Raw genomic sequence first — 288,358 nt, 5'->3', positions numbered from 1 at the left:
AAAGGAGACAGAGACAGAGACCCACATTGGAGCACCGGACTGAAATCTCAAGGTCCAAATCAGGAGCAGATGGAGAGAGAGCACGAGCAAGGAACTCAGGACCGCGAGGGGTGCACCCACACACTGAGACAATGGGGATGTTCTATCGGGAACTCACCAAGGCCAGCTGGCCCGGGTCTGAAAAATCATGGAATAAAACCGGACTCGCTGAGCATAGCGGACAATGAGGACTACTGAGAACTCAAGAACAATGGCAATGGGTTTTTGATCCTACTGCACGTACTGGCTTTGTGGGAGCCTAGGCAGTTTGGATGCTCACCTTACTAGACCTGGATGGAGGTGGGTGGTCCTTGAACTTCCCACAGGGCAGGGAACCCTGACTGCTCTTTGGGCTGACAAGTGAGGGGGACTTGATCGGGGGAGGGGGAGGGAAATGGGAAGCAGTGGCGGGGAGGAGGCAGAAATCTTTAATAAATAAAATAAATAAATAAATACATAAATAAATAAATAAAATAGAGCCAGAAAAAAGAAAACTTTTTGTTGAGCGTGGACTATAGGCCAAGTCACCTACGATGTGTTCCACATGGTTGTCTCCTTTAGAAGGTGTCTTTCAGGTCCCCTGAGAGGAACAGCAAAGGTACTTAGGAAAGCCACACGCTGACTATATAGTGGTCAAAGAATATTTCCCTTCAGGAAGGAAGTGGCTGAGAAGAATGTGGTTAAAACTGTCCTTCAAAACTGCAGAGGGTTGGCTGGAGACTCTTGGTCAGTGTTCTAACACTGTGAAGAGACGCTATGACCATGGCAACTCTTATAAAAGGAAACATTTAATCGGGGTTGGCTTACAGTTCAGAGGTTTAATGCATTCTCATCAAGGCAGGGAGCATGGCAGCACGCAGGCAGACATGGTGCTAGAGAAGGAGCTGAGAGTCCTACATCCCCATCCGCAGGCAGCATGAAGAGGGAGACTCTGGGCTTGGAATGGGCCTTTTGAAACCTCAGAGCCCACCCCCAGTGATATACGTCCTCTAATAAGGTTATCGTGATCCTTTGAAATAGTTCCACTCTGTAGTGACCAGCTATGCAAATGGAAGAACCTATAGAGGCTACTCTGGCTCAAACCACCCCAGAAACGTTTGTAGAAGCCCATTAATACCCTTATTTATCCCAAATTCAGACTTCTGGGAAGCCCCAAGTCCGCATCTCTACAGTTCCCAGCTGAAAACCGCTTAGAGGAAGGATCAACATAGGCAACATACCTGAGTCTCTGCTCCGCCTGTGAAGGCCTGGGGGGAGGGCTCCCCAGTCCACAGGGCTTAGAGGTTACTGTGAGCGCAAGCATCCAAGTTCATGTCAAGCTTTCCCTGTAAGCAGAATACATGCTTTACACTGTATCTCAAAACAGACAAGTGTTATGGTAATTGATGCATTGCCAATTCTCTTTGGGGTAACTGAATGCATGGGAAATTTGAGTGTTATATATTTTCTATAGATATATATTTTCTATCACGCAGTGGATGTTAAAATCTCCTTACCATAATAAGCACAGAAAATAATCATTCTGAAAGGACTGAAACAGCCATTACCCAGCTCACATCAGATGCCCAGAAATCCCACAGGATCACACTACAGGCTTGCTCACTCATTCTTGTTCAAAAGGGAATATTATTCTGGATACATCCATGTACGGTTGTAACGGCAACATGTGGGATCTTCACAAGAGGATGGAAAGAGTGCGAGGCCATCGTGGGTGACACAGTGAGACTCTGTCTCACAACAGTCATTTTTGCACAATCAAAAGCTGCAAATTAGGAAGGTGGGATGTCATTAAAGAAGCACTTAACCAACTTGACCTTTCACCTTTTTCCAGTTCCTACGTATCAACACAAAAGCAGAAGCAATGGACTGGGAATACCAGGAGGGGGTGGGGAATGGTGCAGGAGGAGTGGTAAATTAGGTTACACGACATATTTATATCAAAATATCCTCATGAACCTTGTCACTGTGAACAATAAAGATATACCAATAGAAGTTATATTAAAATATTCTCCATAGGAGCTAAAATGATGAACTTGGAAAATGTTTATGAGATAAGCATAAACCAATGGGTTCATAGCCTTAATATGTAAAGAATTTATATAGACAGGCCTACAAGTAAGGGGCACATTTCAAGTGAAGGAGAACAACACCTCCGCCTCAGCAGTGGCAGAGCATAGCCAGGGACCTTGGCGGCAGCTGCAGCGGACAGGCCAGGAAACGCTGCAGCATTACCAGCAGCAAGGACAGCAGCAGAAGTATCGACTGACAGCGTGTCTACAGATCCTTGGGAACTGCAGCTAATGTCATGCTGCAGACAGGAATTTATCGGTCTGCACTACCTCTCAGAGGCCAGAACCGGGGCTCCATTTTGCAGACGAGGAAAGTGAGGTTTTAACTCTTCAGTTACTTTTCTTCCAAAGACCAAGATTTTGAATTTGTTCGAGGTGCTAAGTACCAAAAGGCTGTCTTCCCTGGGGTTTCCATTGCTGTGATGAAACACCGTAACCCCGAGGAAAGGGTTTTTTTCAGCTTGCTCCCAGGTCACACTCCACCACTGAGGGAAGTCAGGGCAGGAATCTGGAGGCAGGAGCTGATGCAGAGGCCGTGGAGGGGTGCTGCTTACTGGATTGCTCTTCAACGCTTGCTCAGCCTGCTTTCTTATAGAGCCCAGGACCTCCTGCCCAGGACTGGCACCACTCACAAAGGGTAGGCCCTTCCACGTTATCAATTAGTCAAATGCCCTCCAGATTTGCCCTACCACAGCCTACAGATTGGCCTACATAGGTCACTCCTGTGGAAACATTTTCTCAATGGAGATTCCTTCTTCCCAGATGACCCTACCTGTGTCAAGCTGACACAAAACTAGGCAGCACAGGGGCTGTGACAATAGCTAAGGACACAGAGAAGGCTTGGTGCAGAAGCCTAACATCCTTCCCTCCCCCTGCAGCAAGTGACCAGTATTTAATTTCTTTTCATCAAATATCTTAGAGGCAATTGAGTTTTGTTTACATCTTTCCTTTGAGTCGTATTCCTCACTGGAGATAAAGGACTAAGGTATCCTGCCCAGAACTCTGAAAGGCAGAGAGGTCATCACCCCTGGTGTCCCCCAACAAATACCCCACAAAAAGCCAGCCCCTGTTTTCCTAGATGTAAAAAGGCCTCTCTCTCCCAGTCTTTGTGGGTTTGGAAGACATGAGCAGGTGAGAGGCTGTCGCTGCACGCAAAGCAGCCCATGGGCTCAGGAAACCAAGGACTTTTCTTCGGGAAGATCATGAATTAATTCTTCTTTGTAGCACAGGGATTTAAAGTCACCGCACTGAAAACACAGGAACTGTCAGCTGTAAAATCACTACAGTGCCCTCGCCAGCCCTGGGTTAATAGGCTGTCCTTCAAAACATAGGTGTAGCCAGAAACAATCCACAGCACCGACGAAGCAAAACGCCTTCTCCCCTTCTCAGTAACTTACCCATCTGTGCGTGTGAACATTTGTTGGGTGCCCACTGTTTGCCTGTGGGCTTTAGATATGTCCCTGTGTTCAATGAGCACACAGCCTAGACAGAGACAGGTGATTAATGGATACTCATGCTGCCGGATGAATGTGGATGGATGTGGATTGTAAGGGACAGGTTAAATTAATCATGGGATGGCCACACAATAGAGTCCTATGTAGCCATTAGAGAGAATGATGGCCCTCCGTATTCACTGACATGGGAAGAATCTCTAGTCTATCGAAATGGAAGAGGACAATGGTATTGCAAAGGACTGTCTATAGGGCTTTTCTCTCTGGAAAACTGTATTTTACACACACACACACACGTGCACATGCACATGCACACACCCGTTCCTGTGGGAAACACTTCCTCTATTGGTTTCCCGGAGGCGAAAGGCAGTGCCTAGGTGCCGCTCCACTTTGGTTCACCAACAACTGTGAACCAGGCTGAACTCATGTGAAAACTGAAGATTTGGGAAAATAAGAAAAGATGTGGGGTGGTCTGTGGTTACCACCTTCAATGCCAGCGGATTTCCTCTGTTCAAAAGCAAGCTTCTTTGGACAACTGGACACATTTGTGTCAGGCACTACAATAGCATTGCCAGGCTCCACAGCTCGCCCCGAACCCCGGATGCACACACTCTGTCCCTCCAGACTGCACAGCACACAAAGGGGATGTGAGAGGGCCACCCCAGCCCAGGGGTCCTGCCTGCTCTTACAGCCACACAAGATTTGGGTTTTAGTTTCATTCCTCCCCTTAGGCTCTGCAGGACTATCCGCTGTGTGCTCCTCTTCCGTTGGGAACTGTACCGAGAGACCAGCAAGAGTAGCCTCTGTCCCTGCCACTTAGGATCTGCGGGGCAAAAGAACAAACAAAGACGTTCCGAAGTCAAACCCTGTGCATTCAAGTCCTGGCTCTCCACGTTCTGGAGATATGGTAACCTGCTACCGTGTAGTTCGCCATACGGGGTTTCAGCCTCCCTGTCTGACAAATGGGCACAATAAACTCAGGAGGGCGTTTGGAAATACAAGATGATGTGCACATGGCAAAGGGCCTGGAGCACAACCTGAGTGAAGGCTAATCTATATTGTCGTCGGCAGTCACACTCCGGAGTAACCGTCACAGGAGACGAAAGTGCAGAGCAGAGGCTGGCGCTCACAGCAGCTCAGCCATGGAGTATTTCCCAGCTTCACCACCTCCCTCCGCAGGACACAGTGGTCCAGTGAGAGGAAGAGACAACACGCCAGACATCTTTTATGGAAATCACAGGCGTCAAGAATCCACATTGCTGATTAATTCGTGGACCACGTGGCTCAACTTGGGCAATAACAAAAGGGGCGCGGAAGCAGAATGTTAATGCCCGCTCCTTCCGCGGGAATATATGTAGAGGCCTGTACGTGTTGACCTTTTCCACACAGAATAGTTTATTAACTGGTCACTGGTTCCTCCCCTGCGGGCCTAGGAGGCTTTAAACAGAGAGCAGGGAGCGTGGTCGGCCGATCCAGTTTCGGGTTTGCTGAAAAGGTTGAGAGACTACAGTAAAACACCGGTGGATGGGGGAGCAGCTCCCACAGTGGCGGGAAGAGGAGGTGAGGAGGTGGAACTGGGGGGCTTGGTGCTGGTGGAGACGGATGCCTTCGCTCCTGGTCCTGAGCCAAGCGAGGCCTTCCCGAGGGCCAATTAATTGCAGGCACCAGCATCTGCCGTCAGTTCTTCAAGGTAATTAGCTCCACATGTTATCAACAGGAAGTTGGTGCCCACGGGCTCTTGAGATAATTGTTTCAGTGTTGGCACACAGTCTGCCCGCCGTGAAAGGTCACTGCACCCGATAGGTCTCCACCACCCCCATCCTTCTCGGTAAATGAGGAAAACTGTCCTTTGCCACTGTAGTTCTGTCAAGGCATCGGGTGCAGGGCTCGGGGCACCATGCACAGGCTTTTTTAGCTCTCCCTGTTCGCTAACTCACTTCCTGCTATTTCTGGCATCGTACCATGCCTTCGTGTGGGCAACAGCTGAAAAATAGATAGGTGGACATGGCGAGGGAGGATTTTTGTGCACAGAAGGAGAAGATAATGTAATTGTATTGAGTGATCACGACCAAAACCTTTTAGGAACACACACACACACACACACGTGCGTGCCTGCGTGCATGTATGCAAGCGCCACAGAAAGTTCTTCCAGCAAAGGTGGAAGAAAAGGAGATCTTCCGAGTCCCTTTGTCAGGACCTGTATCTGTGTTATGACTGTGCAGACTGGGCCATACCAGCTGGTGCTGTTCGCTCCCCTCCACGACTGTCTCTACCCAGATCTTCTCTGGACAGTCCTCATCACCCTTACCTCGCCTGCTAAACTACTTCGTCCTCACAGTGAGCAGCATGCTTCCCTAAAACCTGTGACTGGGATGAGGACTCAGACCCCTCAGGCATGTCCATCTGTGCTCCTACCCACCCCCTACCTTGTAGCGAGCCTCCTCTATCTTGTTCACCCGCTGTCTTCCAGACCTGGCAATATCTGTGGTAAATATTGATGAATGAATTTTGAACACATGGAAGGTATTTGATGATGATCCCTGGCTGGTAATGCGGTGAACACATGGAAGGTATTTGATGATCCCTGGCTGGTAATGCAGTGAACACATGGAAGGTATTTGATGATGATCCCTGGCTGGTAATGTGGTGAACACATGGAAGGTATTTGATGATCCCTGGCTGGTAATGCGGTGAACACATGGAAGGTATTTGATGATGATCCCTGGCTGGGTAATGCAGAATTGAGGAATTGCTGATCCCCTGAGGTACAATTATCAAATTCCTGATTCCAAAGCAATCAAGACCATGATTGGCTCCCAGCACCAGTGTCCCAGCCAGCAATAACACCCTTCCCAGCATGCATTGCCATCTGCATGGAAAGCTACCTGTACACACGTGGCAATGCAGGCTGGCACTGCAACAGGACAGGAAACTCATACAGCAGCACTGACTTCCACAACAGGAGATTCCCCACCCGAATACCCCATTACCTCATCATACCAACCTGTAAATTAGGAGGCCTCAGTACCCCCCCCCCCACACACACACACACCAGTTTCCTCTAGTTCTCCTTTCTGGGCATGCTATCACTACCAGCACGGGGAAAGGGGGACCTCACAGGTGTCAAAGCTGCCTTGGGCTGCAGAGCAACACTCTAAGTCAAGAAAACAAAACCAAACCCCAAAAATAGCAAAATAGGTGGCCTTGATCTGCCCGCCCCCTTTCCACAAAAAGATTCTGGAGATCTCACCAACCCCTAAATGAATGACCAAGCAGACCACCTCTCCACCCCTCCCACCTGTCCCAGCCCCACCACCTGTCCCAGTCCCTCCCACCTGTCCCAGCCCCCCCCACCTGTCCCAGCCCCTCCCACCTGTCCCAGCCCTCCCACCTGTCTGTCCCAGCCCCTCCCACCTGTCCCAGCCCCCCACCTGTCTGTCCCAGTCCCTCCCACCTGTCCCAGTCCCCCCACCTGTCCCAGCCCCTCCCACCTGTCCCAAATCTCACTACCCAGCCTCTGGTCACACACACACAGGTCTCAGCCCACTTCTGAAAGGCACACGTAGATCCTGGATCCGAGCTCTCCTCTCTGACGTGCCTCACACCTCGTGCCACAGCACCTTCACGGCAGCCCTCACTCCATTCCCTCTTGGATGCCAAACCCCCAAACCACCAATGTCCTTCCAGCCTGGCTTTCTCCAGCCCGGTTTTATGCTGGGTGTGAACTTTCTCCAGTGGTGCAGTCAGCTCTGACTCGCCTGACTGTCAAGGTCAAGAGGTCAGGGGTGAGAGGTGGTGCGTTCAGGCTCCCTATTGTCCCAGGTTGGCGCTTGGCAGCAATAAACACAGATCTGCAGAGAGAACAAATGATTGGGAGGCCTGGCTCCATATGACCTTATCGGGAAATAGCGATGTTCCAGTAAGACTGCGCTCACTTCATCATGAGCACGAGCCTACTTAAAATAAGCAACGGGGAGAAGGGAGCCCTAAAGAAGGCTGTTTACAGCCATGTTTCCCAACTCAAGTCTGAAATCTCTCGTTCCCTCCCGCAGAGCTCCTGGGTGCTGGCTTGGAAACCCTGCTCAGAAGCATGCCTCTGTTTAAACCTTCTGTAGAGAGAAACGGATGCCTTGAAGAACTCTGTGAAAGCATGGGGGTGGAACCCCAGCTGCCACCTGGTGCACTCCTACCCCGCCCTCAGCAATCTACACAGGACAGACTCCAGGAGTCACCAGGCGTGGTGGGTGTGGACAAAAGCCTCAAGTCTTCCTGCAGCTGAACAAGGTCACATTTCTCTAACGCTAGGGAAGAACAGCACACTCTGTCTTCACTTCCCATCAAGGTGGCTTACACCATCCTTTCCTCTCTCAAGAAGCCTAGTAGGTGGGGTTAAACATAAATCTGAGCTTAAAAGAATACATGTGTGTGTGTTTCATGCATGAAACTACTCAGGGATGCATGAGAGGGGAGGAAGAGATCTTGAGGAAGGTGAGTGTCCCTAGGAGAGCAGAAGTTGGGATTAATTGGAGGAAGAAAGGGAACCAGCTGGAGGTGGGGAAGGGGAATGTGGGGCAGCAGTCTGGAATGAGAGCACACTATAAAGACACGTCTGTGAAGCTCCCATGATGCTACCCTGTGCGTTGCATGGTAACCTCAGATACTGACGTAACATAAGAAAGATTAGAACTGAGCATGGTGGCTCCCAATACTCAGAAGCTGAAGCAAAATGATCATGAGTCTGAGGTCAGCGTGGGCTACAGGGGAAGAGAAGACGGGGGAAAGGAAGGCCTGCAGGGCTCACACAGCTTGCTCAAGTGACCCAGCCCTAGAAATATATAACATGATGAGTGTTGTGGACCCTGTCTCTCTGGATGAGCCTGTCCCTGCTGTGTGACAAGGACACTATTTCAAACTAAAACAATCCTGAAAGAAACTGCTTGCCATCAAGCCTTGAACCTGGGGAGACCCCCCTCCCATTAACAACTCAGCTCCTCGTGACTGGAACACCTAAGGCATCCACCACAGAGGCTGCTGACAGCCCACAGCAGAGTCTGGCGGACTTTATTCTACCCCACGGGGCAACTGGGCTTCAGTTGTGTGCATTTAAGAATCAAAATCTTTTACCTGAAAACCTGGAGCTGGCTACTTTGAAAGCCCAGAGGCCTGGCTATCGTGCATCTGCACTCCCACACCAATGCGCATCCCAGACCCCACAGCCTGGATCACCTACTTGTGCACCTGCTGGGCCAGCTGGCATTAGAGTCCGGCCTTCTGTTTTGTAGACTATACACACTTTGTTCTCTGGACCACCAGAGACAGAAGAGGATCAGACAGACAGCAGAGGGATTGCTAAAGAAAGCCTGGGAACACAACAAAAAAGGTGTCTTGTGGAGTCTGGGGTAATGCTTTACCACCAAAAATAAAAAGCAAGTTCCTGCAACAGAGAGAAACTAGAGACATAAATTTCCTCTAACCAGCAGCCAAATGTTTTAATATTTATGCCTAGACTTTCCCAGGCAATTTTAATACACATTTACGGTCTTCCTATGGAAAATAAAAAGGAAGACAGGGGGGTGCTGAATGTGAAAAAAAAAATATATTCAAAATACCATCATTTAAATGGAACTGACTCCCTTTCAAAACAGTCTGTCCAGAGGAGCCACTGCCTCAGAGTGCTTTGTCAGTTCTGGGCTTTTCTGGCAGCCACTGAAAACCATAAAAAGCACCTGCTGTCTTCACTCAGCTCCGCATCCATTTTCTCTGGGGTCGGAATCTAACGTGCCTCTTTGCAGGAGCAGTAGAGCTGGGGGCGACAATGGAGGAACTGCTCTGGCTGGTGACAGGTAAACTTGTTACATTATACTTCAAAGCCGTGCACTGTTACAAAGAGGAGCTGTGCCACAGGGCTACAGCAGGCGAAGCCCACGCTCTCCAGTCAGGTCGGCAGCAGGGGGTAGGCAGCCTACAGAAATAGCCTAGCACAGTTTTTAAAGTCCTTCAGAGTTCAGGAGCTCAAGTTGGCGCTTTCTCCTATTGACAGCTGGGTTGACTGCATAGGCTTTGTATGGAATCGGGATTAGTTTCTCACCAGAGTGAGCTCTGTAATGAGTCCACATTCTAGACAGGGGGTTACCAAACTCCCCTCTGCCCCAGATGGCCTCCAGCATGGTTCAACAGGCCTGCCTCCGCTCTTTCCCAATGGCCAGAGTTCTTGGTCTATCTGACATTTGATCTTCTCGATGGGTGAGATTGCTTACCCTTTTACATAATAATGATCCCTGTGACCAAGCAGGCTAGATAAGCTGGGCTCTCAGGACAGACACAGAGGGTCCAGTTTCTCTTTGTAAGCACCTAAGTGGTCAGTGCTCACTGGGAACAAACATTCCGGTGCGGCAGGGGACCTGTTAGGCTTGGGAGTCTCAAATGTGGTGAAGGAACGGTACACAGCAGGCCTACAGGAGTGGAAGGATGGAAATCAGCTTCCCAGATGCAAGGATGGAAGATCGGTGGCCAGAACCCTCCCAAGCCCTTGGCACTGCCTGAAACCTAGCATCTGGTACTTACTGGAGGATGGTCAGGGAGACAAGACCCAAGAATGACTGGACGTGGGTCCCGGTAGGATGAGGACGAACATGGGAAATGAGACAGTTGCACCTTGGAATTTGTGACCTGAGCCTCCCAACAGCATCAAATCTAGCTGACAGAAAGACAAAGAGGGTAAAGAAATGAGGTAGGGTTTCTCAGCCCCCACACGGAGGAAGAAGCCTTGAGAACATACCGGAGGCAGCGTGGTCCAAACACGCGAGTAGAGACTGGAATGTGTCCTGAGCCCTAGGGCCAGGACATCAGCGGCTGCCGGATGGAACTCACATATTAATGTCAGTAACTGGACCCCTACTCAAAGGCTCCAGTACAAACCACTATGGTTACCTGAGAGCCGCCAAAGAAGCAGGGTACCTTTCAAGAAGAAAGTATTGGCCGCAGGGAAAATGCTGTGATTGCTTACAGTCCACAAACACTGCCGTACAAAACCACCAGTAAGGAGCACGTCTGAACGGAGAACTAGCAAGTGAGCCAGCCCATCAGTGTGGCCCACATGCACCAATCTCTCATTAAAGAAATGTTTTTCCAAGCCAGAACTCTCTCAGCATCCCCTTCAGGTCCCAGCATTTACGTTTGATATCAGCTAAAAGGAAATTTTCTCCCGGAGGATTAGACACATCTGCTCTGCTATTTTCGCATCAAGGGGAACAGGAAACCCGAACGGTGCCTTGGTTTAGAGAAAGATTCCGGAGGCTTCTCTTTCCTGTGCTTGAGTCATTTAAGTGTCGCTGAGCTTCCAGATGGAAACACCAAGCAGGTAGAAAGCTATGGAGGAGATGCTGCCGAGAGCTATGAATTAGCTCCTGTAGCTGGTCCCCTGTGAAGACCTGTCACAGACAGACCATATGGGAGAAAAGCTGAGGGCAGAGACCAAGGTGCATGGTCAGCTCTGGCGTGGTCCTTCCGTGTGCCCCTAACTCACTGCCTGATTTATGTCACCTCTCACGTGACCCTCACTGCAGTAGCAACCTCTCTACCTGCTGTGGACTTCCTGTGCTGCAAGGGAGAAATGGGTCACTCTGCAATGCATTGCTTCTCCCTACTGAAAACGCTTTAAACTCACCCCACTGTCAGAGGGGCAGAGCCTGGGTGTGTTTCACTGCCCGGTGTGCCCGCCATCTCTCCATCACCTCTCTTAACTAGGTCCTGTGAGCTAACATTTCTCAGAAACATCCATGTTCCTGTAAACATTGGCCCTTAACACATGAAGCATACCTTCATGTCTTCAGTTCCCTTTTCCCTTTTCTTCTACTGGGCCCATGCTATAGGTTAAAAGGGTCAAAGAAACACACCCTGACCCTGAAACCAGAGCCAAACAAACACACTCTGCCCCTGACCAACTCAGCATGAAAACCATCCAATTCCCGAGCATGAAAACTGGCCAATCTCTGAGCTTATCGAAGCTCAAGGATTGAAATTTGACCAATTCCTGCCCTGAAAATCTTCACACTGGAAACATTCTACCCCCTAAGAAATCCTACATAAGCCCTGTATCTGTGGGTTGGGAGCTGCCTTTTCCACTGTGGCAGAGGCAGTCACTCTCCTGGATTCCTCCCTCTCAATAAATTTCTTGAATGACATTTACATAAAGACAATCTTTCACCAGAGTGGAGCAGGGCAGAGAAGTAACAACTTTTGCAGGAGCAGGAGCAAACTGCTACCTTTCTGCAGGGAACCCCCTTAGGAGATGGAGCAGAGCTGAGCAGTAACCACTCTCTCAGGGAGGAGCAGTGTTGCTACATTCCTGTGGGAAAACCGTGTCCCACCAGAACAGAATTGTAGGTATCTCCTGGCTTCCAATGGCCGGGATACCTTTCCCTCCAGAGCTGTAACACTCACACATGCCTCACATTTGCTTCCTGCTCAGAGTCTGGTTTAATCCATCAGTGTAGACCAGGATCCCCAGAGATTCTCCAGAAGAAAGAAGCCCAAACATGTTCCTACTCAACCTCAGAATTAACCTGCCACATCCCCTCCACAAAAGCCAAAACTTGCCCTACCCCCAGGACCCAGGAGAATCTCCCGAGCCCCTGACCCTGGTCCGGCCTCCAGCACCTGCCATATTTTGTTCATTAGTTTGTATTCGTCTGTCTTCCCTCTAGGGGAAGAAGATAGGGATGGATCAGTTCTAGAAAACTGCTGTGCTTGGCACCAAAAGCGCTCATTGTTGGCTGAATGGACCCACAAAGCCAGTCCTGTTATTACCTGGTTTTACTGATTAAAGAAAGTGGCAAAGGGTGAGAGAAATCAGGCAGCATCACCCATGGGCTTAGATCTGCTTCATTCTCCAGTCAGAGCCCCCAGCTCCAGTACAGAGCTTTCCTCTCACAATGACAGCCCAGAGAGCTCTGATGCATACACAGCCTCTATCCACCTGTTCCTATGGATGAAGATCCAAAGACGTGATGTGTGGAGCAGGTCCTGTACCCAGAGCTTCTTCCCAGCCTTGCCCTGCTTAGCTCTGATACTCCTAATGCTTGCTGAACACACCCAGATAGATATTCTCCCGAAAACCAGACTTACCCCAAGCAACTGTGCTTGTTCTCTCTCTCTCTCTCTCCTTCTCCCTCTCTCTCTCTCTCTCTCTCTCTCTCTCTCTCTCTCTCTCTCTCAACATTCTGTAGCATGAATAGCAAAAACCAAGAGACAGATATTGGGGTTCAAGCTGAAGATCAGAAAAACAAAACAACCAAGCCAATAGAGAAGTCTTACTTCAACCAAGACTAGGCAACTGTAGATTGAGCCCTGAGCCTCTGTCTCCTCCAATCTTATAGTCCCCTTTTGTGCTGGGATTAAAGGTGTGACTCCCTAGGACTGAGATTAAAGGTGTGAACCACCACCACCTGGATCTGTTTCTGCACTGGTCTCCAGTAGCCCAGGGTGGCCTTGAATTTACAGAGATCCATCCGTCTCTGTCTCCCAAATCCTGGGATTAAGGGTGTGAGATACCACTGCCTGGCCTCTAGTGGCTTAGTTTTACCCTCTGATTCTCAGGCAAGGTTTATTTATTAAATCATAAATAAAATACCACTATAACATTCCTCATCTTCTTAAAGTCTTCTGATAATTATCTAATTTCAAAATCTTGTATTCTAACCCCAACATTGCTGACCCAGTCCCTCCTCCTCCTCACTACCACCTCTGTAGGCACCTGGGCCCCCTGCTGGTCATCAGTCTCCTGGCCACGGTTAGCTTGCTTCCCAGTTCACCACTGTTCTCCCTTGACCTACAGGAGTGGACACCAGTACATCTCCCTGCTCCCAGGCTTCCCCTGCCTGTCAATACCCACAAACAGAATAGCTAATGTATCTTCCAAAGGGCAACTCTGGCCAGGCCTTTTCCTCATTCACAGTCTTCCAGTGGGTTCCTATGAGTCCACGCTGCTAGCTAAAATCCAAGCATCAAAATCCACTGCTGTGAACTGATTTTAAGACACCTCTCCAACCCCATTCCATCATGGCTCTGCCACATGTGATGCACCTGTAGCCAGTAGGTCTTCCGGGCACACAGTAGGCCTTCTACTCCCACACTGATCCAAGCATTGCCGTTACTCGATTGCAGGCATAAGGCTGAGCAGGAAGTAATATCACCAGGGGAACCACCCCCACACGGCACACATGACAGGCACTGACAACCATCCTGGGTTAGACTGAGTTCACTCATGAGGAACCTAGAACCCCAGTCAGACTGTGTGAAAATGGGTAGTAAAGGATCCTGGGGGAATATGAAGAACTGGGGGATGAAGTAGAACAAAACTGTAGGAATTGGTAGGCTAGAATCCTGGGTCCCGTGAGCTCTAGGAGGAGGACTGGCCCCTGACTAGCCCTCGGGGAAACCTCACTACATGGGAGGAATCAGTTCTTCAGGGAGCTGCCTGCTGCTCTCCGAAGTCTTCAGGGAAACAGATTCCTGTGGGCCAGCTTTCTTTCTAGGCAAGAGAAGTCGGGCCTTCCCTCCACGATTCAACCGCAAGTAAGGGTCAGGCACTTCAAGGGTTTCAAATAGATCGCCCCTGTCTGTGTCTCCCCTGCCCCTTGCACCACCCCTCTGTGGTTGGCTCTAGTCTTTAGCCTGATCCTCCCCTGCCTGGCTTGACTCGACTGGGGTTCCAATGCTGGCATTCCAAATGCTTAGTTGGGAAATAATTGCAGCTCTTAATTACAGTTCACCGTTACACACCACTGCCACATCTGCTTTGGGTTTTATTTTATTAAAGCAACGTTTTTGAGAACCTTTTTTTTTTTTTAAGGAAAAAACCCAATTGGATAATCACTTGTAATTTATAGGTAAGTATGACTACAGTATGGTTATTTTATGAACAAGATGTTTCGTCGATCCACTTAGTCATGAACATGCAAATGTCTTTAGAGGACCTGGGGCTTCAGGGTCCATACACTGAGCTCAGAATTTGTCCCCCAGGAACTGAATCCTGTAACCAAAGCTGTGGTCACCTGGAAAGAATGGTGACAGCAAAGCTTGGTGACGACAGACCAGGTATTCTAAAGAGCAGGACTCCTGAAGACCAGAAGAATAATCCTGAAGACCGGAAGAACAGCCCCACCCCCACCCTGGCTCAGACACCACCTTCTACCTTACAGTGCATCTGACAGCCCAGGCTCGCTTAATTCTGTGACTCTCAAGCTTTTGATCATACAAAACTCTTCCCCAGAAAAAGTCACATGGATCAAATGTACAGGAGATTTCTCACACGCATGATTTCAAACAGTTCACAAATTCAATAAATCCATCTGTGAACTCCTTAGGATTTGCGGTTCACAGGGTTTTCAGTGTTTATTTCTTTTTACTAAATAACTAAAGCATGGAGCACTTGCAAAGTCTCCATACTGCGAAACTGCCAAGACAGATTCTGTGCTACTCGGCTTGGGTCTACAGACTGACGCCTGCAGCAGCCAGGCGCTGGGCTGGACTTCAGAGGAGGAGGTAATGGCGACTCAAACTGTCCCTTAACCAGTTTAAAGCTGAACTTTGCTAATTGATGGGGCTGTTGGTGGGCGGCCCTCCTCACCTAGCAATTGTTCAATCTTGGATAGCTTTGCTACACTTATGTGTAATTCCCTGCTTTTACAATACTTGACTACGAGAGTGCAGCGAAAGAAATAAGGCGTGCTACTGTGGGAAAAGCGTGCAGTGTGTGCAGTTTAGAGGGAAAGGGTGTGACTTATTTGGTGAGCCAAAAGCACACATTCTAGGTCCTGACATGGACTTAGGCCAGTCATGTACTTGTTCAGTTTTTAAGAAGAGCAACAACATAAACACTTTCTTATGTTTCTGTGTGACCATTAGCTAGATATAACTAATTCATAACGTATTTGTCACCTCTCCCTCTGAAAAACCTACTTAAATACTAGTAAGGATTTTTATGTTTTCATCCAGTGACAAAGGGATGCTTCCACAACTGTAAGGAAGAGACAGATAGAGGATAGGTAGCATCCACATCAGAGCAAGAGAGGCTACCATCCCTACACCCTCAAGAAGGAGACAGATACAATTTAAACAAGCCAATTCCGTTCTTTTGGTCTCCAACTTATACAGAATCTCAGATAGGCTCATGTCTTAGAGCAGGGGGGTGGGGATATGAGGCTGGAATAACGGGAAATGGGGATTTACTGAAAACTGTCACACAGAAATGTTGTGCCCAAGCTTCCCTCGCCAGCCCACACAGCAAGGTGACTCACCCCACCCCCTTCTTTCCAAGGAAAACAAAGGTTTGTTCTCCAAACATGTACGTGAGACAGAGAGTCTGGAACTGAAATAATATTAGTATATTTATATATAAAGGATTATATTAATATCTTCAGTCCTCATCTTCTTTCTCAGTCCCAAAACACTGCAAGGAGTCATTCTCCTCCCAGACTGCAGATGAAACCATTGTTACCTACAGCAAAGACAGCAGATACGTCTGCTTATGGTCATTACAGCAGAGCAAACTACTTGATCAAGCTAGCAGCTCTTACCCTCTCCCATCCCCCCCCACACCACTTCAAACACCTTTTTAACAGCTAACAGATGACCAACTAACATTTGACAAAATTCTACAGTATGAAAAGCAGAACAAAACAGAGAAAAAGATGTACACCTTAGTTTATTCATAAAATCTAAGATACAGCATCCAAGAAACAAGAATAAAATTCTGACAATTTTTAAGAGAACAGAGTTCAAGAAAGACCTTTGAGACCAGGCAAAAAGATATAAATTGAAAATTCAATGGAATTGTTGGAAGAAAAAAAGAATTTACCCTGAAAGTATTTTTCAACCTTATGTTCCTCTTTTATAGATAGACTAAAGAAATGTATGAATTGAAGATGCAGTGTAAAGGGCTTTAATGAAGCACTTCGATTTTATAGCCAGCTAAACTATCATTTGTGTGCCATGAATTGAATATGCAATGCAAAATGCTTCAAGAGAGCACTTAGCTTTTATAGCCAGCTAAGCTGACATTTGTGTGGCAGGAATTGAAGATGCAGTGTAAAAGCCATTTCAATGGAGTACTTCGATTTTATAGCCATCTAAATTATTGTTTGGATGAGCGTAAATACATTTCAGACTTGAAAGAACTCAAAACATAAACAGAGAATCTAAATCAGAAGATACACTGTCCACTAGTGATTCTGTGTTATAGTTCTGAAAAGTGCACAATCAGTCCCAACTAGAAGCAGGAAGATGAAAAGTATCTAAGGAAGAGAACACTAAGAGAAAAACGCCGCCACCAAATGGATATCTATGTATAATGGCTAATCATAGCTGTAAACGTGACACAGCTGGGAACGCAGAACTTCAACTGAAGAATTGCCTCTGTCAGACTGGCCCCTGAGCATGTCCACAAGACATTTTATTTTCCCGATGACTAATTGATGGAGGAAGACCCAGCCCACTGTGGGCAGCACCATCCCTAGGCAAGTGAGCCTAGGTTATATAAAAATCATAGCTGAGCATGAGCCAGAAAGGGAGAGAGAGCCAGTAAAGAGTGTTCTCTATGTTTTCTACTGTAAGCTCCTTCTTTGACTTCCTGTCTTGGCTTCCCTTGGCAAAGAGCTATAACTTAGCAAATGAGATAAACCCTCTCCTCCCCAAGTTGCTTTTGGTCACAGTGTTTATCATGGCGATAGGAAAGTAAACTAGAATACTATTATGTGCAACTTTTGCAGATTTGATAAAACTATGGAGATATCCAATAAAAACAAAATAAGTTAGCAGTAGAAAATGAAGAGACCAAAAGATATGTACTCTATGAGAAACATCGTAAGCCTCCCGGAAGAAAGAAAACAGTGGTGATGCTTGCCATATCCCTGAGCTACATCCCACAATCATAATGAGATGACCACAGAGTCATCAACCCAAGCACAGCGCCACTGTAATTTACTAGATGATAAGGAAGCAGTAGTGAGGTTGGGGATGGAAGGTAAGTCAGAAAGAGCATATAATCAACCCACACCTGCTCATCTCTAACAAAATCCAGTGGTGTCCAGAATGAATGAAGAAATGAAGAAGTATTAGAATATAATCTATAAATACAAGGACAATGGTTTTAAAAATTACAAAGGTTGAAAACCAGTTAACTATTTTGAGGGAGTTGTGATGTTGTCTGTTCTATAAACAGATTCTTCTTTATGACACACAAACCTATCAACCAGCTTGGACCCTTTCAGCTTTCGCCTGAAGTCCAAGGCATTGTGCTATGTTTCAAAGCCAGGCTCCCCTTGTTACTTCTCTTACCACAGCATCACTAAGAGCTGCCAGCTCTTTGCAGCCTGAATCCAGCCAGGCCCTGGCCCACAAATGAATGACCCCTTTGTTGTTTCCTATCCTAACAGGCTGAGCCATAATTTTCAACAGTAAGAGCCTTGAACAAACCACCAACCCAGACTGATCCTCCTGTCTGGCCCTAAACAGAGGCTGGGAAGCCAGGCTGCTAGCTTTCTCCCCTGGATCAACACCAAGGGCCAACTTCCTCTCCCATCACTGGAGATATAAAGCACTTTACAGAGTAACGATCTCATAATGGGAGTGATTAATAATTTCTCCAGAATGAATGTCACATCTTCCTTAAGCAGCCAGCAGTTGGATACTGTAAGGCCCCTTGGGCTGGGACCCAAAATAGCCACAGTATCTCATCTCTTCCCCAGAGGTGCCAAAGGCTGTTCCATCAGTGCGGGCACCAGCTTATAGAAACAGTCCTGGTGTAGAAGAGACCAGCGAGTGGACCAGGTTTGGTGTGGAAAGCCTGAGCCCAAATCCAATCACGTCAGGATCAGGTCTAATTGAGATTAATGGCCTCTCACAAGTGGCTCCAGCTATTTTATCAACAGATACCCTGCTGAGCAAACTGTTCGCAGGCCTCCAATTTGGCCAAACAGGTCCTTACTCTTCCATCCTGACAGCTCCAGACACCAGCCCTGCATGGACAGAAGAAAACACCTCGGTGTTTTCAGGACTCTGAGAGGATGAGGAAAGAAGGGCCCAACCACCGATTCAAGGGATCCTAAGATCATAGACCTCTTTGCCCAAATGCACGGCTTCTGGGGAATAGACGCAATAAAGTTCTAGAAGCATCACAGTCATGATTTCTGGGACTCACTATACTTAGGCATACCTCAGCTGCAGGAGATGCCCCCAGCTCTGCCCTCCTCAACTGCCAGTGTAAAGTAATGGTCAGTGAGGGAGTCCCAGACCAGCTGGATGGGAAGAAAAGACCATCCCAGTCCAGTGCAGGTGGTGCTGTATCCTTGGGGTGGGACTGTGACCAGCTGTGAGTGCTGCTTAACCAGGGCCAGCAATGGGGGTGGCAGAGCCCTGTGCCAGACCACAGAAGTCATGGTGAGAGAGTTGGGACATGGAGGTTAGCTCTGCAGGAAAACAGAGCCCTATGCCAGACCATGTAAGTCTTGGTGAGGGAGTTGGCACATGGAGGTTAGCTATGCAAAGCACTATGCCAGATCAAGCAAGCCACAGTGAGGGATTGGCACAATGGGGGTAACTATGCAGGAAAGTTCTTTCTACAGTCTGGAGAAGGTGGTGGAAGATACACTTTGTAGCAGACTTCTTATCAAAGGAAATGACCCTGGATATGTAGACTCATAAAATAGAGAGATGAATCATTCATGAAATCATTAAATATGAATCATTTTACAAAAATAATTCATAAACAAATTTATCTTAAAACAGTCCTTGGGCTTGGGACAGGGAGGTGGCTCAGTCAATAAAGTGTTTATTAGGCAAATGTGGGGGCCTGAGTTCAGGTCCCCAGCACATGCATAAAATGTCAGGCATGGTGGCATGGTGGAATGTGTCTCTTATTCCAACACCAGGTAGGGACACAGAGATAGGCAGATACGAGAGGCACTAGTCAAAATGCCAAGTTCCAAATACAAAGAGAGCACCTGTCTCAAAAATAAGTGGAGAAAAACTGAGGAAGACACCAAATAACAGCCTTTGGTACACCCACACACAAGCGCACACCCCCACACATGTGTACACCCACACCCACATGCACACACACAGACACACATGGACACACACATACACATGGACACACACACGTGCACACACATAGACACACCCCCACACATGTGTACACCCACACCCACATGCACACACACAGACACACATGTGCACACTCACACAATACACACACACGTGCACACCCCCACACATGTGTACACTCACACACATGTGCACACCCCCACATATGTGTACACCCACACCCACATGCACACACACAGACACACATGGACACACACATACACATGGACACACACACACGTGCACACACACAGACACACCCCTACACGTGTGCACACTCACACAATACACACACACGTGCACACCCACACATGTGTACACCATGCACATGTACACACTCACACACACGTGCACACCCCCACACATGTGTACACACACACACATGCACACACACAGAGACACACATGTGCACACTCACAGAATACACACACACGTGCACACCCACACATGTGTACACCATGCACACACACACGTGAACACACCCACACATATGTGTACACACCCATGTATACATACACACAATAAATAAATAAACACATAAGTAAATATTTTTAAACTTCCCCAGACCAAGTCCATGGTATATATATAATTTTACCGCTTACTCAGAATGAAAGCATAATTGCGTACTTATCATATGGACATTTGTATACTAGTGAGTTGGACGTGATCACTTATTTTTACATAAAGAACAAAATCCCAACTGAATATTTGATACAGCGGGACACAGAGAAACTTCAGTGTTTTCCAGAGCTGGCTGGCATTTTTATTTTATGGTCAACAGATCTGAGAATGTTGCTTCATATACACACCTGGTACCAAATGGCAGGAAGTATGTTTAGGGCCAGTGTGGTGATTTGAATGAGAATGGCCCCATAGGCTCATGTGTTTGCATGCTTGGTCCCCTGTCAGTGGAGCTGTTTAGGAAGAATTAGGTGTGACCTTGTTGGAAGAGGTGTGTCACTGGGCTTTGAAGTTTCAAAAGCCCACATGATTCCCAGTTAGCGCTGTAGTTTATGATTGTGACTGGGATGTACTCTCTCAGCTACTGCTCCCACGCCACACCTGGTTGCCTGCTGCCATGCTCCCCACCATGATGGTCATGGACTCTCGCCCTTTGGAACTGTGGGCCCCAAATTAAACATGACAAGTTGCCTTGATCATGGTGTTTTGCCACATCATTGAAAAGTAACTAAGACAACCAGTTCAGAAATTGTTGGAAAGTCCATCCCAATTTTAAGCAAAAAAGTCAGCAACTCAAATGGTAATTTTTAAAACCAAATATCCTAACACCAGACAACCCAAAGAGAGATTAATTTGATACTTGCATGTGAAAGATGACAGCAGGAAAATACTAAAAGGTTTTTTTCATAATTAAAACATTATGCGTCTATCAGGAGAGAAAAAAATTTATGCATGCAATATTAATAGTGCAATTTGTAGGATATAGTCACAAATCTGAGCTGAGGTGATCCAGGCATGGCTCACTGGCATTGCATGGCATGGAGGCGTGCACACTGCAAAGCACACGTGTTGTGTGCCTAGAACCAAGGCTACAGTGAAGTCACACCACACAATGAAGGTGAGTGCTGCCGGAAGCACCCAGGATTCATTTCGTGTTTGGTTTTGAATTCAGTTTGGTCATTGCATGCTCAGAAACCTTTTACTATCTGCCAAAGTGTTCACGATCCCCACATTCAGCTGTGACACCCCCATACAGCGTCATAACCCACAGATTTGAAAACTGTGCTTTGTGACTCAAGCCCCACTTCCTCTCTGGGGGAACCCTTCCTGGAAATAAAGTTCATGTGCTCATCCACCCACCTGAGGTGTACCAAGGGAACAGCACCAATTCTTGCACACGGCTGGGGAAATTTGTCTCCATGGTAAAGCTGGCACCAGGGAGTGACTCATACTTCACTCCTCACAGAGACACCGAGGCCAGGGGAGGAAACAGGTCCTGCCCGGGAGGCCACAGTGGCTCCCACACTGAAAAAGACCCTTCCAGACCCCTGTCCTTCTCCAGTAGGACTTTGAAAGGAAACCAAATGAGTTGGAAGGAATGGAACTCGAAGTTTAGAATGAGAATTCTGAGAACACTTCCAGCAGTCCCTCATGTGGATACTGGAATGTTTCAATGTCAGCCTAAGGCACTCTCTGCTGAGGGGTGACACAGCATTGTGCTACAAGGGCTCAGAGAGGAGCGCTGTTGGAAGTTTTAGGGGGAAAAAATCAAGAGACTTTCCCACCTAGTTGACATTGACCATATCGACTGATGCTCTGCAAAGTAGCTGTTCATGGAAGCACTCTACAGGGAATAAGAGCTGAGCACATCAACACACTGAAGATGCTTTTGATGGGGTAGACGATAGTAGGTTCAGTCCCAAGGCTCTGCATCAGTACCAGCAGCCGGTACTGACCCAGCTTTGGGGAACAGCGTTTCAGAAAAGACTGGAATTGGAACCCTACTTTACCCATTGCACATGAATTCTGTGCCTGTCACCCAAACTACAAGGAGAGGAGAACATATGAGAAGGTTGTCACAGGGAAAGCCATAATCACCCATGCTCCAACTCACCTTGATCTCCCAGCCTGGCTGCTATTCAATCTTGCGACTTTTCAAAGTGAAAACTGGAGTACCAAGCTGATTTCCTCTCTGTCACCAGGCTGGTTTCCTGTCTGTTGCCAGAGCTTTCTCCCCTTAGCCTCCTCAAGAAGCTGAAGACCCCAAATCCTTGTTCCATTTCACCCCGATTGTCAGGGAACATAGGGTGTGAGTCTCAGGACACCCCCAGGGTTTCCATTGAAATGTCACGACTCCAAAGAGCCTATCTGCACACTGAGAGATGAGAGGAAGTGAAGAAAGGTGACAAAGGACCACTGGCTCTCAGAGGAGCAGGGGCTTTGGTGTAGCTTTGGAAGAAGCCTCAGAAACCACTATGTCAGACAAGCAACCCCTGCTGCATACCCAAACAGAAACTGTCCTTCTTTGGTTCTCCCTGCCTTTGCCTGGGAGGGACTTGTCACCTGTCATTGGGACTATCTAAGCAGCCAGCCTCCCTTCTCTTTTGCTCCCAGACTAGAATGACACTTCTCACTCCATCCAGTCACTGTCACGCTAAGCCCTTCTTAGCAGTCATCCGCTTGCTGGTTACAGAAGGACCCAACAAGCTCCCTGAAGGAACACCCATGGCTTCTGAGTCCCCTGTCCTGTGTAACCTAGGTTTTTATGGCTCTGCTCCACTCTATCCCAGAGAAATGTTACAGCTCTGCACAGCTTCTCCAGAGTGTAGCAATACAACTCTCACAAAGGCAAGTTTCCCCAGCCAAAGTATTACACCAGGAACAGATAGCAAGTGTAAGATTAGAATTACAACCAGCATAAACAATATTAAACAAGGAACATATCCTAATGTTTTAATAAACAGTCTGTCTTAAGGAGTCTAAGTCTTGTATTGGAAATGGCTTGGCTAGATCATAAGACAATAGTAACTATGACTATCTAATCTTCAACCCCATTAAAGGCCTGAGAAGGGAGATAATATCACTTGAGAAGGCAGAAAGAGCAATCAAGCAGCTTCCAAAATGTGCAGTAGATGACAGAGACAACTGGCTACCAGAGAAATCAGCCGAAGTCTCATTTGCAGTATTGAAGCAACCAACTTTAGCTGAGGCCTAGAGTAACTGACAGACCATTTTCAGAGGCAGGAAAAATTTCAGAACCATCCTACCCTGCCTTGGCAAGGTTTGGAAGTCTTTTTTCTTGTATCCTGGTTGTCCAGTCCAGACATCATGCACTTTGTCAGTGGTCGAGGCATGGGCAGTTCCTTGCCTGAAGGCCAGTTGTTCCAAGAAGAAAGCAGACTCAAAGTGGAGTGTCTTTGGTGCTCAACACTCTCTCAGGAATAGACACTGCTGCCAGGAGCAATCGTTATCTCATGTTGACAGGAGCCTAAGTTATTTAAATGCCATGTTCTGCAGATCTTTGAAGTGGTTGAAGATTACCTATCTATGCAAAATATAATCTCTATGTATCTAAAGAACTTAATTAGTCTAAATAAAGTATAATAAACATGAATGGCTACTGACCTGTGGTGTAGGAAGTTCTTCTGTTCATGTGTTGCTTTCATTGGTCAATGAATAAAGAAACTGCTTTGGGCCTGATAGGGCAGAACTTAGGTAGGCGGAGAAGACAGAACTGAATGCTGGGAAGAAGGGCAGAGTGAGAGACAGCATGGATCTTCTGCCTGAGATAGATGCCAGTTAGAATCTTGCCGGTAAGCCATAGTCACATGGCAATACACAGATTAATAGAAATGGGTTAAATTTAGATGTAACAATTAGCCAATAAGAAACTAGAGCAACACCTTACTAGACCTGGATGGAGGTGGATGGTCCTTGGACTTCCCACAGGGCAGGGAATCCTGATCGCTCTTTGGGCTGACGAGAGAGGGGGACTTGATTGGGGGAGGGGGAGGGAAATGTGAGGCAGCGGCAGGGAAGAGACAGAAATCTTTAATAAATAAATAAATTAAAAAAGTAAAAAAAAAGAAATGCCTGAGGTAGCTAAAAAGACAAAAAAAAAAAAAGAAACTAGAGCTAATGGGCCAAGCGGTGCTTTAATGAATACAGTTTCTGTGTGATTATTTCAGATGTAAGCTAGCTGGGTGACCAGGACAAACCAAGGGTCCCCCGCTCCTTTCAACAGACCTACAATATTTAATATCTATATACCTTAAGATTAAGACTTCATATTAGAATATTCAACAATTTTTAAACAACTGTGCAGTAAAGGGAGACAATGACCTCAAAATGTAAACAATGTATAAATATCTTGATCAGAGGTAAAAATATATGATGCAATATGATAAATATATCCTAAAATTGTATCAATATATAAAATGTCTTAAACAGAGGTAGAAACATTCATGCATATAATCTGACAAAATAACTTTGCATAGGTGTACAAATATTGTAAACAGAAATAGGAGCATATTCAATATAACCAATATAATTTGAACTTGTATCAATATATAAAAATCTATACCAATATAAATTGTCCAGAAATAATAGCTCATCCAGCCTGGTCTACAGAGCTAGTTCCAGGACAGACTCCAAAGCCACAGAGAAACCCTGTCTCGAAAAACCAAAAAAAAAAAAAAAAAACAGAAATAATAGCTCACAAGTATTCACTCTATTACTCACTATTATTATTAGTGTGAGTAAGTTCACACTAATCTACCTATTATCCCATTCAGTTTATCCTCTTTTTTTTTTTGAGCTCTCTGGGCCTACATAATTTCCACCTCAACCCCCAACCTTATATGAGTAATAATCAACCCCTAAATGATGTTCCTAACAGTGAGGGACTGTCATCTTCCAGAATTGCTTCCAGCTGTCATGAGGTGATGTTCTTACTATGGGATCCTGTAAAAGTAAAATGATGGCTCAGTTTCAAGATTGTTGTTTTGTATAACCGCAAATGGTCTCTGAGTAGTCGGTAGAATTTTTTTGGTTTGTTTGTTTGTTTGTTTTTGTTTTTGAAGTTCTTATTTATAGTTCTGTCCAGATCATTGTAAGAAGGTGCACCATTTACACAGCTGGTATCCAAAAACCAGTGTCATGATAGCAGCATCATGATGTCATATCAACTAAGTAGAGTCATTGTTGTAAGGCCCTTCTTCTTCCTGGAAGATTCAAAGATTACTGCAGGAAAATCTACAGTTCATTGTTAAAAATTTAAAGATTATTCATATAGACATATATTCAATGAAAGAATACCAACATTTGAGAGGCAGGAGGATTCCAGTGAGTACAAAGACAACCTGGTCTACAGAGTAAGTGCCAGGACAAAGATACACAGAGAAACCTGGTGTCAAAAAAAAATTAAAAATAAAAATAAAAGAAATAAAGTTTAAAATAAAGCCATGTAAAGATGAAAAACAGACAGAGAGTCTGGATACTGTGTGTTATTGTGTTGTCTTTAAATGATTTGATGGCTAAGGAAGGAAACAACAGCTGCTAAAAAAAATTTGATTACAAATGCTGATGGATTAATACAATGTATATATTTTGAAAATGGTTTGACTTCAAAATTTAAGTCAAAAGATATGTTACTTTGGAGAAGAGGTTTTGCTTTTGTTTCCACAGGAAATGAGAGGTTGTGGACTCATTCTGGGTTAAGAAAAATCAGGTTTGACCAAGGAAAACCACTGAGAAATCTCTGGTAGGAGCAGATGGCCCAGATGTCTGAGTTCTACATCCAGAACAGCCTCAAGACTGCTGGCTGAGATGATCAAGCCACACAGAATAATTATGGTTAGAATTTGACCATAATTCAAAATTTTCTTTAGGTCCCCATAAGATTATCAGTGCCCCCAACCAGCAAGGAAGTCAGGACCATGAGGGGTTGGTCCACCCACTGAGGCAGTGTTCCTGTTCTAAAGGGAGCTCACCAAATCCAGCTGGACCCAGTGCAGTACCCATATAACTCATTTAACAATGTAATCCAAATTTCTAGTCCTTGAAAATTATTATTACCAACTGTTTAGGATAAGGAAATGTAGGTTAGTAGTTAATCACCTAGTATAATCAAACTTGTAGTCACATTAGGTTTGTTTTCAAGGTCAAACTAACATATATTTTAGATAGGCAGGTCATCTTCAAACTGTTGAAAGGAGAGAGCCGCTTGTTGGTTCCCCGCAACTTAGCTCCAAAATAATCACACAGAAACTGTATTAATTAAATCACTGCTTGGCCCATTAGCTCTAGCTTCTTATTGGCTAACTCTTACATCGTAATTTAACCCATCTCCATTAATTTGTGCACCACCACGAGGTCATAGCCTACCAGCAAAGTCTCAGCATGTCTGTCTCTAGCAGCAGCTCCATAGCTTCTCTCTGACTCCACCTCCTTTCTCCTAGCATTCAGTTTAGATTTCCCCACCTAGCTCTGTTTTGCTATAGTTCTTCTATAGGCCTAAAGCAGTTCCTTTATTAACCAATGGCATTTACAGCATACAGAGGGGAATCCCACATCATCAAATACTTCAGAGATCTACAGAATATGGCATTTAAGGTGTTTTAATAACACAGGCTCTTTTTTTGCCAATGAGACATGTCTGCTCCTGGCAGCACCAATCTACTTCAGAGAAGATAACAGGCACTTAAGAAACTTCACATGAAGTTTGTTTTCTTTGTGATAAAAGTAAGCCACTGGGCAAGAGAATAATCCTGCCTCAACTGCTGACAGTAAGCTGTCCTAATTAGAAAAGCAGGATACAAAAGAAAGTGATTGCCAAACATTGTCAAGACAAGGAGGAACCACCCTTCAGAATATCCTGCTTCACAGAGAAGTCTGTCGGATATGCTAGACCTGTAGGCCAAAAATGGATGCCCCAATGTTACAGAGGAACTTTGGGTGTCTGTCCAGGCAACCAGCTGTTTCTATCATTACTCATATTTTGTGGGAGTTGCTTGCTTGCAGTTCCTGCTTATTCAGTTAATATTTCCTTCTGGGTCTCTGAGGGAGTTGAAGACTAGATAGTTATAGCTATAGTTTTCCTTGTTTACCTGATATAGAAAGCAAGTTATAAAAAGTAAATTAGGTACAAGACTTTGAACTCATCAAGTTAAGATAAATATGGAGTATTTTCTCTGAATTCATCAAATGCAAATGGACTAGACATTTTTGATGTATTTATTGCCTGTATATATTGTACATAATTATTGTACTTATTGTATAGAGTTTTTCTTATATTAGTTATAGCCTTGTTTTTGTTTTAGAGAAAAAAGGGAAATGCAGTGGCATTGCATTTGTATTTTAATAAAGTTTGTCTGAAGATCAGAAAAGTAAAACAGCCACACTGGTCAGCCTTACAGAAAAGGCAGCAATGACACACACCTTTAATCCCAGTAGCCACACTAATTTGCCATAGAAACCAGACGGTAGTGGTGCACACCCTTAATCCCAGAACTAGAGAGGATTATAAAATGGGAGGAGACAGATCTCAGTCTCAGTCATATTCGGAGGTTTCCTGGAGGCAGAATCACCATTTTCAGTCTGAAGTCGAGGTAAGAACCAGTGATTGGCTGATTTGCATTTCTGGTCTTCAGGTTGAACTCCAATATCTGTCTCTGAGATTTTATTGGTCGTACTTCAAAGTTCCACCCCTAAGAGGCCCCATATAATTAACCCTGTACCTGTCCAGTTTGGAGTTGCCTCTTTTCCACCCTGGCAGAGGCAGCCACTAAAGCATGAAGCTGCCTGGTCTGTAAGGCTGGCCAGTGTGGCTGTTTTGCATTTCTGGTCTTCAGGCAAACCTTACTTACTAAATACAAATGAAATGTCACTGCAGAGCTTTCCAGGGCAAAGGTTTTCAAGGTAGAACCTGGTAGGATCTCAATTCCTGAACTTGGACAAATTCAGAGATTGGTTGGATTTTCATGCTCAGGGACTGGTTGGATTTCATGCTCAGGGATTGGTTGGATTTCATGCTCAGGGATTGGTTGGATTTCATGCTCAGGGATTGGTTGGATTTCATGCTCAGGGGTTGGTTGGATTTTATGCTCAGGGATTGGTTGGAGTTCAGTTCCTGAGTTGGTTAGGTCAGGATGTATTTCCTTGGCTTTGGTCTCAGGACCAGGGTGTTCTTTCACTGGTCCTCTATAACCAACCCTACATTCTCTGTGATTCCAAACCCAAAGCACTTCTCTTTCCCCACACTGCCCCACAGGAAGACATGCCAGCAAGAACTTCCAGGACATTCTAGAGTCTCTCCACCCAGCACTCTTCCCCCCTCTGCCTAGGCTGCACAACGTGCCTTCCCGATAAACTATCTTCAATGTCACCTCTCTCCAGAGTGAGCTCCTCTTTGCCAAGAAGATCCACCACACAAAACACCCTCCTGTCCCACTGGGCTAAGGCAAGAGGACCATGAATTTACAGCTAACCTGAGTGAGCCACTGTCACCAAAAACAATCCACATTCCCTGCCTCACACCCAAAGATGAAGGCCCTGCTAGTGGCTCATAATCCAGTACTGTGTCCCCTTGTATCTTGTAAGGGAGTATAGTAATCCCCATTTGAGGGACAGAGCTTAGGGAAGAGATGAGAGTCACAATCCCAGCTCCATAAAGCAGAAATCCACATTCCCAGGCAATCCAGAGCATTTTCTGAGGCCTCCCATACTGGAGCAGGGCACCTCTCACTGTGGAAAGTGCCATTTGCCCCAGTCCCTCGCACCCAGGACTTTATGGTACAGTGGTCACCTGGGCCAGGGACTCCTTAGGTGCTGTCCTCTTATCCCTCCTAGGCTAGTCTCAAACTTGCTCTATAACTAGTGCCAGCTCTGGACCCCTGCCCCCTACCGCTTCACACTCTCTGAACTGCGAGATCACACGTGACCACACCCAAACTTCTCTTCCTGTTCCTCCCCTTTCCTGTGAGCCCATGAGTCACCCCAAGAGCAGCTCTGATCCAGAGATCTTAACTCACCAAGGCTTCCTGGTCTGTGGAGGACATCGCTCTAAGAACCATACGCCAAAGACCAGAAAGGAAGACCTCATTGAGTCTGGACAGAAAGCAAGGCCTGAGAATGCCTGGATCCATGGCATTGCCTTAGCCTCCCAGAGCCAGAAGCAGGGAAGGCCACTGGGAGAGAGCTTTTAATTACCCGCAGGTGTCCCAATTAAGCAACATTGCCTCCCCAATTAGCAGTCCTTTCCATTGGAAATCATTAGGCTTAATTCCATTTCCCAAGAAACATCTTAATCAAGCAAGCTCTGTCCCCAACTCCTGTGGCAGCTGGGCTCCATCAAGAAGGCCTGCCCTGTCTGGTGGGGGAGGGGGATGCTAAATGGGGCTTTGGATCAATTTTCCAATTAAACCCATTCTTTTAATTATGCTGTTTTCTGATGTTTATCCAGACCAAGGGATAACTTGCTTCTTAATTCCTGTCTGAAGGGAGAGTACATGTTACAAAGGAGACAGACCTGTGTGTGTAATATCAAAAACATCTCTTCTATTAAAAATATGTCTGATGGAGTTGGGGAGACAGCTCAGTGGTTAAAAGTTCTGGCTGCTCTTGCAGAGGAACTGGGCTCAGTTCCCAGCACCCACATGGTGGCTCACAACCTACCATAGGGTCAAGTACTCATACACATAAAAATAAAACTTCATAAATCTAAAAAAGAATGAGTATGTCCAAAACACCATGCTGTACTGAGTACAGCCACTTACCAAGACACAGTGACTTCGCTGTCAGTCAGGAAGAGATCTCAGACCCCCTCACAATGGTTTGCTTTGGTTCGGTTTGGTTGTTTTCCTGAGTTCAAAATTTGTTAAAATTGAGAGGAGAAACTGGAAAGGGATCCTTCCAGATGCTGGTGGCCAAGTTCTCAGTGTTGGGATCCAAACCTGTCCCATAGGGGGAAGGGGAGGACAAAGTCCCCCATGTGGGAGTAGAACTGTGAGTCACCCTCAGTGTCCTGCTGACAAAGGCTGCATGGCTGATAAGAGCTCCCGTCCCCCTGTGGACAACCAGCCTGATCTTTCACTCTTCTATGTTGACTGTGCGGCTCCTCTTTGTCCCAGGCATGGCATCCTCACCATGCGTTGTCTCCACTCCTTTGGCTTCCTTCTGATAAACTCACTCCTCCGGGAGAGAACCAAGGAGAGGAGAGCGGACAGGATGGAACTGCTTCAGTGACAACCTAGAGCCCCTGGGAAATGTATGTGCTCATACCCTACAAATACATCTTAATTTTTGTCTGAGACACACCATGAATTTCAAATCTAATTCTGTTTCTTTTTGCTTTTTTCATATCCATGTTAATTGCATTCCTGTAAAATTGAAGAGAGAGAAGAGCCTCTCTCCTTGGTGCTAAATTTGATACGGGCATGATTAGAGGTGTATCTGTCCCTGTCGCTTGGAGAGCGTCATGCATTAGCCCTCCCAAAATCAGATTAACACTGCCCCATCCTCGCTGCTCCTTCAGTCCTCAGTGCATGGCTGGGCCTGTGCAATAATTGCCCTTTGCTGACTTTCCCAAGTCATTTACTCTGCTAACTTCATAATTCATTACTGTATATTTTTAAACTTTCCAATCAATTTAATTTATTTTTATTCAGCTATCAGTGACAAACATCAGGTTCCCAGGACTGTCACTCTGACCCATCAGAGGCTGGAATGTTTCCTTACGCTGTCCCCACTCGAAAGACTCAAGTCAACTCTTTCACATTGGCTTTCACCATTTCGTCTGTCTCTTCACGTGGGCAGTCCTCCAGCTTGTTAAAATAGTCTCTCTTTTCTCTGTGTAGGAGTCCAGATGGGAAACATTTCCCACGGACCAGTCACAATTCACCGCTGAGTTCAGTGTTAAAGCTTTCAGGTTAGGGGAAAGGAGATTCTTTATCCTTCACAAAGGTCAGCCCTTGGAGCCCACCACAGATGACCAGAGGCCATGCCTTACAGTCCACCACACCACAGATGACCAGAGGCCACGTCTTTCAGCCCACCACAGATGACCAGAGGCCACGCCTTTCAGCCCACCACAGATGACCAGAGGCCACGCCTTACAGCCCACCACACCACAGATAACCAGAGGCCACGCCTTTCAGCCCACCACAGATGACCAGAGGCCACGTCTTTCAGCCCACCACAGATGACCAGAGGCCATGCCTTACAGCCCACCACAGATGACCAGAGGCCACACCTTACAACCCACTACACCACAGATAACCAGAGGCCACGCCTTTCAGCCCACCACAGATGACCAGAGGCCACGCCTTTCAGCCCGCCACAGATGACCAGAGTGTAGTGAGCTGCGTGAAACCACATCTGATAATCAGCTCCTAATTATGGCTAAGACCTGACTTATGCTGTGATAACGCAATGATTGTCAGCTGCTTGCATATGCGTGGACCTATGGGCAGTGCCCACCTGGCAATCCGGGGTTGGTGGCCTGTGCCTTTTTAAGGGCTGGGAGAGGTTTGCCCTGGGAGAGAAGAGAAAGGGAAAAGGAGAGAGGGGGAGAGAGAGAGATACAATTGTTAAAAAAGGTCCTGAATAAACTGCTAGCAAGAATAGCTCCAGTGGTCGCGTCATCCTTGCTGGTCAAGGTGGTACGCAACACCAGAGGCCACGCCTTACAGCCCACCACACCACAGATGACCAGAGGCCACACCTTACAGCCCACCACACCACAGATGACCAGAGGCAGCGTCTTGCAACCCAGCACTGCTTGGGCCTCTGTGCTGGCTCCAGAGGCTGAGCCAGGGAAGAACTCCAGTAGTAACTGTGGAGTCGTCTTAACCTAAAGGCTTCTTTACTGTACTCCAGAGACAACTGCTAGGTGTTCTTGCATTATCGTCTTATCTCTGAGAGGATGCTGCCCAAAATTCACAGAAAACTAAAATTTAGAAAAAGCAAATTTTCTTAAAGTGCACACTGCTAGTAAGTGACACTATCCAGGGCACACGTCCAGTTGGTCCTATCCTAATGTCCTCAGAAAACTCAGAGAATACAGGAGAGGAAATTAACACCAAACTGTGGTTTGGTTAGTGTGTACTGCATCTCCAATAAACAACTACCTCATTAGTTCGGCCTGACTCTGGACGAAAGTTCTGGTTTGGAATGAATCAATTTTCCTCTGTCTCTTAGATTTCTAATTCAAACATTGAGGTTGTTGACTGAATTACAACATGGAAAACCTCCAACTCTTACAGCCCAGGATTCTAGAAATAGGTTTTATATATTATAGCATGAATGGAGATTTAAAACCAGAGAAGCCTTGAATATATATATATATATATATATATATATATATATATATATATATTCCACAGCATACATGCTCTCTCTTCCCTTGCTGGACTGTGGTAGACATTACTAATGAGTACAACCTCATGGTGGGGGTGTCTCCTCAACTGAGGCTCCTTCCTCTCTGGTGGCTCTTGCTTCTGTCAAGTTGACAGAAAACCAGCCAGTAGAGAAGCCATGTGAAGGAGAGAATGTCCAGGGAACTCAGTGTAAGAGGTGACGAGAAGAAAGGAGAGAAAGAAGCCGTAGGAAGTGGCAGAGGGGAGTTAAGGGGAGGCATAAGCCCCAGAATCTCCTTGGTAATCTCCCAGAAATGGTTTTGCACCCCGCTTCTCTTACCAACTGTCTCCGGAAACCTACAGAGTTTCATACATGGCCAGAACTGGGGCTGGGGAAACCACGGGACTGGGCTGCCTCCTATCCCTCCTCGGATGCTTATGCTGCCCAGTGCCAATTTTTCAAATGTTTGAAATGCTCTGCTGTGTCTCTCCCCAGTCCCTCCAGCCTGATTGTTTTCTTTTAAAGCGTTCATTTCCTTCCCATTTCATTTTCTTTCATCTGCAGCCCGCTATTAAGGTTGTTTTCCCCACAGCTATTTTGACACCAAAGCAGCTTAGGCTGTTCTCCTAATTAGCTGTGATATACACAGCACCCAACACGCCCCACACCGTGGCCTTCATTCCACTTATCTCCCCTGGCTCCCCACACAGAAGAGGGGGTGCTCCCTCTACATGCCCTTCTCTTTCTTCTTTCTGGTTCCCACAGCGCCTCCTACCAGATCTTTCTCTCCATGGTCAGGACCTGCACCACTGAGCTGCGCAGTGATGGCAAAGGCCAGAGCTACTCCGGAGAGTGAGGCACTGCCTCCATGAAGGCCCCAGGAGATGATATTCTGCAGTGTTCATAAGCTGGTGCCTAGCCCAGTTGTCATCAGAGAGGCTTCAGCCAGCAACCAGTAGAAACAGATGCAGATCCACGGCCAAACATTAGGCCGAGCTTGGGAAAACCTGTGTAAGATGGGGGAAAGGATTGTAGGAGCCAGAGGGGTCAAGGACACCACAAGAAAACCCACAGAATCAACTAACGTGGGCTCATAGGGGCTAACAGAGACTGAACCCAAAACCAGGGAGCCTGCATGACTCTGATCTAGGCACTCTGCATATATGTGACGGTTATGTAGCTTGTTCTTCTGTGGGACCTCTAACAGTGGGAGCAGGGGCTGTCTCTGACTCTGTTACCTGCCTCTGGAACTGTATTCCTCATACTGGGTTACCTCATCCAGGCTTCATAGGAGAGGAGGTGCCTTGTCTCACTGTGACTTGATATGCCGTCACTGGTGGGTATCCATGGGAGGCCTTCCCTTTTCTGAATAGAAATGGCTGCTAGAGGAGAAAAGGGGAGACAGGGAAAAGGGCCTGCTGCTCTCGACAAGTGATGGGCAGATACAGTGTGACCAGCTGAACGCTGCTCTCCACACGTGATGGGCAGATATGGTGTGACCAGCTGCCTGCTGCTCTCAACAGGTGATAGACAGTGCCCTCTGAAATCCTGATAAACTAACCCCTCCTTTGGTTAATTCCTCTCTAGACACAAACAAACCTGAGTACGCTTGTGAAGTTAACACTGCTACAAGGTCCTGCATGTGCAGGGGTGACACCTGGCCTATTTCTGTGGGCCTGCACGGTGTTCCAGCGTGCACAAACATGGTGTCTCACAGCCCCATGGGGCATCGTACCGCTGCCCTTTAACACACTGATGATGTCAGCACATGGTTCACAGTGTGACCAGAGTGGCTGGTGGAATTCTGTCCTTTATCCTAAGAACGGTTCCTGTAGGTGGCGGCTCTGGCCCTGTCTGCTCCTCAAAAGCATCAGTTCCCACAGGGAAGCAACAACTCTGGCCTGGACATCAGGGTCCCGGAAATTTGCACTCCACATCCTGGCCCTGATTCTAACACTTTGCCATACCCTCTGCCCTTTCCAGCAGAACTTGAACAATACCCAACTCTCTCCTCGAACATGCTTTGGGCTTGCCTCCAAAGTTACTGATTTAGAAAAACATGTCTCAGATGAGTTGTAATCTAGTTAGGAAGACAAACATAAAGAAACACATTAATAAGTGGCAAGGATTCAAAAAGGAAACAGGTTGAAGTGAAAGGGAGTATGGGTGAGAAGAGGCTCCCCTGCTTCTGCAGAGGGCTCAGGGAAGGCCTTGCTCGAGCAAGGGTCTGAAGAGATGCCAGCTTGATTGCTTGATTGACACCTAGCAAACAACATTCCAGAAAGAGAAAAGCTCACCTGCAAAGGCCCCAAGTGGAAATGCAGTTACAGATTAGCAAGAAAACCAGAAGGGCATGTGCAGAGATGTTGTCAAGAGGGATAAGGTATGTGGAGATGTTATCCAAAGGGACACTGTAGAAAGTTCAGAGAGAGCTGGAGACCACATCCGGTAGGAAGATATGAGCCATGCAGCAGACAGGGCTTTAACTCTGGAATGGTGACAATCAGCGTGAACTATAAGCAACAGAGAATGACCCGCAGGGAAGTTAGGAGGCTCCCACCAGGAGAAAGTGGACAGTGATGGAGACCAGTGATGCCAGTGGATGAGGGAAGAGAAAGCCCGGACCTCACTCTAGAGGGAGCCTCATCCTCTACCCTTTTCTCCGTGGGTGCCCCAGAGCTTTCACTTCGTTCTCCAGCTCTCTCTCTCTCTCTCTCTCTCTCTCTCTCTCTCTCTCTCTCTCTCTGAACTCTCTGATTCTGCACTTTTTAAGGCAATAAGCCCATTTCATGCATGTCTATGACCCCAGAATCTAACCCAGTGCTTAGGCAGGGAACACAATCCCAATAAAATGAACATTTCCATTCTTACAGTGTGTGCCAGGTGCTAGAGAGGTGACCACGGAGAACATAGCCCTGGAAATTACGCCGCTCCAGGGTGGTTATGAAGTCTGTACCTGCCATTTTGCTGTGCCTCGAATCTAAGTTTCCTGTGTAGACAGGTAGGTAAGAAAACAACACTTCCCTGATGATTGAGCCACAATCCAAGATAAACACTCAATTTTTCTCTTTTTCCTCTCATTTCTGCCCACTCACATAGTTGGGTGTCCATACTGAAAGTCAATAATTAATTATAAGATAAAATCTGTGCCTTCATCAGACTTATGTTTTAGGAGGGAGACACCAACTATCATAAAATGCAAGCAAGGGAAATATAAAAACAAGATACCCATAAAGATAGGAAAAGGAAGCTACATAGTTCCTAAAGCTGTCAATGTAGAATAACGTTTAAATCATAAATTTACATAATTTTTTTAATTTAAGAATAAATATCACACGATTATCTCAACGGATATAAAACCTAGACTTGGCAAAATACAACACTGCAAAATTATTTTGTTAAAAACATTAACTGATTAGGAATAGAAAAAGACTTCCTGAACATAGTAATAAAAAAGCCTCTATAAAACAAAACTACTTGGCATCATATTTAATGGTCCAGCAAGTGGGTGTTTTCCTCCTAAGGTGAGAAGTAACGGAAGGATGCCCACTCCTGCCAGTTTTATACAGTATTATATCAGATTGCTAAACAGGACAGAAAAGGAAACAAGAGTAGCCCAGAGTGTGAAGGAAGAGCTGAAACTGTGTTTGCAGATGGAATGGTCTTCCTGTGTAGAAATCCCTAAGGAGTCCACCACCAGCTACAACAAAAACTAGCAAGCCAGCTCAGTCATGCTACAGAATGTAAGATCAGTGTTAGAAAACAATTGTTTTTACATGCTGGTAATGAACAACCCAAAACTTGAAAAGTTAAGAATACAAGTTCATTTATGGTAGCATCAAAAGAGACAAAAGTGGCATCGAGAAGAACAAAATACTTAGAGATAAGTTTAATAAGTATGAAACTTTCACTCTGAAATTTTTATTTGAAAGAAATGCAGACCTAACTCCACAAAAGGCATGCCCTGTTCATGAATCAGATGGTATTTTTATGATGGGAAGACTTCCCCCAGCCACATACAGATTTTGATGCAGTTTCTTCATACTCCCAGCTGGTTTCTCTTTAGAAACTGACACGTTGATCTTAAAAATCCCCATGTAAATGAAAAACACCCAGAATCTCCTAAGTTCTTGAAGCTTGAGAGTCAATTTAGAAGAAACACTTCCTGATTCCAAAACTTGCCACCAGCTTTATCAAGACAAATCGTTATGCCCAAGAATGTGCACATAGTTTGGAAGAGAGCTGAAATATCCAAAAATAAATCCATGCATTCATGGTCAAATAATTCTCCATAAGAATCTAAGACAGCCCAATCGGGGGGGAAAGGCTGTCATTTCACAAATAGTGTGTCAATACTGGGGCACACAATAACCCTGTGATGGCCCAGGCCAAAGAGTGGAATCTGATTCTTCCTCACACCATATGCAAAAATTAAATCAAAAGGATAGAATATCTACACACACGAGACAGAGACCTATATAACCCTAAGGAGAGAATGCAAGAATAAATGTTCACAATATTACATTATGACATTAAATGCCATTAAATTGTGACATAAAATACACAAGCAATAAAAGAAAAGGTCAATTTTGGACTTCCGTAAACTCTTTTGGCTCCAAAGGACATGAGAGACAACCCTAAAAGGGATTAAATATTTGTGAACCTCTTCTCATGCAGAATTTACACTTTAAATATATTTAAATGTGCTAAATTTCTTGAAAACCAGAAAACGTAATTCCAGAAAGAGCTGAAATTCAGGTGAGTGTGGCCAAGCAGATGCCTGAGGGTTTGAGGCCAGCCTGATCTACAGAGTAAGTTCCAGACCAGCCAGGGCTACCAGGGAGACCCTGTAAAACAGACTAAAGAGATCTGCACAAACAAGCAAAGAAGATCAGCAAACGGCTGATTGATGTGGTACACGATGACTAGACATGAGGAAAATGGGCGGACAGATGTGGCCTTGCATGGCATCTTGGGCTGAATGGCTGTAGTCAAAAAGTCAGCCGATAAACGTCAGAATCGGAGTAGAACTATCAGGCGATGCCTGCTGGCTGGCACAGCTGCTCTGGAAAATCATCAATAACGTCCTCGGAAGGTCAGATGGAGAGTCACCATTTGACCTAACAATTCCCCACGAGAAATGAAGTTATAGGTTCATTCGAAGATGAATAGATGGATTTTTAGAGCTTCATTATTCTTAATTTCCAAAAATGTAGGAACAACTTATATAGCTATCAACCGACGAAGGCACAAAGAACCTGTGGCCTATCTAGTCAGAGAAACAGTATTTAGGTTACATCTTCACAAAGATGAAGCTTGGCAATACTGAGTGGAAGAAGTGTCCCAAAGATGCAAGCATGTGCTGAGTGTTGGTGAGTGTCTCCATTACTATCTATTGCTGTGAAGAGACACCATGACCAAGGCAACTCTTACAAAGGAATCATTTAACTGGGGGCTTGTTTACAATTTCAGAGGATTAGCCTATGAGCCTCATGGCAGGAAACGTGGTGCTGGAACGTAGCTGAGAACGGACATCCTGGTCCATAAGCAGCAAGCAGAGTGAGAGAGACACAGGTCCTAGCATGGGCTTTTGAAACCTCAAAGCCCACCCCTAGTGACACACTTTCTCCAACAAAGCCACTTTCTAATCCTTCCCAAACAGTCCCAGTCCCTGTGACTAAGCCTTCAAATCTAAGAGCCTATGGGCTCTGTTCTCATTCAAACCACAAAAGCTAAGAGGCATGGAGTTTCTTCCTGGGGTAATTAAAGCTTCTAAGACTAACTGTAGTGATTCTTTCTTACTGGATATACTAAGAAATCATTGAACTGCACACTTTAAATTGACTGACTGTGTTTTATGCAAATTATATTTCAATGAAATTTATTACAAAAACAAAGGAACAAAGGAAGTGAAGAGATCTAATGGTATCAGAATTCCGAAAGCAGAAGGGAAATTCAGCCAGAGGCAAACTTGAGAGGATAATTCTCCCAAACTTATAAATAGTTTCAATCTACGGGTTCAAGAAACTCAAGCAAACCCAAGAAGGAGCAGTGCACAAACAAATCCCCTCGAGTCATGACTTAGCGAAGACACACAAGACCAAAGCCAGGACGCAAAACCAGAAAAACTGTCGAAGGGAAATGACAAAGAAAATGAGTGCAGCAGACAGCTGAGCTGTGGGCAAAATGGCGAGGGCCCATGCACGCACCAAAGGCAGCTCCTGTAGTCTAGATCTGAAGAACTCAAAACAAATGAAAATCAGGTTTCCCCTAATTGAACAGGGTGCAGGGATCTTCGTGGGGGAAAGCCAGTCAATGTTGTGTGCCTGTAGGAGAGATTGGGGCACTGAAATCAAGGCCTGAATTTTGTTGTTGCTGTTTTGTTTGTTTTTTAAGACCAGGTTTCTCTGTGTATCCCTGGCTGTCCTGGAACTCACTCTGTAGACCAGGCTGGCCTTGGACTCACAGAGATCTGCCTACCTCTGCCTCCCAAGTGCTGGGATTAAAGGCATGCGACACCACTGTCAGGCTCTGAAATTTTTAAAGATTTATTTTGTGTATATTAATCTTTCCTTGCATATACAGGAGCCTACAGAGGCCAAAAGAGGGCATCAGATCTCTGGCAACTAAGGTTACAGAGTGTTGTGCCATGTGGGTGCTGGGAACTGAGCCCAGGTCCTCCACAAAAGCAGCCAGCGTCTTTAACCACATGCACATCTGAACATACACACACCTGCACATGCACACACTTGCACACACCACACACCCCCACACCACCACCACCCCACACACACACACATACACGCACTCTTACACAGAAGGCCTGAATTCACATGCTTGCCTATTACCACTGAGTAAGATAAATTCCAGGTCACTAAGTCCTCGTCTGTACCACAGGGATGTCTACCCGCTTCCCCGACAGCGTGTGCACTAAAGGTCTTCACTGCCTGCGAAGAACGAGAGAGCTTGTTACGGACTCTTTCCAGCTACCCTGTGACACTGAACAGTTAAGGTGTGTTCTGAAGGACAAGGCAGGCTGGGGTGTATGCACGAAGAAGGGGATGCGGGGTGGGCATATGCGCTGTGTGTGTGGACTGCCTTTAGGAGGATTTATAAGAGACTGGTAATAACCATTACTCTGGGGGAAGACAGAAGTGTGTAGCTATAAAACAGGGACAATCTGAAATGTTTAGAACATTCCAAATCTAAACAACAAAAGTTCTAGAGAAAAATATGTTGCAATACAATTTTTTAATTTTGCAGTTTTCATTATCCTAAAGCATCTTTAAGCATGGCACAATATGAAAATACCATAAAAGAACAAATTGGAAAATGTAAATAGCCAAACATTTAAGGGCTCTGTACAATATATAAATATATAACTCTACTTTTAATACATTTTAAGTGTTATAATATGTTTTTATATATTCCACATACTCAAAAAAATAATGTTATATACTTTTACCCTCTGAGGCTGCAGGGTCCTCAAAACACCCCCACCACTCCCTGCTTTACCAAGCACTGGAACCAGTTAGTTCCTCTGCTGCAGAGCTTCTCAGCCTGCGGGAAAGGTTGGGGGGCACCGCAAGGACTTTTGGGAGGAAGGTCTCAGGGGTGGAGCCTGATGTTCATATCACTCCCAGGCTCCTAAAACCATGGGGAACATGCCTGTCACCCACTCTGGGCTCTCTTCTGAGTGTGCGACTGTCCACAGTTTGGGGGTTCACCCTGAAGCGATGCAGGTGAGAACATTTTAAGTAGACAAACCCGAGCAGCCCCAGGAGGCAGACACGACTGTGTATGGTGCTACCCGCGGTTCTGGACCTGCTCAGCAAACAGCTTGTGGGGATTGTCTAACCAAACCAGAGCCTCTCTAGGGATTCTAGAAGAACGTAAGGGGCTGGAGAGATGGTTCAGTGGTCATGAGTACTGACTGCTCTTCCTGATGGACCTGGGTTCCATTTCAGTCCCAGCGCCCCGGTGGCAGCTCACATCTGTCTGTAACTCCAAGATCTGACACCCTCGCACAGACATATATGCAAGCAGAACACCAATGTACATAAGATAAGAATAAATAAATTATTTTTAAAAGAAGAGGGGGAAAGGCCATTGGGGAGAGCACAGGGTGGAAAAAATGGGAAAAGGGAGGAGGGAGGGAAGGAGGGAGAGGGAGAGAGAGAGAGAGAGAGAGAGAGAGAGAGAGAGGAGCACAGGACGTTACCAAAGGGGAAGAAAGACTTCGTAATTTGATTTTGTTGTTTAAATAATGGCTACCCAGAAGCCACGGTCCATTATGACTACATGAATCCCACGGCTGGGGAGGAAGGACGGGAAGAGATGTTCACTGACATGTGAGTCTCTTTGGGGTGGACTGAGGCAGCAGGCAGGCGGAGCAGACATGATTGAAATAAGTCCAGGTTTTCCTGGTTTTTCTTGTGTATTTTAATTCAAATTTGGGCTTCTGTGTCACACTTTACATAGCCGCTTCCAGATCCGTGTGAGAGCCTCCATCCAGCTCCAACGGCTAAGGCTGTGGGGCGCTCCCTCCCTGCCACCCTCCTCCCTTGTGCAAGCAGGCAGGCACATATCCCCAAGGCCAGCCCTTCTGGCACGTGCTGCGGAGCACACCCGAGCACTCAGACTCTGACAGCTGATAAACTGCCAGCTCTCCCCACAGATAACAATTCTTCATAGCTTATTTTCAAAACACTTGAACTCTATAATGTATGCTCAGCCGGCTACAAGGAATTACAGAAAATTGATACACTCTTCAATACCAAGAAGCGGCCATTGTTCTTGGTCTGGTTGTTTATGTGCCATCGCAGCTGCAGGGCACGGGAGGAGAAGCCGCAAAATTGAGGGCAATGTTCAAGGGGCTTGGAGCGCCAGACAGCTGAGGAGTGCTCCGAGCCGCATAAAGACTGGCCGCAGTGTAATCGCCGGCACCAGCACGGAGGTGTCATGGCTGGAAATGAAGGCCAGATGCAGCCTTCTGTGTGGGAGATGAGGCCATTCAATCCACTTTGGAGCCTCCTTTTCTTCTGAAAATAATTTCTCAGATCCCAGAATGTCAGAGCTAGAAGGAGTCAAAATCAAGTTCATCTTTTCTAATCTTCTCGCTTACAAGCAAACCACAAAAACAATTTTTAGGAAAGACTAAGAAGACCCAGAAAGGTGAGGGAGACGATGGCGGTTGAGACGCCAGTTTCTGGCCCCAATTCAGGACTTGTTTAGTGTTGGACACCCGCACCCCCTCCCCAGTGCTTACTTTAACACCCTCTGTTTGTTCCAGCTCTACCAGTGTCTGTAACTGCCTTCCTGTGTCCCAGCGACTGAAGAGAGAGGGGTGGTTAATACCTCTGTCTGGCAGTCCATGAAGGAATCAAATAAGGTTCCTGTGGAGTGCCTCGCACCGTGCCTGGCTCACGGCATCCTAGTCATGGAAAGCCACCATCGCTGTATCTCCGCCACCTGTGCAGAGCCTGGGCATTAGAGTCTTGAGATAGCCCGGAAAGATAACACTCTAAAGCAGCTATGCCCCTTGGAACTTCTGGGGACACTGACCTCACCGCCCTTAGGGCACGCATGCGCGGAAGCCAACACAAGTACCTCTCCCACATGGGCTGAGACCCCAAACACCCAGGAAGGAAACTGAACACTCTTGTCATCCACAAAATCCAGACTGAGTAATGAAGCCATCAGCACACTAAAATTATGCATCTTGCAGTTCCAACCTGCCTGTTGGTTATAATTGCTTTTAAAAAGAAATCCCAATTTTTGCTAATCCTCTGACCTGATTGATGAAGCACAATAAATGTTTTAGGATTAATGAACATGTTCGTATGAAAGAAGAGACAAATTTTACCAAGAATGCCTGGGAGATAAAAGAATAAAAGCCTTTGGAGGAAAAATACTAAAAGACAAGATTAACTGAACACAAGAAAGACACTGTCTTAAATGGCCGCGTCCCAGGCAGCAGCCTGGGCTGTCCTTTCTCCTGGGGACAAACCAGAGGCTTCACTCCTCTGCAACACGATCAGCCCTTCGTGCTTATGAATTAGGATCAGATCGTCACTCTCAGCCATTAAGTCTGGAATTACAGCCAGCCAATTCAAAAGCTCTTGGTTAAAAAGCTCATTACAGGAGTGAGATATAAGGTGGCGTGCCCAGCTTTTACAGAAATCAGAGGAGGTCAAAAGAGATGAAAACCTGAAGGTGGGAACCAGGCCACCCCACACCTGTCATTCCGCATGTACCCTGAGACCCATCTGAAGGCCCATAGCAAACTCCCACCCCGACTCTCGCTGTTACCTTTTCTGGAAACATTATTCCTCTAGAAGCAAATCTTCCCATGGGCCCACAAGAGGCCACACAGAGAGAGGGAAGAGAGCATTTGTACCTTGCCATGAATGCACGTGGTTCTACCAAAGCTTCGCACCAGTGAGATCATTGGGTAGGCATTCTGGATTAAAGATGAAGAAATCGGCTCCCAAAAAGCCCTAAAATCTGCCCCAGGTTTCTCTTCTCCTCCCCCAGACACTACAGCTCATAGTTCCTTGCACACAGCTTGTGGATTCCCGTGGAAAAGGCGGCACCCGGCCAAGTAGTCCCATATGCTGACTGGGAGCCCCATATACACAACCAGAACAAACATCCTGAGAGCCCCACAGGGTCGCCAGATTTCTGCGCAGCTTCCACAGCCCACTTACCTCAGCCCTCCATTCCTCCTAGAAGGAGCCTACAGTACAGAGAAGGCACACATCAGAGGATTTAGGGCTGTGTCTGGCCCCACTGTTAACTTCCTTTTCCCGACATCAATACCAACAGAGACAGCAGCCACCAACTGGGGACCCCACAGCCTGTGGAGTAGCCTCCTCGGGCTCCCCAGGCCCTGCCTCTTGCAGTCCCCTGCACAGCACTCTGCTCTGGGGTACCATGCTGTCCCAGTTTTCCAGATGAGAGAACTGGATGTCAGAACCCGAGTCTCTGGCCTGATGGTCCGTCGCAGGTAAGCGGCGAGAATCAACTCGGAGCCCTTCCGACCCGACAGCTTGCACTGTTAACGGTTTGCCCCAGGACCTGGCGCTGTGCCTGCTGTTCACAGGTGGATGTTGATAAGTTAGTGTGCCCATATGACACAAGGACAGGAAGCCCTTCAAGGGCACCCTGAGCTCTGAAAAGAAACGTGTGCCTACAGCCATCCTGCTATGAAGGAGGCAGGTCCTGAACAACCCGCTGGGAAAGGGGCCACTGCCCTTGCCAAGGAAACACAGGGTGGGGAGAACTTGCTAGTTAATCTGTGGTTTGTTTATTTGTTTGTTTGTTTTTGTGAGTGTCAGTTTATCACAGGTTGAAATTTTACTTTTCAAAAGTTACAAGGGAACACTCCCCAGACAAGCCATTTCAAAGGAGACTAGGATAAGGGTCCCAGCCAAGGGACAAACTTCTGTCTATCCTACTCAGCAGACAGCTTTGAAAACCTACAGTGTGCCCTACTGTGTGGCGGTGTCTTTGAGGAAATACTATCCTGGAGACTTCATGCTATAGAAGCGGATAAACTCCAAAACATCCTTATGCAGCTAACAGCCGCAGCTGCAGCACGAGGGAAAGGTGAACTCATTCCTGTAACAAATTCACATTTAATAAAGCAAATGGAGCCTGGCAGCGGTGGTGCATGCCTTTAATTCCAGCATTCGGGAGGCAGAGACAGGAGGACCTCTGAGTTCAAGACCAGCCTGGTCTAAATAGTGAGCTCTAAGACAGCCAGGGTGGTTACACAGAGAAACCCTGTCTCAAAAAACAAACTAACTAACGAATAAATAGGTGTAGGTGTAGTTTGCTGGGGTCACTGCAGTCCTGACTGGGGACTCTTAAGCAGAACCATTAACCACGTGCAGGAATTCGCCAAGCCAGCAGAGGGCAGAGGTGGGAAGGAACTGTAGGGCATTGTCCTTGACACACTTTCTTACTCCGTTCTCAGTGTCCCCAGCTCCTTTTTCAGGCCACCTAATGCCACAGTGGCCTGACTGTGCTCAGCTTCTGACCCTGGCTAGGGAAACTAACAAGGCTTAGGCAGACTGTTTCCAAGTTAACTCGAACTTTGACCTTGTGTCTCCCTCCAGGGCTACTTCTGGGAACTGGCACCATGGTACCATTGGACCTGGTGGCATCAGGCCACTGGTCCTGAGGTCAGCCCCCACCCCCACACCCCACCCCCTACTCCAGCTCCAGGGTTCTCCCCAGGCTGCACCAAAACAGCAATCCAACTGCCTTATTAGCAGCAGCCTCTTCTCACCCTGACAAAGCTAAAACTCCAGGGCACAAACTGAATAAAGCAGCTCCTGGAGCCAGGGTCTGCATCTCATCATAGTGCATGCCTAACTGCGTGAAAGCTAGCAGAGCCTCTCGGGTGGGGGCGGGGGCTCAGCTCTGGCCCGGCTGAGAACACTTTCCTTCCGAGGAACGAAGCAGCCCAGGGACCCCCTTTCAGAAACGCACAAGTATCTTGGGCTTATTTCAGGGACTAAATGACTCTGTAGCAAGAATCTACTTCCTCCTGCTCCCAGTGGGGCCCTGAAGAGTAAAATGATAGAACAGTTTGCTCCAGCAATCTGAAAAGGCTGCAGCAATACACCCCCAAAGCACCCCCAGAGATAAAAGAGGAAGATTAAATAATTCGAAGATAATTTCTTCCATGAAAAGAATAATGTCGCCATCAAAATGAAAACCCTTGTAATAAAACCAAATTATTCTGAGACTGTGGGAGTGCTCTGCCTCTCCTGTCCCTTGCAGGCGGCTCGTCTGTGGGACCTGTGCTGGGTTCATCAGCACCCAGTGTATGCCAGAGATGGACCAGCCCTGGGCCTGCAGGTGCCACGAATGCTGTCTGCGGTCCTGCCCAGGTCCAGACCAGCAACCTGGTCTGAAATCAAGCACCAGTCCAGTGGCCCAGCACAGGTGTCTGCTCCAGGGCCCAGAGCTAATATCATGTGCTACAGTTGTGTGCAGGGGCCTAATATTAATAACAACAGAGAACCTGGACAATGGCAAGGAAATCAGAGCCAATCTCTGGGGCCCCAAGGAAATCAGACATCCAGGGTCAAGAACAGCGGTATCAGGGCCGGGCGGTGGTGGCGCACGCCTGTAATCCCAGCACTCGGGAGGCAGAGGCAGGCGGATCTCTGTGAGTTCGAGACCAGCCTGGTCTACAAGAGCTAGTTCCAGGACAGGCTCCAAAACCACAGAGAAACCTTGTCTCGAAAAAACCAAAAAAAAAAAAAAAAAAAGAACAGCGGTATCGCTTTCTCTTTCTCCCAGCTGGGTTCTGCTCTGGACGGCAGCCCTTTTTCATTTGACCCGTAGTCTACACAAAAATAGGACCAGAGGAAAATCTTTGTGTCGTGGGGACCCAGAGAACTGAGAGCAGAAAAGGACATCACCAGATTTAGTGAGGTGGGGAGAAAGAGCTCCAGCACACGCAGTTAAAATCTGCTAAGCCAGGGGCTCAAGAAAACACCAGGTCCCTCCACAGTTAGACGGAAGTGAGCAGAAGGGAAGTGGCCACACAGAGAAACACAGGTTCTCTTAGCTCAGCAAATCATGAAGGCCGGCATGTGGGCTTTGTTCTTCTCTCTGCCTGAGGGTACCCTTGACATAACCTGAGCTTCTGCACAGGTACATACAGTAGACACTTTCCTGTTTGTTCGTGTTACTAGGGAACAGATCCAGACATCTATCTGCACACAGAAGTAAGTGCTCCACCACTGAGCTACACCGCACTGTGTAGAATTTGAAACCCTCAAGAAAAGACAGTCCTAAGGGGAACTATTGACTCAGGCCATCCCCTCAGGGCAAGGTCTGCAGGCAGAAGAAACCAGCAGGTGTGGGCAGCGCCAGGATTCAGGATGCCCAGCTCAGGGGCATCTCTTCTTCTAGGCACTGAGCAAAACACCAATTTCCTTATTTCAAAATATTCACTCATTTACATACCTACCCCTGCTCTTTGAAGACACCAGCCAGCCCCCGGTTCAAATCCTGACATTGTCATTCACTAGCCACACAATTACCCAAAGGTCACCTGACCGCTGTGGGAGCGAATGACTTAACACAGATAAATACGTCATCTTCCAGAAGGATGACAGCTTCACATCCGGAATGCTAGAACCGGGGATCGTGGGGTTTGCGTATTGAAGTCACATGGCGGGGCTGGCTCTGGTGGACAAGAAAGAAATGTCCTGAAGCCCAGAGACAGCACTCACATCAAATATCTTTGTGAACCTCTTTGCATAAAGAGGGGAAAGCTTCCAGAATCTCCTTGAGATCTGGGAATGGCAATGATACCTTTTTATGTGAAAAAAACAAAAGCTTGGGGAAGGACAGGATGGCAGTAAGTCTCCCTGTAATACGCTCGCTCATGCCACTTTTACAGACTGGAAAACAAACTGCGGGTTTTACACTCTTCTAGGGAAGGCACGGATTATCTCACTTTTCACACTTTGCACAGCTGTGGAATGCTACCACCCTCTGCCCAGCTCACCAATCAGGAGTACCGGACAAACACATTGTGTTATATTTGCATCAGACAAAGGAGCCCCAGGGCAAATGCGTAAAACCAATTCAGCGAATGGGCTTAGTCTCTGAAGCCAATTCTAGCAGAGTGGCGGGGTTTACCTTGTGCCTTGTCTTACAGGAGCCAGAGGCCCAATGCTACAGTTAATTAGTGGTGTCTGCCTGGGACCCAGAACCAATGGTGGTAACCGGTTCTCCTCGGTAGTAAAGAGAGAAGGATGGGATTCCTGGAGGGAGATGCTGCGGGCAGGAGTCGGCTTGTCCAGTGACAGACTGCTCAGAAGGGAACCAAAATGCAGCATGGATAATTGGGATGTGATGGGCAACACCATACCAAACGAGCTACCTTGGATACAGCCGTCCTTGGGGGAAACTCCTCTGAAACACAGCAGGTGCCGCAACAGGTTATGCTAGCGAGAACGAAGCATTGTTAATTGGCAGACTTCCAGGATGCTCTTGTGAGGAAAGGAAAGACCCGATGGGGCTGATGTAAAATAAGGACAGGGACCTGCCAGAGGGAACTGTTAAGAATGCGCCTTGCTCTTGCCGAGGACCTGGGTTCGTCTTCCAGCTGCTGCGATGGTGGCTCACAAGCATCCATATCTGAGGGCAGCCCAAGACAATTACTTCAGCTTTTGAATATGACTAAATTTACCAGACTGGACTAAAATTGAAGTGTTTTTCCTCCCACTAGGCAGCAAGTGGGAGGCCTGTGAGGAGAATCATCACATCTAGAGAGCCCCAGACAGCATTCTGGCCTTCATACCACTCCACCCCATTTCCATGCCTGCCACCCATGCATGACATTGCAGTATTCTCAAAACCCAGAGAATTGAAACTGCTCTGTCCTCATTCCAAAGGCAAGTTGCAGAGGCAGAAAGGCCATGCCCAGAGCCGCAACAGCAGGACAGCTCTGGGCTGCACAGAGATCCCCAGAATCTGCCGACCTTCCTCGGTCCTTCCCCCACAGAGCTATGGCTCTCTTGCTCATGCTCTGGTACTCTTTGCTTCCCCGCCCCCACCTTTGAACTGTGCTTGGGCACTCAGCCTAGGACAGGTGCAGCTGCTGGGCTGTTGACTTTGACAGACAGGGATATTCTGTGTGGCTGGCATTGATGGCCTCTTTGGCTGAGGGTGACCCTTCAGACTACATACAGTACATAAGCAAAGTCACTCCATGGGTGGGTTTTTCTAAAGTCTGACAGAACACAGCACAGTGTGCCTTTCTAGGAATTCCTCTGTCCCTTGCTAAATGACCCCCATCCAAGCTCCTCCCACCACTCTCCCTGTGGAGGAAAATCTGCCAAAGGCAACAAGACAAATGCACCTGGCAACCTTGGGCGCGGGGCACCAGGGAGACACAGACGCGGGGCCTTGGGAACAACAAGCCTTGGTGTCACCAACAGTGTGCTGGCTTCTCCATCACCGACAGCAAAGAGGCTCCGTGTGGAGGCTTGGAGGCAAACAGCCATCAGACAGAGTCTCCATCAACCCTGGCTTCCGTTTATTGGAATCCATAACTCTCTTCCTGCCATCAAGGGAATGTGTTTAGGTGTGGGAACCGTTGACAGGAAACTGAAATATTGATGTCTACAATTAGTTTATAAATAAGATGCTTTCTGATACTAGATTTTCAGTGCAAACGAGTTGTCAATGCATAAGCAAAAATATGTATCTGAAAACAAAATTCTGTCAGTCCATTAGCTCCCTGCAACCGCAGGAGAGGATTCCTGCCTAAAGTTCCTGGTATTATGGAGCCTTCAGCAAGTGCAATGGGAACCCCTTGCTTGAGTATGACACTTTTTCTTTGTGTTTGTGCATGTGATGTGTGTGTATGGTGTGGTGTGTGTGTGTGTACGTGTGTGGGCATGTGTGTAGTGCATGTGTTTGTGTACATGTAGCATATGTGCATGTATGGAGAGGCCTGAAGTTGCTATTGGGTATCTTTCTAAATTACCCTCTTCCCTTAGTTTTTGAGACAGGGTCTCTCAGCAGACCTGAAGCTCACTGATTTGATAAACTCTGGGAATCCCCTTATCCCCACCACTCCCCAGATCTGGGAATTACAGATGTGAGTTGCTGCACCTGTTTTTTTGCATGAGGATCAAAACTCAGGTCCTGATGCTTGTGCAGCAGGTACTTTATGTACTGAGCCATCTTCTCTTGCTCCTGGCAACCACACTACCTTATGTCTCTATGGCCTTGCCCACTAAGACTTTTCATGTAAACAGAATCATACAATATGGCTTCTTTCACTTAGCACAGTTACAAACTTAACCTATTGCCATAGTCCATTTGTGTAACTATATCCAATACCACATGAGGAGGTTGTGATGGCTATTCACATGGTTGTCAACTTGGCCACATCTGGAATTATTAAAACACAAGTGGCTGGGTACACCTTTGTACTTCCCAAATCACCTGAAGTGGGAAGACCCACTTCTAATCCAGATCCTTTGAGGGGGCGAAATCCACCTTTAATCTGGGCCACACCTTCTGCTAGCAGCCTCTGTAAAGGATGCGGAAGAAAGGAGCCTGCTGTCTGCCTGCTCACTCTCACTCTGCTAGCAAACCCATTTCTTCCCTGACATTGGAGCCTATTTCTTCAGGATTACTGGCATCTACTGCAGACCAGCGGAGACATCCAGCCTCCTGGACTGAGCAGCGAATAGATTCTTGGCCCTTCGGTGGGTAAACAGACATTGTTGGACTAACTGAACCACCCCAACTGAAATCCATTCTAATAAATTCATTCATGTGTGTATGGTGTGTGTGTACGTGTGTGTGTGTGTGTGTGTGTGTGTGACCATATAATCAGTTTTGTTTCTCTAGAGAACCCTAACTAGTACAGATTTGGGAACAGCAGCAGTTCTAGATCAACAAAGTACAATAATGAATGTTTTTTCTTTTTTTATTGATTTTTATTGAGCTCTACATTTTTCTCTGTTCCCCTCCCTTCCTCTCTCCTCCCCTTCAACCCTCTCCCATGGTCCCCATGCTCCCAATTTACTCAGGAGCTCTTGTCTTTTTTCTACTTCCCATGTAGATTAGATCCATGTAAGTCTCTCTTAGGGTCCTTATTGTTGTCTAGGTTCTCTGGGATTGTGATTTGTGGGCTGGTTTTCTTTGCTTTATGTCTAAATGCCACTTAGGAGTGAGTGCATATGATAATTGTCTTTCTGGGTCTGGGTTACCTCCATAGACTTTCCAATTTGCCAATCCCTAAAGTTACTGAAATTTCTTCACAGTTGCTGAAGCCTCTCCTGGAGCTTGGAGAGTACTGAGAGCCCACGGTGGGAAGTGTGTTACAGACTTAAGGAGATGGAAGCACTTGATCATCCTGACTCACCAATCGTGAGAGGCAACAGATTCAGTGACTCTGCGTACAGAACTTTCAACAGTTTGTGGGAAGGTGACGATGTCGGCTGGCTCCTCCAAGCATCTCTAGGCAAACTGACCAAGGAAAAGATGAGCACCGTGACAACATCAACCAAGTTCTAGAATCTCAGAGAGCAGAGAAGGACAATAATTAACTCATTGTTAAAACTGACCAGCTCCAAATGAGCATAAACAGTCTAAAGGTTTTTTTTTGTTGTTTTGGTTTTTTGAGACAAGGTTTCTCTGTGTAGCCCTGGCTGTTTTGGAACCCACTCCATAGATCAGGTTAGCCTTGGACTCAGACATCCACCTGCCTCTGCCTGCTGAGTGCTGGGACTAAAGGTGTGTACCACCACCACCAGGCTCACACTAAAGCTTTTTAAGTATGCCCTGGAAGACAGTCTTCTCTCCAGCAGCCACAGAGCTCAAGTTTCAGAAAATCAAACCAAGGTCCTAGTTATAAGGTTGGCTAAATTACAGTAAAAATTCAAATCCTTGCCTTGGAGGTTGTCAGTGTTTAAGCAGGAGAATTCATTGGTAAAGGAAGGGGTCCTCTAACAGGATGGGGATGTGGAGCAGGACCCCACTGGAACTGATAACTTCGAACCCACAGATCCTCCAGGGTTCACCGCAGCTGAGGAAGCAGCCTCTCCGCCCTCAGCAGATGCACTCATACCCAACACCTGGAATGTTACGCTTTTTCATCTTTATCTAAGTGAATTCACCCTTTATTGTCTACTAAATCAGCAATGACTTTTTCTGAATGCAATGCCAGGCAAGACAGTACTGATATCCCCTAGGGCCCAGCACTGGTTGCCTCTAGACCTATTACTAGACTTAAGGTCAAGCAGGCTGTTTGAAGAGAGGTAGGAAGCATAGTTCACAAGGAGGTGGCTACTAAAGAGTTTAATGAGTTTGCTAATTCGTTCAAGTGGAAGTCTGGGGGATGTGTGCAAAATGGGTTTTAAGGGTGTGAGATAACTGTAACACATGTGCAGAGAGCCTAGGTCAGTCCCATGCAGGCTCCCTGGCTAGTGTCGGGGTGGGCTCCCACTCCCGGCGTGTGTCTCAAGCTGGACCAGTCATCGGTTGGCCACTCCTATAATTTCTGTGCCACCTTTGTCCTAGCGCATCTTGTAGGTAGGAAAAATTGTAGGTTGAAGGGTTTGTGGCTCTGTTGGGGTCCCAGTCTCTCCACTGGAAGTCTTGCCTGGTTACAGGAGATGGCCAGTTCAGACTCCGAATCACCCATAGCTAGGAGTGTTGCTAGGGTCACCCTTATAGATTCTATTGCACTAGGTTTCTAGCTCATCCCAGAGATGCCCCCGATTCCAGTTGTTTTTCCCATTACTATCTTCCTCCAATCTCCCCTGACCTGATCCCTCCTGTGCCCATGCCTATGCCTATGCCTTCCGTGCAGACCCCACCCCCGTCCACCTGTGATATCTGGTCTATTTCCCCTTCACAGTGGGAGTCATGTGTCCCCGCTTGTGCCCTCCTTGTTATTTAGCTTCTTTGGGTCTGTAGATTATAGCATAATTATCTTTTACTTTAAGGATAATATCCACTTATGAGTACATACCATGTGTTCTTTCTGGATCTGAATTTGGTTCCCTGTTTATGCAGAGGACTGTGATCTGAGTCTACCCCTAAATAAATAACCCTTTATTACACATAATTCTGAACTAGTATGGGATTATTTTGTAACTTCTGTCATCATCTGGTGCCAGAACGTGGGGACCAGTCCCCCATTTTTTTGGGTCAATTGACCAGCTCTGCATGGCACATTGGACACTGACTCACCTGCCTGCGGCTCTAATCTGGATCTTTTGAGGTAGGAAGATTGCTGAGCCATATGTTCTATCAATGGCCTATATAAAGGTCATGGAAGAAGGATGCTCCCTCCCTTTGCCTGCTGGCGCTCGCTCTGGCTGGCATGTCCATTCCTTGACTAGCGTTCTTCACTGGCATTGGAGCCTGCTTCTTCGAGATTCTGCTGTACACTGAAGACCAGCTGAGACATCCAGCCATGTGGATTCTCAGCCATTGGAGGACCAGCAGACCACAGCCTGTAAGTCACTCCAGTAACCCCCTCTGCAGCTGGCCATGTCGGAGGAACAGCACATGGTAACTGACTTCAGGGGATCGGCCCACCAGGAAACAATGCCCTGGTGGGGGAATCTCAGATAGCCAAGACCCAAGACCCTTGGCCCCAGGATGTTTCTTGGTAGTGCTGTGTCTTTGTATGTTTGCTGCTGCCGTTTGTCCCGTGGTATGAATGGGTGTGGGGCAGATCGTACTGCTGTATGATCATCACATGGAAATATCCTGTTCTACTGGGCATTTTTACCTGTGGGTAATTATGAAAACGATTTCCTCCAAAACTGTACTGTTTAACTGAAGCAATGATTTTATACAGTCATAGTATCAGTTTAACTAAGGTTTTGATGGTGGAAGATTTTTAATAAATATAGTAAGAAATTATGATAGAGGTTAGTTTAGTGGGAAAATTAACATAGGTAAAGGTCGGATAAAATGTTGCCCCACCTCTGGTAAAGCAAAGGCTGCAGAAGACAATAAAACAAGGAAGTCGCAGCTAGAACACATGGGTTTCTGTGGAGGAGCCTTATAGACTGTGACTTATGCTAGTGATTAAGAAAAACAATTGAGTCCCAGTAGCCCAGCTGGCTTAAATTTTTTTCATCTTAATGTAGAGAGATGTGTTCACAGGTTCCAGGTGCATCATAGCTGAAACGAAGCTTTGAAAATAAGGTTAGACCAAGATGTTTTTGTCAAATAGCTTTGAGGTGAAAAACCCAAGAAGACAATCTAAAGTTTTCGAAAGGCACAGAGCTGAGTGAGGGACTCGTTAAGGTCAGAGAAGAAAAACAAAGCAGCCCAGTTATTATCAGCTGACGTGCCTTTCTTTCTCGCTAAGATGGGAGGGCGATTAATCCCTTGTGTCCATTTCTGCCCTCGGCTTCCTGATGTAAAACTACTGATGAGCGGGTGTGCACCCCGAGGATTTAAAATAGAGCTGGCTGATTCTTTTCATATATAGACGTTAGATTTGTGGTTCTTCTAAGATTTCTTATAAAATTACTTTTTGAAATAAGTAATAAAATGATTGGTCCTTTCCTTGTAACTGCAAAATGCAGCCTGCCAGCCAAAGAACTGGCTGAGAAAAATGCCTTGCTTGCTCACACTTTGTTCATCTATCACAAGTTGCTTGGCCATGAATGCATGGGGTTCTTGGGACAACTTTTCACCTGTAAGATGTAAAATATTTAATCATGTGAGGGATACGGAAAACATGCTGTTTTACTTGTGTTCAATGCAACCATTCACTTGAAAAATAGAATGTAACCACATGGTAATTTTTATATTTCTTGAAATATTTTGCTGGGGTACATAAGCTGTAAGGAAAAAAAAGTTACAAGGAAAACAAGAATGAGAGAGGAAAAAATACCAGGATAGACGTAGAGGAAAAATAAGAATAAAAACGAAAGTCAGAAGGAAATCATCAAGAATGTGTGTGTGTGTGTGTTGTGTGAGTATGTGTGTTTTTCCCCTCATTCCCTCGGATGAAGTCTTAGTTCACGGACTCCATGGGTCCCCGTCAAGCCCTGTGCGGCTGCAGGCTGGTACTCAAGGTAACGATGACCCTGTCTATATGTGGGTTCGTTCTATCTAGAGTGTCCTGACTAACACAAGCTCTTGGCAACTCACCGTTAGCCACTCATGTTTCCCACAGCCCTCAGAGAGCACTACCTGCTCGTGGTTTCACAGACTACCCTGACATAACCCTTTTCTAGCTTCCTTTCCTTGCATATCTCCTTATACCTCAATAGTCAGCCGGGCTGAACCAGTTCTTATTTCTCACACCTCTCTACTCAGAATTCCACCCTCCTCTTCCCTTAGGACACACATCCACCCTGCAAACTCGATGGACTGCCCTCCTCCTCCCTTCCCAGCATTCCACCCACCTCTTCTGACCGTCGTCACTTGCACACACACCCTGTTTACCCCACAGATCGCCTTCCTCCCCAACCTCAGGCTCATCATGCGGCTTCAACGCCTTATTTACCATGTTGTCTCCACAGCTCCACTGAGCCTAGAACAACACAGACTCTGACATTTAAGTCGCATTTCCAGAGCAGGCACTTCACAGCACATGCATGTCACAGAAGTAGCCCAGAGAAGGCAGCGACTGACTGCAGATTGCTGCTCTTCACGGGCCTTCAGAGTGGCCAGAGTCTTCAGGCCTGGTGGGAGAGTTCCGCTGGAGTCATGCAGACCTCCAGTGTAGCGCACCATGCCCGTCTGAGCTCTATGAGCTACCAGACAGTTCGTGAACCGGGCAAGGGGCTGGAGATTGAAACACACAGAGACATAGGTCATCCTTGATACAAGAATGCCCCCTTTATTGTGTCCAGGGGCAGGCAGCTTATATAGCAATCCTTAACTGATAGCCACATCCCAGCCAAACCCACCAGAAACCTCTCCCCTGCCATCAGGAACTCCTGAGAATCTCGTGCTCAGAGCAGCTGCAAGCATCAAATGTTGTTTACCAGAAATTCAGGATATGGGGGGTTCACAGCTTCCAACACTCTGGGGTCCTTCATCCACCCAACTCGCTTCTCCCCAGAGCTCTGCAGTCTTCCCAGAGGCAGCTGTTTCAGGCAAATTCAGGCAGAAGATGTCCCGAGGAGCCACTAGAAACCGAGCCACCTTTGCAGGACGCGTGTGTGGCCTCATTTGGCTGCTGAGAGATGGTTTTATAGGCTTCCTTATCAGAATTTTGCAGCAGCCGCCAGCACCAGGACAGAGGGTCCCTTAGTTAATCATCCTAACAGGAGGACAGATCACATTAAAGTGATGGATTCTGTGGCTAGAAAACACATTTGGAATCCCCTGTGGGGCCTCAGCCCTGCCCTCAGTCCCCTTATCTCAGAGCTAAGCCACTGCAAGAAGAAGGATTGTGGGAAGACCTAGGATGGCGGGAAGGCCCTTGAGGAAACTGAGCATTCCTTGGTGTGGCTCCCTCCCCCAGGGTGACATTGTACAGAGCTGGCTGCCTAGGGTGTGTTGTTCTTCTGCCCAGGTAGCACCGACATCCTGGTGAGTCAGAATGAGCACCTGCATGTGTTATGTCATGAGGCCTCACTAGAATACTAAACCTTTCAGCTGCCACCATCCTCCCCACAGGATAAGAAGCAAAGCCCGGCCCCTTCACTGACACACTTCTTCCTCCCTGTCTGAAGAAAAGACCTCATCTGGGAGGAACAGTGTAGGACAGCACCCTAGAAAGAGGCCGTCCACATCTCTATTGTGCATGGCTTCAGTTTAGTTTGGTGCAGGACGCCCGTCAGGGGCTACCATGAAATGAAAGGGTGTTCTAGAAGGCTGGAGGACCAGTAACTGGAGAAAATTGCCTCCAAGAGGCCAACACCAAACCACAGCCACCTCCACCTTCCAGTTGTGACTCAGATTTATGGTGCCGCACAGATGGGTCATTCTTGAGATAAAGGTCCTAGATCTTGCTGCTGACAGGGCTCCTCAATCAGTGCTTCAGGGAAACTTCCAGAAGCTGATAAATGAGCTGTCTCCAAGCCCCAGCCTCAGGCCCAAAAGGTCTCCATTGCTCAGGGTTTCTCATTCATCCTGCAAAAGGGACATACTCTCTTGATGCCAAGAAAAGTCAGCAAGACGGCAGAATTGGGGCTCTGAGAAGTCCCCCGCCTCACCTTCCTGTGCTGCATCCCTTCAGCCAAGAACACAGGGAACATCATTCTCACTAGTGACAAGGAGCCCAGGATTTACTCGGTGCCCAGACAGAATAACCTTCAGGGAGGACGCCAGAGGCCAAGACAGCAAAGTCCAAGGGGGTCAGTAGAGAGGAAACCACAAAGTCTTAAGAGGCAGGTGGCCAGCAGGTCTGTTGACTGCGCTAAATGCCCGCCTAATATTCCCCCCACACACCTCTCTCTCTCTCTCCCGACTGAACTCTGAGTTTGCCGTCTGCCTCGCTTGCATGTACGACAGTGCAGGAACTATCTGCACTAGTCCACTGGGATTTCTAAGGAAGTGTTCCCAGTATAGACCCCGCCCCTTCTACCCCTCCGACCGCTTCTTTTCTATACCTGTTTTCTAATATGAAAACAGCCATAGGGCATCTACCCTGCAACATGCTAAAAATGGAAAAACGAACAAAAGGATCTGGGAAGTGATGGCAGAATGGAATAACTGCTCCGGCCCCAGAATTGAACCCCTGGGCTTGTGGTTATACGAGTAAAATAACCCACTTCTTAGTTAAGCCCCTGGAGTGCTCGCAAAGAGCCAAGCACAATCCTGTTTGGTGGTGAAGGCTCTTCTGAGAATCCAGGCAAACCGTGTTGCCTCTTAAAGCTGTATTCCATTTATATAAAGGAGACAACAAAGAATAAACGCCAGTAGCGAATCACACACTGTGCGCAGGCTCCTTGAGGAGCCCTCGGCACTTGTCATCCACTGCATCAAGAATACAACCACCATATACAGCAAGCAGAGACAGTGCATGCAAGAATATCTATGTCCACTGCCTCACAAGACGTCTGTGAGGATCAAGTGAGCCCTGGCCTTTATGTAACCCCATCCCTCAAGTGCTTCCAAAGCCCTGTTTCTGAGTTACCAGTCAAGGACTGGATGAAGATAAGCACATGAATACTTGATCCTAGCCAAAAGGACTGGAAACTGTGAGAGGCAAGTCTGGTGAGGGTAGGAACCTCATGCCTACTCAGAAGGAAGGATTACCACACGGCAGGATGAATAGAGAAGCCAAGCGGGGCCAGGTGGCAGCCCGCTCTCAGGTGCCTGGCAAGCAGCATCTCCAGGAAGCCCATCTGTGCCCACACGTCGGTGAGGTCAAGCATGGTGCTCTAGTCCCACCGTGCCTTGTATTGGGAGTGTAGAATGCTGTATACTTGCCCCAGGTGGATATCACTGATAACAGCCTGTGAAGGATGTTCACATCACGTCACGGCCTCCAGGGTGGGTGATCTCATGGGCTTGAAGGGAAGTACAGAACTGGAGAAGCAGTGGACACATAATTGGGCAGCTCTGCCCCAAAAGAGAAACACCAGGGCCATGGGATTTCCTGTCAAAACTCTGCACTGGCTATGACCCAGAAAGTCACAGGGTGGAAAGATGTGCACTCATAGCTAACCATTTTAGAGCACAAATAAACTCATCTGATGCCTTACATTTTATTTACATGCATGGGTGTTTTGCCTGCATGTGTGTATATGCACCACGTGCATGCAGTACCCAAGGAAGCCAAAGTGGGAGTAAACCCCTGGGTCTGTAGTAGAGTTGTGAGCCTCCCTATGAGTTCCCAGAATCCAACCCTGGTCCTCCGGAAGAGCACCCAGTGTTTTTAACCGCTAAGTCATCTTCCCAGCCCCTTGGGGAAAAAAAAAAGTTTTTAAAAAAATCCAAGTGGTTCCAGGCGAAACCAAGTCTTTCCAGATGGCCTCACTGGGCCTCCTGCAAAATTGAAGCCTGGCCAGCCAAGGTCTAGAGATAGACAACTTGTCCCCCTTCTGTGTGCCGCACCCCTCCTGCACACCCCCAGCACCTCAGGCTCATGCACAGCATATATGGACACACACAACCATCCTGCAGGAGACTCTGCCTCCTAGTCCAAAGGCTGTGCTGCCACAGCTGCTCCTAAGGCCTGAAGAGTCTGCCTGCTCCACTTCAGGGAACTTTCAGTTTCTCCAAGGTCACCAGCAGGTGTTTTCCTTGTATCTTACAGATTGAGGGCTGACTGAGAAGCAAGAGACTGACCCAAAGGTACCTGACCCCTTTGTAGACAATGAGGCTTTGAATGTGTCTCCGCTCCGAAAGCATCTATCCACATCATCACACTGGTCAATCTCCAGAATTTTAAGGAAATGGTTCTAGCTCCCTCTGCTCCCCTTCTCCCTGAACCTCAGTCCTGCTGGACCTTACCTTAGTTTGGGTTTTCTATTGCTATGAAAAGACACCATGACCACAGCAACTCATATAAAGGAAAATATTTATTGGAGCTGGCTTACAGTTTCAATGGTTTAGTCCATTATCATCATGGCAGGACATGGCAGCGTGCAGGCAGACATGGTCCTGGAGAAAGAGCTGAGAGTTCTACATCTTGATATGCAGGCAACAGGAAGTGAATTGTGTACCACACTGGGCAGAGATTGAGCATATGAGACCTCAAAGCCTGCCTCCACAGTAACACACTTCCTCCAACAAGGCCACAGCTACTTCAACAAGGTTGTACCTCCTAATAGTGTCACTCCCTATAGGCCAAGCACTCAAACACATGAGTCTATGGGGTCATACCTGTTGAAGGAGGCCGCTTGTTGGTTCCCGGCAGCTCAGACCCAAAATAATTACACAGAAACTATATTATTTACAATACTGTTTAGCCAATAGCTTAAGTATATTTGACTAACTCTTACCTACTAATTTAACCCATCTCCGTTAATCTGTGCATCACCACAAGGGCGTGGCCTACCAGCAAGATTTCAGTGTGTCTGTCTCCAGCGGGGCTACGTGGTTTCTCTCTGACTCTGCCCTTCTTTCTCCCAGCATTCATCTTAGTTTTCCCCACCTACCTCTATTCCCTGTGCAGGCCCAAGACAATTTTTTTTATTAACCAATGGTATTCACAGCATACAGAGGGGAATCCAACACCACATACCTATTCAAACCACCACATTCCCCTTCTCCCATATTTTTTGGGAATATGTGGTAACTCCTCTCTGGTTCTGTGGGTGTCTCACTCTCTTGTTTTGTGTCTTCAGAAAAGGACAAGGGACCCTCATTTTACAAACAAGAAGACAGAGAGGGCATGTGAATTCCTACAAATTCCTAACAAAGCCATGTGCAGGGCCTCCTTCTAGCTGAGGACAGTGGGTGAGAAATCAATGTCTCTCTGGGAGTTTGGAGAAGTTTCTGAGGTCCAGGCATTGATGACCCCCACTTCTCCGAAGAGCACCTACCGAACATAGCCACCAGCCTTGTGACAGAACTCGGCAGGCAGCCTCAGGGGGATGGGGGGACTAGTTCTCCTCTCAAGGGTCTAATAATAAGGGTCCCTTGTGGTACTGTGAATTAGCAGTGAAATACACAGTTACCTGCCTCTTCAAAGTAGGCACAGCACACAGTGACTGTACAGTAAATGCTAATTGTCGTTATGTTCAAAGCAACTGCATCCTGGGGCCTCTCCTCAGACTCAAACAAAAGTTCAAAGTTCAGTGTCCTTTATGTGGGTCTCCTCTGCCTCTGCCTTACGATTCCCCTCAGACACATGTATTCCCGTTTGGGCCTCTATCCCCAAGGGACATTCAGTTCCTGATCGTGACTCAGAGGGCTGCGGTGAGACTCAACCTCCTAACCGCCACTCATCCGCAAGAGGTAAAAGAAGGGAGACCAGAGCAGAAGCCAGGAGGAAGAAGTGTGGGGTAGAGAGCCAGCCGTCACCCGAGTCCAACTTGCTGGCTTTCCCTCCATCCTTACAATCTTTCCGAATGCCAAGGAAGCACTGGACCCCGGATGTCTATTTGTTACCTCTTATGAGACAGAGCCCCTGGCAATCTGAAGAGACCTAGAACCACGTGGTCTTTTTCCAGAGGGACATCCATGTCAGCAGGCAGATGGCTATGAGAGACCGCCACCAAGCCAAGCATTCCACATACCTGGGATAGAGTTCAGCTTTTAGGAGTGATGTCAGAACAGTCAACCACTGTCTCCTCCAGCCCCAGATCCCAGCAACTACCTTGTCTGTTGGGACCTGGAGTCCTGGCCTCCAGCTGCTCTTCCCTGCTAGAGATCTTTACTTTCCTTCTGATTTGAGTTACTGAAAGCTGTGTCAAAGTTGTTTACCAGCTCTGCTTCACGAGCACGTGTTGCCTTGCCTTGAGGATCAGAGGATAAGGTTTTCACCTGTTGGCCCACCTGACTGTTGGGTATATAAGCCTCCATGGTGCTGCTGAATAAAGGGCTTCTTACCAGTGACTAGAGGTCTGTGACACTGTCGCTCTGTCTGTGTGTCTTTGTGTGTTTCCACCTCCAACCCCTTCCCAAAGCTCGCAAACTGTATGGTAGCCCTAGAGCGCAGACAGGCGTTGCGTGCTGCACAGGTCATTGCCCATACCAACACCTTCTAGAGGGACTGCCTCCTCTAGACCCCTCGAAAGGGCTCTGTGGGCCTGCACTGTGTTGGGGCCAGGTGACAGAAGTCAGAGTTCAAGGCCGTGTGCAGCAGGTTCTGAAGGGAAATTCTTCCACGCGATTGTGTGGGGAGGAGTCTGCCCTTAACGTACACGAGACGTAAGAGATGTTACACAGAGGAAATGAAGCCGAGGATGTTTGTACAGTTCTGCTTTTATTGAAATGCCATGTATAGTTGTACAGTGTGGGGAACTGGAATGGGATCCTATTAAAGTAAGACATTTGGGGGAATGTTCCTCGGCTTTCGCTGTATTGATCATATGACCAGTGTTCTTTTACAAGATATACAGTCCCTGACATTCATGCAGAAAACAGCAGATCAGACCATGGGGCTGTGCCAGTGTCTCATGTCAAGCCCAGGCCAGGATATCCACACAGATATACACAGTCTGTATCTTGAGTTTTCTTTCAAAGAAAGTATTTTACACATCATATACAAATTAAAGAAGAAGTCCAACAAAGGTCTTTTATTACCACCAAAAGAGGGAAATCATTTACAATCTAATAACCAAAGGCAAGAACAGCACAGGGCCCATATATCCCTGCAAATGCCACAGCCCCATGCATTCCTGCCGTGGCTGCCGCTATATCCAGGAGTCACTGAATCCTGTGGTAAAAGCTGCGCAGGGCCTCTAAGGCTGTGATTGCCCACACAGAAGAAGCCTCTTCATCCCCGTATGTTGGAAGTGCTGCTGGATTCTCTGCTTGGTCAGTAGATAAACAATATAACTGAACATGGGGGGGGGAGGGGCTAAGTAGTGCAAACACAGACACATGGGGGAAAAAACCCTACTGAAACCACTCTAACTTCCTTGCTTCTATGCATCAGAGCCTTGGACACTCTGTCCAGCTAAACGAGTTTGCTCAGCCTCCCAACTCGATCCAACCAGGTGCAAACAGGAAGAAGCATAGAGGCAGTTTAAATGGCACCTATCCCAAAAATAATAAATTAAGATTTTTAAAAAAAGAGAAACAAGAGTCCTAGGACAGATAAATGCACAAAACAGAGCCTGGAATGAAGACAGCTCAGGAAAAAAAATCAGTGTGAGCATCTGTTAAAGCACATTCTTCCCAGAGCTCATGAGGGACTCCCTCCTCTTCCTAAGTACAGAGAACGCAAGCTTCCCGAAGAGACAGGACCCAGCCGCAGAGGCCTCGAGCACTAGAAACCTCCAAAAACCAGGAGACAGTCAAGAATAAGCAAGGTCTGCAGGGCCGGGGAAGCCCAGGGAATGTAGGCCGGAAGACAGGCTCAGGCCAGGGGATGAGGGCCACCACTGTGTGGGCCAACCCAGCCCCAGCCCTGCAGATTCAGAAACACAGAGGGAGGAGATATAGACAGACAAGCGCTGAGTCAAGTTCACCATTTGTCCTAGAAACTGGAAGACAGAGCGTCGTGGCTGTGCCTTGGAATCCCACGGTCTCCCTAAAACGCTAGGAACCTGGAGCTACGGAAGCATCCGAGAGGAGAAAACCAAACAAGAAGTGCTACAGGTGCACACTGTCAGGGTGAGCGACACACGGAATAGCATCTCGTTATTGTGGACAATAGAAAGCGATTCAAATATCATGAAAAAATTATCTATAAAAAATATCTACAGTAAAGCTTCAGCTTGGAAAAGCTACAGCTTCTATTTTACAAAATAAAAAGGCAATCTTTGAAAGGATCTGGCTCAGAGATATACAAACATTACACAACAGATTATCAAAGTAGAACAGCTGGAAGAAAGCATCTGAGGGGATATTGCAACTGGTTTGTCACGAGATAGAATTAAGAATTCTTATTGCATAGCAGAAAAATGAGGTCACTTCATTTGCATAATACTGCCATGTTTTTAGATGGAGAGGCTATTGGGTACTTAGGAGAAGTAATTTTGGGATTCAGAAACTGACTTCTACATTTGTCCGAATTAGCATCCAAGTGGTGTCTGAGCTGCTTCTGACCTTGGGTCTCGATTCCATTTGGCCACTGCAGTCAGATTTTAGATGTGCCCCTGTGCTCACTAGCAGTGGCAGCTGCTCTAACGGGGGTGGGGGTGGGGGTGTTACCCGCCACGTGACTAACACCGACTTGAAAGTGAGTCTGAATTGCCCACCGTGGGGAGACATTGACCTGATGCCTGAGGATGAGTCTCGGGGTAGCATCTGTGGGCAGCTAGGGCAGACTGGCCTTTTGGTGATGACGCACCAGTGTCCTAGTCCCCAAGAGAAAGGACGCATGAGGGTGAAATGAGTGGAACCCTTAGCAGCTTTGCCTGCAAAAGCAGCGCTCTGCAGGAAGGGAGACGGAAGGTGGGGCCAACAGCAAAAACTCCAGCAGAAACCGCAGCTGGCCAGCTTCCATGGAAGGAGGGATTCTCTCCAGAAGAGACTCATCTCGACCCCTAAGCATAAAAGTCTAAGTTCTTGGTGGGAGTGGGGGAGGAGGTGGGGTTACCTTTCACCTGAAATGGGGTGCTGGTACGAACAGCACATCCGACTCTGGTCCCCAACCTTATCTTCACCTCTCGCACCTCAAACAAGTCCCCAGACTTCCCTAGAGGGGGAGGAAGGGGATCAGGGGTGCATTCCACCCCCTTTCTAGCAGGGGGCCAGGCAGAGCTTTCTGGGAACCAGGGCATCTGCCAAGAAACGTTTGCATCCTTTGGGAGACATTTTTCTGGAACCCCCAAAGCTGGGTATCCTAGCTACTGACTATCCCTAAGGCTACTAACTATATGGGTGTTGTAGCGCCTAACTTTTGCTTAACATTAGAAAGGAAGGTTTCACTCTTGTGGAAGAGCACACACTAAAGGCTCAGTAAATACAGTGGTCGCCTCTCTGGGAGAAGCCGGCTTCGGAACACAAAGGGCAGGAGGTGCCATCCCCCTGTCGCTGTGCTTTGAAGAGCCTTCTTATAGCAGAAGTCCAGCATTTGAGTTCACAAAGTCCCATGGTCTCCCCTACATGGATTCTGACTTCAGGAGGCCAAAACTCCACGCCCTGGGTGTGAGACTGCTCTCTAGACACAAAGTCTCCCCTCCTCCGAGAGCAAAAACCCTGATACAGGCAATTTGCTAGCTTAGGAAGGGTTCAAACGACTGTGAGGTTCTTTGTGTGTAAGGGGAGAGTGGGTGTGTGCAGAGACCCAAGATCAGCCTTTGATGTCAGTCCTCAGTAACCACACAACCTGTTTTGAGACACACTCTCCCCGGGTCCTGAGACTTGCTGGTTAGCCTAGGCTGGCTGTCCCCAAGCCTCGGATACCAACCAGCCTTTCTCCGCCTTCCCAGCTCTGAGACTGTAGGTGCATGTTGCCGTAGCTGGATTTTTTTACACCAGTGCTAGAGACCAAACTCATGTTTGTGCAGCAAACGCGTCTCCCCAACCCTTACTGTGCGCTTCCGTGCGCCTCCAAACACCACCCCGGGGGCTTGACGTTACACTCTGAGACATCTGCTCTGTGGCCGAGCAAAGCTTTCCTAAGTTGCTTTCATTTTTAAAAAGCAAGTGTCTTTGAGGAATATCTCCAGTCCTGGGCCCACGACCGTCTCCTCCACAAAGGGGAGAATAAGAAGGGGTATTGGGGAGGCTGAAGAACAGATATGGACCTTGAAGCACGAGAAAGGGAAGACAGATAAAAACAGCCCTGACCATCATCACAAAGTTCCAATGGCCAGATCCAGCCATTCACGTCCCTCTGAGCTACATGTGGCCCCACCTAACATGGGGGCAAGCCTATCTCTGGGCTTAGTGGCAGGGTGACCTTTTACTTATCATCCGCATGAGAACTGATACCATGAATAAGTAAGCCTACATAATAAGCATAAGAAATAGGATTGATGCCCTGTGAACACTCAGAAGCAGGGTCCCTGTCTGAGACCTCACTGGGTGGGAACAAATCCATACCACTTTGGCTTTTCTGGGTTTTGTTTTGCTTTTTCTTGTCTATTTCTCCCCAGCGTTCTACTTGGGGCTTCTCTGAAGAGTTTGTTTTCCCTGCTGAAAAGACACAAAATCTTCCAAACCTGGAATCCGTGACATCAAAGACTAGAGGCCAAGACATGAAGACAAAACAGTTCTCATCCGCCTCCTGGAGTGCAGCCGAGGGGCAGTGACTGGCAGTGGCCAGATGAGGCTGCGTGGAGGATGTAGGGCAGCTCTGCGGAAGCCCCAGTTCATCCACCCGGCTGCAGTAGTCAAGGCATGATCCCAGATGTGGTTGAAGGGCTGCTTCTGCCTAGTTCTACCAGGACCCCAAAAGGCAGCAGCTTCAGTAGTCGAGGGTCCTCATGGGACAAGTCCAGAACACATTGGTAGGTGTTTTAGCATCGTGAAAGATCAGTAGTAAAGAAATCCAGTAGACACTCTTACAGCCCCAGCCCTCACTGAAATGGTTCCTACACACACAAACAAAAACACATGGATACGTGTGCACGCGCTCACACACACACTTCAAGGTTCTCCATTGTCCTGTAGAAGCGCACACACACACACACACACACACACACACACACACACACTTCAAGGTTCTCTCCATTGTCCTGTAGAAATACACACACGCACACGGACACACACGCGCATACACACATGCAAAAAGCCCAAGGAGTTTTTGTGGGGCTGTCAGAAACACAACTGTTTAGGGCAGAAACCAAAGCACCTCGGAGCAGAAGGTGGACCATCAGTGTCCACACTGAGAGGGTGTGGACTTGCTAAGCTGGCTTGCTAAGACAGCAAGGGCGGTTCTCAAATCACTGCAGAGCCTCCCAGTTAATCTTATCAGTTGTCATGGTCCCGCCGCTCGGTGCTCTGGTCACAGGTAGTGCCCGCTCCTTCTTCCACCTCCTGGCAGTGGGAGTCTGGGTCACAAGGATCTGTGAATCACAGCCACACCTGACATGGAAGGGAAACAAAGTGACCATCTTCGCTTCTCCAAAGTTAATCGGAGTCCCAGTGGGTCCAGGATTCTGCGATACCCTGTCACAGCCCTTGGAAGGGTCACATGCTATCGCTGCCGGGAGCTGGCTGTTTCCACTCTGACGTCACATCCTGGCGGGACATTTGAATCCACAAGCATGATCTCAAACAGCGCATGCCAGCAGACACACCCCCACTCCTCTTCCTGACCACAGCATCCAGATTAACACCCCACATACCCCTTACTGAGGACCCAGAGGCATCTGTTCCAAATCGGTATCATTTTCTGGAGAAGCGATGGCTGATGTAGGTCGACTTTACTACTTTTAGAAGTCACTGGGATGGACTAAGAAGAACAATACACCAACTCCGTGGGAGGAAGAACAAAAAGAAACTCCAGCCCAAGCCTTGCCCAGAGGTGATCTGTACCGTGGTTTTCAGTGAGTTTCGTCACAACTGCAGGCGACTTCTCACACTGCTTGCTGTCATGGAACTGAGACCCTCACCCAGTGCTCAGTTCCCAACTGGATAAACTTTCCAAGCATGCACTGTGTATCACTGCTTTTGTTAAACTTAACCATCCTGAAGCCCTAACTCTGTAAGTCCATCTGTCACCCAAGTTTCACTGTAATCCACTGAGGCCATCCGGAAGATGTTAGAGACTGAAGAAGCCAACATCCTTTCTGCATACTGTTCTCCACTATACACACCAGCTAGTGACACACTCGGCCTGCTAGACTGCTTCCCAAATGCCCTGTTGTCTGGCCCTAGCCAATGAGACTGGAAGGCAAGCCTTCTGGGGTGTGACAGCAGCTTGTCCACTGCTGTCTGCCTGGGACCACACACCTCCTTCCTGGTGGAAATCAGCACCAGGCAGTAAATAATAACTCAAAAAGTGCCATACAAATGGATGGAATTAGAAAACACTATCCTGAGTGAGGTAACCCAGACCCAAAAAGATGAATATGTTATGTACTCACTCACAAGTGGATACTAGCCATAAACAAAGGGTCTATAGTTCATGATCCGAGAGTAGCTAAGTAATAAGGTTAACCCTAAGAAAAACATATATATAGCCGGGCGGTGGTGGCGCACGCCTTTAATCCCAGCACTCGGGAGGCAGAGGCAGGCGGATCTCTGTGAGTTCGAGACCAGCCTGGTCTACAGAGCTAGTTCCAGGACAGGCTCCAAAGCCACAGAGAAACCCTGTCTCGAAAAATCCAAAAAAAAAAAAAAAACATATATATAGATCCACCTGGAAAGTGGAAACAGACAAGATTGCCTGACAAAATTGGGAGCATGGGGGTGGGGGGAGAAGGGAGGGTAGAAGGGCAAGAGAAGGGGAGAAGGGGAGGGGTGAGGAGAAGTTGAGGGAATGGGACAGTCGAGAAAGAGGAAGAACAGAGATGAGAGCAAGGAAAGAGATATCTTGATTGAAGAAGCCATTATAGGGTTAGCAAGAAACCTGGCTCTAGAGAAATTCCCAGGAATCCACAAGGATGACCCCAGCTAAGACCCTCCGCAATAGAGAGGGGGCCTGATCTTGACTTGCCCTGTAGTTAGACTGATGAATATCTTAAATATCACCATAGAACCTTCATCCAGCAACTGATGGAAACAGAGGAAGAGACCCGCATCAGAGCACTGGACTTATCTCCCAAAGTCCAGTTGAAGAGTGGGAGGAATGAGAATATGAGCAAAGAGGTCAAGACCATGATGGGTTCACCCACTGAAACAGTCTACCTGAGCTAATGGGAGCTCATTAACTCCAGCCAGATTGGGAAGGAACCAGCATAGAACCAAACTAGTCCCTCTGAATGTGGTTGGCAGTTGCATGGCTGGGGCAGACTGAGGGGCCACTGGCAGTGGCACCAGGATTTATCCCTACTGCACGTACTGGCTTTTTGGAAACCTATTCTCTTTGGATGTGTACCTTGCTCAGCCTAGATATAGTAGAGAGGGCCTTGGATCTTCCCCAAAGCAATGTGCCTCACCCTCTCTGAGGAGTGCATGGGGTGTGGGGGTGGGGTGTGTGGAGGGAATGAGAGGAGGAAAGGGAGTGGGAATAGAGGGTTTTTTTTTGTTCTGTTTTGGGGGGTTTTATTTTGTTTTCAAGACTGAGTTTCTCTGTGTAGTACTAGCTACCCTGGAACTCACACTGTAGACCAGGCTGGCCTCAAGCTCAGAGGCCCATGAAGCATGACTAATAAAAACCCAGAGAGAGAAATTGGGGTTAAACCTGAAGATCCAAAAACCAAAGCAGCCAGCCACTGGCTCTTACCTCAACCTCAGTCTGAAATGCCAATCATGCCTTCAGGAATCTGAGAATGAAACTGTGTCTGAGAGCTGTTTCCTCCCATTTTATAATCCTCTCTAGGATTGGGATTAAAGGCATACAACACCTGGTTTCTATGGCTACTAGTGTGGCTACTGGGATTAAAGGTGTGTGCTACCCTGCCTGGTCTGTATGGCTGAAAAGTGGGGCTGGTTTACACTCTGATCTTCAAGCAAGCTTTATTTATTAAAATACAAATGAAATGCCACTACAGGCCCACCTGCCTCTGCTTCCCGAGGGCTGGGATTAAAAGCGTACACCACCACTGCCTAGCATGGAGATTTATTTTAACATGCCCCAATAGCTATAAAATACTCTGACTGAAGGTGAGGTTAAGGAAACACAAGCTAAAGAATAGGAGGACACACCATCATAGATGCTCTGCTTGAGATACCCATTCCCTCTTCATCCCTGCCTAAGATACCAACAGAAGAGCCTGGAGGCGGGCGGAGCTTGACTCCAGACCAAAAGGTACCACCTGGCCTTGGCAGCCTCTCCTGTGCCTCAGATACCTCTCTCACTGAGCAATACCTGCTAAAAAGCAGGCTCTCGTGGTGTTTTCATGTAGTGTGTGCTCAGTAAATAAACATTAAGTCCATATGGATCTGAATGTTCAGTCCAGACATAAGAAGCAGGGCTTCTATTTCTCCTCTTCAGGATCCCTGACCAATAGCAACTCATGGCCCTGCACTGCACTGAACTTGGTACCGCCCCCTACAAGAAAGAGTCTCTACACCAGTCTGCCCATTACCCCACAATCTGCCCTTTAACCTTCAGTCTGCCCATTACCCCCCAGTCTGCCCATTACCCCCCAGTCTGCCCATTACCTCCCAGTCTGCCCATTACTCCCCCAGCCCCTTTACTCAGCCTGAGCGGGGACAGTAGAAGGGGTGTGGCTTAGCTAGAAGTCAGACCTACTTTTGAATTCTGACTCTGGTGCATGCTTGTTAGCAATGTGGCTGACCTTTAGTGACCGCTTACAGTCCCCATTATTCAGCTGCGAAATCGAGGATGAAGTCCCACTCAGCCCGAGGTCTGTTGGGACGGTGAGAGGGAGCACACACCATACCTACTGCGCTGGCTCACAGCTCAGGGAAGGGTTAGAGTCGGAACGGGACACAGCCCCTGTAGGCTCTCCTGTAAAGATTTGGAGCCCAGCTGGTGGAGATATTATGGGAGGTGCTAGAAGTTCTAGGAGGTGGAGGGAGCGAGTGGCAGGAGGTATGCCACTGAAGGGGTCTCAGACCCGACCCTCTCCAGTCTCTGCTGCCGAGCTGCCTGGGGACTGAAGGCCCCATTGTCCCGCATGCTGTCCATATCATCTCTACATGCTGAGCCTCACCCAGAAACAAAGTAGCCAGGAGACTGTGGACTGAAACTAGGAGACAAGACAATCCCCTCCTTCCCGCTAGTCCTCCACACATACACACACACACACACACACACACACACATATGCACACACAGATACACACACAGACACACACAAACACACTCATACACACACAAACACACAGACAAACACACTCAAACACACACATACATACACTCAAACACATTCATACACACATAGTTAGATACACACACAGACAGATACACACACATACACACACAAACACACAGACACACACTCAAACACACTCACACACATACACACACACATATACACACACGCATACACACACACACACACACACACACACACGTAGTCCCTCTCAGGAAGTTGTCACAACAAGAAGATAATACCTAACATCAAAAGTACACAATAAAGGGCAGTTTGTGTGTGAGATTGTGACCCATCTCCTGAGAACACGTCCCTGCTGGCCGTACTTCCGGCCGTTCTGTCCAGAAGCACCCCATTCACAGTTCACGGGAATCTTGTACAAGCATCTGGTATTTCCCATCTGTGCAGACAGGTCTACCAAACCTAATGTCTAATGAGCAAGAACAGTACTCTCCCGCCTACATGTCTGGCACAAAGTGAGCCAGGCATGACCAAGGCAGGTCACGGCTCAGGTTCATGACCCCTGGAATATGACATGAAGCCTTCTGCACAGCTACATCCAGGTTCACGGGGGAAGTGCTAACTAGCAGCATCTATCCTGGGCACACAGTGAAGATACAATTGCCTGCAGCCCTGCAAGAGGAACTCCATCCCGGCTAAGCCAACTCATCCCCCATGCCATTCCTGCCCTTGGTGTGGTGGTCCCTGGAAGAGGATGCCACTGACCTGCGTAACTCCTTCCGGTGCTCATGTTGGCTGGCAGCAGCGTCCACTTGTCAGTGACCGGGTTGTAGTACTCCACGGAAGCCAGGTTGCAGGATCCATCATCCCCTCCAACCACATACAGGAGCCCATTCACTGCACAGACCCCTGGAAACCAAGCAGAAGTCACAGGATCAGTGGGAGTACCCGAGACCAGGAACCACAGGCAGCTGATGCCCGAGCCCTGCAGGCTCTTTCCCATTTCCTGTTGCACAGCAGAGATGCCACTTGGAGGTCTGAGTCCACTCAATGGAGGAGCATGCTGGGCACAGCCACTGGGCTCTGAGGGTCCCCTTTCTTGGAGGCCGCTGCTCTCATTGGGGAGCTTTTATTACTATGTGGTCCTACAGATGCTCCCGCTGTGCCCCTCCCCCACGGGCTGCCACATTATAGAGTGAGCATTGCGGGTTCTCCTTGTGGGAACATTATAGAGAGATGGCACAGGTCTCCCTGCGGGAACATTTCCTGTGGGTCATGCAGCCCTCCCCATCAGCCTGAACTAGGGAAGACAAGATTCCACACACTCCCATTTCTCTGCACCTTCAGTCTTCCCAGCTGAGACACATGTTGTGTCCACCCCATATGCTGCTAATGGCTGTGCCCATAAACCCTCTTAAGATGAGCATGTGAATCCAGACACATCCAGATTCAATTCAGGTTGGGGATCCTTTCTTATTCTTAACTCGGAGTGAGCTTGTTTGATGGCAAGGTCTCATGAAGCAGGACAGAGGAGCAGGGAGATGTTATTCAAGACCTTAAAACACATAGTCCAGTAGATAGTGTTTGCTTCTGTTTTTGTTTTTGTTTTTTATAAACACGTTTATTTCTGATGCTTTTAAAAGCAGTAGCTAGCAACTCTGATTAAAGATACTCTCAATATCGCTGCGAGCAGAAAGTGTGCTGCCTTCCTGCCCTGGTGTGCACAGATGTGCACAGACAGAAAACATACAGGTTCTTCCCTGTCTCAGGATTCTACTTTTGGCTTTTTCTTCCAGAGAAATAATTTTAAATGTGTACATTGATTCAACCATTAGGATCATTTATAGTAACTACAGCATTACGAGTAGCATGGAAAATGAAGTATTCAATAATTAATTGTGTAAACTATGACATAGCCATGTTAAATGAGAGCGTGAAGATACAAGATACATGTAGTGTTGTGATTAGACATGCATGAGGAATGGAAAAGCAAGTTTTAAAGTAGTACTATGGTAAGATCCACATGTTATTATATAAATAATATCTAGGTGTGAGTGTTTATACATGCCCATGTCTATAACTGAATTCACAGACTGCAGGCAGGCTTGCCTTACAGGCTCTGGAATTCCTTGCTCACGTGGCTGAAGGCCAAATGCCAGCGCACTCACAACAGACTCAGGCCGCGAGCCAAGTGGTAATGCCCCTCTGTTTAAGCCTCCGACAAGTCGGCCACACTGAGTTTAGCAAACAGGTAATGTGAGAATAAAGGAGACAAGTCTACCTGGCAGCGCCTTTCCGTCAGTCAGTCCGTCCAGTCCATCCGGCTGGAGCTAACCTACCCTTTCACAGAGCAAGGTCAGCCCTGCAGGGCACAACTCAAAACAAGTTCACAGGAGGAAACAGTTTGGCCAGGCTGTCAGGCCCCAGGACACGTGACCCTGAGTACGCTGGGACAGGTCCTTCCTATAGGAAGGATTCAAAGAGCAAAGGGACACAGGGACAAGGGATACAAGGACAATAAAGGAAGAAGGACACTGGAGGGTTAGGTAGGGTCTGGTTCCCCTGACAGGAAGGAACTTAGACCCTGTGAAGTACGAGGCCGTTTCAGTCTGTCACTGGCTGAGAAAACACAGCACAGCACCACGGTCTGGCTTAGGCCCAAGCAGCTACAAGGCTACAGGCCTAGCCACTGGACAGGGCCCTGAGGAATCTAGACATCCACCTCCACCAGGGAGAAGGGATGGTTCTGAGTCTCGGGGTGGGGTGGGGGGGGGGGGTCCTATGGCTAGCCTTTGGGGTCCAGGTTCTCCTTCCTCCTAATGCTGAGCCTATGGGGCAAATGGCCTCTCTTATGTTCAAGACACAGGCTCAGCTCCAAATTCTGGCAACGTTGCCCCTTTCCCGTCATCCAGAGCAATCACCTCCGAGGAGGAACGCGCTGTGGCCCTGAGAGGAGAAGTTGCGGTACCTGCATTACGCCGGCACATGTTCATGTCTGCCACCTGTTTCCAGGTGTTTGTCCCGGGATCGTAAACCTCGACACTCTTCCTCACCAAGGGTCCATCGTGGCCCCCCGTGGCATACAGCTGTCCGCTGAGCACCCCAACGCCTGAAAGACAGAGCACAGGGTCCCAGCCTCAGGCCCGCTAGAAGAACCAGAAACCAAGAGGCCTGGTGTCCAGCCCTGGACAGCCATCACCAGCAGGGTGACTTGGGGAGCAAGTTCTCTCTCCCTGGACCTCAGTCCTAATGTGTAGTACAAACACAATGAGATGCTTCCCGGCTCCTTGTAGGATGGGCAGCCTGGAAACACTGAGATCCAAAGCCAACGTGACCCCATTTCTGCTTTTACGATGTAAATATGTATGTGTGTATACATATACAAGGGGTAACAAAGAGGTAAGAGTCAAGGAAATCCACTAAGATGTGGGAAGTGGCTGTTTCTCGACAGTAAAATGACACCCGTTTCCCCCTTCCACGCCACCTTGTTTTCCTTCAACATCATATCATTCCGCCTCGGTAGCAGGGTCACTGAGGTCACCGCTGGGGAGACACTGCTACCAGCCTGGTCCTTCAGCCCCTCTTCTCCTTGATGGCAGAAGGCATCAGACCTCTCCAGGGGAGACACAGGCCACAGAGGAGGAAAGGGGCACCTCGTGAGAGCAGCTGACCTGCACTCGGCCGTCCCCTCTGGATGACCCTTTCTCTCTCCCATTCCTGGAGGGAGGGAGTTGGGATGATTCAGAGGTCCCATGGGGACAGGCTGCATCCCTTCTGCTGGGGCCTTAGTCCCAGAGACACTGGTCGGAAATCCAAAAGAGTGTCTCAGTGAATGGGACGTGCAGCCAGGTTGTGGGTCCAGGGCTGGATCTGGAGACTACAGACTTCATGAGGCCGGGAACGGCTGAGTCTCGCCCTGGCCTGTGCTCGAGGCTGCTGATGCTGGTGGTCTCTCAGCAGATAACACCTACAGGACAAGATGTCAGATCCAGCCCGTGGTTGTTTATGCAGGGCAGCCAGTGCTTCCCAGCAGTTGCCCTAAACTAGCAGCAGATGGTGCTGCTGAGCCAACAATGGCTGGCATCGGGTTGTGGGATTCGGAAAATCAGTAGGCGCCAAGCTGCTTGGCTTTCCCTTCCCCCGGGGTCAGCAGCGGCTGGCACCTCCAGGACCACCACCATGTCCGTCTCTCTGCTCATGCTGCCCACTGCAGAGGGAGGCAGCGGTCACCCAGGCATACCCCAGCAGCTCTTCCACCGCCCTCAGCCCTTGGCAGCCTGCTCATAGACACCATGGAGAGCCACACTGGGCTCAGGCAGCTGCAGTACAGAGCCTTTGGTCTCTAGATCCTTGGCTCTCACAAGCACCCACCATGACAAGCACACGGGCTCCCAGCCCTAGTGATGACACGTCCCCAACTGTTAGTATAGTGAAGCTTTGAACAAAGGAATCCGGGACAGGCTCCACAGAGAAAGGAATTTGAGGACAGGGATCTGAACACTACGCTCATCTCAAGTCAAGGTCACTGGCCCTCCCAGAAACAGGAGCAGCAGTTAATGATGTCATCAAGGGCCTCTAGCCAAGGATGGGCCAGGTGACCTCTGCCCCAGCCACCTTCTGGGCAACTGGTGGGGAAAAGACATCGCGGCAGGCATGGCCGAAGCTGCAGGGCTCCACCATGGGTTGTCTGGGGCACAGTGTCAGGTTATCCCTGGCTCTACCAGAGGTTGTCTCAGTGCACTGTGTCAGGCTGTCCCTGGCTCCACTGTGGGTTATCTCAGTGCACTGTGTCAGGCTGTTGTCCCTAGTTCACCGTGGGTTGCCTCAGTGCACTATGTCAGGCTGTCCCTGGCTCTACCAGGGGTTGTCTTGGGGCACGGTGTCAGGCTGTCCCTGGCTCCACTGTGGGTTGTCTCAGGACACGGTGTCAGGCTGTTGCCTCTAGCTCCACCGTGGGTTGCCTCAGTGCCCTCTGTCGGCTTGTTTCTATATACATAGTCCTTTAGTACTTGCTGCCATGCCCCAAGTCACCATACGGATTTTTAGAAGGTACAAAGAAGGTGCTAGAAGCTATAATTACTAAATGATCGGGCAAGGGGGGAAATCACAGGATTTACGAATGGAACTGGTCCTTTGAGAATGGAGGCAGCCCACGCATGGCATGGCTGAGGTATTAAATGCCAAAGATGGCAAAGGGGGTTGCCCAAGATGAGGTTAAGCACACTCAGCTCTAAAGCTCAGGTTTCTTGACTTCATTCATTGCCAAGTTGTCAGGATTAGCAGAGACAGCTCCCCAAAAGAACTCCAAAAACATGCTTCTAAAATAGAATCATTCAGACTTTCAACTTCACAGCCCATCAATGTGTACACAAAACTTCTCTTTAAAAAAATGTAAACAGCCTAATTTTTACAGAATGCTAAGGACGGAGATAATCCAGTCATAATCCAGTCTCCAGGAGTAGATGGGGCAGCGAAGAAAAAAACGAACACAGGTAACTCTATGGAGAGTATGTGGTTTCTCGTCTCAGGAATCATACCGCCTTCCCACCAGCCCCAAACTGAGAATCAGCTCAGTCTCCAGGAGCCCCAGGAACTGTGGCCAAGGTCTTGCTTGCTCCCTCAGACAGTGAGCCCCTGGGACGGTGGAGGAGACAAAGGTGAGAGGAAGGGGCTGTTGCAGCAGCTCCTGAGTTCCTGGACTTCCCCACACAGCAGAAGCAGAAAGTTATTTGGGAAGTCTTTCTCTTACCATGTTGGAGAGGAAGGAACAAAGCAAGGGAAAGTAGGAAAGGGACCTAGGCTTAGCTCCAGCCGTAAAAGCTGTGATGCTGGCTTTTAACTCCCAAGACACCAGCTTCAGGTAGGCAAGCTGGGCTTGTCAGGGCAGCAGCACCTGCCCTCCCTCACTGGGATGATGCTCACTGGTTGAGGACTAAAAAGCCTCACCCTGGGGAGAGAATTCTAACCGAAAGTTTCTAATTCTATACTTGGACAAAGTGATCCAGCTCTGAGGTCGAATCAGTATCCGGAAGCCTCTTAGGGCTGAGGTGGGGAGTAAGAAGACAAAGGCCTCGGCCAGGTGCGCCTTGCCATCCCAGCACGCGGAGGCTGAAGCAGGAGGTTGTAAGTCTGAGGTCAGCCTGGGCTGCAAAGTGAGTGTCAGAGGAAGGAGGGGGAATGTTTGTATCATGACAGCGCCTGGCTCACAGAGGCCTGGACTTTCCAGAGACGTAGGTCCATGTACAAACAAAAGGGATGCCCTGGTGTAGTCTGGGCTATTGGTGAGCTTGGAGTCTGCCTGGGTCATAGAACAGTTGTCTAAAACAGAAACCAGCAGTAATAGAAAGACATGGAAGACATCACCCCTTCCGTACTGATCAAGGAGTCCCTGGGAAAGGCAGATCCCTGTGTGAGCACTGCTAGAGGTGTAGGGGTGGGGTTACCAAAGGAAAAGAGAAGGACTGCGGGAAAGTAAGGTGCAGTTCCGTTGTCTGTCTCTAGTCCCAGCCATGAGGAAAGTAGACACAGCATGCACACGCAGCGGTCTCCTGTACCCCAAGGCTCTCCTGTACCCCAAGGCTCTCCCGAACCCCAAGGCCCTCACATACCAGCGCCACTGCGTCGGGTGCTCATGTCTGCCACATATATCCACTCGTTGGTGGCTGGGTTGTACTGCTCCACGGTGCTCAGGCACTGCCTGGAAGCCCCATCGTAACCCCCGACAGCATACAGCTTCCCTGGAATAGACAAAGTGACTGAGGATGGTGGCGGTGGCACTGACTTGGAGCAGCAGCTCGGCTGGCGCTCCGTGTTTAACCCACTGAGGTACCTTCGCCTCATTCAGAGCTCTCGGTGGACCCAGCTTATTCTCCAAACACGGCGCGTATCTCCCTCACGTTCCTACCTTCTCTCTGCTCTGAAGCCCTGAGACACTGAGAAGCGATGCTGAAGCTCTTTCTAAAAAGAAGACTCGCCTGGCATCACTGAGGTTCAAAGGAGTCTCGCTTGGAGAACTAGGTTAAAGCATGCCGCGCTAGAAGCTATAAGGCTCTCAGTCATGACCACACACCCAACTGTCTGGCTCTAGGCTCACAATGACAAGCAAGAAGAATATGGGAGAATATTCTTTTGTGAGAATCTGAGCCCAGCCTTGGTCACACCTCCAGAAACTCTGGCAGGTAGCGCGGGCAAAAGAAGGGTTCTGTGCACTCTGGGAGAAGAAGCGGGGATCTTTCTCCAGTCACCTCTGTTCTCTGAGCCATATCAGAACCCCAAAGCATCATCAATTACTTTTTAAATGTGCATTGGAGTTTTGCCTGCATGTCTATGAGGGCGCCAGATCCCCTGGAACAGGCAGGGATGAGCTGCCATGTGCATGCTGGGAACTGAACACAGGTCCTCTGGGAGATCAGTCAGTGCTCTTAACCACTGAGCCACCTCTCCAGCCCTTATCAACTATTTTTAAATAAAAATAAGATAACATTAAGCTCTTGTGGGAGAGTCATTCCCAGCTGAGGCTGGAGGATAGAAGTGGGGTACAAACAGGAAGGGGAAAATCTGACCTATGTGAGAACAAGGATTCAAACACATGAGGCTTAAATCTCAATAGGAGACAGGAGAGAGGCCCTAGTTCTTCTATGGACATCAGATCTACAGGACACCATGACACTAGCTTCAGGGTAAATAAACACAGACGCGGGCAAATCTATTTAACAGAATTACTCAATCAAGGATTTGGGGGTCAATATATCAGTCCCTAATACGGTAGGTACAACTAAGATTCAAAAATCCATGATTATGCTGTTAGCTCCTCAGGTCCAAATGATGCCGTCGCATCAGGGCTATTGGTCCAGCGATCCCGCTATCGCAGGATCTTTTCTCTGAGTCTTTTCAATTGACCTTTCTCACAAAGATCTCATCCACAGCCCCTCCCCCACAAAGTCAAAGCTGACAAAGAAATACACTCACTAACCTCTCCAGAGTCCAGGCCACAGACACTGTGCTGGCTCTGGTGGTTCCCAGCGGCTGACACTGTGTGCTGGCTCAGGTAGTCTGGGGCCACTGACACTGTGTTGGCTCTGGTGTTCCCGGGCCACTGACACTGTGCACTGGCTGCTATGGTCCTAGTCCAGTGACACTGTGTGCTGCCTTGTGTGGTCCCGAGCCAGCGACACTGCACTGGCTCCTATGGTCCCAGGCCAGTGACACTGTGTGCTGGCTCGTGTGGTCCCATCTCTGTAACACGCCATCTCCTCTGTTGAGCAAATCCGTCTACACTCCAGCCCGCACTGTACCTTGTCTTATGAGTGGTTCTTCCAGGCAGTGAGTAGTAAATTATCCTGAAATTCTTAGGGGTCACTCAGACTGTGTAATCTTGGTAGTGAGGTAACAAGACGGAGGAGTGAGCTGAATCTTCAAACCCTTGTGAGGCACAACCCACCCCAGTTTCTCCTCCACATTCTTAGAAACACTTTCTGCTGCCCTGAGGCAGCCCACAGCCAACAGAGCTACACCTGCAGGGCCAGCTATTGAACTGCACTTCCGCAAGAAGCCCTGGTCCCCAGCAGTATTTTAAATCTCCACCATCAAGGCACCTCCTCTGACCTTCAACCTTGTCCCAGCTAAAGCAAAGGGCCACTCAAGGTCTCTCCTGGAGAGCATTCCTGAGGGCCTGCTATTTTTGTCAATTGTTTGATGTTCCTGGCTAAAGAACAAAAAGGGAAAGGAGAAGGTGACCGACAGAGCTCTTGGATCTGGCTGGCGGGTCAGTTTCAGTCCCACCAAGAGAATGAGACCTTGAGAAGCAGTTCCTCCTGAGAGGGACAGGATCCTGGCCTCACCAAGATGGCTATGCTGGGATAATATACCTTCAAGTGAAAATTTCAAACTAATAACAGTGTACAGGCTGAGAAACGCTGGGAGAAAAGGCAGTCGTCATCTATGCTAGTCAGTTTTCATCAGCTTGAAAGAGGGATCCTCAGCTGAAGAACTGCCTCCTTCAGACTGGCCTATAGGCATGTCTGTGGATCACTTCCTTGATGGCAAACTGAGGCAGGAGGGCCCAGCCCACCATGGGTGGTGCCGTCCCTGGGAAGGTGGTACCTGAGCGTGCCATGGAGAGCAAGCCAGTAAGCAGCTCCCCTCCATGGTCTCAGCTTCAGTTCTTGCCTTGGGTTCCTGCTTTGACTTTCCTTGATGGTAGACTGTGACCTATAAACCAAATAAACCCTTCCTTCCCCAAGTTGCTTGTGGCCAGTGTTTTAGCAGAGCCACAGAAAACAAACTAAGACACCACCTCACTGCATGTTAGGCTCATGTGTGCATATGTCCATGTGTACACATGTGTACCTGTGTATGCGTGTGCATGTATATGTGTGTTGGTGTATGTGTGTATGCCTTCATGGGTGCACATGAAGCATCCATGCATATCTGGATGAGCAGACATCAGTGCAGACTAATAAATCTTTATTGGTCCATCATCTCTAACACTTTTAATCAACTCATACTCTCCGCATTGGTACTGAGCTCACACATGCGCACCCATCAGCATTTGAGGATGGTTTCCTGATCTAGATTAGGAGTCAAAAGACCTGGGTTGAGGCCTGCTCTGCTGTTGACTGTCATAATACAAGTGTTTCATCGGCCCTCACCAGGACTGCTTTGCCAGTTGAGACCTATGGTCTTCCAGAGGGTTTGGGAGAATAAGGAAGAGGAAGATGTTTTATAGACTTCTGAGTATTGTCTGGTCAGGCCTTGGGTCTCACCACTCCCTCACACCTGAGCCACACCCTACACCAAGTCTATCCTGAGACCTGAGATGTGTCAGACCTGAAGAAAAGTAGCCTGCCTTCCCCATTGCCCTGTTAGCATGCAACACATGAAGGTGAGCAGGGAATTAACAAGCATTACTAACTCAGACCCTTGCTTTATATGTGCACCTGACTTTATATGTTGACTCTGGGCTCCCTACTTCCTTCCCATCCCCCACTATTAGCAAAGATACTGACAGGTGACCAAAGGACAGGTATCACTCTCCCTGGCATCTCTGCTTTCTCTCCTGACCTCCTGAACCCTTTTAGCCCTCTTGAGTCCCAGCCCTCCTTATCTGTTAACTGGAGACAGTGGGACCAAACTCAGACCAGTGACCTGGATAATGGAGCCACAATAGAAACAGCTTCAAGCACAATGCTGGACTCAGGACAAGACCCACAGGTTAGGGCAGGATCAGCCACCACCTTCTGCTGCCTCCTTACCCTCCACAACACCTACTCCCACGCTGCTCCGCCGTGTGTTCATTGGGGCCACGAAGAACCACTCATTGGTCTTGTAGCTGTAGGCTTCTACTGACGCCAGACCTAGGGAGAAGAGAATCATGAAATTCCTACAGCCGTGGGCCTCACCCTATTCTATAAGGAACAGTGAGGCCAGGAACGGGCCAAGCCGGGACTACAGACTCGAGTTCAGCCTGGTACGCCTCTGCCTATCATGTGGCTATGGTAACTCCTCAGGCTACATAAGGCGACCACTGACCACCAAGGTATGACATATCGGGAATCTGGTGACAGCAAGGGGTACATCTGAAGTGTGTTATAGATGCACACATTAAACTTACAGAATGGAACCTTCGATCCCAAGTAAATGCCCAAGGATGTTTCACTGGGCACCAGTCCGAATCCCTTTTCCCACATCTTCTCCCACTTTACAAGCTGGATGGCTAAAAATGTACCTCCCAAGATCCCCTGCAGCAATGCGTCATTGAGCCCTAAGTAGAAATCTGAAGGGAATTTCTGGGATGGCTTTCTCATTTCTGATACAAGGTGACCCCTTCCTGCTTCTTGCTACCAAGGACACAAATGCCCTATCTGGAGTTATAACCGCTCTAAGGTTATCATGGGGAAAGCCAAGAGGAGCTTAGAGAATTTGGCCCCAGTATCCATGTACAGTCAGACCAAGCTGGGAAAGTGGCCCCTGGACTCTGTGTTTCCTCTCTGGATACAACAAAACCCCCTTCACAGGCACCGTAAGCAAGTCCTGCTGAAATAATCCCCAGTGCCCATCCTAGACCACACTCACTGAAGAGCCTTCAGAGAGGTGTTTGATAAATAAATAAATTCAGCTTTTCCTCCCTGGGGCCAAAGACTATCATGGTAGTTTGGGTCGCCATCTTCGGTTATCCGCCTGACCACGTCAGTACAGATAACAATGTCTCTCCAAAGTCACAACCCACTAACAGTTCTGACTGAATGTGTATGGGTGTTTGCCTCCACGTCTGTCTGTGCACCACATACAGAAGGAGGCCAGAAGAGGGCATCAGTTGCCCTGCAGCTGACGCAAGGTTATACACAGCTGTAAGCCGCCTGCCACATGGACGCTTGGTAAAGAACCTGTGTTCTAGGGAAAGGCAGTGGGTGCTCTCTCCAGACCCCAGGTTGACATTTTGAAGGGAGATAAAATCTGGGAGGGAGGTGCCCTCTGGGGGACAATAAGGTGAGGTGCTCTCTGGGGGCAATAGAAAGAGCAGTGGCCAATCAGGCAACTGTGCCTGCTCAGAGCCAGGTGCCTTCCCCTTAAGCCAGTAAGGTGCTCAGTCTAGACTCCTGAGGCTCTTCCAGCAGGACACTCTCCCTTTCTCTGTCTGATCCTCTGAGGAAACAGGCTACTAGGCACGGGAGAGGTGAGAGAGGGCCCTTCTGAGTGTGGACCTCCTCAGAACCTACCATATCATGGAGCAGATATGGACTCGGTCCACAAGAAGGCTTGCTTCTGGCGGACAGCAGTTAGGAGTTTGGATACTGAAGGCCCTAGAGGCCCACGTTTACGCTGAAGTCTTGCCCTTGGGTAGTGGTGCAGCGGAAGTGGTGGGACCATTGGGGGAGGGTCCTTAGCCACTGGGGTGACCCTTGAGGCCTTCCTGTTGCTTCCTGGCTAGTGATGTGAGCAGTTTCATGAGCCCACACTGTACCATGGTGAATGGCCTCACCACAGGTCCACACAATCTGTGGACTTGAACCTGCACCGCTGTAAGTCACAAGGTATCTTTTCTGTGAAGATTATGCCAGTATCTCCTGACAGTGAAGAAGAGCTCACTGATTCCAATGGGTTCATGCCTGGAGCATCGCTGCAAATGCCGGAGGCTAGCCCAAGAACTGACCGAGCAAAGCAAAACCGCCCAGAGAAGAGAGTACGGCAACCCTCCCTGGACCTACCGGTGCTGCCGTCAAAGCCTCCAACTGCGTAGAGGAGGTCATTGAGCACGGCTGCACCCAGCGTGCTCCGGCGCTCCTGCATGCTGGCAATGGACGTCCACTGGTCCTTCACGCCGTCATATACATCCACCGTCCGCACCCGCAGAGAACCGTTAAAGCCGCCCACGGCATATACGTGGCCAGCCATGAACACCACACCTGAGCCGGGAGGAAACAAAGCATGAGGGTCAGGAAGAGGGCCGCCTGCCCAAGCTGATGTCTGACGTCAAGGAAGCAAGATGGGCTTACAACTGACTCCCAATGGAAGGCCACCTCCAGCTCTAGGTATCTGCGAGGAACTATGGGACTCCAATTTCTTCTCCTATTTGTTTCTCTAGCCTGGTTTGAGTAAACTCATGAATTGGCTTAAACCCACAAGCATGTAAGAACTGAGCTCAGAGTAAGCAGTTGCAATGTGCTGTGCACACCTGCGGGTGGGAGGGGCGGGGAGTCTGCAGAAGGAGCCGCACAAGGCAGAGAGCAGCTGAGGAGAGGCTGCTTGGAGCCCAGGTGTGGCAGGGGGCTGGGGCTGCTTACCTGCTCTGCATCTCCTGGAAGGAAGCTCAGCTATCTGATCCCAGCGGCCCTCCTCAAAGTCATAGCACTCCACGCTGCGGATCGCCTTAGGCGCCTGGCCACCAACCACAATCATGACCTCCAGAAAGACAAGCACACGTTAACTAGGTCTGCCCAGCACGTGCGGGAGTGGATGACCAATCTGTGGCCCATCCACGCACTGCCTGCCAATTTGCAGAGTTACACACAGAAAGATGCTGCCCTAGTCACTGAGGGCGGTTACATATTCAAGGAAAGACAGCCAAGCACCACAGATAGGCCCACACTTTGCAAACACGCCCTCTCTGGGTGATGCCGCAATAAGGAATGCATCTAATACAATCTCAGTACGCACAAGATGGAGGCAGAGGAGCACGATTTTTACATTGAGGCAAACAAATATATTTGGGGTGGGAAGCCCAGATTCTGGGTACATTTTTAGGATACTATATTACTCATAAGTTTTTCTGAGTATCTGGACTGCAGAGGGTACCCAGTACCTGTGTAAAGAAAAAATAATATTTTTTAAGCACTGCTTCATGGCAGTTATCGAGTTAGGTGACTGACAGCTCTGGAAACCAGTGTTCAAAGGGCTTTCATTCCCCTCCAGGGGGAGGTCGTAGCTGGCACAGCCAGGCACACGAAGTGTGTTGTCATTTGCTTGTCAGTGCTTGACAGATGAGGGATGTAAAAAAGTTCAGAAAACACATGTAAACAGCCAGAGGTCACTCAGCAAGGGGAGGCAGAGCAGGCAGGGGAACCCAAGGCCACCTGACCCAGAGGGGAGTCTGCCATGGCTTCTCCTCACCGTCAACGCTGCCCCCTGCATGCTGCCCTTCATTCAGGAGTCACAGAAACCAATTCAGTGGGCTGTGACCAGAGCACATCAAATTGAACAGCGCAGAAAATACACAGCCAGGGTATTGGTTTATGAAATATTTGTTCTGGTTATACATATTTGGGCGTATATTTTGAATAGCAATTCATATGTATTTCAGCTGCAGGGTGTGGTCAAACCAAAGGAAAGCCATGTTCTCGCTGAGTTAATGAACTGTACTGACTCGTGGCATCCACGCTCTCAAGCCATTGTTCATGCTATTAAATAAATAAGAGTCAAAATGGCAATGATAACAGTAGCCTGGATATTTTGATAAACTTGGGCAAACCCTCACTGCCCCCATCATGATAGTACCCCTTCCTGGCACTTCCACACCCTTCTTAAGAGGTGGGGACGTGTGGACGTCTCCGCTAGCCAACGTAAGCCACAGGGTTGAGCACAACCCGAAGCCTGTCTTATCCACCTGCCAGTCCTCACACAAACTGCTGGGCCCCACCCCATTTCCCATTTAGCAAGTCCAGGATTTGTCTGAGGATCTGTTTGCAAAACAGCCCGGGAGATGCCAAGGCCCTGCTCTACAGAACTCAGGCAGTGAGAAGCACAGTTTTGACCCCTGGCCTGTGGGAATTTCTTGATGGCACGCCGTTAACAATGTCTGCCACGCTGAACTATCACAGTGCTTTCTACTGCCTCACGGCATGTTACTGGAGAGAGGAGGGCTCGTCAATGCGGCCATGTGCCTTGACAGGAGTGCAAACCTCAGGGACAGGAAATGCCCTACGACAAGCATTACACATTGTCAGGTGTGACACTGACTCCCTGTTGCCCGTGTCATTGGTCACTGCTCGTTAGAACTGGTTCACAGGGTCTTTGACCCAAATATAGGTCACAAACTCTTCAAGATCAGGAGTCACTGACCTCTAATCCCTTCCAAAGCAAACCAAAAGACACAGGCCTGGCCTCACTGTGGTGCTCCCAGACCAGGACATGGGCCTCACTGCTGTGCTCCCAGACCAGGACACGGGCCTCACTGTGATGCTCCCAGACCAGGACACGGGCCTCACTGCTGTGCTCCCAGACCAGGACACGGGCCTCACTGCGGTGCTCCCAGACCAGGACACGGGCCTCACTGTGGTGCTCCCAGACCAGGACATGGGCCTCACTGCTGTGCTCCCAGACCAGGACACGGGCCTCACTGCTGTGCTCCCAGACCAGGACACGGGCCTCACTGCTGTGCTCCCAGACCAAGCCTTCATGCCCCTCTCCTGCAAGCTTCAGCTTAGAGTCCTCAGTTTGGAGACAGCAGCACCCTTTGCAGAGAAAAGTTAGATTACACATCTCTTCCCACCGCATCTTGTTTAAATGGCAGTCATGGGCAGTCCATGGGGTTGCATGGTAGGTAGGGGATGTTAATGTTAATGAACTCAGCTTCTTGGCAAACTCCGGACAAGGCCAACTCCCTCCTCCAGGGCGACTCTAAAGACTATGTGCCCATGAACCTCCCTAAAACGTGCCTTAAGTATCTCACTGTCGTCTAGGTTAGCCCCAAACTCTTAGACTCAAGCAATCCTCCTGCCTCAGCCTTGTGAAACTGCAGCCACATGCCATCTCATTCTGTCCATGGGATGAGCCTGGGTAAGGATGGGGATGCAGGACTCGTAAGGAGTTGAAGAGCAGGTTCTAGGCTAACAATAACGCTCACTGACCAGCGTGTAATCCTAAAAACTGTGATGTACTTGAAAGACTTGCAGGTGCCCAGGGGTCCTGATCCCAGGTCTCAGTTGTCACTATGGTGAAGGTACAGTTCTGCTCACTGGAGAGTTCTGGTTGATTGAACATGGACAAGCTGAACTCCACCACCAAAGGGATGGTTATTAGGCACCTCCCAAGGAGAATACTACCACTATGGAAGGTCAAAGGGCCATTTATTTTAGTGCAGTTTCTTAGCCTGGTTTCTTAGAAGGTGAACGGCCAACATAATGAGTTTTAAAAACCATGCGATGCTTGTTCGCCCCTGCCATCCTGCCTCCAGGAGGATCACAACAGGAAAGAACACACTGGAGCAACTGGCAAACAGGACCAAGCTTTCCAGCCCATGTACGGATCAAGACTCTAACCCTGGCCACAGGGAATGTCCACTCAGGTCAGAGGAACCTGGGCTGTGCACACTTTCTTCATGGGGTAAGAGTAGAGTGTGTCCAAACTCTCTTCCATGACAGTTGAGCTGGGCGGAAGGCAGGCCCAGCCAGTCGGTCCCTCGGGCCAGGGCAGGAAGCGAGTCTCTCTTACCCTGGTGCGTGGGGCCGCAGGGCTAACACCAAAACATTCATCCGAAGGAAGTGTGTCCAGTAGAGTAGAAGACTGGTCCATGCAGGTTCCTAAGCAACAGGTGCCCCTGGCAAGAGCTGACAGCAAGATGCAGAAGCAATAGGGGTCTGACGGGCAGACGGCGTGAGAACGAGGCCCAGAGAGAGAGAGTAAAAGATTGGAGAGCCAACGGGCGTTGGGGTCAGACACATCTCGGCTCAGCTATGAGCCCATCACTAGTCAGCTGTGGACCACAGGCAAGCCTTTCCGCCTTGCTAGGCCTCGTTTTCATTATCTGAAAACTGGGCTGTTTCTCTCACAGTGTCTGTAGGCCTAAGGATGTCATGCGTGTCTTCCAAGGCTTAGGGAAGAGCCGGCGGTATTGATATGTAAACACTGCGTTTCATCATTGCCGCCTGGAGACTTTGCTACAAGAGACAACTGAAAACATAGAAAAGAAATACACACGAGCCTTGAATGAGAGAGGGAGGTACATGGGCACCCAGGGGTCATGGTGAGGGCTCTCAGGATCCCAGGGTGTTTGATGGGGCATGGAATAAGATGGAAGAGAGGCAGTGCCAATCAAGGGACGTGGGCCAGGTGTGAGGTCACCCTAACCACCTGCCAGCAGCCTCTGCTTCTAACAGCTTTTATCTGAGAGCAGGACAGTTCAATTCAGGAGCAGGCTGCCCTCGTCCATCCTGCATGGCTTCTGTAACATTTCAAAAGGGGGTGGAAGGGGGCATCTTTCAGAGTCACAACAAAGTCTCACGCTCAGCACATTTCCAAAGGTCTCCTTTGCACCTCCTAGTGGCTGATATTTTTTTCTGCTGCCATCTGTGGAGTTGGGCAATGCAGGCAGGCTCTGAGACTGAGAGACAGCCTCTGGTTGTCCATAGCAACCCAGCCTTAGGGAGTGTGCTGGGCACCAAAGGTATGGGAGCCAAGAACATGCCGTTCGCTGTTCCTGCTGGAGGGTGTCAGGATGATCTCCTGTCCCCAGCTCAGGAACACTCTCCTACCACCCTCTGCAGCTGTCTCCAGGAGTTCTATTCCTTTCAGGACGTGGCTAGCAGACAGAGCCATTGCTGGGAAGTGCAGGGAGAGTGTGAATCCCTCTCCATCACTCCGTTTCTCCAAGTTTGGTATATCAGAAGCCTGTCTGAGCTGAAATTCTGACAGCCCAAGCCAGTCTGCCCTCGGAGGAACTCCGGGTAGCCCAAGGATCTCCTGTGTCCTCAGTCATTCGCAAATTCCCTTGCCATCTCAGAGAGTTTCCCAGAGGGCAGAATTCAGGAATCTTCCCACAGAGGACTAAGGTGAAAGAGCGTAGGGGCCATGCCATAAAGCGGTTTGGAGCTACTTTCCCTCAGCTTAAATCTCATCCACTGGGCAGACAAAAGGGCAAACATATTCTGACCCTTCTGCAAGTCCCCTGCTCTTATTGTGTATGCTATCTTAGGGATTTATGTCTACCAAAGAAAGTAGCAGGAGGGATGGGGTGGTGGTTCTGCCATGGGGTGCAGCAAGCCAAGGCCTCTGTCTGAAGTATGCCCCCTCACTTCCATGTGGTAGAGCCCCTCACTGGAGAAGCGAGCTACCTTGCACCGAGGCCTAGGAGGCAAGAAACCAAGTCTGCCAATGGCTGTGTGAGTGGGGTCTTCCCCAGACGAGCCTTTGGATGGCTGTCGCCATGACCTCCGGCTTGGCTTTACGAGAGACCAGAGCCTGCACATCCCCCTGGGACACCTGCCCACAGAAGCTGAAAGACACTCGATATTTGTTGTGTTGAGGCAGCAAGGAATATGGAAACAGATAACGCATAAATCCATGGGGAGTCGGCGACGTATCTTTAGAGTCAGCTTTCCCTATCTTCAAAATGGATGGCTTAGGACAGTGAAAACTCTCTGCGCAGAAACCGGAGCGCCTAGCCCAGCACTGAGCACCTTTGCTCGGTAACTGAGACCCACTAGAGGGACTGTCAGCCCTCGTGCTGCCATGGACAGTCACCCAACCCTACGGAATCTCGGTGTTCTCCACCAGCATCCAGACTCATTGCAAAGACCAAATAAGATAACGAATGCTTCATGCTCAGCAGAAAACACGGAGAGGCTGCCTAGCAACTGCCATGCAAGCAATATTCTGTGTCATCGTGGACACTTTGTGCGATAAGGACAGTGACCCAGAAAGAAGTAAGATATAAAGTACCCATCATCCTAAGTCGCCATCAGAGAGTGGGAGCCAGTGTCCAGACATGAGCTCCATAGACAGTCTGCATTAACTCTGAGCACTCAGCCTGGGTACCAGCCCAGAAATAGATAAATAAATTCCTCTTCTTCTACTCCATGGTACTAGAGCATCTTGGGCATTCCTTTATTATGGCACTTGGATAACATAACTGTCCTGCACATCTGTCTCCCCTCCCTTTACCTGGGAGTCTCTTGAAGAGCAGACAGCTACTCTCTGTGCACATCTGCAACCTACCCCGTGCTGGGCCACTGTGGAAGGGCACTGAATGAATTGATTTCCACATGACAGCTGACAGCCGAGAGCAGACTGGAGTCTGAGATCTGTTTATTTCATCTAAGTGTCTTCTAGTCTCCCAGGAATGGTGGCTAGGTTCCCTCAGGGTTGGATGGTTTTGTGGGCTGTGCCGAATTTCTATAATGTGGGGTGCGCGTCCTTACTGCACCTGTGCAAAAACACGTGTCTGGGCAGTGAAGGCAGGGGAAACAAATGAGAGGTGGAAAAAGAGGTCAGTGCTAGATCCCATACCATGACTTCTTTTTAAAAAGAAAATATCTATCATTCACGAGAACCTTCACTATCGGCCACTCTGTGCCAGGATCTGGGCCATGTGCCAAGGACACCAGCAGACAATGCCTGCTGCACCAAACATACAGCTTAGTGAAGAGTGCACACTGCAGAAGGGAACCCTAAATAGTTGGCAAAGCCTCAACCTTGGGTGCACACGTGCTCCCAAAGCCAACATCCCTGTTCTTTACAGACAAACATTTACATCACCAACACAGTCATTAAATATCCTTCCCCATCAACTGTATTTCCATGCATGGTTGAGAAACTAACAAAAGTCAGATCTCAGAAGGAAGATATTGTGGTATGAAGGATCGGCACTAAGTCTCCTAAGCACACTGCTTGTGTGAGGCCCTAGGCTACTCCCAGTACTGCCAAAAGAAAGAGAACAAAATACCCATAAATAAAACTGACAACAAGCAAGCAAAAGCCATGCGTGGACAAGAGAAAACATCACTGAGAGAAGCCACCGAGCCAGTAAACAGGGACAGACGCATGGCAGACCCAGATAATTCCTGCATTGACCCCGGTGAAAAGGAGCCAACTCTGAAATTAGTGGACACCACGGCCAAGAACAAAACTGAGGCATCAGTGGGACCTCGGGACTTATGGTCCACGAGAGAGGTCACATGACTCACACAGGGCAGACAGAGCACACAAGACGCAGAGTATAAACACAGAAACAGGCCAAGTGTACAGCTAAAGGGGCAAGGACTGAGGGGGGAGGGTCCCCCCAACCTGTGGCATGAACATATTCTTATCAGAATAAATGAAACCTGATCCTTACTTCATATAACATATTTTTTGATACTCTGAGAAAGAGCCATAGATTTAAATGTATAGGTTCCAACTTACAGGGGGAAAAAAGTGAAAGTTTGGGGAAGAGCTGTTTGTTTTCAGCTTAAACTCAAAATAAACCACCACAGAAAGAATTTGAAACTGTTGGCACCTGCTATTCAGAGCATACTTTGGGAGACAGTGTGGAGGCTCCACAGAAAGTTAAAAATAGCTCCGACATATGATCCAGCAATCACACTGCCACATATGTATCCAAGGAGCGTGAAGCCAGCTTGTCAAGAAGACACTGTCACTATGGTGAGGACTACAGCCGTGTCCGGGGTGGCCTCAGCCTGTACCATGACAAGACAAACAGAAAACGGGACACAATGTGGCAGGATAGTATTCAGCCTGGGAGAAGAAGGAAACCTCGTCATTTGCAACATGTTTGAAGTCAGAGGGCCTAGCACTAGGATAACCCAGGCACAGAAGGACAGACAGAAGGACAGCTCTCACCTGCACGCAGAGTCCAAAGCAGGCTAACTCAGAGACAGAGTTGCAGCCATTACAACAGGCGGGGGGAGGGAAGGTGGCTGGGGAGCCGTTAATTAAAGGGTACAAAGCTTCTGTTTCATGTAGAAAGGCTAATTCCAGAGTTCTGTTCTACAGCGTGGTGCCCACAGTTAATAAAATGTTACATTGTTGAAAATCAGTAGGGGTAAAATTTGAATGTTCTCACCACAAAAAAAATAAGCATATGTGGTCATAATACATGCTGGTTTTTACTCAGTTTTGCCATTCTATAATGTACACATACTTTAAAATATTTTAAATCACAATGTATATGATAAACATATACAATTTTTCTTGTCAACTGAAATAGCTAATTTTTATGAATTCCACTCTTCCAAAGATACTACTGAGAAAACAAAAAGACAAGCATGGGCTGGGAGAAAATACCATGAAGAGCTTAAAACCTCAAACTAAAACTATGCACATACCAAGGCCTGATGCCTTTAATATAGAAAAGGTCCTTAAGAGCTACCAGTGAAATAAAGCAATCTGTTAGGGACAGGAACAAAGGGCATAAACAGACAGTTCCCCCAAAAAGAAATACAAATAAAAATGACATAAAACCGAGATTAATATCGCTCAAGATCAAAGAGACACAGACAAAAATACGTCATTTAATAAAGAAATATTTAACACAGATATTGCTTCACAGACTATCAGTGGAGAGTTGTGAGGTACACGTGGTACAGACATAAACAAAACACATGTACACATTACAGTTCAAACGCTGGCTTCGTTCACACGTGCCAGAGACGCAGTTTGCAGCATTTAGTTAAGCAGAGGGCAGAGAAACATAGCTCAGTCCATACAGAAGATCCCACAGACATAAAAATGTACATTTTCAGTTATTCATTAATAAATGATCAGAAATATTTCTGAAAAGAAAACTTGGCAGAGCAGTGGCCGCAGTAGAGGGAATCCAGGTGGCTTCCACGCTCCTAGCTGTGTGTATTCTTACTAAGCTGAAGTAAGTTTATATTTGTGTAATTCAGGAAATGTACATTTCTCCATTTAAAAAATACAGGATGGCCGGGCGGTGGTGGCGCACGCCTTTAATCCCAGTACTCGGGAGGCAGAGGCAGGCAGATCTCTGGGAGTTCGAGGCCAGCCCGGTCTACAAGAGCTAGTTCCGGGACAGTCACCAAAGCTACAGAGAAACCCTGTCTCGAAAAAACAAAAACAAAAACAAACAAACAAAAAAAATACAGGATGGGCCAGCAAGATGGCTCAGTGGGTCAAAGTACTTGCCTCCAAGTTTAACAACAGGAGTTCAACCCCAGGGTCCCACATTGTGGAAGGGAGAACGGACTCCCACAATATGTACACACACACACACACACGGGCACACATGCGCGCGCACACACACACACACACACACACACACACAGACACAGAGAGGTGGGGAGAGGAGAACGGACTCCCACCAGTTGTACACACACACACACATGCACACACACAGACACAGAGAGGTGGGGAGAGGAGAATGGAATCCCACCAGATGTACACACACACACACACGCACACGCACAGACACAGAGAAGTGGGGGAGAGGGGAGAGAGAGAGTAATCAGATATAATAAAATAAGTTTCAGTTTAATGTTTCAACAAAACAAAAGACATTGAGGGACTGTAAGGCAGATGACCAGAGAGACCAAGTCTCTAACCCTGTTCTTGCACCTTCTATGTGGACGTGGGGTGGCAGGAGCAGCCAGCAAGCGCACACTCAGGTTTGCACAGGAGTAGGGGTGGTTCAGAGAACAGCTGTGGGGGAGGATGGCCACCACACTGGCTGGGCTGACACTTGGACAAGTCATCCAACTTCTGCTAACCTCGGGCTCTGTAGGGACCAGTGTTCAGGGTTGTGGAGACTTTTACATAAAACACAGCCACGCTGGTTAGTCTAATGTCACCTTGACACAGTTGAAGTCATCTGAGAGGAGGGACCCTCAGTTGAGAAAATGCATCTATAAGACTGGGCTGTAGGCAAGCCTGTAGGGCATTCTCTGAATTAGTGATTGGGGGAGGAGAACGCAGCCCATTGTGGGTGATGTCATTCCTGGACTGGAAGTCCTGGGTCCTGGCTGCTGTAGGAAAGCAGTCTGAGCAAGCCATGAGGAGCAAGCCTGTAAGCAGCACCCCTCCATGGCTTCTGCATCAGATCCCACCTCCAAGTCCCTGTCCTGTTTGAGCTCCTATCCTAACTCCCTTCAGTGACGCACAGAGCTGTGGAAGTGTAAGTCAAACAAACCTCTTCCTCCCCACGCTGTAGTTGGTCATGGTGTTTCATCACAGCCATGGTAACCTTGACTACGACAAGAACTTCATAAAGACCGAGCTGCTTTGTACCAGCTGACACTGCATCTACCATATCCTTCGTGGTCCAGAAGGATGGGGGCTGCGGTGGGATGGTGGGGGCTGCCAATTTCAGAGAAGCCAAGTAATTAGTGTTGGGCAATGTTAGCAGTTAGCTGGGTTAGTGTTAGCAGCAGGCAAGGAGAGCCAGGAGTTAGCTGAGAAGAGGAGGAGGGGGATCATGGAGTAGGAGTCTAAACATTTTCCTTGTAACACCCTGCTGTGTAGTCTGTGGCTAAAGTGATTCATTCCTGCCTCCCTTCCCTGCTGGTTGACTGAGACCATCCCCCACCCCACCCCCACTCACCCACCCACCCCACCTCATCAATATGTTACTGACAAGCCTAGGGACTCTAGGGACCACCTGTCCCACCTCCCTCATCCCACAGATGAGAAACATGCAGACCAGAGAGAGAGAGAGCACCAAGCACTCGGCACCCCCACTGACAACTCTGAACCTCAGGATCCCCTAGCACCTTCCTGTCCACAGGTTCTCAGTTCCCCAGCTTCCAGCCCTGCTCCACTGTCTGTCAGTCCTAGCTGTCCCTCATATGGGTTCCCAGGATGAGGAAAGGCACCAAACTGGGAGTGCCCTGACCCCCACTGTGCAGCATGCCTAATCCCCTGCTTCTCTTGGACGTAAAATGGGGGGGGGGGGGGGAGCCACCTTATGCTCAGATCTCCTGAAGCCGCCGTGGCCACCTTGGGACTCTAAGCAAGCAGAGAGAAGTACCGGCGAATTGAAGAGGAGCCAACAGACTCCATCTCTCGGGCCACAAACATAATCCTGAGCCAGAAAGAACTGCAGAGAGAGTGGAAGGCCTCTCCCCCTGGACAGTCCTGAGTATCAGCAGAGGCTGGGCCGGGGCTTACCTTGGGCAGGCTGACCGGAGTCCGGGGCTTGGTCCTGGGGTTCTTGATCAAAAGCCTTTGGTCAAGGGGTAGTAGATGGTACTTCATGGCTTCAATGAGGAAATCCTTACAGGTATTATTATTCTTTATCAGAGCCTCCTCCTCAACTGTCTGGGGATAACAGTCCACAGGTGACCCTCCAGCATAGTGGGACCAAGCGTCCCTAGCCTCTCCCCAGGCTGGGTCATTCCCAACACTCACTCATTCCTTTCTCTACCACACCACCCCAGACGCCAAGGAAGGCCCTCAGAGTCCCACCTCTGATCCCTGTTCCACCACATAGAATTCCTGGTCCTCGATTTCCTTATCTACAAAATGGGCATATCATGGGTACAGACTCAATAGCTTCTATTTGAGGAGCTAGCCCCAAGGAAGACACTGATGAACACGACAAGGCAAATGGGGGACCACGAGCAGGTTAAATGGAGGAAGTGGATTCACTTAGCCCTCAAGCCAGTCATGTACAAAGAAGGCCTGGCCAAGCCTGCCTGGCCCCATCAGCAGTGATGAGTGGACATATTACCAGGGCTAACACCTTCTGGCAGCTTGGGAGCTGGCAGAGAAGACGGATTGAAGAAACAAGGCCCTCACCTCCAGAGACCTTTTTCCCAGACGTAACCTGGGTTACTTTCTCCTTCCCAGTAGGGGATGGAACTGGGCTGGAACAAACATAAAGGGTTGGGATTAAAGAAGTAGGTCGAGGGCACCAATGCTCAGGCAGCTGGTCCCAAAATGCCGCTTTGGCTTGAGGCAGAAGCCCCCTGGGGAGCTGGCACTCAGGTTCAGCTATAGGACAGGGTGAGAAGTAGGCCTTAGACACACATGGTGATGGTATACAGAGGTCACCAATGCCACCGAGCTGCACACTTAACAATGATTAGAATGGGGGCTGGAGAGGTGGTTCAGCGGTTAGAGCACTGGCTGCTCTCCCAGAGGACCTGGGTTCCATTCTCACGACTCACAAGGTAGCTCACAGCTGTCCATAACCCCAGGGAATTCATTGACCTCTTCTGGCCTCCATGAGCACCAGACACACACCAGCACACATGCAAGCAAAACCTTCATACACATGAAACAAAAACTTTGATAAGAATGATAAAGTTATGAAGCTTATGCTGTGTATTTTTGTCACAGAATAGCACGATATCCATTTGAATACTGCTTTAAAATGCCTGGGAGAAGCTGAGTAACTGTCTGTAACCGAGAAGCCTGAAGGCTGTGCACTGCTGAGTGCCGGGAGAAGCCTGAAGGCTGTGCACTGTTGAGTGCTGGGAGAAGCCTGAAGGCTGCACACTGTTGAGTGCTGGGAGAAGCCTGAAGGCTATACACTGTTGAGTGCTGGGAGAAGCCTGAAGGCTGTGCACTGTTAAGTGCTGGGAGAAGCCTGAAGGCTATACACTGCTGAGTGCCGGGAGAAGCCTGAAGGCTGCGCACTGTTGAGTGCTGGGAGAAGCCTGAAGACTGCACACTGTTGAGTGCCGGGCTGACCACTCGCCCCACCTCCTCCTGAGCCACCATCAGGTTAAAGTACTTTAAGTTTCAGGGTCAGATAATGTTAGTGAAGCATCCTTTCCTAGAGCTGACCTCCTGAGGACGGATAAAAGTCCCTTTTAAGGGGGTGGGAGGTCCACAAAACCTTTCTCAGGCCATTGCCTCTGGCCCTCTTTCTATAACAAACCTGACCTTCTGTGCTAACCGGAATAAGACAGTGTCTTTGGTAAGTTTCTGACGTGAGGCCTTGGCAGCTTCCTTAGCTCTCTGTGGAAACTGAGTCTGTGCTGGAGGCCACTCCCCCCCAGGCAGTTTCCAGGGGACAGAGTGGGGTTGGCAGTAACATTGGTAACTCAGGCCAACTGGGGGTGGCGTGCGGCCACTAGGTGGCAGCACTGTGGGGGCATCCAGCACACTTCTAAGTACCTGCAAAGATGTCACACAAGAAGACAGAGAGGGCATTTCACTGACCCCTCAGGCCTGAACAACAGGGACATGCGCACAGCATTGCACGAGTACCCAAGGAATAAGCCGCCCCTGTAGCCCCAGACATCAGTTATCAGCTAGCAGTCACCGAACACTGTCACGGGTCTTACGTGGACCATCTCTTTTGTCCCCACACCATCCTATCAGGGCTGCTGTCATTTTGACCAGATGAGAGACTGAGGTTCTAGCCCTTAGAATGGCTGGGAGTGACACACCAGCAGGGTGGTGCTGCTGGCCCGCTCAGCATTCTCTCTCACCCTTGTATACGAGCGAGCATTCCTTGGGAACCGCTGAGGGCTGGCCAACTGCCTTGACTCACATTCGGAAGGTTTGCAAGAGAGTCTAACACCATTTACAAAATAAGTCACCCTGTGTGTAAATGAGACAGAGGCTATCAAAGGTGAAGCTCGTGGAAGTGTGTGCTTCAGAGCCGTGTGGACGTGAATCTCCATCCTGACTCCCTCCTGCCAGAGACCTCAGATCCAACTCAGTCTCCAGGCTTCAAGGCGAGTGGGGGGGGGGGGGCGTAACCAAGAGGTCTGTAACCACTGCCTCAAAGGGTCGTTACACAGACTAAATGAGAACACTCAAGTGCACCCAAGATTGCTTAATTCTCCTTCTTCTCTTGGAGGAAACAGAACTCTGTGCATCTATGAAGAGTCAGTTTTCACAGTCCTACCCTGGTTCTCAGGTTGCCTAAGAGCACAGCAGAGGCAGAACGCAGGGGCCTCATGAAATGATGCTCCCGTCTCTGTTCTTCCGAGAGAGAACCAGCACGTACGGAGCAGGTTACAGGTTCCGTGCTGACCGCCTGCCCGGACCCTTACAGTTGCTTAGTCCTTACATCAGCTCTCCACACTTAGCCCAAGGGGTTGCCGCCCTCCGTCCACACAGAGACTCAGGACACGCACAGGCACACCACACAGCCAGCGTGGCCTCCGCTCTCCTCCAGCACTGACCACGCAGACACTGACCTGAACTAGGTAATCCCTAGGTAAGAGAGGGAGCCGGACATGTTCCATCAGCTTTGCCATGTGGTCTAAGCGAGTCTCCTTCTCATAATTGATCCATGAAATCACAGCTTCGAACACCTAGGAAGAAAAGAGAAAACTTGCTAAGAGCTGCCTCCACTCAGACACCTGGAAGGAAAACAAAATTGCCAGGCATCCACATGGGCCATTCGTCTAAGACTTGGTGTTTAGGACGAAAGTCGAGAAAGCTGTGACTACTAGCTGGCCTATCAGAGAGCACGCGTGTAGAATGCTAAGCCTGCTACCCCAGGTGTGCAGTCATCACGGCTCATACTAAAGTCGGTTCTGACCGTCACTCAAGGGTACAGCTGCACAGTGCAAACTGCAAACCATGACATAGTAAGAGTCCCAGAAGGACCAGAAGCCTTCAGAGCATGGTTTTCTTTCCTCCCTGCGTTTATTTCCCAGGTAATACAGAACGATGGCAGTAAGATTGCCCTCTGCCTAATGCTGGCCGTGGTGACGAAAGGGACACAGAATGCCAGAGAACAGAACACCCTCCTTGGACTTCTCCTTCGAGAAGAGACTTGACTTCTGTGCAAATCAAAGCTGGGGAGCCTGGAATGGAAGGGAGAGACTATGATTCGCTTTGCACGGGGGTTGAGTCCAAATTCAAACTCCACGCCATCACGCACACACAGACTGGCAAAATCCAGACCTGATGAGGATGAACCAACCAGCAATCTTGAAATGAAGACGTACAGTTTTGTGGGACAGAGGGGATGTGGCGAAGCCAACAAAAATGAAAAAATGCACAAAGTCTTTGGTCAAAAAATAAAACCTACCCCTTCTAGGGCGAAAGCCAAAAGGCTCACTTAAATGGGCAAGAACACGTGTCCAAGTGTCAGCTGCGATACTCTTGCAGTGGGATTTTTAAAAAGAAGGACCTGAAGACCACTGAGGAAACAGTGGTTTTTGCTGTTAAGGAGACTAAAACATGGGCTGGAGAGATGGCTCAGCAGTTCAGAGCACTTGTTCTCGCAAAGGACCCAGGCAGGTTCAGTGCTTAGCAGCCACATGGCAGCTCACAGCCCTCCATAACTCCAGCTCCAAAGATCTGATATCCTCTCCATAATTAACCAAATTCTACACTTACCGTGTTTATTTCACTGTTTTGCACACTCTACCTCAATAGCAAACAGTGCTACTTTCAAAATACAGTAACAGATCATAGCAGAGTAAATAAAAATCAGAGCCAAGAGCATGTGGCTACCGTAGGGAGTACAAGCCAGGCTCTTCTGTAAAGAAATCCACCGCCTGGTTAAGTGTGGGAGAATGACAGAACTGAGAAAGCTGTTTTTGCAGTACCGCCATAGGAACTGACTCAGTGGGTGCTAACACCAGAAGCTGTCTAGGAATAAGAATTCTATTCTCAGTGCAGCACCCTCTCTGACAGATACAACCTTAGACAAGGATCAAGCATATTAAATTTACTGCCAGTAACACAACAAACCTACGGGTTTTTTTTTTTTTCGTTTTTGTTTGTTTGCTTGCTTGCTTGTTTTTTGTGGCAGGGTCTCTCTGTGAGATCCTGGCTGCCCCAAGTAGGCCAGGCTGGCCTTGAACTACAGAGATCCTCCCACCTCTGCCTCCTGAGTGCTGGGATTAAAGGCGTGTGCCACCACACCCAGTCATCAAACTTGCGTTTTTATTAAAGTTTCTTGTGTCATTCTCACAATGCAATAACCACAGAGGCCAGAGGAGGGCATCGTCTCCCCGGGACTGTAGTTATTATGAGCCACCAGCTGAATGCTGGAATTTGAACTTGGGTCCTCTGCAAGAGCAGTCAGTGCTCTTAACCCCTGAGCCATCTCTCCAGCCAAGAATTTCATTTTTAAAAACAGATCAGAGCAGAACTAATGGGCAGCATACATGTGCAGGTGTTTTTTCTTTTCTGAATGCAATAAGCTATATATTAATTAACCATAAACAGACGAATATCATAGAAATCCTCCTTGCATATCTTAAAAGGCATAAGATCAATAGAGTTTTGTCCCTTAGACACAGCCGTGTTTCCTGGTACGTAATAGTCACTCAAATGCTCTTGCCAGCGAGGGGCCGGATGACTGAGTTCAGAGGATGCCTATGATGAGGATGGGACACTTGGCCGGGCTGAAGTGGAAAGCCAGGCTGGGAAGAAGGGGCTGGAATCTTGCTGGGTAGCATAGAGTCAGAGTCTGGCAGAGAAGCCTGGCTTATTCGGGGATGTGGTGGGCTGTTGCCACGCTGCCTGGCTTGCACGCTGTCCACACCTCCTCCTTTCCGTGTTATCTGTGAACTCCTACAGGATTGAGAAGTCTGCTGTCTGACTCCTTCCTCATGGAGTGTGATACCAAGTGACTGGCTGACAGAGCCTGGCTGAGGAATGGACTTGAGGCCTTGGTAGGTTGGGTGACGGATCACCGTTTTCCCCCACCAAGCAGCCTAATCTCTGCTTTAAAGATAAAAGTACGAGGGCCACTCATCCAACGCTGGGATATTCCAGTTTAGCTCTCCTTTGGTTGGACCGGCCTAACCGGCTCTGCTCAGTTGCGCTGTTAATCTGCTCAGCTGTGAAAGCCACAGCCAGTAACAGCACCAACTCCACAGAGCCTACCCAAGACCACACGTCTCTTCCACTTGGGCGTCATGCTTGAAAACAAACAAGTGGATGGGCAGAGAGCTTCAGCCCTGAGTGGACTGGAAGTCGTCCCCGACGGCTCTTCCCTCAGAGATGCCATTCTCCTGACTGACCTCTCGGGACAAGCAACAAGTCAAGGCTCCTGAGCTCTATAGACTTAGCCAAGCCAGAACTGGAAAGAGGCAGACGTGTGGTCCCCTCAAACTCACCTGTGATTTCCCATTTGTTTTTTCCATTAGTCCCAGCTGCCTCTCAAGTGTCTACTAGGCCTGGGTTGGCAAAGTACAGCCCACAGGCCAAATCCAGCCTGCACCTGTTTTGCAAATGAAATTTTGCTGGAACAGCGCCACGCTGGCTCAGACTCTCCAGGCTGCTTCCTACACAGCAGCAGAGATGAGAAACAACAGAGCACAGGCCCTGAAATGCCAGAAACTTGTACTCAGGGAAATCTACAGCTATCCCAGGGCTCCAGCCATGGGACGGGGTAACGCTTACTCGGTGACATTTCCATGGGTTCCTCTGCTACTCACGCTTGGGGTCTCACTCTCAAAAAAACAGGGTCATTCCCTCACTGATGTATGCTGCTGAACCAGTTTCTTGGATGCTATAAGGGCAAAAGAAATGAGGCGAAGTTTTTACTGTTCTGGGCCCCTCAATCCTTGCACATAAGCCGTGACTTGAGAGCACTGGCTAAACAGCCACCCACACCCTGGTCACACAGGCTGCCAAGTCCGGCTGGATCTGAATGCCTCGGGTAAAGGGGGCTGGAGGACTGAGCGCTGATCTAGCTTTTGGTGCGTAGCTTGAAAATCAAGAAGGCAGACTCCAGCAATAGGTAGGACAGGACTTTGGTAAAGTGACCCTTGCAACAGGAATCGGAGGCGAAGCTCACTAAACAATGCCAAAGAAAAAGCTAGGCTCCTGCCCATGGACCCGGTTGCTGATCAGGACTGGAGGATTCTGATCAGGGACGTCTTACAGGCATAACCTCATTTAATCCACACAAAATTTCCAAAGGAGGTGTCACGATTCACGTGTTACAGATGACCAAACAGCCTCGGGGAGTGACAAGTTAGCAGACACCACACTGCCAGGGAGGAGACCCAGATGCAAACTCACCTAGAGCCCCAGACCCCTAGTTTGAGTGCTGGGCAAAGAGGTGCATCTCAGTCGCAGGTAGCTTAACCCTGTGCCGGCTGCAGAGCTGGAGGCCAGGTTCTTAAGTCTGGAATCCTAACTACAGCCATCCACACTGCCAAGGGACATCATTCTAGGGGAGGAACGGGGGCAAGGGCATTTTCCAAGTCTACTGGCACACTTTTAAATTGGGGGCTTCTTTCTGTATACAAGAATGGTCAGGTTTTGTTTCTTTCCTTGATTTTTTATTTTTTAAAATATTTTTAATGATTTATTTATTCTTATGTTAGTGCATTGCTGTTTTGCCTGCATATATGTCTGTGTGGGCGTGTCAGATCCCTGGAACTGGAGTTACAGACAGTTGTGAGCTGCCATGTGGGTGCTAGGAATTGAACTTGGGTCCTCTGGAAAAGCAGCCAGTGCTCTTAACTGTTGAGCCATCTCTCCAGCCCTTGATTTTTTTTTAAATATTTATTTATTATGTATACAATATTTTGTCTGTGTGTATGCCTGCAGGCCAGAAGAGGGCATTACAGATGGTTGTGAGCCACCATGTGGTTGCTGGGAATTGAACTCAGGACCTTTGGAAGAGCAGGCAATGCTCTTAACCTCTGAGCCATCTCTCCAGCCCTTGATTTTTTAAATTAAAATATATTTACATCACTTTCCAGCTTCCCTTTCCTCCATCCAAACCCTCCCATATTCCCCTCCTACCTCTCAAACTCATGGCCCCTTTTAGTGCATGCACATACACACGCACGTGCACACACACACATACACACACATACACAATCTACTGTGTCCATTTAGTGTTGCTTGCGTGTGTATGATTTCAGGGCTGACCTAAAGCATTGCATAGGATATAGCAGGATTCCTGGGCACCTTACAGAGCTTGCTGACAATAGACACGAGACACAGAGTGCAAGGGAATGGTTTGGAAAATGTACTTTTTATGTCTGTGCAAACATCCAAGCCTCAGTAGTGAGTTATTGCCCCCTCCTTAACTCAGAGGAAAAGCCGGAGTGGATAACCGCAGGTGCTGGCAATCTTCCAGGTCCTGCAGCTCTCTCTCTCTCTCTCAATTGTTTGACTTGCTTTTCTTCGCGTTTTTTCTCATATGAAGGCGTTATACAACCCTTAAAGTCGCTCTGCCCCATTAGCAGTTCAAGATTAATTTCCTACAAATCAAAACGACTCTGAGATTTTACCTTACATCTGTCAGAAAGGCTAAGATCAAAAGTATTGCTGATAGCTCGTGCTGGCAAGAATGTGAAGCCAGGGGGACGCTCCTCTCCTCTGCTGGTGGGAGTGCAAGCTTGTACAGCCACTCTGAAAACCAAAATCAGTTTTCTCAGAAAACTGGGAATCAATCTACCTCAAGACTTAGTGATTGATATCACTCTTGGGCATATACCCAAAGGACACAGACCTCAGGGTACAGCAGGGATTCCAACAGCTCACCCTAGGAAGGGGAGTTCACCGGCTCAGTCACTGAGAAATAACCCCTTCATGGAGATCAAGCCCAGCCTCCCAGCCCCTGCAGCCCTGGTGCGGGAGAATTGTCTGCCCAAGTCCCAGGCCTGAGCCCAGGTCCTAAGAATTCAGATGGTAGAGCCTCTAGCACTGATGTCCCTGGGAGACAGCTCCAGTTTCTCCCAGGAAACAAAGTATAACAATTAGACACTTGAAATGTATAATACAGAGAAATATAACCTGGAGTACATGAAAACGTAAGTTTTAAGAAACCTAATCAATTTCTTTCTGATCCATGACTGAAATGAAAGCCACACCCCCTCAGTGTCCGTTCAGGGCCGCCTATGAAAAGCTCCGTTGTCTTAGGGTTTCTACTGTTGAGCTAAGACACCACCAAGAGCTTCAGGAAGGGAAGGGTTAATTGCAATTTATAGCTGGTAGTCTAGCATCCAGGGAAGTCAAGGCAGAAACTCAAGGTAGGACCCCATAGGGTCACTGCTTACTGGCTTGCTCCCCATGGCTTGCTTAGTATGCTTTCTTATAGAACCCATGACCACCTGCCGAGGGATGGCACCACCCACAGTGAGCTGGGCCCTCCCACATCAATCATCAGGCAAGATAATATGCCACAGCCTTGCGCACAGGCCAATGGCATTTTCTCAATTGGGGATATCTCCTATTGCTCACTACCTTACTTTTGGAGACAGGATCAAATTCTTATTGAACCAGGAACTGCCAGCTTCGGCGAGAACACTCAGCTAGTGAGTCCCCTGGGTCCTCCAGTCTCCTCTCCTCAGCACCAGGGTTATGAATACGCACTGGATGCCAGCCCAGCTCCAACACAGGTGTTTTGGTATCTGAACACATGCCTGGACACGAGCACTTTACCCACTAAGCCGTATCTCTAACCTTAAGCAGAAGGAATTTTTAAAACAAAAACCAAATAAAGAAGAGAGAGAGAGGAGAGATTGATACCTGCCTGCCTACTAGTACCCCTGCCCCCACCTCCACCCCGCTCCTCTCCTCCACCCTACCCCCACTTTCACATGCCTGCTCTTTTCTCCGAAGGAGTATTGAAATGAGTCCAGTCATCTGGCCTAGGGCAGGTCCAGCCTCAGCCTGCCTCCCTCACTCCTACGGGGAACATCATTTGAGCATCCTCATGATGTCAAGAACTGTGTACAGCCCTGAGATCACTGTGGTACCCTTGTCTCTAGGCCACACCCATGGGAGAGCATCCCTGAATGGGCCCTGAGCCAGCACCACTAACGCTACCAGTGGCCAGACAGGGAGTCTCAGCAGGATTCCTAACAGCGGCACTGATGGGATCTTCCAGTAAAACGGTATTTTCTGTGCTCTCGGCAATTCCGTGAATGGTTCACTCCTCCCAAGAACACCGCTGCAGGGTAAACGCTGCGCCACCGCTACCCACTTGTACAGATGAAAGTGCTGAGCCTAGAAGGGTCTTCTAGTCTCTTATTCAGCAAATTCTTTGTCTCCCACGAGCCTGGCATCAATCTAGAAAACAGCCCACACCTCTGACCACGTGGTGGACACATTCTAGCAGGACAGAAGTTGCTTGTGTTAGCAATTTATCAGCTCTGAAGAAGCGAGCTGTCTCCACCCGGCCCGTGCTGCAAATATCGGTCATTAACAGTAAAGCACCTGTCTCCTCAGCTTCAGGAAGGGCAGGTGAAGTTTTTCCAACTTTAATGTCTGAAGCCTGCCTGCACTTTATAATACATTCACAAGAACCCTGTGAGCTACAGGCAAAAAAGTAAGTGTAAAGTATAGCTAGCTACATTAACTGTTTAAATGCAGATTTAGACAAGTCCAGGTTATGTAATTATGAACCCAGTTAAATTTCAACTTAATATCCCTAACATTACTTCAAATACATTTTTTTAAAAAACCCAACTATGAAACAAAATTGAAAGGAAAAGCTATTGTGTGTGCCAGACTTCACTTCTCGCATCCAGTGCAATTACAGGAAGAGGAGCCATGAAATCTGGGGCACAATTTCCAAAGCACAAAGGATGGCAAACACTGTCAGAAGTTTTTGAGCTATTTAGCTCCCAGCAATGTTAGATCTACTAAGAAAAATAAAACTATGAGTTTTAGGGGTTGGAAAGGTGGCTCAACGGTTAAGAGCACCTTCTTCTCTTGCGTAAGACCTGGGTTGGTCTCTCAGCATCCACATGGCAGCTCACAACCATCTGTAACCCCAGTTCCAGGGAAGCCAACGCCTTCTTCTGGCTTCCATAGGCACCGCATGCGCATGGCACGCAGACATGCAGGTGGCACACAGACATGCAGGTGGCACGCAGACATGCAGGTGGCACGCAGACATGCAGGTGGCACGCAGACATGCAGGTGGCACGCAGACATGCAGGTGGCACACAGACATGCAGGTGGCATGCAGACATGCAGGTGGCACACAGACATGCAGGTGGCACACAGACATGCAGGTGGCACGCAGACATGCCTGTGAATCTCTGAGTTTGAGACCAGCCTGGTTTACTCCAGGCCAGCCGGGGCCACACAGTGAGAGACCTTGTCAGAAAAGGGGTGTGAAGGTGGGGGCTAGTTAATAAGAAAATGTAGCTACTATTTTTTAAAACCCTACTATTTAAATATATATATATATATATGGGCATGGGAGCTTTACCTGCATGTGTATCTGCCTGCCATGTGTGTCCCTGGAGCCTGTAAAGGCCAGAAGAGGACAGCAGACTCCTTGGACGGGCGTTACAGTGGTTGTGAGCCACCATGTGGATGATGGGAACCAAACCCGGGTCCTCAGAAGAAACAGCCAGTGCTCTTAACTACGGAGCCCCCACACTCTCCTTTTTGATAAGCCTCACTCTTCAACACATTAGAGCAATTAAAGGACAGATAATATTTGTATTAGTAACTTTTCATGTCCCTGTGGCCAGATTCCTGAGAAGAAATGACTTAGTGGAGGAATAACCTAGCTGGCTCACGGTCCGAGAGCAGGTCTGTCATGGAGGGGAAGGCACAGCAATAGGAACAGCGTGAAGCCACCGTGGCAGGAGCATGGAACTCCTCATGGACAACTTTGTGGACCAGGAAAGAGAGGGAAAGGAAGGCTGGCACTCGGCTGGAATTCCCTCCTCCCCTTTGTGGTCAGTCTGGGATCCCAGCCCACAGGAAGATGCCACCCATAGTCAGGGTGTGTCTTCCCGCTCAACTAATCCTCCCTGGGAAAAACCCTCCCAGACACATCCATAAGTCTGCCTCACTAGTGTCCTGGGACTAGACTAGGTGTTCCTCCTCCTCCTCCTCCTCCTCCTCCTCCTCCTCCTCCTCCTTCTCCTCCTCCTCTTCTTTTTTTTTTGTTTTTTTGTTTTGTTTTGTTTGTTTGTTTGTTTTTCTAGACAGGGTTTCACAGTAGCTAAGGAACCAGTCCTGGAACTAGCTCTGTAGACCAGGTTGACCTCGAACTCACAGAGATCTGCCTGCCTCTGCCTCCCGAGTGCTAGGATTAAAGGTGTGCGCCACCATTACCATCACCAGCCCACCTCTTGCCAACTCAACACCCAGACATATCAGTTTAAACCACAGCTTTCCACCCATGGCCCTGAAAGTCTCCTATCACCCCATAAATAAAGTCACAGAGTAAACAATCCCAGCCCAAAAGAGAGGAACAGGAGGCTAGGAAAGAAGCTGGGACCAAAGTAACGTAAAACCCAGCAGGGAAAAGACAGCCACTTGGGGCCTCTGGCATCATGGCTGACATGAGCAGCCCCTGCCCTGCAACACTGTTGCTGCTCCAGCTGTGGCCTCTCTCCAGGGTCAGCTCCACTCAGTATCTTCAGCTTCCCTCAGCCAGCATCCTGTTTCTGGCGTCTACAGTTGGGGATCCCCATTGCAACCTCTCAGCTTCCATTCGAAGCCTTCCCAGGTGTTCTCCAAACTGGGAATCTGATCCTGCTATCGGTGGCCTGGCCTTGGTAGTTTTCCGGAACTTTCCTCACTTCGAGTCTTGGATGTTGCCAAGACCAGTCCCATGCAAGTGATGTCAGTCTGCTGCTGGCTTATGGTGCCACCTGGCCCCTTGGACAACAGCCACAGCCCACTGTACCTCTGTGGCCGAACCTGGGAAAAGCCTCTTCAGGTCGCCCTGCTTGATTGGGTTGTCTTGGTTTAGGCATTCTCTTTCTGACATTGTTTGCTTTCAAACGCATTTTTACTGTTATACCCTGAAGCTTCCAATGGGGGGAATATTGCTCTTAAGGCAATTTCCTGCTGCCCCAATTGCAAAGTGTGGGAGGTGTGTCCTAAATGACACTAATCTTTTCTACCGTTCGAGCTCTATGGCCACCCCTGCCTGGTCTGTGCTGTCTACATACATGTTCAGCTGCACCCACATTCCTTTCCTCGCCGAGCTACACATTTTCCACATATTTCTGTGCTTTCTCTCTCTCTCTCTCTCTCTCTCTCACACACACACACACACACACACACACACACACGCTAAACCTAACTAAAAGCAGGGAGCAGCAGCCACACCACAGCCTGAATGTTTTACTGTCCGGGAACTGCCTCCTCCCAACAACTTAGTCCGTTTCCTGTAAACTTAGTCTCACTCCCGCGCTCAGGACACAGGCAGAAAGCAGCCAGATTCTTTTCCAGAATGGAACATGCATGTCTTACAACCTGGTTCCTCGTGTAGCCCTTTTGCCCCCTAAAATGTGAAGAGTACCTTTTGATTATCTACATTTTCAGCATCAGCCTGGTTTCCTAGATTCCCCAAGAGAATGGCCTGCAGGGCATGCTGGGCTAAACTCACAGTGTTCTAGGTGTATGCTAGCCTGAAGCTGTAATCTCTTTCACATCCCCCAGGCTGAGTAGTTCCAAAGCCCCAGCAACCCCAGGGTCAGATTTATTGCAAGAATGACAAGTTTTCTTAGTACCAATTTCTGTATTACCTGCTTTCTTCATTAAAGAACAAAATATCAGACCAGAGTCTATTTAAGAGGAAAGAGGTTCATTTGGCTACAGTCTCCTGTCATGCAGGGAAGGCTGCTGGTTCACAGCTCCACAGAACAGGAAGCAGAGAGGAAGGCTGGCACAGCATTTTCCACCCCCCTTTGTATTCAGTCTGGGACGCAGCACACAGGATGACGCCAGCCATACTCAGGGTAGGTCTTCCTCTCAACTATTCCTCCCAGGGAAGCCCTCACAGACATGCCCACCACACTAACACCCTAGGTGCTTCTTAATCTACTCAAGTAGACAAGTCAACTATCGCAATTCTCTTTAGGACAAGTGTCCCTAAATCTGAAAGCCCTTACAACTTCCAGGGATGGTTTGTGCGCAGAATTTCATCAGCGCAACCATACATATACACACACTAAACTCGACTTTAAAAAGAGTGACTCCTCCCTAAGTACACGGAGCAATGAGAGCCACTGTAAATCCATGTTTCCCTGCTATGGGAAAGACGCAGCTGACTTAGGAACACACTTTAGTTGTCTATCACCTTAGCCACTCAGCCACCTCGTCCCACAAGAACATATTCTAACATTATCATAACTTTGTCATATTGGCTGCATCATCATTAACAATGGGACCTCAAAATACAGAACTGTGGCAATTCCGTGGTCTTAGCGGAAGTGCCTGAAAAGGAGGCGGCCCCTGCACTGAACCGCGGAGTATCCTCCAGGCTGATGGACGACATCTTCAGCAATTAGGGAAAGGCTGAAACATCACCGATGCAGAGCCAAACTAACTGGGGCTGCCTTAGCCTCTTCAGTTGCTGCTTACCGGAGCTGGAGAGACGACACAGCAGTTAAAAGCACCAGCTGCTCTTCCAGCGGACCGTGGCTCAATTCCCTGCACCCATGTGCTGACCCTCAACCATCTATAACTGCAGTTCCAGTGACTTCATCGCCCTCGCTGGCCTTCACGGCCATTGCCTGCACACGGTGCACACACAGGAAGGCAAAACACCCCGACACATCAAATACACAAAAATTAAAAACTAAGCAAAACCAGCCTTTCTGTGCCCAGCTCTGTGTGTCACCTAACATCTCTGTGACTCTTGAGTAAATTCTTCTGGAATATACAGACAGACCCCGAGTGTCTAAGGATGTTACCCGCTAGCCTCTGAGGCCCACGGCAGAAGTCCTCCCACCTTGCTACAACCTGCCAACCTGATGTCCCCACCAATGTATTTGAAAACCGTGTTGATTTATGGCTTTCTTTGTTTCGCTACTATAAATATTTTTAAAGACTTCAATAGATTCCTCTGTTAGAACACAGTATTTGGGGCAACCTGGGTCCGCGTTCCTGGGCCATGGCCGCTCATGTTTGGCTCCAGGAGAAACCGTCTTCTTCCTTTTGTGGTCAGAGCTGTGCCGACAAACATCACTCACTGAGCACCTGGAGAACGGCGCTGGGTTTTTATCTGTCCCTTCCAGTTCTCACACCAACTCCCAGAGGGAGGTGCTCTCGGTGTTATTTTATATTTAAGGAGAATTCCCAGGGTCACACAGACAGCAAGCAGAGACCAGGTCCAGAGACTGAATCCTGAGCCTGGTGGTTTCCTGGGTGCAGTGAAGCAGCTGGCCCGGAACCTTTCACCCTGCCACCGCAAACAGACTCACTGCGCTTTCTGAGCAGGACAAGCATGCATGGATTCTAGAAAGCCATGCCCCATAAGCAAGTTGGGGAAGAAATGTTTTAAACAAATAAAGTCTAACACACTCTACATCATCGTCCACTGAGGGACGCCAAGGCAGGAACTCAAGTAGAGCAGGAACCTGGAGGCAGGAGCTGATGCAGAGGTCATGGAGGGGTGATGCTCACTGGCTTGCTCCTCATGACTTGCTTAGCCTGCTTTCTTTTTTTTTTTTTTTTTTTTTTGATTTTTCAAGACAGGGTTTCTCCGTAGCTTTTGGTTCCTGTCCTGGAACTAGCTCTTGTAGACCAGGCTGGCCTCGAACTCACAGAGATCCGCCTGCCTCTGCCTCCCGAGTGCTGGGATTAAAGGCGTGCGCCACCACCGCCCGGCTTAGCCTGCTTTCTTATAGAACCCAGGACCACCACACCTGGGGTAGCCCCATCCACAATGGGGAGGGCCCTCCCATGTCAATTACTAAGAAAATGCCCTGCAAACCTGCCTACAGCCAGATCTTATGGAGGCATTTTCCCTATTGGGGTTCCCTCTCAGATGACTCTAGCTCGTGTCAAGTTGACAGAAACTAGCCAGCACCGCTCATATCTTTCAGCAGTGTCCATCTGGCAGCAAACATTCAGCCAGGATGATAAACAGGCTTAGCAAGAAGCACAAGTGTCCACCTAGCTTCTGGGGCTACAGCAGGGAGAGCCTGCAGCCTGGCTGGAGGCAGTGCTTTCCCTGAAGAGGGTGTTTCTACAGTGCTGATGGCATCAGAGGCCCCCAAGCCCAGGGCAGCGTCTACTTTGCTATCCTGGTCACCTGATGGATGTCCGGAGGAGCCACAGTTCTAAACACAGCTGTTCTCAACCAAACTTTCCTCCAGACACACATGCACCGTCAGAAAAACCACTGCAGTATAAACTCCTCTGTAAGTGTCTCTCCTTGAACGTTTCCTCAGGAAAGGGCCTGACACTTGAATGTTGAGTGGACTAAGAGGATTTGGGAAGAAAACCATTTGAGACTCTCTGGGGATGAAGAAAATACCTGAGATGCGCTTCCCCAGCATTGAGAACTCACACTGCATTGTGGGTAAGCCTATCTCAGAGCTAAGCACAACAGAGAGGAGGAGGCACACGGTGAGTGTCCTGGGATACAGAAGAACCAACCAACCCCACAGACGGGGAAGGGTGGAGGTAACCTTGGCTAACGCTGAGTCCCTCCCGGCCACTAGTTCACCCAGACGTCTTATAGAGGACATCATTCCACTCATCCCCACAACCTCCTGGAGGAATGTGTGATGGGACTGGGGCTGATGCATACAGTCAACGTAGCTCTCCCAAGATCACACAGCTGATTTGTTAATAAACTAGAGACGCGGTGTGGCCCCTCCTGGCCAACACCTGGGGTTCATGTGATTTTTACCGCCCTAGACACAAACTCCTGGAGCAAAGAAATTCTTCCTGTTGCAGAAAGAATCTAATCTGTGCTTCTCTTCTAGAACACAGGACAGCAGCAATGCCTGCACCCAGGGCTGCAACGCAGGCAGAAAGAACTAAAAAGACAGAAGAAGGACTTGGTGCTGGGTATGGCCACGTGAGGGCTCAGTCATTATCTTAGCACCCAGATACGTCTTTAAAGGGGTCAGAGTGTAGCAGGCCTTACATTTGTTCAGGTTCGAAAGGATTCATGTTTTACCAGAAGGGCACAGTACCTTCTCTTCTGAAGAGACAGTCAGCTTGTCACTGGATATCAAGCTGCACACCTGGTCCAGACTTAAGCTCAGAAACTCTTCCCCCAGCATCACCTCCGGGAAGTGCTGCTCTGCTCCAAGACAAGAAGTGAGGACAACAACATTAGACCACGTCCAAGGTCCGTGAGCGACGATGCCACAGCAGCCACTGCTCCAAGACAAGAAGTTAGGACAACATTAGACCACGTCCAAGGTCCATGAACGACGATGCCACAGCAGCCAGCGGGAGTAGAGGCTGGAGAAAGCTAGAAGATGGGGAGGGACAGAGAAAACGACAGCATCCCGGCTGTGGGGGGAAACTGGACTTTTAACTCAGAAGTGAAGGCATGGATCGTCCTGTGTTATCCTGGACAACAGGCGAAAGTGGGGCAGAGCGATCTGAGTTTGTATTTCATCCACGCTCTGGAGACTGACAGCCTCGCAACAAAGCCTCACTGGGACCTGCTTACATAACGGAGCTCATTCGCTGTCTGGGCACAGCGCAGTGCCCCCTGCAGCTCAGCCACATAAAAGTGGAAGTCAGGAGGCAGCATGGCTCTTTCCAAACCTAGCCTGCTCTATCTAGTGAGTCTCTGTTTGACAGGGATGTCCGGTTTAGTGTTCACCCAGGTAACAACAAGTTGGCTGCACAAACACGGGGAACTGTCCATCGCAACCAGCCTGCACAGCTGTTAAGAGAAGGACAATCTTGGAACAGCTAAAGCAAGACAAATTCCACAGGCCTGGGGTCCACAGAGGAAAAGAACAAGAGATAGTTTTGGGCCGTCATCCAGAGCGCTGTGTTCACTGAAAGGCTACCCACTTCGGAAAGAAGGACCTAGGTGCAGGCCTGGCTTCGCCGTTTATGAGTTGTATTCTTGGGCCAACGGCATCGTTTCTGTGGGTTTCACGATAAGAGCCCATATGGAAGTGTTGTACCAGCGTTCCCCATGTCAGCTTGCCCAGACGGCATTTTCCAGTTCAGGCAGCTCTGAGGCTCACGAGACCCTCCCGTTGGCCCTCGGTCTCCTTCCACTTCTGCTCCCTCACCACCCCCTCACCCCGTTCCCCCAGACTGACAGTCTCTTGGATAACTCTAACAGGATGCACCCCCAGTTTCCCACTAGAGTTGCCCTGCCCAGTCTGGCAGATCTCTCAAATGAGATTTAGCATCCTCCAGCCCTAGAAGGCTTCTAAAAGACTGGTAAAGCTCTGTAATGCAAAAGAAAATTCGAGCACATTAAATCCCTCTCACGTTTGTTGCCTTCTAAAGAGTTGAAAAGGAACTTAATCATTAGTATTTTTAATGTGTGTGTGTGCTTATGTGTATGTGTGCTTGTGTGTGTGTTTGTATGTGTGCTTATGTGTGTGCGCGTGTGTGTACCTAAATGTACGTATGTGTACCATATGTATGCAGAAGACCATAAAGGTCAGAAGAGGGCATCAGATCCCTGGGACTAGACAGACTGTAAATCAGTTGTGAGCTGCCATGTGGGTGCTGACAACCCACCCCAGGTCCTCCGCCAGAACAGTAAGTGCTCTTAACCACTGAGCTACCAAGCCCCTGCTCAAATCATTTCTTACAAAACTTATTTCTAATTTTAGATTGAGAAAATGTCGGGCCTAGCAAGCTCCTAGCGAATTCCTCCCTTTGTCTGGGTTACCCAAAGGTTAATATTTTACTCTTAAATGGGGATTTATGAACTTTTTCTTTTTTTCCTCCTGGGTAGAAGGTAGCGCTGGTCAGCCTGATAACATCACTGTGGGTGTGACTGCCTACCATGGCGCTCAGCGACGTTACCCAGGACAAACCTGGACGTCAGACTCTTGGCGAAGGGGGCAGCTGTCGACGGTCTTGTTCCTCTGAGCCTTTGGCTCTTAGGTTTCAGGGAAGACTTACAAGCCCACACACCTAGCCTCTGGCCATCCAAGTTTAGCTCGGTTGCCAAAACATGATGGATGGAAAACAAAAAGCGTGAAGAGGACAGGAGGTAAAGAAGCAAACGTGTGCTGAGAAGAACTCCCTGCGGAACCTGAGGCCAGAAGTACCTGGGCTTGGGGGCAGTTCCCACTGCGCGTTCTTCATGGCTGGGGAGACAAGACAGAAGGCCCCGAGATCAATGACAGCAGAAAACAGCCCTGAGGACCAGTGTGGGTTGTCAGCCCAGGTCCCTCCCTGCTGCAGTGGGCTGCTTCTTACCCTCCGAAAGCCCCCTTAGAAGGCCATGCGCCACGGGGTGTCTGGTGGGGAGGGGCACCAAGGGGAGTGAGGAACAGTGGCTTCCCATCCCAGGCTGGGATTCAGGGACCCAGGAGAAATGCAAAGGATGAGAAAAAGCATCCAGGATGATGGCTATAACTGCTTGTGGCCACCCCTGAGCCCGAGAGGACTGGACATGATGCCAATGCAAGGCCTTTATACTGGCTCTCAGGAGGCAGGTCAGCACAGACCTCTTCCCGAAGCTGAAGGTGTTTATGCTCAAGATGAAACTGAATTCTCATGGAGCAAGAGATGCACTTGTGTTTACAGACCAGAGAGCAACACGTGATTTCTGGCAGCAAACCAAGAATGCTGGAGAGTTCCAGAGGAAAGTGATCCGTGCCCGCGGTAACAGCACCGCATCTCCCGCCAAGATTGGATGCAACTTTCTTCTAAGGGCCACAGAGCCTGTGTGATGCTGCGCCCCTTGCGGCCTTAAAATAAGAAGGGGGGAGAAATAAGTACACTTGAAAGGGGAAAAGGAAGGGGAGGGGAGGGGAGGGGAGGGGAAGGGAGGGAAGAGAAGGGAAAAAGAGAGGGGAAGAAATAGAAGAAGAGAAAAGGCTGGGGAGCAAAGAGGGGGGAGTGGGGAGTATCCTATTTCTCTATGCAGTCTGAGGAGACATTAGCCACAGTCTTCGGCCCCGAGTCACCTTCTGTAAGCCACACTTTAGAAACAATGGGCTTAAGAGACATGAGGGCAGTTCAGAGGTTAGAGCACTGACTTCTGCAGAGGACCCAGCACCCACAGGGTAGCTCACAACCATCTGCACCTCCAGTTCCAGGGGACCTGATGTCCTCTTCTGGCGTCTGTGGGCACTGCATGTGCTGCACAGATGGACATGCAGGCAAACAGAGTCACAATCTGTTTTAATTTTTTTAAAAAAAAACAAGATTTTTTAAAAAATCAAGAACGATTTGTGGCACAAAACTGAGCTTCCTGGGAAGAAGGGCATCCCCAAAAGACTGTGGACCCGAGTTAACCCCTCTGCATGCCCCCCAGAAGCACCCACTCTGCCTTCTACAGGTGTTTAACAGCTGCTCAATTTTTCTTTGTTTTGTTTTGAATTAGGTGTATTTTATGATTTTTTTATTTTGGTACTTTGTATATTGTAGATTTCACTGTTGTTGCTGCTGGTGGTTGTTTTCTGATGTCATTTTGACACAGGTCCTGCTATATTTCCCAGGTTGGCCATTCTCTCAATCCTCCTGTCTCAGGTTCCCAAGGGCGGGCATGCACAGCTACACCGGCCCCTTGAATGTATTGATGCAGGATGTAGCAAAGAGCCTCGGCTAAGAGAAGGCCTTATGGTCACTTTTTCCAGACTTTGAGCTCATCATTGAAAAAATATAACCAAAACATTTGAACTAGGTCTTACTTGAGGCTCAAAAACAGTAGTGAATATTAGTCTACGCTGGAGTCCCTAAGCAGCTCATTAGAAATGAAGTCTGTCTGCCCGGCTCTGACAGGGATGCCTGTCCACAGCTGTGGGGCACCCTCTGAGATGGTGGGGTGGTGGTCCTAAAAGATCTCAGATATCAAATTTAATTTCACTGAATTCAGCAAACTCTATAGTCATGCGAGTATTCAGTCTTTCCTGGTTACTATTTTCTCAGCTCTTAATAGAACAGCTCATAAAAGAGTTGTGAGCCTTAAAAGAAGCAAATATCCAAAACTTGCATTTGCTAAGAGTCTAGCACTAGGTCAGCATATGATGTTTCAAACGTGGTTTCTTCAAACATCAAGCAAAGCAAGGCGATGCCTACAAACAGGCTTGCTGGCCCCAAACAATCCCAGCCTGAAGCTGATGGCCTGACTGTTAGGTGTGCTTGATCTCTCCAGCTCCCTTCTCCTGGTGATTCTAACGTGCTGATTACAGAGGACAATGGGCTGAGGACTGGGGCTGCATATTCCCTCTCAAAGAGGCACCTCACGAATAGAAACGGCAGAATCGTGGGGAAAAAAATAGAGAATTGCGCAGAGAACGCTGAGCACAGTCTAGTGGAGCTCCGGGCTCTGCTTCATTCATCGGGGCCCCATGTCATCTGAGGGAGATGCCAGAGAGAGCTAGGTCTTGGAGAGGTACTCATACAAAGACAGTGTCTTGTGACCATGGCCCAGCCCAGAGAGGGAGACCCTCCAATAATACATTACAACCTTCATTGTCATTTGTTTCCTATTTCCCTAGAAGGAATAACAGGAAGGAATTAACATAATCAAGGGTCCTAGCCATCATTAAAACGAACCAGCCCTTACTACCAATAACAAACACTGTTTGAATCCCAAGTGCTGGTGATGAAACCATTTGTGCGTGTCTGTCCATTTGCATGAGAATTTGTGGACAATAGAGAGTTTGCATGTAACTTGCAGACTTCCCCCATGCTAAGCAACACAAGGCGTTTACCTCAGGGTCGACAGGGCTTTCTCTGGGGGCATGGTTGGCCAGAGAAGGTTGAGTGAGGTGTTTCCTAATTCTAGCTAACACTGCACTGGGAAAATATATAGATATTATTATATCATATTATGTGCAATATTACTATATATATATATATATATATATATATATATATATATATATGGAGAGAGAGAGAGAGAGAGAGAGAGAGAAATTTAATTTTCTCCAAAGCCCTAACAAAGTGAATACCAATCTCTCCACATCAGAGACAGAAGGAACAGAAGAATAAAGCCTGTGTCTCCTACTCAAGTTCACACAACAGTAAACATAAATTCAGACTTTGAAAGCAAGACTGTCTGATTACAGGAAAACACACTCTGGGAGTGCCTTGGCCTGGAGAGATGGCACGGAGGCGAAGAACACTGGCTGCTCTTCCAGAAGGCCTGGTTCAGTTCCCAGCCCCGGCATGGCAGCACACAACTGTTCGTAACTCCAGTTCCTGGGATCTGATGCCCTCTTCTGGCCCCCATGGGCACTGCTTTATCATATGAGGTCTTTCCACAGTGCGTGGTCTGGGGAACCCACGAGGGCAGCTGCAAATCTGCCTCATGGGAGCTAACGTCTCAGGACCCAGCCCTCTTGCTATGTCTGCAGTTACCATCACGATCCCACCATGTCCTTTAGGATGGCTTAGGACTCTGGCTTGGAGCCACTGCCCCAGTGAGCTCCTTTTCTCTTAATGGGATAAAATTAACCAGACCTTTGCTCTGGACCAACTAAGCTATGAGCTCAGGATAAAGGAACTCATAACCCACTTCTTTGACTTACGGAGGTGACATGAACCCGCAAACTCCAGGACCCGTGAGGAAAGCCCATGAACTGAGCTACTGGGCAGTCTCTGGGAATCCTGGCTGACACCAAAGGGCTTGAGCAGAATCAAAGTGCTTGGCGGGGAAAGGAAACTTTAAAAGAGCTGCCAAGGTGCTCCCAACCCTGTCCACCCCACCCCCCACCCCACTCAGTTCCTTATTGTCCTGTTTTTGAAGAGCAGAGGTCAGCTTTCCTGAGTCAGGATTTGATTTTTTAGCCCTGTTGCACCTCTGCTCCAAGGAAAAACCGAAGCTTCCACAGGGAAGCAATAGAGTCCACCCTGACCTCTTCCCAGAAGAGGCAGAGACTCACGAGCCCTCAGACTCCAAATATTCTTCCACCTTCCCCACGGACGGTAGGAAATCTCCATGTAGTCTATGTTCCCTCCAAGTCATACATATATGCTCCTCTTACACTTTCAAAGTGTACACACACACACACACACACACATACACACACTGCCATGGGTTCTTTAAAACTGCCCAGTCGTCTGTGCTGTTAGGGCACTGGGTCTGGGTCACAGCAAGTGTTCAGAACAGTAAAAGTCCCTGCCACCACCATCACCTTCTCCTCATACCACATTGGGTGTAGCCAGTCACAAGAAGGTCTCACTGGGCCAGGGATTCACTTTTTTAAGTGCTTTGCAAAACTTTTCTGCCCTTGATTTAATTATTTCATTCCACCAAATGACCTAATCAATCAAAACTAGGGGGACATTTCTCCTCATGAGCACATGAAATTCAATGGCTTTTCCATCTTGTGGCTGGAGGGGTTCAGCCCAGCTTTGGCAGGTTGATGTAAACAACATACCGAAAGAATTTTAATTGCCATTGCCTTAATGAGGCCCCATTAAAATCCCCTAAACAGCTCTGCTGATGGCCCAGGCACATGGCCCTCTAACTCCCAAACAACAAAGTCCTCATAACCCAGCCCTGACCTCTGAGGTTAAAGATTAAGCAGTCAGCCACAATTACGAGGGATAAGAAACAGGGTGTGCAAAACTCGACCGTTTCCAGCCTCCAGCGAGCCACAAGGACTGGGGCGCTGTCAGCTGAGGGCAGAGATCTGAGCAGTCAACTTGTAAGTGTAGGCCCGCTCTCCTCCCACACAGAGCAAACACAACATCGGGGCAAAAGTCACAGCACATCACCCTGCGAGTAAAACCGGACCCGGAGGAAGCAGGAAAGACTGCCCAGCTGCAAAAGCCGGGGTCGTTCCAAACAGGAAACCAGACAGACTGCTGAATAGAGGCAGTGCTTTCTAACATGTGCATGCGCGTGCGCACACACACGTGCACACACACACACACGCACACGCACACACGCATACGCACACACGTGCGCACACACACAAACGGAGTTCTTCTATCACTTGAAAGGATGGAGACTAATCAGAAAGCAAGAGCTGGCTTTTTTCTTTTAAAAGGAGAAAAACTTGACAGTATCTATCTGTCCGTGTACATAGAATTGGAAATCCCTCACACAATAGACCAGCAATTACCGTGATACTCAGGGCCCATGCACACTAGGCCAGCACCGCTATACTAAGGCCCACGCCCACTAGGCCAGCACCACTATGCTCAGGGCCCACACACACTAGGCCAGCACCGCTATACTAAGGCCCACGCCCACTAGGCCAGCACCACTATGCTCAGGGCCCACGCCCACTAGGCCAGCACCACTATGCTCAGGGCCCACGCACACTAGGCCAGCACCACTACGCTCAGGGCCCACGCACACTAGGCCAGCACCACTATGCTCAGGACCCACGCACACTAGGCCAGCACCACTATGCTCAGGGCCCACACACACTAGGCCAGCACCGCTGTGCTCTACCTCCAGCCACACCAGCTTAAATGTACATTTTCTCTGATCCCATTATGCTGCCAAGATTATATCCTTCCAAGTGCACTCCAAAAGACTAGGCATAAAAAATGCAGACAAGACTGCAACCTGAGTTCAATCCCAAGACCACGCAGGGTCACAGAAGAAAACTGACTCCCATGACTTGCCCTCTAACCTCTGCATGACCATGGATCCAGAAACTCCCACCCAAAATAAAATAATTGCAAAAAGATTTAATGCTCCCTGAAGTATATTCTATAAAAGTAAAACTGGAAGCATTAATATCCATCAACAGAATACTAGTCAAGTATGGTATACCCATATCACACACACACATACATACATACACATACACACACATCATACACACACACATACACATTAAAATGAACAGCCTTAATAATCTAGACATGATTCTAAGTTTTTCTATTAGGTCAAATAAAAGTATAATAGGTAGAGGCTGGCGTGGTGGGTGATTCATGAGTCAAGAGCACCGGATGCTCTTCCAGAGGACTTGGGTCAGTACCCAGTACCCACCCGGTGGCTCACAACTGCCTGTAACTCCAGTTTCAGACCTAATGTCCTCTTCTGGCCTCCACTGGCACCAAGCACACACATGGTACACAGACATACATCCAAACACATAAAAAATAAGATGTTAAAAATTAAAGTACAATGTGTGCAGAATGCATCTGTGTCCATTAAAACACATATTCTTACGTCCTATAGCAATACCCAATATTCTCCTCTGACCCCTTCAGAGAAGGCAGGAGACTGGCGAGCTTTCATACCTTCACTTCTGGGCACACAGGAAGATAACCTGATCATATAGTAGTATATATCTTAACAAGTTTAGTGCAATGGTATGGAAATATAACTATGGATACGGGAAGCTGCCAGAACCTACTAAGAAGGTTTATAACCTTGGGAATATTTTTTATGTGCATGAGTGTTTGCCAGCATGTATGTCAATGCACCACGTGACTGCCTCGTAACCCTAAAAGTCAAAGAGAAGGCAGCATCAGAACCCCGGAACTGGAGTTAGAGGTGGCTGAGAGCCGCCATGTGGGTGCCGGTAACAGAACCTGGGTCCCCTGGAAGGGCAGCCAGTGCTCTTTAATCACTGAGCCCTCTCTCCAGCCCGTGAAACATATATGTCCAAAGAAAGAGATCCTGCTGGATCCAAGAGGAGCACACGAATGCCCTGCCTGGGCCTCCCTCTGATGGAACCATTCGTCCTCATGGTCTTTCAACCAGTCTGTTTTCCCGGAACGATCGACGACGGGTTTTGTATTAAAGTTGAAATAGGAACAAAGTGTTGGGGGAAAAAAAACAGCATTTGTTGTAAAAGCAAGAGTTTAGGGACAAGCAGACAAATGAATGCAGAGCCCAGCTGGCTAAAGACTGGGGAGGGGAGAAGAGGGACCACAGACCCACCTGCCTGTGCTTCCAAATTTTAAAAACCCAAACTCAGGAGCCTTGAACTGGTCCCCTTCCCCAGCATGCATACGGTTTGAAAACCAGCAGTCAGAAGCCATGGTTCTAGTGTTTACAGCCTGACTCTGGGGCTCCCTCAGGGCAGCAGATGGGTCTGTCACGGGGGACCCAGAGCACAGACTCAGGGGTGTCAGCTACAGGACATCTCCTCCTGCCCCTCATCTCCCACGACCCTGAAAACAGTACAGTGTATCATCCCCTCCACAGAGGAGACAGGCCAGAGTCGCTCAGCCCCGAGCGTTGACTCCTGGATCTGACCCAAAGGGTTTCCTAGAAATGTTGGCTTGGAAATATCTCGTAATGCAAGGCAGATTCCCTTCTAGAAGGCACATGACCGTAAGCCTGACACAGTTCCTTGTCTGTGACCCTAGGAGTCACCACGCATCCAAATTCACGGTGGGACAAAGAGAAGTGAAAGGCCTGGCTGGAGAAGCAGGGACAGCTGAGAGGACCAAGCCCCACCCGAGGCCAGAGGTAAAGATCAATGAGATGAAGCAGGCCCACACCAGTCGAAGAGGACAGACACAGCCATGTTTCTCACCCCCTCTCTAAGCTCGGCAGCCTTCCTGCCCTTCTGTCTTTCCGTTGTGCTTTTGACAGCTGCATTATCTGCACCTGGAAAACGTGACCTCCCTGTTGCAAGAAGCTACAGCTGCTCAGAAGGCCATCTGGAAGACAGTCACAGGCCTGCACCCCAGAAAGGAGATCCCGTGTCTGTCATCATGCTAACTGAGCCACGGAACATAGGAATGGTTGCTTGGGCCGTGAGGGGACAATCTCTGTGTGGCTGGGAGGATATGGAGCAGCCAGAAAGAGAAGAAGACATTCATATTGCATTTCCCCAAGCCCAAGATGGCTGTACGTCTGTACTAGCATCAGCTGTCTGTCTGTCTGCCTGTCTGTCTACACTGTCTGATGCTGGAATTTGGTGACTCCAAGACACGGGCTACCAAGCACCGTTTCGACAGAATAGGCCCACTCCAGCTACCTGCATTCCTCCCTGGTGGCTCACGGAGCTACCCTGATCTGCAAACTGGAAGCTGTGGACAGCAAGAGTTACAAACACCAGCTCTGGGTTTGAATTCTGCCGCTGCCCTCACTAGCCGCGTGCCCTCAAACCATCTCACCTCTTGGGGCTTTAGTTTCCTCAACTGCTGTAGACCTTCCCCCAGGATGCTCATGGAGTGCTTAGCGTAGGAGGGGACCAAAGCAAAAGTCCAATAAATACTAGCAACGGAAGTTCCCTAGGCTACTTACGGACAGACACGCATGCGCCAGGCAATCACTTTGACAGCATCAGGACCAGGGAGCACCAGCACGATGGATGCATCGTCTCCATCCTCCCACAGATCTGGCTTCCCATCAGACAGGGAAAAGGGGGGTAAAGAAAACACGGGGCTTGTATTCATGTACATGCTAGGTGGGCTAGCAAAAGATGGCGAAAGAGACAAGGAAGAGGGAAAGAGATGCCCAAGCAGCTCAGCGTCATACCCTCGCCACACTGACGAGTGGGACAGTGAGATCCCATGCACACACATGCCTGTCCTGGCCCGGCTCCTGCTAAGCAAAACCTGAACAACATCATTCGGGAAGGTGGCCTCTTCCACTCGGGGACCCTTGCTAGGAGAGAAAAGGCATCCTGAACAAAGGCAGAGAAAGGAGAGCACAGGCGGACAGATGGCAAGCAGCGGTGTTCGGGCTCACAGACAACGTGGGCCAACAGGAGTGATAACTGGGGCTACTGGAGAAGTCCTTCACAAAGGTCAGCTTCAAGGTCATTTTCACCACTGGTCATGTGTGCCTGGACACGGAGACTCCACAGTCTGTGACCATTGGCCATGTGTGTCTGGACACGGAGACTCCACAGTCTGTGACCATTGGCCATGTGTGCCTGGACATGGAGACTCCACAGTCTGTGACCATTGGCCATGTGTGTCTGGACATGGAGACTCCACAGTCTGTGACCATTGGCCATGTGTGTCTGAACATGGAGACTCCACAGTCTGTGACCATTGGTCATGTGTGCCTGAACACAGAGACTCCACAGTCTGTAACCATTGGCCATGTGTGTCTGAACATGGAGACTCCACAGTCTGTGACCATTGGCCATGTGTGTCTGAACATGGAGACTCCACAGTCTGTGACCATTGGCCATGTGTGTCTGGACATGGAGACTCCACAGTCTGTGACCATTGGCCATGTGTGTCTGAACATGGAGACTCCACAGTCTGTGACCATTGGTCATGTGTGCCTGAACACAGAGACTCCACAGTCTGTGACCATTGGCCATGTGTGTCTGAACATGGAGACTCCACAGTCTGTGACCATTGGCCATGTGTGCCTGGACATGGAGACTCCACAGTCTGTGACCATTGGCCATGTGTGTCTGGACATGGAGACTCCACAGTCTGTGACCATTGGCCATGTGTGTCTGAACATGGAGACTCCACAGTCTGTGACCATTGGCCATGTGTGCCTGGACATGGAGACTCCACAGTCTGTGACCATTGGCCATGTGTGTCTGGACATGGAGACTCCACAGTCTGTGACCATTGGCCATGTGTGTCTGAACATGGAGACTCCACAGTCTGTGACCATTGGTCATGTGTGCCTGAACACGGAGACTCCACAGTCTGTGACCATTGGCCATGTGTGTCTGAACATGGAGACTCCACAGTCTGTGACCATTGGCCATGTGTGTCTGAACATGGAGACTCCACAGTCTGTGACCATTGGTCATGTGTGCCTGGACATGGAGACTCCACAGTCTGTGACCATTGGCCATGTGTGTCTGAACATGGAGACTCCACAGTCTGTGACCATTGGCCATGTGTGCCTGGACATGGAGACTCCACAGTCTGTGACCATTGGTCATGTGTGCCTGAACACAGAGACTCCACAGTCTGTGACCATTGGCCATGTGTATCTGAACACGGAGACTCCACAGTCTGTGACCACTGGCCATGTGTGTCTGGACACAGAGACTCCACAGTCTGTGACCATTGGCCATGTGTGTCTGGACACAGAGACTCCACAGTCTGTGACCATTGGCCATGTGTGCCTCTGGGCCAGGGGTTTGGTTAGAGAACAAAAGCAAACAGGACACTTGTCGTCTCATGGACTCGGGGCTAAGGCAGCACAGGGCAGACAGCAGGGCCTCCACTCATTTCCAAGGCCCTGGCCAGACAGAAAGCAGAAGAGCAGAGCAGACCTGGCCATGGTCAGCTGGGTGTGGGACAAGACAAAGCTTTTCACTGAGAGGCAAGGAGGACGCTGTGCACAGGCCTAGTGATTAAAATGGCCAGACCATTTCCTAGTTAACTTTCCACTTGCTGCAGTGAATGGTGAGGGAGAGTGTACATCCTGCTAACTGTGGTGGACTGCCTGCCTGGTGACTTTCGTTTCTTCTGCCTCCCAAGACTCCATCAAAATACCAGGATGACAAGCTCTCTCGAAGGGACAGTGTTGCCCAGGAGACATGTCAGACTGAGGCTCGTCCCGCTGTGTGTAGTTGTACACACATACTAAGTTCGTCCTGATGTGTCTGGTTGCACACACATACTAAGCTCGTCCTGCCTTGTCTGGTTGCACACACACGTACTAAAGAATAAGACGGTTTCTGCCTTTCTGATGTTTGTGAACATTTATTCTGGTTAAAGCTGTGATAACTGAGTGGCTCGGTTGGGAGGAAGACAGAGGATGAAGTGTGGGTAAGGTGGTGTGTGTGAGGGACAGAAAGTCTGTGAAGGCCTGTTCTTATTCTCCTGGAGAAGTCAACACAAGAATCTAAAGCAAACTTAAAATTAACAATGTTCACAATTTTCAGAGGTAAATGGAGGAAGCCAACACATGAAATAGCTTTTTGTTTAGATGTTTTATTTATGTCTAACTATGTGTCTGTGCGTGGGTATGTGTGTGTGGGTGTGTGCATGTGGGTGCAAGTACACAAGGAGACCAGAAGAGGGCATCAGATCCCTCAAGCTGGAGTTAAAGAATGCGAGACACCAACACGGTGTCTGACTCTGCAATCTCATTCTCGTTTGGGGGTTGGTTGGTGTTTGCTTTGGTTTTGGTTTTGACATGGGGTTTTTATCAAGTAGGCCACACTGGCCGTGAACTTGTAGTGATCCTCCAGCCTCTGCAGGGCTGAATCACAAGTATAATTAAAAATCAGTGACTGTAGAAAGCAAAATAGTGTGTACAGAGGATACCTGTTAATCACCAGGAGCCCAGAACATATTTAACTTCCAATATCATCTACAAAGAACAATTTAACCAAAGGAAATTGGTCTTAAACCACAAAGATCTACTTCAACCCTAAGCTCAGTTTATGCTACATATACACACATGCACACAAATTCATGTACACTCATATACACACATACAAATTCACACATCCACACTCAAATACTCATATTCTCTCTCTCTCTCTCTCTCTCTCACACACACACACACACTGACACACACTCCCAAGACTCCTCAGACATTTCTCTGCCAGCTATTTCCCACAGACAAATCAGCCACATCCCATTCAGCAACAACTGAAACTTGTGTACTGTTAATTGTCTGTGCTTTGTCTCCCTAACCAAATCATCGAGGCTCTGCCATAGGAACAACTTCTCAAAACCTCGGCGGGTCCTCGACAGAATCCACCAGCCCTGCCGAAACGCTGGCCGTCTGGCCTTACCTGCATAGGCGTTGGCCTGCTGCAGGAGGTCGGTGCAAGTGTGCACGTCTGCAAATGCGCGGATGCCCAGGCAGTTGGTGGGGTGCAGCTGGGACTGCAGAAAGTCACAGCAGTTCTGCCGAACGTCCATGAGCTGCAGCAAGCTGGCTGCCGGGAGCAGCACCTGCAAGAGAAGGCCATAGTCTGAGACTCCGGGTCCCACCGCCAGGGCTCGTCCCCAGTAACCAGTCTTCCCATGTCTGTGATGGTATACTCAAGGTTTTCTCACGGCTCTCCACAGCCTTTCACTGAGTCGTCCAAACTTCCCAGTCTGCTGTGCAGCCTTGCTTTCTGCTACTCTGCCCTCAAGGCCACACCCACATGGGGTCTCAGTACCATCCTAACCTGTAAAGTCTCCCAGGGTGGTCTCCAGGCCAGGACTTTACTGAAATGCAGGTAGGTTCAGCAGGAAGGTAGGCTGAACATATTCATTACTAAGAACTCAAGCGACCTTATACCTGCGGGACCAGGAAGCTCAGTCAGGGTGACAAAATGTGTACCCATGTACAGTACACGCAGAGGCTCTGTGTCCTTGGTTACACACTGGTGGGACCCAGAGAATTGTAAATCCTGATGCCTGGGTGTCCTGTCTAAAGATTCTGATATGTATGAGCAGTCTGTACGGTTTCTTCTGAGATCAAAACCTTCCATCTTGGAGGAAATCTTGTTGAGCTACAGAGAGGTTAAACAGCAGACTGTCCATGGAGAGGAGAAACACCCCACCCTTCAGGGAGGCTCTCAAGCTAAGGAAGCAAACAACCCAACAGCTCCAGGAAGTCCCCGAAACTCACCAGATCTACTGGGCCCTCCCTCCCCAGGTTTATCCAAGCAATAAGGACAAGGGAGAGACAGACAATCTGAAGGAAGAGGAGACCAGCTGAGCTTCCTCCTGAACTCTGTGCAAAGGATGATCTCCAACCTACTGAGCTGACTAGACTATGCCGTGAGCTCCAGGTTCCCAGCTTTGCTGGGGTGAGCTTTGCTCTTGGAGTCATTTCTGCCCCTGTAAGCTCACCCTCGCCTATACTCCTTTAAGTGACTCCAATAGAACTGATCGGCTTTACCAAGTTAGGCTTTGACGGCATCTGCGCTTTGGTCTGTTGTCGATTCCCTGTTTGGGGTGAATGGGTGTCGGTTTGCTTCTCCCCTGGAACAGTGCTACACAACAGGTCTGAGCTGGGCACAGCGAGATGTTTAAGGCTCCCTTCCATGCTTCTGCAGCCAGCCAAGTCTGAGAGCCACTTCCCTGCGACCTTCAGTGCGCTGCCCTCACTCAGAAAGGTACTTGTTGTGTGCCTCATTGGCTCATTCTCACTGTTGAGCGCCTGTGTACCAGGCACGGGTCGAGGCTCTAGGATTCAGTCGTAAGCACAACAACCCGATCTTGCTTTTACGGTGCTTATCCACTGACCGAAAGGAGAGCCAAGTTTTCTTTTTAAAAGTCTGCATCATGGAAAACAGAATAGTTCTTGCTTGGGTGTGTGCAAATGTTTTTCCTAGGAACCAGGGGAGACTGGATCGAGCAGGCCTGCTGGGCACCCTCTGTCAAGCTTCCCAAGGCTGCCCAAACCTGTCCTCTAGATCATAAAAACAAGATAAAAGGCATACCCCCACTCTGGACTCTGCTGTCCCACTCACTCTGTGAAAGAGACAGGTAGCCAGATAATTTACCAAAAAGAAACTTAGGGGAAAACCACAGAGTGTTGAAAGATTCTGTAATTTGCAGAGCCCAGCACCAGTTCCTCCCAGCAATTCCCTGTTCTCAGGGAGAGAAGCTGAGGTAGACCAGCTCCAGCTGTTCCCATCCGCAATGGCTCGCCCAGGAAGGCATGGCAGCAGGCAGATATGTCTGCGTGCTTTATTCTGGGCATCACAGATGTGCGTGTGTGTGTGTGTGTGTGTGTGTGTGTGTGTGTGTGTGTGTGTAATTCTGGATGGATGAATGGATGGATAGATGATAGATAGATAGATAGATAGATGATAGATAGATAGATAGATAGATAGATAGATAGATGATAGATAATTTAAATGCTGATCTTCTCCCAAAACATCTTTGCACCCCCCATAAAGACTCCCATCACCTCTACATGCTTAGGCCCAAAACAATGTCCCACTGATCATTCTTGGGCCTTGTCCTTCCACAGGGGTAACCAACTGTCCTGGTTCGACAGGACTTGGGGACATCACAGGACTTTCTGTGCTGTGGAAGGACAACTGTGTCCCATTCATCATTCCCTCCCAAAGGCATCAGCGGCCCACCCCCTCCCCCTGTGTGTCGGGCGGACCGAGCATCTCCTTGCCACAGAGAGCTCTGCCCATCTGCAGCTAGCTTCACCTTCTCCCACCCCACTCCTGCCCTCCAGCCGCCTCCCGCCTGCTATGTCCCCAGCAAGGCTGAGTTAAATTAGCACAGTGTCCTTGGTGTTTGCTGGCCCACTGATTCATTCCTGAAGAAGATAAAAATCTCCTTCACCTCAGAGTTTAAAACGTCAGGGAACCCGGCTACAGCCCGGATCTAACTGCAGGAGCTCCGTCCCCACCACACAGCCTCCGTCCACTAAGCAGTAATAAAACTGGAAAACTCAATTAACCTGTGGGCCGCTCAGCCTGGCCACACAGATTCCAAGATCAGATTAGTTCTGCCTGCCGGTGAGCTGAAGGTCCGTTAGCCGTTCTCGCTGAATACGCACTGGGAATGGAAGGCTGTACACCAGGGAGCTTCCACAGCACCCCAGCCGTTCCTCCTGCATTGTCTGTCATTGTCTGACCCAGCTAGTTTCAGGATAAGTCCTGGGGGACCCCTCAGTTCTAGGCAGCCTGGGACATGTATTCATGCTAGGATGGGGTTCCATCTTACCCGGTGACTTTCAAGGTGCCTGAGACTCCTGTCTCTCCCCAGACTGCATTCCCGGCCGAGCCCCAGTGAGACCTCGTCAGATACACAGATTCCTCCCTTCCCCCTCATTCTCTCCGGGGGGGAAAAAAAGCACAGTTTAGTGATTAAGTCTTCAAGCTCATGACAACCAGCTCGAGAAATATAATAATAAATTATTTCCTGAGCACATGCCTTCGCTAGCACTCCCAGCACCTAACACCTCTGTGGGCAAGCTACCCACACAGCTTTCAGTTTCCTGACTGTTCACAAACCCACTTAGTATACAAAAACCAATGAGACTCCCACCTTACTGTGGCCCACACCCCCACCCTTCATCTTGCTTGGCCCACTCCCACCTGAGCACCTTGAACTGGCATGGGTTACTGGTTTCTCTAAAGGCTCCTACACTCTTTGATCTCAGACTCAAAGGCTATTTTCTACACACACACACACACACACACACACACACGCACACACACACACCCTCCCTGCTTCACTCAGGACAGAAAGGAAAGTGGAGAGAATGGAGAGACCAAGAGATTAGCCATTTCCTATGCACTGAGACCCCATCAGACGGACCCACGCATGCATGCACACACACATGCACACGCATGCACACACACACACTCACACTCACACACACACATGCACACACACACACATGCACACACATACACACACACAGACACACGCATGCACACACACATGCACACACACACACAGACACACACATGCACACACACACAGACACACGCATGCACACACACACATGCACACACACACACACACACACTCCCAGGGGTAAACATGTATGAGGTGACTGGTCAGTCCCATCTTCCACATTTGCAGGACTTGAGCGTTTCCTCTTCCCTGCTTCCTGAGGCCAGCTCCATTCTTGGTTCTGAAGCAAACTGTGGGAGTAGACCCCTTGGCCACTGAAGGGACAGAAGCTGGAGCCCTGGGAAGGGAGTCAGCGGGAACTCCCATCAGCATGGAAGATTATCCCAGGTCAAAAGCTCCCGCATGCCTTTCCTGCCTCACTCCTAAAAGACCCTGAATGGCCCATGGTGAAGAGTTTACAGGTTCCCCTCGGGTTGTTGCAAACAGCCAGGTCTCCATTCCTCACATGCTGGGCCCGTCTTGTTTTCTCTCTCCCTCCGATAACATGAAAGCATGGCAAAGGATATCCCGTCGCAGGCCTTGCTTCCTTTTGCAAAAACAAGAGGAAATGCCCTGCCTCAGAAAGTACCTAGTCCTGGAACAGTATGCAGGGGGTGTGGGAGGGGGCAGGGCTAGTCACGAGGGGGGGGGGGTGGAGCGCCAGGTGAGGGCACCCAGAGAGCCTCGAAGCTGCACTCCGCGAAGACTGATGGAGCAATGGTGCCATAGAGCCTGAGAGGGGAAGGGAGAACAGAAAAGCACAAGCAACGGACGGGTGACAGGACAGCCCGGTCATCAAAGCGTCACTTTTAACTCTGCTGTCTCCACGTACTTACTGGCCACGTGGCTGAGGACGACAGCCTGCGTTTCTCAGTCTCAACAGCACAGTCGTGCCAGAACAGCTGTGAGAATCAGCCAGGTGGTACGCCCGTAGCACGAGCACAGCCCTACACAGAGTGCACAGTCGCTGTCGGGTTTGGTTATAATTAAACCACAGGAGCAGAAACCAAGGCTCCAGTCACTCGCTTAAGTTCGGCACAGCCACAAAGGTTAGTCAGGTCCCCACTCCACTTACTCCCGTGTGACCCAGATCTCTAAGTCCTTTTGTCATCAGCTACAAACAGGGCTGGTATTGGTGTCCCACTGGTGCTAATGAGGATGAGGTCAAGGGACTGGAGTCTAACAGCATTACTGTCAGACAGACCTGTCCGCATCTCCACCATGGGAGAGCCACATCTCCAAGGACCGGAAGGAGAGGGAGTAAGATTTAACTCTCAGGGCCATTCAATCAAGCCCCAATTCCTGACAGCACATCCCCAGGGGATGGGGGCGGGGACACTCCCAGCCCGGGGGAGGGGAGGGGCACACAGACAGCAGAGGCAAGCCAGACTACCTTCCTTCAGAGTTTGGCCCAAACACTTCCTGAGTGTGGTCTGCCCTGCTTATCCCCATCAGGCAGCAGTGACTACTTCCTCCTGTTCGCCTCCACCAGGGCCTCCCATCTGTGTCTGCCCACAGAGCAGCTGTTCCTTGGGGAAGCAGCCTGTCACAGTGTCTTCTCTGTAGACACTGTCTGCCCGCATGGGGCAGTAGCTCAGAAAACAAAAAAGGTGCTGAGTGTCCAATAAATGAAGGTGTATATCCCAGCACTGAATAGCCAATCGAATGAAGATCTACAGCCCAGCATGAGGGAAGCAGGCTCCAACAGCCTGCAGCCCTGGGCCTTCTACATGGTGCTTTCTACCCCTAACTACTGAGAAGCTAGCCCAAAAGCCCTTCTCAGAAGAACAGCTGGTACCTGGCCCAGGCCTCTGTCCATGCCAAGCATTCTAGGCACACCCCAGGAGGTATCCCAAACTATGCTCCTACTTGGCAGAGTTCCCAGACTCGTCTAGATCAGATGGGGTTAGCCCCACCCCGACTCTTTACCATGACTATCTGGCCACCCGGCTACCTGTCCTCAGTCCCCATCAGCACCCAGTGCCTTCTGCATGTAAGTGATGACATCACAGTTCCCTGTTCTAGGTACTCATATGCACTGCATGCTAGGTCTCTCGTTCTGAAGCCCGTGTCAACATGTTCACACAACTCCATCGGATTAAATGGTGTCATCACGCCCATATAAATGAAATACAAACACTGGAAAACAAGGCTCAAGGAGATCAAGTAGCTTGGGTCGGAACACAGTGAGTTTATGAAGACCTCTAAAATGGGTTCTCTACACCTCTGCTCTGGAGGAACCTCTAGAATGGGTGCCCACACCTCTGCTCTGTGGAAGACACAGAACCTCCAGAATGGCTGCCCTACATGTCCACTCTGGAGGAGACGGAACCTCTAGAATGGGTGCTCTATGCCTCTGCTCTGTGGAGGAGACGGAACCTCTAGAATGGGTGCCCTACACCTCTGCTCTGGAGGAGACGGAACCTCTAGAATGGGTGCCCTACACCTCTGCTCTGTAGAGGACACAGAACCTCTAGGATGGGAGCCCTACACCTCCGTTCTGTGGAGGAGACAACCTGTAGAATGGGTGCCTCACACCTCCACTCTGTGGAGGGGACTGAACTTGACTCCAGGGTATCAGGGCCGGGGACTGATAAGGCTCTGGGAAGTGGCTGGGAAGCAAAGGGCAGGCACACAGACACTCATTCCACGGCCTCAACTTGAAACTTAACCCTAAAAAAGGCCCTGCCCACATCCCTTCCTTCATCCAGTGTCCCTTAGCATCCTCTCGCTGCAAGGGACTGTGCACAGATGTGGCTTGTGTGTTTGCCTAAGGGATGTCTGTCCTTACCCCTACCCTGCAGACACCACGGGACCAGTGCTGTTACATCTACAGTGCCCAACAAGGGGTGTGGCAGGCAATAGAAACATTGGGGCTGAGATGAAAGAACAAGCAATTACCAATCCAGTCTCTCAGACAGAGCCAGCCTGGAAGCGTGGTGTCTTTAAGAAGGGAAATAGGCCTCTTGCTCACTAAAGAGGTGTGAGCCTCAAGAACATAAAGTGGCTGTGCAAAAACAAAACAACAACCAAAAACTAAAACTAAATAACAACAACAAGAAAAATCTTCTAATCACACATACGCCATTGCTCTTGTTAAACAGTAAAAGCAGGAGAATGTATCCTTGTCTGTTTAGCCTCGTGATCTGTGAAGGTCAAGAGTACCTCCCAGTTAGCTCCCCAACTGGAGCACAATATGGATGTCCTCTCTTGGGTCCTCTTTGTCTTCACTGACTCCCAGGCTTCAGATACCAGGCAGGGCTGAGAAAGGGGGAAAGGCACACACAGTATGCCATAACCACACTACCTGAGACTCCATCCTCTGCTCAGGGCCTTCACATGACCAAAGCTAAAAGATAAACATTAACAGCCTCACACCCCGCTGGGACGAAAGAACAACCTGGAGAGAAGAAGGGGTCACCAAGCTTCTGGCTCCCCCTTCATAAGCTAAACACAACATGAGCTAAAAACTCCTGACTCCCGGGCTGGGCTCATGCAAAGGGGTTTATTATGTGACCCAGTGCTGAAAAGCATAGCTACTTACATTAAACATAGGTATTTAGGGCCAGCTGGCCCACGGGTTGGCCATGTGACCCAGATAAAGTGGCTTAATTCTCTGCAGCTTGGTTTCCGCTGTAGTGACCTCTGAGGAGCCGTGAGGGTTAAATGGCAGGGACTGAGTGTGTGGCACATGGGCCAGAGGCAGAGATTACCTGCACGTTCTCTTCGGTCACCTCGATTTCCGCCGTGTAGATGTAATCAATCAGCTTGCTGAGAGTCTGCCCATCCACGTCCTTGATTTCAATCTTCTTGGCTTTACTCTCAGACATGTCACCTAGAGTTCACAACAACACAGAAAGGACACAAATTGGGTACCTGTGGCCAATTGGTTTCCCATGTTGTCCTGGAAACCACCGGAGAGAGTCAGGCACAGAGACATCAGGTCATAATGACCGTGGGTCTCGGACCACTTATAACCAAGCGTAGCCATTCTGTGTTCTGCTGCCTGTTTCTGTAGACAGAGGCCTGGGCAACACTTCCTGACAGCTGCATTCAGGACCAGATAGGCGAGCAAACTCTTCACAGGCCCTGAAGGTGGGCGGGTCTTGGAAGAGGAATTTGCAAATGCCCAAACCACCGTGACAACGTGAAAAAACTAGAACTTGCCGTGTGCTAACTATGGCCAAATGCTGAAGGAAGCGCTTCAAATTCTTGCCTCTTCCAAACGTCACAGAAATGTGTGGTGTTTGCAATATCAGCCTCATCTTCTAGAGAGGAAAACAAGGCCCAGAAAGGCAGCTCCTTCCTCCTGTGCTCCTTCATCTGAAGGGCCAGGGTGAGTTGAAAGGGAGTCTGACTTGAGAATCCACAGCTTTAAACACCGTGCGATCCTAAGTTCCAGAAACACAGAGAAGAAACAACAGATCATTCCTGGGAGCTATAACAAGGCCTCCCAGGAGAGAGCACATTTATCTGGGGGTGACAGGATGAAGAAATATTCCTGAGACAGCAAAGGTGGGAAGGGGGGAGAGGATGTGGGCTAAGTGGACAGGAGAAAAGACCCAAGAGGATTCTGTATCCGAGGGACAGCGAGAGGCTGATGAAGGACGCTAAAAAGAAATCCCACACTAGCTCAGAACTGAGTATGATAAAGGGTTATTTATTTAGGGGTAGACTCACAGATCACAATCTTCTGCATGAATGGGGAACAGGAACCGAATCACACCGCCCGGAAGAGAGGTCAGATGCGCTCTTTACATTGGCATATATAGTATAAGAGGCCATGCCCAAGTGGGCCGGTAACTTAAAGGCTACTGGTTGAAGGAATCCCTACAGCAGGCTAGTGTGGCTGGGCACTGGGTACAGGGTGAAGACGGTAGCTAGAGAGGCACACATGGCCATAAATAATAGAGCCCTATACATCACACTAGAGAGATCTGCATGGCCATAGCTGGTAGAATCTTATACATGATACAAAGGGGCTTAATCCAAAGGGTGATGTCACTGAGAAGTTCTAAACAGGGAGTTACAAGAACAGATGGAATGTTTTCCTTGAGAATTTCATACATGCGTACTGGCAGCTCCTGAGTCCAATTAGTGCTGGTCATACGTCTGTGTGCTCAGGGCTGACCATTCAGGATTCGATAACCTCTCAGGGGGGCCTCTCTCCGGAGAAGACTGATTCTCTCTCATCAGTCACTAGCTGCCTGTAGCTCTTCACCTAGGGGTGGGGCCCTGAGAGATGGCATGCCAACTGGCGTTGTCACTTGGAGGTTTTGCTTCGGTGACTACAGCGTTACAATGTTGTGGGTGCAGCTCCCTGTCCTAGCAGAAGGCACTGCCTCTCTGCGGACTTGTCCTGGTCCTCTGACTCTGACAATCCTGCTTCCTCCAGCCTGATGTTCCCTTGGGAGTAGCAGCTGTGTTCTAGATGGGTATTCTATGGTCACTTGTTACCTGAATTTAGACCAGTTGTGGGTTTCTCTGATGGGTTCCAGATGGAAATTTCTGAATGAAATTCCGGATACAGGGGTGGGAGAGAGCCGCCATGAAGGCAGAAAGAACAGCCGGAAGGCCCTGATAATAACCTAGGAAGAGTATGTAGCCAGGAAGCAAGAGCAATGTGGGTACCACATTCTCAGTCACAAGAGCAGACAGTGCCCGTGTTGGCCTGAACCAGTCTCTTCAGCAAGGGTTGGGGACTTCAGGCAACAGAGACAGCAGAAGACCAAAACAGAGGTCAATCTGACCACAGGGAAAACACAGCCAGAAGCTGGTGTGAGTATACACAGAGCCTGGTGATCATTCTCTCTCAAATCCATGCCAGAGCCAAGAAAATCCAGTACAGCACAGCAGGCAGGCTTCTGCCGCCCACCTCCAGCTACGGAAACATGCCACCAGCCTACAGTACCCCATCCCGCCACAGCTCCAGGGCTGAGTGGCTCTAGAACGGGGGAACGGATGTGTTGGGGTTGTCAAATCCTCCTGCCAGTCTCCTTGTCTGACCAGCTCTGCGAGGAGCCCCTTTCCGACTTTCCCCTCTCTGGGTACCGGGAAGGCCAATGGCTAGTCCTGGCTGGGGCAGAGGTGAGAAGAAGCAGGGGAAGGTGGCTGACTTCTGCCCCAAAGATGGGGGCCCTGATCCTCCCGAGTTTATGCTAAGTCACACAAACAAAACCAAGCTCAGGCAAAGAAATCAGAAGTTAATGTTTCTTCTTCCAGATGGCTTAGAAGTTCACTAATTAGGGTCAAACTGTGAACTGTATCACAAAAGATGCTGGGTTTAAGAACCTAGGCCTTAGAAATAGGATTCTGAAAGCGTAGCTGGCTGCAAGAACTCAGAAGCACGCAGTCAGGTCTGGGCTGACCGCCCTCCCTCTGGAATCTACATGTGGGAGTCAAGTCAGGGTTTTAGAACTTTAGATAAACAAATCGAAACGATTGAAATTGTTTTTTTTTTTTTTTTTTTTTTTTTTTTGGTTTTTCGAGACAGGGTTTCTCTGTGGCTTTGGATCCTGTCCTGGAACTCGCTCTGTAGACCAGGCTGGTCTCGAACTCATAGAGATCCGCCTGTCTCTGCCTCCCGAGTGCTGGGATTAAAGGCGTGCGCCACCACCGCCCGGCGAAACGATTGAAATTGTGTGAAAACCTCCGTGTGTGTGTTAACACACCCCTGGGCACAGGGTGGAGTGGAATTCCACTTTCTGGAACGATAACAGTTTTAGCAGACTCTTTCAGGTTTCTGTGGCCCGCAGAAGACAAGCAGGCCTCTCTAGACGGGGCTTCCTGGGCTGTGGATCATCCTGCATGGCGCTCAAAATCAAGCACACGGAGAATCCTCATTGTCTCTGGCAGTGCTCGCTGGCATGTGGCCATTCAGCTTTGCTGCAGCCTGAACACCTGTATGCACTGGACCCTGCACTAGCCACCACTGCCACGCCAAGAAACTGCCTGAAGCACACTGGCTCAGAGAATATGGTATTTTATGGGCCGCATTGTTTTTATTGTCATATAAGCTATTCTGCACCTATAGAAACATAACCATTCAAAGCTGGAAAACAGAATTTTAAGTATATCCTGGCTGTCATTCCCCAGCATACATCGAAGTAGTGTATCTCTGCACTATGTTGTATTAGAATATTTAATTTTAAAAACTGCTGTCCGGAGCAAAGGAAACTCTAGCAGAGGAAAACACAGAATGGGAGAGAGTTTGCTAGCCGTGCTCTAGACACGGGTTAATACCTAGAACACAGTACAAGAACTAAAGGTCAGGGAGATGGCTCAGTGAGTGATGCACTTCCGACACGAGGCAGATGGCCTGAGCCTGGAACCGCAGAACCCGCATCAAAGCTGTCCACAATCCCAGACACCCCTTCAGGAGATGGGAGTGGGGATGGGGAACCTCCAGAAGCTGAAGGTCAGCCTGAAGGGTTTCTGTCCCAAATAAGGCAAAAGGGAGGAACCAATGCTCAAAGGTTGTCCTAACCTCTATACATGTGGGTGCTTACACATACACACACAAAAAAAAAAAAAACCCTACAAAATTAAACATACATATACACACATACACTGTGAGTCAGTAAATAGGCTAATAGAATATTTATCTAAAGTAGAAACAAAAGTGGCCAATGTTTTTAAACTGTTTGATATCATTAACTATCCGGGAAATATGTATTAAAACTACTTTGAGATTCCATCACAACCCAGTCAGAATGACTATTACCAGGAAAACCAGTGACAATAAACGCTTTTGAGGATGTGTAGGAGAAGTGTAGCCACAGATGGTAGAAGTGTGAACTGGTGGAGCCGTTTTGGTAATCAGATTCCCAAAAAATTAAAAACAGAACTGCCTGTTGACCCAACTGTATCAGTCTTGAACACACAGCGAACACATTCATGCTCACTGCTGCTCTGTTCACACTGAACACATCCATGTTCACTGCTGCTGTATTCACACCAAACACATCCCTGTTCGCCACTACTCTGTTCATATCAAACACATCCATCCATGTCCACTGCTGCTCTGTTCACACCAAACACATCCATCCATATTTACTGCTGCTCTATTCACACTGAACACATCCATGTTCACTGTTCCTGTACTCACACCAAACACATCCATCCATGTTTACTGCTGCTCTGTTCACACAAAACACATCAATGCTCACTGCTGCTCTGTTCACACCGAACACATCCATATTCACCGCTGCTCTGTTCACACCAAACACATCCATGTTCACTGTTGCCCTGTTCACACCAAACACATCCCTGTTCGCCACTACTCTGTTCACACCAAACACATCCATGTTCACTGTTGCCCTGTTCACACCAAACACATCCCTGTTCACCACTACTCTGTTCACACCAAACACATCCATGTTCACTGCTGCTCTGTTCACACCAAACACATCCATGTTCACCACTACTCTGTTCACACCCAACACATCCATGTTCACTGCTGCTCTGTTCACACCAAACACATCCATGTTCACTGCTGCTCTGTTCACACCAAATACATCCCTGTTCGCCACTACTCTGTTCACATCCAACACATCCATGTTCACTGCTGCTCTGTTCACACCAAACACATCCATGTTCACTGCTGCTCTGTTCACACCCAACACATCCATGTTCACTGCTGCTTTACTCAACAATATAAAGGAAATGGAGTTGGTCCAGATGTCTACCAGAAAACAGACACGTGGAAAATGCAGATGTGGCTCCAAATTCACAATGAAATTCTATTTTGACATAAAGCAAAGTGAAGTCTACCAGAAAATACTCTACTATGGAAAGTAACCCAGGTTCAGAAAGACAAATATTGTATATTCTCTCTTAATATATGTATCTTAGCTTCCCCGTTTTTAAAGTGTGTGTGTGTTTGTGTATGTTTGTCTGTATGTGTGTGTTTTTATGTATATGTGTGTTTGTATGTGTATATGTGTGCTTGTATGTGTATGCGTGTATTTGTATGCATGTGTGTGTGTGTGTGTGTGTGTGTGTGTGTATAGAGGTTGGGTGTCTGTCATACAACATAAAGAAGCCACCATAAAATGGGGGTGGGGAGATGTTGAAGACTGAGGCGAGGAAACAGGACTAGGCAACGTGGAGGAAAGGGGGCTACTGGGTAGAAACATAAAAGCCTGGGGCAGGAGGACGGGAGTGGGCAGAAGAAACAAGAACTATTTTGTTTGAAATGCTGTAATACTTTGTATACTGGTTAAAAATTTGTATCTTTTTAATTCCTGTTTAAGTTTCTGACCTGAATGTTTCCTCAGAATTAACACCGCCTCCCAGGAGGGCTGAGATTAAGGGAATGTGTCACCAAATCCTGTTTGAGCTGTGCTGGGGTTAAATCCAGGGCTTCCTGCATGCTAGGTAAACACTGTTCCACAAGAGCTACATCCTCAGGCCTATGAAGAAATTTTATCATTTATTAAAGATGAGAACAGATTTTTACATTAAAGAGATGAATGAGCATACAGTTAAATCTGAGTTTTGCGAGAGAAAAACCAGTTCAACAATTTTGAGCCAATTTGAAGCAAGCTTTAGTTAGATACTGGCAGGAAGCTGCACTCTGACCAAGTCCACTCCTGGGTTCCCAGGAAATGGCTACGAGTCACATTTTGCAGAGACTTAAGGAACAAAACCACAGGGCTACTGTGTTTCCCCTCGGATCCAATCAGGGAAAAGTACACATCCTGATGTACTTCCTGACCACGTGCCTCCCACCTACGTCCAATCAGAGGCAAGCTTACATCCTGACCTATTCCCAGCCCACAACCTCCCACCCACAGGTGATTAAGCACACTCAGTGCAGGTGGGGCAAGCAAACAGGACAAACGGGAAGTTATTCTTACCTGTCCTAACTGCAAACGGGACTCTTAACCTACAAGGTCTATTTTTCCCAGTTTGGTCTCCGTCAATTTACACCGTACATTGTTCTTATTCCATTCTGGTCTCACGTTGGAGGCGTGGCATTGAAAGTTCAAAGTCATCCTCGGCTACATAGTGAGTATCTAGGCCAGGCCTCACTGTCTCAAAAAGTAAATAATAGGGGCTAGAGAGATGGCTCAAAGGTTAAGAGCACTGGATGCTCTTTCCAAAGGTCCCGAGTTCAAGTCCCAGCACAACATCTATAATGAGATCTGGTGCCCCCTTCTGGTAGAACACTGCATGAATCTTTAAAAAAAATTAAATCTTTAAAAAGATTCTTTAAAGAAACAAATAAATAAACTTTTAAAAAGTAAATTTAATGTCTGTTTTATATAGCTACTTTACATTTTCAAATGATTCATGGTCATGAGCAGAAAAGGTTTAAGGAACCCTATGCCACAAAACTTTTCTTGCTTCTTTGGATAATTGTGAAATTTCAGTAAATAAGAAAAGGACACTGAAAGCAAACGCCGGGCCTCCCAGCAACGGTGCCTTCCTAAGTGTGCTCTGCGGAGGGTCCGCGAGGCGGTTCAGGGAGCAAAGGCTCCTGACCCCAAGACTGGCCATGGAGCTCAACCTCCAGAGTCCGCGGCTGGAAAACCAACTCTCGCAGGTTTTCCTCTACTCTCCGCGCACACGCTATGACACACACACACACCACACACATGCAGGCACGCACATAAACACCAAATAAATAAATAAATGTTTAAAACGAAAGCTTCCTGATGGAGGAAGGTCATTGGCTAATAAAGGCACTGCCCTGGCCCATTTTATTGGTTAGAAGATAGGTGGGAGGAGAAAACAGGACAGAACACTGGGAGGAAGAGGAAGTGAGGTCAGAGTCTCGACAGCTCTAAAATTTTCTAAGTTTACTTACCTTGTGTGTGTGTGTGTGTGATGCTTGCATCTTCAGGCTCAGCAGCAAGTGCCTTTACCTGCTGAGCCATCCTGTTGGCCCCAATCTTATCATTTTTTCTGAAACAGTAGAAATGACTATACCAAATGAAAACTTTAATTTAAATTGGCTCTGAAAAACGGCAGTGCTAAGAGTCACTACCGTGTATGAGGCCCTCTGCTAAATGATTATCCACAGAACTTCGTTTCATCCTTGTGACAGTTTCCAGAGCTGGGCGACATTACTGCCCTTTGGCAAATTACTGAGCTGTCATCTCAAGAGTTGCTTATACACAGATGAAAAAGGCAGGGCTAGGACTTGAAGTTGGACCAACTCTAGACTTAATCTCGACTCATGTCTAATAATAGACTCATAGCTAATAAATCCCTCCATATTTTGAACCTGACTCTACTCAACAGCTTTGACAAACGAGTTGTAAAACTTAAAACTTGGGTTAAAAGTCTAAGGACTTAGCCACCATAATAGTTAGCAAGTGAGGACCAAGAGGGCTGAGATGTTGTTACGCTCATTCCCCAGCAGCCTCATCACATAACAGAGGAGCTGGCATGGAACAAACACCTCGGAAGTATCCCGCTGAGTGGGAGCTAAAGAAAGAGGTTTTCTCTAGGCAGCTCATGACGTCATGGGCTGCAGTCATTCCTGCGGGAGAGAAGCCACCCAGAGACTTGCTCATTCTTGTTTCATTCTGCTTCTTAAGACAGGGTCTCATTGTGTAGCCCAAGCTGGCCTCAAATTCATAATCCTCCTACCTCAACCTCCCGGGTACCAAGAGAGCAGAGTGTGCTACCACATCAAGCTAGGAGCTTGGCCACTCGTGGTTCTTCACTTATCTCTAAAAGTTTCGCAAAATAGCTCTAGAAAATAGAAATACAAACCCTGTAGCTCTTTCCATCTCTGAGTGCAACCCCAAAAGAGCCTTCTCTGCTGGCTTCTCCCAGCGGGGCTCTGCCAGACACCCAGAGAAACTCACTTTACATATCTTTTTGGCTCTATCTCTGATGTCGTATGTTGACACTCGTGTCCCATGAGGGACAGATATTTCCTCATTCAGCTAGCACATAGCGAAAGCACATGCTTGACCTACAGGACATGTGGTGAACAAGTCATCCCTCTGTCCTGGAGTGAACTTAGGGAAGACGGGACAGACCATCAATCCCACAATCACAAAGGGTAGTAAAGGCTAGAAGAAGGGACTGTGCTTAGAAAACCTTTGGCGGCCAGGAATCCCTGCACTGGACACGCTACACACATGACGAACACACGAGAGCACACATTTGCTTCCCTGGTCATGGAGTCCACGGTTCCTATTGGATTGGCCTACTTTTAAAAGCCACTGATCCGGAGGCATCATGGCTACTCAGAAGGGAAGTGAGAAAAAGGGGGAAAGTATTCCAGGAAGAGAGAATAGTCAAAAAAAAAAAAAAAAGTCCAGAAGTGAGGAAGAAAGCAGCCTTGACGGAACCACAAGAAGTTCAGTCTAGGACTAGTGCGGTGGATCAGCAGAAAAAGTGTTGACAATACCAGCCTGACAGCCTGGTTCTACCCTGCTACCCATGATGGAAGGAGAGAACCAACTTCCAAAACTGTCCTCCCTGCATGTTCTGTGGCGTGCACACGCACACACATACACACACACACACACACACACACACACACACTCAAGAACAATAATGATAAAAACATTGAAATACACAGGGAATACTAAGAGAGCTAGAGAGGTGGATAGGAGCCAGGCTGCCTGAGTGCTCACAGACAGCGTTGAGGCGTTCCGCCCTCGTGTGGAGGGAGCAGAAAGCCACCCTCGCAGGCTTGAAGTAGCTGAGGGATGCTCCGTATGTTTGTTTGGAGTGGATCACTGTAGCTACACCAGGTCAAGTGGTTTGAGGATGAAGAAAGAGCCTGGAAGAGGGTTATCAATGAGAAAGACCCTGCAGCAAGCAGGGGAAAACGTCTGGTGTCCCGCACTAAAGGGTTTGACCTTGAAGTCTTCAGGATCCACAATGGACTTTGAACTCAGCCCTCTCTCAGAACCATAGAACAGTTTCACAGCCCATTAGACATGAGCCCACATTCCAGATTCTACAAGCAAACTAAATGTATACATGTCCTGTTTGGCAGGTGAAAGACTGCCCAGCAGGACCAGGTGGGTAGAGACTCAACCAAGCAAGGAAGAGAAAAATCTTTAATTATTATATGAGATTCAAGAAGTCTAGAAAAATCACTGGCCCATCTTCCAGACAAGTCCAATCCTATTATTAAGCAGATAAAGGTTTGATGATGAGAAAGAAATGGTAGATTCGCAGCAGGTCTCTGAAGAGCACGCTCTTAGAGGGAAAGAAGGGCTACTACGTTCAAGGGTCCTTACACTGTAGAATTCCTCTTTCTCCTGTCTTGAGTGATCTCTCCTGTAGTTTAGTCCTGTGCCCTAGGCAGAAAGAAAACAGGAAAACACTTACCCCTTACTCAATGATCCCTCACAAGAGTTAAGATGATGTTTTTAACCCTCCCCCAAGTTCTAAGACCTGCCTTGCCAACTCAGTGAACTAGACCTCAGGTCTAAGGCTCACTTCAGTTGTTAGCTTAACATGGCAAAAAGAAATATCCTATCTGCTCCTTGAATCCTAGCTAGTCCTCCAGCAGTTGGTGGCCTGAGCCATTTTACTGCCAAGGTCCAATTTCTGTCTCCTGGGAAATAAGGTTATTTCCTGGTCTGCCTTTATCCCTAGGCTGTGTAAGAATCAAAGGAGGTAATCGCAGTGTGGAGGCTGAGACTCGGGATTTAGCAACGCCACAGAGAGGAAGATCACCCCAACAACCAGATTCCGTGGAACCCCATCCCTCCTCTAGCTGTTTAGTTAATAACAGACGGAAATCCCTGGGTAACCATAGTGATCCTCACATTCTCCCTCACCACCCTCAGAATGGCACACAACTGCCACCACCACCATCAGCACCCCTGCCATCATCATTACCATCATCACCATCGTCACCACCACCATCAGCACCCCTGCCATCATCATTACCATTATCACCATCGTCACCACCACCATCACCACCCCTGCCATCATCATTACCATCATCACCATCGTCACCACCACCATCACCACCCCTGCCATCATCATTACCATCATCACCATCGTCACCACCACCATCACCACCCCTGCCATCATCATTACCATTATCACCGCCGCCATTACCACCACCATCAGCACCCCTGCCATCATCATTACCATCATCACCATCGTCACCACCACCATCACCAACAACATCACTATCACCACCATCGCCACCACTGCCATCATCATTACCATCACCACCACCACCACCACCGTTAATGACTATAACACACTAGGATCTAAAGAATGGAACCAGGTTATTCCAAAGGTTTTATTTGAGTTAAAACCCCAAATATGTTTTGTTTTAGCCATTATGGTAGGACAAGGACCCTGAGCTCACACTGTCCTTAGGCCACAGTCACTTTAATACCATAATATAAGGTGTTGGGCACTGAAGACACTCCACTTGGAGCTTGTTTCCTTCTTGGCAAAACTGGTCTTTTGGCCTCGACCACTGACAAAATGCATGGTGTCAGGACTAACAAGCAGGATACAAGAAAAAAGACTGCCAAACCTTGCTAAGACAGGGTAAGACAGTTTTGAAATTTTTCCTACCTCTGAAAATGGTCTGTCAGTTGCTCTAGGCCTTAGCCAGCGTTGGCTGCTTCAGCAGTGCGATGAGACTCTGGGTGGTTGCCCAGGCAGGCAGTTGTCTGCCATTCCTTGCACATTTTGGGAGTCGCTTGATTGCACTTCCTGTTTACTCAAGTAATATTATTTCCCTTCTCAGGTCTTTGATGGGGTTGAAGACTAGATAGTCATAGTTACTTTCCTCTCATGACTTAGCCAAGCCATTTCTAACATAAGACTTAGACCCCTTAGGATAGGATAGCTAGTTAAACATCTAGCATATATTTCTTGTTTGATATTGTTTGTGCTGGTTGTAATTCTAATTTTTTTTTTGGTTTTTTTTTTTTGAGACAGGGTTTCTCTGTAGCTTTGGTGCCTGTCCTGGAACTAGCTCTTGTAGACCAGGCTGGCCTCGAACTCACAGAGATCCGCCTGCCTCTGCCTCCCGAGTGCTGGGATTAAAGGCGTGCGCCACCACCGCCCGGCATAATTCTAATTTTTATACCTGGCATTTGTTCTTATTGTATATAGTTTTGTATTAGACTTAGAACTCTTCTATTTTAGACAAAAAGCGGAGGTACTATGGGAGCTCCTTCAGCCAATAGCCTTTAAGACCCTGGCCACATGTACTCTATATACAGATGTAAAACATGCACGCCCCCTTGACTGCTGGATTCGGTTCCTGTTCCTCACTTGTGCATAGGTCTGCTGATCTGTGAGTCTGCCTCTAAATAAAGACACTTTTATTATACTCCATTCTGAGTTTGTGTGGGACTACTTTATTGTAATCAAGAACAATAAGGCTTGTTTCTAATATATCTAGATGACATGCACAACAAAGACCTCTGGATAAAAACAACAGAACACAGGTTAAAGGGCATAACAAAAAGAGAACAGGGGACTAGAGAGGTGGCTTGGTGGTTAAAAATGCATATTGCTCCTGCAAAGAACCCAAGTTCACTTCCCATATCCAGACTGTGCAGCTTACAACTGCCTGTAGCTCAAACTCCAGGGATGCTCTCCTATGCTCTCTGTGGGCACCTGACTTCATGTGTGCATATCACACACAGACACATCATTTGAAAAATAATAATGAATAAATTTCTTTTTAAAGAGAGAAAAAAAAGTTGGCCGGTCTGCCAGTTGTCATAAGAACTTTGTGGCCCCTGAAGTAGGTGGAATGCCCGAGAAAGTCTTACTCATCCCATATCCACAACCAAAGAATAGGCAACACATAGCCCTGCGACCTTGCCACTCAGTTTATGCTAAAAGCAGTAGAAGCAATTAAGTTACTTGCCTGTTCCAGACCTTTCTGCAGGCAGGAGGAATGCAGATACTCTAGCAAGCACTCAGACCTTTAGTTTACAGCATGTCCCTCTTGCTACTGTGGGTAGGACATGGTCGGGGTATGGATTCACATTCGGAGCCACCATGGTCAGGGGTGTGGATTCGCACTCGGAACCACCATGGTCAGGGGTATGGATTCACATTCAGAGCCACCATGGTCAGGGATGTGGATTTGCACTCGGAGCCACCATGGCCAGGGGTGTGAATTCACATTCAGAGCCACCATGGTCAAGGGTGTGGATTCGCACTCGGAACCACCATGGTCAGGGGTGTGGATTCGCACTCGAAACCACCATAGTCAGGGGTGTAGATTCACATTCGGAGCCACCATGGTCAGGGGTGTGAATTCGCATTCGGAGCCACCACGGGATGAAAACTGGCAGCACTCAAGCCTGACTGGAAGGCCTAGGTCCCACTCCTCAGTTAAAAGGAGGCCTCTGGACTTGAACATGCTGAGAGAAACAGACTCCACAGAAGCCACCTGGGCCTTTTCCTGGTGAATTTATACATTTTAAAACCAAATCTGATAAGTAGGAACATTTTGTCATGTGTGGGGATTTTTTTAATGTCTACCAGGTTTTAAGCAGAGCCGAGAGGTCTCAAACACACACAAGGCTTATGTGGCACCAGTAGGAGCGTGGGCTAGGACATCTCAACAAAGGCAAAGAGAGGAAACTCGGAAAACCGTGAACGAACAATAGTAAACACTTATATGCAGTAGGGTGTTCAGGTGCACGCCCTTCCCAGTTGTTCTCAGAGATATGTGTTTATACAAAACACTTGAGTCTCCTGGGTCTTCAACATGAGCGTGGCTGGGCTGAAGCGACGGCCCAGCAGCTAAGAGCATCCATTGCTCTTGCAGAAGACCCAGGTGCAGACTCGGGTTCAGTGTCCAGCACCCACGTGGTGGCTCACGACCATCCATAACTCTAGTCCAAGGGTTGTAAAGCTCCCTTCTGCCTCTACGGGCACCAGGCACGCCATGCATACATGGTGGTCGAACACCCATTTACATAAAAGAAAACAAACGGATCTAATAGTGGATTTCCTTTGATGCGCACGGCCTTCAGTCAAGCGCTTCCTGTCACAGGAATCTACTCTAAGAAAATGATTAGTGGGGTAAGGAGAGCTAAGATGCAGGTTCCCATGGAAACATTGTTTGTAACCAAAAATGCTGAGAAGAACTATAATCTCTAACAAATAAGGGAATGGATTTTCGGTTAGGACGGAATTTTATGAAGCTATGAAGTCAGGATACAGACATGACTTCACGGGCAGAGGAACACGTGAAGGACGGATGCTAAGTGCCGTTAATGTTTTCTGAGCACCTGTCCACGGCAGGTGGAGCTCGTTAGGCAGACACGGGCTTTTTACCTCAGAAAGCCGATGACTGACAAGCAAGGTCAGCGGTTAGGGAAGCGTTGAGGGAGGCCGTGATACCAAAGAGAAGCGTAAGGTACCGGGCATGGGTGGCAAAGGGATCTGAGCATGGAGGAGCCTCGCGAGACTCGGCTAAGGCATTGATGCGTGAGTCATAATGAAGGGTGGAAAGGAGCTGGGCAGAGTGGAGAGGGGAAAGAAAATATTCCAGATTAACAGTAGTTTTTAAATACATGTGTATTAAAGCATGGCTCTCCAAGCATATGTGAACCCACTTATTTTGAAAGCTATGTTGCATACGTACATGTCCATCAATAGAACATCTGAAAGAATGGCCACCTAAATGCAGTAGTGCACGGGTTTATTTTATTTTTTTTACTTTATGCTTGCTCCCATTTTCTGATCTTTATATCTGTAATCAATGTGTGTAGAGGTATTTGGATGGGTAGAAGGAAGGGTGGATAAAAGATGAGGGGATGGACGGTCACCAGGTCATGTGAAGGCTTGGGCAGGGAGATTTGTTCCTCTTGGTCCTCTCCTCCCTTCGGTTACGGCCAAGATCTGTCCTAGGAGCACACACGCCCACAACTGTGTCTGTTCTCTAAGGCATTTCTGCTACCCACAGGCCTGTTTGTTGGAGCCAACAGTTCAATTCATTATATTTCTGAGCCGATTCCTCTGTCAGTGCTGAACTTACAAAACCGTGCATACAAAGCGTGCCTGGCTAAGCTGCATGTTGAAACTGTGGCTGAATAACTATTGGAGAAAGATAAATTCTTCCAAAATGACTAGCTGCAGGTGAAGGAAAGAGGCGGAAGGAAGTAAGGCCCTTGTGGCTAGAGTTTGAGGCCACTCTAAAGGGAGGACGGTGAGAGCCCCAGGTGGTGAGCACAGCTGCTCTGAAGGGAGCACAGTGAGAGCCCCAGGTGGTGAGCACAGCTGCTCTAAGGGAGGACGGTGAGAGCCCCAGGTGGTGAGCACAGCTGCTCTAAGGGGGGATGGTGAGAGCCCCAAGTGGTGAGCACAGCTGCTTTGAAGGGAGGACGGCTGACATCCCCAAGTGGTGAGCACAGCTGCTCTAAGAGAGGACGATGAGAGCCCCAGGTGGTGAGCACAGTTGGTTTCCCAGACTATATGGTAAAAAACCTTCCCTGACTCAAGTGACACAGGACACCTGGCCAACTTCAGCAGGTACACAACTCCAAACTGAGACTGACCCCTTAGTGTGATGAGCCAGGGGATACACACACAGGGGATTCTTACAGAACAACACCAAGGCCCTGCCAACAACCCTGTCACTCCCGCCCAGCTGTGCACCACAATAGGGAAAACGAGATGCGACAGAGGGAAAAGGTTTGTGTCCACTGCTCTGCAAGCTCAGGCTCTCTTCCTCCCTGTACTCGTCCACTGTCTTCTGTAGAGGGCAGGGTGGACCCAACGCTGACAAGATGGGTCTCCCGAGCACCTAAAGCTCACAGTTAAGCAGGTGACACTTCAGTCACACATTAACAAAATACTTGTGCCCTGCTATGAGCATTTAAGATAGGGTGACAAACAGGTCAAACAAGAGTCCCATCTTCACAAGAAATGAGGAGACAGTTTAGTCTTTTAAAAAAAATAGTTATGACATAGGATGGAAAGAGCCTCATTGCAGAGCTAAGACGACAACAAGAAGGGCCTTTTCTGAGGGGATACGTGTACAGGATGAGAAGCACCAGTTACACGAGGGCACAAGTGTCGCGGACACCAGGGCACAGGCCAGATAGACGTAAGAGGATGGGTGCCACACTCAGAGCAAGCCCAGGCCACTTAGGAAGCATGTGGCAGGGACACCTGAGCAGGCTGGGTGTCTCACAAGCCCAGATGGCACCCTCCGACAGCAGTCATACGGTACAAGGGGGCATCGCAGACGGGCAGCTCAGCCTATGGGATTCAGGGACTCAGCCCAGGCGTAACTATGGGAGATCCTTAGGCAGGCCGACCTGTTCCCTGCAAACTTGGCAAAGGTGCTGGAGTTGTGGCAGACCCTGGTTGTTCCTCTACCATCACCAGATGTCCACACCTTCAGAGAGATTACACGAGACCCCTGATTCACGCCTGGGAGAAATGACCAGAACAGTCCCTGGGGGCAAGCACGGGGCCAGGTGTGAAGAAGCCACTCCCTTCTCACCAGATGTTCTCTGCCTTGGCCCTCAGCAGGTGCAGCAGACAGCCAGAGGTCTACACTGTGGACGACATTCCCCCACGGCTGTGATTCTGACGCTCGAGACTCATGAGCCCTTTGATTCTATCTTTGTTCCCGGTGGGGGCCCGAAGATTACATGTCCCGCTGACCTGGCTGAGGCTGAGGCCCCCTCAGGTTCTCCATGTACAAAGCTCAGAACACAGACGCTCCTCGTGCCTCTCCTCCCTCCCCTCGTCCTGCTCCCCCACCTCCTGCAGCCACCCTCAGCGTCCTCCTTAGGTTGCTGTGCGCCCTGGCCATACCTGTGAACATCGCACAGAAGTAAGGGCTGCAGGCCGCCAGGACCACTCGGTGGGCTTCTATCTCCACGTCTTCTGCCACAATCATCACGTCACACAGCAGCTGCTTACTGTAAGACACCAGTGAGGTGACAGAAAAGGTCACAGCATGGACACCCACCCGTGTCCCACCCAGTTCACACGCTGTCCATATAGAGGACAGGCACAGAGACTGTCTCTGTCTTGACACAGGCAGGGAGGAGGGCTCAATGATGTTGTCTCAGTGAGATGCCCAACACTGACCTCTTGACCTCCACACATGTGCACACATGTGAACACACACACCAGAATCTTGCAACTATCTTCTTACATGGCTGTCACCAACGTGCCACCATGAACTTGTAAAGGGGCTTAGCATATTTCATCTTGGACCCTGGACACTAGGCTGCATACCTGCCACATAATAGATCCTACACTGTTTCAAACAAACAAATATATGGAAATAATCAATACACATTCATCGACAGGATGGGTAATTGAGAACTGGACTTGGTGGCACAAGCCTGTAATCCTGGCTACTCAGGAGACTGAGGCAGGAGGATCTCATGTTCAAGGCTACGGAGTAAGTTCAAGGCTCACCTAGGCAATTTAATAAGACCCTGTCTCAAAACAAAAGGTAAAATAGGCATTGGGGTATAGGCAGTGGAGGAGAACCTGCCTAGTATATGTAAGATTCTAGGTTCAGTGGAGCTAGATCCCCAACACCTCAAAAAAGACCAAAAAAGGATATTTGAGCACCTTAGGGTGCCACAGGACCTAGGCAATCCCAGACCTTCTCCATCAGCCTTCACTATTGTCACGGCTGCATTTGCTGAGTGAGGGATTGCCAACCACTTGTCTAAGTGCTCCCGCAGCCTGACACCATGTCATTTAATCCTCTCTACAACGAACTCACTGAAGTGAGGCAATTGTTATGTCTGCATCCTGCAACGAGGGAACAGAGGCCCAGAGAAACCAATAAGTTCCTCAAAGGCCCACAAGAAAGTAGAGATGGGATTCGAAGGCACGTAACTGAATCCCCCAGCTCCTTCTGTGGTACCCTGATCACCACTAGCCTCTTCTTTAAAATGCTAGCAACAGGTGAGAGGCAAGGAAGACAAGGGCATCTCAGTTTGCTCACGGGCAAGGAAGGCAAGCTCGTCTCAGCTTGCTCGTGTCCGGCTTTTGTCTGAGGATGCTGGATCAATGAGTCTGTTGCGGCTGACGGTGGAAGAGAAGTTGAGCACCTGCTATCTCTGGAGCGGCACACTTAGTCACTACCAACACCAATGCACTGTTGAAGTTTCTCTCAGAGAAACAGAACCATAAAGCCTGAGCCCACAAGACCTGCAGACACTCTCCCTGGCCTTGGATAGCATCTGGCCTCTGAAACTCAAAGAAGGGAAGAGATGCCCAAATCAGAAGGCTGAACCCTGAATACAGTTCTCTAGACTAAATACAGTGCCTTCTCCGAAGTATCCCCAGGCTTCATCACTGGCTGGCACTTAGGGCCAGAAAAGACAAGAAATGGAGGGCTGGTGGTGGGGCTTCTGGGATGGGTAAGACCTTTGGGAACTAAGAAGCCAAGACCATTGGACCTCATTCTACAGCAGGCGGCACCAACGGGAACAGAACTGACTCTGCTGTAAGTAGCCACAAGAGCACAAGCAAGGAAGCCTGCACCGTTTTCTTGACTGTCTTAGCTTGGAAAAACACTACGCCGCCCAGTTTTGAGACAACTTAGGTAAAACGGTGAGACTCTTGTCTAAAAACACTGAGCAAGAACCAAGCCCCCGAAAGAATACACTAACATAAAAACAGCCACTGTGATGGTATCTCAATTGTCAAAGGCCCAGGATGACCTGGGACACGGCTGTAGGCACGCCTATGGAGGGTGATCTTGGTTAGGTTAACTGAGATGGAAAAACCTGTTCTCTGTGAGCGGCACCATTCCCTAGGCTGGGATTCTGGCCTGCATATACAGGAGGAAACGAGCTGAGGGCCACCATCCATGGTTCCCCATTCTTGATGGAGAATACAATGTAACCATCTGCCCTAAGTTCCTGGGGCTGTGACACCCCCCCCCCCACTGATGGGCATAGCCTCAGACTGAACCCAAATAGACCTGTTGTCCTTTCGTTGCCCTTGCCGGGCATTTTATCACAACACAGAAACAGTCACTCAGGCAGCTGTACAGATCCACAGAAAAGAGTTAGAAGGCCATAAAAACAGGCTTTTGCTACTGTTTAATGTATTTTATGACATTTATGGTCAATGAACCTATGAGAGGGTGCATGTTTGTATATATGTACATGCGTGTACAGGTGCATACATGTGTGCACATGCATGTGGAGGCCTGAGGTCGATGTCAGGTGTCTTCTTCATTTTCCATCTCATTTTTCAAGTTTGTTACATTTCATGTTTTACTGGGGTGGGGGGCACGCCAAGGCAAGTGTATGTACATTTGAAGGTCATGCCATAACAAGCACATATGTGCATGTGAAGGTCATGCCATGGCAAGCATATGTGTGCATGTGAAGGTCATACCATGGTAAACATGGTTGTGTGAAGGTCATGCCATGGCAAGCATTGTGTTGTCTAAGGTCATGCCAAGGCAAGCATGTGTGTGTAAAGGTCATGCCATAGCAAGCATGTGTGTGTTGTATGAAGATCATGCAGCGTGAATGAACCACCAGAGCGGCGTGGCCTCGCACTCCGGGAATCCCAGCACTCTGGAGATGGAGGCGATGAACCGCCAGGGTGGCGTGGCCTCACACTCCCAGAACCCCATCACTCTGGAGATGGAGGCAAGAGGTCCAGAAACTTGAGTCTAGCCTGGGCTACAAGAGTCAAAAACCTAAAAATAGGACTGGAAGATGGTTTAGTGGGTAAAGTGTTTATCTTACAAGCAGGTCCTCAGTCCCCCAAACCCACATCACAAAATTAAAAAAGCAAAAAGCTAGGTGTGGGGGACACACATTTGTAATCCCAAGCAAATCTCTCTGGAGCCCGCTGGTCAGCTAGCCTGGTCTACTAGGTGAATTCCGGGTCACTGGGACCCTATCTTTAAAAGAGCTGAGTGGCTCCTGAGGAAGGACAGCCTGAAGTTGTCTTCTGGCCTCTAAATGCACATACACACATATGCGTGTGCACCTTACATGCTTGCACCCACACACATGCACACCCGCAAGTAATAGTCATTTTTCAAGAGGGCATAGAACAATCTGTAGCCATGCAGAAAAGCCACGTGAAAAGCACCAAGGCGCCGGGGTACCGCTCACTGAAAGGATGCAACCCTTAGCAAGGCCAACCAACCTGCAGCAGAGAGAGAGAATTCTAAACACAGGCTGGAGCCTCCACGCTTCCCGCTCCCCACTCTCAGGCCTGGTCAGGATGTGCATCTCCAGAAAGGACTAGTCTCCACTACCTGCTATAGCTCAGGAGCCAGAGTCCCCCACGGGAGCTCTGCCACCCAAAAGCACCACAGTCAGAACCACGCACTGAATTGGAAAGGAGGGGCAAGGCTGAGTGGTTGCCAAGGCAACAGCTCCTTCTCTACCACAGAAGTAAAAAGAATAGGAAACTCGGGAGTTGTGTGATTCATAAATTGCAAAGAGCATGTGTGCTTGAACTAAAATAGTTCAAAAGTGAGAGAGGGGAACGTGGAGACAATGGGAGATGCAGGCCCAGGCCCCTGGGTACTCCAGAGCAGTCATTGGTGCGGCCTCAGCAGAGTGAAGTCTGCCTATCAGCTCGCCACTAAAGTCCCATTAAAGTCACCCAGATCTAGAGCACAGTGATGCAGGTCCTTCTGCCTGCCTTACCCATCGACCCTACTTTTTAAAGACAGTCTTCGAATACCTTGGGGCTTGATATTGCCTTTCAGTACCGTAAGAACAGAAGCCTCCCTGAGGGCCAGGGCTTTGATTCTTTTACCCACTGCCCATCATCTGCAACCCAACACAGAGGCTGCTGTTGTCAAGCTAACCGTGACAGAACGGTGATGAGCCAGAGCTCAGCACTAACTAAGGCCTCATCGCCATGGTCTTCCAGGCTGTTGAATCGACTCTCTTTCCAGGAATTGATCCTATAGAAGTAATTGCCACGGTGCACGCGTATTTATCAACCACAAGACATGTGCTAGTACTATTCTGAGCACGTCACTTACTAACCCTTAGCAATCCAGCAAGAGTGAGTGGGCCACTCACCCACCATTAACAATGTAGCAAGAGTGGTGTTATTAGCCGCCCTTCATGGATGACAAAAGGGAGATCAGGGAGAGTAAATTGCCCAGGGCCACGTGGTTAGTATGAGCTAGAACCAGTACCGGAACCAAGTCTGTGCTCGTGAGAGGACACGCCAATGGAAAGCCAACCACTAAGAGTGCGTTTTCCCATGCGGCATGAGGAATGGTGACATCCATCAGCTGGGGACTGACTTTTACTATAATATGCCAAAAGTGGGATGCCGTCTATCCGTGTGATTCATGTTAGAGACAGTGAGGTAGGAAAAAATGGTTCAGTGATAGGACTACGAAAGAAGCCAAAGAAGAGAAAACGATTACCCAAAGCTCTACCGATAGGTCATTAACAAAATTCTATGTGACTTTTTAAAACATTTAAACTTTATTCTTATTTTATGTATGTGGGTATTTTGACTGGATGTACATCTGAGCAGTATGCATGCAGTGAGTGCTTGTTATGGCCAAAAGAGGGTGTCAGACCCTGAAAATGGAATTACAAATTGTTGTGAGCTTGGATTTGAACTCTGGTCCTCTGCAAGAGCAGCCAGTGCTCTAAACCACTGAGCCACCTCTATTGGTGATTTTCTGATCATCTACCTTCTCTAAATGTTCTGCTGCAATAACTACAGCGCAGAAAGGAAGACAGAGACAGAGGGCAGGCGCAGCTCATGCCTACACCCAAACTAAAAGTTTCAAATATAGACAGAATGTGATGTCCATTTGAACAAAGCAGAAAGAGGACGGACGAGAGTATTCATTTAAACCTCAGCAAAGGACTGTGGTTCTCAGACTGATGTTTTCCCAAACGCTAACCCGAGTCCAAGTCTCAAGTACATGTGAGAATCTTTAGTCAGCCACAGCAGAGCCTTCAATGTGCCTACGTGCATTCTCAAGGCCAATCGCGTTCAAGTACAAGACTCCGTTTTTCCACAGTGTCTAGAAGGAGCTAGCGTTCCTCAGATGTCAGCAGTGCCAAGCCCTAAAAGGCGAAGGAACAGTAGGACTCCTAGGCAGAGGCAGACCCAAGCCAAGCAGACGCTCTTGGAGAAAGACGTGAAATCCAGGAACCAACAAGTACACCAGGGTGACTTCTAAATCTAAAAGGAAGGGGTGTCATAGCCGGGGGTGAGGAGGGAGAATCTGCACAGGCAAACTCAGGCCTGGGGAGAAAACCCACTCTTGGACAACTGACTTAATCTGTGCCTTGAGGGACTAAACGTGGAGCTCCAACAGTGTCTAGGAAAGACCACAAAGATTCTTCAGGGATGGAAGATCTGGGTCCGTGTGCATGGCCTCCATCCTAGCGCATACGTTCCCAGACTTTCCAGGGAATCTGGTGGGAGGCCTAAACAAATTGAACAATATGCCATGTGCTGCTTAATTTAATTTTGTGGGTCTGAGTGTGTGTGTGTGTGTGTGTGTGCGCGCGCGCATGTGCTAAATACTGGCCATGCAGAAAGGAGAACTGAGAAAACAAACAGAGTGAGAACTTGAGGACTGGCGAGGTGGCTCACTGGGTACGGAGCTTGCCTGTAACCCTGACAACCTGAGTTCAATCCCCGAGCCCAGCTAAAGGGGAAAGGAGAGAACTGGCTGAGAGTTGTCCTCTGCCTCCCAAATACACACTGTGACACCCTCACACCCACACACAGACACACATATACACACAGATGCACACTGTAGTGCAAACACGTTCCTGCACACAGACACATACGAACGCGTGATGTGACACACACACATACAATGATAGTAAAGTTCAAAAGATTTCCTAAAGGAATGAAACAGAGTGTCTGTTTAAATACGGTCCGTCCCCCACGCGGCACACACTTCTCAGCCATGTGCTGCTCTCTGCCCAGAGGTCTCCTCCCTACCCCACCACCCTTTGTGTCTTTAACTCTTCCTTGGCCTTCAACACTCAGCTCAAGTGTCTCCTGCATGCCCAAAGTTCATTTTCATGCTTATTTCTGTTCCACCCTTTAGAACACAAATATAAGAGTGTGCACCTGCGGCTGTCGGGCCTGGTACATCCTACATCCGAGCACACTTGCTCTAAGAGGCTCTTTTCAATACCTCTTCACACTCCTGACCTCGTGGCTCCTACCCGCACCTCCCAGGGCCTGGGCAGTAGCTGAGAAAGGAGGAAATGCTCCCAACTGGCTTTGTACCAGAGAACACATTCAGTGCCCAGAACCCATCTCGCACCATGCTTGCCAAACGTGTACACTGGCCTTACAAATAGCCCTCCTGCCCTCACCACCCAACTTGAAGGGATTAGATGCACTTTCACCTCACGTCTTTTTTTTTTTTTTTTTTTTTTTTTTCGAGACAGGGTTTCTCCGTAGCTTTTGGTTCCTGTCCTGGAACTAGCTCATGTAGACCAGGCTGGCCTCGAACTCATAGAGATCCGCCTGCCTCTGCCTCCCGAGTGCTGGGATTAAAGGCGTGCGCCACCACCGCCCGGCTTCACCTCACGTCTTTACAGAGTAGACATACGTTTCAGGAGAGGCGCATTCTGCCACTTGTGTGGAGGCCTTCCCAAGCCGAACTCCATCCGAGAGACTCAACAGAGACTAAACAGTGTGTGCCATCTGCTATCTCATCTGCCCTGTGTGTAGTGCGCAGTCACCCCAATGTCAGCCCCCAGGCTTAGCCACAGACCTGCTCTACCCACAAATGAACGCCCCCTGTGATTAATCACTGAAATGTAGGTATTGAATAATTATAAAGGGGAGGCTTCAGTCTCGGAATCTGAAGCGGAAGCAGAGCGAGAGTGGGCCATGAAGCTGGAACCCAGTAGGTGGTGTGCCCCAACATCTGTTCTTGGCCCCTAGTGGAGCTCACCCTTCGGGTTCCATCTCAAATGGCACAGGGAGGGTAGGAAATTACCTTCGAAGCTCATTCATGACCTTGAAGGCCTTTCCCATGTGGGCAGGATTGACAGTGACCGTCCTCCGGCTCTCATCATCATCCTGGGCCTGCACCGTGGACTGAGGGCTCAGCTTGACGCTGTGAGCGGAAAATGGAGGGAAAGAGAGGTCACGTATTAGCAAGCACAGTTGTACATCCCCACAAGTTGACGGACGTGAGCCACCCATGAGGGGCGACTCCCAAGACAGCAGTGGAGGAAATACTGCCCCATTTCTGGAGGACCTTCCAGGGCACAGCACTTTTCTCTGGAGGAAGCTGGGCTCCTGCTCAGATTCTCCCACCAGGCACTGCGACTTTGTGAGAAGTCTTTTCCCTCTACTCTGCCCTCCCTTCCTCCCAGAAAAGGAGCAGCGTAAGCATTCTAACACCCTCTATGGAGACGTGGATCCACTTAGCAGTTAATGGGGGCTAATATATGACAGGAATTATATTTCAGTTCATGGGAAACACAATGGTAAACAAAGGCCCGTCCCTCCCAACTAAAAGTTCCAAGTTCAGTGAGGGGGAAAACCAGGTAACAGTCAAGCATCATATTTTTTAAAGATTTATTTATTCATGTATTTTATGTATATGAGTACTCTGTCTTCATGCACACAAAAAGAAGGAATCTGATCCCATTACAGATGGTTATGAACCACCATGTAGGTGCTGGGAATTGAACTCAGGACCTCTGGAAGAGCAGCCAGTGCTCTTAGCTGCTGAGTCATCTCTCCAGCCCACAAACATCACATTTTAAGCATTACAGTTCCATAGGAACTACAGAAGCACAAGGGACCAATTCAGTGATGCCAGGGTAGAAAACACCTCCCGAAAGTAAAGGCCTGGCAGCAGAACTTAAGGAAGCCAGGAACTTAAAAAGGCAGACAGCGTCCTAGACAATGGGAACAGCAGGCAAGACCAAAGGGGAAAAGATCAAGTGTGTTCAAAGCATCCCTGGTTCAGGGAAACGAGGTCACAGGAGGCAATGTTAGTTGGGGCAATTGTCCTCCTGAACAAGGGAAGGGCAGGAATGGGTTAAACCGGAAGCAAATGATCACACCTATAATCTAGAAAACCCACAATGGCTCGAGTTTAGAGAACAGGGACTCACAAGTGAAAACTTTCGGGAAACCACCATTCTATTGAAAGATAGGCAGCGTGGCTGGAGAGACGGCTCAGCCGTTAAGAGCACTGGCTGCTCTTCCATAGACTTGAGTTCGATTCCCAGCACCCCATGGTGGCTCACAACTGCGTGTAACTGCAGTTCTAAAGGATCAGAGCCCTCTTCTGGCCTCTGCAAGCACGCACAGTACGCAGACATGCATGCAGGCAAAATACCCATCTGCATAGAGCAAAGTAAAGTAAGAATTCTAAAAGGAGAAATAGGAGCCTGAGTTGTTGTGGGAAGGCACAGACTGTAAGGCCTGTGGGAACAGGCATGACCTCACAACCCATTGTCTCAACACTGCTTGCACGAAAATCAAGGTATAAAACTTTTGAATATGTTGCAGTGTCCTGGAAGTAGGAAGGAGGACTCACAAGATGACTAAGAGAAGGCTCTCTCCTCAGACAGGAGCTCCAGAGTCAAACCCAGAACCTTGGAGGGAACCGCTTAGGCCAGACTCCACTCTGGGAAAACAGAAACGCGCCCCTTTGTGCAGAGTTGGGAGCCTACAGTTTATCCAGCCCCCAGACCTTGAAGGTGGTCCTTAGGACGTGACCTTGAAGGTGGTCCTTAGACGTGACCTTGAAGGTGGTCCTTAGACGTGACCTTGAAGGTGGCCTTAGACGTGACCTTGAAGGTGGTCCTTAGACGTGACCTTGAAGGTGGTCCTTAGGACGTGACCTTGAAGGTGGTCCTTAGGACGTGACCTTGAAGGTGGTCCTTAGGACATCCCCATTAAGCATGCTCCATCTGCCGCTGCCTCCCTCACTTTGCAAACTGCTGAAGACAAAGATGCTTTATACAAGGGTTACCAAAGTCCTGGGAGTCTTAGAGTTCATGCTGGTACTCGTCACTACCTGAAATCCCAGACCCATGGCTTGTCTGATCCCCCTGCCTTTGGCTCCTACCTTCCTGGCTTTCCTGACCTCTCCTCCCTTCACTTGAACCTGATCATGAGCTCTGGGGCTGTTTGGAGTCCTTGCACAAGGAAATCAACTCAACAGAGGAAGATAAATATGGAGAAACACAAAGACGATTTTAAATATATATTCAAGCAGGTTAAAAAAAAATCCTAAAAGACTGGAGAAATGGCTCTATGGTTGAGGCTGCTCCTTCAGAGCCGCCTATAACTTCAGTCCCAGGAGATCTGACACTGTCTTCTGGCCTCCCCAGTATCAGGCACACATATGGTACAGGGACGCATGCACACAAATGATGTGGGAGGTCCTTCTGTATGTGTTGCTTTTATTGGTTAATGAATAAAGCTGTTTCAGCCAATGGCTTAGCAGAGTAAAGTCAGGTGGGAAACTTGAACAGAGATATATAGAGAGTAGGCGGAGTCAAGGAGATGCCATGTAGCTGCCAAAGGAGAGAGACATGAGGGAAACTTACTGGAAGGCCACAGCATCATGGCAGTACACAGATTAATAGAAATGGGTTGATTTAAGATAATGTTGTAATTAATACAGTTTCTGTGTGATTATTCAGGTCTGAGTAGTCGGGAAATGAATGAGCAGTCTCTTTTTACACACGCGCACACACACATATATTAAAATATATATAATTATAATTAATAATCGAATATATAATATATATATTAGAATATCAAGCCAGAAAATGTGGCCAGAGAGAGGAAGCACCCACAAAGATAAAAGTTTGCATCCCAAGGTAGGAAGGTAAAATTGCAATCTTTTACTTTTGATATGTAAGCTCTTCATCTATTAGCTACTGTTTTATAACACAATGTCAAAAGGAAATTCAAATTTTCCAATGAGTTCTACTTACTGATCCTTATTTTTCCCATTCCCTGTCATGCCACCGTGAAGTCACAAGACTTCACATACACAGTGATCTATTTCTGTCTCTCTAGCCAATTGCATAAGGTCAGTTTACACAAATACATTATTTCTGTAGCTTCATGATGTCTGATTTCTGACAGGATAAGTCCTCAAGCCTTTGGCTGTTCTTGAGAAATCACCTTGTATGTCCCATCTAGTCCTTTATTCTTTCTACAAACCAGCTTCTCGAGTTCCAGGGGACACCCCTGCAGGCTTTTGATAGAGACCTCATTATAGGTCAATTTAGGTTGAACCAACATTTCTTTTAAGTTATTTTGAATGTACATATGTGTACTACATGCATGCAGGAGCCAACAGAGGCCAGAAGCGGATTTCAGTCCCCAGAACCAGAAATACACAGGTGCATGAGTGACACTAAAAAGGACCAATGAGCTGGAGAGATGGCTCAGTGGTTAAGAGTGTTTACTGCTCTTGCAGAGGCCTGGAATTCAGTCCCCAGCACTCACATAGCCTCTCATAACCGACTGCAAGACAATCTGGAGATCTTATACACACATCATGCTCGATTTTGTCCTAAGTATATTACAGTTTTTCTTATTATTTTATGATAGAAATTGTCCTTTATAGATGGGTAGTGGTGGCTCACATCTTTAGTCCTGGTACTCAGGAGGCAGAAGCAGGCAAATCTCAGAATTCAAGGTCAGCCTGGTCTACAGAGTGAGCTGCAGGATAGCCAGGGCTATACAGAGAAACCTTGTCTCAGAAAGAAGGAAGGAAGGAAGGAAGGAAGGAAGGAAGGACAGAGAAAGACAGAGAGAATGTTCTTTTTAGAGTGTATTTGCTGATTGTTGCAATTTATGAAATATAATTACATTTACAAATTGATTTTCTAGACAGCATCCATACCAAACGATCTCATTTGCCATTGATTCAATTAAATGTTATTTATAGATAAACTTTATATCATTAGTGTATAATGCCAGAGATGATATTTCCATTCTCTCTCTCTATCTTTCTGTCTGTCTATGTATTGTGGGAACTCCTTCAGCCAAAAGCCTTTAAGATACCAGCCCACTTGGGCGTGCTCTCTTATACTATAAATGCAGATGTACATGACCTCTCTTGGCTGCTGGATTTGGGTCCTATTCCTGGCTCATGCAGAGGACTGCTGATCTGAGTCTACCCCTAAATAAAGAACCCATTCTGAGCTAGTGTGGGACTATTTTATTATAATCATCTATATCTCTATGTGTGCATGCATGCATGCGTGTGTGTGTGTGTGTGTGTGTGTGTGTGTGTATTTGTGTGTGTTTGTATGTATGATTCTCCTGCCTCGACTTCCTGAGTAGCTGGGAGAATGGACCTGTGCCACTAAGCCTAGTGTCTACTTTTTTAAATTATTTTAGACTTATGGGTAGGGCATTTTGTCTGCATGTACATCTGTGTACTGCAAGCTTGTACCTGATGCCTATCGAGGCCAGAAGAGGGTATCTATCTCATCCCCCAGAACTTGACTCACATGTTTGTGAACCAACACACAGGGTGTTGAAATCAAAACCCAGATTCTCCAGAAGAGCAACCAGGGCTCTTAATTACTGAGCCATCTCTCCAGCCCCTTGAGTTTTTTTTTTTTTAACCAGGTTGAATACACAATTCTAATCATCTTTGTGCATCTCCTTACGGAAGGAAATTTTGTGCTGGCTAAGATGATAAACTAATGCCAAAGAGAGAGCAATCATGAATTCCTGCCATGGTCCTGATTTCAAAGGTGTCCTAATGTTTCCCATTGCATATGCTTACTACATGCATTTTATGGAGTTAAGGAAACTCCCAAGTTGGGTGTGGTGGCAATTGTCCATAATCCCATCATATACCGGAGCAAGAAGATTGTGAGTTCAAGGTCAGCCTGGGCCACACAGTGAGTTCCAAGCCAGCCTGGACTAGATAGGGAGACCCTGTGTCAAAAGTGGAAGGGAAGAGAAGAGGACAGTGATGAGGTGGGGAGAAGAACAGGGGGTGGGAGCAGAGGGGAAAGGAGTAGAAGAGAGAGGAGGATTCTCTTCTGTTTTTATTTAGTCTTTTAAATCATATTTATATTGCATTTTACCAAATAACCTTTCATATATAATAAAATGATGATATACAGATTTTCAGTGTGGAAAAGCCAGGATCAGAAGAGCTAATATGGAACAAATCCAGGAACCACTGAAGGTCCTAGGCAGGGAACTCATAAGTTAGAGCTCAGGACAGCCGCTAGCTCCACTTCACAAGTGTGCAAAAGGTATAAATCAAACAGGTGGGTTAGGGGAACCGACACACCCTCTACGGTGACTCTGCCACTGTTTTTTTTTTTTTTTTTTTTTTTTTTTGCTTTCCAGCCTTCCAGAATGGTCCAGTAATAATCCATGTGCCTGCTAATGCCACACTGTTTACAAAGGGGCCTCCAATATGAAGTGCCCATGAAGACCAACACAGCATTAACTATCACGAGGCCTCCCTGAAAAGACAATGACGTGTAAATGTGCCCTACCCACCCCTGGGTGAGTCTGCTTCTTTGTGTTCTAGAGCTTTCATGTATACTGTTAAGTCACTAGTGTGAGATTTCTCCATAATCAATTTGAGGGCTGAAATCAATAAAATAGGAACAAAGAAAAAGACACAGAAGAAACATTGCCAAACTCTTTTTGTAGGCTACAGTTACCCTTACACCCAAACCACACAAAGTCTCATCTAAGAAAGAGAATTAAAGACCAATCTCCCTCATGAACATTGATGCTAAAATACTGGCAAACCAAATCCAAGAATGCATCAAAAAAAAAAATCATCCACCATGATCAAGTGGGCTTCATCCCAGAGATGCAAGGATGGCTCAATATACAGAAATTTGTCAATATAATTCACCATATAAATAAACTTTAAAAAAAAACATATGATCATCTCATTAGATGCTGAAAAAGCCTTTGTCAAAACCCAACACCCCTTCATGATAAAGGTCTTGGAGAGATCAGGGATACAAGGAATGTATCTAAAATAAAAGCAATATATAGAAAGCTAACAGTCAGCATCAAATTAAATGATGAGAAACTCAAAGCAATTCCACTAAAATCAGGAACAAGGCAAGGCTGTCCACTCTTTTCATATCAATTCAATATAATACTCGAAGTTCAAGACAGAGCAATAAGACAACAAAACGAGATCGAGGGATACAAATTGAAAAAGAAGTCAAACTTTCACTGTTTGCAAATGATATGATAGTGACCCAAAAATTCTACCAGGGAACTCCTACAGCTGATAAATACCTTCAGCAATTTGGCAGGATACAAAATCAACTCAAAAACATCAGTAGCCCTCCTATATACATATGATAAGAGGGCTGAGAAAGAAATCAGAAAAACATCTGATATTATTGTAGCCACAAATAATATAAAACATCTTAGGTAATGCCAACCAAAGAAGTAAAAGATCTATATGATAAGAACTTCAAGTCTTTGAAGAAAGAAATTGAAGAAGATATCAGAAAATGGAAAGATCTCCCATGCTCTTGGATACGTAGGATCAGAATAATAAAAATGGCAATCTTACCAAAAGCAATCTACAGATTCAATGCAGTCCCCATCAAAATCCCAACACAATTCTTCACAGACCTCAAAAGAACAATATTCAACTTCATACGGAAAGACAAAAAAACCAGGGTGGCCCAAACAATCCTATACAATAAAGGAACTTTTGGAGGCATCACCATCCCTGACTTCAAGTTCTACTGTAGAGCTACAGTAATGAAAATTGCTTGGTATTGGCATAAAAACAGATAGGTGGACCAATGAAATTGAATCGAAGACCATGATATTAATTCACACACCTATGAGCACCTGATTTTTTATAAAGAAGCTAAAATTATACAATGGAAAAAAGAAAGCATCTTCAACTAATGCTGCTGGCATAACTGGATATCAACATGTCGAATAATGCAAATAGACCCATATCTATCCCCATACACAAAACTCAAGTCCAACTGAGAACTCAAGAACAATGGCAATGGGTTTTTGATCCTACTGCATGTACTGGCTTTGTGGGAGCCTAGGCAGTTTGGATGCTCACCTTACTAGACCTGGATGGAGGTGGGTGGTCCTTGGACTTCCCACACGTCAGGGAACCCTGATTGCTCTTCGGGCTGATGAGGGAGGGGGACTTGGTTGGGGGAGGGGGAGGGAAATGGGTGGCGGTGGCGGGGAGGAGGCAGAAATCTTTAATAAATAAATTTAAAAAAATAAAAAACAAAAACTGAATAAAGAGAGGATAAAAGAGGCCTGAGGAACTGCCCCACCTTGGCTACAGCCATGGCAGCAGAGAAGCATTGGGAGATCCCGTCCTGCCAGCTGGGAAGAAATGGGTGGCGATGACCAATGGCTCCCCAGACTGTGGGACTTAATGCCCCTCTAAGCACCCCCAAAGCCTTGTAGTTTTTTTAATATTTATTTATTTATTATGTATACAATATTCTGTCTGTGTGTATGTCTGCAGGTCAGAAGAGGGCACCAGACCTCATTACAGATGGTTGTGAGCCACCATGTGGTTGCTGGGAATTGAACTCAGAACCTTTGGAAGAGCAGGCAATGCTCTTAACCACTGAGCCATCTCTCCAGCCCAGCCTTGTAGTTTTAAAGGCAACTGTGATCAATAAAACTGTTGCAAAGCAAAATAAAAATAAAAAATAAAAAACTCAAGTCCAAATGGATCAAAGACCTCAACACAAATCCATCCACACTGAACCTCATAGAAGAGAAAGTGGAAAGCAGCTTTGAATGCATGGGCACAGGAGACCACTTCCTAAATGTAATACCAGTAGCACGGACACTGAGAACAACTATTAATAAATGGGACCTCCTGAAACTGAGAAGCTTCTGTGAGGCAAAGCACATGGTCAACAAGACAAAACAGCAGCCTACAGAATGGGTAAAGATCTTTATCAAGCCCACATCTGACAGAGGACTGATCTCCAAATATATAAAGAACTCAAGAAACTAGACATTAAAATACCAAATAATCCAATTTAAAAATGGACTACAGATCTAAACAGAGAATTCTCAACAGGAGAATCTCAATGGCCAAAAGACACTTCAGGAATTGCTCAACATCCATAGCCATCAGGGAAATGCCAATCAAAATGACTCTAAGATACCATCTTACACCATTCAGAATAACTAAGATCAAAAACATCAATGATAGCTTATGCTAGAGAGGGTGCGGAGTAAGGGGAACACACCTCCATTGCTGGTGGGAGTGCAAATTTGTATGGTCACTTTGGAAATCAGTATGGTGATTTCTCAGAAAATTGGGAATCAATCTACCTCAAGACCCAGCAATACCACTCTTGGGCAGATACCCAAAGGATGCTCACTCATACCACAAGGACATTTACTCAGTTGTGTTCATAGCAGCATTATTCCTAAGAGCCAGAACCTGGAAACAACCTAGAATGGAAACAACCAAAAAATGGATTAAAAAAAAATGTGGTACATTTACACAATGGAGTATTACTCAGTGGTAAAAAACAATGACATCTTGAAATTTGCAGGCAAATGGAAGGAACTAGAAAACAGCATCCTGAGTGAGGTAACCCAGACCCAGAAAGACAAACATGGTATATACTCACTCATAAGTAGATTTTAGACATAAAGCAAAGAATAACCAGCCTATAATACATGATCTCTGGGGGATGGGAGGGAAATGGGAGGCGGCGGCAGGGAAGAGACAGAAATCTTTAATAAATAAATAAATTAAAAAAAAATACATGGTCTCAGGGAGGATAGTAACAAGGAAAACCCTAAGAGAGACATATATGGATCACCCTGGGAAGAGGAAAGAGACAAGATCTCCTGAAAAAATTGGGGTTGTGGGGTGGGGGGAGAAGGGAGGGCAGAAGGGAGGTTAGAAGGGGAGGGAAAAGGAGAACATGAGGGAACAGGATGGTTGAGATGGGGAAAGGACAGAGAGGGAGAGCAAGAAAAGAGATATCTTGATTGAGAGAGCCATTGTGGAGCTAGTGTGAAACCTGGCACCAGGGAAATTCCCAGGAATCCACAAGTATGACCTCAGCTAAGACCCTAAGCAATAGTGGAGAGGGTGCTTGAACTCGTCTTCTCCCCGTAAACAAATTGATGACTACCTTGCTTATTATCATAGAACCTTCATCTAGGAACTGATGGAGGCAGATGTAGAGATCCACAGCTAAGCACTGGGCCGAGCTCCCCCAGTTCAGTCATAGAGAGGGAGGAGCAATAATATGAACAAAGAGGTCAAGACCATGATGGGGACACCCACAGAAACAGCTGACCTGAGCTAGTGGGAGCTTACTGACTCTAGACTGATAGTGGAAGAACCTGCCTAAGATTGAACTAGACCCTGTGAATATGGGTGACAGTTGTGTGGCTTGGGCAGTCTGTGGGGCCACTGGCAGTGAGACCAGGATTTATCCTTAGTACATGAACTGTCCTTTTGGAACCCATTTCCTATGGAGGGATACCTTGCTCAGCCTAGATATACTAAGGAGGGCCTTAGTCCTGCCTCAAAGTGATGTGTCGGACTTTGTTGATTCCTCATGGGAAGCCTTACCATCTCTGAGGAGTGGATCAGGAGATGGAGTGGAGGGAACGTGGGGGGAGTGAGGGAGGAGCAAGAGGAGGGAAGGAAGTGGGAACTGGGATAGGTATGTAAAATGAGAAAAGATCATTTTTTTAAAAAGTAATTAATTAATTTTAAAAAAAGAGTATGCTGTGGGACAATGGTTTTACCCTAAAAAGATTTGTTTCTTGTATTTGTTTAATAAAATGCTGATTGGCCAGTAGCCAGGCAGGAAGTATAGGCAGGGTGACCAGAACAGGAGAATTCTGGGAAGAGGAACGTCTCAGTCTGCAGTCTTCACCCAGACACAGAGACACAGATGAGAATGCCTCGCTGAACAAGGTACCAAGCCACATGGCTGACACAGACAAGAATTATGGGTTAATGTAGGATGTAAGCGTTAATAAGGAGCCTGAGCTAATAGGCCAACCCATTTATGATTAATGTAGACCTCTGTGTGTTTCTTTGGGACAAACGGCTGCAGGACCGAGTGGGACAGAAACCACAGCCAACAAGAGTAAATCAGGTAACCGACCATGAATGTACTCAGAAGGAAGAGTCACCTGTGCCACTTGCTGCATGAGCTTCAACAGACTGCGAACACACCAAATTAATCCACTTGAGCAAATACCTGGAGATCTGACCGACAATTAATGCACACACTAACCTGTTTGCTACTCAGCTTACCTGTGTGAGTCAACACTGACGTCCTGCAGCCCAAGAATGGCAAGAACTAGAGCTGCGGAGATGGCTCAGGGCAAAGAGTGCTTGCTACTCTTCCAGAGGACCGGGATTGTGTTCCCAGCACACACCAGAGAGCTCACAACTGCCTGCCATGCTAGCTCCAGGGAATTCGATGCTCTCATCTGGTCTCCATGAACAGCAGAATACATATATGCATATATACAAACATGCACACACATAAATAAGAAAATAAAAATAAATCTTAAAAAAAAAAGAAAAGAGAGCCGGGCGGTGGTGGCGCACGCCTTTAATCCCAGCACTCAGGAGGCAAAGGCAGGCGGATCTCTGTGAGTTCGAGACCAGCCTGGTCTACAGAGCTAGTTCCAGGACAGACTCCAAAGCCACAGAGAAACCCTGTCTCGAAAAACCAAAAAAAAAAAAGAAAAGAAAAACAGGCTAGGAACTCATCAAAAGTTCACAGGAAGGAAGTGTCACAAGCTAGCTCACTGTATCTGTTTCTCCCAGGTGTCTGATGACTCCATTCAAAAAGTCAGACTAAGACAGCCAAGCCTCAGAAAGGGACAAACACGGCTGCCCCTTCTTTCTTGAGGGTTTGGTGTTTGGTGTTGTTTTGGACCATGGCGCTGTCATCCCACCTGACATCCCCACTTAGATGATCTCTTCTCAAGGCTTCCTCCAAACCACACAGCACAGCCAAGCTGCTCTCCCGAAAGGTGAGCGGGGTGCCGTCCTAGCCTCACCATCCAAGGGCTCTTCGCAGTGGCCAACTGTGTCTATGTATTTACTGGTCATGTGAGATTGTCTCAAAAACGGCTATAGTGAAATAAACCTCAAAAATCCTCAACGTAAAGTCACGATTCTTGCCCAGCATCCAGGTACCCCACAGACACACCAACCTGAGCTGAACCTGAACCACCAGCCCTTACTTACTCAGACATTTCCTGAGGACTGTGAGGTACTGAGTGGATGAACGGCCCTCCCTTTCCCAGTCTCACCACCCGCGAGTCTGTCCGTGAGGACCCCCAGCTTCGCCTCCTCTAGGCGGCCCCTGGAATACTTCAGCCCCAACTCTTCTCTGTTTCCTAAATCCTACTGTGTGCCTAGCCTGTGATCCAACCGGTACATAGAACATGACTGTGCTTAAAGTATTTTTCGTTTACTTATCTAGCCAACATATTGGCAGGCAAGGACCGTGTGTCCGTGGACTGTCTGTTGTAACAAGGCCTTGAGCATTAGTAAGCCCCCAAACCTTAGCACAACTGACTCCATGATGGAAGTGCCATTCAGGTCACCAAACTCAGCATGTAGACAGCACCACCTGCCAAAGCGAAAACAAAGGCCTAATCCATCAAAGCCCATAGTTGTGGAAAGTCTCTAAATGCACTAACTTTGTTTTTTGGCTTCTGTAGTTAGTTCTGCTTCTGGCTAACTGCTCTCGTTAACTGAAGTATTGACAACCCATGCTTTAAAGCTCACCCTGAGAAAGGCTCAGAGTTACACTGGGATCCCGAATAGCCAGTGTAGTCACCAGCTGGTTAATAAAGGCTTCCTATTGGCTGAAATTCATGTCTGAGCAGTCTTCTCTGGTGGGTCCCCACAACACTGTAAGACTGGCAACTCAGCGCACCCAGCACGGGATCATGATGCACCAGGCTCTCGTTGCATGTCATGGCTGGTTCTGAGCTGAAACCTTCATCTGTCTTTGCAAGGGCTGGACAGTAAATCAGATAGGACTACTCTACCCATGGTCTGACTCTATCTCTGCCAACTGCAGATACTGACAGTAGAGCAGGCCTCAGGGCCGAACTAGGAACGAATACACAGAAGCCATCATTAAAATGTACATAGACACACACTCGCCAGGCAGTGGTGGTGCACGCCTTTAACCCCAGCACTCGGGAGGCAGAGGCAGGCGGATCTCTGTAGGTTTGAGGCCAGTCTGATCTATAGAGTGAGTTCAGGACACCTAAGGCTGTTACACAGGAAAAACCCTGTCTTGAAAAAACAAACAAATTAAAAAAGATATGTTCTGACTCTGCCTCTCTGTAGTCCCTGCCCTCTAAATCCCAAATCCCATAGCAATGTCTTACCTTCTCCCCTACTGAAATTTCACATAAGTGAATCCACACATATCCCAAATTGCCTCTCTCAAGCTAGTTCTTTCTGTATTCTCTACCTCACAAGACATAACCAGCAGGAACACTGCAAGCCCCTTGAGGACCCCCAGCCACCAAGTTCCGCCCACAGAACACTCTAACTGCCTTAACTGCTTGGCAGAGACCCAGCCCTACAGAGAAGAAAGCCCGAGCTCTGGACCTGAAATCTTACCAGTCCCTACCCTGGGAAGTTCTACCCCCAAGAAACTCTACATAAAATCTGTCTGTTGCTCAGTCCTCTGCTGCTTCTCACCTGAGCAGAGGCGGCCACCCACCTGGGGTTTTCCCTGCCAATACATCACTCGTGTGACATTTGCTGTGTAGTGTGACTTGGCGGTACCCCTTGCTTCCTGACTGCAAGGATATCTTCCCTTCAGAACTGTATACCGGGGAAGCCTCCCTATACACACACACACACACACACACACACACACACACACACACACCTGAGCAGAGCTATAACACTTAAGGTGGGGAAACCTTTCCCCTCAGAGCTGTAACACTTACAAACACGCCGGTCCCAGACAGAAACGGGGGCATTATCCTCCAAGGCTTGCTTCACACACACCCTCGTCACACACATCCGCAAGCTTATTCCCTGTCCTGCATGTCTGCTAGCCATCTTCCCCTGGCTGCTACAACCACAACCTCCCTTCTGCCTCGCTTATCACATCACCTCCTCCACAACGTCAGCGTGGTCAAGACATTTCGGCATGAAGCCTCTTCCTGAGTCCTCACAGGATTCAGCACGAACCTCAGAGAGCCATCACGGTCTTTCATAACCCCATCGTTGCCCTGGAGACTCTTTTTTATCATAGAACTAACATACTTGCAACAACCTAAATACTCGATGCTCTTTGATTTGGTGAAGTGTGTCTACATCACCATCTTGTCTTGCCCAGGTGTAGCTCAGCCCCAGGTCCTTACGTGTCTACCCAGAAGCTTCTCCTACTGCCCTCCACCATCCGCTTACCCGTTCTCTCCCACACTCCGAGCATCATACTCCGACCTTCTCTATGTTGTCCTCTGAAGAGCTCTTGTCTGTCCCCAACACACAGTGCTGCTCAGTGGCTACAGCGTGACCAGGGGAAGGCACCCGGACTAATTACAACTATTTATTCTCCCCTATGTTATAAACTGTCGCTCCATGAGAGATCTTGTCTCTCGGGATTTGGAGACAGTATGTGCTCCTAGTGCACAGGTGTGGAGCCGTCTCCTGAGAGACACAGCAGACCGAAATGCAAAGGCTTCAGTGAGAGTGATATTGGAGAGCTTGAGTTCTGAACATTTTCATATGATTTATTTATGTTATCTGATTTTCCTAATAGCTAAATTGAATAACTGAGCCACAAAATTCCTAAGAATTTAGTAAAAGTGGCTTTGGCAAGTTTGACTCTGTGAGACTTTCAGCTCCATGTGAACCAAGATGTCACCTCAGTTCCATCTTCTTAGCATGCAGCACATGACAGGTACTCAACAGAGAGCCTTGGACAGGTGCTCAACAGAGAGCCTTGGACGGGCACTCAACAGTGAGCCTTGGACGGGCACTCAACAGAGAGCCTTGGACGGGCACTCAACAGTGAGCCTTGGACGGGCACTCAACAGTGAGCCTTGGACGGGCACTCAACAGTGAACCTTGGACGGGCACTCAACAGTGAGCCTTGGACGGGCGCTCAACAGTGAGCCTTGGACGGGCCACTCAACAGTGAGCCTTGGACGGGCGCTCAACAGTGAGCCTTGGACGGGCGCTCAACAGTGAGCCTTGGACGGGCGCTCAACAGTGAGCCTTGGACGGGCGCTCAACAGTGAGCCTTGGACGGGCGCTCAACAGTGAGCCTTGGACGGGCGCTCAACAGTGAGCCTTGGACGGGCGCTCAACAGTGAGCCTTGGACGGGCGCTCAACAGTGAGCCTTGGACGGGCGCTCAACAGTGAGCCTTGGACGGGCGCTCAACAGTGAGCCTTGGACGGGCGCTCAACAGTGAGCCTTGGACGGGCGCTCAACAGTGAGCCTTGGACGGGCGCTCAACAGTGAGCCTTGGACGGGCGCTCAACAGTGAGCCTTGGACGGGCGCTCAACAGTGAGCCTTGGACGGGCGCTCAACAGTGAGCCTTGGACGGGCGCTCAACAGTGAGCCTTGGACGGGCGCTCAACAGTGAGCCTTGGGCGGGCGCTCAACAGTGAGCCTTGGGCGGGCGCTCAACAGTGAGCCTTGGGCGGGCGCTCAACAGTGAGCCTTGGGCGGGCGCTCAACAGTGAGCCTTGGGCGGGCGCTCAACAGTGAGCCTTGGGCGGGCGCTCAACAGTGAGCCTTGGGCGGGCGCTCAACAGTGAGCCTTGGACGGGCGCTCAACAGTGAGCCTTGGACGGGCGCTCAACAGTGAGCCTTGGACGGGCGCTCAACAGTGAGCCTTGGACGGGCGCTCAACAGTGAGCCTTGGACGGGCGCTCAACAGTGAGCCTTGGACGGGCGCTCAACAGTGAGCCTTGGACGGGCGCTCAACAGTGAGCCTTGGACGGGCGCTCAACAGTGAGCCTTGGACAGGTGCTCAACAAGCCTTGGGCAAATGAAGGCTACGTGGGCTGAAACTGCCGACAGCTGTGTTCTTCCTGACTCCCCCCCCCCCCCCCCCACGTCTAAAACTAAGCCTGGCTTTATGTCCTTTCATCTGATGCTCTCCCATCACTTTGGGGAGGAGGCATAGCCCAGACCCCTGCATATAATGCAAAAGCAGGAAGACTCGGGGAGAGAAAAAGCCAGCAAAAGAGGGACAAGCAGATAAGTCAGCACTTACCTTGTGAGTCCTCGGTTCCCTTGTGGGGAAAAGTCAAGCCATGAGCCCGAAGGAAAGCTAGGAGGCAGGTAGCCCCTCCAAGCAAACTACCAAGCAGGGGGTTAGGGCCCTAGACCTCCAAAACATGAATAGTGTGGAGGATCTCCAGGGGATAAGGAGTCTCCGAGGCGAGGCATCCAAAGCTTGTAGATTAATGATTCCCCTCCACAAATATTCACACAACAGAGCTCAAAAGCCTTGCCTCATGCCAGGCCTCATACGTGGGGCCCAAGAATGTTCTACTCAAACTAGCAAGGCAATAAAGACAGACAAAGTCGCCTGGGAAGGCAGAGCTATGCTAAGAAAGGCCAGCAGTACCAGACTCAATTCACTATATTCTTTCAGCAAAGAAAGGTCCTTTAGAAGGTAAAACCAAATCTAGAAATTAGCAATAGGTCCACCTCATCTCACACTATATAGAAAAGAAAGGCTTAATTATCCCATGATGTCACTTGGTTAAGCCATGAGACCTTGGATAAACTACATATCTAAAAAGTAACCCAATCCTAAAATTCAAGATAAAAATTACCAAATTTTGGTATGGGATATTTTGATCACACTCTGACGCTTCTGAGATTACCAGTAAAGTTTACTTTGAATCAGAGGATGGAGCTAGATACAAGCTGACCAAAATTAGTCATAGAGGTTTCAGAAGACAGAAGCCATACAGAGAGACACAGGAAGTAGTAGGGTGGAGCTTAGAAAGATTCTCCACCCTTTTGGATTGAGGAAGGAGAGAAAGAAGAGGTCACTGGTCATTTCTCCACCACTTCTATAATCATTCAGGTTCTTACCCTGAGTTTTTATTGATAAAGGATAATTAGATACTTCAAAATTTAGATGTGTACTTCTTGGTTGGTGAAGAACTCGGCACTTGAGTATGTCCAGCCACCAGAATCTAGACCTTACTAAACCCTGCCGTCCAGTAACAGCATTTACACACAAGCTACATGCTCTTCCAGCAGGGCCACCTTGAACGCTAGCCCACAGAGTCACACACTAGAAGCCTCAGAAAGCTCCGAGTCCCAGGGACAGTCAATCAAGGTCAGCGTTTACTGGAAGTTGACAACGCTAAAAGGTCTTACATCCATTATCTAGTTTCATCTTCAGAACAATAGTACGAAGCAGGAACTACCATCTCCTGACGCGGTGAGACAGAATTTGTCCAGACAGTCCTACATCATACTAATTTTCCTTAGCTTAGCAGCCCTTCACGCCAGCCAGCCACGATTCATGAACGCTGTTCGTAGCTGCTGCCATTTGTACAGCACCCTCCTCCCTGACCAACTTCAAGAACAGGTGTTACTAATCACATTCCTGAAGGCCTAATTCACGACTTGCCTTAAGAAATCTGTATTAAAGCCGGGCGGTGGTGGCGCACGCCTTTAATCCCAGCACTCAGGAGGCAGAGGCAGGTGGATCTCTGTAAGTTCAAGACCAGCCTAGTCTACAAGAGCTAGTTCCAGGACAGGCTCCAAAACCACAGAGAAACCTTGTCTCGAAAAACCAAAAAAAAAAAAAAAAAAATCTGGATTAAAAACGAGTTATATCAAGATAGAAAACATTTGAGTTCATACCGGTAGAATTAGCCAAGGAAAGCTCCCTGCCGTGTGGTTTTCTGAAAGCCAAGCTTGTATGAGGCTGGAACGGGAGAGCTGAACTCATGGTGTATGCCAGCATGACAGAGGCCCTGGTGCGAATTCACACATAAAAGGGAAAATAGGGAGCTGGAGAGATGGCTCAGTGGTTAAGAGCACTGGTTACTCTTCCAGAGGACCCAGGTTCCATTCCCAGCACCCACATGGTGGCTCATGATCTCGATAATGCCAGTTGCAGGAGATGTGATGGCCTCTCTGACCTCCAAAGGCAACAGGGACATACTTGGAAGCAAAGACATGCAAGCAAATCTTCACACACACGCACATTGAAAATAAGCAAGGAAAGACAGCCTAAGATCTTCACAAATCATAGGAAGTCACATTCCAGCCTGAGATTCACTGAACTTACATAACAAGAAAAAAATCTTAGAACAAAGCATGTTCAAACTATTTTTGAACGCTGGTCTGTTCAATCTAACCTACTTTTGGGTTCATCTAGACATTTAAAAAAAATAGGTCATTTCCATAGTGGGATAGTATCAAATAAAACAGTTGATTTGGAACACACACGGAAAAATTGTTCTTGCCTGGATATGCCTCAACAATCTTTCAAAGAAACTCTAAAAGGCCAAATCTTGATCTGGAAAAAAAATAATAATAAAATGTCCGCCTTTACTGATTTTGTTCCCTTTCCACTTTAAAGAAATAAAAGTTCCATCTCCAGAGGGAACTTGACTTCCGTTATTACCATCGTGATGATGGGCAGGGTTTCAGGGGGTGTGGGAAGACAGACATTTCTGCACAAGGGTCTACTCGTGACTCTTAGGGTCAGAGAGAGGACGAAGGGCCTGGCCAGCAGGAACTGGAGTAGAAAACAAGGTTCTGTTGCTGGACATGCGCCCTGCGCTGTCTCACCAGTGGTGACCTGTTGATGCAACCTTCAGCCTTTGGAAGAGCGGCTATCCAGGCTGTCTCCGCAGTGTTCCTCTATCCACCGCTGTCAAGAGCAAACACCCAACAAACACCTCCTTCTCAGGAGCTCCCTAAGGCACAACAGCAGGCTCTTGTCAATAAGAGCCAGCCAAGAAGACCGCCCCCTAAGGACACCTCACAGTTAGACACAGCAGAGCTGTACCTAAAAGCCTTCTCAGGCAGGAGCACCCTACCCTCTCGATGACAAAAATTATACAGCTTTAAGAAAAATAGCAACTAGCTTCTCCTTGTGATGACTTCTCTACTAAAGAATGCTTTTCTCTGCAACCACTGAAGATCTGTCAGTTTGGGCCTTCAGGATGTGTGTGTGTCTGTCTGTCTGTCCGAGTGCGTGCACACATGCGCCTGTCTGTCTGTCTGTCAATGCCTGTGTGTATATGTCTCTGTGTGTCTGTCTGTCTCTCTCTCTCTATGTGTCTGTGTATGTCTATGTCTGTGTGTGTCTGGTCTGTCTGTCTCTCTGTCTGTGTGTCTGTATATGTCTGTGTCTGTGTGTGGTGTCTGTATGTCTGCATGTGTCTGTGTCTGTCTCTTTCTCTCTGTGTGTCTGAGGGTCTGTCTGTCTGTACCTATATATGTATATGTCTATGTATGTGTATGTCTGGTCTGTCTGTCTGTCTGTGTGTCTGTATATGTCTGTGTGTATAATGTCTGTCTGTGTGTATTTGTGTGTATCTATGTGTGTATGTGTTTGTCGGTGTGTCTATATATGTATTTGTGTGTCTGTCTATATCTGTGTGTGTGTAACATACACAACAAAATGTATGCTTTATCGTGGCGCCCATGGCATTGCTGCACAGGCGTCAGCACTACCCATCTCTACAGCTCACCTCCCCATTCGAAATCCCACACCTGCGACGCAATCCCTACTCCCCTTCCTCTACCCACTGGCAACCACTTTACTTTCTGTTGCTATGAACTGAGTTTATCTTGGAAGTGGAAAATTTAATTCATCCATAAGGTTGGTTTTCAAATCTAAAATAAAACCCCAACAGTAAGGGCAACTACCATTTTCGTGTCTGAGAGAAGTGGGAGAGGAAGGAAGGAGGAAGAGGACAAGTCACGAAGAGCTGGAACCTCCAATCACCTTTCTCCACTCACCAAGCCTTGGTGACACCCAGAGAGGAGGAGTTAGCGCCAGCAGACCTAGCAGGGGGCTGACGAGCTTGGGATGTAGCAAAGAAAGTGCAACTCCATGGGCTCTTCTTGAGGTCTCAGCCTGAACGAGGATGCCCAGCTCATGCCCACTGGGGCATCTTTGTGCCACATGGCAACTGTAAAGGGAGGTAAAAACAGATCTTGGCGAAACCTTAAAACATAAAACACAAGCGGTGTGAGGCCTGTGAGGCACCTCACTGTGGAGAGATCGCTTAAGTAAGGAGACACCTGCTACACTTTTCCTCCGTGCTCCTGAGGGAATGGTCCCACATAATCTGTTCTGGATAACTGATTCAAGAAAATTCTAACGGCTTTGTTAGCATCGCAGGGCGCAGCAAGCAACAGAGGGGCCAGGGACAACAGTAGCTGCCATACTCTAAGTGCTTACTCCATGCCAGAAAAAAACAAAAGACGGAGCTCAGTAGTGTACACAAGCTGCCTCGTTTAATCTTCACAACAACCCACGAAGAACGGTGTTATTGTTCCCTTACATATAAAAAACAGCTCAGTAAAAATACAATGCGCACAAGGTCGTATGGCTTGTGAAACACTTCACTTGGAATCTGTGTTGTTCCCAAGCCCACACTTTACAATTAATAACGTTTCAAGGTAAAAAGTATTTTTGTACCCTCATAGCAAGGAAAGAAAATTATTCATAGAAATCTTTTGGCTGAAATGTTTTAATGCTTAAAAATAGCCCCAATTACGTTTGAGCAGGTTAAATGTGGAACAAGCATGAGACGCGGAATGCCTCCAGCCCCTGAGGTCGGACTCGTGACCTGGGCCAATTACTCAGCTTCCACCCTTGGCTTCCAGGAAACTTATAAACCCAAGCTGCCTCCACCTCTTCTTTCGTGTCAGGGCATTGCGAGTGGAGCTGGGCCAATCAGCCTGATAGCCAAGGAAGTTCAGTCTTTTCTCCCACCTCTTCAGCTACCAGAGTTCCTCACAAAAGTCACCAGCTAAGGTCAAGATGCAGAGACTGAGAGAAAAAGGGATGTCTACATGGTAACCCCTCCACCCCCAGGCCCGTGGGTCTTTGTGGAAGAGTTGGGAGGAAAGGAAAGTCAATGATGGTGGAGGGCCTCAAGGAAACTGTTTTACAAGGTATCAGGGCAACGGGAACTCACGGCAGTTATGACAGTATACACAAGATCCATGTAAGCTCAAGACATACAAACTCCCAATGGGGGGTGCACAAAGCCCCACCCATAGCTGAGCAGACGCCAGCATCTGATGGCTGCTGGGACAGGGAGAGTCAGGCATCCTTAGCACTGTAATACCTGGTATACCGACCACACTCCAGGGCCGGCCTCACAGCCAGTAGTGATCAAGAAACACAAACTAGACTCAAGGCTGGGGAGTGGGGGTGGTGAAGGAGAGGAGGGGAGTGGGATAGGGGCGCGGGGGGGGGGGGGGTAATAGGAGAGAGGGAGAAGCAAGAACATGAAGGCTGGACGGCTTAAGAAGGTGGGGATGGATCGAGGAGGAGTTGGGGAAAGGGAGAGTGTAATCAAAAACACTGTATGAAATCCTCAAAGAATGACTAAGATTTGTTATATTATCAGTTAGAAACTCACTACCCAGCACCTGCCACGGGCAGAGCTGTGTCAGTGAGAACTGTAAGGAGGAAGTCCAAAGACACCATCCTTAGATGTGAGGGCATGGCTCCGAGTTTGAGGACCTGTCATTTATATGAAACAGAAGCACAAGTGGACATGCAGGGCCTCTCATCCAGGTCTAAGATACAAGCAAGAAGTGTGGCCAGGTAAAGTGTTACACGCCTTTAATCCCAGAACTTTGGGGTGGACATCAGCAGGTGGCTCTCTGTGAGTTCAAGGCCACCCTGATCTACAGAATGAGTTCTAAGACAGCCAGGGATGCGTAGAGAGACCCTGTCTCAACTTCTCACCCCACCCACCGAAAAAGAGGTTTGTAGGTTTGTCTGTAAGAACGTCTGTGAGGACTAAGATGGGAGGAGAAGGGGAGGAGAAGAGTTATCAATAAGAGCTCTGGGAACGGGGCTCTGTGGCTGGGGAGCAGAGGGGGAGTGGCCAGGAAAGACTCTAACAGAACTCTTGGTGGGAAATGGGTATGCTTTGCAAAGAGACAGGAGACAAATCGAAGAAGACTTATTTGTGCGGCAGGTAGGTTGTCCCCACAAGAGAGATAAAAAGTAATGACCTGGGCAGCCTGGCGAATGTTGGAAATTCTCAGCTGGGATTTCTTGCCTATGTGCAGCCTCCGAAAGACTAAAGCGAATGAGTACTCAACCATAGGATCCACTCCCCTCACTGACCAGCTTTAGAGGTCTGCGCTGCAAGGACTCACAAGCACGAACTGGGGACGCGATCGCTGTCCCCAAATGCTCAGTGGGCAGCAGTCTCGCGCCCACCTCAGCCCAGATATGCTATGGCTCATGCAAGCAGACACAGTTCAGAACCTCACACCTCCAACACATGACTCCTTCCTCTGCTAGCCACAGGCCGATGAGAGAGGGCAAGGACTCTGTCCTCCTCTGCCCCCAGGCCTCTGGATGTCTCACTGTTGTGAAGGGAGCCCGGAAAGTGGCTATGAGGTAGCAAAGTCTCAAAAGTCCTAGGCTCGTGGTTCTCAACCTGAGGGTCACGACACTCTGGGAGATCAAACGACCCTTTCACAGGGATTAAATATCAGACATCCTGCATATCAGATGTTTACAGTACAATTCATACCAGTAGCGAAATTACAGTTATGAAGTAGCAATGGAAATCATTTTCAGTTGGAGGTCACTACACCATGAGGAACTGTTAACGGGTCACCGCGTTAAGAAGGCTGAGAGCCACTGGCCCAGACTTCCTGTGAGTGTGGACGAAGAGGCGCAGGAACAACAGCTGCTCTCGCTGGGCTGTCAGGACTTGCTGTGCTCTCACCAAGGGGCTCTCCAGAGGGACTCCAAGGGTGTCGGCACTGATTGAGTGGTTCCCAGGGGACCAGCAACTCACAACTTGGAGGAAAAGTCTTCCGGCTCTCCCTGTGGTCTTCTCTCCTCAAGGAAAATGGCAAAGCCTGTTTTCTGCACCAACCCACGGATGAGGAGGTGGTGGAGCTCAGACTTCTGATCCGAACTCTGCCAGATCCGGCCTTGCACTGTGGGAGGCTCAGCTCCTCAAAGTAAAAACTGTACAAGCTCCTGCTGGCCAGGAGAGGAACCCTGGTCAGCCTGTTCCTGCTCAATACCAGCACCTGAATGCCTCCTGTCGGTTCCTACTTTCTGGAAAGTCTGTGGGCTCCTCTAAGACAGACCTCACAGCATCTCTCAAACTTTTAGACACAGACAAAACCGGTTATGAGCAAATGTCACTTGTCTGGGTTTTCCTCCACCCCTCCGGGCACACAAGCCAGCGTCCATGAACATACATTCACAGACTTCGTTTTTTGAGGAAAGCCGTCCACTTGGCTTGGTTCCTGAAGATTCAACTACCTCGGTGTTACCGAGGCAAGCGTCCCGCTCCAAGACCAGCCCTGCAGTGACATCAAAACACCCCACCGAAGAAAGACACCCTGGGGAGAGGGAACGCCTCCCCGAGGCAGCCTGAAAAGGGCAATCCTGATTCCAGCCGCGCTGAAACTATTCCCAACGCCAGCCAGGAAGTTCCTTCTTTCGGCGTGCTTTGCCGCTCAGCAAACCCAGACTTGCCTTGGCAGGCGCTGGGTCGCTCTATATCTCTGAGCCCTGGAGGAGGTAGGTTTCCAAAGGGACTTTCCTGTCCTCACTCTGTTTTGGGATCCCGCAGCGGCCAGGATTGGCAACCCTGCCTGGCTGATGCAAAAATGCCCGTGGTGACACCTTAGGCTTCCGTTTACGTACACATGCATACTACACACACCACGCTTACACGTACGTACCTTTCGCCCTCCATTGTGGGAGGCCCGGCGGGGTTAGTAGCCGCCAAACTGTGCATGCACCCAGGAGCGAGCGCTGCTCTCGGGGTTCTCCCAGCAGCCCGGTGAGGGATTCTGGTCAGCAACAGTGATTCAGCATGGCTGCAACGGAGACCTCCTCCCTCCCGGTCCTTCTTCCTCTGACTTACTCGCGGCAGCTTCTACCGCAGAAGCGACAGAGGTAGAAAATGTCTTACCCAGAGCTCCCTGCAGCCCTTTCAGCTGCTAAAAGCAGCAACCCACTCGCTCCCCCTCCCCCGCAGGCTGGCTTCTCCTCTGTCTCCTAGGAACAGCCACAGCTTCGGCGGCGGCTACCCAAGGGCTATGCCACCTTTCCAACTGCTTCCTCATCTGCTCAGGCATCCCCAGCCCTAGCGCCTAGCCCACCCCACGGTCTCCTGCCTCCTCTGCTGTCGCAAAGTACCGGAGGAATTCTCACTAACAGAGAAAAGCTGACCCCTCCTTCTCTCCTCCTCCTAGGCTGTGTGAGTCTGTGGGCCTGGCCGCATCGCTGGAATGAGGAGGCCCCTCTGTGGCCTGCAGTGGAGTTGACCCACCTGGGGAAATTCCGCCTAATTTCTCTCACCAAATCCACAGTAGTTCCGAGAGGCGACAATGAGACACGTGGGATTGGGGCGGGTGGGTGTCACAGAACTGATGCGATTAAGAAGAATTGGACAAGGGAACTGGAGCAAGATGCGCGTTGTTGTGGGGGGCGGGGTTACAACTGAAACAATCCCCTTGTACTACAAAAAACGCCAAAGATCATTGCGGTGGTCAGTCGCCACAAGAACACTGCCACGCTGTCGTCCTGGGCCACGCTGAAAGGCCACCATAACAGAACAGCGGTCTAAGGTCTGCCAAGCTGAAACACAGCAAGCTGTAGCTCCGGCTCACACGTCTACTACCGAGCCCCATGTCCAGCCCAAGTCCCTGTTCGCTCTGGCTGTTGGCCCTACCTGGAGTGGCTCCTCCAGCCTCGGTCCTTGAATCTTTATAGAACGGCAATAGATCACAGGTCTTCTAAAACCTTCCCTACGTGACACCAATGACGGCAGTGACCTCCAAAATAACTCCGGCTGTTCATCTCCCCTAATGAACGACTCGGGAGCTCGTGTTGGCATACCTAGCTTCTCAGGCTAACAGACAATCTTCTGGAAAGCCGGAAGCTAGCTGTGTCTCCCAGACATAACCAACAGGCTCAGAGATAATTGGGTCAATTAGTGATGGAAATCGGCTCAGCAGCTTCCCCGACGGTGCAGAGAACACAGACATGTGTGTCCCTGTTCTAGGACTGCTCACCAGCCGACACACATGGCATCTCTGAGCCACTCAAGCACAGGCCGAGTGTGTAGCCTTCAGCTCAGTAGGTCTTCCCCTGCTCTGGATGGATACTCAACCCCTCATTCACGAGACAATCCCTCCTGACCTTCGGAGTGTCCCGCTTCCTTCTCGGTATGCCCTGGACATCTGCTTAAAAGGGAACTTTTCCTGGGCTCTGATGTTTGTGCGGAACTTCTAGGGGGATACATGGTGCGTGTGAAAATATAAGAGATGCTCACATATGTTACCATTATAGTTCTGACCTGTGACCCTCATGTGTGTTACTGCTATAGTTCTGACCTGAGACACTCACGTGTGTAACTGTTCTAGTTCCCATCTGTTCAATTTCTTCAGTGTTGCAGAGACCTCAAGTCATCCCACAAAGCGGGAACACAGGTACAGAAACTATATAGAAACTAGATGTATTAATGACTTGAACTTGACATAATGTTCTGACCTCAAACTGCCTAAGGCGTAAGTCTCAAAGTTTATCTCCCCGACCTCCCCGTGTCCTCTTAGCTGGGACCACTACCCAAAGTCATTTTCCCTCAGATGAGAGGAGCCCCGAGTGACAGCTCACACCCAGCGGCCCTGTATCTCCATTTTTTCACAGCCAAACCCCTGTCTTTCTCCCACCACTTCCCTTCCTCCTCTAATCAGCTCTGTGCTTCTGTTCCAGATATTTCCTCTGGCCGTCAATCACGGGGACCACGGAAGCTGAGCATCACAAATAAGGAAGTGGGATCCCAGAATCCGTGCCAGAGCGCAGGCACGTAACTAGCGTAGGAAGTCAACTGGGTGAACCACAAGAGGGATGCAAAGCTGACTTCCCTTTGTGCATGCCTTCATTCATGTCTTCACCACGCAGGAAAGAGGAAGGGGAAACCAGTCTGAAAAGGAAATTCTTACGGTTTAAACTTATTCACGTTCAAAATGAATTATTAGAGCCAATATAAAGCCCCAAGTGGTTTCCTTGCAAGCTGCTCTCGCCACACTAGCCAGTGTCACTGGGTGTGTCAGAGCCAGACCACGCCTGTACTTTCTCACCACCCATTACCCGGGAGCCAGGGTGGAGAAGGCCGTCCAGGAAAGCCGTCTACCAATGCTGGGGACAGAGCTGAGCCAAGAGCCTTCATCTGGGCCACAGCCTGACCTCCTCGGGCTAGGCTAATGCTCCTGACAGAACTCTGCTTCAGACTAGCAGGAGAAGCAAAAGGACCCAAGCAGTGCCTTCCTGGAGGAAAATCCCAGTTGTGAATTGTCCCGAAGTATAGAAATAGAAGAGACACTCACCACATGTTACTGTTATAGTTTTGACCTGTTAAATGTCTTCACTGTTGCACAGACCTCAAGCAAAGACGGAACACGCTGTTCCTCCCCATGCCTCAGGCTACCTCCCCAGTCAGCCAAGCACACCTGGCGACCCCAGGCCTCCCTCCACCCCAAAGCAATTTTTTTTGAGCACTTTGTAGGAAATTGTTTTTTTTTTAATTTATTTATTTATTAAAGATTTCTGCCTCCTTCCCACCACTGCCTCCCATTTCCCTCCCCCTCCCCCGATCAAGTCCTCCTCCCTCATCAGCTCGAAGAGCAATCAGGGTTCCAAGGACCACCCACCTCCATCCAGGTCTAGTAATAAAGGACATTGAGCCTATAATTCGTGATCCTAGAGAAGCTAAATAAGAAGGTGAATCCAAAGACAAACATATACGCATCCTCCTGAATATTAACCTTCATCAGGTGATGAAAGGAGACAGAGACAGAGACCCACATTGGAGCACCGGACTGAAATCTCAAGGTCCAAATCAGGAGCAGAAGGAGAGGGAGCACGAGCAAGGAACTCAGGACCGCGAGGGGTGCACCCACACACTGAGACAATGGGGATGTTCTATCGGGAACTCACCAAGGCCAGCTGGCCTGGGTCTGAAAAAGCATGGGATAAAACCGGACTTGCTGAACATAGCGGACAATGAGGAATACTGAGAACTCAAGAACAATGGCAATGGGTTTTTGACCCAAAGCAATTTATGCAGTCAGCATTTCCAGCCACGATGCTGTCCGTCAGCTTCATCCAGAATCCTCCAGCTCCCAACTGTCTTGAGGAGAATCAGTGTTGAAAGAAAAACTTCCTTTTTAGGTCTTGATTGGTCTAGAAAGTTCTCTCTCCTGAGCTCTTCCTCAGCACAGGAAGCCAGGATGTCGTCTGGAGACCTTGTCTTCCCATAAGGCCCCTTTCTCTCTTTTCTGGCTCCCACAGTGCTTTGCTCTCTTACTTGGCAGGTGCCTAGCACAGCACCGTCTCAAGTCAAACTGTGCATCTGAACCATCTACTAACTCATTAAAGCGTAAGCACAGGGGGATCAAAGGCACAAAGGGACTTTTAGGGTGATGAAAATGTTCCTTGTCTTGACAGCTTAGGGGGGTGCCAGAGAAATGGCTCTGTGGTTAAAATCATGTATTGCTCTTGCCGAGGACCTGAATTCGGTCCCCAACAACCACCTGGGGCTCCAGCTCCACGGGTGCTTGCATTCACCCATGCACATATGCAAACACGGCCCTACACATATTTATATAACTCAATCTTGTTTTAAAGAGAGACTACTGCATTTTTTAAATTATAAAAATTATAATTTAGCCGGGCGGTGGTGGCGCACGCCTTTAATCCCAGCACTCAGGAGGCAGAGGCAGGCGGATCTCTGTGAGTTCAAGACCAGCCTGGTCTACAAGAGCTAGTTCCAGGACAGGCTCCAAAACCCACAGAGAAACCCTGTCTCGAAAAACCAAAAATAAAAAAGCAAAAAAAAATTATAAATTATTTTTTATTAATTATTTAATTAGAAAGGGGACATCTACCTAAGTCTGTATATTACAAAAAGAACACTGGACTATTAGGCTCTACCTCACACCTGTGACAGAGCTCAGCATGAGGAATTCACCAACCCTATAGGTGACTGAATGCACAGCTAGAGAGAAGATCGCCAGACGTTGATATATGAACAGGGCACGGTGCAAACGTGCTCACCAGACAGACGACCCCGTGCACGTTGCTTTAGGAGCATCGTTTTTCCCTTCTAAAACAAGAGGCTAATATCACTAGCTATGTCCGAGAGTTCTTAGTTTAACTACAGACGTGAGCAGACAGCAGAAAACCTGGCCTATGACAAGTATCTAAAAGCCACCAGTGGCACCCAGTCCGATGGTCTTCCTCAAGGTTATTAAACAGCCTTGACCCCCTGATCTTGGAGCCAAGGAAAAAGTTAGTCAAGTTGAGAGGGCCTTTGTGGGTTAGCGTCCGCTCCCAGTGGCCACAGCTGCTAACAGATCAGCAAGGAGCGGCCAAGACTGGGGCTGGGGTAGAGCCCACCTGCCTGTCTGCCTCCCAAAGTCCCCGCAGACTCTGGGCCACTTGCTGAATGAACTCTAACTAAAGTGCCCTGGAAAAGCAGGAGGAAACTGCGAAAGAACCGAGGGCCCCCAACAGGTCAGCAGATCACTTCCTGGTCCAGGGGGACACTTGCCTTCCTTCCCTTCTGCTCTGAAGACAGAGAATGCGTGTCCTGGGTCAGCCTTCTAAGGATGACCGCCCATAGATCATTCCTGAGATCTGTGCTCCACCTTCACGATGCTCGCATCTCCTCTGCCTCCAATTCACATCGCGGTGAGCAACCGCAACAGCTCCCGCTCCCTCTGTATTCGCTCAGAGCCAGCGGCAGGCTCCACATTGCTGACTCACTTGTACCCTTTGTGTATTTTTATCCCCTCCAAGGCAGTGGCTGTGAACCCATGGGGGAGGGGACACATATCAGATATCTGTATATCAGATATTTGCATTGCAATTCGTAAGAGTATCAAAGTTATAGTTATGAAGTAGCAACAAAATAATTTTATGGTTGGAGGTCACCACAGCATGAGGAACTGGACTAAAGCATTAGAAAGGTGGAGAACCTCTGAGTTAAGGGTTATGAACATAAGAGGACTGAGGTTCTGAGGTAAATAACCTGACCAAGGCCTGACCAAGAGTGCCTGGCCCAGACAACTTTCAACCTCACTTCTGATTTAGGAACCCCTAAATCAGAGCTGGCACCCAAAGCTTCCAAAGCCCTCTTTTAGGAATGACCTCTGGTCCCCAAGCAAGGTAGCCAGTGTGGAAAGCAGCTGCGCAGCATCCCCGGGAAGGGAAGCAGCCTCCACACACCTAAAGGATTTACAATGCTCAAGTTTTTCCCAGGAACGCTCTCCTTTTCCAGGTCTGCAGCCCACAACTGGCGCCCTCTGCTGGTCAACCTGTGTATCTCTCCTAGCAAAAGTGAAACCGCTTTTCACGTCAGCCTGACGTCTAGACATCTAGAAAGAAACGGAAAAGCCTGCTTCGGTCACAGACAGATTCGAGGATGAGCATGGTTCAGCTTTGATGGTGTTGGCCCTTTATCTACTGCTCCCACCTCGGCTTTCAGTTCTTTTCTGGATACAAAGAAAGCCTGTTTTGCATAAGGAGGTTAACTACAAACGACACATCTTTCCCCACCAACCTAGTGTACCGCGATATGCGTGCGCGCACCCAGGAGCTAGAGACTGTTTTTCTATAGCGCTAACGGTGAACTCCATGACCTTGCACAGGGTGGGTGGACACCAACCAGCGGTCTACATGGGCCTCCAGAGCACGGGATGGCAGGTGTATGCCACTTGCCCAGCTAGGCACCAAGGGTGCACACATGTGAAATAATGTAAAACCCCACATGCAGCTGAGCATGGTAACAGAGGGCTATACTCTCAGGTGCTGCCTGCCTCAACCAGAGTTCGAGGTCAACCTGAACAACTCAGTAAAACTGTCTCAGAAAGGAAAGTAAAAAAGCAAGTCTGGGGATGTGTAACTCAGTGGATGAGCGCTTGCCTGGCGTGCGTGAGACCCTTGGTTCAACCCCCCGTGTGGAGGACTAGGGAGCTAGAGAATGTCTCTGGTCACTTGATAGCTTATACTTCAGCCAAGGTCCACTGAACTCTGCAATGGGCTACAACGGGGCTATGGCATAAAGTTCTGTAAACCTGGCATGACTAGAAAACCCAAGCGTTCACAGGCTGGCAGACAGGGTTACACACATAATGGCACTCAAGAGACGTGCCCGTCAGAAGTCAGTTTGGAGAAAGTGGAAACCAGAAGTAGAAATAGCATTTGGATCTTAGGAAGTTTGTGGAAGGGTTTTGTTGTTGTTACTCTTATGGCTCAGTGGTTATGAGCACTGGCTACTTTTACAGAGGACCAGAGTCCAATTCCCAGCAGCCAGATGGTGGCTCACACCCATCTATAATGAGATCTGGTGCCCTCTTCTGGCATGTAGGCATACATGCAGGCAGAATAGTGTATGCATGATAAATAATAAATATTTTTTAAAAATTACACTTTATTTTGCATTTTGACTTTTTGTTTTATTTACTCATATATATGATCTCTATGCACATGTGAATGCAGATCTGTTCTGACCACAGAGGTCAGAAGGTATCAGATCCCCTGGAGCGGGAGTTATAACAAACTCTCTGGTTCTCTACAAGAGCAATATGTACTCTTTACTACTGAGCTGTCTCTCGGGCTCCAATCTTGTTTCTTTAAAGCAGATCTCCATATGTGGGGCCCAGGCAACTCTCTGATGCACAATATTCTTACTTCCAGAATTCTGGCTCTGTGACATTTCTAAACACCCCAGAGAGTGTTTGGAGAAAGATCTCCCTGGGGCACAGGTGGCTGACTTGTGAGCACTTGCCCCACAGTGTCAATTACACACACACACACACACACACACACACACACACACCCCTACCTGTGTCGGGGAGCCCCAAGCCCAACTTTTACCTGCTGAACTCATAGTTGAAGTTCACTGTAATGACACGGTTAAGTATATGCTCCCAAAAGGAAAGCGGGGGACCCTGGTACAGTAAACACCTTTGTAAGTTAGAGAATAGGGAGACAACTCCCTAAGTTCAAGTGCCTGGATAAAAGTCAAAATGACAAATAGGCCATCTGAAAGGATGGCACCATCAGGTGAGATACGCTAAGTTTCCTTGGCTGAAAACCATATAGCTATGGAAGAGACAGTCTGTTATACTTTAATCCAACTAGTTCCAAATGCTAGCCTCATGAACTATCACCAAAAACAGCTATACCAAAAGAATAGAAATTCTGTCAAAGTCAAAAAGCAGCTTTTAAAATTCAGACCATGCCATTCCTCTACTCAAAACCCTCAAATTGCTAGGCAGCATGCCTGTAATCTCAGTCCTCAGGAGGCAGAGGAAGGAGACCTATCTTAAATTCAGAGCCGCCTAGGCTAATCAGCTAGTACACCACCTGCCAGGCAACGCACCAGACCCTGTCTCAAAAACAAAACAAAAAAACCCCGAGTGGCTTTCTACTCGTTTGCTCAGAGGTGTTTTAGGTTGCTTCACTGTTGCTGTGATAAATTAAATTTAAAAAGGCAAAAAAAAAAAACACCCCAACTTGGGGGAATAAAGAGCTTATTTGGCCTACAGGTTACTTCAGACAGGAACTGAAGCCATGGAGGAACACTGCTTGCTGGCTAGCTTCCCGTTCAGGGTGTTCTCGATCTGTCCAGGCCACCAGCGACAGTGGGCTGGACCTTTTTCATATCAACATCAATCAAGACAGCCACACAGATTTACACACAGGCTGATCTAATGGAGGCAATTCCTTCAACTGAGGCACCCTGTCCCAGGGAGTGTCGAGTTGACAACCAAATTAACCACCACAGAGGCCGACAGTGGCCTACAAAACCAAAAACAGGATCTGGTGCTCTCACACCTCAATGGGCTCTTGTTTGCTCTTTTTCCTCAACTGCAGCCACCCTCGTAAATCTCCAGATAAATCTTCCTTAATTATATTTAGTAAGAAACTGAATGTAAAAATCAACAGCAGCATGGTACACCAGACTCCAGCTGACACTACTAATCCCAGCCTATCCACTACTTTCCGAACTATTTTGCTGCTTCCAAAGTCACATAACTTTCTCTTACAAAAGAAATTCCATGGGCTGGAGAGATGGCTCAGAGGTTAAGAGCACTGGCTGCTCTTCCAGAGGTCCTGAGTTCAATTCCCAGCAACCACATGGTGGCTCACAACCATCTGTACTGACATCTGGCGCCCTCCTCTGGTATGCGGGCAGAGGCAGAATGTTGTATACATAATAAATAAATAAATCTTAAAAAAAAAAAAAAAGAAATTCCACACATATACAGCAAGTTGACTTTCCTTTTCATCAGGAACTGGTGAAACAACTGGAAAACCTCTTCCTAGTAAAACGAGTCAAAATGAGAGCCAGAACAAGCTGTGGCTCAGAGACTGCAGCTTCACAGGGTACCTCAAACTACGAATTACACTGTGGAATGTTTTCTTAATCTATGATGATTGTCGTTTTTTTAGGCTTATTTTGTATGTATGAGTATTTTGCCGGAGTACACGTGTGTGTGTACACGTGTGTGCACCGTGTGCAGGTCTGTGCCCTTCAGAGGTCAGAAGAGGGCTAGGACTGGAATTACAGCTATGAGCTGCCATGTGGGTGCTCTCAGCTGTTGAGCCCATTCTCCAAGCCCTACGTCACTTTTTCACTAAAAATCTCAGGTGTCTGGTATTTCCATAACTGAATGTGTGCCACAGCTGGTTTTGCTATTATTAGTGCTTGGCAAAAATAATAAAATTTAAATGGCTCTGACATAAGGAACCCAATACACCATGCTTTGCATTTCAGCTAAGCAGTCGGAATGTCCTCTGTGGCTTTTCTTGCTAATCCAAATGCTGACTAGTTCAAACACCTGTCACGTTTTCCTGTGACAGTCGCTACTGCTTACAGTTCCAACTCAAATGCTGGTACTGTCATAATTGTTTAAATTATCATCATCCTGACAAAATTGTGGGTACCTTAGGAGAAAAGGCTGGCCCCTAATCAGCTTAGAACTCATCAATTTTTCTGGTGAGTGTATCATAAAAATGAATCCCAGGGTTTCTCAAAGACTTATTACCAAGAATGATTTGAAAGCCGTATTAAATCATATGGGACCTAAACAACTGCACAGTCTAGAAAATAAACTGACTTTCCAGGTTAAATAGCAAACTGAAGTTATATCTCAATCTAGAAATTCATTTTTGGAGATATTCACCTGACCCAGAGCAAACCTCACCCAGCACTTCCCAATTCCTTATTTTCTCCAACTTCTTGAAAATGCTTCATTCATGATAAAAGTATTTGGTAAATCATTTACAATTTGAGCAAAAGCGACTGGAATGCTATGCCCTCAACTTTAAGTAGGATACAGAAATTTCTACGTTCACTGCTATGAGCTCGGAACTCACTGTGCAACCCCTCAGAAGAGGAGCTGAGCTCTAGGTCTACATAAGTAGAGCCTGTCCCTACCAAGAAATAATTTTTTTTAAAGCTGCAAGATTCCTGACTATTTTCAATCCTTCATATTAAGTAAACTGCTTACGAACTTGCAGCCAGCAGTAAACAGCATCTCTTCATGGAGTGACTGAGGACAGAAATGAACACTCATCAACACTTACCTACTTCTTAGGCTCTCTGCAAACTTTCTGGGGGGGCGGGGGGGATGACGACAACAGCTTATCTCATTTTTAAGAGAGCAAGAAAAAGGCATGCCTCAAGCTCGTGTGCATCAGACGAGGAAAACTGTCCCACTAAGCTCCTTAGTCTTGGCTGCTCCTTCCAGAAAGGGGGAAGAACACATGTTCACAATCCTAGCACTAGGGGGGTAGGAGGACGCCTGAAACAATCAAGGCCAGCCTGGAATACTTCAACAATTTCAAACCAGCTAGGGACACACAGAAGGTGGAGGGAGGGGGAAGACGAGGAGGCCAAAATGAGGCTGGTGGAGCTCTTCCCTTCACTGACTGCAGCAGGGCAACGTCCCACAGGTAACACCTACACACTAGCTAAAGACAGGTGATGCACAGACAGACCAACTCACAACCACCAGACATGTCCAAATCCACCTAAAATAAAATGCACATGATCCAATTTAGGGTGTGAACAACCAAGAGACAAATCAACTGACTCTCACTTGTGGTCCTGAGCAAGGAATCCTAAATTCCAAACTCTCAGGCATCCTTCATCCCTTAATCTTGTTCCTAAAACTAAGATCCCATACTAGGGTATAACAACCATGAGTACATTTCACACTCGCAGCACTCTGTGAACCTAAATCACTTTTAGGCTTTTAAAGAAACTCTGGGGTCTGGAGAGCTGTTTTCGAAGAGGACCCACATCTGGCAACTCACCGCCACCCGTAATCCAACTCCAGCAGATTCAGTATCTTCTTCTGGAGCTGCAAGAACCTGCACCACAGACCTACGCCCACATACATGGGCCTTTTTAAAAACAGACCAAAAAGAAAAAAGGCTTTAAACTATTAGCATCCTTAAAGATCTTCCAAGTCCATCAAGATGGCTCAGATGGTAAAAGCACTCACAGCCAGTTTGATCCCCAACTCACCCATTCGGTAGGAGCAGACCGGCACAAAACGTCCTGACCTCCACAGGTAGCGCTCTGTGAAAGGCAGACTCACACTCACACAAAATAAACGTAAAGATCTCCCAAACTGTCTTTTAACTAATGACCACTTTAGAATTTAGATTCTGAAATGCAAGGAATTGGGGCAATTTCATCTTTGAAGTTGGATTCTATTCAAACATGAAACATAACCACCACCTCCTGTCAACTTCAAGTACTCCCTTCAGATTCTCACAGGTGACTCCAACAGCTGTCCACCCATTCCAGAGCTCCCCATGCAGCCAGGGAAACACAGGAAGTGCTTAAACATGTTTCCCTTTTCCTGGCATACTATTCAACTAGATGTCATGGCGAGCTGTTAGTTTACCATGAGTCATGGGTTCTTTTCCAACAGCAAATTTGTCCTCCACTACTTTTCAAGTCACCTTTTCCAAGGAAAAAATGACAATCTTGTGTGACAATCTTCCACAATTCCTACCAGCTAACTCAGAATCTTTTCACCAAAAATAAGCAAACGTAGAGACAGCACATATCGATAGCTTTAAATCATTTCCTGTAACTTCGAGGCACCCCCCCCAAAAAAATGCATTAAATCTTCCAAGTAGTCTTGTGAGTGAAAAGTTCAAGCAGAAATTTACGAAAGAATTTCATCCCATTTTTTTACTTCCATGTGCAGACCCTTAGCCATTAGAGGTGCTAAATATCTGAAACAAGCATCGGCCACCATCCATTGGAGTAACTGAGCAAACTAATCTACCATCCACGTCCCTTTTTTTACTTAAGAGCCTTGGGAATTACAGATCTTAGAAATTACACCATGACAAAATGTAGGGAGGGCTCTCAATGTTGAAATATTACCACCATACATAAGGCTTTGGGCTTTCAAACTCAGAGTCACAAAAGCTTACCATAGCATTTAACCCAGAAAGTTAACTGATACTGAGCCCACCCACCAGATTATACATACTCTCACTCAATCATGTAAAGAATTGAATTCTTTATTTGTGATATCCATAAACGTTGCTATTCTATGTTTCTATCCAGGAAGGCAATTTTCTCCTATTATCAGGGTTTTTTTTGTTTTTTCTCGTTTATAAACAACAACTTGAACTCTATTGCATGAAGGGCTACAAATACACGTTAACCAAGCAGAATACATATATTTTGTTTTACAACTTGCACCTAAAACCCCAGTACACATAGCTGCTTCAGTAGCTGTCAGAGCAGTTTGGGGCTACTGCCCGAGCTATGCAGAGCAGTTTACATTTTCAAATCTCCTGTAGAAAGAGACTAATCAGGGCTGTTGACCACACTCCTGTGCAGCCCGTCTCAGTCACACGGAAATGTGGAGCTTTCAAGTCTGCACATTTCCGATGGCAAACTGCTAAATCTGATGAAATTGTCCTCAACAAATCATCTTTAACCAACTGTCTTGCAGCTATACTGCCACTCAACCAGTAGATGGCGCTACACAGGCTGGACTTAAAAGGACAAAGTTCAGATCTAGGAAAAAAAAACATTTTTAAACCTGCTCCGGAAAAAAAAAAATCACCTAGTGTTCGGGTAAACATAACCCTTATTTGTAACCATTCATTACAGACAAACCAATAAGGATGAAACTAGGCCATCTAAAATAGTTTTAAACAGTTTTATATGAATGAGAACACATGCTTAAACACAAACTATTTCCTTTAAAACTACACAGTACATATTCTGAAGTAAATTCTCATAGAAAGAAGTGACCAACCATGTCAAGATGATTAGCTTACTCGCTTATTACAAGGCGATGGATGGATGCACAGAAACTTTAAACAGCCACATCCACCACTTCAAAAAGTTTTGACTCTAAGGGGTAAAGTCAACACATCACTAGCTGGGCAACGGGAAGAAAAAAATAACCCACAAGACCTCCTTTTAAGTTTCTCAAAGTACACATCAAAAACTAACAAAAATATCCTTGAAAACGATAAGGGGTGGATCCTAGGAAAAAAAATGTTAGACATGTACGGTCAAACACAATGATTTATTAAAAATAAAACGTAAAAATGATTTTTTTACATATGCTTCCAAATTCCAGGCATGGGATCCAAGTAGGTTTCATAGAAAACGCTGTAGCCAGGTATCAAGTCCTTACAACAAAGTAAACTACCCCCCGCCCAACCCCCGCCCAGGTTTTGCTACAGAATCAGCAAGTTCACTCCCTCCCACCCCCACCCCCCAAAAAAACACAAATTAAAACAAGACATTTTTGCTAGTATAAAAACGACCAAGGTCCAAGTAATAATAAAAAAATAGAGTCCATCAATGACTGTAACACAAAAATGTGTGTGTGGGGCCGAGTCCACCTTCAGGGGGAGACAGGCAGGCAGGGGGGGTGCCCCCCCCAGGTAAGCGGCTCCCCCGAGGGCACCTGGGGCGGGCGCGGAGGGGAGAAGCGCCGCCGCCGCCGCCCGGCATCCGCAAGCCGGCTTCTAGAACGAGCCTCCGCCGTAGCCGCCGCCGCCGTAGCCACCTCTGTACGGTCCACTGTTGCTGCGGCCGCCCCAGCTGCCGCCGCCGCCGCCGCTCTTCATCGGCCCGTACGAGGACTGGTGCTGGCTGTAGCTGCCGAAGCCGCCGAAGCCGTTGCCGTAGTCGCTGCCGCCGTACGAACCGCCGCCGCCGCCGCCCCCGTAGGCGCCGTAGCCCCCGTAACCGCCGTAGCTGTTGTAGCCGCCGCCGCCCTTGGCCAGCCCGTTCTGGTCTCGGCCGCCGCCGCCGCCGCCGCGGCCCCGGCCGCCGCCGCGCCCGCCCCGCGCTGCCCGCGCGCCCCCGCCGCCCGCGTGGATATCCTCCTTGGGCACCGCCTTCTTCACCTCCACGCGGTGGCCCTGGATCGGGTGGAACTTAACCACCGCCGCCTTGTCGGCCGCGTCGTGGCTCTGGAAGTAGACGAAGCCGAAGCCGCGCTTCTTGCCCGACTGCTTGTCGGCGATGATCTCCGCCTTCTCCACGGCGCCGAACTGCGAGAAGTGCTCGATCAGGTCGCCCTCCGCCACGTCGCCCTTGAGGCCGCCCACGAACAGCTTCTTCACCTTGGCGTGCGCGCCGGGCCGCGCCGAATCCTCCCGCGACACGGCGCGCTTCAGCTCCACCGTGTTGCCGTCCACCGCGTGCGGCGACGCGGCCATGGCGGCGTCCGCCTCCTCCACGTTCGAGTAGGTGACGAAGCCGAAGCAGCGGGAGCGCTTCGTCTGGGGATTCACCACCACCACGCAGTCCGTCAGCGTCCCGAAGGCCTCGAAGTGGCCGCGCAGCCCCGACTCGCTCGTCTGCACGTTCAGGCCGCCGATGAAGAGCTTACAGAGCTGCGAGTTCTCCATGTCGGCCACCCGGGCCCTGCCCCCGCCCTGCGCGCTCCGCGGCGTCGCCGTCGCCGTTAGCGGTCGCCGAGGCCTCTGCCGTCAGAGCCCGGGCCCGGCCGCCGCCGTCGTCGCCGCCGCCGCCGCTGCCGGCGGGGAGAGGGGCGGGAGGGGGAGGGAAGGGGCGCGCTGGCGGCCCGACGGCGAGCCGAGGACGCTGGAACCCCACCAGGGCAGCCGCGGCCGCCACCTCCGCTCCCCTGCCAGGGCACCACACAAAGAGGCCGCTGAAGGCGCGCGCACCCTCCCCGCGCGGCGCGTCACGCGCGACGTCGGGCCGCCGGCCAATCGGCTCCGCGCTCGCCTTCGTCCCGCCCCCCGCGCCGCAGCGCCGCTCTAGGCCGCGGCCGCCCCGCCCTCCGCTCCCTCGTCCGGGCCTCGCGCCGCGGGGCGTCCGCCGGGCCTTCCGCCTCCGCACTCTCGGTCGGCGCGAAGCCGCACGGCCCCGGGGCAGGCCCGCCCGAGCCCCCGGCGCGCAGCCGCCGAGCGTTTCCTCTTGGCCGCGCGGCTGTTCCCGCAGCCTCGCCTCCCTCCCCTCGCCGGAAGCCCCGGCCCGACTCCGCAGTGGCCTTCGCGCCAGCCCCTTGAGAGACGTGTCCGGCCAGCCAATCACCGCCGGGCTCTCGGACCCGCTTCCGTCTGCCGCGGGACGGGCGCGCTCCTCTTACGCGCTGGCCCGGCGCCCCCTGTGCGGAGCCTGCTGCCGCCGCCCGCATGCCTCGTCCTCGCGCGCCCTCGCGGCGCTGCTGGCCGTTCCCAACGGATCTGCCCCGGGTCCCCGCGCGGGCTTTTTGAAACCTTGACTGTTAGGACGGGCCCGCGCCTGGCGTCGGCTCCCCTCCCGGGGCGCAAAGATGGAGGGCCGAGGCCTGCCCCGAAGGCGGTTACTGGCCGTTTAGGTGGGCTGGTGGCCCGGATAAACTAGCGTGGCTCAGGCCCCATGCCAGAAGCGAGCCTGAGTGAAGTGACAACTCCAAAAGCCCTTCGGACCGGGACAGGGCCCGAGCCCCGGCCCGCGGTGGCCTTAGCGATGCTCTCTGCCCTGTCCAATGCTGCAGGCTCCTGCAGACATGCTCTGTACACGCCAGCCAGAGCTCGTTTGTTTAATCTGCCCCATCTATGCGCTGCTCGCCCAAGTTTTTGAGCCGGGCTTTATCTAGCCCCTGCTGGCCTCGAACTCGCGGGACGTTAGCCTCCCAAGCTAAGAAGTTGAACATTTTTGCTCCATGCCCACCGCCACCCCCGTTTGGGAATTAAACCCAATTTCACTAGAACTGTGCCCCCAACGCTCACGTTCCCCTCATTTTCCTCCCCTTCGCCCCTATTTCGATGCGTCCTGCCTCTCTCCACTGGGCTGCCAGCTTCATCAAAATGGACAGCTTCTAGCACATTACCCTTGTAACTAGATAATCCGTCACTGTACTAGGTGTCCACAGATAAGCGCTACCTACAACAAGGAAAATTGTTTTGCTTAAGTAGTGAAATGTTTTAAAGATACTGCCCAAAATTTGCATGCCAGGGTTTGATAGAAATGGGGGCGTGGGCTTGACAGCGTTTGGAAACAGGAAGGCTAAAGCATGGACATAACAGAAGCAGGAAACTCAAGGGAAGGAGCTGTGTTGGTGCCCAGATTCCCGTAACTGGAGTTAGAGGATTGTGTCACGTGGGTCCCGGGACTCAAACCCAGGGCCTCTGCTGCCAGAACTCTTCTGAGGTCTCTGTTTTTATGACATTTCTGATGACTTTCTCCCTTCCCTGCCAAGCCATCTCCCATCTCTTCCTTATTCTCCCCCCACCCCCGTTTTTTGGTTTGTTTTGTTTTTTTTTTGTTGTTGTTGTTTTTTTCGAGACAGGGTTTCTCAGTGTAGCCCTGGCTGTCTTGGAACTCACTCTGTAAACCAGGCAGACTCACAGAGATCCGCCTGCCTCTGCCTCCCAAGTGCTGGCTTAAAGGCGTGCACCACCACCACCCAGCTAGCCAGGCTGATCTTTTGACTATTGGATTGGAACTATCCATTGGAGCCTGGTGGGGTCACCAGGGGCACACAAGGCAACAGTTCTCTCTTCTTGAATCTGTTCGTAGCAAATAGGTCAAAAGTGAGACCAGGAACCCGCGAGCTCCTGTGCCATCCACGCCTGGCTGATGACGGGCCCCTTCTTGTACAGACCTCTTAGAGGCCTCCATAGGTGTGTCAGTGTGTAGCTGTGGTGGCTGTGTGAGAAGATGACATTTCCCTTCTATCTTCTGGCTCTTAGGTCCCCACACAGTGTTCCCTGAGCCTTAGAGGGCATTATGCCAGACTTTATTACAGGTCTCGGTAAACTCTAGAAGACCCGCCACTATTTCCTCCTAGACCAGAAGGGCAGTACTAGCCATTGTAAGCGGGATGCTCAGGCTCACATGGTGTGTCAGCTGAGAGACACCCCCGTATGTCACCCCAGTAAAGTTTCTCTCGTGATCTTTCCTTACTCTGTTCTAGTGGTGGCCGACCTGGTAACAGGATGAAGGGGGCAGCAGGCAGCAGCGACCCCCGAGCAGTTTGCGGGCTGGTCTTTGAGAGCGAGCCTGCCAGCTGCTCGCAGCTGAAGCCTCAGATACTCGGCCTGCAAGGGGACGGACGCTAGAGGGCGCCACCCACTGAGGCTCCCACCTGCGTGCTGCCCAGGCTGCCCACAATTCCTGTACTGTGTGGTGCCAAAGGAGCCTCCAGCCAGCTAACTGGCCATAGGTGGTAGAGATGGTCGACCAGCAACAATCCTTATGTGAAAGCTTCACACCCCAGTAACCAAAGCTAGGAGACAAACTCAGAGTATCAAGGAGCTCCCTGGGCTCTGCTTGTCTTGAAGATGTCCACTGGAGTCTTAATGCCTTAGACCAGTGGTTCTCAACTCGTGGGTCATAACCCCTTTAGGGTTGCCTAAGACCATCAGAAAACACAGATTTTACATTACAATTCATAACTGTGGAATAACAAGCTCAGGAAGTAAATAACTCAGTAACTTCAGGAAGTCCCACCCCATCCCCCCAGGTTCCCCAACATTCCTGCCATGCCCCAGGATGTATAGGCAGTGAGTTCTGCTGAGAGAAGAGACCAGCAGAACTGCCCCAGGAAGACAGTCTCCAGAACTGCCTGCACCTGCATGTTATGTGATGCGCTCCGGTCTCCTGGCTTCCCTGAGCTGTCTCCTGTTCTGGGGTGGCCATCTGGTGATGCAGGTGTCGAGGCACGTCTGCTTCTATCAGTAACCCCAATAAAACTTACCGGTTCACTAAGTCGGACCCCTATAATATCTTGAATTTGGTTTGTTGTTGGTTCCTTGTGCAGGGTGTGGAGATGTCTTCTCAGAGGTAGCATCATGTGACGCATATCATATGCCAGTCTTTCCACTGAAGAAACCAAGGATACCACCACATTAAGTTGTCCAAACTCCATCATCATCTGTACCATCTGCTTTCTTGTACAAAAAGGGTTAAGCCAAAGAATTACAATACTGGAAGTGGAATCAACCATGCCCACATCTTCATGAATTCCTTTGCTTTAAATATTTAAGAATCCAAGGAAGAGGCTGTCACTTTGATATCATTAATGTGCCTAGCTAACTGCATCTGAGGATAATCGTACTGTTTCTGTCAATCATTAACATAAACAACAGCAGTCCCATAAGGTTTTACCCCCTAGCGACTCTGGAGCTGTCAAGTGTTAATTAGTGTGAGTAATCCCGTGGTGTTTGCACACTAACATCACCTAATGAAGCGCTTCTTGGAAAGTTACACATCCCTGTCGCTTAGCAATGCATGACTGTAGATGCAGAGGAAACACCTACTGCTTGACCCCAGTTTGAATCTTTGTATTTGATAAAGGAAAAATCAAAACACGGAGTATCAACCTCGGTGTCTCGTTTGTGAGTGGCAGAAGCCCTCCCCTCTATCTCTAGATTCCCAGAGGGTCAAAGCCAATTCCCAAACTCATGTCACGCCCTGCACAGTTTGCTTCTGCCACCCCTGGTGTTCATGGTGTCCCATAAATGGACAGCTTTGCCCAAAGGACATAAAGAGATTGTGAGATCACCTGCTATGAGGGTTAATCTTATTTATTTTTCAGACAGGGTCTCTTTACACAGCCCTAACTATCCTGGAACTCTCTACATAAATCAGGCCTTGAACTCACAGAGACCTGTCTGCTTCTGCTTCCCTAGATCTGCTAGGATTTAAGGTGTGCACCACCACACCCAGCTATGGTGGTTAATCTTTATCATGAACTTGACTGGATTTAGAATGACCTAGGTAAGACTAGGTCATCTAGTCTGTGAGGATATTTCTAGAAAAAAAAGCTAACCAAGGAGTGAACTAACACCTTATTAGAAGTCAGCACCCACTCAGGGACTGGGAACTTGGATTGAATGATCCAGGCTAGCACCAGCTGAGCCCCAGCTTTCATCCCGACTCTCTCCTTCCTGACTGCAGAGGCCCTGTTGCCAGCTGTCTCTCGTTCTCCCTCCCGCCATGATGGACTAATCCCCTCGAACCGTGAGCCAAAATGAACTCTTCCCTCATTGTGTAGGTCCTGTGTTCTGTCACAGGCACAATTAACTAACACAGCTCTTCCAGTTTGAGAACCGCTTTACAGCAAGCACTGTGGGCGTAAAACTGAACCACTGCTTCGTTTGGTGAATGGACCATGCTGATGTAGTTGGGGATTTTTGTTCTTGATTCTCATGTCAGCTTCAAGAGGCAAAACCCTAAGTATGGGGCATGGAAATGCAGGAAATGTTCAAGGTGTTGGAGGGAATCAGAACCCAGTGAAAAGCTTTGCCTCTCTCCTGGCCCCTCTAGGCTGAGTCCAGTTTGAGCCAGTTGTGGGGAAAGATACATGAGGTCATAATTGGGACTATAACCTGATAGGGCTAGAATATCCTTACGAAAGGAGAGATGTTGAGATCTCTGCACTGGCAAGAAAAGAGGCCATGTGAGAACCCAGGGAAAGGTGGCCATCTACAAACCCAGAAGAGGATTCACCAAAACCCACTTTCAGCACTGTCTCCATCTCGCACTTCTAGCCTCCAGAACTATGAGAAAATTAATTTCTGTGTAAGTCCCATTCTGCAGGACTCACGCAGTGTATGAGCCGGGTGGTGGTGGCGCACGCCTTTAATCCCAGCACTCAGGAGGCAGAGGCAGGTGGATCTCTGAGTTTCGAGGCCAGCCTGGTCTACAGAAGCGGGTTCCGGATTCCTTTTGCTGGTTGTCCCCTATTTTTCTACTCTGAGGCTTCCCTTCTTTTTGTTTTGTTTTTCTTTAGTTTCGTTTTTCTGGACAGGGTTTCTCTGTAGATTTGGAGCCTGTCCTGGAACTAGCTCTTGAACTCACACAACCTCTCCCTCTCAGCATCCTCTGAGACCTGCAGTTCTCTGTGTAGGGCTAAGGTCCAATGACTTAGGGAGATTCTTCTTAAAGACTGAAAACAGGGACTGAAGAGGTAGTAGTTGAGAGAACTGGCTGCTCTTCCAGAGGACCCAGGTTCAATTCCCAGCAACCGCATGGTAGCTCACACTCCAGTTTCAGGAGATTTGACAGCCTTGCAAAGACACACATGCAGGCAAAATGCTAAGGTACATAAAAGTTTTTTAAAAAAAAATTTTTTTTTTTAAAAACCAACTTGAAAACAGAGGCCAGCAAGATGGCTCAGAGAGTAAAGGTGCTTGCTTCCAAGCCTGACAACCATAGTTCAATTCTCAGGACCCACAGATGGAAGGAAAGAACCGGCACCCACAAGCTGTCCTCAGACTGTGACATGTGCAAACTCCCATCCCCAAATGAATGTTCTAAACAATAAAAACCTGAAAGTAAATCAGTAGGAAGAAAAAGAGAGGGAGAGAGGAAGGGAAGGATAGAGAAGGGGAGAATGAGAGAGACAAAAAAGAGAGACAGACGGATGGGAGACAGAAGGGGAATAGAGAGCAGATTTAAGGGGGGCCCTGAGATAATAACATCAGAACTCTGAAACCGAACAGACAGAGAGGAGACAACAGCAAGTGAAAATTCCTGGGATGGAGCTGAGGGAAGGTCACAGGCTGAGCCCAGGTCCGTATGGAACGGAGCACCTCGTGAGGTCACAGCATAAGGGCATTTTACAGGGTCTGCAACACGCCTCTGCAAGGCAGGTGTTGTCCTACGCAGAATCAATAAGGAACCTGAGGCACAAAAAGACATTCACCATACAGCTTCAGAGTGGTCGGTGTAGCCGGGCGGTGGTGGCGCACGCCCTTAATCCGAGCACTCGGGGAGGCAGAGGCAGAGGCAGGCTGATCTCTATGAGTTCGAGGCCAGCCTGGTCTACAAGAGCTAGTTCCAGGACTGGAACCAAAAGCTACGGAGAGGGGCTGGAGAGATGGCTCAGCGGTTAAGAGCATTGCCTGCTCTTCCAAAGGTCCTGAGTTCAATTCCCAGCAACCACATGGTGGCTCACAACCATCTGAAATGAGGAGGTCTGGTGCCCTCTTCTGGCCTTCAGGCATACACGCAGAAAAAATATCGTATACATAATAAAAAAAAAAAAAAGCTACGGAGAAACCCTGTCTCGAAAATCCAAAAACAAAACAAAACAGAGTGGTCGGTGACATCCAGAGCAGAGCTGGGTGTCCACACTCTGGCCCTTGAGCACCTCCTGCTGCCTCCTGAGCAGGAGGTGGGAGCCAGGGAGCTAGACGCCAGCCGCAGCCAGGTTTGACTGGAGGATGAGGAAGCTGATAAGGCACAGTGACCATAGAATGAGCAGGGGAGATTCTGGGACTGCCCAAGACAGACAAGGAAATGAACTGAATTCAATCAAGACAAGAAGAAGCTTAAGCCATGGGGTGAAAGGGGCATCTAACTTCCTGAAATAAAACCTGACTTTGCATTTTGACTGATTGTTTGATTTCCCCTCTGCCTCCTCATTTTGCACTTTATTTATTTTACATGTGTGTATGTGTGCGTGTGCGCACTCGCTCATTCACATATGCATTTGCATGTGGAGTCCAGAGGGTGTCTGGGTGTTTTTTGAGGCAGGGTCTCTCACTGGCCTGAAGCTGGCCAAGTGGGTTAGATCGGATGGCAGGCAGGCCCAAGGACCCACGTGTCTCTGCGTCTCGAACACCGGGATTACAAGCACACACCATCCCACCTGGCTTTTTGTAAACGTAGGTTCTGGGGGTTGAACTCGGGTCCTGGACTTACAAGGCATGCACTTTACTGACTGAGCCGTCTCCCTGTCCTGCAATGGGGTCTTTAAAGAGGCGACTAAAGTAGAATAAGGCCATTCAGATGGGCCTACTTCAGTACTGCTAGTGTCCACGCAAGAAGGAGACACTGGAATCCATGTGCTCATACTGGCAAGACTGCGGGGAGGCATCAGGAGAAGGCAGCCACCTACAAGCCAAGGACGGCGAGGGGGATGACACCAACCACACTGACAGCTGGATCTCAGACTTCTGAGATCCAAACTGGTGAGAAAATACAATTCTACTGTTGAGGCCCCCAAGCCTGTGAGACCATGCTCCCACAGAAGAGCTCTCACCGTTGCCATGGCCAGGGGCTCTGACCTTGTTCATGGACACCTGTCCATACAGCTTGTGTGGATTTCCCAGGCCCATTGATTGAGGTAAATCATGACACTTCGTGATTTACCTGTAAATTCTGGTTCTTAATTGGTTTAATTCATTTTATATGTGTGTGTGGGTTGCCTGTACATTTTGCCAGAAGAGGGTTCCGATCCCCTGGAACTGGAGTTTTTGCTGGTTGTGAACCACTGTGTGGGTTCCCTGGTCCTCTGGAAGAGCATCCATTGCTCTTAACTGCTGAGTCACCTCTCCAGGCCGTATCTGTGATTTTTTTTTTTTTTTTTTTTTTGGTCAGGAGTTGTTTTTTTGAGTCAGGGTTTCTCTGTGCAGCCCTGGCCACCATCTGGGAACTTGCTCTGTAGCCCAGGCTGGTCTTGAACTCAGAGATTTGCCTGACTCTGCCTCCCAAGTATTGGGATTAAAGGTGTGCATCAACATTGCCCAGCTACCTGTGAATTCTTTAAAGAGTTATAGATTACATATATCCCTTAAAATTATATAAATCACTTAACATTGGGCTTTGAATGTTATTGCTTTTATTTATACTTACATATTTACATTATCCCAAAACTATCATTTTAATAATGCAGTGGCATAATCAGTAAAAACATGGAGCTGTCTTGAGTATCTCTTCCAACAAACTTCATGCTGAATAGTTCATCTGCCAGAAAGGTGAAAATAAAGTTTGTATTTTTTTTTAAGATTTATTTATTTATTATGTACACAACATTCTGCCTCCATGTATGCCCACACGCCAGAGGAGGGCGCCAGACCTCATTGCAGATGGTTGTGAGCCACCATGTGGTTGCTGGGAATTGAACTCAGGACCTGTGGAAGAGCAGCCTGGGCTCTTAACCACTGAGCCATCTCTCCAGCCCTAAAGTTTGCAATCTTACCCATTCCTCCTGTCCAGCTTCTGGCTTCAGCATGGAGGATAACCGGGGGCTCACCAAGCTCATCTTTCTCCGTGAGACAGACAACAGAGATACCCCATCTTGATCTGACTCCTGTCAACCTGACAAGAGTTGTGTCTCCTTCACCACACACATTGGAGCCCTGAAGAATCTGTTCTTCCTCATTTCCAAGCACACACTGGAGGGGGCGGGGTGGCTCGGGGTGGCCAGGGCACCCTTCTACCACAGGAATAAAGGAATACACGCTGAACAGAAAGCAAGGCCTGCCTGTGGAGCTGACCCAGTTCCTCACTTACAGTCAGACCTCACAGATAATAAGCCTTTCCAGGACACTCAGGAGCTAAACTGTTTTTAGTTAAATGGTTTTTATTATCACACTTCCAGTACATTATTAATATTAGAGAAACAGAAAAGCCCAACACCTTGTTCAACTCAAAGTAGAGCGGTGGAGGAAATGAAGATAGCAACTTGGAGAGCAGCAATCCTGGTGTGGCTTCACTCATGCTGCCCGCTCTCCGAAGAGAGTCCCCATGACGACACCTGCCACACCCCCAAACAGTGGGCAGCTGACTTACCTCAAATCCGTGTTTCCCTTCTGCCCTGGATTCTAATTTATGTCCCCTGTCTTCTGACACAGAGCAGAAAGCATTTTCGTTTATCAGTGTTAACAACTGGATCCTCTGTCAATGACTAAAATTACACCAAATTCACTTCCATCTCTAACAATTTGCTCACGTCTACCATTTGTTGCTCATTCAATGACCTTTGGCACTCGATCAAAATTTGTAGTAGCGCAGCTACATTTTACCTCAAGGCTCTGCTGGAGCAATCTCACCTGCCGCCAGGTCCCACTCGGTACCGGTGCCCCCCCCCGCACCTCTCACCCCCCCTTCTCTAAACTTCTCCAGCCCAGGGCTTCCCTCCCCTCCCCCAGCTTCTCTTCCCTGCGTGGCCCAGTCATTTGGCTACTGCTCTCTTGGTTCCCACGACCCTCGTGTCCTCCTCTTCTCTTCCTCGCTGGCTGTCCCCGCCACTGTCTCCTCTCATGCCCGGTCAGTTCTGCTGGCCATGTTCAGCTTGGGCTCTTCCAGAAGCCTCTGCTCTCTCCCTCCTATCTACAATGAAACCCTTCTTCTCAGCCATATCTAGGAGCAGGCATGTCCTCATTTTCTTTCTTCTGTTTTTGTTTTTTGAGACAGGGCTTCTCTGTGTAGCCCTGGCTGTCCTGGAACTCAGAGATCTGCCTGCCTCTGCCTCCCAAGTGCTGGACCCAGCACGTCCTCATTTTCATTCAACAGCAACATTTAAGTTTTCTATTAAAAATAATCCTTTGACCACAGAGAAACCCTGTCTCGAAAAACCAAAAAAAAAAAAAAAAAAAAAAAAAAAAAATCCTTTGTCTTCCAAAAGCTGCAGAGAAACCCTGTCTCGAAAAATAATCCTACATCTAGTCACCGTGTGACCGTCCCTCCTGTCACTTTATATTGATCTTCGCTCTAAAATGTGAGGGATGGAGCAGGAGGCGGCTATGGTCACCCCGTCCACGTCAGCAGCGGTGCACACAGCAATCCACAGGCCCCGCTTTTCACGCGCAGCCAAGTCTCTCATCCTCTCACTCTGTGTTTCCTGTGTCCTCTTTCTTTTTTTTTTTTAATATTTATTTATTTATTATATTATGTGTATAGCATTCCTTCCATGTGTGCCTGCAAGCCAGAAGGGGGCACCAGGTCTTATTATAGATGGCTGTAAGCCACCAAGTGGTTGCTGGGAATTGAACTCAGGACCTCTGGAAGAGCAGTCAGTGCTCTTAACCTCTGAGCCATCTCTCCAGCCCCTCCTGTGTCCTCTTTCAATGACTAAAATTACATCTAATAAAATATTAGAAATATTTATTTCTAATAATTTCTTAATTTCCGTCCGTCATTTGTTGTTCATTCAACAACCTCTGATATCTTGGGCACTCGAAGATTCCTTTATGAATACTCATTTTGATTTCTTTTTAAGATATAAAATCTAGGGGGCTGGAGAGGTGACTCAGTGGTTAAGAGCACTGACTGCTCTTCCAGAGGTTTTGAGTTCATTTTCCAGAAACCACATGGTGGCTCATAACCATCTGCAATGAGGTCTGGCGCCCTCTTCTGGCCTGCAGGCATACATGCAAGCAGAACACTGTATGCATAATAAATCTTTTTTTTTTTAAAGCTAGAACATCTATTTTTCTCTCACTATTACAGTCTTTTCTAAAAATTTATTTTATGTATATGTGCTTTGCAAAAATGTGTGTCTATGCACTGCGTGTGTGTCTGGTGCCGGCAGAAGTCAGAAGTTGTTATGGCCCCTGGGACTGGAGTTACAGATGGTATGAGCCATCATGGGGTTGCTGGGAATTGAACTTGATCCCATATGAAAGCAGTCAGTGCTCTTAACCTGGGGTGACATCCCTCCAGCCCTAATTTGACATAGTTTTAAACAGAAAAACAATGGAGAAAATTTTAGGTTATAAAGTTCAAAACAAATTATTTTTTAAATTATTTTTTCTAAGTGGGTCAATGGACAGATGTGTTCAGCAGCAACCAGTGGCGTCTGATTCCTACCATGCTGATGGTTCATGGAATTGAAAAGAATGCCAGAGCTGGGAATGGTGGGCACACCTTTTAATCTCGTACTCAGGAGGCATAAGCATTTAGTTGGTGAGTTCAAGGCTAGCCTGGTCTCCAGAACCAGCTCCAGCACAGCCAGGGCTACACAGAGAAACCTTGTCGCAAAGAACGCTCAGCTTCCACACTCACTGTCTCAGAGGATGGCACGGGCTGCATCCACTTGGAATCCAGAAACTGCTCTTGCCACTTCAACATCCAAAAACTGACTTCACATAGCGAGCACAAATAAAACAAACAAAACCCCACTATTCTGCAGTTAAAACTAGGAAAAACGGGAGTTTATGTCCTCTTGCCCAATTCCTATGTCCCTCTGTCCGCCTCACTCTTCCCCATGGTCTACACTACCCTCCTTCCCCATGGTCTACACTACCCTCCTTCCCCATGGTCTACACTACCCTCCTTCCCCATGGTCTACACTACCCTCCTTCCCCATGGTCTACACTACCCTCCTTCCCCATGGTCTACACTACCCTCTGTTGGGAAAAATTTTAGACCTAATTTAGAAAACAAAAATATCACTGAAGCACGAATCGAGTTTCTATTGTATCCTCTTTACGGAACAAAATCAAGGGTTAGAGAGATGCCTGGCTGCTTTTCTAGAGGACCCAGGTTCAAGTCTCTGCACCCATGTGGCAGCTTACAACTATCTGTGAATCTAGCTCAGGGGATCTGATACCCTCAGACAGACATGCAGACAAAACGCCAATGCACATAAAAGTAAAAATAAATCATTTAAAAATTATTTTAAAAAACAAACACGAAAGCAACAACAACAGCAAAAACCCAAAAAGGGTCTTAGCATATAGCCCAGGCTGGTCTAGAATCTGAAGAGCTCTGCCTGCCTCTGCATCCTGAGTCCTGGGATTGAAGGCATCACTGGGTACATTTGCCCATTGATCCACTTAGATAAAGACCACCATGCCCCCATTCCTCTCTTTTTGCTGTTCTCTGAGCCCAGGCCCTTGTATGTACTAAGTAAATGTTTTACTATAAGCCACACTCCAGCCCTCAGCATGTCTTTGTGGTCACTGTGTAGCCAAAGTCCATCTATCTACAGTCTACAGTGTGCCACAATGGAACAGTGGAACTCATGGAACTCTCAAGGCTTAAATTTATATATATTTATATAAATATAAATATATATATATATTTAATCCCACCTTTAATCCCAGCACTTGGGAGGCAGAGGCCGGCGGATCTCTGTGAGTTCAAGGACAGCCTGGTCTACAGAGCTAGTCCCAGAACAGCCAGGGATACATAGTGAGACCCTGTCTCAAAAAAAAAAAAAAAAAAAGAACAAGGGGGCTGGAGAGATGGCTCAGTGGTTAAGAGCATTGCCTGCTCTTCCAAAGGTCCTGAGTTCAATTCCCGGCAACCACATGGTGACTCACAACCATCTGTAGTGAGGTCTGGTGCCCTCTTCTGGCCTGAAGACATACACACAGACAGAATATTATATTCATAATAAATAAATATTTAAAAAAAAGAACAAAAGCATACATAAGGTTAGATACTTGGATGAGATTTTGTCCATGGAGCTAAAGTTGCAAAGCCTCAAAGAGAAGCTGCTGTTGACCCCGTGCCTGCTCAGCTCAGAGAGCCCTGGGGGAAAGAGCCTCTCTCCTCCTGTTGTCACTTCCTTTCCAACACTTTTAGGTTAGAGAAACACTCTAGCTTTTAGGGTAGAGAAAATAAGAAAAACCAGGCCCTTTGAGGCAGTATGAGCTTGCCTGGCATTGATTTCTGAGTATATAGCAAATCCTCTCTCATTTGTTTTCCTGTGGAAAATACACAATTAAAGACACACTGAGTTTGAGCCAGGTGGTGGTGGTACACACCTTTAATCCCAGCACTCAGGAGGCAGAGGCAGGCGGATCTCTGTGAGTTGGAAGTCAGCCTGGTCTACAGAGTGAGTTCCCAGACAGCCAGGGATACACAGGGAAACCCTGCCTCGAAAAACCAAACCAAACTGAACCAACCAACCAAACAAACAAAAATAAACAGAACACACACTGCATTTTACTGGAAAATGTCTTTTTGTGTGTGTAAGAAATCCCTGACAGACACTGAGAGAGCTAGAAACATGGGGTGATGGAGATCTAAATTATCCCTCTGTCTATAGTGGGAGTTCCAGGACCACCAGGGCTACACAGAGAAATCCTGTCTCTAAAACAATCAGAAAATAATCCCACCATGTGAGTCTTACTAGGAGCCATTTGGCTACGTGGTTGGAAAGGAGAGGCTTTGCTTCCTACGCTTGCCTTGCTGAGACTGCCTCCTAGAGACAGGAAACTCTAGGAAAGTTTGGGGATGAACTCTGAGGTCAAAAAGCATCTTGGGCAGTGTCAGATGTGTGTGCTAATGCTGTGCCCTTTGTGGTCAGCTTTAGGGCGGAAGTGATCACGTGACTAGTACATCATTGAAAGGCCCCACTGTGGTAGCCGACTCTCCCCTTGACCATCACCCACCCCACCAACCCTACTCTCTGCCTATCTGGAACTACTTGGTTGTAAACGGCATGCTTGTCCAAGCTCAACAGCTTTATACGGGTGCCTCTCTTGGCTTTAAGTAAAGTTCCATAGCCGTTTTAATGTCACGACTCACACAAATAAGGATAATACCCTTGACCTGGTGGTAGCAGTGGTGGCGCACGACTTTAATTCCAGCACTTGGGAGGCAGAGGCAGGTGGATCTGTGAGTTCGAGGCCAGCCTGGTCTACAGAGTGAGTTCCTGGACAGTCGGGGATACACAGAGAAACCCTGCCTTGAAAAACTAAAAAGAAAAAAACTTAAAAATCTGCATCTGAAGAAAAGGCTAAGTAGGAAGGACTCACGTTGGGCTCCCAGAACTGTACCCGTATGGAGTGGTTCACAACCACACTCCAGTTTCAGGGACTCAGCGCCCTCTTCTGGTCTATACATGCACTGCACTTATGCGCACATACCCCCCCACACGCATGCACAAACATAATTAAAAGTAAATATTTATGCTGGGTGGTGATGGCACATGCCCTTAATATCCCAGCACTTGGGAGGCAGAAGCAGGCAGATCTCTGTGAGTTCGGGGCCAGCCTGGTCTACCAAGAGAGTTCCAGGACAGCCAGGACTCTTACACAGAGAAACTCTGTCTCAAAAAATCAAAAACAAAAAACTTATAAAAATGAAAATGAATGGCTTCTATGTGAATCTGGACAGTTGAGCAGATGCAAAAAAATCAGTAGCAGTCTCCTTCAGCAGTGTGGGGAAAAGGGGAGGATGTTGGGAACCAAGCTTGGAGAAGAAGACATGAGAAGTAACGATGAGTTCCAACACACTGGGATGGAAGGGGTAAAGGAGTTTGCTGATGGTCTCGATGAGGGTGTAAGGTAAAGCATGGTCAAAACTAGCTCATGCGGTCAGACCACCAACCACAGGGAAAGCAGGTTCGTTGTCTAAAGTGTGGAAGGCTCAGAGAGGAGAGCAGCATACTTATGGATTTTGTTTTGTTAATATTAAGTCTCTAATTAGACAATCTAAGAGTTCAGTAAGCAAATGGATGTACGGAGATCAGGGATAAAGATCTAATTACACATAGTACTTAAACACACAAGATAACATCACATAGCAAAAGCCTGTAATAGAGAAGCTGTCTCGAGACAAAGCCTGGGGTCATTCCAACATTTAGAACCTGAGAAAAAGAAATGGAGGAGGGGGACTGCAGAGATGGCTCAGTGGTTAAGAGCAATGGCAGCTCTTTTTTTTTCTTTTTTTTTAAATTTATTTATTTATTAAGGATTTCTGCCTCCTCCCTGCAACCGCTTCCCATTTCCCTCCCCCTCCCCCGATCAAGTCCCCCTCCCTCATCTGCTCGAAGAGCAATCAGGGTTCCCTGACCTGTGGCAGCTCTTTTTTTTTAAAGATTTATTTATTTATTTATCTATTTATTTATTATGTATACACTGTTCTGTCCATATGCATGTCTGCAGACCAGACCAGAAGAGGGCACCAGATTTCATTATGGATGATTATGAGCCACCATGTGGTTGCTGGGAATTGAACTCAGGACCTCTGGAAGAGCAGCCAGTGCTCTTAACCTCTGAGCCATCTCTCAGCCCGCAATGGGAGCTCTTCCAGAGGTTCTGAGTTCAGTTCCCAGCACCCACATAATGACTCACTGCTTCTAGAATGGGATCTGATGCCCTCTTCTGGCATGCAGGTGTACCTGCGGCAGAGTACCATAGGCACATCAAAGAAATAAATATTAAAAGAAGAAATGGAGGAGGAATAGGAAGAGAAAAAGGGAAAGGGGAAGAAGAAGAGGAGGAAGTAAAAACACACATGGGGCTAAGGAAGAGCAGCAGTTGAGACAGAAGACACACTCGGAGAGAGTCATGACTTAGAAGTCAATACGAGGCAGTGTCTCAAGAACGAAGGATGGAAGTGTGACTGGAGAGATGGCTTGGCAGGTAAGAGCACTGGCTGCTCCTGCAGAAGCCCCAGGTTTGCTTCCCAGTATTAATGTAGCAGCCCATAGCCCTCTGACTCCAGATTCGCTGGATCCAGTGCCCTTCATGACCTCTACAAACACTGCATGCATGTGGTGCACCTGCAGACACGCAGGATAAACACTCACACACAGAACCAAGATTGTTAGGGCGAAAACGACAGCAACAAATGTTAGTGGTGCCTTGGAGAAATTAGAAGGTTAATGCATTGTTTGGTGGGCATGTAAGTGGTACAGCCACTTTGTAAGACATTTTGATATTTTTTTTTTCAAATCTAGAAGTATCCTAAGATCCGGCGCCCTCGGGGGCCAGGGAGATGGCTCAGAGGTGAAGGACACTGGCTGCTCTTCCAGAGGACCTGAGTTCCATTTCCAGCAACCACATGATGGCTCACAAGCATCTGTAATGAGATCTGGTGCCCCCTTCTGCCATGCAGGCATACAGGCCGGCAGAACACTGTATGCATAATTAATAAAAAAAAATCTGGCACCCCCTTCTGGCCTCTGAGGGACCCAGGCACACAAGTGGGGCGCACACACTTAGACAACACACACACACACACACACACACATACACACACACACCCCACACCGCTTTTAAGAAGAAGCTTGTTCGGAAGACTGATTTTACCTCTGGGACTCAGTGAGGAAGCTTTGATCCTTGGTGACTCATTCATGTGTCTCCAGCACCTTCTGTTGTCCTTAGAGCGGCTCTGGCTGGCGGTCGCTGTGGGTGAAGCTTGTGGACTAAGGGAGAGTTTGAAAGTCTTGTTTTTTCAGGAAGAAGTTCACGTGGATGGACGGCAGCTCACGTCCAACTCTCACGCGCACCTGATTTCATTGCCAACATTACTGAGAGCCGCAGCTCCCAGTTATTAGACATTAACACAGCCCTAGCCGTGAAGGACAGCCTCCTGGATGGGGGTCTTTACTGAACCTGCCTGGCTGGTTCCCTCCCAGTTATTAGACATTAACACAGCCCTAGCCGGGAAGGACAGCCTCCTGGGTGGGGGTCTTTACTGAACCTGCCTGGCTGGTTCCCTCTGGGAGAGTCAGCGAGGCACCAGTGTGCGCCGAGCATTGGCCCAGCTGGGTTTAGTGAGAACCCTCCCCTGCAGATTTGGGGTTCTGTCACTTCCCGCACAAGACAGCCACTGACGCAGATTCGCTGTTTGCACGGGTGGAAGGGGTCCAGTGAAACTGGCTTTCAGAAAAGTGGGGACAGAAGAGACCTGCGGCCAGAGAGTGAAATAGGAGAGAGCGGGAAGGAGGGAATGAGGGGGGGAGGCAGAGAAGGAGGGGAAGCAGAGAGGGGAGAGAGAGAAAGAGATCTCCCCGGCTCTACGTCCTTGTCTTTCATTGTTGTCTTTGTTAGTAAAATGTTTCTGTCACTGTCCACGCGTCCCCGGTGGTCTTCTGGCTGCAGAGCACCAGCACCTGGAAATGCCAGCATCTGCCCTCTGGCCGCACCACCCAGCGGTCGGCACAGGAGCCAGCGGCGGCGTGGTCGGTGACGTCAGGGGCCGGGCGGGACCTGTCCCGGAAGCGGGTGCCGAGGACTGAAGAACTGGGAGATGGAGGCACCCGCGGTGCTGCTGGTGATGGGTGTGAGCGGCTCCGGGAAGTAGGTCGCTGAGGCCGCAGGCGGGCGGGAACTGGGAGGCGGTTGGGCGCCCTGAGCCCTGGGAGTCCTGCCTTTGCCGCCCCTGCTGAAGTCCCCTGCTCTCCTGCCTCGCTAGCCGCTCCCCAGGGTCACCACGGATGAAAGCCGAGGAATGAAGGTCGGGCGTAGGGAGGCTGCTGGAGTACAGAGCGGAAAGTTGTTACGGGAAAGACGCAGTCCGCCACAGCTTTTAGCTCCAGCCTTACAAACCTGGACCTCAGGCATCTTGCCGAGAAAGTGGGAGGGTGCAAAGTCCCAAACCAAGAGGTGAACCTTGTCCTGGGTCTGTAAAGCTCTATCTGGTTGGGCAGATGGTTCCCCTCCTGGGTGAGTTTCCGGATTTTTCTGAATAGACATTGAAAAGTGAAGATCACCCTGCAAGGTATCGTCTTCCTTGATCGTGTTCCTGTTCATATGGAACGTACCCAGGACTCTGCAAACTATGCAGTTTCTTCCCAGCCCGGTGCAGCCAGCTTAGAAGTAAGCCAGAAGTAGGCATTTCGTTTGATAGACACCGCACTGCACCGATATAACCCAAAGACACCAAACTGCAACACGCAACTACAGGCAACAAAATAGATGTTAACTGGTGAACCAGAGGTTCGTAGTCACACGTTGGGGCGCCCTCTGACCTTCAGTCAAGGTGGGGCGACCCACTTCTGTGGGCCCCCACACCAGAGTCTTTTAAGGGTTACAGTGTCCTATCAGGAACTTTCCAAACGGTAAGGTAAGGTAGGTCTTTAAAATGAAAATTTTATTTTTATTGCGTGTATGTGTTTGGGCCCGCACCTGCACACACACGAGTGCAGATGCCCGCAGACGCATCTTCTCCTCTGCAGCTGGGCTCCAGGTCGGTCCTGGGAACTGATCTCAAGCGCTCTGAAAGAGCAGGATGCGCTCTTAACCAGCGAGACATCTCTCCAGCCCCAGAAGGTAGCTTTAGGCTTCCAAAACTTTTATCCCCACAGCAGGCGTTCTAATTTATTAATTATTTAGCAGTATTTAATTTGAGCTAGGATTTTTTGATATGCAACCGAGGCTGGCCTTTCAAAAGCAGCGATCTGCCTCAGTTTTCTAGGTGCTGAGATCACAGGTCAAGCCCTGCATCCAGTCCCAGCAGCCACAAAACAGAACTCACTGAGCCTGAAAACCCCTGCTGTTGTATAATTGGGAAACCCGTTCTCTCTGTTCATTTCCCCTTCCCCTTTAGAGACCCTTTCTCTCACGCCCAGAACAGCACCTATCCCATAATAAGCGCTGATTGTCCTTGTCATGGAGACTGGAAGGATGAGCCTGAGGACATTAGCGGTGGTGCTGTTTTCCTTTATTTTACATTGTAGCAAAGCCATCTCAGCTTCTGCTAGAATAAACTTAAATCTGGATTTCTTCAGTCCTTCCCTCTCCCCAACTGTCTTCTAAAGTGACTTTTAGCCCAACCTGCTGGGAGAGAGACATCTGGACACTGAAGTTGGGTTGTAAGCTTAAATCCAGTCATTGCTTATGAGCCCCATGCTGCACCTTGTTCCTGCCGTCCTCCATAGTCCCTTGTGCGTGAACGGGCATCCGGGTCCTCTAGTTTAGATCTGGATGGAGCAGACACGATGGATTTTTCCTTTCATAACTTAGCTCTTCTTTTAGACTAGAGTTGGTGGCTAATGTTTATTCATAGTTAATCTAGGTTGATTGTAAGTAACTTTTTTTCTGTGCAGAACTCTGGTTTGGCCAGGTGTGGTGGCACTTACCTTTAATCCCAGTACATCATAGTGGTCTCATCTTTGTCTTTTGGGAACTACTAGGTGACACATTCAATAAAAATTGAATTGTGACTGGAAAGGTAGCTCGGTGCTTGCTTAAGAGGACTGGCTGCTCTTGTAGAAGACCTGGGTTCAAACCCTAGCACTCACATGGTGGCTCATGAGGGTCTGTAACCAAGTTCCAGACTCTCTTCTGACCTCCATGGGCACTGCACACATGTGGTACACTGTAGCATGAATCTAAATGGTCTTAATGGTAAAAACCTGGGGTCAGATATTAGGGGGTGAAGGCTGAAAGATCAGAGAAGCAGAACAGCCAGCCATTAGTTCTTACCTCTTCTAAATCTTCAGACCAAATGGGATGTCCTGTCTCTACAAGTCCTCAGACTGGATCCTGAGCTCCTGCCTTCTATTCCTCTCTCTGCCCAGCCATATCCCTTCCTGTCTCCACCTCCTTAGTGCTGAGATTAAAGGTGTGAGCCACCACCACTTGGTTCTGTTTCTCTTTTAGACTACTTCAATCTCATTGTAGCCCAACCTTGAACTCATAGAGATCCTTCTGCCTCTGTCTCTGGAGTGCTGGGATTAAAGGAGTGTGCCACTATTGCCTGCCCTCTGTGGCTAACTAGTGTGGCTAGCTCCACACTCTGATCCTCAGGCGGGCTTTATTTGTTAAAGCACAAACAATATCACCATGGTGCACTAACTTAAATGGAAACACAATATCACCACAGCATACTAACTTACATGAAAACACAATATCACCACAGTGCACTAACTTAAATGGAAACACAGTATCACCACAACACACTAACTTACATGAAAACAAAATACTCCTATGCATAAAATAAATTTCTTTTAATTGGCCGAAGAAACTAGAGGCGAATAGACACCTTGTGTGGTTCCGTTCCCCTGCACAAACTGAGGACTTGAGAAACCCAGTTAGCTATGGGGATAATCATTTAATGACAGAAAGAGGACTGGGGCCCCATCTCTCCCTCACATGCTATGTGGGACACCCTATCTTAACCATTGGCCTTGACCATTCTTGAGTTCCTGACCTTGTCTTTTAGGTCTGTCCTTTATGTGTATGGATTGTTGTTTTATTATTATTTTTGCCTGCCTGTATGAGTACCACTTGGGTGCAGTGTACGAGGGAGCCAGAAGAGGGCACCAGATCCCCTGCAACTGGAGTTGAAGATGGTTATGAACTGCCATGTGGAGGTGGGAACCGAACCCAGGGCCGCTGGAAGAGCGGCCAGTGCTCTAACTGATGAGCCACCTCTCCGGCCCCTTCTGTGTATCTAGTAAACTAGCAATGCTTTGATGCATTTATTTTTATTTTTTAAATCTTTATTTATTTATTATGCATACAATATTCTGTCTGTGTGTGTCTGCAGGCCAGAAGAGGGCACCAGACCTCATTACAGATGGTTGTGAGCCACCATGTGGTTGCCGGGAATTGAACTCAGGACCTTTGGAAGAGCAGGCAATTCTCTTAACCACTGAGCCATCTCTCCAGCCCACTTTGATGCATTTATAGGCCCCCAAACGTTACACAGTTCTGCAGGAGATTAAATTTTATTAGACTCCCCGCTCACTCGGTGTATCAAATACACTTCAGGACAGACCCCGAGTAGTTGGCCAACACAAAACAAAATAGTATTTTTTTTTAAATAAATAAATTAAAAAACTGCCTTGGCCTGTTGATAGGCAGAGTAGGACTAGGCAGGGAGAACTATACTGAAAACTAGAAGAAAGAAGGCAGAGTCAGGAGAAACCACGTAGCTCCGCCAGAGACAGACTCTGGACAGAATCTTGCTGGTTAGCCATAGCCACGTGGACACACATAGATTAATGGAGATGGGTCCATTTAAAATTTAAGAGTTAGCCAGAAATACGCTTAAGCTATTGGCCAAACAGTATTGCAAATAATAGTTTCTACGTGGTTATTTCGGGGCTGAGCAGCCAGGAACAAACAAGCAGCCTCCTACTACAGGGCAGAAATGGAGACATCTCTGTTCTTTCCACAGATCTACCGTGGGCACACTGCTGGCCTCCAAGGTAACGTCTCTCATCCATTGTGCTCTTGTCCACTGCTTCCTCCCTTTCTTATGACCTATGGTTTGATGCCTTTGCATGGCAATCCAGGTTTCTTCTTGATAATGGTAAGTGAGAGGGGCAGCCTCAGACCAGTGGTTCTTCTTCCCTCCTTCCTTCAAGATTTATTTAATTTTATGTATATGGGTGCTCTATCTGCATGTACACCTGCACACCAGAAGAGGGCATCCAATCTCACTACAGATGGTTGCGAGCCACCATGTGGTTGCTGGGAATTGAACTCAGGACCTCTGGAAGAGCAGCCAGTGCTTGTAACCTCTAAGCCATCTCTCCAGCCCCCAGACCAGTGATTTCTATACCTCCCTGTCAGTACGCTCCTGGTGACTGTCCCATGGGCCTTGCTGATGCTATATATACTTTTTCCTTCCTTCCTAAAGCTGGGATGGAAATTCTATGATGCCGATGATTACCACTCTGAAGAGAATCGGATGAAGATGGGGAGAGGGGTACCGCTGAGCGACCAGGTAACGTTGGCTATGGGCGTCCAGGATCTCTGTATCATGCCTCCTTCTTTATTAGCCCGGAGCCTGGACTTTCCCATGGACTCAGCCCCAGGAATGAGCTACCTTCTGCCCTATCTCGTGCACAGCCAGCCACAGTTTGTTGCAGGATTTTAATCTCTAATCCCCAAGTGGGCTCCGTTTCAGCACCCACATGGCAGCTCACAGCTGCCTGTAGGTAACTCCAGTTCCAGGGGATTCCCCTGCCCTCTTCTAGCTCCTGTGGGCACTGCATGCCCTGAGCACGCTTATATACACACAGGCAAAATACTCACATAAAACAAAATCATACTTAAAGAAATATATCCAAAAGTTAAAATTAAAAAGCCCAATAAGGGGCTGGAGAGATGGCTCAGTGGTTAAGAGCACTGACTTCTCTTCCAGAGGACCCGGGTTCAATTCCCAGCACCCACATGGCAGCTTACAACTGTCTGAAGATCCAGTTGCAGGGGATCTGATACCTTCATACCAATGCACATAAAATAAAGTTAAATAAACAAAAAAATATTTTAAAAAAGCTTAATAATACCATCATCTTGTCCATTCCCATCAGTGCTTGAATGTGGTAGGAAACCCTGGCTAACCAAGGCACTACAAGAGACAATTTGAAAGACCAAGTTCAAGTGGTACATTAAGAAGTTAACTCAGTGGGGCAGTGGTGGCACACACCTTTAACCCCAGCACTTCAGAGGCAGAGGCAGGATCTCTGAGTTCAAGGCCAGCCTGCTCTACAGAGCCAGGCTACAGAGAAACCCTGTTGGGGTGGTCAATTCAAGCAAGGGCTGGGGAAGAAAGCTGCAGCCGCACCTAGCTGCAGGTTCTGATCAGGTTTACCGGGAGGATATATTAGCTATGGTAAGAGGTGTGTGACCATCACAGCCAGGGGAGACAGTCACACAGCGGGGAGGCTGTGGGAGGTTTAAAGGATGTACCTTAAGGGGACTTACACTACTATGAAAGAGCCATTGACACCAGAGCCAAGGAATGGTTTTTGTGGGTATAGGGCCTTGGGCATGGCCCTCAGCCTGGCCATGCCCAGTTCCCACAACCACTAAGATCTCTCTGGAACTAACATTTGCAACTATGGTTCTATTGTTTCTTACCTGGGAAAGCTTCTAATTCTTGTTCTAATTTCAGGACAGGATTCCATGGCTCTGCAGCTTGCACGACATATTAGTAAGGTAAGAAATCATCTGGCCCCGGTATAATCCAGTGAGTTAAAACATCACTTCTGAAATTACAACTGGCTGCACCCATCAAGGTAGAGCCAAAGACGTGGGTAAACCAGGTCCTCAGTCAGCTCTGCCCTCCGAACAGCTCAGAAGGGGCCATTTAACAAGGAACTGAGGATGCCTGGAACCCAAGATCATTCAGATCACTGGTGAAACCTCCACCTAAGGCTGAGCGCACTCAGGGCTCCATTTCCAAGTAACACTTTGCATTGGCAGAGGCTACTCCGCCACTTAGAATTGACACAAAGTCAATTTCTGCAGCCCTCATCTCTTTTTTTCTCTCTGGGTGTGGGGTGCATCTTGTTCCTTATATTTTGGAAACAGAGAGGTGGCCTTGGGACAGCATGTCGTTCTAGCCTGTTCAGCCCTGAAGAGAAAGTACAGAGACATCTTGATACAGGGAAGAAGTGATGGGCCCCTGAAAAGCGACGGGTCCGCAGAGGAAAGGCTGGCCGGCCAACAGCTCTTGGTGGTCTATCTCAGCGGCTCGTTTGAGATCATTTCCAGACGCCTGTCCCAACGAAAAGGACATTTTATGCCGCCCGAGTTACTGCAGTCCCAGTTCAGTATTCTGGAGCCTCCATCAGCTCCTGAACACTTCATCCAGGTCAGCGTGGACCAAAGTCTCTCAGAGATCGCCGATGCCGTTCTGGAAGCTCTGCCAATGAAGTAATCATTCCACACCTGCGGGGTAAGCGCACTCTAGTTCAAGGTCCTCCTCGCCAGTGTATTCTAAGTTCCTAATTGAGAGCAAACTGCGGTATGTGGAGAGCACCGTTTGCCTGTATGGACTCAGTGTGCAGTTGTCCCGCAGGTGCCCTCCAGGTGTCCCGCAGGTGTCCTGCAGGTGTGCCAGGAGGAGGGGAAAGGATGGTAAAACTTAAGCTTAAACTTAAATCGTGTATAATGGAACCAGATGGTCAGTGGAAATTGTGCAATCAATGCTAGAAACCACTCCCGTTTGAAAGAACAATGCCTTGTGCTTGTGCCTGCACAAATGGATGAAATATGCTACCCTGGAGGCCAGCTGGAATTGGTTTCAGCAATAGAAACCTGAATCAAAGCAGCCACTGACTGCAGGCATTTCACACCATACTGCCATTGGTTTTCAAACAGGGTGTCGCTGTGTAACAGCTCTAGCTGTCCTGGAATTCACTCTGCAGAGCATCCTGAAGCCCAGAGATCCGCTTGCTTCTGCCTCCCCAGTGCTGGGATTAAAGGCGTGCATTACCATAACCGGCTTCATCTTCATACATATGTCATTATGTTCTATAATCTGCCATTATGCTTTGCTTTAATTCATCCCCCTTCACAGCCTTCCCCTGCCCTTGTCCCCTGTTCCTCCCTGGCAGGTGACAAGGGCACCTTTGCCCAGGTGACCACCTTCCTGCATTCATGGTTTCTCAGTCTTTCTTAAGATCTCTTCCTGCCTGCTTGGTATACACATCATATATGTATATAAAACTTTAAGTTCAGGTCCTGCTTGGGAGAGAATTGGGCCTTTTTACAACTATATAGAATTCCATTATGTACGTACATCACACTTAAAGCTTTTTTTTTTTTTAAAGCTGTGTAAGACACGTACACCAGGCTGGTCTAGAACTCACAGAAATCTGCCTGCCTCCTGAGTGCTGAAATTAAAGGCGCACACACAACCGCCTGGCATACCCCATTTTCTTCTTTTTTTTTTCTTCAATATTTATTATGTATACAATATTCTGTCTGTGTATGCCTGTAGGCCAGAAGAGGGCACCAGATCTCATTACAGATGGTTGTGAGCCACCATGTGGTTGCTGGGAATTTAACTCAAGACCTTTGGTAGAGCAGGCAATGCCCTTAACCTCTGAGCCATCTCTCCAGCCCCCCCATTTTCTTTAACTGTTTATTTTTTGAGTCAGTGTCTATGTAGTCCTGGCTATCTTGGAGCCCCCTACATCGACCAGGCTGACCTCAAACCCAGAGAGTTGAGAGTAAAGGTGTGTGCAACCATACCCACGAGGGATCTTTTCAGTCGAGAGGATGGGGAGGACCTATCCTATCAGAGCTACTAGGTCCTGACCTCTCTCAGGGTTCAGAATAGAACTTCTATGACAAGCGAAGACTGGGCTTGGAAAATGGACCCGAGGGGTAAAACAAACTGACTTAGGCATGTTTTTCCTGAAAGTTTTTTTTTTTTTTCCTGAAAGTTTCTTTATTCCTTGGGGGAAGATGAGAATAAGGGCATAAGGGCAAGATGTAAGGGATAAGGGGAAGGGAAAAGAAGCAGCGTAGGGGTATAAGGTATAAAAAAAGTAAGAGTAAGGAGTGATCCACAAAGCTTTCAGTTTACATAGGCAGACAGACACATTAACAGTCCCATAGGTGGTAACAATAGTATCAAGCAGCCGGGCGGTGGTGGCACACGCCTTTAATCTCAGCACTCCGGAGGCAGAGACAGGCGGATCTTTGGGAGTTCGAGGCCAGCCTGTTCTATAAGAGCTAGTTCTGGGACGGGCACCAAAGCTACAGAGAAACCCTGTCTCGAAGGGGCTGGAGAGATGGCTCAGAGGTTAAGAGCATTGCCTGCTCTACCAAAGGTCCTGAGTTCAATTCCCGGCAACCACATGGTGGCTCACAACCATCTGTAATGGGGTCTGGTGCCCTCTTCTGGCCTGCAGGCATACACACAGACAGAATATTGTATACATAATAAATAAATAAATATTTAAAAAAAAAGAAAAAAAACATTTAAAAAAAGAAACCCTCGAAAAACCAAAAAAAAAAAAATAGTATCAAGCATGCATTTTCATGGTCATGAGACTGGTGGATCTGGCAAGCAGGCACCTTATGTCTCAGCAGGGGTGTGGTTGTGAAGCTCCCCTGGTAGCTACTGGCCTGTGGGCTTGATTTGCATCAGCACCTAGCTGGTTGACTTTAAAGGAATATCTTCTGGGGGCCCTGCTTAACTCCAGCAGGGTGCCCAGGTGAGAATTTTCCTTTTCGACTCAGGCCTTTTTCCTGTATAGTTAATCTCCTGGGCTATGGTCCTGTTAGTTGAAACCAAAGTAATGGGTAATACAGAATGTTAAGTCAGAGCAGACCAGGAGATTACAGCTTCTGAGTCTCCTCTCTTCAGTGAGTGCTGTCAATAAAGAAAGCTCATAGCGGATTATTTTTATGTAGATTTTGGCTGTGAGAACAAGGACTGGATCCTTTTCACGCCATGGCTTCATGGTGTGGGGGGAGGGATCCGGTTGCCCTACAGGAAAAATCAGGTTTATCCACTGATACACTTCTGGGATACTACAGAAGGGAGAAATGCCATGATTTCATAAGATTTTTACAGAACTGACTTATCCCAAGGACAGATGTTCCCGCAGCTTTGCAGAAACGGGTTCTCCAGGTGGAGTGGACATATACACTCACTGTGGATAGTGCAGCACCTGGGGGCTCCCCACCCCAACGTGGGCTCTCCAGCCCATGGACTTGGGTCCCACTCTAAATATAAAGCGCTTGCGTTGAGCAGCAGACTCCACTCCATGCTTTCTGACTGAATGCAAGTCACCAGTCACTACAGGCTCAAGCCGCCATGCTGCCCTCGCCCACCAACTGTGAAGCCACGTGAGCCTACCCTGATTTCCCCAAGGTGCCAGGTGCTTGGTCACAGCAGCAAGGAGAGCAACCGAACTTGGCACTCCTGTGGCCTTTCTGCTCTGCCTCTTTGCCAAGTTATTTGGGACATGTCCTCCCTGGTGTCAGAACATGGTCCAATGAGGCCAGGCATGGTGATGCTCACCTTTAATCTCAGCAGACCAGGGGCAGCTGAATCTCTTGTTAGTTCAAGGCCAGTCTTGCCTACTTACTCAGTTCCAGGCTAGCCAGAGCTACAGTGAGACCTTGTCTCAAAATAGAACAACAAACAAACTGGGCAGGGGTTTCTCAGTGTAGTTTTGGTGCCTGTTCTAGAATTAGCTCTTGTAGACCAGGCTGGCATTGAACTCCGCCTGCTTATACCTCCCAAAGGCGTGCACCACCACTGCCTGGCAAATTAAGCTATCTGTGTATTGCAATGAGGCTGTGGTTTACTGGAAAGGTGCTGGGGGGAGGGGAGGCATAAGCAGCTACATCATGTCTGCCTGACTCCACCTTCTCCTGCCTAGCTTTATTCTGGCTGTCCAAGCTGGAACTGCCCTACCCAGAAAAGACCACACTTCTGATAGGCCTTAAACCTGACTAGCAGGGAACCTTTGGAGACTCGTCCCCCCTTATATGTCAGAGTGAGATACAGTCAGCCACCATCCTGAGAGGTTATTAGTTCAATTCACAGCAACCACATGGTGGTTCACAACCGTCTACAAAGAGATCCAATACCATCTTGTGGCGTGCAAACATACAGGCAGAACACTGTATAATAATAAATAAATGATAAATAAATAATAAAAAAAAAGAACGACTTAGAGGAAGAAAAGGTCCTGACCCACCAGTGAGGGAAGTCCAGACGGGAATCTGGAGGAAGACCTGTCAGCTGCTCCACACAGTGTTGGTGCTGACCGAGGATGTGCAGCAGAAACCCTGGGGAGACGCTGCTGGCCCACTCAGGCTGCAGGACCACCTGCGAAAGTGGTTGACTCCCAAAGGTCTCGCCCCACAGGCTAAGTACCGGTGTCCTGGAGGAGCCTGGACTCACCGAGTAATTACTCAGTCAGATGTTCTTTGATCTCTGTCCCTCAACTATAGCAGTAAAATGCAAGTCTGTCTTCTACTGACAGAAGTGGTTGAGCACTGTGTTCCAGCCTCTCACCGTGTCTACATCTGGCCCTCCCACTTTCTATGCCTTTGTGGCTGTCTCCATGGCAACCGAATGGCAGGGAGTCCCCAAGATCCCTGGGAGTGGCATTCTCGTGCAAGGCGTAAGGGAACGTCTGAGCAGACACTTAACTATCTTGGGAGTGGTGTCATTCTCGTGTCCCGTCAAGAGTGCATATTAATGAGTTAGAGGGTTGGACTCCCCCCACCCCCATGTGTTTATGTGTGGTGAACATGCTTGTCAGCGTGGGAATGTGTATCTGTAAGCTTGTGTGAAGAGACCGACACAAATGTCCTATTTCTTTCCCTGGTCACAGCTTCCTTTGCTTGCTTGTTGTGACAGTTCTGAACCTGGAATTCACTGATAAGGCTAAAGGCTAGTCTGACAGTCTCCACACTCCCAGGCCTGGAATCACAGACCTGAACTCAGGTCCTCGTGCTTGTGCGGCAGCCACCTGAGCAACCAAGCCATCTCCTCAGCCTGTATCTGCCAATCATGACAGCAAACCAAGGGTCCAGAGAAAACAGGGTGGAAGTAGAGGAGTGTTAGCAAGTGGCACTCAGGTTGAGAGGCCACGGCCCTGGGACTGGCTAGTTCTAGGATCATTCCCGAGACTGAGATCAAGGACAACCGGTGTGTGTGTGGGGGGGGGGGGGGGACATGCAGGAGGTCCTTCCACTCCTCCAGCCAATAGCTGCTGAGATACCAGCCCATTGGGGCGTGGTCTCTCTCCCTTTAAAAGTGAACTAAAAGTCACAAAGAAAAACAAGGCGTAAGGCTAAAAGTGAAGCATTCTGATGAAGTCCTGAGAGAGTGGACCCATCAGTGTTTGTGAACACAGGCTGCTCGGCAGTATGCTGCTTGTGAAACAGCCAATGACTGATCACAACTCCAAACTGAAAGGAACTCTGAATACTCAAAGGCCGACTGTAGACACTTTAAAATAGAAATGGCATTAATGTTTTAAAGATGTGTGGCAAAACATCTACAATGGATTCACGGAAAATGTGAATACTGAGGCTGTTTTAGACAATAGCAACAAGTGAGACTCCAGGTGTTCATTCCTTTCATTCACGCAGGCTGCGGTAAAAAATGGCTCTAACTGTGATGAAGACAATGTGCACAACACAGCAAAACTGCCTCTAGACAGCACCCGCAACCACATGATGGGCTGACTGAAGGGCTAGGCTGTGTGCATTCATCCCAGAAGTCAAGTTAGGTATCAAACAGAGACTTCTGGGATACCACCCCCGCCCCAAAAAAAGGAAAAAAAGTTGTTAATGTGGCAGAGCACTCTGGAAGAAACATTTGAAAACACCAGTCAGTCATACATTCCCACACATCTCCAGGAGACCCACTTCCCAGTTCCTGGGCTGCCTTTGAGGTTTCTCACCTGAATAACAATACAAGGAACTTTAAGCGTTTAATCAGAAGCAGTACTGCAGCTGAAAGCAGAGAGTTTGCTGTTGATCTGGGGATTCTGGCCTGGGGGTGTGGTTTTCTCCCACTGTATTGCTGTGTCTGTCACATTTCCACAAATTATGTGTGACTGGGTGTAAGGAAATGGCTGTTCATTGGTGGCATATATATTCAGCCAGTTATGGTGATGTCAAACAGCCAGACTGTCCATATAGGGAGGAGAGATAGTGACACACTTGTTTTCTGGTGAGCCAGTGGATACAAACTGTTCCATCCACAAAGTGATTTAAAATACCGTGTATAAGGTGTACATAAAACAATGGATTTTCTATCTAGTCTTGGGGCACACTCCTTAGGTATCTCAGTAGCACATCTACTCTAAAACCCAAAACAACGGAAACTTCTGGCTCAGAGCATTTCCGACAGATGATTTCAACACAATGTGACGTCGGCTGCTGTAGTGAACACTCCCACACACATTACCCGTGGACTTCAGGAGCAGGGTCAGTTCTTGGCACCCTTATAACACAAAACGCAGACAGATGAACTGTGTTCTGGGATGTTTCTGCTATCTTGTCCCATCACCCTGTAACGACGTCAATCTATCCCCATAGGCTGGTGATCACTGTGAGTTTAGGATAGCCAGAGGTACACGGTAAGGCCCTAGATAATAATAATCCCTTTCATTACTATGGTTAAACCAAACTTGAAATCCAAGAGTATTTTTTTCCTCTTTAGTCTTTTCATACACAGGATCTCACTGTATATCCAGACAGGCCTCAAACTTTGCATCTCCCCATTACAGACATGCACAACCCCACCTGGCTTGAGATTAGAAATCCTGAACACAGACAGACCAGCCATCACCTGCCTGACTATTTGCTATCAATTTTCCCCCCCTCTACTCTTTACTGAAACTGTTCTACAGAACTTGGTGTAAGAACAACCTCTGCCTGCACTCACTTCTCCTCTGCTCACACTGAAAGCATCTAACCTGCTGGTTGGCTCACTGTCCAACACTGTTCTTGCAGGACAGGGTGGCCCATGCTATTATAGTACTCGGGAGCCTTATTCAGGAGGAGGACCAGGTTCACTCAGTCTGGGGACACATACATACTGAATTTCCGAACAGCCGGTCTACAGAGTAAGACCCTCCTAAGAAATACCCAACTTTTCATAAAATTCAGGATAAATCACGCCAAATAGGCTTTTTATTAAGATGTGTTGAGAAAAAACAAAGACATCTTTCTACAAAAGAGGCAAGACAAACCAGTGTAAAAGCTGGAAATTTATTGTTATTTTGTGATTAATAAATCAAGCTGGCATGACACTGCCCCTCGTGTGGTGCCATTCACCAGTACAGAAGTCTTTAAACCAAACAGACCGAGGCATAAGGCAGAGAGCAGAGACACGAACACTATCCTTGCCAGCCTCCTCCAGCCCCGCCTCCACCCTGCCCTCTGCACATGCTTTCTGCTTGGGGAAAGTGTAACAACAGTGAGCAGTCTGGGGCAACCTGGTCTCCCAACCTTTTAATAGCAAGCAACTTAAACAAGTTATGAAATTCATCTTCTCTTTCCCTTGATTTTATTCGTCTGAACTCATCTGAGATTATTTCAACATTATAATTTTGGATAACTGTACAAGAGAATACAATGACCTAAGAGAATACTGAACCAGAGCCAGCCGCATATATCACTGACCCTAAAGCTGTATTTTAATTGGTCCCGAAGGAATGTATCACCTCAACAGTGTGAGAGTTAGGCAAACAGAATTTCTTTGGGGAGGAAGAAAGAGGCTATAGGATAGCCAAACTTACTCAAAATTGTTAAAACGGCTCTTTGTTTTCCACCAGACTGACACTACTATATGCATAGAATCTTCACAGAATCTTGGTTGCCAGTATTACTTAGTTCAGACTGGCCCAATCCAGAATAGATTCTGTCTCACCCCTCCCCCACCCCCTTCTCTGAGGCCCTGAACAGCACGACATTCAACTATTTCATAATAGAACTAGGCAAACACTTCAGAAACAAGTGGCTCACTAATCATTTTAAATCCAGGTACTGCCTATGAATGAGAAAGCTGATAAACCCAAAAGATAGCTCTACTTCTATATGGCAACTAAAACGGAGACATCAGCACTTTCAGTGAAAGCAGCATTTCAATCAAACACAGTGCTGCTTAGACACGCACGGGGGGCAGAAGCCCCGGCAAATGCACTGGAGTATGTTACAGTGCTCCTTCAGTCTGAACAAAATAAAGGTAATTTACAGCCATTATGTTAACGTTGAAATATTGTTACATTATATTGTCTGTACAATTAAATGTCCCTATAATGATAACCAGAATCAGTTTTCTTTATTGTCCACACACCTGACTAAATGGCACTTCTGCTGAGAGATGTTTATCAAAGATGCTGTAAGAGTCTACACAATTGAGAACCCTTATTTTACGTTTCTGGTTACAGGGATTTTGCTTAGACGACCTATAAATGTGCACTAGTTTGTACTGCACACACATAAGCAAACTGTCAGTAATATAAACCTTACAGCGTTGTTAGCAAAAGTACACGCCAAAGTCACAATTAGCAATACTGTACCACAAATCATGGAGCGCAATGATCTGCTTTGTAATGCCTTTATTCTACATAAATTACTACCATGGGGTTATGTTTAAAAAGCAAGTTAGTTGGACAGATGCAGGACAAAAATTTGTTCACCCAATTAGAAAAGGTGATATTTTAAAAAATTACAATGAATGCCAAGTGTTTGATGCATGCAGCAGCCTTAACTGAAAACATTGATTCCCACTGTTCCAAAGATACAGACACCCGCATATCCTACCGCACTCCACCTCAGATGCGTCCTATTGGTTTCCTTTATAACAGCACAGAATTCCAATGAAAAGCAGGTTATTTTAAAGATTTAAGAGCCGTTATCAAAAATAAATTACATTTTTTTCAGGATACAGAAATGCTGCTATGATGGCTGGGAGCCCAGTAACCTTTCAATGGCTGCATTGATATCGCCCCCTGTTGCTATCAGTGCTTGCAAGTTTGCTTCACGGTTCAAAAATCCCATGGCACTGAGCTGTTCCAGTTGTTGCTGGAATCTGACTTCTGGACTCTGCAGCTGTTGAAGAGAGCAGAGAAGCACACTCTAAGGAGAGGCAGTCTATGCTAACCCAACCACTGCTCAAACACATCAACTGCTTTTTAAACAACGAATGTTGGTCTGTCGAGCTCTCTTTAAATTGTTACCTGTGCCCTGAGATACATACACATATCTGGTTATTAAAGAGAATGAACTTACTTAACTAAAATATACAAGACCACCTACAATTATTTAGAAAGTGGACATTTTTAAGTGCTAGTCTATAATTTATCCTTACATATATATGTGCATATTTACTTCAAATGAGCAAAATATGATTTAAATAATTTAGCTATAATTTTAAATATCCATCATATTTAAAAGTTGTTTAGCGTTTTATCATGACAAATAGACTATATAATTCTGCCTTTAAAAAAAAAACTTAGACCGGGCGATGGTGGCGCATGCCTTTAATCCCAGCACTCGGGAGGCAGAGGCAGGCGGATCTCTGTGAGTTTGAGACCAGCCTGGTCTACAGAGCTAGTTCCAGGACAGGCTCCAAAGCCACAGAGAAACCCTATCTCGAAAAACCAACCCCCCCACCAAAAAAAAAAAAACCCAAAAAACTTAGAGACTGGAGGTGAGTGCTTGGGTCTTGGATTTGATTCCCTAGGCTCTCTTTCTCCCCATCTCCCACAAAGAGTAAAACTGGCTTAATAAATTCCCTGGCTTAATAAATCCCACCACTGTAGAGGCTTGTAAACAAGCAGGAACTCTTCTTAAAGCCCATGCCCAGACAGCTGATGCTTTCTTCTCTGCACTGACACTGAATGTGCCTGGTTGTAATCATGTGTTATAGTGCACCATGTGCATGCCTGATGCTCACAGATGTTAGAAGAGCCCTGAGACTAAAGTTACAGGTGCTGTGACCCACCATGTGGGTGCTGGGGATTGGATGTGGGTCCTCTGGAAGAACAGCCAGTGCTCTTAACCACTGAGCAAATCATTTCTTCAGGCCCCCTTACTGGTAAATTCTTAGTAAAGACAATACATGTTCATAGATGCAAGACTAAGGAGTCCACACACATTAAGTCACTACAGGAAGTGCTGGGGGAGGGGACAGGCTAGAATAGGAAGCCTAGATACAGTTGTTCTGAAATACTGACAATATTTTTACGTTTTCTCTGATAAATCTTTATAAAACCTATTTCAAATGACTTTGAGGAAAGTACTTCAAAACTTACATTTTATAAGGCTATTTCTAAATACTATGGCATTAGATTGAAGCATTCTTTTCTTTGGTGTCTGATATAGCAGCAAAAGTAACAATTTCTGTAATGCATGTCTTTAGATGTAACATCCTTGAATAGTACTTTTCATTATCTGAACACTAAATGGCTGCTGCTTTCTTTTTGCCTTTTTGGAAAATTCTATACTTAGGCTAGGCATGCAGAATCTGTAAAGAAAAGCATTGTCACCTGAGGATTCACCCCAGCAAGAGCTTGCAGCATTTGCTGGATGAACTGCTGGTGGCCTGGCTCGGTGGCGCCCCCTGTGGGGCTCGTGTTTTCATTAGGTGCAGAGCTAGGTGCATTGTTTCCTGATGAGCCTCCAGAATTGCCTGCTGCCCCCAAGCTAGGAGCAAACCTAGGGAGGGCACACACAAAGGGGGTGGAGTCAGTTACATCTGAACATGATACTGGCTAAGTTATTTTCTTAAAAGTAAGCAGATATATAACTTTGAAAACTGACTAAGAAATAACTCAACAGCCAAAATAAAATGCCAAATGATATTAATTCTCTAATTCTCACAGAAATGAACCATCCTGTGCTTTCGAATCTCTCCCAAATAAGCCTACCCTGGGATGAGGCCGGGGGCTTCTGTTGCCAATGTCTGCAAGCCCTGCTGGATCTGCAACAATGCCTGCATGGCTCTAGGGTTTGACATCGCTGACAGTGTGTCAGGGTTCTGCATCTAAGGAAGAAGGAAAAGCAGTGGTTACCAAAGCATTAAAAGCAAGGTAGGTACATTTTTCCAACTTGGCTATATTTTTGAAGAAAACCTAAAACCTTACTCCCAGATAGCTGTATATTTCTTCCCAAAATACACACAAACTCTCCTCTTTTGACAGCAAATTCCACACATAGGTCATTACTTGACTCAGTTGCAAGCCTACCATAAAGGACATTTTTCAGAATGAAGACAATTAAGAGCAATCCAAGAAGTCACATTTCCCCCTTCTCCAACAGAAAAAAAGAAAAAAAAAAGGAAAAATAACTATTTCTTAGCAACTCCAAATGTACAATGTATTGGATGGCGGCAATATGGTGGAAGCTGTGTGCATCTTCTGACCACACGCTGTCTGCTACTAATCTAACAATGCTGCCAGTCTGCCACCTCAGACAATTGCTCCAAAGTTGAACCAACAGTGTCCTGAGTATAGCTTCCTCACTTTCAGATACCCACGCCTAACTGACGAGAGGGCAATGAGCTCACTGCAGCAGACTGAGGACAACACTGACCGTTGACAACGACTGGCTGGACTAACCACCATTTCAGCCAGAGAGCAACCCTGAGAACTACCAGCTTCAAAAGCACCAACACCACTTTTATGTCTTGAAATAATACTGTGACAATCTTGGGCACTACCTTTTTTTTTAAACCTCCTTGCTGTGACAACAGATATTTTAACCTTCCTATTTCTGGCTCTGAGGACATGAGGTCTACTCCTTAGAGAACAAGCACTCTACTAATTCGGAAGAGACTGAGACACTACAACAAAACCCAACCTGTGATGTCAGAGAGGGCAGCTCACTCAGAACTAGTCCAAACTCTAGTGGATGTACCACACGGAAGCACTTCAAGGGGAGGAAAGGGGAAGAAATGGCCCATGATATTAAGGAAGCACTCTGCATCCTAAAACCTCACGGTCTAAGCACAGTCGGGAGCAACATGGGCTGGGAAGACAAGGCTCAGTGTCTGCATGTGTGCAGCACCAAGAGGCCTCTGCTCTGCGCCATCAGCAGGAAGGAGGACACGTTCATCATCAACCTCTCAAGCAGATCATTACAAAGACAGCAGCGTCTTTTCTTACTCACTTGTTGGAGGAAAGTTGGGAGCTGTTGTCTCATTTGTTCTTGAAGCTGAGGATTTCCAGCAAATAGGGGATTATTCAGCATCATCTATGGGGCAAGTGTTCAAACAATTTTAACTGGAAATATCTGAAACAAGTAATGTACCTGATTTAATATTCTACCTTCCTCCAAATGCCTAAATTGGCACTGAAAAGGGAGGAAGGGAGAACATAAATCAAAAAGGAGCAGGAAGTTCTATCCATAAGGATCTGGGGGAGGGGGGAGAGAAAGGAGGAAGGCAGGTAGGAAGGAAGGAAGGCAGGCAGCTTCTCTTTCACCAACAATGGTGGATGATGGATGTCATGTTGGGCCCTAAAAAATAAAAGCAATTGTTTTGTAGCCTTTTCCTTGAACAAAGGTAAACTTCTGCCTTGGGGGGGGGGGAGGATCTAGGAGTGCTGGATTCTCAGGAAGACAATGCTTTGGCTACACTACAGAATAAAAGAACATTAATATGTAAAAACTTAAATATGGCTTGCTCAGAAACCTCAACACACAAACAGCAAGCACAGAGAAATCAGATCTGGAGCCACTATTATGTACCTGCTTGCCACTACTAACAGTTGATATTAGGTCCAGAATAACCATGAAACAGCAACCAACTGCCAGAGAAATGGAGCTGCTAGATGAAAACCAGCCCAAAGTAGCACCATCAGTCCTCTGGGGAAGTGTTAAAACACCTAAGACCCAAAGATGTAAATGAGAACACCAAGATTAACGTCTGAATTCCACCTCACTAGCAGCACAGGTAGAAAAGTGGGATTCCTCCAAACCTTCAAAGTATGACCAATTGAACATGACGTGACTGCCTGAAGGTAAGATCATCATACAGTCAGCAAACCAGAGACTGCTAAGTTCAAAGGAGACAGATTGTGTATCACTTTCCAATGATTGACTGATGAACTGTTTACCTGTCCAAAGTCTAGGGAGGAAATGAACTTTGCCCTCAATTAGGTAACCATACTGAAGAACAACTGTATGAAAATCCTATTTAAAAAAAAAGTGTTCTCTCCTCCCTCCTTCAAAGTGGGTTATTTAATTTCAACATCATCGAAGCAGAAAACAGTTACTGTTTTATGGACAGAGTTTCAGAGTGAGCAGCACATGAAGCGGGAGCTGCTCCCAGCCAGAAATGCCTCTTTATTCTTCCACACAAACACTGCTTTACTGTGGGCTATTATCCTGTTATCATATTCCCCTTTCATTTAAATTTTTCAACTAGTCTAGAAAAAGCTTGTGACAGAAAAATCACCTTTTTATTTATTATTTCAACTAACTTACCTGAACCTTCATACACACAATTAAGTTTTTACATTTAAAGTATTTTAAATATTTAAGTTTCAAAACTTAAACTATATTTTATATATTTAAGTTTCAAAAGTTAAACTATAAACTTTAACCATCTGATGCCAGAGCATACTGTCAAGGTTTTAGAGTAGTCACTAATGAAAGACACCACCTAGCATTGCCAGGGGTTTGCTTTAAAGTTAGAAAACAAGTGTGTAAAGCAGCCAAGTCCTTTATGAACAAACTTATATGGAATATGCTTGCTTAAGATGAATTTTAAGGATAAGATACACACTGTGTTATAACTAAACACATACTTGAAAACACAGGAAAGGGTCACTTCACACATTTCCACATCTTGGCTACCTAAGTGACAAAAGTGGCTGAGGATACATTAGCATCAAACATTTAATTAAATAAATTCACAAGACCAGCTTTCATAAAAATAAACCCATGTTTTAAGATAAAAGTTTTTTGTTATTTGTGTTATGTAAGTCACCACTAAGGATGCACCTCCAGGACAACTGCTATACATCCTTGTGCCAGTGTGGTTTCAGAATTTTGAAAATAAAAACCATTTCATCTAGCATAAAGACATTAACAAGAGGACTATAAAGGAAAGCACCCTAAATTCCTAACACAGCAGTAACCTCTGTGAACGACCAGACTACTTCCCGCCCTCCACAGTTGCTGAGGTCCAGAGGTCGGTGCTGCTCTAGGTGGCACAGGACAATCACCAGAGAGCTGACACGCAAACAGCAGACAGGAGGAGGGGTGTCAGGAGAGCAAAGTCTCTAAAAGCTTCAGTGCTTTTTTTAAAAGCATATCTCATCAACAAATAGCAGAAATGAGGTTGTTCCAAGTATATATGAAACAAAAGTCCCCAAAAGCTGGCGATGCGGATCTCCATCTCTAGTGTGCTGGGAGAGCACAAAACCAATGTGCCAAGAGCAGACTACTCAGTTCCCAGGACTCTTAAACACAATTACACGCTCACCTGTGCAGCAAGGTCAGGGTTCTGGCTTAGTGACTGCATCATGCTTCTCATGTATGGGGCAGACAGCATGTTCTGCATAAGCTGTGGGTTTTCAGTTATTTGCTGCAACAAGCTTTGCATTCCTGGTGTGTTGAACATACTAGCTAAAATTTTATTTAAAAACAAACAAAAACCGGATTAAGACATATTAATATTTTAAAACAGTGTATACTGCACTTAAATTTTAGCTACTTAAAGAGGCATATGGCCATTTCCTTAGCAACAGGTTCACTTTATGCAATTTGGTTGCCCATGGTCAACCACAGCCCCAAAACATGAAATGATAACATATACAAGTAACAGTTAAGTTTTCAGAAGCATGAGAAAATGCAGTCCCCCTACTTCATCCCGTCTTCCAGTAAACCCATGCCTAGGAAGGGCTGTAAGCTGGTAAGATCCCGTTGTCTTTCAGATCTACCCTTATTTGACTTGCCAACTCCCAGGGCCAAGGATTCTGGCAGAAGCACTTTGGAGGCACCAGAATGCAGATAATACTGAAGGAAAGAAAATGCCGGCACAATGCTACCTGAACTATTTATTTAGTTCTTCACTTCCACTCTGGTTTTTGAACTACTGTCCCCTTTTACCTGGCTTAAAACATTTTACTATTTCCACTTATCTTTCTAATTTGCTCTAAGTCTTGTGTTTGTGATGTACCTATATTATCAAGTTTCAAGTTAGCTTTTCCACATTCCAAAGTTCAAAAATATCTTAAGAGAGTTTGGCAAACTAAAGCCGACAGGACCAATCTGGCTTTCACAACCTATTTTTATACAGCCCACAAAGTGAACATTTTTACATCTTTAAATGATTAAGAGAAAAACTTCTAGTGAAGATAAATATTTGCAGACTGTGGAAGCTATTAAAATTCGTGCTCAGTGACTGTCAGCTGTCATTCTGCAGGAACACCAGCTACGCTGACTCTACTGCTGGGTGCTCTGACACTGGAAAGGCAGAGGACTGTGTCATAACTGCTTCTAACGGCTTTGCAATGTGCCACAAGAAACCTCTCTAGCACCCCGCTTTTCTTAATTACAAATGAGAATTAATCATACCAGAAGTAAAATAAGCTGTTAATATCATGGTAGTTTAAGGCACAGTAGAGTGTGGACTACTTTACCAAATGAAATAGCTGTTCCATATCAAATATACAACACACATAGACATTATCAGACAAACACATCACAATATTCCAGTCAAGCACGAGAATACTCAGAGGCTGAGGAAGACTGGAAAGTTCTAAGCTGGTCTGTGATACATGATGAGACCCACTCTCACAAAAATCAAACAGCAGGACTAAAGATGGCTCAGCAGTTAGGAGTTGGACCACATTTCAGAGGACCCAGGCTCAAGTCCCAGGACCCATATGACAGCTTACAACCATCCACAATTTTAGTGCTAGATGCAAAGCCCTCTCTGGCCCTCAGACACTGCATAGTACAGACATATGCAGGCAAAACACCCATACACATAACAACCCAACCTCAAACCAACAAACTGTATTCACAGGAGAACAGAGACCAGAAAAATACAAAATGAACATGAAGTATCTCAGCAGAACTACAGTTCTTCAAATATGCTGTAACCAGTTACATTTTCAAGGGCATGTCAGGAAAGGACAGTCATGTACCAGCAGTAACTAATTCACAGTTAATTGTATCTAAATTGTACAGGCACATGTGTTTGGAGAAAGTAAACACAACCTTTTGGGGAGAACAGATGTTTTCCCCAGAATTAAGAACAGTAGACCCAACACCAACATTAAGTTAACATACAGTGGTAATGATTCTGAGTAATATTTTCTTGGCTCTTAATGGTCAAGACATTACTTATAGTGCCCTGTCTTAGGTTATTTAGGGAATCACAAAGTTTGAACTAAGGAAGAAATTTAACTCCTGGGCTAAAGATGGCTCACTGGTTAAGAGCATTTGTGGCTCCTGGCAGATGTCTCAGGTTCAACCCCTAGCACCCAATGGAGACTCACAACCATTTGTATGTAACCCTGGGTCCTGGGAACCCAATGGTCATGGACACAGTGCACAACTTCCATATATATAAAGTAAAATCTTAAAAACAAAAACTTCTCGGTCTTTTATGAACTGCCCAGGAAAGACTATTTTTTAAAGACACCAAGGATCTAGTGTTTGAGGCCAGCCTGAGTTGCACTTAAGTACTTCTTAAAAATAAAACAGCAAAGTGAGAAAACACTACCTCAATGAGACCTAAAACAGAATCTGCTCAATATCTGATATTGCTAAAAGGGTTTGGTCAGGCCAATTTAGAGGTCTTATAAAAGTGTATTTAAGGCCTGGCTTATTCACTATAGGTAAGTCCTGAGAAACTGTTTGATTCCTGCTGCTGAACAGCAGACATCAATGATGACCACCACTCACTCCTACAAACCTCGTCAGCTCAGGTCTACCTTGTCAGTATCCTGATGTGCCAAAGCATGGTATCTTGGCAGAAGTACAGCAATATTTTATTAGCTCATGGATGAGATTCATCTTTTTCTAAATGAGAAAGTCAATGTCATGAAACCCTCAATAATTTTAGAAATCAGCTTTTTCCAGAAACTGCAGTTTCTCCATGGACTCCGCGTGCTAACTCACTCTCACTGTAATGAACTAATCTGCTGTTGAGATGGGGTTTCTCTGTGTGTTCCTGACTGTCCTAAACTAGCTCTGGAGGACAGGCTGGCCTTGAACAAAAAAAAACCCTCAAATCATTTGGTAGGTCCACCCAAAAATAAACCAAGTAGATAGTCGAAAAAGTTCACCATCCTTTGGTATTAGGGAAACGCAAATGGAAACTGCTTTGGAATTCCATCCCACTCCAGCTAGAATGCTTAAAAAACACTGGCGAGGAAGGATAGGGAGGGGAAGAGGAGACCTCAGTCACTGCACATGGGATAAACTTGTGCAGCCACTGTGGAAATCAGAGTGGAGGATCCTAAAAAACTGAAAACAGAACCAGCACATGACCCAGCTACACATTTTTTGGTATAGATCTGAAGGACTCTTAGAAAACATACTGTGTTACAAAAGCCAGGCTAAAGAGCCAGCCTAAATGTCTACCAACAGACAAACAGACATAGAATATGTGAAATATATATGCAATGCAAGTTTATGCAACTGTAAAGAAAACTACAACCTTCAGGAATATGTATGGGAGCCACTAGAAACCCTCTGCTAAGTGAAATGAGGCAGACATAGATATGTTTTCTCTCACATAGAGAACTATATATACGGCTGTTTAAACCATGGGACTAGAAAGGAGATCATAACAGAGGTGGGAAACAGCTGAATACATGCAATAAAAAGGCAGAAGTTGGGATTAACTGGGAAGATGGACATGGGGAGGACAGAAGGGAAGAGAACAAGTAATAACTCGTATAATACTCACAGGCACAAAGCTGCCACTGTGGGACCCCCAATGCTTTTTATTTACTTTTATTTTATTTGTATTTTGCCTGCAATTATGTTTGTGTGAGAAAGTCAGATCTTGGAGTTAGAGACAATTATTTGCTGCCATGTGGGTGCTAGGAATGTGAGCCCAGGCCCTCTGGAAGATCAGTCAGTGTTCTTAACCACTGAGCCATCTCTCCATTCCTTTTTTTTTGGTTTTTCGAGACAGGGTTTCCCTATGTAGCCTTGGCTCTTCTGGAACTCACTCTGCAGACTGGGCTGGCCTGGAACTAATAAAGATCCACCTGCCTCTGCCTCCCACGTGCTGGGATTAAAGGTGTGTACCACCATTCCTGGCAACCCAGTGTTTTCTATATTAATCTAAAAATAATAAATAAACCTCCCCCCCCTCCCCAACAGAGCTCATACCTCACCGGTGATGAAAGATTCTGGTTCATGAGGTCTGACAGTAAGATCCAGAAACGTGGCTTGGGGGGGGGGGGGGGAGGCGCTGTTATCTAGCCTGATCTTGTACTTCCACATTCAAGTAATCTCCCAACCTTAGTCTCCCAAATATTGCCCTGAACCTGGCTGCAAACCCTGCTAGTTAACCCATCTGGCAGTTGCTCTACTTCAGCGCAGTTGAACCTGGCCTTTGGACAGATATTTGAGAATCCATAGGTATAGATCACAAGACCAACTAAAAAAAATTTCTCTTGACACTATCTCTGCTCTAGAAATCTTCAGCAACACTCCTGCTGACAATGCACAATCAACCATCACGTATGTAAAGTCTCCTTAAAAAAAAAAAAAAAGAACAAAACCCAAATCTTTGACGTAACAATGGGAATGAACCCAGGAAGGAAGCATCTACTTAAAAGATTCACAAATGAGCCGGGCGTTGGTGGGGCACGCCTTTAATCCCAGCACTCGGGAGGCAGAGGCAGGCGGATCTCTGTGAGTTTGAGACTAGCCTGGTCTACAGAGCTAGTTCCAGGACAGGTTCCAAAGCTGCAGAGAAACCCTGTCTCAAAAAACAAAAAACAAACAAACAAAAAAAAAGATTCACAAATGTCGGGCAGTGGTGGCACACACACCCAGCACTCAGGAGGCAAAGACAGGTGGATCTCTATGAGATTGAAGACAGCCAGGACTGTTACACAGTGAAACTCTCTGTCTTGAAACAAACAAACAAACAAAAGACTCACAAACAAAACCAGAGACCTGAACACCTCAATCCCCACATTCCAGTCTTCACAAAACATGACTGGCCTGAAGACCAGACACACACACCAACTGTACTGAAAATTTGGTTCAAAAAGCACAGAGCAAAAGGATCCCACCAAGAGCAATTACCTAAGGGTATAAAAGACCAATCTTTTCAGAGTAATATGGACATAACCTTATCTCTAACTATGTCAACATTGGAGCCTTGGTTCACACACATCATCCACACACTCATTTCAACTCAGCAGACATCACAGTGTTCAAAAGTCCACTCCAGTTTCTGCTAAGAACCTACACACAGTGCTTTCACATTATCTGGGAATCTCAACTTGGTTTCCCAAGTTCCATGCCTAATTCTTATAGCTCTACATCTCTACAAGAATAGAAAAACTAGGTTAAAAAAAAAAAAAAGGACCACATGGTAATGAAGTCATATACCTCTAGAAGAAAATACTTTCCAGCAAAACAAATCAGAGACACACACAGTACAAATGGATTTCAAACTGAGTGCAAACTGACACAAAAGATCCACACACTGTGTGGCAGTCTATTTCTATGAACTCCTAGAGCTGAAGACTGCCTGCTGACAGCCTCGAGGAAGGATGGATGAAGCAAGAGATGGAAATGTTTGAGTTAGTGTGGCAACAACTGAGGGGTTAGACATCTATATCTGCATTTTTCATGCTATATCTAGTATCTAACAATAACAGTATAATCATGGTAATAATGAGGGCAATCTGTTTAACTTCTTCACCAGTAAGTGGATATGTGGCTTATTTTCCTATTTTGTTAGTCACGCAGCCATTACTTCATGTCCTGGGTTACTCAAATGACTTCAGAATCAAGTTCTTTTCATTAACCCCCCACTACAATAGTACTTTCACCTAACCGACACAAGACAATTCAAAAGAGGAATTAAGTATGGCTCCTGATTTTGAAGACACCAGTCCACACAGTGTGGAAATTGTGGCAGCCAAGAAGCAGGGAAGGGGCACCCTAGAACCCACTTCTAGTAACCTACCGATCTCCTAAAGTCTCTAATACCTTCCCAAATAGTGTCAGCAGTTGAGGCTTTAACACATGGACCTATGAGGGGCATTTCACTCCAAACCATAGTACCCAATATATGATCTTTGAATAGTAGCCAGGGTAATTTCATTATCAACCTAAAATCTTAGTCCTCTGTTTAAAATTGTCCCAGAACAAAATCTGGAGATCTCCTAGGTGACCACACACATTAATCATTTCACAATAAACATACAGGTCAGAACATTTTGTAGGGGCTAGAGACAGAGAAGCGATTAAGAGAGAGAGAGCTGCCGGGCGGTGGTGGCGCACGCCTTTAATCCCAGCACTCGGGAGGCAGAGGCAGGCTGATCTCTGTGAGTTCGAGGCCAGCCTGGTCTACAAGAGCTAGTTCCAGGACAGGAACCAAAAGCTACGGAGAAACCCTGTCTCGAAAAATCAAAAAAAAAAAAAAAAAAAGAGAGAGAGAGCTCACTGCTCCTGTAGAAAACCTAGGTTTAAGTTCCAGCACCCACACGATGGCTTGCAACAATCTGTAACTCCAGCTCTAGAGGACCCAACACCCTTTCTGATTTCCATGGGCTCCTGTACGAAGACACTCTACATAGATAATTATTTAAGACAAATGTTATACCCCACAGACATCTACAATATAAAAATTCTATCCCTCAAACAATCCCAAAGCTTGCAACCCAGAGTCCCCACAAAGGGATACACATGAAGGGCGACAGCACCACCAACAGTTACATTATCAATGTAAGGCATACATACCTCCTGCTCCAGGCACCAAGCCTGACCCTGTGGTGCTCTGCCCAGTAGGGGTACTGGTGGCACCCCCACCAGAGCCGCTCACAGCACTAGTGGTGCTACCAGAGGCTGGTGAACTCTGGGAAGTCTGTGGAGCCCATGGATTGGGTAGAGGATCCCTATTTTCGGTTCGAGAAGGCTGACTCCCTTCACCTGAGGAATTACTGCTCACTAAGGAAGCAAATGGATTACCACCAAACTGAAAGAAAAGAAAGAACAGTTACAGCCATGGAGCTATTTTTCAACAAAGCATTCTCTATAAATGGCACCCTCAATCAGACTATTTGTGCTAGACAGGAACAACTCTTAGGCCTGAGCCTTGGAAGAAATGGATTACCTGCTCTTGCGCGGCATTCAGCATAGGTTCCTGAATATCTGTATACATGCGTCGTAAAGCATTGTAGCCCCCAGGAATACTTTCTAGGTTGCTCAAGGCTCGGTCCTGGTTTCTCATCATTTCCTGCATCATTGCTGGATTTCTGGCAAGTTCCAACGTCTAAGAAATAAATCTCTATTTTAAAAAAGGCACTGAAATAGCAAAGAATTTCTTCAGTATTTAAAACTAGCTAAAGTTTATAAGAAGCCACTGACTTGGATTAGCTCAAGCCCCAGTAGTCAGCATCATAGCGTTGTTAGGAAAGCGACTGCCGCACACAGCTACCCTTGCTTCCCTCATCTCTTTTCTGCCTGCCAGAAAGCGAATCATTTGCTCAGTTCATGGAAACCTAATTCTGTGTGAGTTCGAGGTCAGCCTGGTCTATGCAGGAAGTTCCAGAACAGCCAAGGCTGTTACACAGAGAAACCCGGTCTCAAAAAACAACAATATACATTCATGGGACATTACAAAGCAGTTTGAGTGAATGGTGCATTTACAAAAACAAACAAACACCCCCCCCCCACACACACACAGATTTTCTCTGTGTTGCTTTGGAGACTGTCCTGGAACTAGCTCTTTCTTATACCACAGGAAACTCTCAACACCCCCTCCCCCATTTTTTGAGACAGGGTTTCTCTGTGTAGTCCACGCTGGCCTCAAACTCACAAGAGATTCTCCTGTCTCCGCCTCCAAAGAGCTGGGATTAAAGCTGTGTACCACCACCACCACCACCAAAATAAATAAATAAATAAATAAATAAATAAATAAATAAATATTGTGTCCTACCATGCTCAATCTGAAGATTTTCTTTCATATAATACATTTTGACAGTGTTTCCCCTCTCCCCCAAAACTGTCTTCTTTTTGTGTTTGTTTTGTTTTCAATGTGTGAGGGAAGAGTAGGACATTGATATCATTTTTCCATCCTGTAATCTAAGACACTTCTCTTAGACCCCCAGCACCTCCAGAGGAGAAACAGGCATGGAAGGTTTGTCCTCTAATGAGTGGCTTTTAAAAGAATTTTCAAGCATGGCAGAAAATTCAGATTTCAAACAGGCTAAATTAATATTAATATCCTTCTGGGATCTATGATGGAGTTGTTTAGACTAGATAGTCATAATTATAGTTTTTCTTAGTTATGAGAAAAGATAAATTAGATATAAAACTTTAGACTCACAAAGATAGGATAGATAATATTTTCTTTAATTTTGCAAAATACAAATAGACTTAGTATTATAACTATAATTCTTGCTTGATACCTGTTGTTATATGTAATGTTACTGTATTAGAGTTAAAACTTTCCTTTTTTATTAGACAGAAAAGGGGAGATGATGTGGGATGCCCCTCTATATGCTGTGAATGTTCTATTACTATTGGTTAATAAAGAGGCTGATTTAGCCAATGGCCAGGCAGAATAACAGGATGGGAAATCCAAGCAAAAATCAGAGAAAAAGAAGGAGGAGTCAAGGAGATCCCACCAGGCACCAGGGAAGAAAGATGTGAGGTAACAAGCCACAAGCCTATGAGCTTTGTGATAAAAATATAAGCTAACAGAAATGCGTTAATTTAAGATGTAAGAGTTAGCTAGGAGGGGCTGGAGAGATGACTCAGCGGTTAAGAGCATTGCCTCCTCTTCCAAAGGTCCTAGCAACCACATGGTGGCTCACCACCATCTGTAATGAGGCCTGGTACCCTTTTCTGGCCTTCAGGCATATACACAGAAAGAATTAGCTAGGAATACGCCTGAGCCATTGGCCAAACAGTGTTGTAATTAATATAAGTTTCTGTGTGATTACTTGGAACTAGACAGCCGGGAAATGAAAGCACAATCTCCAGTTATAGAGTTTTGCTGACTTTCCTTAAACAATGGTTGGAATTCTCTTTAACTTTGCAGTATGTGTGTGTGTGTGTGTGTGTGTGTGTGTATATATATATATATATATATATATATATATATATATATATATATGGCAATCTCTAGAACTACAGAAAGTAACATATAAACACACACACACACAGATTTTTTTTAGTTAAGGGAGAGAAATACTTCTCTACATACTTGTCTCATTATATCCGGATTATTAAGCATATGACTAATCTCTGGATTTCTCTGTATCAACTGCTGCATCTGTGGATTGGCCATAATCAACTGCCGCATCAGGTCAGGGTTTGAGAGCATGCTCTGGACGAAGGGATTTTCCATGATCTGGACCATCATTTCAGGGTTGGACAAAAGCTGGCGTTGCATCTGGCTCTGTAGTTCAGAGAAGTTGGTGGTATTTAAACCCAAGCTACTCAGACCTGCAAGTCCTCCAAGTCCACCTTAGAGGAAAGAGGGGAAAACAAAAATAAAAATCAGAAGCTTGTCCTAAAACATGAAGAATTATTAACTCATTAATTTATAAGAAACCCTTTAAAATAACTTCTCTCACTCGTTTTTATGATATTAGGTTATACTTACTATTATACTATTCAGCTTTAATTCCTATGCTATGGCTTAGATATGAAGTGTTGCCCCAAAGCCTTGGTCCTCAGCTGGTGACACTGACGAAGGTGACTGTGGTGCTAATGAGTTCGTAGCTCAATAGACTGTGCGGTGCTGTACATTTGAAGGGACTTCCTGCTGCTACGGATAGAGGACTTCTATATCTGTGTTATAAAAACATACTTGTACTCCACATTGGAGAGAGCAATCTGCTGAGCACTCGGTAACAACACACGCACACACTGCTAACAGTCTGTCTCGAGCTACCTCACCCACCGTAGACCAGACGCCCTAGTTAATACAGCACCGACACCAAGAAGACACTGATTATTCTCAGAATCTCAGGAACTTTCTGAACCCAGGACACAGACACTCCAAGCCTCACGGCTAACCATCTGACCAGAGAGGCAAGCCTGAGCTCTGAAATGATCGACCATCTCGTTTCTCTCCCACCCCATATCTGCTGGTAAAGATAGGCTGTGGCTACACTGCCAGGGAAGCAGCGCTCTGCTGCACCCCTGCCACACCACAGGCCTAAATGCAGCAGCAGTCCATCAGCTGAAACTTCGTGCAAAAATTTTCCCTCAGCAAAACTGCTTCTTTCCGGTTGCTTATCACAGTGGGCCCCTACTCCTCCACCCCAAATATATCCTACAATCAAAATTAGCCAGATTTTCAACTTTGATATTTAACAGAACTAAGGCATATTTTTTTTTAACCTATTTGCCCCTTCTTGATCCCTCACAGGGTTCCTAAAAGCCTAGGCATTCTGAGTGCCTTTTGTTATTATATCAGCCCCTGTAATTGCTCCCTGATGGGGGGTAATGCTGAAGAGACCCCTGGATAGCCCCAGGATGATGGAGCGGTCATCAGAAAGTCTAATGGATTAAGGTGGAACTTTCAACCCTACCAACCAGACACAGAAGGCGAAGAAAAGCAGCTGGAGACTCCTCTCTGTGTAAACCTTAACAAGTTTCTATTTATTGCGTTATTAGTATTGTGCGTTTGTTGTACAGCAATCTATGCCACGTTCTAAAACTTGTGTATCATATACTGGCACACTATAATTGAGTTACCCAAAAATTCTCAAGAAAATGGCAAAAGGTGTATGACCTCTAATATCCTAATATATGAAAATGGTAACCAAGGAAAACTTCAAAGCACTATACTAGCTATAGCCTTTGGGGCTGATACTGACATTTAAGCAATTCTTCTATTTAGCCCAAATTTTATTACTTTCAGAACATTTTTCCTCAACAAAATCTCAACATGTGCAACTGAATAAAGAATAGCAGTGTGTGGGCAGTGGTGGCGCACGCCTTTAATCTCAGCACTCGGGAAGCAGAGGCAGGTGGATCTCTGTGAGTTCGAGGCCAGTGTGGTCTAGTTCCAGGACAGGAACCAAAAGCTATGGAGAAACCCTGTCTCGAAAATCAAAAAAAAACCCAAAAATCCAAAAAAATAAAACAAAACAAAAAAACCAAAGAATAGCAGTGTGGAGCTGGAGAAGCTCAGTGTGAAGTGCTTGCATAGCAGGCAGGGACAAAGGCAGGGAGGAAGACAAATAGGGGAGGTGACAGGGAAGGGAGGCACAAGGAAAGGAATATGGTTTGGCTGAAGTATTAGTTTATTAATTATTTTTTTATTTTATGTGTGAGTGTTTTGCCTGCATGTATGCATGTGGGCCATATGCATGCCTAGTGTCCACAGGGGTCAAGAGAGGGTATCAGATCCTTCAGAACTGGAGTTAAGGATAGGTATGAGCCACCGTGTGGGCTCTAAGAACTGAACCAGGGTCCTCTGCCAAGAGCAAACAGTGACTCTCTCTTAAACTACTGAGCTATCTCTCCAGCCTCAGGACAGTTTCAAAGTAACTAATGCAGTTACAGAGTGATTTTGTATGCCTATAATCTCCACCCCAGGAAAGCCCACAGAGAAAGACCAGAGTTCAAGGCTAACTCAGCTACATTTACAAAACCTTCTCAAACAAAACACAAGACAAAAAGATAACATATAACTAGTGTTATCCACCTTTCCTGTACAAATGAAAACATTATTACTCACTTGATCATAGTTTATCATCCTTAACTATATCCTCATAAGCAATTGTGTGGTAGTCAATTACTAGGTACGCCTAGGCTACATCACTTTCATTATAAAACAGGTGTGTCATTTACTAAATATAAATGTAAGCTAATCAAACATATTTGTATCCCAAGCTACTTTCTTAACACAATTACAGAACTATGAAAATTTTTAAAAATTGTTTTTTAAGTGACTTATGTTTTATCCTGTCATTTTATCTAAAGCTACCCTTGGAAGAGAACTTTTTACCTCCCACCCCTACTTAAAAAACAAAAAACAAACAAAAAACCACCACCAAAACAATACTTACCTAAGCCAAAAGGGTTGTTAGCAGCAGGACCAGATGTAGGGTTATTGTTAGGAGATGATGAGTTGGTAGCACTGCTTCCAGTGGTGTTTGTTTGCTGAGCTGAAGGATCTTGCGGCCTAGTGAAAATAATTAAATCAAAATGTAGAATGCAGAACTCATTATTTTTAAAAGAAATTCTAAAATTCCAATAGCCAGAAACAAATGGCAAGTTCTCATAAACAGAACTGTCATCAACGCCCTGCCTGAAATAATACTGAGCATTAGGAACAAATATACGAAACAGTAAACTTTATAAAATTACTATTGTCTCTCCTCTTTCAATCGCAGTGACTATATGAGAAAGAGCCAACAAGTCACCTCATAGAAGACAATCACAATCACAAGCTCAATACTTATTGTAGATTGCCTTGGCGGGTTACTTAGTCTAGGGGTTTGTAACCCGCCTGGCAGTTCAGTTATTCCAGGGTCCCGGAGAGGCACTATCTGGAAGATAAATGGGCTAGGAGACAAGAAGGAGGCTAAGCTGGGGTTCCTGTCAAAGCCTCCGTTTATTAGAGATGGGATACAGCTTATATAGGGTAAGGAGTTGGGGGGTGGGCACAGGGGCCTGGGCTCTTGCCGCGTGGTTCACGTTGGTCACATGGTCCTCGTTGGTCACGTAGGCCAGGAAGTCACAACTAGGAGTTGACACACCTAGTTCTCTAGATAGTTTGGAATGTGGGGCAGGTTCCGTTAACAGATAGCTCTCCATTAACAGCTAATTTGGGTGTGGGGTTCTCTGCAGACTCCCCAGGGTGATGGTTCCTGCAATGATTTTAGGAGGAAATTGGCTCCTGACAGATCTGTAGATTCCCCAGGGTGATGGTTCCTGTAATGATTTTAGGAGGAAATTGGCTCCTGACAACTTATAACCCATTTTCTAGTCCACAGGGCTAGGGGCACTTTAACTTCAGCCCACGACACTGTTAAAAGTAAAAAAAAAAAAAAAAAAACTTAAGCCACTTTAAGGGGAGCATTTGCTGCTCTTCCACAGGACAGAGTCCAGTTCCCAGCACTGATGTCAGGTGGCTCCAGAGGGTCTGATGAGTCCAAAGGCAGGCACTCAATGTGCGTGCACAGACAAGCACACAATTGTAAAATATTGTAAAATCTCAAAAAGATGGTGCTTAGGATGGTCAAGTAACAAGGGCAAGAGTCTGTAAAGGGCTAGTTCTGACATCAATCAGGCAAGAGTTGAGATCCTGTTCCATGTCTCCCTTTGGCTGTCAGGCTATTGACACAATGGTCGAAGGAGCTGGAGTTTTCCCAGGAACCACACGCTGGGAGAAGGAAAGGCTGGAGACCTGGTGTCAACTACAGGGAGAACCTGGCTCCTAGAATGTAATTTTATCAGAGTTTGATAACTGGATAGAATATCTTGTAGGAGACACCGAGGCCAAGTCAAGGGGACCTCACTTTTACCCGGACTGTTTAGGTATGTCTACCTTTTATCCTCTGTTTAATCCTAACCTTTCATCAGGACTCTGAGAAGAAGTGGGTGGGGAGGCTGTCAGTGGATTCCCTCTCTCATTGTCAGCACTACTTGTCTGTATAATTGGACTACTAAGGATGAGAGATGGAGCCAGCTTGTTGAGAGGCCAGCCTCAGTGTCTGACACTAACAATCCGGCTGTCATTGCTTAGCACTTCCAAGAAGAGCAGGACTACTAGAGAAGCCTCCCACCTGACTGGGTCTTACCACTTTGTTGATTCAAAGGTCTATTTCCACTTCAGCAACTCAGAAAACATAATCTGCCTTACACTTGCGTGGCAACCTGGCATCCATCATCCATGCCTTTATGTGCTCTGTGTACCACAGTTATCTGCATGTGTCCTCAATAAAGCTGCATCGTGGTCATGCAAGAAGTAATCAAGGACACAGAAAAGCACAGGAAGAACTATTTCCTTATCAGTTCTCTGGGGAACAGCAGCACAACGAGTTCCTAGAGCAAATGTAAGCTCTTGAAAGACATGCTTAACTCTAGTGCTTTAATTAAACTACAGTCTGTAGCAGTGGGAGAGTCAGAAGACAGTGAGGCACACCTACAGTCCCAGCATCCGGGAGGAAAGCTAGTGTGTGCGCTTTCCAAGGCCACACGACAACAGCCTCAAGCTACCTGAGCTATGCAGCACAGCAAGTCATGGCTAGCCTCAAAGTTAATAAATGTGAAAAACGTCGTAGGAGGCTTTATTTTTTTTTTAAGATTTATTTATTTATACATACACAATGTTAGAAGAGGGCATCAGATCTCATTACAGATGGCTATGAGCCACCATGTGGTTGCTGGGAACTGGACTCAGGACCTCTGGAAGAGCAGTCAGTGTTCTTAACCTCTGAGCCATCTCTCCAGCCCTGTAGGAGGCTTTATACATTTACTCAACAACATTATCTTGGGTATTTGTATAGCAAAATACAAATTTTTATGTAATAAAGCCCCATATTCAAGTAAGTCTGATGAAGCAAATGGTGAAACAAACATTTACAAGATATTCAGAGTGACAATATAAAAATAAGTTTCTCTCAAAAATTGATCACATAATAAATAAATTACAAGTGTTTTATAGTCTGCTGTCACCAAAATCATGTCTAAAACTTTCCTTAAAGCAAAGAGAACAGCTAAAACACAAGTTGTTACCTAACTCAAAAAAATTTCCACATAGGGATCTGATGCCCTCTTCTGGTGTAAAGGTGTACATGCAGGTAGCACTCATGCATAAAATAAATATATCTTTAGGAAAAAAAAAGAAAGAATAAACACTTTCCTCCTCAAAAAAAAAAAAAATTCCACATAATGCCAGCTTAATTTTCTAAAGTAATAAATGAGGGGCTGCCCTGAATTTGTACCCCAACCCTCTCCATAAAAACGTTTACCAGCCAGGCGGTGGTGGAGCACGCCTTTAACCCCAGCGCTTTGGAGGCAGAGGCACGCTGAGTTCAAGGCCAGCTTGGTCTACACAGCTAGTTCCAGGACAGGCTCCAAAGCTACAAAGAAACACTGTCTCGAAAAACAAAAGTTTCCCTAACGAACATGCCAGAAGTAGTACTGCATGGAGTCACACTGCTGTTTTCACCTAAACATTCTGTTATCAACAGAAACAAAAATACTTTAACCATTTAAACACTATGATAAGGAAAACCCCTTAAAGCTGACACTGGCTATTTAAGAAGACATACCTGTTCTGTGTTTTGATGACAAGGTGAACAGTAAGTCCATCGTGAATTCCATGCTGGCTCAAAGTATCTTGATCTTTTAAAATTTTTCCAGCAAATATCAACACAAGTTGGTCAGTATGAGATTTGAAACGTTTAGAGATTTCTTCTTTGAACTGAGTGAGATAAAATAACATATACATTTTTAATACCAGGTGTTTGCACAGCATTGTCCAGACTGGAGAGGCCCCAGCACTCTGACATCACAAGCACCCCATCATCTCCATCTTAGTATCCAACTCCCATCTCTAACACAAAGGACTTACTCCAAGTGTGTTAGAGACATGGTCACTGCACCCTAAGACGGAGGCATGGTGTTTGTTTTCTTCGTAGGCTAACAGGACCAAATTTAGCTAGGGATCACAAATTACTTTTTGCTAAACTTCTCCTGTTTCCTGGACCTCCATCTCCAGTCCCCTTTCTTTTCAGTTCCAATACGCACAGCGCCCAGCTCATACTCTCAGCCACTTTACTGACTACCCTAACCACAGCTTCCATGCACACTTATCAACAAGCAGTTCCACAGAAAGGCAAAGGCTAAACAATAAAATCTTTTTGGGAGAGAATCAAACTATAAACAGAGAAAGCACAAAGAACAGTTGACAAATGCTTTCCAGAACCGAAAAGCAGAAAAAAAAAGGATTAGAAAGAAATGAGAAGAGCAGAGAACTGCTTGCTAGAGAACAGAAAAGTCTGCAGACGCAGGTAAAGAAGGCACTACAGAGAAAAGCTTACGCACACTGAAGTCTCTAGTAAGATAACCAGAGTACACAACCAGAAAGCCGCACCAAGGCTGGGAATCCACTAACAGACTACCTAGAGCAGCACAGTTCAAGTCTACAGAAGAAACACTGCTCCAAACTCCCACTACACGGTGGTAGGTTTCAATCCAGCACTACTACAGAGAGGATGATTTGCCACAAGTCCACGAATCCACTGAGAAGGGCTGAGTGTCCCATATCTGAAAAGCTTCTGGAAGCAGTTAGGCCATCTCTAATATCAGTAAGGACCTACTCCAAAATATTCCAAATCTTTAAAACTGTTCCAAAATAACCTGAGATTCTGAGTGCCCCATTGTCACTAAAAGGTCTCTAATTTCAGACCATTTCAGACAGGAAAGCTCAACCACCTGTGACCTGAGGCTTAGAAGAAGTTCCAGGATCAGGGAATGTAAGTCAGGGCTACAGACAAATCACATAGCCACATGCTATCAACCAGAAAAGCATAAAAATTCACAGTACTCTACACCTTCCTGTATAGATGAAATTCCCCAACCCATGTCCTAACACTGTATGTGACTGTAGTGTTCTGTTTGGTTAGTTTGGTTCTGAGATAGGACATGATACTCTGGAGTAGAAGATGACCTCAAACTACCAGCCACCCTTCCAGCCTAGCCTCCCAAGTCCTGGCACCAAGGCTTCAGGACTTCACCCAACAACCTGGATTTTACAACCTACCTTCTCAACTCATGCATACAACCAAACTTCCGAAAAAGGCCAAGAAATCATAAAGATACACAAATTGTACTACAGTAAATACTGTGTAACTCCCTCATCTGAGCGCCCCCCCCATTTGAAACTAAATGATATATAATCTTTTTTGTCACTGTTGGTTTTTTTGAGACAAGGTATCTCTACATAGTCCAAGTTGCTCTGGAACTCATTATGTAGGTAGACCAGGCTAGCCTTGATCTCACATTAATCTGACAGCCTCTGCAGGCAATTAAAGGTGTGCGCCACCACACCTGGCTACGTGATATATAATCTTTTCAACTAAGCAATTTCCAACTGACTTAAAAAACAAAACAAAGAAACAAAAATGAAGACAGCAACAGCAACAACAACAACAAAAGCCAGGTGGTGGTGGCACACGCCTTTAGTCCCAGCACTTGGAAGGCAGAGGCAGGGGGATCTCTGTGAGTTTGAGGCCAGCCTGGTCTACAGAGAGTTCCAGGACAACCAGGGCTACATAGAGGGTGGAAAATGAATTTTATGCCCTGGCAATGCTGAAGCATGCATGGGCAGCCTGTATATGGCAGTTCTGTTGAACTTGTCCATATAGGGTTTCATGGTCTAAGCTGATAGGACAACTGACCAGGTCTCTTCCTCAAGAGTACACCAGATCCTCATTACAGATGGTTGTGAGCCACCATGTGTTTGCTGGAAACTGAACTCAGGACCTTTGGAAGAACAGGTAGTGCCTTTAACCGCTGAGCCATCTCTCCAGCCCCTACACAGAGAAAGCCTGTCTCAAAAACCCAAAACAACAACAAAACCCCACAAACTACACACCATTCTATATTCTGCACCACACTATACGGAAAGTGCACAACGTAATCACCCATTAGGCACTTCCTCCCTTTGATAGTTATCAGAAATAATATAATAAAGGAAGTATTTTTATAAGGCTCAATGCATAAAATACAAGCATCAAACAAAAAGTGGTGGCTACTCTTCTGCTAGCTCTCTTAACCCACAAGAACTCTGTGAAGAGTGTGTATCTTTTTTTAACCACAGAGAAAAGGGGTTAAAGACTTGTCCCTCAATGCTGTCAGTGATAATAAATTGCTGCACTGGTTTCCAACATAGATCCAATTTCAAGGACAAACCTATACAGACCACACACAAAATAAAATTAAATTCATAACTTTTATTATAGATTTATTATAATAGATAAAATGCATTTCATACATAAAAGGAGGAAGTTCATCTAAATCAACTGTTTTAATCTTTAAAAAAAAAGATTTATTCATTTATTTATTATGTATACAACATTCTGCCTGCAGGCCAGAAGAGGGCGACAGATCTCATTACAGATGGTTGTGAGATGTGGTCGCTGGGAATTGAACTCAGGACCTCTGGAAGAGCAGCCATCTCTCCACTGAGCCATCTCTCCAGCCCCAACTGTTTTAACCTTAAACTCAGAAAGTTTCTTTAGTTTGATTTCTCTCACATCCTGAAGTAAATAATCTAAATAAATAAAATCATTGTGCTGGCAAGATGGCTCAGTGAGTAAACAGCCTGGAATAACCACTGATGGAAGGAGAAAACTGGCCTTTGACTTTCACGAGTGTAACTGTGGCCTCCACGTGCACATGCACGCACAAATACACACACAATTAATACATACAATCATACAGCATTTTATAGTGTTTGAAAATTTGAAGGTAAGATACTAGATCTAAAGCATGCTAGTACTTTTCTTCCAAATTCCCACTACCGTTATGTAAGTGGGATGTTTTAAGCTTTACTGAGTTATAACTCACCAGGCATCAGGTGGCGCACACCTTTAATCCCAGCACTTGGAAAGTAGAGGCAGGTAGATCTCTTGAGTTTGAAGACAGCCTGGTCTACAAAGGGAATTCCAGGACAACTAATGCTACATAGTTAGACTCTGTCTCCAAGCATATATATCTCACATACCATGTAATCTGATTCAGAAACAGACTGCAATGATGACAAGAGTCAATTTCAGAACACCCTCATTAAGTCCCAAAGAAATCTGGACCCTTCAAGCTATCACTTCCCCATAAACTCATCAGGTCCAAGGCCATTTCCCAAAAAGCCCTAATTTACTTTCTGTACATTTTACTCTTTATAGGCTTGTCTATTTGCGATCATTCAATCCCATACATAACCTACTCAGCCATACAGTAGGTGGTCCTTGGTACTGACATCTTACACTTGATACTGTATTTTAAAGGTATTGCACACTGAGGCTCCCAGAAAGAAAAGCACAACTATACTTACTAACTATAGACATTGAGACTATTGCAGATAATAATTATTTTGAGGTTTTAGACTCTTTGAAAGCTACTCACTGCCCACTTTTGTTTCTGACCATTGAATCAAAAATCTTTAAAATGTATCAATAAGCCAATAGCTCATCCAATCCAAAAACTAAGAAACCATTATATAGCATCTGAAACCTATAGCAATTTCCTCTTTGCTGTATCCACCTACCTGTGATCTCCACCAATGCATCTGACAGAAATACTGTCATCAGAGATGAAACCTCTTGTATAAACCACCTTCACAGTAGAATTCACCTTTCAAGCTACCTTGATGTCCCCGGGTCATTGTCAACTCACATTTGGTTCAAGAATAAACTCACTCCCTTTGAAGTGACATGTGCTTTGCACCAACAATTTATTCATGGAGCATATATGTTTGTACTTCATTCATCTCTATAGTCAATGCTGGAAGGCATTTTAACAGCATTACTTCACAGCAAAACTCAGCAAACTAAGAAAAAATAAATAAATCTTAGACCAGACAGGAGACCTACAAAATAATGCAAGCACATACTTAACTATGAACCAATGGATGGTTCCCTCTAAAGTCAGCAACAAAGTGGAGTGTGTCAACTGGGGGCACCTGGTCTTCAGAGTCCCTGCTGGAGCAAGAGGTGGAAAGAGGGAAAGAAGGCAAAGAGCAGGAAGCTCTTATCAGTCCCCAGCCATTTTAAAGCACAACTGGATGCAATTTAAACACATCTTTCAAGAAATGAGAAGACGAGCCAGGCAGTGGTGGCACAAGCCTTTAGTCCTAGCACTCAGGAGGCAGTGGCACATGGATCTCTTGAGTTGTGAATTTGAGGCCAGCCTGCTTCACAGAGCAAGTTCCAGGACAGAGAAACAGGTGGAGGGTGAAGAAAGAGAAGAAAATAGAAGATGAATAACAGACAAGGCAAAAATATTTGCAAAAGGCATATTTTGGGGGCTGGAGAGATGGCTCAGTGGTTAAGAGCATTGTCTGTTCTTCCAAGGGTCCGGAGTTCAATTCCTGGCAACCACATGGTGGCTCACAACCATCTGTAGTGAGGTCTGGTGCCCTCTTCTGGCCTGCAGACATACACACAGACAGAATATTGTATACATAATAAATAAATAAATATTTTTTAAAAGGCATATTTTGATAAAGTTATTTATTGCCTAAATATACAAAGAGCTCATAAAACTTGACAATAACAATCTACTTTTCAAATGGTTTGTTAAAGCAGGAACTTCAGAGATCTACAGATGACAAGTCAGCATGAAAGATGCTCCCCACCACACCTGGATGACCTAAAACTAAAGAGATAAGCAACAGATATGCACTAAAACAGTCAAAATTCAGAATACCAACACTACCAAGTGCTGGCAAGGACAGGGAGCAGCAGAAAGGCCTTGCCAAGGTGGGAGTGCAGAGAGAAGAGCCACTGCAGAATACAGCCTAGCTCTTTCTCAGGAAACCAAACACACAGTATGAAAGTCAGCAACCAGTCCTTTCTATTTACCGCAAAGAACAGAAAGCTATTTACATTAAAGTCTTCATGCAGATCTAACAAAGGCTTCACTCATAACTGCCAAAATTTGGAACTAAGATGGCTCTTCAGTAGATAAACTGTGGTGCATTCAGATGATGAGATAATCAGCACTAGAAGAAGTGAGTTCTTGGGTCATGAAAGCATACGGAGAATCTTTAAATGTATGTTACAAAGCAAAAGCCAGCAAAGGCGCGTACTATCTGACTCTGGCTCCCTGACCAAGCCCAGGACCCATCCATCACCTAGTCTCCACCTACTTGAACTGAATTATAAACTGTTTTTTTAAAGAACAGAGAACTAGTAACCTAGAGTTTTATATTCACTAAAAATTCCTCAAAATTAAACTGAAATGTAAAAGAAAACAGAACAGCCCACAGGATCTTTGTTGCACTCCCAGAAACAAAGAATGTGACACCTAGCAGAAAATGTAACCGGCTCCTTCAGACACAAGGACCCTGGGTGAAGGAATAAAAAAGAAAAACTGTACAGTCAACTCTTAAAGTCAAATTTACAAAGCCCTTATAAACCTTGGGTCATTTATTAGGAACCAAGAGAAGGAACAGGAAATCCAGTGTACATAGAATTCAAGAATTCTAGGATCTGTGCATTATTCTAGAAGTAGCAAGTACTTCCTGATGAACAATTTATAAAATTCATGGAGAAATCTCCAAAGGACATAAAAACAGTGTACATCTATCAACCTAATGGAGGAGGCAAATGGAATACTTCAAAATACTTGATCCGAAAAGGGAAAGGAAAAAAGAAGTGCACAGAAGAGGCAGGATAAATGAAAACCAAACCCAAAAGTGCCTGGGACCACACAGAACTGTGTATGGAGACTGACCACCAGACTGCAGTTTAAAATCCAGCTTCTTTGCTGGGCGGTGGTGGCGCACGCCTTTAATCCCAGCACTCGGGAGGCAGAGGCAGGCGGATCTCTGGGAGTTCGAGGCCAGCCTGGTCAGGGACAGGCACCAAAAAAGCCACAGAGAAACCCTGTCTCGAAAAACAAAACAAAACAAAAATCCAGCTTCTTCATACTGCCAAAAAAAAAAAAAGACTTTTAGGGCTGAGGATTGGCAGAGCACTTGCTTAGCACACAGGTGGTCCTGGATGGATCCTCAGCATCACCCAGTGGGGTTTGGAAGGAAGGGGATGATAACATGGACATGTTCAGCAGATGTGGGACACACCCTTTATGCTCAGCACTTGAGAGGTAGAGGTGGAGAGATCTCTCTAAGATGGTGGCTAGCCTGGTCTACACAGGAAGACCCTGTCTCAAAAACAAATCAAGTGCCCTACCCACTTCCACAATAAGCATCCTTTGAAGAAGCACATTTAACAAAATAGGCTGACACCAGGTCACATCTTATTGACACATTTCAAGAATTGAAATCTTATGACATAGGTACTTCAATGACATTCAATTAAACACTACAAGGAAGATAATGCCTACTGAATGGAACAAAAAGATTTAACCAGTTAACACACGCACATACACGAGATAAACTAGACTATCATAAAGAGTGAAAAAAAGTCATAGATAAAACAGTCTCCATACCGATAACCAGCAGAGGGGGCTGGAGAGACGGCCTGGCTATGAGGATCACCCAACTCTCTAGTAGAGGACCTGAATTTGGTTCCTCATGACCAACAGGACCATTCACAACCATCTGTAACTCTGGTTCCAGAGGATATCCAGAGGATATCAGCACGTACATGGTGTACAAGCACATGTGCAGGCAAAACATTCATACACATAAAATAATAACAATAAATCTTTAGCACAAACCCAGATTCCATAAAAGTGTCCTACAAATTAGCAAGAAACACAATCCAAACGAAGAATGATGAAAGGGACCCCTTGTCCACAACCAGGCAACTATAAACTGCAACCAGAGACTATCACTAAACGACCAAGGGTTCGCAGAGTACGTGCTGTAACTGGACACCACATAAACTTCAGGCTGAAGTATAAAAGTATAGTGAGTCAGTTTCATAACCACATTTCATTGTAGATACTGGATTTGATTACCAAGACCTTACAGTTCCACTATTCATGGTTTTAACATTCAAGGAAGTTCCAAACACTATTGAAGCATGAATTCTAATTGGTCTTAATAATAAAAACTTGGAGTCAGCTATCAGGGTGAAAGCTGAAGATCAAAGAAGCAGTGCAGTCATTAGAGTTCTTACTTCTAGCATTGCTCAGACCCAAGGGGTGATCCTGATCCTGTCCTCAGACTGAATCTTCAGACTGCCCTGAGCTCCTGTCTCCTCCTGCCTTGTACTGAGTGCTCTCTTGGCTCAGCCCACATATCCCTCCTGTCTCTCCCCACCTAGTGCTGGGATTAAAGGCATGGATCCTAAGTGCTGGGATCACCTTTGTGTGAGCCCTATTTCTCTTCTAGAATGATTCAATCTCTTGTAGCCCAGGGTGGCCTTGAACTCACAGAGAGCCATCTGCCTCTGTTGCCTGAGTCCTGGGATTAAAGGTGTGTGCCACCACAGCCTGGCATTTATGGCTAACTAGTGGCTTAGCTCCATACTCTAGATCACAAACAAAATATTCCCACACTATTACATGCATTAACCAAACAGTGAAAACAACTAAAATATGCCTCAACTGCATATTTATCCAGCAGAATATGGTATTCAAGAACAAACGAACAGCCTTGCATTATCATGGATATCTCAATAGAAATCAATTACAAATGAAGATAAACTCTGGTAATCAAAAAAGTCACAAGGTTGGCCAGGCGGTGGTGGCACAAACCTTTAATCCCAGCACTCAGGAGGCAGAGGTAGGCGGATCTCTGTGAGTTTAAGGCCAGCCTGGTCTATAAGAGGGAGTTCCAGGACAGGCTCCAAAGCTATAGAGAAACTCTGTCTTGAAAAACCAAAAAAAAAAAAAAAAAAAAAAAAAAAAAAAAAGTAACAAGGCAGTTAATAGCATCAACACAATGTTGGAAAGTCTTGAGAAGAATGCATTATGTTTGGACTGCCTGCAACAATAAGGAGGACCTGTTACTGGCAACATTTGTAAAAAGCTGGTGTCGGGGAGGAGAGAACTAGTGAAGGGCGGCTGCCAGCTGTTGTGCCCAATGGCTACAAGCTTCAAAAGGAGAATGGGTCCTGAAAAAGAACAGTTCTGATGGCTGCACAACAGCTGAATTTACTGTCACTCAATTATTCACTTGACAGACAGGAAAGATAGTAAAAATGGGCTCAGAGATGCTAAGTGGCTGAGAGTGTAGTGCTATGGTAAAGAACCCCTATTAGGTGCTCATAACTACCTGTAACTCTGGCTCTAGGGACTCCAACACCTCTGGCCCCCTCACTCAGGTGCACACACTACATACCTACCCACATGCAGGCATGTGCACAAACATATATCTGCACAATTTAAAAATTTTAAAAATCTAAAATCTTTTTAACTTTAATAAATTAAAAAGTTCTGCTTTATTGCTTGCTAACAAAATTACATTTGTTCCTTACACTGTTCTTTTAAAGAACTATTTATTTCTATCTTATGTGTATGGTGTTTCACCTACATGTCTGTGTATCACATGTGCACCCGGTGCCTGTAGAGGCCAGAAAAGGGTGGATCCTTTGAGACTAGTCACCATGTGGTTGCTAGGGATCTAATCCCGGTCCTCTGCAAGAGCAGCAGATGAGAGTTCTTCACCGGTAAAGCCCCTTTCGACCCCTTTAGCCATTTCTACTAGGTAAGATTTCCAGGGTACACTCTAACAAGCTACAGAAGCTTGCACTTTCTGTAAAGGGCTACTGAACACAATCAAAATATTACAACACCAGCCGGGCAATGGTGGCGCACGCCTTTAATCCCAGCACTCGGGAGGCAGAGGCAGGCGGATCTCTGTGAGTTCTAGACCAGCCTGGTCTACAGAGCTAGTTTCAGGAGAGGCTCCAAAGCCAGAGAGAAACCGTGTCTCGAAAAAACAACAACAAAAAAACAACAACAACAACAACAACAACAACAAAAAACCAGAAACCCTGTCTCGAAAAACAAACAAACAAAAAAAAATTACAACAGGCCACAAAAAGTCTATTTTGTTTCTAGAGGCCAGACCTGTCCACTGTGAAAGTAGCCAGCCAGCCATACACAGTACAAAAGCAGACAGGAACTGTCCTGCCATAGTTGCTGATCTCTGTCTAAGAAACTCTTTTAAGTATTAACGTTTTTTTTTTAAAGTATTAACTTCTTAATTTTTAGGAATTTCTGAAGCAGTTTAACACTGGTGGCTTTAAATCTACCATTGTGAGAATATTTGCCACATAGAAACAAGTGTAAACATTCCAAATCTATGCTGTTTCTCTTAGAGAACTGATTGACAATCATTTACCAACTTAACATGGACTCTGCAAGAAAGTAATTTCTCAACGCATCTGAGAATTTATCAGTGGTCAGTGAGATGACTCAGCAAGTGCTTGCAGTCAGGCAGGATGGCCTGAGTCCCATCAACAAACAGGTCTGACAAGGCGGATAAAGGACAGAAGTCGTTCCCAAGGGTTGTCCTGACTTCCATATTACATGCCCTGTCCATATTACAAACATACAAAAGACAAATGTAACAAAACAGCTATTACCAGTTACAACCCATCTTTGATTAAATCCAGTGAATAGGGGCTGGAGAGATGGCTCAGCGGTTAAGAGCATTGCCAGCTCTTCCTAAGGTCCTGAGTTCAATTCCCAGCAACCACATGGTGGCTCACAACCACCTGTAATGAGGTCTGGTGCCCTCTTCTGGCCTTCAGGCATACAAGCAGAAAGAATATTGTATACATAATAAATAAATAAATAAATAAGTTAAAAAAATAAAACCAGTGAATACTAAAATCATTTCTATGAGCCTGAGGATCTCTCCCACTGAGAACTGAAAAGCCAGGGAGACAGCTTAGAGGTGGCAAACATTGCTATCTATTCTAGGAGCGATTCCACAGCCAAAGACCCAACTCCTGAGTTGGCCTGATTAGCACACGCTAAGACACGCACACACACATGCAAAATAAGATTTTTGTTTTTTATTTTGTTATTGTTTTGGTTTTTCAAGACAGGGTTTCTCTGTGTAATAGCCCTAGCTATCCTGGAACTCGCTTTGTAGACCCATGCTGGCTCCCAATTCACAGATCTGCTTGCCTCTGCCTGGGATTAAAGGCACCACCATATTCAGCTCACAGATAAAATAAGTTAAAAAAAAAAAAAACAAACTTTTAAAAGAGTTGAGCTGGGCCGGGTATTCACGCCTTAAAATCCCAGAACAGGAGAGGTGGTGGCAGAAGATTCTTTTTTGAGTTCAAGGTCAGCCTGGACTCAAGAGAATTAAAGGACATCAGGGGTACGTAGAGAGACCCCATTTCAAAGAAAAAACAGAGTTCTGAGCTAGAAGAATTGATTCATTAAGGGAGAGAAGGTTAAGTTAAGGTTTCCAGGAGATGGCTGCCATTTGTATATGCCCACAATGAGTATTTATTATTAGATACATATCACTGTGCAAAACTCTTTCAGATCCAGCCACAAACACAATGTTTATGGAGTCTATATTATGCATCAGGCTCTAGGAACAAAACAGTAGCAATTACCTTTCTTAGCAAAGAAGTATTAAATAATCATAACTATATAATTTTGAACTGTAACAAATTATAACACAAACATACATGTGCTAATGGTATTGTGAGAAAAATGCAACAGGTGACCCCAATCTCACCTGGGCAATCAGAGAAATTGACCTCTGCTCTGCAATTCAAAGGACTGATGTCCGCTAAAGAGTAGGAAGCAGGCAAGAGCAAGCTGTACAAAAGTAGTAAGGCAGGGATTAAGGAATCCTGCCATTAACTCAGATTTTAGGGTAAATAAAACTTTATTTCTATGCAGAAGGATACCAACTGATGAACAATTTTCAGATTTTATTCTGGGAGTAAGTGGGAGGGCAGAAATAAGGAGAAGCCAGAAACTATCAGTAAACTACAATGTAATTTCCAGGCAAGAAGGGCAACTTAGGGGACCAGTCCTCAAGTGTTTCCAGATATTACCTGTCACTCACTCATACCACTACAGCAATGTGTTACCAAGACACCATTTCACCCAAGAACTGCTTATGCAAATCTCAATTATTGGCACTATACTGGAAATTAAAACTTAAAAATCTAAAATGTGGTGGTCCATGCCTTTAATCCCAGCACTCAGGAGGCAGAGGCAGGTCAATCTCTGTGAGTTCAAGGCCAGCCTGGTCTACAGAGCTAGTTTCAGGACAGCTAGGACTGTTACACAGAGAAAACTTGTCTCGAAATACCAAAACTCAAAACCAAACCAAACCAAACCTTCTTTCCATATTACAACAGTCTTCAGAAACACAGCTGTAATTTCCTAGTAGAGAAAGTTGCACTAGGGGGTGAGAGATGGCTCGGTGTCGAGAACAAGGGATGTTTTACAGGGGACCTGGGTTCTTAGCACCCACATAGTGGCTCACAACTATCTGTAACTCCAGTTACAGGCCATCAACATACATGCAGGCAAAACACCCATCCATCCATTATTTTTAAAAGCCTTTTTTTTGCACTGTTTTAAATTGTTTTTATATTCACACTGTTGTGGGGAGGAGAACACACAGAACAAGACGCGCAAGTGGAGGTCAGAGGACAACTTCCGAGAGTTGTTCTCTCCATCCACCACGAGAAGCTGGGAATCACCTGACAACTCACCCCTTGACACACTGAGCCATCTAGCCAGTGTATTTGCAAAATCATTTTAACAGATGACAGCTGGGTTTTTCTGTGTGTTGCAAATATCCCATAATCTCAAAATCTGCCAAAAATAATTTGTGACACTTAAAACACACACACACACACACACACACACACACACACACACCATCTCTAGCCAATCGGTGGATGGCACACACCTTTAATCCCAGCACTTGGGGGCAAAGGCAGGCAGATCTCTGAGAGTTCCAGGCCACGTCCAAGAGTTAGTTCCAGGACAGCCAGGGCTACACAGAAACCCTGTCTCAAAAAGCAAAAAACAAAACAAAAAAAAACGAAACCAAACAAAAACAAAAAAACACAACATCTCAAAATGGCTATGACACAGCCATCCTAAAAAGGTATTAGTAATAATAACAATATCTTAGTGACACTCAACAGCCACTAGATCAGTTATTATCAAAGACAGACAATAGCAAATGTCAATGAGAAACTAGTAATTGAAACAGCCAGTTTAGAAAATACTTTGGCAATTAACCAGAGAGTTAAACAGTTGCCATGTGATCCAGCAATTCTACTTCTAGGTCTACACCCAAGAAAAATGAAACCATATGTATACAAAAAAAGCACAGGAATCATAAGTGTTCACAGAGACATTATCCATAACAAACCCCAGAAACTGACATGTCCAATAGGTGATACAGAAATAAAGTGTGGTAACATCCATATGAACCACACACGGAACACCCGGCAGTTCCAAGACGGTTCAGAAGGTAAAGGTATGTGCCAGGACATCTGGCACTGGCACCATGACTTCAGTCCTTATGAGCCACAAATTACTTTCTGATCACCCCACAAATACACACATGAATAATAAAAATGTTTTTTTTAAATATTTATTTATTTATTATGTATACAATGTTCTGTCTTTGTGTATGCTTGCAGGCCAGAAGAGGGCACCAGACCTCATTACAGATGGTTGTGAGCCACCATGTGGTTGCTGGGAATTGAACTCAGGACCTTCGGAAGAGCAGGCAATGCTCTTAACCTCTGTCTGAGCCATCTCTCCAGCCCCCAAAATGGTCTTTTTTTAAAAAGTACTGCTAGACTATTCGGATGACCTATGAAAACATTCTAAGGTAGACACAGCACAAAACCATAATCCCAGTACTAGGAAGGCTGAGGCAGAAGACAGCAAACTGAAGGCCAACCTGTGCTCTCCAGGGGGAACTTGCTTTAACAACTAAAACAATGAAGAGTACAGGGTTTGTCTGAGGTGTGGGGTGTGGGTGACGTAAGCCCACGACTGTTCTTTAAAAAACAAAACAAAACAAAAAGTCAATTAGCCAGGTGGTGGTGGTACGTGCCTTTATCCCAGCACTTGGGAGGCAGAGAGACAAGTGGATCTTAGTGAGTTTGAGCTGGCCTGGTCTACAAAGTAAGTTCCAGGACAGCCAGGATGGTTACACAGAGAAATCCTGTCTTAAAAACAAAACAGAGCAAAACAAAAGAACGTCAATTACAGCTTAAAGACGTCAACTGAACCAGTCTCTGAAATCTTAAACTATGCTGTTAAAGTTGAGCCATCTCTGCTAAATAGAATCATTACATCAGTTCTTCACAATTCATTAGGGATCACAAAACACGAATCTCAGGGACATATATCTTCTGATTCTGGTTCAGACCAGCCTTCTGGATAAGATGCTATCCAGAAAAATACAACAGAAGCCACAGAAATGATTTCAAACATTCAAGCAGACACAGTGGGAAGTGGAGACTGAGAATAGCACGTCGGTAGAGCACACAGCACAAGGGGCTCTGGATTCAGTCCCCAGCACCAAAAAGAAGTCAGATCCACACTGACATATTATTTAGTGTAGTATGTGCAAAATATTATTTTAACCCATACCACCTCTAAGATTACTAAGGTTTTTGAAAAACACTACATTCCCCAAACCTGGGTGATATCTTCTAGCTACAGTACACCTTAACTCAGAGCAGCTTCTCCTCTACAAGCTCAACACCCACAAGTGGCTCTCAGCATCAAGATGAGCATGGGGTTCTACAGGCCTGGATGGCTTAATGTCAGTGTTACCTGTGAGGACTGAGAAGTACTGTCATCTCCCTCATCAAAGAAGGGCCCACATTCAAAAGTTATGCTCCATTCGCTACACCCCCACCCCCTCTCTATCTTGCCTTTCGACAAAGAATCCTGGAATTCTCAAAGCTGCCTGTAAGAGCTCATAAGTAGCAGAAAAAGCCTCATTCAAAGAAGTCAGGACACATTTGCCTTTTCCAAAACTATATGTGATAAAAACCCCTTATTAATGAAACCACTGTGGAACAGAAATTGTTCCAGTTACTTGTAAACAGCAAATTATATATTACACAATTCATTCTAGCTACTCCCTGAAAAAAAAAGTTTTGCACTAATTTGAGTTAATTTCAGGCCTTATTAATATATATAAAACAAATATTCATTAAATGCCAACTGTACATAACACTGCATAAAAATCTTGTCTCTACTTGTTAGTTACACACAAAAAGAAATCAAGAGTTAAACTGGGCCTGGTGGCGCAAGCCTTTAATCCCAGCACTCGGGAGGCAGAGGCAGGTAAAACTATGTGAGTTTAGGCCAACTTGGTCTACAAAGAGAGTTCTAGGATAGCAGGACAGTTACACAGAGAAACCCAATGTGTGTGTGTGGGGGGGGTGTTAATTTACCAACTTAATTTACAAACTACCAAGGAGGTTTATGATAACTCATCTAATTAATCATAACATATTTATATAAATACTATTTTAGTATAATGTGTGTTACACAGATACACTGAAATTTTAAATAGAAAATGGGGGATAGAAGCCGGGAGATGGCTCAGTGGGTTAAGCACTTCACACAAACCCTGAGAACCAAGTAATCCCAGGCCCGCATCAAAGTGCTCATACAATGAGCTACCACAGACAAGAAATCCCCAGGAGAGGGCTCACAGCTATCCTTGATTATGAAACAACAACCCTATCACAAAGCAAGGGGGAAGGCAAGGATGGATACCTGTGTTGTCCTCTATCCTCCACACTCACGAGGCTCTGGATAGTCCTCTCCCTCTCTTTCACACACACAGCACACAGATTTTTAGGAGAGACTCCTCTGCATAATGAAACCCATTACTCTGTATGTTAACACATTTTTTTTAAAAATGTGACTTGCCGCCGGGCGGTGGTGGCGCACGCCTTTGATCCCAGCACTCGGGAGGCAGAGGCAGGCGGATCTCTGGGAGTTCGAGGCCAGCCTGGTCTACAAGAGCTAGTTCCAGGACAGGAACCAAAAGCTACGGAGAAACCCTGTCTCGAAAAATCAAAAAAAAAAAAAAAATGTGACTTGCCAGGCAGGAGGCAGTGGTGGCGCACACCTTTAATCCCAGCACTCCAGAGCAGAGGCAGGCAGATCTCTGAGTTTGAGGTCAGTCTGGTCTACAGAGTGAGTTCCAGGACGGCCAGGGCTATAAAGAGAAACCTGCCCTGAAACAAAAGCAAGCAAGCAAGCAAGCAAACAAACAAACAAACCCAAACAAAAAATGTGATTTGACTGACAGCATAAGCTTTTAATATTATCTTTTCCTTCTTCCCCCTCACAAGTTAAGAATTTTCAGAATCAAATATTTCCCAGCATCAGCCTGCCATTTGAGAAGATGTGGGGGTGCACTGAGGATTCAACCAGGGCCTCCTGTATTTGAACCACATGCTACAACACTGAACTATAACTCCAGCCCCATTCACAATTACTACTAAGCATTTTTAAAGGAAACCCTACTGCCACCAAATATCACTCACTGACAAGCTTTAGTCTATCAAACCTAGTTCCAAAGGTAGATCTTTTCTTGTGCTGCAAACAGAATTGTACAAATAGTCTCTGAAATCTGCTTTATCTTTTTCTTGTATATGTTTCTAAGTGTATTCTCCTCATTCAGCAGTTCAATGTATTTCAGTTTGCGGTGCAAGGGGCAAGCAAGCTTTCAACTTTTATCATATTTTCTGTTTCTACAGAAAACAGACAAGACTTTAAACATTAAGCAATATCAGAATAATTTACTTTAGGAAAGTTTTACTTTTACTCATTAAAGTCATTTTTAGTTACAGCATAGTAAAGTATAAACTTCTACGGAATTTAAAATTGTAGTGTCACATTACAAAAAAATTCTTAAAATGTTTACATAAATATTTTTCTATTTATAAAATATTATTTCTTATGTCTTGAAATAAAAAGTGGAAGCTGTCAGGATGATGGAAATCTAAATTGGGAGTCTCAGAAAGACTCGAAAGCTTCATAATTTAATTTTGCTACACAATCATTAAAAAAACAAAAAACTGCTTATAGCAATTATTAGCAAGGATTCAGGGAAACAGAAACACACACCCATATGCTGTTGACTGTTTACAAAACTAAATAGAACTGGCCAGGTGTGGTGGTGCAGGCCTTTTTAAGCCCAGCACTTGGGAGGCAGAGGAAGGGGCAGATGAATCTGTGAGTTCGAAACCAGCCTGGTCTACAAAGTGGAGTTCCAAAGTGAGCTCCAGGACATCTGGGGCTACATGATGAAACCCTGACTTTAAAAACAAAACACAACAACCACAAGCAGGGCGCTTTAATCCCAGCACTAGTGAGGAAGAGGGGGGCGGATCTCTGTGAGCTCGAGGCCAGCCTCATTTACAGAGTTGCAGGGTAGCCAGGGCTGTTACACAGAGAAACTGTCTCAAAAAACCAACCAAACAAACAAACAAATAAAACCTACAACAAAACAAAAGCCAAAAACTAAACAGAACTATCCCAATGCAGATAAAAGCATAGTCTCAAAATGACTTGGTAGGAGACTGTTCACAGCACAGCAGCCAGCTGCAGACAAACCCTGGGCAGCAGACTATGGAATATTCATGGTGTGGACAACCACAGAGCAGGTAAGAACTGAGCTGGGGACATGGTTCAGGGGCAGACCGGAGCCTGTGCCTAGATGTAAATCTCAGGGGTGGGAGGACTGCACACATTCACAAGGATGAATCTCAAAAATATGCTGAGGGAAAGAGAAGAAAAAAGCCTTACCCAAAAGACGGCATTATATACAGCTATGCTTATGTGAACTTCTGGACAGGAAACTCAGTCTCTGGGGGAAAGGAATTCCCACAGGCGTGACAAAACGTGACTTGAAAATAAAAGGTGAGGCAACAGCTTGTCGTCAGCTGTAACAGGCTACACCTAGCTGAGCGTTTGGCCGACACAGGTGTAGATAGATGGGTAGTGAAAACTGGCAGCAACCGTGTGCATCTCACTGAACCCCCAAGTTAAGTGGAGTAAGGTTTTCAACACAGCTGCCCTCGAGTTACTAACACAAACACTGCTTATGAGCCTCCTAAGGTAAGAGCGATCTTTACAACTTTAAAGTGTATTTTAGAACTAAGAGACGCACAGCACAGCGAATGCGGGAAAACGTCAACCGTGGGTGAGGCACACACATGCTGGGAAACACAAAGATGGCCAACTTTTAGCTGCGTTGACAAACAAGGAACGATGATTCAGTCAACAAGAGTTTCAGCTGATGCCACACGTCCTCCCGCTTCACAAAACACGACTTCACCTTTGGAACTAGATAACCGTTCTGAGAACTTAAAGGTACATGCCCGTGGTAGTAAATTGCGTCTTCGCACAAAACTGCTCACAGTGTTGGAGACTGTCAACAATTCAAGGGCTCTAGAATATGTTGAAAAGATAAATTTGATGAATTCTACCAAGGCTCTTAATTAGTTGCAAATTTTGTTTTCCTGGACAGAGTTTAAAGCAATTATCTGTTTTGTAAGCTTTCCCATCAACACCAACTTTGTTTTCTTGCGTTCGGTTGCAACTACTGATACCCAGCCAGGTAATGCTCCCGTTCCCTAAAATCAAACAAAAACCTATCCAATGGCTGGCAGCTAAGTGATGACGAACGGATTGAAACAGAAACAGTAAGTCGCCTATGAATCAAAGTCATTTACTTTCTCCTTCAGGAGTGAGCTTTTACAATGTGATTGAAAACAATTCCCACGTCACAATTTTTATATATAAAAGGCTGAAAAGTAGAAAAAGACTTCAGCACTCAAAACCCAGAACTAAACCTCCACGTGCTTCTCACCCCCAAATCTCTCCGATTGGCAAGCAGGTAAAACAATGACCACAGCCCCCTACCCAGCCTGGGCAAAGGCCGAGCGCCGCCCGCGCCCTGCCTCCCCGCAGCGCCCGGCTCCTTTGTGAGAAGTGGGGTCCCGAGGCCCGGGGCTCGGCGGTCGCGGCGCAGCCCAGCCCAGGCCGCGCGGCCCCCCAGACCCCGCAGAGCTCACGCAGCCGAAGCCGGCGGGGCCGCCGCCCGACCCGGCCCGGCCGCCCTTCCCACCCCGCCGGCGACACGGCGGCCGCCGGGCCCGGGGCCTCCTCACCTGCTGGACCGAGCTGTTCTCGGGCACAGCGAACTCCTCCTTCTCTTTCGGCGTCTTCACCGTGACCTTCATGATCTTGGGCTCTGCGGGGCCGCCGTCGGCCGCGCTGTCTTGCGCGCCCGGGGGGCCGCCGCTCTCCGCGCTCTCGGCCATGGCGGTGACTCAGGCGACCGGGACACTGAGGGGCTGCGGCCGCGTCGGCGGGGCGCGACAGGTTGCGGGGGTCGCCGAGGGCGTGGAGACGCGCGCTGCGAGTGCAGGCCCCGAGTCGGGCGATCGGCTGCCGTGTGGACGCGGACTCTCTCCGCGTCGCCGCCGCCGCCACCGCCACCGTCGCTTCCTCCTCCCACACCTCCCCCACGCCCGTCGCCGGCGCCGCGCGGGGCACGCTGGGTAACGCGCTGGCCACCGCGCCGACTCCTGGCGGCCGGGGCGCGAGGCACGCCGGGAAGCGCCTTGGCGAAGGAGCCGAGTCATCGTCGCCGGGGTCGGCGTGGCTTTCTTGGCTGGTGGGCGAAGCGCGGCCTCCTCCGGTGCGGAAAGAGCGCTTGGGTGCGGCGGGAGAGCGCACCTCAGCTCGCTTCTCCGGCTTTTAGTTAGAAGAGATTAGCCCGGGTTTCTGGAAGGGACCGTGAGGGTGCACGGAGATGACGTCACGGCCAGCGAACTTGCTAGAAACGGCCTGGCCCTGGCGCTCACTGTCCTAGGATCCTCCAGACCGGGCCCCGGGGACAAAGGCCTGCAAAGACCTGCAAAGTAGCGTGGCGTTTGCCCAGGTGGGAGGGGCTGGGCTTGTCCTAAGTCCCTGCAGGGGAAGGGGCTTCAGGGTAACTGGGGACCTCCAGCGCCATCGACGGCACTCATTGTTTCAGTGAGGCCAGGGCTTCCCGTCCTGCAGTCAAACCGGTTTGGTCGGAAAATAGAGCCGCCCTTGTCTGTCTTCCGAGCTGTGTGGGGCAGAAACAGGATGCCCAAGACTGTCCACCCTGTGGGCAGGATTTAGCCTAGCTGATATGTGCCTTTAGTAGTCCGTCCAATTACGTTACAGTACCTCTCAGGCACGAGGTGCCTTCAGGTTGAAAAAGTATTTCCAGTGTAGTGTAGGTACAAATAAGTGTTAGTCCCACGGCATTTCTATGAATCAACATTGCACAAATGGGAACTCTGACAGCATACTGTGACCCAAATATGCAGAGACATTCCATAGTTTTGCTCTTGGGCCATCGAACCCTGTTCTATGATTAACTACTGTTGCATAAACACTTCTTAGCAGAGCCCTTTGAAATCTGGGTCAGAGTTTTGAAGGTGTAAATTGCAATACAGGTATCACTTGATATCACTTAAACGTCTGCCAGCATTGTTCGGTAACAGGAAGAAGTTACAAGCCTTATGTCTAGGTGTGAGAAGATTATTACTTCTCGGGGTAGAAAGTTTCACCGTTGGGCAAGCAAGCATTTTGGAATTTTCTCCTGTATATTTAAGCCAGATCTCTTCCCAACCTCACTAGTTCCCTGTTCCTGTCTGGTTTTCCTTCATGCTGTATTCTCCCTAGGTTGCCTCTCATGCCTACAATGTCCTCACTTCCCCTTTCTTTATTCTCATATCCCCTGGAAGTCTTCATTCACTCCCTTGCCCGTTAGGAACTTGAATTCCCGTGCTCTAACAAATCCACTGTAGATAACCTCTAACGGTGTACATATCGAATAGCCCTGTAATTGTGTGTGTTTCGAGGCCGTTTCTCTGTGTTGCCCTGACTATTCTTGAACTCACTCTGTAGACCAGACTGGCCTCGAACTCACAGAAATCCACCTGCCTCTGCCTCCTGAGTGCTGGGATCAAAGGCGAGTGTCACCACCACCCAGCCGATATTGATTCCTAAAAATTTCTAATATAGCATGTTGTGAATGACTGTCCTCCAGCCAAGCAAGCAACTGCCACCTTGGGGAGTTCAGCTGCATTCTTTTGGAAAAGGTTGATCCTTTCTGGCCTTGACTCTTACACCCCATCATGGAGTGGTATCTAGCCTTTCCCAACCACCAACTTTTTTGCAATGCTGCCCTAATTGCACACGGCCCCAAGGAAGATAAATAGGCCCTGAAGAAACTTAGAGGAGGGGACTCATCACTGCTGCATAAAGGCTTTCCAGGAGCACCTGTGTCCACATAAGGAGCCCCTCACCTCTGTTCTGTTAGGAAGTTTAGTAAACTCACGGCTTCTCCCAAATGAATTTTGGTGGAATCAATTCATTGTTGCTGAGACCTTGGAAGGGGTAGCCATTGCTTATGTTGTCCCCTGGGAAGGAATTTTAGCAATATGCCATAATTTATGAAGTATTTAGTGTATTCTTCATTGCTTTAATCAAAAGATTAGTACAGCCAAACATGAGCCTCACTGATGGCTTTGGTGTATATAATCAGGTCGACAATCAAAACGACCACCACAGTCAAGATAGGGTGTCATCAATTGCCCACCACCATGATGTTAAAGTGACAGAGTCATAAGTTACAAAGGACTGCTGTCAATATAGACAGGGATCTGTAAACTTCCTCCAAGGACAGGGGTCCAATGGGCCATACAGCCTCTGTCTAAAATGTTCAGCGGGAGAAACATTGCTGATCTAGATGTCTATTTGACTCTTTTGGGGGGCAGCTTTTATTAAGTGGTTGATCTGGAGGTAATTATAAGAATATATTCCAGGGTTGGCGAGTTGGCCCAGTGGCTAAGTGTTTTGACTGCTCTTCTAGAGGACCCGGGTTCAATTCCCAGCACCCACATGGCATCTCACAACTGTCTGTAACTCCAGGTCTAGGGGATCTGATGTCAATGCATAAAAAGTTAAATAAAAAATTAAGAAAAAAATTTTAAAAAAGAATATATTCCAATTGGTCTACATTTACTTGAGTACAATTAATTCCAAAATACTGAATCCAGGATAGATGGGTAGCATTTCCCAGTTTTCTTGCAAACGGCCAATTTAAATTGCCAGCTTGAGGTCACTTGGTCATAAAACACCTGTAATTAGACCATTCAGCTCACAAGCTAGTTTAAGCAGCTCCAGCTATATATAGTGGCTCAAAGCTTTAGTCCCAGCATGTGGGAGGCAGAGGCAGGCAGATCTCTGATTTCAAGGGCAGTCTGGTCTACAGGGGGAGTGCCAGGAGAGCTAGGGCTACACTGAAATCCTAGTGTTGGGGGGAGAATTCCTTGACAGCATGAGTTAACCAACAAGAATTTAGAGCACCATTTAGGAAGTTTAAGCCTGTGTGTAAGAATTAATATAGTTTAAATGCAATGTCATACATTTGTCGAATAAGGAGGTAAAAGTAACGCACACTCTCTACGTTACTCGCTGTGCCAGTTTTACCTCAACTTGACCCGAACTAGAGTCATCAGAGAGGAAAGAGCCTCAGTTGAGAAAATGCCTCCATGAGATCAAGCTGTAGGCAAGCCTACAGCCCCTGGGCTTTTATTTACCTGTTCTTAATTAGTGATTGATGTGGGAAGGCCCAGCCCATTGTGGGTGGAGCTACCCCTGATAGGGTGGTTCTAGGTTCTATAAGAAAGCAGGCAGTCAGTGGTAGAGCTTGCCTTTAATCCTAGTCCTCTGAAGGTAGAGGCAGGCAGATCTTTGTGAGTTCGAGGCCAGCCTGGTCTACAAGAGCTAATTCCAGGACAGCCTCTAAAGCTACATAGAAACCCTGTCTCAAAAAAAAAAAAAAAAAAAAAAACCAGCCGGGCGGTGGTGGCGCATGCCTTTAATCCCAGCACTTGGGAGGCAGAGGCAGGCGGATCTCTGTGAGTTCGAGACCAGCCTGGTCTACAAGAGCTATTTCCAGGACAGGCTCCAAAGCTGCAGAGAAACCCTGTCTCGAAAAAACCAAAAAAGAAAGAAAAAAAAAGAAAGAAAGCAGGCTGAACAAGTCATGAGGAACAAACCAGTAAGCTGCACCCCTTCATGGCCTCTGCATTAGCTTTTGCCTCTTTGAGTTCCTGTCCTGACTTCCTTTGATGATGAACAGTGATATGTAAGCCAGATAAACCCTTTCTGCCCCAACCTTCTTTTGGTCATAGTGTTTCATCACAGCAATAGAAACACTAACTAGGACATTTCCTTATAGTGCAGTCTGCACGAAATAAATCCCAAGAACTTTAATAGAGGATCTAAAGTTCCAGGTCATCTTCAGCTGCAGTTTGAGGCCTACCTAAGGGGGGTGGGGAATGCCTCTTTGTGAAAGTCTGTTTGGTTCCACATCTGTGTGATACTCAGAATGAATCTTGCTGTGGTCTCCCCAGTCTGTAGTGTTGGCAAGACCCTTACAAACTTACATTTAATTTCATGATTTTTTTTTTTTATCTAGCTGGGATTTACTTGGGATTTGGGCTATCCCAGTGCACCTTCCTGTGGCATGGTCTGTTAAGCACAGTGCTACTGATTATGGGAACACACCTCCCAGTGCTGCCCATCTCACAGAAGTGGCCGGACTGGTTCTCCTGGGAAATGGAACACAGTGTAACTGCTCTGGCAGGTAGGCTCTGGCTACAGTCTTATTGGTTTTCAAAATTGCAAGCCTCATAATGTCTTTGCAGATGACAGATTTAGCCCACATGGTTGGATTTAAATGTGTTTCCTGAGCTCCTCTAATGTAAAGATTTTGCTGCTCTGTGTTATGGATAGCACAGCAAATAAGCTGTATGGAAATGGTAGGTGTTCTGCAGTAACGAATTTTCAAACTGTTTCATGAAGTAAATCTAGGATAATAAGGTATCTTAGGAAAAACAGGTCTTCAGGACTGAAATCAGGTCTGTAGGGAAAGGCTTTTAGTTCTGCAGCTGTCGGAAGAATCTATCCCTTCCTTGCTTTTCCAGTTTCTAGAGGATACCCATGTCCTGTGACTTGCTGCTACATCATTTAATCTCTGCTTCGGTGGTCACTTTCTGCTCTGTGTTTGCCTTTTCTCTTCATGAGGGCATCTGGCCCCCTTTGCGTGCAACAATGTAGCCAAGAATTCTGTCTTCTAGACGACAGGTGTTGCGGAACAGTTTCCTCTGAGACTGAAACATTCTATCCTGCAGGGAAACTTAATTAGGAAGAGAAACAACTCAAAATAGCTTCAGACCAGATTCTCTTTGTCCTCTCCCTGCCAGAGTAAGCAATAGGAAAAGAGTTGGAATGAAGATTCTAGGACAAGCCAAGCTGCCTGGAAGACGGTTACAACAACTGAGGCACCAAGAAAGAACACTCCAACCCGATAACGTGCCTGTATTCTGTGCAGTGAGCTTCACCCATGCTGGAGTGGGCTTTGCTGATGCTGCTTTGAGTCATTGCTGCTGCTATAAGTAACCCCTCACACACATTCCTGTAAGTAATCCCAATAAAACTCGTTAACTTACCAAACTGAACTTTGGTGGTATCCCTACTTTGGTCTGTCCTGGGATCCCATTGGGTTGAGCAGAGGTATGTGTTGTGTCCCCCAGGAAAAGTTTTGTCACACAACAACATGCAAGCAGAAGGATCCCTTGGAGAAATGTATTTCAAATATCCGCAGTCTTGACTGCTGGAGTCTTGACTGCTGGTAAACTTTCCTGTGAGTGTGACAGTTCTCTGGCCACTGATCAATCTGAACTCCAGATTCTAGGCCAAACCACCTCAATTTGTTTTACTCTGCATAAAATAAGGCAAATTTTGTTCCACTTTTTTCCCAATTGGATGCTCCTAGTGTAGGAATAACACATACAACAGTCACATGAACAGTCATCCCTCTGAGAACTCTTGGAAGTGGCCCCAACCAGTCCCAGCTTTAGGTGTTTTTCTCAGTTATCAGAGATCTGCTGAACTCTGAGACTCTTATGACGAACCCTAAGTCACGGTGTTTTCCAGAGTGGGATTTACTGCTGATTTTTGTATAATACAGTACTGGTGATGTATGTGGTACCTCTGGAAAGAAAATGTTAGTAATTACTAGAGGCCAAAATTGTGACCTGCATCAGTTGGGAAGTACAGGTAGGCAGGACCTCAAGATGGTTGATAGCTACACCTTAGTTGAATATTAAGTCTAACTCTTGTTTATGGAGAAACTGTCTAAGGGCAATCAATTCAAAATATGATATCTGTGCCCCTCAGAAAGTAGCATTCATCTATCCTACAGAATGGCTGGCAAAGGGAAAACAGGGATTCAGTGGGAAAGAGACTCCAGAGTGTGGACAGGTGTTTTGCATAGAGTCCCTGCTGTCTTACTCTACAATTAATTATACTTAGTGGGCAGGACGCAGACGCGAGGCCTAGCCCTCATTCTCTGAGTGACAGTCATCCTCACGAAACTTGCTGTAGTTTGTTCTCACAGGTGGAGAAGACTGACTACTGTTGACTGTGGCTAGAACTGTCTGATGCAGACAGCAGACCCAGCCAGTTCAGGAGAACCTCCTCAGAAAGCTTTCCTGTCTTAGTTAGGGTTTGTATTGCTGTAAAGAGACAGCATGATCACAGAAACTCAGCAGCTTTCCTTTAGTCTAGAGGTGAATCCCATAGGCTCTTCTAGCCTTAATCCCAGAACCATGTAGCCAAAGCTGCCAAGTTCTGCTGCTTACTAGGGCTAGAACATGACTCCCTTGTTCAACTGCATCTTCAACATCTGTTTTCCATGGTTTCCTTCACTGCCTAAACTTGGCTATTCTGGAACTTGTTCTGTAGACCACGCTGGTCTCCAACTCAGAGATATGTCTGCCTCTGGAGTAGAATTAAAAGTGTGCACTATCACACCCAGCTCACACCTAACAATTATTGATTTTCAAAGTAAATCTCCAGTTTCCTATGCCACCTCTTTTGTCCTTATTATTACCCTCTAAGAAATGGCCAAGAGGAGGCTGTTCTTTTCTGGGGACAGCCATATTTAGTGACAAGAATATCTAGTAAAGTGTGTGGACTAAAAATGATGACGATAGAATGTGAAGTGATTTTGATCTGAGATGATTTTGATATATATTCCAATACTCAACTATACCACATGCCAATGATTGATGGAGAGTACAGATGATCACTCAGCATCTTGGCCATTGGTACACTGGGGAATGAGTGACCTTTGCAATGAAAGAGTCTCCAACTGTCAAATCTCACCAAGTTAGAAAAAGACACATTAGCATTAAGAGCCACAACCATGTAACCATGTGATTAAAATCAACTGATTGGAATGGACTAGAAATACCATAGACTGAACGAATATCAACCACAGAATAAACCGTCTATATCCCTAAGGGGCTTCCAGAGACCTCTGGCGATCAATAGACTCAGGGCGTGATCTCATTCACTGAGGTAGATGTGTGAGCTTTCATCAGGGGCCACAGTCACTGCAGCAGATACACGGACGGCTCTGTGACCAGTCTGTACATCGATGCACACAGGCAGCAATTGTAACCACTCAAATGCTTCAGAAAATGTAGCTAGTCTTCCTCTGTTCTGCCCACCAGCTCCCAAATAACCACACAGAGACTTATTCATTCTGAAAGCTCAGCTGCTAGCTTAGTAATAATTACATTTACAATGTCCAGTCAATTTGCATTTGGCAAATTTAAGAAAATACCTCATTATGTATTCTGTCTTAGCCCAAAGTTTTATATTAAAACCATCTTGTCATAATTTGTGTGAGCATCCTAAAAATGTCATTTTAGACCTTAAAATATCTTTTTAAATGAGCAAGCTTTCATGTTTTTCAACCTTATAAATGTTACATCTCTTATGTAAGTTTCTTTTCTGAATTTGGATACAAGGAAGACTATAAAACTATAACTATCTAGTCCTCAATCTCCATCAGAGACCCAAGAAGGATGAAATATTACTTGAGTAAACACGAAGTGCAGAGACACCAACTTCTGAAACTATAGAAGTAACAGAGACATCTGGCTTCCTGGACAGCCAGGCAAGGTTCCTCTGTAATGTTGGGGCATCCATCTTAGCCTACAGGCCTAGAATATCTGACAGACTTTGCTGTAAAGCAGGGATTTTTGAAGGACTGTCCTACCTTGTCTTGACAAAGTTCAGCAGCCACTTTCTTTTGTGTCCTGAATATCCAGTTAGGACAGCATACTGTCAGCAGTGAAGGTAAGGGCAGTTTCTTGCCCAAATGGCTAGCTTTTGCCACAAAAAAAAAAAAACAAACTTCACGAGGACTTTCTTCAGTGTCCATCTTTTTTAAAAGTAGATTGGTGCTGTCAGTAGATGTGTCTCATTGTCATAAATAGCCTTATGTTATTTAAACATCTTAAATGCCATATTCTGTAGATCTCTGAAGCATTTGAAGACTGTCTATCTAAAATATAACTGTTTGACCTTGAAAACATACCTAACATGATAAGTTTCTTATAGGTGACTAACCTGCATTTTTTTTATTTTTTTATTTTATTATTATTTTTTTTGTTTGTTTGTTTTCAAGACAGGGTTTCTCTGTGGTTTTGGAGCCTTGCATTTTTTTTTATTATCCTAAATAATGACTTTTAATAATGACTTTCAAGGACTAGAAATTTGCATTACATTATTAAATGAGCTGCATTGGTACACTACCTTAAATATGAGTAGAAATGTATGTACAGTATGTTCCAAAAATACCTTTGCATCAATATATAAAAATCCATAGCAATGTAAAAATTTGATACTAGTGGTTGTTCAAAAGTATACTCAACAATCTACCCTTTTTTTTTTTGGAATAATCTACCCTTTTTATCTCATCATTTTTATACTATATCCTCATTTCTTTCTCTTCATAAAGAGATTTCTGAATTTAATCTCCTTTGCTCAGTTTTTTTTCTAATCAGGACCAATAATAATTTGTAACTAAGCCCCTTAAACAATGATGAACATCCATAGACCACAGAATGACCAAAATCTACTTATCCCATCTATTGGGAATGTAGGCTTGTGTTCTTTTTTTTCTTTTTCTTTTTTTTTCTTTTTTTCTTTTTTTATTTTTTTTTAAATTTATTTATTTATTAAGGATTTCTGCCTCGTCCCCACAACCGCTTCCCATTTCCCTCCCCCTCCCCCGGTCAAGTCCCCCCCCCCTCATCTGCTCAAAGAGCAATCAGGGTTCCCTGACCTGTGGGAAGCCCAAGGACTGCCCACCTCTATCCAGGTCTCGTAAGGTGAGCATTCAAACTGCCCAGGCTCCCACAAAGCCAGTACGTGCAGTAGAATCAAAAACCCACTGCAATTGTTCTTGAATTCTCAGTATTCCTCATTGTCCGCTATGTTTACAGTGTTCTGTGTGCATGTGTGCCTGTAGGCCAGAAGAGGGCAACAGATTTCATTACAGATGGTTGTGAGCCACCATGTGGTTGTTGGGAATTGAACTCAGGACCTCTGGAAGAACAATCAGTGCTCTTAACCTCTGAGCCATCTCTCCAGCCCTAGGCTTGTGTTCTTTAGACTGCTTCCTGTTGTCTGAGAGTACTGGAATCTTTGGGAGACCCTGATAAAATTAGGATAATGGTCAAATACTAGCTATAATAGTCTATAAAGTTGGCCATCTCAGCATCTAAGTTGAAATTCTGGATGTAGAAAACTGCAACAGAGGCACTCTGAGATGCTGGATCACCTAAACTACCCGTTTTCATTGGTATCTGTTCCCATTGCTCTGAAACACACAAACTTTCAAAGGTAACATACATCTCTGCATTAACACAAGAATGGATTGTGCATTGTACATAAGCCAATCACAGATGGGGTTTGGTTTTATGTTTGAGTGGGTAAAATATATATCACCTGTCGTGTAGATTTTCTAGGTTTATTTTTTTATGTCGATAACCAGGATTTTCAGGGGGCCTTCCCAATCAAATCTGATCTCTATTAACCTTGAATGAATCCATAGCCTTTTGTTTTATGTGGAAACAAAACCATAACCTCTTCCCAATGTAACTTATTTTTTACTTCCATTTGAAGTTAGGACATTTAAAAAATATACAGAGGTTGGTTTAATTCAGCAGTCCCTTTCATAATGCCATATCTCTCAGCAGCTGTTGTCTGTTCATTAGCATTCAAAAAATTCAAAATTAACAAAGCACCATATAAGGTCCAAACTTCCTATGTTATATTTCCCATCCACTCATGCATTTTTCTCTTTTTTATTTTATTTTATTATTATTATTTTTTTTTTTTTTGGTTTTTCGAGACAGGGTTTCTCTGTGGTTTTGGAGCCTGTCCTGGAACTAGCTCTTGTAGACCAGGCTGGTCTCGAACTCCCAGAGATCCGCCTGCCTCTGCCTCCCGAGTGCTGGGATTAAAGGTGTGTGCCACCACCGCCCGCCCGGCCTTTTCTCTTTTTATTTTTTATTACTTTACGTCTCTCTTTAAAGACGTAAAGTATTTATTTTAAAGCTATTTTTATGACTGTTTATATCCTTTTTTTAAACCTACATACATTGTCAAACATACTGTAACCTATTAAGAGTTTTATTTATTTTTTAGTCTGAACCTGCTTTACTGTGTGGCTGTTACCTTTTGTGTCTACATGAGCAAAACCCTAAACTGTCATGTAGCTTAGCTCATGGTGAACTGGTGATTTAAGCCTGCAGGCCATGGTTGGGAGGCACATCTATGTACATGAGAGACTGTGGGACTAAGAAGCTGCATTTGGCTCTGGTTTTGTGTGTTTGGAACCCTTTTGAGCTTTCTCTGATCTTATGTGGAAATATGTGTCCATCTGCTGCCATCCCCATGCCATTTGTAATGAGTCTTTCTATGTCCCACCTGCCAGCTCCCAAATAACCACACAGCTTTATTATTCATTTTGAAAGCCCAGCCTTAGCTTAGGCTTGTTCCCAACTAGCTTATAACTTTAATTAACCCATTTCTCTTAATTTACTTTCTGCCTTGTGGCTTTATTACCTCATCTCTGTAGTGGCCATCCTGCTCACTTTCTATCTGGCTGGCAACTCTGCCTTCTTTTCCCCAGCATTCTCTCCACCCTGAAAAATCCTACATAGCTATTGGCCATTTAGTTTTTTATTAAACCAATCACAGTGACATATCTTCACACAGTGTAAAAGAACAGAAGAATTGACCCTTATGAACATGAAATGTGGTTGGGTCAGCAGCTATGATTCACTTTCATAATTTATGGCCACAAAATTATTTTAAATCTACTAGTCTTCAGTATGGCAAGTCCAGTTAGGCCCCTAGTAATAACTCAAGAGAACAAATACAGAAGGTTTAATAAAGATGGCAATTGGTGTCTTAGCTAGGGTTTCTGTTGCTATAATAGAGCACTGTGACCAAAGGAAACTTGTAGAGGGTTTATTTTATCTTCCAGCTCCACATTATAATCTATCCCTAAAGGAAATCAGGGCACAAAGTCAAGCAGAGAAGAAAATTGGAGGCAGGAACTGAAGCCGAGACCATGGAGAAACACTGCTTACTGGCTTGTTCATCATGACTTAATCAACCTGATTTCTGAGAACACTCATAACCACTAGCATAGGGTTGGCACCACCCACAGTGAGCTGGGTTCTCCCACATCAGTTATCAGTCAAGAAAATATATCAAGGCCAACCTAGAGGAGGCATTTTCCTAATTGAAGTCCCCTCTTCCAAAATGACTCTAGCTGGGTCAAACTGACATAAAACTAACCATCAACTTGGTTAGAGATAATAGGTAAACCTTAAATCCTGCTCGTAAGTATACTGGTTGTAACGGCGTAAACGAATGCAGACAGATTGTAAAAATATATATAGCTTTAATGGCGAAATAGACTTACAGAACCACCGTTCCTTCGGAGACCAGGAAAGCAGAAAGGGACGGCTGGGAGCACGCTTGTCAAATTTATAGGCCAACATTAGCCCAAGGCGAACATGCCTCCTAAGGGGCGGGACTTATCCCTACATCTCCCCTTTTTGTCTAAATAAGACAGAACTAAACCAAATACAACTATATACAATAACAACAAATAATATAACAAACAATATTGAGAATAAAAGCTTTGCTAAACATTCTATCTCAAGGAGTCCAAATAATGTAGAGAGTAACTACAATTATATAATCTTCAACTCCATCAAAGATCTGAGAAGGGAATAAACACTACACAACAAACGAGATATATCCAAAATGTGCAACAATTGACAGAGACAACTGACTACCTGGGCAATCACCCAAAGTCTCATTTGCAACGTTGAGTCAACCAATTTTGGCTAAGGCCTAACATAACTGACATACCATTATTAAAGGCAAGGAACTTTTCAAAACTATCTTACCCTGTCTTGGCAGGATATGACAGCCCTGTTTTATCCATTGATGCACACTCTGTATCTCTGTCAGTGGTTGAGGTATAGGCATTTCTTTGCCCCAAGGCCAGTTCTGCCAAAAAGAAAGGTTCCAGGTGGAGTGTCTTTGGTGCTCAACATTCTCTCGGGAAATGAGCGGTGTTGCCAGGAACAATAGTGTCTCACTATCACGAAACTCTGAGTTAGATTAAAGGCCATTTTCTACAGCTCTTTGAAGAGGTCGAAGATTATCTATCTATACTGAGTATAATCTCTATATATCTAGAGAACCTGATTAGTCTAATTATAAATGACAAACTTAGATGACTATTTATCTATATAATTCTCAATATCTATCTAACTTAAAGACTAAGACAATAAACAACTGTGTAACAAATGAGGATAATGACCTCCAAATATAAACACTGTACAAATATACATTGCAATATGGCAAATATATATCAATACACAAACATTATATAAGTATCTTAATCAGAGGTAGAAATGTACACTGCAATATGGTAAATATATACAATATATATATATCAATACAATATATGTCAATACATAAAAATGTTTTAAACAGACATAGAAACATGCATGCATACAATAGTCAATATAATTTAACTTTGTATCAATATACAAGAATCTATACCAATATATTTGTCTAAAAGCAGTAACTCACAATTATAAATCTATTATCCCATCATTCCCTCTTTTTTTTTTTCAAAATGATCCCTGAGCTTATAAAATTCCTCCCACAACCTCCCAATCCCTAAATGACGTCCCTAACACAGGGGTAAACTTTACTGGGAGAGGGGACATCGTCCTCTAGAATTACTTCCAGCTGTCATGGGGGCGATGTTCTTTCTGGGGGATCCTGTGAAAGTAAAATGATGGTTAAATTTCAAGATCAATGTCTTTTAAAATTGCAAATAGTCTCTGAATATTTTGTGGCGGCCTGGCCAGAATGTTGTACAAGATGTGCACCATTTCAGCTAACCAAGTTGGGATCGTCTTGTGTAGCTGGTATCCAAAACAGGTCTTGTAGTAGAGCTATGAGTATCATGACGTCATATCAACCAGGTAGAGTTGTTGTTGTGGGGCCCCATCTTCTTCCTGGAAACTTCAAATGTCACTTCAGGAAAAACTCATTGTTTATTGTGAAAAACTTAAACATTAATCATATAGACATATATAGACATACATATATATTCAATGAAAGGCATGATAGATATATTCAATGAAAAGTATGATAGATATGAAGAAAAGCAAAGATGTTTTCTAAACTCATATTTCTTTCTGTCCCATATCATGGCTCTTGACATGAGACAGAAACTCCAGAAACTCTGGGTTTTTCTCTTACTAACAGGCTTGGAATTGGAGAGGGACTGAGCCAGAGTCCAACTTCAAAACCAGCTCTATATATTTATAAAGAAATGTTTAATAAGACATATATATAAAAATTAATACTTACAAAATGTGTCCATCCATCAGTAATTATTCAGGGTCCCTCAATTTCTTTGAAGATGAGTATTTTCCTGTGGAGATAAGAAAAGAACCCTGCCTCCAACCTATCTGTATTTCTTACCATCAGTATGCTCACAATCTTTGTGAATGAATTGCTATTTATCTTTTCCAAGTGGCTTCTCTTCTTCAAACCGAACCTTTATTAATTTTGACGGCATCCACAATTTTTCCTCACCTGTGGAGATAAGAGCAAAACCCCTTCCCCAATGTAGCACATCTCCTGGCTTCCATTGTGAGGTCAGCACATCCTTGAAATAAACTGGTTGATTTAGTTCAGTAGACTTTTCCATTATCCAATGTCTTTCTGCAGCCGTTGTTCCCTTCTCATTAGCGTTGAGAAAATTCAAGGTTAACAAAGCATTATGTAACCTATTTCTGGGGGTGTTTTCCACCCCTTTCTGTTTGTTCAACATATCCTTTATAGTTCGATTTGATCTTTCTATGACTGCTTGACCTGTAGGGTTGTATGGTATACCTGTAACATGCTTGATATTGTAATAATCAAAGAACTGTTTCATTTTCCCAGAGACATAAGCAGGACCATTATCTGTCTTTATTTGTGTAGGTATACCCATGATAGCCATGACTTCTAATAAATGAGTGATTACTGAATCAGCTTTTTCTGAACTTAAAGCAGTTGCCCACTGAAAGCCTGAATAAGTGTCAATGGTGTGATGAACATATTTTAATTTGCCAAATTCTGCAAAGTGGAACACATCCATCTGCCAGATTTCATTCCTTTGGGTGCCCTTTGGATTAGCCCCTGCAGGCAGTGGCGTTTGGTTATAGAAAGAGCAAGTAGGGCATTTCTTTACAATCTCCTTAGCTTGTTGCCATGTAATTGAAAATTCTTTCTTCAAACTTTTGCTATTAACATGATGTTTTTTATGAAATTCAGAGGCTTGTAGCACACTGCCAATCAATAATTGATCAATTTCTGCATTACCTTGTGCTAGAGGACCTGGCAGACCCGTATGGGATCAGATGTGTGTTATGTACATAGGGCAAAGCCTGTTCCTGATCAAATCTTGAACCTGGAGAAACAATGAGGTTAGTTCTGTATCATCAGGTATAAATTCAGCAGTTTCAATATGTAAAATAACTCTTTCTGCGTATTGTGAATCAGTGACTATATTAATAGGTTCTTTAAAATCCCTTAGCACCATAAGAATGGCATATAATTCTGCCTTCTGGACAGAATTATACGGACTTTGTTCCACCTTACCCAAGTCTTCTGATTTGTAACCTGCCTTCCCTGATTTATTGGCATCAGTATAGAATGTACGGGCTCCAGTTATTGGAGCATCACGGACGATTCGAGGAAGAATCCAAGAAGTTCTCTTTATGAAGTTAAGCCTCTTGCTTTTTGGATAGTTGTTATTAATGTCTCCCAAAAAATTAGCACAAGCTCTTTGCCATGGTTCATTATCTTCCCATAATTTCTTTAGTTCATCAGCAGTGAAAGGCACTATAATTTCTGCTGGGTCTATGCCTGCTAGTTGACGAAGTCTCAGCTTGCCTTTTATAATTAACTCAGAGACTTTCTCCACATAAATTTTCAGTTTCTTACTTGGTTTATGTGGTAAAAAGATCCATTCCAAAATAATATCATCTCTCTGCATTAAAATTCCTGTAGGAGAAATTTTTGATGGTAGTATGACGAGAATACAATCGAGCTCTGGATTCACCCTGTCCACATGTGCCTGTTGTAATTTTTCCTCAATCATTGTCAGTTCCTTTTCTGCTTCAGCTGTTAATTCTCTGGGACTGTTTAAATCTTTATCACTATCCAAGGTTTTGTTCAAATGAATTATTAGATCAGGTGTTATTCCAATAGCTGGTCGTAGACTGGAAATGTCTCCTAACAGTCTTTGAAAGTCATTAAGAGTCTGTAGGCGATCTCTCCTAATTTGTGCTTTTTGTGTCTTAATTTTTTGCAAACCTATTTTATAACCTAAATAATTAACAGAATCTCCCTTCTGAATCTTTTCAGGAGCGATTTGCAATCCCCATTTAGGTAAAAGTATCTTTATTTCTTCAAACAGTCTGTTCAAGGTATCCATGTTTGAATCGGATAACAAAATGTCGTCCATGTAATGGTATACTATAGATTTGGGAAATTTCTTGCACATTATTTGCAATGGTTGGTTCACAAAATATTGGCACAGGGAGGGGCAATTTAACATACCCTGGGGGAGGACGGTCCAGTGGTACCTCCTCGAAGGTTGAGAATTGTTATAAGTAGGCACTGTGAAGGCAAATTTTTCTCTATCTTCTTTTTGCAAAGGTATAGTGAAAAAACAATCCTTTAAATCAATAACTATGAGAGGCCATCCTTTTGGTAATAAATAGGGCAAAGGAATTCCAGATTGCAGAGGGCCCATAGGTTGAATAACCTTGTTGATGGCCCTGAGATCTGTCACCATTCTCCATTTACCTGATTTTTTCCTTAACCACAAATACAGGAGAATTCCAAGGGCTGGTAGATTCTTTTATATGTCCAGCATCTAATTGTTCTTGTACCAGCTGTTCTAAAGCCTGTAACTTTTCCTCAGCTAAAGGCCATTGTTTTGTCCATATTGGTTTCTCAGTCAACCATTTTAGAGGCAAGGCTGTTGGTATCTCTGAAGGGACATCAATTGCTTGTTCTTGTACAGCCCGAATGGCCGGTTTTCTCCGTTTGTAATATCTTTTAATGTTATTCTCAGAAATATAGGCTCTAGAAGTAGCAGGAATGTTAATTTCGGTATTCCATTGTTGTAATAGGTCACGACCCCATAAATTCATTGTGATATTGGCTACATATGGCTTTAATTTTCCTATTTGTCCCTCTGGCCCTATACATTCAACCCATCTCGTGCTCTGCCTTACTCGAGATAGGGTTCCAATTCCCAGGAGCTGAACATTTACATTCTGAAGAGGCCAATACGGATGCCAAGATTCTGGGGTAATGATACTTACATCAGCACCTGTGTCCAGCAGGCCAGTAATAAAAATGCCATTTACACACACTCTCAGCTTAGGTCTTTGATCATTTATAGAAGTTTGCCATAACACACGTAACTTATCTTTCTGATCATTATTGCTTTTAACAGTAGGCATGGGGCTTCCTAATTGTCCTGATGAGGCAAGTTCTCTGCAGAAACTGGAAATGACTGAAACATGTTTGCCATGGGGGCCTGTGAGGCCCCCCCCCTCACGTTTCCTGACTGTATCAGGTTGCCTTGTTTATCTCTTGTAGGCCTGCATTCATTCGTCCAATGTCTGCCTTTTCCACATCTTCTACATAAACCTGAAGGCTGAGTCCTCCTATTTCTGTTATTTCTAGAAGATGCATTATTATTATTATTTCTGAAAATCTGTTGTCTATAATTCCTTTTCATATGACCCATTTTGCCACAATTAAAACATTTGGTATTCTGGTGTCTCCTTTTACCATTGGAAATTGCTTCTTCTACCCATGCTTCAGTGCCATAATCAAATGTATCAACATTGAGTGTATGCAAGACCCATTCTTCCAAGGGCGCTGATCTGAGCTTTAAAGGGCCCAAAATCCTTTTGCATTCCACATTTGCATTTTCATAAGCCAAAGACTCAATCATTATACGTCTTGCTTCTGGGTCAGATATCCCTATTTGTACAGCCTTAGTTAATCTTTGTAAAAAGTCACTAAAGGGTTCTCTCTGACCTTGTTTAACTGTGACAAATGATTCCATTCTCTGTCCTGGGTCTTGTACCCTGTCCCAAGCCCTTAAGGCTGCTGTAATACACATGGAGAGTGTGTTTTCATCCAAATTAGCTTGTTCCTGAGGGTCGGAAAAGAGCCCTTCACCTAGAATTTGATCTAGGGAAATGTCAATTCCCTTCGCTTTTTCCTGCTGTCCTAAGAGTCTAGCCTCTTGCCTGAATAAGCATTTCCATTTCAATTGCGATCCACTCTCGAGTACCGCAGAGCTCAGCTGGAGCCAGTCCGAGGGGGTTGCTCTGCTTGTCGTGGCCCAAGATCTTAGCATCTCTTTAACAAAAGAGGCTTGCATCCCAAAATTCATGACAGCCTGTTTTATTTCCTTGAGATCATTCATACGGACAGGCTCCCATGTATCCTCCTTGATGACCCTAGGGTTTTTGGAACCAATCACCTTCTCTGTTGTTATTACTGGAAAGGCAGGTAGAGCTGTAGGTAGAGATTTGTGGAAATTGTCCCGGAGAGATTTACCCATAGATGTAGTTAAAATTTGCCTTTCTACACTTTGCTCTTCTTCATCAGAATTTAGAAATTCCTCAATCTTTTCAATTCTATTCACCATTGCCTTCTGCAATGTCTGAATCTCCTGTCCAGAATTATGTTCCAAAGCCTTCATTGAGGATTCTAAAGTATGAAGTTTGTCTGTTAGAGATAACATCTCATCTTTGGACATAATTTTTATGGCATAAACCGTGCCTTCTTGTATTGACAATCTTTCTGCCAATCTGTCATAAGCTTTAGACAAAATCCGATTGTCACATTCAGCAGTTTTGATTCTCTCAGTTAATGTTTCATTTCCTACAGAAAGGGACTGAATCTTATGGTCCAAATCAGCTGTTCCCTCTTCCATAGTAATAAATTTCTCCTTAATATCAGCCACTAATGTTTCAGTTCCTACAGAAAGGGACTGAAGCTTACAATTCAGATCAGCTGTTCCCTCTTCCATAGTAATGAATTTCTCCTTAACATCAGCCTGGAGAACTTCAAACTGATTCTTGAGAAGATTGTTGTCATTCTCAATTGTTTTTAAGCATTCAATCTCTGCCTTAAGAATCCTGGATTCGTCTCGTAAAGACTTTATCATATTTCTATTATCAAACCATTTAGTGGCAATGAAAACTACGAATCTCAGAAGGATCCATAGATGTGGGGTGTTAGACACCTCTTGTAAAATCTCCCACATGGTACAATTAAAAAAACTGTTAAATTCTTGAATACTAATGTGTTCAGACATTTTATTTATAGAAGAAAAAATTTCTTACCTGCAATGATCGGTTCCTGTCAGTGATGGTCTCTGTTTTTGGAGCCTGTCCTAGAACTAGCTCTTGTAGACCAGTCTGGCCTCGAACTCACAGAGATCCGCCTGTCTCTGCCTCCCAAGTGCTGAGATTAAAGGCTTGCGCTACCACTGCCTGGCCGGCCTCAAACTCACAGAGATCTGCCTGCCTCTGCTTCCCAAGTGCTGGGATTAAAGGCATGTGCTACCACTGCCTGGCCGGCCTCAAACTCACAGAGATCTACCTGCCTCTGCTTCCCAAGTGCTGGGATTAAAGGCGTGTGCTACCACTGCCTGGCTGGCCTCAAACTCACAGAGATCTGCCTGCCTCTGCTTCCCAAGTGCTGGGATTAAAGGCGTGCGCTACCACTGCCTGGCCGGCCTCAAACTCACAGAGATCTGCCTGCCTTTGCCTCTTTCAGCAAATCCTACCGGCGTGCGCCACCACAACCGGCCAAGTCACTTTGTATCAGACCAAATCTGCCGCTGTGGCAGCTTTTGTTGCAAAACCGCAGGTACTTGAGCTTCTGCTAATTCAGGCAGTGGGGTTCTGCTGCAAACTGAGGCAGGGCAGGCAGAATGGGCCTGTGTGGCTGAGTATGTCTCGGACTCGGCACTGGGGCCGGAGTCACGAACTAAAAAACAGCACCCGGGAGGGTGCTGTGTTAGCTAGCGGGCTACCCGCTTGAGTCGGGGGCAAAATAGCCCACGTTGGACGCCAAAATGTAACGGCATAAACGAATGCAGACAGATTGTAAAAATATATATAGCTTTAATGGCGAAATAGACTTACAGAACCACCGTTCCTTCGGAGACCAGGAAAGCAGAAAGGGACGGCTGGGAGCATGCTTGCCAAATTTATAGGCCAACATTAGCCCGAGGCGAACACGCCCCCTAAGGGGCGGGACTTATCCCTACAACTGGTAGATAATTTTAAATTCTGTGTGTCAGCACTGAGACTGAACTACCTACCTCAGCAGCTCAGAATTTCAGTAAGACTTCAGCTAAGATGAACCCTCAGAGTGAAGCACAGGGACACGGGGAAACTGTCAAGAGAGGGTCCTACTGAACAAACAGCTTTGTTTCAGGGAGAAAAGCCAAAAGGGAGGAGAAAGATAAATTTAATTAATGACAAATGTCACTTATAAATCTTATCTGTGATATCTTTGTACATGAATATATTACAATCCAAGCACACTCCTTTCTCCTCTCTGCTATTCTCCTTTTGGCTGCATTTCCTGTTTCAAGCCCCCATTCCACTCTCTTGGCTTTTGCTTTGTGACCCATAGATCTAACCAGTGTCACTTGAATGGGCATGGGTGTGAGGACATGGATAACTCACCAATGGCTACATCACTTAAGATAATGAATTCCTCTCCCCCGGCAATCTGCGATTACCATTATATCCCCTGGTTGGGACCCCATGAGCCTCTCTCCTTCTAGGATTGAATGTTTAGGTCCTATTGTGCAGGCCCTATGCAGGCAACTTTTTAGGGTTCTTGCATGCCACAGACATGTCATATCGCTAAGACATCTTTTCGTAGCACTGATCTCCATCATCTGGCTCTTACAGTCCTGATTTGTTTTCTTCAGTGTTCCCTGATCCCCGGTGTGGGGAAGTGTGATATGGGTACCTCACTCAAGGTTGAACATGCAACAGTCACTTGGTCTCAGTATCTTGACCAGCCATGAGTCTGCATTAGCTGCTACTTGCTGCAAAAAGCGTCTTTGATCAAAACCAAGGTCTGTACCAGTCAAAAGGTCTGACAACATATCTATTTAGTAAAATGAAAGTGCTTACGAGCTCCCCAGCAATGGATGCTTGACAAGATCCACAGTAGCAGGCATGCGTTCCCTCCTCTGCAATGGGCTCAGAGTCAATCAGAAACCAAATGGTTACCCTGTAATAGTTGTTCCACTATTATTTCAGTAAGCGTCCTTTGCCTGGCAACTTGATATTGTAGTTTGCAAAGTCCAAAGAGGGTAAATACTATTTCTGATTTCCTCTACTCCCCAAACTGCTGTCTTAGCAACTACTGGCACCATAATGGCCTCCCAGCAGTGAGGAAGCTTCTTGTATCCAGCATGGCTTCTCTGTATTCTACAATGAAGGTGTGTGGTTGTCATCAACAAAAGGGGTCTCTCACACCCACTTCTGGTGGGCTAGTAGGTGCAATGGCCATAACTTGCATAATTTAGGAGGTCTTTGGGACCTTCCTGGTCACTAATTCCTGGAGCGGTATCTCATACCCAGGACTGGGGATGTTTTGTTTAATAACTTAGGGCTTTTGGAATGGGAATTGCAACTTTTTAGAAATTATTATTTGCCAATTTCATGTGTATGTAATATGTTGATTATCCTCTCCTTCCATCCTCTATCTTGCTTCCACCCCCTAAATCCCTTACTCCCCCGCTTGGCCTATCACTTTCCTACATTACTGACTTTCACTGTTAGTGACCCATGTAGTTCAACCAGGGCCATTTGTGTGACAACAGGAGCCTTGTGTGGTCATTGATGTGCATGCAAAAGGCCATGGTTCTTCCTTACTCTGAAGCTACCACCAATACTTCAGCTGTGAAGGTAGGGGCCCTTCTTGTGCAGATCCATCTGTGTCTTGTCCATAAGATTAACACTTGGTAGTTTCTCTCTAGCTTTCCTGTTACTTTCTTTCTACCCACTCTTCTCCCATGTTCACTGAGCCTTAGAGAGGCTTATATAAATGTTGTCCAGGCCTGGAGTGCGTCTGTCTCTTATGTCGCGAGTTTCTGCATTCACCACCAGTCACTGGAAAGAACTTTTCTAATTAAGGTCGAGAGTAGCACAGATAATTATAAGCATGAATATTATGAAGACAGCTTACTGCTATGCCAATTTGCCAAGCTATGGTATTCAGCTCCCTCCTAGGGTCTATAATTTCTTCCACCATGGTTTACAGTGCTAAGCATGGACTCTCTCCTGGTCTCAGATCTAATCAGAGAGCAGAGAGCTGCTGGTTACCCTCCTACAGCAGTGTGCACTGCTTCACTTTAGAACTGTTACGGGGGTGCTGAAGACACCACAGTGCACATGAACAGAGGACAATAACCCTTTTACTGGTTAGTCTGGTTTTGTTTTTCGAGACAGGGTTTCTCTGTGTAACAGTCAGTCCTGTTATTCAGCTTGATTTGTAGGCCAGGCTGGCCTCAAACTCAGAGATCTGTCTGCCTCTGCCTCCCAAGTGCTGGGATTAAAGGCATGTTAAGCTCTTTCTTTCTTTCTTTCTTTCTCTTCTTTTCTTTTCTTTTTTCTTTCTCTTTCTTCTTTCTTGTACCTTTAAAAATTCATTATATATATATATGAATTTTGCATGGCATTAAATAAGAGCAATTTTTAAAAATTTATTTATTATGTATACAACATTCTGCCTTGATGTATGCCCGCATGCCAGAGGAGGGCGCCAGATCTCAGCACAGATGGTTGTGAGCCACCATGTGGTTGCTGGGAATTGAACTCAGGACCTCTGGAAGAGCAGCCAGTGCTCTTAACCTCTGGGCCATCTCTCCAGCCCCAATAAGAACATTTTTATACAATTATAATGAGCATGATTAATAAAAACCCAGAGACAGGTATTAGAGTTCAATCTGAAGGTCAGAAAAGCAAAACAGCCAGCCACTGGCTCTTACCTCTCCACCTCAGTCTGAAATGCAGTCCTGGAGTCTCAGAGTGAGACTGTGTCTGAGAGCTGTCTGCTCCATGACTGGGATGGGAAGAGCCAGTGATGGGCTATTTTGCTTTACTGACCTTCAGGCTGAACCCTAATATCTGTCTCTGGGTTTTTATTAAGCGTATTACATTTGGTGCCCAAGGTGGGGGCTAACTTATTCTCTGGTCTTCAGGCAAGCTTTATTTATTAAAATACAAATGAAATATCACTACATTTTACAAATGAAATATCACTACATTTATATAATCTACACCTGGAAGCCCCCTTTTGCTCTAGACATTTTTCACTCTACATTCATGCCATACACACATGGTTTTATACATCTATTGAAAATCTAGGAACAACAGATAAGGGAAACATACAATATTTGCCATTCTGAGACTGGCTTCATTTATATGATTATTTTGGGTTACATCCATTTTGCTGAAATCGTAGCTTCATTCTTCTTTGTGACTGGATACACACATGCACCTCACCTTCCTCTGCTGTTGGACACCTAGGTTGGTTCCGTCATTAGACTGCCGCTGCAATGAGCATTGATTCTCAAGCTGCTCCGTGAGACGCTGCCTTGGGCCCCAGGGGTGCTGTTAGCTGGGTCATATAGTAGACAACTGTTTTCAGGATTCTGAGGAAAACCTCCTCCATCATCGCCATGGTGGCTGCACTTGTTCACATTCCCACCAGCATCATGGAAGGCTTCCCTTTCCACATCACCACCAGCACTTATTTTTCTGTTTTGACTTTTGGAGAATGAGTATTACATTAACATCATTTACCACCCCCTCCTTCCCCCAAGTTCTGCCCTCTTCTTTCTTTTTCAACCATGCAACAAAACTTATATTAACATTTTTAACAACGGTTCAGCTATTACTGAAACTTGTTAATTTCTCAACTTAAATTGGGGCAAATGGCTATTGTGTAGAGTAATGTCATCATGGCCCCTGGAAGTACAGACTGAAGAATTAGTAGTCATCCCTCAGATGGAGGACCAGGTGCAGGGTGGACTCTTTCTGCATGTTGTAATCAGAAAGAGTGTGGTCATCTTCCAGCTGCTTGACTGAAAAAACGAGTCACTGCTGCTCTGTGTGGGGGGCATATGCCCTCTTTATCCCGGATCTTGTCTTTCACGTGATGGGGTCACTGGGTTCTGCCTCTAGGGTGATGGTCTTGCCAGTCAAGGTCTTCACAAAGATTCGCCTTTTGACCTGTTATTCAATGTGATGAAACTGCCAAGAGCATAGAGATGCCTAGAAACAAGGACCACCGAATTGGACAAAGCCTTTTGTCATTCTGTTTTTGTTTTCTTAATGAATGCCATAATGGCTAGGGTGAAGTGAAAATTCAATGGAGCTTAATTTACTTTAAAGTATTTTTTAACTTTCTTATTTTTAATTATGTGTATTTGTGTATCTGTATCTGGCCATTTGAATTTCTTTGAAGAACTGTTCACTAGCCCATTTCTTTTGAGTGGCTATATTTCTTTAGATTTTTGATTTCTGTGAATATCTAGATAGCAATCCTGTTAGACAAGCAAATATATTTTCATTCAGGACTAGGACTGTCTCTTCACATAATGGTTTCCTTTTCTGTGCAGATTTTAATGCTTGAGGCCCTATTTCCTAAGAGTTGGTCTGATTTCCTGAACAATTGAAATATTGTTCAGAAAGTCCTTGCCTAAGATTCTGGAAGCTTTTATTTTATTTTTCCTCTAACAATTTTAGCTTAAAGACTTACATTAAGGTCACTGAAGCGTTTGGAGTTGATTTTTTAGACAGAGTAAGAGGTAGGGTTCTAGTTTTGTTCCCTCTGTGAGTATCCAGCTTTCTGAGCAATGTTTGTTGAAATGACTTTTTTCTAATGTATATTTTAGCATCTTTCTTAAAATGAGGTGGCTCTGGCTGTGTGGGTTGATGTCTGGGTGCCGTTTTACTCCACAGGTCTGTTTTGCTAGTATCATGCTCTTTCACCACTGTAGCTACAGTACAAGGAAAGAAGTTAATACCTGCAGAACCCGGCCTGCCTGGGCTGTCAGAGTCTTTTGTGCATCCACGTGAATTTGAAGATGGTTCCTTTGCTTTGTGAGGATGGTATTGCAATTTCCATGGGATCCCACTGGATCTGCAGTGCCATTGTCAAGTTAGTCTTTCCACAGTGTTCATATTCGAATTCCTGAACATGGGAGGTTCTTCAAGTCTATCATATTCATGGTTAGGTTTATTTCTAGGTGTTTGTTGTTTCTTTCAGTTGTGAGGTGATTCCTTCCCCAATTTTCTTAGCATGGTTGTTACTAATTTTTATATGTTCGTTTCTTTATGTGCATTCTGGGGATTGAATTCAGACCTGCAGGCTTGAAAGCAAGTACCTCTGCCTGCTGCCACCTCACTGCCCACACCTGTTTCCTCCCATCTGCTAACAAGTATTTAATAAAGGGTCAGCTCATTCTCACTGAGGCTTGAGACCTTGTTTTTGTCTCTGAAACATTGTTCTTTCTTTCTCACTATTCATCCCTCCTCCCCTTGAGACAGGACTCCTCTATCATGTACCCTTGGCTGTCCGAGAACTCACTATGCAGACCAGGCTGGCCTTGAACTTACAGAGATCCACCTGACTTTGCCCTCCAGCTTTTGGGATTAAAGGTGAGAACCACCACACCTGGCTTAAACTCAGTTTCCTTAAAGGATACCTATTACAGGGCACCCATGTAGATTTATGTTTTCCCTTCACTTATCAAATATGTGGATTTAATTTGAAGCTCAATATGGATTGCCAGAGATGGAGGATTTCCCTCTGTATGCTGTGATTACCATTAATGAAAAAAGAAATTGCTTTGGACCTAAGTTTTGGGCAGAACTTAGGAAGGTCGGGGAAAACTAAACTGAATGCTGGGAGAAAAGAGGCAGAGTCAGGGATAAGCCATGGAGCCACTGGCATAGGCAGACTGCTGAAACTTTGCTGGGAGGCCATGACCTCATGGTGATGCACGGATTAATGGAGATGGGTTAAATTAAAATGTAAGAGTTAGTCAATAAGAAGCTAGAGTTAATGGGCCCAGCAGTGATTTAAATAATATAATTTCTATGTGATTATTTTGGGGCTAAACTGATGAGCAGCTGGGAAGCAACAAGTCCTCCCTCCAACATGCCAGCTATCCACACTTTCTTCTTGTCTTTCCAATTATGTCTCCTGTGTAAACGTTCATGTTTTAGTCAAAATAAAGGCCATCTGGGCAGCAAGAGTAACTCAGTAGTATTTCCTGCTCATTTAGACATGAGCTAGACCTCCAGCATAAAATAACTTTTAAGGCTTCTACTCTTTCACCATGCTTGACTTATAATTTTTTCTTTTATCCTTATTTTTATTTTCCTTTTCCCTTGAATATCCTCTTTATCAACTAAACCCTGCTTTAGCATCTACTCTCTGCCTCATGACAGACCAGCACTGGGAATACAGGGAGTGATAGATCACAGCTCTTTGCAAGGCTCATGTGACCTAAGGGAAAAGTCAGAGATAAGCAATACTGACAACTCATCAAATTTCTGTTAAAGTTGGTGGTTGTTGTTTGTTTCTCAAAACATGTCAACAAACAGAGCTATCGAGATGGTTGAGTGTGCAGGGCACTTTCCCGCAAGCTTGACACCCTGAGTCTGAAAGCCAGAGCCCAAATGGTGGAAGGAGAGAAGAGTCCCTCTCCAGGTTCTCTGGCTTCTTCACGTGTGTGAGAACATGTACCACATCAGTAAATTAAAGAAGTAAAAGACTGTCAAGAAAGGGAGTCCTTGAGACTAGGGAGATGGCTCAGTGGTTAACAGCACTTGTGGCTCTTGCAGAGGGCGGATTCTGTTCCCAGAACTCACATGGTGGCTTACAGCCATCCCTAACTCCAGTTTCAGGGGATCTGATGCCCTCTTCTGATCTTTGTGGGGACCAGGAACACACATAGTAAATACACATATATTCAGGCAAAAAGGTTATACATATAAAACAAACATACACACACACAAACAGCCCGCACACACACATGCACACAAACATGCACATATGGAATATTTCAGTAATTCTGGCTCAAGA

At 46.8% G+C, this 288,358-nt stretch overlaps 4 protein-coding genes across 14 annotated transcripts; 1 reads left to right on the top strand and 3 right to left on the bottom strand.

The window, feature by feature from the left end:
• Positions 1 to 60,897: 60,897 nt before the first annotated feature.
• Positions 60,898 to 176,775, bottom strand: LOC121453466 (kelch-like protein 3). Its single transcript, XM_041660269.1, has 15 exons — positions 176,365 to 176,775; positions 153,427 to 153,546; positions 146,283 to 146,389; positions 130,244 to 130,365; positions 122,957 to 123,119; positions 109,385 to 109,494; positions 95,741 to 95,857; positions 92,751 to 92,900; positions 82,199 to 82,316; positions 81,623 to 81,820; positions 79,670 to 79,771; positions 76,025 to 76,153; positions 72,385 to 72,525; positions 70,182 to 70,325; positions 60,898 to 65,593 (listed from the first exon to the last, which is right to left on the bottom strand). Exons 1-15 carry the CDS (start codon positions 176,418 to 176,420, stop codon positions 65,565 to 65,567), a joined length of 1,806 nt encoding a protein of 601 aa, XP_041516203.1. The 5' UTR covers positions 176,421 to 176,775; the 3' UTR covers positions 60,898 to 65,564.
• An 11,457-nt stretch (positions 176,776 to 188,232) lies between these two features.
• On the bottom strand, positions 188,233 to 190,876 carry LOC121453562 (heterogeneous nuclear ribonucleoprotein A0). Its single transcript, XM_041660430.1, has one exon. The coding sequence runs from the start codon at positions 190,610 to 190,612 to the stop codon at positions 189,722 to 189,724; it is 891 nt and encodes a 296-aa protein (XP_041516364.1). The 5' UTR covers positions 190,613 to 190,876; the 3' UTR covers positions 188,233 to 189,721.
• A 16,965-nt stretch (positions 190,877 to 207,841) lies between these two features.
• On the top strand, positions 207,842 to 224,821 carry LOC121453620 (probable gluconokinase). Of its 10 annotated transcripts, none has more exons than XM_041660507.1 (7): positions 207,867 to 207,931; positions 208,047 to 208,237; positions 211,758 to 211,788; positions 212,223 to 212,309; positions 213,483 to 213,526; positions 213,902 to 214,268; positions 224,692 to 224,821. In XM_041660507.1, exons 2-6 carry the CDS (start codon positions 208,083 to 208,085, stop codon positions 214,248 to 214,250), a joined length of 666 nt encoding a protein of 221 aa, XP_041516441.1. In that variant the 5' UTR covers positions 207,867 to 207,931; positions 208,047 to 208,082; the 3' UTR covers positions 214,251 to 214,268; positions 224,692 to 224,821. The 10 variants fall into 10 exon arrangements, with proteins under 10 accessions (XP_041516442.1, XP_041516441.1, XP_041516440.1 ...); XM_041660506.1 differs by lacking the exon at positions 224,692 to 224,821 and adding an exon at positions 214,694 to 215,310; XM_041660504.1 differs by lacking the exon at positions 224,692 to 224,821 and having other exon boundaries at positions 213,902 to 215,310.
• On the bottom strand, positions 222,407 to 262,153 carry LOC121453618 (ubiquilin-1). Of its 2 annotated transcripts, XM_041660501.1 has the most exons (11): positions 261,796 to 262,153; positions 243,268 to 243,419; positions 240,055 to 240,170; positions 237,234 to 237,496; positions 235,137 to 235,295; positions 234,764 to 234,998; positions 228,297 to 228,439; positions 225,977 to 226,060; positions 224,737 to 224,852; positions 224,356 to 224,524; positions 222,407 to 222,916 (listed from the first exon to the last, which is right to left on the bottom strand). In XM_041660501.1, exons 1-11 carry the CDS (start codon positions 261,946 to 261,948, stop codon positions 222,764 to 222,766), a joined length of 1,743 nt encoding a protein of 580 aa, XP_041516435.1. In that variant the 5' UTR covers positions 261,949 to 262,153; the 3' UTR covers positions 222,407 to 222,763. The 2 variants fall into 2 exon arrangements, with proteins under 2 accessions (XP_041516435.1, XP_041516436.1); XM_041660502.1 differs by lacking the exon at positions 225,977 to 226,060 and having other exon boundaries at positions 261,796 to 262,152.
• Between the last annotated feature and the right edge of the window lie 26,205 nt (positions 262,154 to 288,358).

The sequence above is a fragment of the Microtus oregoni genome, unplaced genomic scaffold (genome assembly GCF_018167655.1).
Source record: "Microtus oregoni isolate MIOR12 unplaced genomic scaffold, Mior012 000011F_ref0000422, whole genome shotgun sequence".
Taxonomy (NCBI): domain Eukaryota; kingdom Metazoa; phylum Chordata; class Mammalia; order Rodentia; family Cricetidae; genus Microtus; species Microtus oregoni.
This window is presented reverse-complemented; position numbering and strand designations above follow the sequence as displayed.

Excerpts from the sequence above, each read along its gene's own strand:
- LOC121453466 (XM_041660269.1), bottom strand. The coding sequence starts at position 176,420 with ATGCACAGTTTGGCGGCTACTAACCCCGCCGGGCCTCCCACAATGGAG. Across the intron at positions 81,821-82,198 it reads TTCCAGGAGATGCAGAGCAG|GTGTGGTGTTCATGGCTGGC; the intron begins GTAAGCAGCCCC and ends CTCCCGGCTCAG. Across the intron at positions 65,594-70,181 it reads CACCGGAAGGAGTTACGCAG|GTGTGGCTGTGATTCACAGA; the intron begins GTCAGTGGCATC and ends CTTCCATGTCAG.
- LOC121453562 (XM_041660430.1), bottom strand. The coding sequence starts at position 190,612 with ATGGAGAACTCGCAGCTCTGTAAGCTCTTCATCGGCGGCCTGAACGTG.
- LOC121453620 (XM_041660507.1), top strand. The coding sequence starts at position 208,083 with ATGAAGGTCGGGCGTAGGGAGGCTGCTGGAGTACAGAGCGGAAAGTTG. Across the intron at positions 208,238-211,757 it reads GCAAAGTCCCAAACCAAGAG|ATCTACCGTGGGCACACTGC; the intron begins GTGAACCTTGTC and ends TTCTTTCCACAG. Across the intron at positions 211,789-212,222 it reads GCACACTGCTGGCCTCCAAG|CTGGGATGGAAATTCTATGA; the intron begins GTAACGTCTCTC and ends TCCTTCCTAAAG.
- LOC121453618 (XM_041660501.1), bottom strand. The coding sequence starts at position 261,948 with ATGGCCGAGAGCGCGGAGAGCGGCGGCCCCCCGGGCGCGCAAGACAGC. Across the intron at positions 243,420-261,795 it reads AGAACAGCTCGGTCCAGCAG|TTCAAAGAAGAAATCTCTAA; the intron begins GTGAGGAGGCCC and ends TATCTCACTCAG. Across the intron at positions 224,525-224,736 it reads GCCCCCGGCCTCATCCCAGG|GTTTGCTCCTAGCTTGGGGG; the intron begins GTAGGCTTATTT and ends TGCCCTCCCTAG.